Genomic DNA, 243,793 nt, shown 5'->3' with positions numbered 1-243,793 from the left:
CATGTTCAAACGCAGGAACTTGCCCCTTCAATTCACCACTAAAAACGGAGAGCGCTGTTGAACACCTCCGTTATTTCGGGAGCAATTTCTGGCCCGTTATTCCGTTGGTTAATGAAAATTGATTTGATGTGATAATTAATTCCGAAGTATAAAGAGGAAACAAAATAAATGTGTAAGAAACCAAAGCACGGATTACCTGTCATTTTTATTTTAATTTTCAAAAATGTAGTTAATCTGTTGATCCTAATGAGCACACCACAGTTGGAAAAGAGGACCAATAGATATTATAAAAAAATAGGCTAGTTTCTCATGATTTGGCATAGAAACATATTCCAGGAATTGCATTTGAATTCCTGTATCTGTGGCCTTTCAATCAGATATAATTCCCTGGGGCAGTTGTCTCCTTAGATCATCAAGATTATTATGGCTTATTGCAAAGCAGTCACTCAAAAGTTTTATAAGTGGCAAAGGCCAAGACCACATGGTCTGTGGAGTAATCCAAGACCTCAACCATCTCCATTGAACTACTACACCCAGCAAGGAGGCCTATATGAAACTTGAAAGTGTTATATATGGATGTAATAACCCATGTTTTGGCCACCTGTCCTAATATTTCCTTATGTGGATCGGTGTCAAATTTTGTCTGATATCATGCCTGTTAAGTGCCTTGAGATGTTTGACACGGTTGACCACACCATCCTCCTCCAACGCCTCTCCTCCGTTGTCCAGCGGGGTGGGACTGCGCTCGCCTGGTTTTAGTAGCCATGCAGAATATGTAGCAGAGAATTTCATTTGAAAAATTAGGAGGACTGTACCTTCAGGTGTGTAATTAATCCATCTATTCTCAGCACCTTATTCCTCCTCCACCTTGACAATCATATATACCCACACTCACAGCCACAAACAAAACAGGTTTTATGATATTAAGGCAGTGACAGCTTTCTAAATACATGTAGAGTTTCAACCCATTCACTGTCAAAGGGTAAGAAATCTAGTCCCCCACCCACCCAACATGCCTTACCTTAAGTACATATTCCCCAGGTATTAGAAGCCTGTAGTATTCTCCCAAATAATTGGTTTGGAATGGGATGAGATTACTCCTGCCAAAAATGTTTACAATTGCTTTGGAAATGGGATTTCCCCTTTCATCCAGAACTCTGCCCTTTAATCCTGGAAGGTAAAGGTGAAGTGCATTACTATTTATAAATTGCTGCGATCTGGTCTTCTATTGTGTAAATTTCAAGTCAATAGCTAAGCTTACAAAGAGGCGTCTCTGCTTTCAGTCTTTCATATTCTAAACCACTGCTTCCACATTTTTGAAAAGATGTTTGTGGTGTGAGTGGAAAAATAGTATTTGTTATTTTAAAGATGCTTTGAAAGTGACAAACAAAAAATCTATATAAAATAATTATAATATCCAAATTCAACAATGGAGATTAGAAATGACTGTCAGTGATGTGATCATACAAATGCTTTTACTCATAAAATTTTCTCTCTCTGCAATTTTAACTGCGGCTTTATCATAGTATCATTGTATAGTACAGCACAGGAGGAGGCCATTTGGCCCATTGTGCCTGTGCCGGCTCTTTGAAAGAGCTATCCAATAATCCCACTCCCCTGCTCTTTCCCCATAGCCCTGTAAATTTTTTCCCATCAAGTATTTATCCAATTCCCTTTTGAAAGCTGCATAAAAAAATGTTTCCTCATGTCGCCTCTGGTTCTTTTGCCGATCACCTTAAATCTGTTCCCTCTGGTTACCAACCCTCTGCCACTGAAAACAATTTCTCCTTATTTACTCGATCAACATCGGTATTCACATTATTAGAACAATTTGACCTCTAGAATTGACAATCTAAAAAAAGTGTCAAACTTTAACAATACCTAAATAAAAGCATTTGGCCCTGACAAAGAAAATTTTTTAAAAATACAGTATCGGGATATATATAACCCATCGACCAACCCCTGACCAACTTTGTGTATATTATTAAAATAATATTACCTGGATTATTGAATAATCTTTATGAACTTATTGCAACATACTTCAACAGATGACAGTGCCCTTTAAGAGGTATGCAGTACTGGGCTCTCAGTTCAACTGGCCTAATTCAAATGCAGCACCAATTTCTTCCACTAGTCTTCCGCTACTAGTGCCAGTGGAGGTTGGTGTTAAAGCAGATGGAAAGCAGCGATAACACTGCTTAACAGCCTCAACTGACAGTTTTAGTGCTGTTCCAGGCATACTGCCCTGTTAAAAAAAGGTCTTAGTTGCCCTAATGTTTTGATGTTATTTTAACGCCAACTACTAATAATGCCAAATTTGGACTTATCAATGGTTCTTAATGCAGAATGGTGGTGATTTACATTTGATGCAATAAGTTTCCTGCTAGTGCATATTACTCCTAGCCGGAGTCGGAGTTATTCAGGTAAATTTTTGTCTTCACTGCATGTGTACAAAGTATCACCTACACATAGCACAGAGCAGAAAACTGGCCAGGGACAATCACAAGCTCATAACGGAACCTGCCTGATTTCCCTTCCGTGCTGATTCCACTTTATTTTCTGAATGCCGCACCAATGGAGGGAGACCATAGGGGGGTGAAATTGGGCTTGGGCGGGGACACAAAACAGGCGGAATCGCATTTTCCAACTGTTGTACGACACGCCCGAAATTCAGCGCTATTGAAGTCAATGGAACTGAATATCGAGCGAGGCGTATAAGGGGCGACCAATGCGACACCGCCTGTTTTGTGTCCCCCCCCCCCCCCCCCAAGTCCTATTTCATCCCCCCTCGTCTGCCGACAGCGCATTCCAAATGATCGTGAGCAAGCTAGCTACAGTTTTCCACCCATTCAAATCCATGGACGAAAAGTCTTGAGAATTTTCCAATGGGGGCGCTGGCGGAAAGCCATATTCAGAAAACATGTCCCACAGCCTTTAAGACATACAGCAATATATATATGTACCTAAATGGACGTGCTTGATAAAGAAGATAAGTGCAACTCTGTTCTGTTCCCAGAAATGTGGCAGGTGTGCTGCTGATGGGTATTTGCAACAAGACAGTTCTATTGTCAGCTCGAAGCACTGGCCCCACACATAATTGTAGTCTTGCATACCACCTAGTGAGAGATATTGAAAACTGTCAGACTGACGAATCTGAAGCCAAGACACGTGCTAAATCTTCACATGCAAATTGCTTTGCACAGGCTTTCCAACATGCTCTGCAGACATAGTTATATCTGATCCAGCTGTGCAAGTGGGAGTATAAGATGGAAGCACTGCAAAGCAACGGATAATATTAAAACATCAAGAGATAGTGAGCTCAGAGTGATGTTTTTGGTTTTTTATGTGATTTTTTTTTATGCCCATTGAAGTGAGGGATCTTCACTTTCTCTCTTGAGACAATGTCAGCATCAAACACTCCCAGGTCACATTTAGTACAGATATATGGCATGAAGATATCACCTTATACTCCTTCCTTCTCAACACCAACTCACTATACCAATATTTCCATTTTCTACATTCATTATTGCTTTGGTCTTTGTGTAAGATTCCTGAGTTGGTGCCAATTGTTGTAGGCTTGGGAAGGTTTTAGCAGAGGGAATGTCCATGGAACTACATAGTAGTATACAGCGTTACATAGTATTTACAGCACAGAAACAGGCCATTCGGTCCAACAGGTCGATGTCGTGTTTATGCTCTACACAAGTCTCCTCCCACCTTACATCATCTCATCCTATCAACATATCATTGTTATTCAGTGATAACTGAATTATCAATTCACTTATAATCCTTGTACAAGTTTCAAACACCAAATTGGTAGCACTGAGCTTCAAAACTGGTTATGTGCTAGAATCTGGAAGCCCAGAGGTTATAATGGGCTGGTACCAAATTCCTAGTGGAAAGATACAGGTTGACATCACAGCCACTCCCATGATGAGTTCAGGATCTTGGCCAAGTATTCTCTCACAGAGCAGGAGAAAAGATACATAAAACAGTAAGAGAGTCACCTTGCAGAACCTCTCAGCAACCAGCTGCGCAGCAGAATAGTTAAAGGTTTGATAGGAGGTTACATGACCACTCTGCATGGCTTGGAAATGGTAGTGTCTGGTTGAGGAAAAGCCAGGGAGAGGAGAATGAATCAGTTAAAAAAAATGGGAAAAGTAGGTTGAAGATAAAGAAAACTCGGAATAAAATAAGATTCCCATGAGATAACCCATGAGATTCTGCATCTTGTGTTATGGGCTTTGTTACTTATAATCCCTATGCCCTTGAGCACTGTGACATTACCTAACATTAATATTGTGTGGTGTGAGTCAAAACCAGGGCTATTTTACACCACTTTAACAATGTTAACTATGAAACTTAAAAATGCGAAGACTAAAAATGGTTGGAAATATCCAAAAAGGAACAGGAGTGTTTGATGGTCTGTGATATGAGCCCGTCTCCTATATTAATGGCTTGCCTGCTATGGTGTACCATTTAGCTCCATTCGTCACACCATCCCGGAATTTCAACTTGCACAAATTCCCTCTGTACATGGTTTTATGGTTAAAGGAATACATTTTTGCCAAGTATTTAAACACATCATCATCAGGACTCCTACTATAGTTGTTGCTACCTGTGAAAGATAACAAAAGTGACCGATCAATAATATTCACTTTAGGTCTTTTGTCATGGCAGAAATAAAACTTTATACAGAAATTTTTCAAAAAGGAAAAACTGATCCTATTTTGCCAAAAGGGCAACAGACAGACAAATGCAGCTAAAATATACAACATTACAGGACAGTCAAAAATTATTATAAATTACTTAAGCTCGCTCAATGGCTTCACTGATAAAAGCATCACCCAGTGCGATACCAAGCCAAACAGACCAGGTTCAGAGTCCTTACTAACTCTGTGCATAGTAAGCTCATTTCAACCAGGCAGCAGTTGGAGCTTTATAATTGCAATATAATGATAGCTAGGTGAAAACCTGCTAGGGTTCCCGTTCCTGATCACCATTCAGTGAAGCCTATAGAAAATGCAAGTGTGTGAACATTGGGTGAAGATAGAATCAGGTTCAGCTGTGATTCCCTCTCACCATAATCAAGTAGCTTGCCACCATTCTACTCTTGGTTCGCACAACAGGAAAGAAAGAATTTGCATTTATATAGTGCCTTTCATGTACTCAGGATATCCCAAAGTGCTTCACAGCTAACAAAGTACTTTTGAAGTGCAGTCACTATTGTAATGTAGGCAATGCGGCAGCCAATTTGCACACAGCAATGTCTCACAAACAACAAGATAAATTACCAGTTTTAGTTGTGTTGGTTAAGGGATAAATGTTAGCCAGAACACCAAGAGAACTCCCCTGTCCTTCTTTGGGATCTTTTATGTGAGATGGCAGTTTAACATCTCGTCCAAAAAATAATACCTCCAATAGTGCAACACTCCCTCAGTACTGCATTGAAGTCAGTCCAGATTGTGTGCTCTGGAGTGGAGCTTGAACACATGACCTTCCCAACTGGACATATAGCTGCTCAATGGTAAGGATACAAGGAATGATTGGTCAGTAAATGATAGATATAACTGCCCATGCTGCATTGGACTGGCTGTTGGTTCATATAGGTGGGGAGGAGATGGGCGTACGCCCATTCTCTCTTTCTTCATGCTGTGGATAGCCACCAACCTCAGGGATTAATACTTAAAAAAAGATATTCACACTTCATAGGAATGGTCAGCATGCACTTGTATGGGTGTGGGACTCAGACGCAGCCGACTGAGGAGCTGTTACAATTTGGGATATGGAGCTAAGGCGGGTAAACGGATTTGAGGTACAGATCAGCCATGATCTAATTGAATGACGGAGCAAGCTCGAGGGGCTGAAAGGCTTACTCCTGTTCCTATTTTCTAGTCATTGACCTGGGAACCAAAATTTATAAGCAGCTACAACTTTCCTTTGATCGACCTAAGCAATTTATAAGTTGCCACGGTTATCTAGATTTGTCTATTTAGACCAGTGCCTTAAAGGCACAGGGCAGATTAGCAGCTAAATGCCACAGCCATGCTCCAGACTGAGACTTCCCATGAGTAATGCCATGGTACATCTTCTAGTATATATACAATATACACCTCTCATGAGATGAAATCTCTATTTTTGTTGCAGGCATCATGAGGAAAGCGATGTGGGGTGGTAATCCTCACCTTAAAGTGAGAATAAATGCAATCGAGAAGGAAACAGGGTTAGCAACACCAATTTAGGGTCGTCACTGACAAAAGCGGTTTGGACATTTGTTACCCAGGTCTGCAAGCACCTCAGTCCTAATCCCCCAAAGTAACGCACAAATCAGCACCTATTCGTGGCTGGACAAACCTTCTGTTTTCTTGTTTTTAGTCATCTTGTGGTTAGAATTTGAGAGTTCAGATTCTCTCTTGTGAATGCCACTGCTCTGTTAACAGTTGGTGCCAGCACTTGCTTTCGCTTGCTGGTATGTTAACATGAGAAAATATTTTTTCAACACAGTTTGCCACTTCTAATAGGAATTTCACAGAGGCTGTCAGCTTCACGTCATACAAAGCTTCAAGCAGTCCAGCTATATTGAGATGAATAGAATGTCTGCTACATACAAACATGGCATTCATTTCGGGCCATTTTGCTGTGTGTGTCACGTGGGTCTAGCTCAGATATGAAGCAGCATGTGTGATCTCTTGCAAACAGGAATTCAAAATTACCCAAACTGTTCAGAATTGACACACATTCAAGTCTTTCATTCAGGCTGCTGATCAGCTCATCCACAAACTGTTACAATTGTCTCTTGACACCATCAGCTTTTCCTTCAGAGTACAGAAGGTTGTTATCTCTGGCTTCTTCTGCTGCCATTCTGCTGGTATCCCTTGGTGATTCATCACCTTCTGCAGTCTTCTCACTGCCAAGATATGCATGGCTTCAACGTCAGACAAATTGACAGACTCCTTTTCAAATGCCCACGTTAAAGTTTTCAGCTTTACCAAAAGACCTTGGGCTGTGGGCTAGTGTTTAGATCTTTTCCCTTACCCACAGTCTGCACTAAGTCACTGAAAGTGCTCTCATAGCATCCCACAGTTCTCATAACTGCTCAAGGTTAACTCATCTCAGGTGCAAAAGTCGATTCATTTTGCTTTATCGTTCAAACTCTTTAAATTAGCTTCTAAACTACCTTTTCATGCAGAAATTGTGTAGTGATATTTTCATACTACTGTCTTGTCTCATCCACAACCTACAATATCATATTGGGCTTAAATCTCCTTTGTAGCCAAGGCATGGCAGTGATTAACATATTGTGGATCAGGGCGGGGTGTATAATGGGCGGCTGATCTGCAACCAGCCGTTCTCTGCCTGTGCCCAAAGTGAAAATGACCCCATGCAGGTATTTGACAGGAAGAGAATCTGGGTCTGACCCTTATGAATGTATTTATGTCTCCAGCTCATCCACCATAACTAGATTCGCCTAAAACTTCTTCCTTTACTACAGAAGCCATGCAGGCTTCAAAAAAAAATCATCGACTGTTGATGCAGTAATGTAGGTTGTCATTACCTGTAACTTTTTTTGTTCAAAATCAACAACATGAAGTGGAATATTTTCAATGCATCAACTAAACCACAAGTATTTTTTTTGGCTGAGGTTCTACCAACTACACAACAATTGTTTGAGTCACTTGGCTGTAAAGCACTTTGGGACATCCTGAGATCATGAAAGGCACTATATAACGCAATTTTGTTTTTTCTTTCTTCAATCTGGTTACAACAGAAGAGATGATTTTCATGCTCAAGTGCTTCGGGAAGCTGCAGCTATATGGAGCCTTCCTGCTCCCGCCAAGGCTGGAAATGTCATACTTTTGAGAAATCTTAATCTATGTAGCATGGAAAGGTTCACCAGAATCCCTTTTCTTGTGTTTTGGCTGCCATTGAATAGAAATGTTTTGATCCTGTCCTTACCTGTCCTCACCAACATGCACTTTTTAACAAGGGGCCAACTGGATAGTTATCAAGACTAGGAACCTTGGCTGATTTTTCTTCTCTCTAGCTTAGAAGCACACTGAGGCCAGTTGTTAAGCTCCTGTTGCTATCTTGGCTGAAATAAAAAAACTCAGCAAAGACCAGAGGCTGAATGTGGGACATTCCTGATCTGTATGGCTCAGTACTATGCCAGTGGAATCCATTTTACCCATTGACTCAGCAGTTTTGGAGAAAGGGGGACACTTTAACTGTTTAAACCAGCATCTGAAAAAAATCAAGCCCTGTAGATGTCATACGGGAGATATAAACTCTCATATGGCATCCCACCAATTCGAATAAGGTCATTATGGGCACATTTCATCATTTAAAAAGCAGGAAATTATAACTTGTAGCTGAGTAGAAATTTGCAAGCTTCATACAGTGATCAAACAAAAGACTGGTGGTGTTCAATGAGAACTGGCATGTTCAGCACAGCTACCAATCTCAATGTTTTCCACAAGTCTGTCGGGACTTCAGACTAAAAACACCTATTAGGCAGGGCCCTAAATGAAAATCGAGTCATGAATCTGAGACCAGTGCAAACTGCAAACTGTGCATGGGGTGGGTGGGGGTCGAGAACAATTTTAAACTAAATCAAACTGTTTAAAGTGCTGATAGGAAAATCTCACCTTGGTTGTTATTATCATATGGATAAGCAGCCACTATGGCACCTCCATGAAGACTAGCAGACAACACAAATGGCTCACTATGAATCCACCGTACCACTGCCTCAGTTTCTGGCTCAAGAGGTGCAGCGCTTTTTCCAAAAGGGTCAGGAAAATTTCTGTTTAAGTCCATTTGATTGCTGTTATATCTGCAAATGTACACAAAGTACAGGGAGGTTGTAGCAGTGCTTCTCCATGGTGGTCATCAGGGTTTTAAAAAAATATATATATTTTTTTTCTAACAAGAATCTTTTAGAAGAATGTTTCTTAAAGGGATACTGAACTGCTTATACAGTCAGACCTGGTTAATCCATATGTATTGGAAAGTACGATTTTGTTGCACAGCAACAATCTAATGAGACATCAATTCATTATGTTGATATTTACTCACTTATTGTATCCTCTGACTGTCCATTTCAATAGGGCTGTTAAAGTAACTCCATCTTTTATCTTGTGTACACTCACCACCTCATCTCTTACTAGCACTTTACACTGCAGAAAAGCTCAACCGTGTCTCAGAGCAGAGGCAATGCCTCGATTTTAAAATTCTCATCCTTGTTTTCAAATCCCTCCATGGCCTCGCACCTCCCTATCTCTGTAACTTCCTCCAGCCCTACAACCCTCCAAGATCTCCGCACTCCTCCAATTCTGGCCTCTTGCGATTTTCATCGCTCCACCATTGGCAGCCGTATCTTCAACTGCCTAAGTCCTAAGCTCTGGAATTCCCTCCCTAAACCTCTCCACCTCTCTACCTCGCTCTCCTCCTTTAAGACGCTCCTTAAAACTTACCTCTTTGACCAAGCTTTTGATCACCTGTCCCAACAGCTCTTTATGTGGCTCGGTGTCAAATTTTACTTGATAATTGCTCCTGTAAAGTGCCTTGGGACATTTTACTACGTTAAAGGCACTATATAAATGCAAGTTGTTGTTGTTGAATGTAACACCAGCTGGTTACTGTTCAGCAAGAAACAGTTGCCCAGTGCATCAGGCCTTTTATTTTAAACATTGAGCACTTCTTTTCTTACTGGCAGTTCATTCAGCTGAGCAGCACATCAGGAGTTTGCACAGCTAAACAGTGCATCAGGACTGCCATTTAATCCATTAGCATCCATCCTGTGATGAAGTACATCTGGGTCAACTGAGTCAAGTGAAAAATGTTAATGGACTTTCCATAATAAAGAGTCAAAAACAATGTAAACCTGATGTTTAGTATTTATCTGTCAACTTTGGAAGCAGAGGCGAACAGATTAATCATATAAAAAACCATGGTGTCGCTTGATGAGGGGAAAAAAATCCAATTGATCCCTAGACACAGAAACCAACGGAACATGAATTAAAACGGTCTGCCTGTAATCCTAAATGTTATACTCTGTCCGCTTACCTGTATCTTTCCGTCACATGATGCTTTAATCTTTCTCAAAACCATTTAACTATTTAATGCAGCCATAGGCATGTCTACTTAGCCATATAGCAATGGTTTTCAAACTTTTCTCTGTGGGGGGGGGGTCACCTACAAACATTGACACTTCCAAAAGACAGTGTCAGGCGATCAAAGGGAAACCATGATATCATTGCAGAAATTCTTTTTAATTAGTATGTAGTAAATGATGCGCTACTGAATCAAAAATACAGGAAAAAAAACATGTTGACATACAGACAGATATCTAGTGACCTCGCTGACCATTTGACAGCCTGGAGTCTGAAGACCCCAGTTTAGAAATCTATGCCATATAGTCACAAAGTGGGGAAGGGAGCAAGATGGAGGAATATACATCTTGGAACTTTAAATAAAGCTTTACCTTCCATGTGTCCCTGAGCACCTGCCAACAATCGAATTTTCAAACCCATCCGGGTTCATCGAGGGTAGAATATGGATTCTCATGCTACTGATCAGTTTGGTGATGTTTTGGTCGTGTCCATAACTTGTAACCAGGTAATCGATTAAATGGAGCAGAACCTCCCTGCCAATGGGCTGCACAAATCATACCATTAAGCACTAGAAAAAGCCAGCAGTCCTCCTCCATTCCAGTTTTCCGAAATGGCGCGCAGTTTAACCTAGTATGTAGGCAACATTATTTCTTTGATTTCAGTAAGATGATTGTCAAGCCTCATCGCCTCAGTTTCCCCCATTCCAAACAAAAAAAATTGTAATAAATATTTACATTCTTTACTGTAAGTGGTTCTTACAGTGAACTTGCTACATTTTAAACGAGATAGAAGTTGCAAAAGTATTGGTTGCACTTCCAAGTATAAAAATAATCTGCATTATAAGGATCAGTAGGATTTTGGATATTTCTCATAACTTTGTGAAATCAAAGCAAAATCTGTGAAATTTACAGAAAATGAATGAGACTTGGCAAACATAATATCAAACAGAATAATACTGGAGCCAAAAGGGTTACATTATGAGGATAGTTTGCATAAACTTGGTTTGTTTTCTCTTGAGTTTAGAAGGAACAAGGATGATCTAAAATGATAAAGGGATTCCATAGGGTAGATACAGAGAAACTATTTCCTTTGATGGGAGAAATCCAGAACAAAGGGGCATCATCTTAACATTAGATCTAGCCTTTTTAGGAATGAAATCAAGAAGCACTTTTTCACATAGAGGGTAATGGAAATCTGGAACTCTCTTCCCCCATGGATGTTGAGTCAACTGAAATTTTCAAGACTGAGACCAATAGATTTTTATTAGGTAAGGGTATCAAGGGATTATGGAGCAAAGACGGGGAAATGGAGCTGAGGTACATATCGGCCATGATCTAAATGTGCCCCCATTTTTTTTATTCGTTCATGGGATGTGGCCGTCGCTGGCGAGGCCAGCATTTATTGCCCATCCCTAATTGCCCTTGAGAAGGTGGTGGTGAGCCGCCTTCTTGAACTGCTGCAGTCCATGTGGTGAAGGTTCTCCCACAGTGCTGTCAGGAAGGGAGTTCCAGGATTTTGACCCAGCGACGATGAAGGAACAGCGATATATTTCCAAGTCAGGATGGTGTGTGACTTGGAGGGGAACGTGCAGGTGGTGTTGTTCCCATGTGCCTGCCACCCTTGTCCTTCTAGGTGGTAGAGGTCGCGGGTTTGGGAGGTGCTGTCGAAGAAGCCTTGGCGAGTTGCTGCAGTGCATCCTGTGGATGGTACACACTGCAGCCACGGTGTGCCAGTGGTGAAGGGAGTGAATGTTTAGGGTGGTGGATGGGGTGTCAATGAAGCGGGCTGCTTTGTCCTGGATGGTGTCGAGCTTGTTAGAGCTGCATTCATCCAGGCAAGTGGAGAGTATTCCATATTCTGGATTCCCTACCGGAGGAAATAGTTTGTTTGTATCTACCCTATGGAATCCATTTATCATTTTAAACACCTCAATGATATCGCCCCTCAACCAAAAGGTAAGTAAGTTTTCTGGGAGTCAATCAGAGTTCCATTCACTTGGTCTCGACTGTATCAAAATACTTGATATCAGGTCAGTATGATACTTGATATAATAACGGGGTCAGTATTACAAGCCAATATATCATCACCTACCACACAAAATGTATGTCTCTTAAGTGTGGATGGTGTGAGGCATTGTGGCATGTGGGGGTGAGGAAGAAGGTGGAGGAGAGAACATAATCTAGTTTTAACAAAAAAGAAGGGGATCGATTTTAATTTTTGGGCGACCAACCGGCAGAGCGCGCTGGTCGGCCGCCCATTCCCGCAGTGAAGAATCCCTTGCGATTTTGATGGCCATGCACCATTTAAATTTGGTAGGTGAGCTCCAGGGCACCAAACAGGCGTCCTGATGCAGCTCGATGAATTGTGGCCTCGCGATAGGACCCGGGCAACCACCAGCAAGGTAAGTTGCGGGTGGGGGGTCGTCGCGATTGCGGAGGGTGGAGGTGCCGGGGTGGCAGTGGCCTTGATTATTTTTGTGGGCCCTGGAGGAGCACAACCTGCTCCTCTGGGGCCCACAAAAATGATTCAACACTTACCTTTGGCTTGGCCTCTTCGATTCCATCACCTGTGGAACTGGTCAGAGTGTGCACGGCATAGGCTCCGACCAGTTCCAATCTAAAATTTTCATATTAAAAGGGGCGTATCACATGAAACAAGTGGGTGCTATGGACAACTGACAGTAGGCTGCTTTCAAAATGGAACCGGCCCCATCGCCAGTGTTCACAGAGCGGTAAAGTTACCAACCCAATTTTGAGGCCCTGACCACCCTATTAACACCAGGCGAAGGCAGTGAAAATCAACCCCAAGGAGTCCTACCATAAAAAAGATAAAATTCAGCAAATTTCTATTGTTTGGACAGATTTGCTGCTGTGCAAAAGAACTTTGCATTTATTTAAAAAAGAACAGCAAACATGACTTCTTCTGCTTGAAATGCTCTAGCTTTACTCATATTTTGATAATCAGGGGTTACTGGACTACCATGATCACTATTAGAGTTGTGTGGACCGTACTTGGAGTTCACTGTACATATAAGTAGTCTTTATTATTTTGAAGTAAAGATGTTACTGCAGGCCACAATCTTAGTCTAAGCCCATGACACATCAATCATCAGTAAACATACCCGCTCATTCATTATGAATTATAGTTTACCTCATTTCCATGGATATTTCCAATGTATTTAACCTCAGGAATGCCAATGTGATGTTCCTTCGGGTTTTCTCCAATTGCAATAACCCACAGTTCCCGTCCTAATGCACAATAAATTATATAGACAAGTAACAGAGGCAGTGATCTGATCAAGGGATTTCAAATGATATTGTGAACTGCAAGTCAAGCTTTAATGATTTATAACTATAATCTGAATGCAAAATTACATTGTACCTTTTGAATTAAGTATAACCTACTGAGTTAGTACAATATGACTGGTGACTGTATATTTTACTTATAGTAAGAATCTGGAGCTATTTAATGCATAACTTGACATCCATTTTCCACTTATCAATTGTCCATTGCGGTAACTTGGCAAGCAGAAGATTTCAGGTCCGAACCCACCTACTAGTCTCTATTATTGCACATTCAAACCTTAGTCACACCGAACAATATTGTATACATTTATACATCTCGCTATGTTTGTAGATACTCCACCTTCCACTGACTTTCCAATGCTGTAAACATGGGTAATAGATGAATAATTGTCACGCACATCTCGAAGAAAAGACTCCAGATGAGATGTGTGATGGTACTTAAAGTCCAAACTAGCATAAGTGTATTGACGGAGCATAAATAAAACAAAATACACTGTGTACATCCAGTGTACTCCTGGTCTGACAGTCATAAATGCAGGGCCAGAAGGAAAACCAGCCTGTAAGATATAAGGAAAAGTTTTAATTTTGAAATTATTTTTCCACTTCATCCTTCTTTCGTGGCTTTCTAAAATACCTTTCAAAAGTTCCAGGATTCCCGTTGTCTATAATTAAATGTTATCGACATTTAAATGGGAACTATACACATCTGAATTGCCATATTATCCTAATCAGCAGTCAATGGAAATAAATAGTTGAACTCGTATTGATGTCACATAATTCTTCTTTGTTCCCATGCTTTATGTTTTAAAAGTGTTGGTCAGAGGCTGTCTGGCTACAAATATTCTGCGCAGAATCTTTCTTTCAGTAAAATCATTCTAGATATTTATATATATATATATTTAAAATAAACATGATCTTCTACTTCTTCAGCAAAGTCTGGGTTTTCTCAGCTCATGTGTGGAGAGCATTATAAGATTCTAAACCTGTAATTACCCACGGCCCATTGTCCACATTCATGATGTCACTAAAGTGGAACCTCACAATGTCAGTGAAAGAGAGATTCTACACAAAATTCTTCACAGGCTGTCTCTGACCACCACACTTAAAACATAATACACAAGGGAAAAGAAAAACAAGGGAACATCATTTAGTGGACCCTCTTATCTTGTAGTCTGGATAAGAACAAAAGCCTACAACTCCCCAAACAACTGTTGGGGCTTTGTGGGTTGGTAGCGTTGGGAAGGTGGTCCTGGGGTTTAGGAATAGGACTCATGAAGTATGGAGACATTTGGAGGGAGCAAAAGTCTGGGAGAACCGGGCAGGAGGGTTGTGGGTTACGGGAGCACTGGGAAAGTCTGTCCTGGTGTTTGAGATCACTAGAAAGGGGATATCAGGGGCTGATAGGAGTGGCAGTGTCGGGGTAGGGCAGCACTGGAGGGGGTGGGATTCTTGGTGTGTGGAAGCACTTTGGGTCACTGAGAGCTGGAAGTGTTGCAGGATTAAGTTATGTCTTTTTTTTTCCAAGTGAGATGTAATTAAAAAATAATCTTTATTTTATTCCGGGTGAGTGAACCCTGATATGTCGGGGACACACTCAGTTTATCGAGTTCACTTATGTCACTCTGACCAATCTCCAGCCACCCGCCGCGACAATACTTTCAACATTTCGCGCATCTCGGCAACGTGACAACATCTCGCGAGGTTAAGCGGCCATTGTGCGGTCACACGGTGTAACAATCAGGCCAGGCCTGTAAAGCGATTGGTCAAGTGTACGGTCAGTGGAACCAATCACAGCTTGGCGTTTGCTGCCGGTCGGATTGGTGGGACTAGTTTATGATTGACAGCCTTTCCTGCCAATCAGGGAAAGCAGGATGACGTTTTCGTGGTCAGCGCACCAATCATATTAAAGGCGTTGGAACTTTTCGGATGAAAAATGAGCGACTGTAACAATCGCTGAGTTTGTTTATTCCACAACTGTCAAGGTGATTGATGTTTGTCTCCGTATAAAACAACAAACATTTCAAAACAACGTGTGAAGCACTGTAGTACCCCCTCTTTAAAGCATTCGGCCCTTGTGTTAGTTTTCCCATTCATCATTGACTGGAATCTAAAATGATGGGGAATCATCAAATTATTGATTGATTTGTTCTGAATATGATTGTATTCTATTTAGATTGAGCCACAATAGCAAAGAGAGTCAACATTATGAATAATTCAAAGAAAAATGCAGCAGAGGCTGAAAATCTGAAACAAATACAGAAGGTGCAGGAGAGACTCAGGAAGTTGAGGCAGCAGCAGAACAGGACAAGTGTATGTTTCGGGTGTGGACCCCAGATCCACACCTTGTTCTCTCTACAGATGCTGCCTTAACCCGCTCAGTGTTTGTAGCCTTCTCCGTTTTTAATTATTAACATTTACCTCCGCACAGGCTTCCATTGGCCTCTCTGAATCCTGGTTACCCATAGCAACAAGACGCTGTGTGAGTAACTGCAGATTTGTTACTCAGGCTCCTCGCAATAGTCGGAGCCCTTAAGCGGTGTGGGAGGTAGGTGATGAAAAGTAACATTCAGTCTGTTGATCTGTCCCACTCTCGATCTATTGAAAATAAATATAGATTGATTAATCTATAATAAACTAGATATAGATTGATTAATCAATTTTTTAAAAAACATACATTTCTAACTAATGCTGAATTCTAACAGGTGAATATTGCTGACAAATTAATACAATCCTGTAATTGACTGCAGCAAATAGAGAATTTTGCAAAAAACAGGAACTTGGACCTCTGGATCAGAGCTGCACTGGTCTTTCAGTAGACCCGAGCCCATGGAGCTACCAGTGGGAGACTATTTCCTATGGTGGGTGAATCCAGAACAAGGGGACATAATCTGAAAATTAGATCTAAGCCATTTAGGAATGAAATCAGGAAGCACTTTTTCACACAGTAGTAGAAATTTGGAACTCTTTTTTTTACAACAGTTTTTCAGTAGTTGAGATTGCATTACAGGTTAGGCAGTAGCTGATTCCTACACATCTCCTGCCTAATAAAGGACAAGTTACAGAGGATAAAATGGAGACTAACACATTTATGGAGCAAGCTGAGGAGCAGAAACAGAAGGAAGAAAATCAGTCCCAGAGCTTGGATGAGGTAAGAAAAAAAGTTTTTAATGGTTTAGCAAATTAAATTTTACCCAGCAATCTATTTAATAGGACATGGACTAATTAGTTCAACAGTGATTGGCTCCACAAGATGGTCACCTCTTAAAGTTTGAATCACTGACATGATGTATGACTTGAAATTAGTTAAACTACATTTAAATTATACTTGGTTCATCACTACTTCTGATCAAGACACAAATTATTGTGAGCCCTAGATCTGCCTGAGATTTTGTGTACAGTCTGAGATTTTGTGTATAATCACTTGATTGTAAAAGATCTACAAATAGATCCAATTAGCCCAGCAACTAATCTATAATGTATTAAAAGTTTTTCATATAGCACCACACTTGCTGTAAGCATCACATTTAATTCCTCAGATCTTAGCCATCGCACTTTAGAGGGGGTACAGCGCAGATTCAGCAGAATGACACCAATGCTTAAAGGGTTGACTTATGAGGACTGGTTGCATAAAATTGGTTTGTATTCCCATGAATTTAGAAGGTTGGTCTAATCGATGTCTTTAAAATGATAAAGGGATTCAATAGGGTAGATAAATAGAGACTATTTCCTCTGGTGGGGAAATCCAGAACAAGGGGGTATAATCTTAAAATTAGAGCTTGGCCGTTTAGGAATTAAATCAGGAATTTTTTTTTCACGCAAAGGTTAGTGGAAATCTGGAACTCGCTCCCCCAAAATGCTCTGGATGCTGGGAAATTTTGAAATTGAAATTGAAATTGGAAATTGAAATTTTCATGACTAAAATCGAAAGATTTTCGTTACGTAAGGGTATCAAGGGATATAGAACAAAGGCAGGTAAATGGAGCTGAGTTACAAATCAGCCATGATCTAATTGATTGACAGAACAGGCTCAATGGGCTGAATGGCCTACTCCTGTTCTATATTCCTATGTTTTTATCCTTTGACTCACCATGAGCAATGTCATGGAGATCTATTTTTTTTCCTCATGATTACATTTGGGAAGGTTTGCATCTCCTGAATTTCTACCTGCGGTGTGCACCATCTGTGGGTCAGAGGCGGTAGATAACTTACCTTTAGGCCTTCACCAATTCCTGAGCCAACTGCAAGAAGCATTTAACAGCAGCCCAGGCATTCATTTTTCCAGCTTTCATTTTTCACAAGGATCTATCCTTGGCCCCCTCATCTGCATGCTGTCCCTTGGCAACATCGTCCGAAAACATGACGTCAGGTTCCACAAGTACGCTGACAACACCCAGCTTTACCTCACCACCACCTCTCTCAGCCCCTCCACTGCCTCTGATTTGTCATGCTGCTTGTCTGACATCAAGTACTGGATGAGCAGAAATTTCTTCCAACTATATATTGGGAAGACCGAAGCCATTGTCTTCGGACCCCGTCACAAATTCTGTTCCCCAGCCACCGACTTCATCGCTCTCCCTGTCCACTGACTGAGGTTGAACCAGACCGTTCGCAACCTTGCCGTCCTATTTGACCCAGAGGTAAGCTTCTGACCCCATATCCGCTCCATCACCAAGACCGCCTACTTCCAGCGTAACATGGCTCGTCTCTGCCCCTGACTCAGCTCGTCTGCTGCTGAAACCCTCATCCATGCCTTTGTTACCTCTAGACTTGACTATTCCAATGCTCTCCTGGCCGGCCTCCCATCTTTCACCCTCCATAAACTTGAGCTCATCCAAACTCTGCAGCCCGTATCCTAACTTGCACCAAGTCCCATTCACCCATCACCCCTGTGCTCGCTGACCTACATTGGCTCCCAGTCCGGCAACACCTCAAGTTTAAAATTCTCATCCTTGTTTTCAAATGCCTCCGTGGCCTCGCCCTCCTTATCTCTATAAGCTCCTGCAGCCCTACCACCCTCAGATCTCAGCGCTCCTCCAATTCTTGTCTCTTGCGCATCTCCGATTTTAATCGCTCCACCATTGACGGCCGTGCCTTCAGCTGCATAGGCCCTAAGCTCCGGAATTCCTTCCCTAAACCTCTCCGCCTCTCTACCTCTTTCTCCTCCTTCAAGATGCTCCTTAAAACCTACCTCTTTGACCGAGCTTTGGTCACCTGACCTAATATCTCTTTATATGGCTCAGTGTCAAATTTTGTTTGATAACGCTCCTGTGAAGCACCTTGGGATGTTTTACTACGTTAAAGGCACTATATAAATGCAAATTGTTGTTGTTCATCTCTCCTGAAAGAAGCGACACCTATGATTGGCAATGTGATAATGCTTTGTGGGAGCCAGCAGCCTTCTAGTACCTTGCTAAGTTGCCATTTTCACCTGAGTCTGGACAATGAGTTTCGGCGATCTATTTACCCGTTGGCAGCATCACAACTGACTGTTAATGTGTCCTTACTTCTTCACAGGCACACTTCCCAGCACATTCACTGGAGAGTGATCAGGAGCAGAAACCCTGGCTGATTTTATCTTTCCCCTTTCCTAGCGCAGGGACACTGAAGCCAGTAGTAATAGTCCATTACCATCTCGGCTGAGATCAGATAATTCAGCAAAGATTAGTGATCAATCCTGAAATTTCCCTGGTCTGAATGGCTTAACAGCGTTCTACACAATGAGTGGCTATGGGAGAGAGCCCTTTAGAATCATAGAATCATAGAATCATAGAAGTTACAACATGGAAACAGGCCCTTCGGCCCAACATGTCCATGTCGCCCAGTTTATACCACTAAGCTAGTCCCAATTGCCTGCACTTGGCCCATATCCCTCTATACCCATCTTACCCATGTAACTGTCCAAATGCTTTTTAAAAGACAAAATTGTACCCGCCTCTACTACTGCCTCTGGCAGCTCGTTCCAGACACTCACCACCCTTTGAGTGAAAAAATTGCCCCTCTGGACCCTTTTGTATCTCTCCCCTCTCACCTTAAATCTATGCCCCCTCGTTATAGACTCCCCTACCTTTGGGAAAAGATTTTGACTACCGACCTTACCTATGCCCCTCATTATTTTATAGACTTCTATAAGATCACCCCTTAACCTCCTACTCTCCAGGGAAAAAAGTCCCAGTCTGTCTAACCTCTCCCTGTAAGTCAAACCATCAAGTCCCGGTAGCATCCTAGTAAATCTTTTCTGCACTCTTTCTAGTTTAATAATATCCTTTCTATAATAGGGTGACCAGAACTGTACACAGTACTCCAAGTGTGGCCTCACCAATGCCCTGTACAACTTCAACAAGACATCCCAACTCCTGCATTCAATGTTCTGACCAATGAAACCAAGCATGCCGAATGCCTTCTTCACCACCCTATCCACCTGTGACTCCACTTTCAAGGAGCTATGAACCTGTACTCCTAGATCTCTTTGTTCTATAACTCTCCCCAACGCCCTACCATTAACGGAGTAGGTCCTGGCCCGATTCGATCTACCAAAATGCATCACCTCACATTTATCTAAATTAAACTCCATCTGCCATTCATCGGCCCACTGGCCCAATTGATCAAGATCCCGTTGCAATCCCAGATAACCTTCTTCACTGTCCACAATGCCACCAATCTTGGTGTCATCTGCAAACTTACTAACCATGCCTCCTAAATTCTCATCCAAATCATTAATATAAATAACAAATAACAGCGGACCCAGCACCGATCCCTGAGGCACACCGCTGGACACAGGCATCCAGTTTGAAAAACAACCCTCTACAACCACCCTCTGTCTTCTGTCGTCAAGCCAATTTTGTATCCAATTGGCTACCTCACCTTGTATCCCATGAGATTTACTTGACGTTTGTGCAAGAGCACTGTGTACTCAAATACCTCATCAATTGTTTCAATAACCAAAGACTGATACAACCGTACCCTTTCAGTGTTCTATTTAACTAGGCTGGCCCAAGTCTCTTGACAATTAAATGTTCTCATTCCACAGATTCGTGACTTCATGTCAGAAAATGGTGTGTTTCCCACAGCTTTATCGGAAGAACAACTGGAAGCAGCCACAGAGAAATCACGACAAAATCTCTTTGGATCCAGTGGGATTTTTCGTCTGGATGATGTAGTTGAGAAAAATTACTTCATTTCGGTCATACTAAATGATCGGGCTAAAAAACAGTGAGTATAGCAGCAGACATGGTCATCCTTAATGAAGTCCATGGTTTGTTTCATAAGTGATTTTTTTTTTACTTCTCTGCTTAGCCATTGTCTTTGGTCCCCACCTCAAACTCCGTTCCCTAACCGCTGACTCCATCCCTCTCCCTGGCCACTGTCTGAGGCTGAACCAGACCGTTCACAACCTTGGTGTCCTGGTTGACACTGAGATCAGCTTCCGACCACATATCCGCGCCATCAGCAAGACCGCCTACTTCTACCTCCATAATATCGCCCGTCTCCGTCCCTGCCTCAGCTCATCTGCTGCTGAAACCCTCATCTATGCCTTTGTTACCTCTAGACTTGACTATTCCAATGCTCTCCTGGCCGGCCTCCCATCTTACATCCTCCATAAGCTTGAGCTCATCCAAAACTCTGCTGCCCATGTCCTAACTCACACCAAGTCCCGTTTTCACCCATCACCCTTGTGCTCGCTGACCTACATTGGCCTCCGGTCCGGAAACGCCTTGATTTTAAAATTCTCATCCTTGTTTTCAAATACCTCCATGGCTTTGCCCCTCCCTATCTCTATAACCTCCTCCAGCTCTACAACCCTCCAAGATCTCTGCGCTCTTCCAATTCTTGCCTCTTGTGCATTCCCAGTTTTAATCACTCCACCATTAACAGCCGTGTCTTCAGCTGCCTGGGCCCTAAGCTCTGGAATTTCCTCCCTAAACCTCTCTACCTCTCTCTCCTCCTTTAAGATGCTCCTTAAAACCTACCTCTTTGACCAAGCTTTTGTTCACCTGTCTTAATATCTTCCTATGTGGCTCGGTGTCAAATTTTGTTTGAAAACGCGCCTTGGGACGTTTTACTGAAGAAAGAAGGACTTGCATTTATATAGCGCCTTTCATGACCTCAGGACGTCCCAAGGCGCTCTACAGCCAAAAGTACTTTATTGCAGTGTAGTCACTGTTGTGGACACAATATAAGTGCAAGTTGTTGTTGTTGATAGTTCAGTGACAATACTTTACTGCAGTAATGGATCCCTTAGAGCAGATTCACATTTATTCCACTCACAACTTAAAGATAGTTGACATTTGAGAAGGAAGGGCTCCACTTCGGGCAGTATTGTAAGCAGCTAACATGTTAAAGTGACATACAAACAAAAATGACAGACAGAAGAAGACCAGTTGGTCTATTGAGCCTGTCCCATTCAGTCATGTTGCAACTGAACATCATGGTGCCAAACGCTTCTCACATACCAGCAGCCATGTGATCTCTTGGGAGAGGCAAAAAAAAGATAAAAAGCCTAGGCCAATTCAGGGGGAAAAGATTCTGGGAAATTCCTCTCCGAGCTCCCAAAGGCAATCACAAACAAGTTCCCGGAGACCACAGTGACTATGGGAGGCGTCACCCAACATCACACCTAGCTTTACATTATGCATGGGATCTTCCTCAATGCCGGTTCTCCAAATTACAGCAATCAATATTCATGTTGCCCTGAAATTCATCGTAGAAGAAGTCACATTAGAATTAGCTCAAGCCCAACAGATTTGTGTTTTTTAACATTCTTTGGCACCCTAACCTCTTTGAGGCACTGATACTTTAGAATGTGATTGAATATACTATAGGGTCTTTGATGGAACGATGAGATGCCTTCCCTGACGGGATTCCAATCCCCCTTATCCCTTCTTCAATCTCCCTCTCCTCTTTTCTCTGATTTTTCACACCACTGTATGGAGGCACTTGGCAACACAAGAGTATAGCGGAGAACAGGATGGCAGGATCAAAGCTGAATCCACTATTATATGGCCATGATACGGTATAAAAGATGGGGACAGCTTCAAGTGAATGGAAGTGAGGAGAGGACTGGATGTAGGGGAATGTGTTAGTAGATACTCCAGTCTGGTATTGTAATTCAAATGAAGTCCAAACAGTGCTGATTATTTATAGGCAAATTATGGAGAATAATGTCAGATCTCAAACTGCTGGTGTGACCAATGATATCGTTAAAAGATTTTAAAAGTTAATTGTGTCAGCTTGGCTCGGTGGTAGCACTCTTGCCTCTGAGTCACCAGGTTTTGGATTCAGCTCCCATTATGAACTTGAGCATATAAACTAGGCTAACAGTGCATTGTAGTATTGACGTTAAACAAAGGCACTGTCTGCCTGTTCAGGTAGATGTAAAAGATCTCATGGCACTGTTTGAAGAAGGATTGTTTTTCCTGTGTCCTGGAAACATTTATCACTCAACCAACAATACCAAGAACAGATTAATTGATTATTTACCTCATTTACTGTTTGTGGGATCTTGCTGTGTACAAATGTGGTATTTTTGAAAATACAGATGGCAAGCAATAGATGTTTGTGGTGAATAGATAAGATACTGTATCTTGGACGTTCATTTAACATACATATCTTGTTTTTGCAGTTGTGAGCACGGAAAGATTCTACTTATCATGCAGCAATTGGAGCAAGCTGTGATTTCATTTAGTAAAGCTATTAATCTCAATCCTCAGATGGTAAGAAGATTTGGGGAGGGGGGGAGGTTGCAAGGGGCATGATCCAAGTCTTTAATGTGCTGAAAGGCATTTTATGAAGACAAAAGCAAAGGGTGCTGGTTTAAAGTTAACAGACTTCAAGTGAAACTAGAGATTAGAAGAAACATTTTTATTTGCTAAGGAGAAGTGGAAATGTGGAACAAACTCCCAGAAAATGCAGTTGAAGCTGTATAACTTAGTTCCTCAACTTTGACTCCTTGGCCACTGACTGAGGCTGAACCAGTCTGTTCGCAACCTTGGCGTCCTGTTTGACCCTGAGACGAACTTCCGACCACATGTCCGCTCCATCACCAAAACCGCCTACATCCACCTCTGTGACATCGTCAGTATCCGCCCCTGCCTCAACTCATCTGCTGCTGAAACCCTCATCCATGCCTTTGTTACTTCTAGACATGACTATTCCAATGCTCTCCTGGCTGGCCTCCCATCTTCCACCCTTCATAAACTTGAGCTCATCCAAAACTCTGCTGCCTGTATCCTAACTCGTACCAAGTCCCGTTCACAATCCCCTGGTGCTTGTTGACCTGCATTGGCTCCCGGTCCAGCAACTCCTCAATTTTAAAATTCTCAACCTTGTTTTCGAACCCATTCATGGCCTCATCCCTCCCTACCTCTATGACCTCCTCCAGCCCTACAATCCCTGATTTCCATCGCTCCACCATTGGCAGCCGTGCCTTCAGCTGCCTAGGTCCTAAGCTCTGGAATTCCCTCCCTAAACCTCTCCACCTCTCTACCACTCCCCTCCTTTAAGATACTCCTTATAACCTACATCTTTGGCCAAGCTTTTGATCACCTGTGCTTATATCTCCTTATGTGGCTCGGTGTCAAATTTTGTTTGATGACGCTCCTGTGAAGCGCTTTGAAACGTTTTTTTTTTATTCGTTCACGGGATGTGGGCGTCGCTGGCAAGGCCGGCATTTATTGCCCATCCCTAATTGCCCTCGAGAAGGTGGTGGTGAGCCGCCTTCTTGAACTGCTGCAGTCCGTGTGGTGACGGTTCTCCCACAGTGCTGTTAGGAAGGGAGTTCCAGGATTTTGACCCAGCGACAATGAAGGAACGGCGATATATTTCCAAGTCGGGATGGTGTGTGACTTGGAGGGGAACGTGCAGGTGGTGTTGTTCCCATGCTCCTGCTGCCCTTGTCCTTCTAGGTGGTAGAGGTCGCGGGTTTGGGAGGTGCTGTCGAAGAAGCCTTGGCGAGTTGCTGCAGTGCATCCTGTGGATGGTGCACACTGCAGCCACAGTGCGCCGGTGGTGAAGGGAGTGAATGTTTAGGGTGGTGGATGGGGTGCCAATCAAGCGGGCTGCTTTATCTTGGATGGTGTCGAGCTTCTTGAGTGTTGTTGGAGTTGCGCTCATCCAGGCAAGTGGAGAGTATTCCATCACACTCCTGACTTGTGCTTTGTAGATGGTGGAAAGGCTTTGGGGAGTCAGGAGGTGAGTCACTCGCCGCAGAATACCCAGCCTCTGACCTGCTCTTGTAGCCACAGTATTTATATGGCTGGTCCAGTTAAGTTTCTGGTCAATGGTGACCCCCAGGATGTTGATGGTGGGGGATTCGGCGATGGTAATGCCATTGAATGTCAAGGGGAGGTGGTTAGACACTCTCTTGTTGGAGATGGTCATTGCCTGGCACTTATCTGGCGCGAATGTTACTTGCCACTTATCAGCCCAAGCCTGGATGTTGTCCAGGTCTTGCTGCATGCAGGCTCGGACTGCTTCATTATCTGAGGGGTTGCGAATGGAACTGAACACTGTGCAGTCATCAGCGAACATCCCCATTTCTGACCTTATGATGGAGGGAAGGTCATTGATGAAGATGTTAAAGATGCTATATAAATGTGAGTTGTTGTTGTTGTTTGTTTGTTTGTTTGTTGTTGTTGTTAAAAGAGGAATTGGATAAATATCTGAGTGGGAATGTGATTGGAGGTTAATATGGATGGGGATTGACTTAAAGTATCAAAAACTCCACATGGCACAATGGTTCTCTGCTGGAAATGGGGCCGGAAGTTAAAGGAAGGCAGGGAGAAAGAGAGGGGAGTATGTTCTTTTTGGAGGACAATAGTCCGAGCTTGAATGGTGGAAATGAGGATGGATTGAATGTTCTGAAACTTTGCTTTATTACCTTTATTGTTCAGCAATTATTTAGCCATAACTTTCCCTCAGGAGATGAAATAGTTGGGGTAGAGTCTATGATTTGGTATATTGTACATTATCTGTGCAAGAAGTGGTCTTGGTGAGGCGAATGGCCTATTCTTATTTCATGCTTTTTTACTTTTTTATGCTCTTAGCTATAATGTATGAAAATGCACAGGACTGCCAAAACAGTAATATTATAATGTTTTAGAGATTTGTTGATTAATAACATTAGGCATAATGGCACTGTATATTGGAGTACAAAGATACATCTGCACAGAGATTTAAAGCACAGAAAGAGGCAATTTGGCCCATCGTGTCTGTGCCAACTCTTTGCTGGAGCAAACCAAAGCTAATTCCACTGCCCCGTGTTCTCCCTCTGGGACTAGTTGTGAGAATGCTACAGGTCTAATAAATATGAAGTTGACCAAAAAGCTCCTAGGTCTGTTGAGAAGGTGTATCACCCCATACTGGCCGAAGCCAATTCTCCAGCTGTTCACATTATGGTTGGAACCAACCTTGAAGAGAATGGCAGTGATAAATAAACACTTGCAGTCTTAGGTCACATACAGACTTGTTCAACACCTATATGAACCAGTAGTGCACTGTTTTCACATAACTGGCTTAACAAATATATAATCCCAGCTGCATTCTTACTGGAATTATCCTGTAATAAGGAAAGATAGAGATATCTTCCAACAAATACCAGCAAATAATGCAATGCAAACTCTATTGTGATAATAAAACTTATATAAGATGGAATACATGAGTGATATTGCTCTACAGATATATTTGTCTGCATTTGCCCTATTTTTTGACCAATTCAATCGGATGTACCAACACATGTGGGCTGTATTGTGAAATTGCAATAAAAATATTGATTACATAAAAGAATAACTGAAAAATGTTTATCGTAAGGCTATACAATGCTACTAATGCTACTTATTGATTGTAGTTTGAAATCTGATTTTTTAAATCCCTTACTTGTTGCAGGCAGAGTTTTATGTGAGAAGGGCTGAGGCATATGTCCAGATTGGGGATTTGCAATCCGCTATCGTTAACTACAGAATGGCCAGCACTTTGGATCCCTCAAATGAAGACCTCCTGCCACAGATAGCACACACCTTGTACATCCAAGTGCGTCCAACTACCCTTTCTGCTGGTCATCTTAATGTCTTATTTTGTTTATGTTCTCTTCCAGGTTTTTTTTAATGCTACCTGTACAAATTCCAAGAAGGAATTCAGGAGAAACTTCTTTACTCATAAAGTGGTTAGAATGTGGAACTCGCTACCACATGGAGTGGTTGAGGCGAATTGCATAGATGCACTTAAGGGGAAGCTAGCTAAGTACACAGGGAGAAAGGAATAGAAGGATATGTTGTTAAGATGAGATGAAGTAAGGTGGGAGGAGGCTCATGTGGAGCATAAACACCGGCACAGACCCGTTGAGAAGTATGGCCTGTTTCTGTGCTGTAAATACTATTTAATCTAATTTTTAATAAATTTTAAAATTCAAAATAGTTTACTGATTTCAGAACTCCGTCAAATCCCTCTGCAGTCAAATTACGAATTATGCCATTGAATGAATGATCCATGTTTTTAAGACATAAGAAAATGTACATTTACATGGCTGCTGGAAGGATATTACATAGCTTCTGAAGATCCCACCTTACCTAAAAATGTTATTATGGATAGCGTAACAGTTGGTCATAGACAGAAGAGCTGTACCATCATTGACTGTGTAAGACTTAAATATGGAACTAAGTTTAGGACTTTCTGTCAATTTTATTGTATGAGGTTCACTATCAGGAGTCTTGTTCTATCAGCATTGCCTGGTTCTGAATGTATTTTTTTCTGCAGGGTCAGTGTCTACTTGATTTGAAAATGTATACGGATGCTTTAGAGGCTTTTGCGCAAGCTTCAGAGCTGAGACCTGAAAATCAACATTACCACATGCAAAGGTGATTCATCATCTGCATTCCGTTCCAGTAATCATATTCAAGGTGCCTATGCTTCATTGTAAGCTGACAATGTGCCAAAATCTACGGCATAATGATAATACTACCATAGTCATATGAACATGACATAAAAACTGACTGCCCTAATGCCTTCATCAGCTTATGTAAGGAATCTTACAACACCAGGTTATAGTCCAACAGCTTTATTTGAAAATCACAAGCTTTCAGAGCTTACCTCCTTCGTCAGTTGAGTGAGTGAACGGTTTTAAAATCTCATATCATGGAGACAATCACAGCAATCAAAGGTGTCGTTGGTGTTCAGACAGGTTAGCCACGGAAAACATTACATCCCAGTATACTGAATACACAGTGGGTCAGATTACACAGACAGAGAGAGAATGAGACCCGAAAGGCAGAGAGAGAGAGAGAGAATGTCCAGTTGTATTAAAAACAGATAACTTTTTTTCCCGCTGGTGGGGTTACGTGTAGCGTGACATGAACCCAAGATCCCGGTTGAGGCCGTCCTCATGGGTGCGGAACTTGGCTATCAATTTCTGCTCGACGATTTTGCGTTGTCGTGTGTTTCGAAGGCCGCCTTGGAGAACGCTTACCCGAAGATCGGAGGCTGAATGTCCTTGACTGCTGAAGTGTTCTCCGACTGGGAGGGAACCCTCCTGTCTGGCGATTGTTGCGCGGTGTCTGTTCATCCGTTGTCGTAGTGTCTGCATGGTCTCGCCAATGTACCATGCTCCGCGGCATCCTTTCCGGCAACGTATGAGGTAGGCAACGTTGGCCAAGTCACAGGAGAATGAACCATGTACCTGGTGGGTGGTGTCCTCTCGTGTGATGGTGGTATCTCTGTCGATGATCTGGCATGTCTTGCAGAGGTTGCCGTGGCAGGGTTGTGTGGTGTCGTGGACGCTGTTCTCCTGAAAGCTGGGTAATTTGCTGCGAACGATGGTCTGTTTGAGGTTGGGTGGCTGTTTGAAGGCGAGTAGTGGAGGCGTGGGGATGGCCTTAGCGAGGCGTTCGTCGTCATCGATGACATGTTGAAGGCTGAGGAGAACATGGTGTAGTTTCTCCGCTCCGGGGAAGTACTGGACAACGAAGGGTACTCTGTTGGTTGCATCCCGTGTTTGTCTTCTCTGGAGGTCTATGCGATTCTTCGCTGTGGCCCGTCGGAACTGTCGATCGACAAGTCGAGCGTCATATCCCGTTCTTACGAGGGCGTCTTTCAGCGTCTGTAGGTGTCCATCGCGTTCCTCCTCGTCTGAGCAGATCCTGTATATTCGCAGGGCCTGTCCATAGGAGATGGCCTCTTTGACGTGGTTAGGGTGGAAGCTGGAAAAGTGGAGCATCGTGAGGTTGTCCGTGGGCTTGCGGTAGAGTGAGGTGCTGAGGTGCCCGTCTTTGATGGAGATTCGTGTGTCCAAGAAAGAAACTGATTCTGAGGAGTAGTCCATGGTGAGTTTGATGGTGGGATGGAACTTGTTGATGTTATCGTGTAGTCTCTTCAGTGATTCTTCGCCGTGGGTCCATAGGAAGAAAATGTTGTCGATGTATCTGGTGTATAGCGTTGGTTGGAGGTCCTGTGCAGTGAAGAAGTCGTGCTCGAACTTGTGCATGAAAATATTGGCGGATTGGGGTGAGAATTTGGTCCCCATGGCTGTTCCGTGTGTTTGGGTAAAGAACTGGTTATCGAAGGTGAAGACATTGTGATCCAGGATGAAGCGGATGAGTTGTAGGATGGCATCTGGAGATTGGCTGTTGTTGGTGTTGAGTACTGAGGCTGTTGCAGCGATGCCGTCATCGTGGGGGATACTGGTGTAGAGTGCCGAGACGTCCATCGTGGTGAGAAGTGTTCCTGGTTCAACTGGTCCGTGGGTGCTGAGTTTTTGTAGGAAGTCTGTAGTGTCGCGACAGAAGCTGGGGGTTCCCTGTACGATGGGTTTCAGGATGCCCTCGACGTATCCAGAGAGGTTCTCACACAGGGTTCCGTTGCCTGATACGATAGGACGTCCAGGTGTGTTGGCTTTGTGTATCTTTGGGAGGCAGTAGAAGTCTCCCACGCGGGGAGTACGTGGGATGAGAGCGCGTAGGATGCTTTGAAGGTCTGGATCGAAGGTCTTGATCAGTTTGTTGAGCTGGTGGGTGTGTTCTTTGGTTGGATCTGCGGGTAACCGTCTGTAGTGTTCCTGGTTGTCCAGTTGCCGGTATGCTTCTTTGCAATAGTCCGTTCTGTTCTGTATGACGATGGCTCCTCCTTTGTCCGCTGGTTTGATGACAATGTTGCGGTTGGTCTTGAGAGCGTCGATGGCGTTGCGTTGTGCTCGGGTGACATTCTGGACTGTCTTGTGAGTGCGGCTGATGAATCTGGCATTGACACATCTCCTGACAGCTTGAGCATACATGTCAAGCTTAGGGCAGTGACCCTCCGGAGGAGTCCAGTTTGACTCTTTCTTCTTCGGTTGCTGTACCGCAGATCCCTCTGTCTGCTGTTCCGGATCGTTGATTGTCTCATTGGGTTCGCTGCTGAAATCTTGGGATTTAGGCATAAACCTAATACAGTGAATCGCTTTGTCACAGTTTTAAATAGAGCTAAGTATAGCTAAGTATCAAGTATGTCATTGGTACACCATTGTTTTGAGAAAAATACTGTTTCATATTTTCAGTAGAACAGCTAATTATGCATAGAAATGAGGTGCTGGCTAGGCTCTGTAGATTAAGGGCTAATATTTTATCTTCTGTAAGGATGAGAATTAAAGCCATTAATCTGCCACTTTAGAGCATGGCCTCCAGAAAGAGTGCAGTAATATATATGCTCCAGCGTATTTATCTCGAAGGCAGAGACCGTAGCTCTGGCATGTGGTTTCTCTAGCTGCCTTCGTAAGCAACGCACCATTTGCCATCAGGTCTACTAATTTATTACGGTTGTGGTTGGGCTGAGCTCTCAGCAGTATAAACAATTTTCAGACTGCACAGGATATTTCTCGTGCTTTGCATGAAAGACCACGCCCTACAAACTGAACTTTGACCTTAAATACACAATATCTGGTAAAGGGTTCTTCTAACAGTGATTTACTCCTAGTCTCATGTCCTCCTGGTCTTCTGAAAAAAAGAATAATCATTATCAAACCATGTGGCTTAGTTTGTAATCTACAAATTGGGTTTATTAAAAGTAATAATTAAATAGTGACAAAAGATGAACACAGCAAATTTGACTAGATTAACTCCCAATTCCTTGGTTCACAAAATAATAAAAGACTTGATGTTTCACTAAGTCTTGTAATAACTGAATTTGAATCAGTGTCTGTATACAAAGTTTCCACGCGTGGTTCAACCTTCACATGCTCACCTCCACATGGTCTAAAGTATAATAGAACAAAAAGGACACTGAACTGGCGAGAAGCAGCTGAATATATTTCTGTGCCTGTGTGTGGAGCTGTCAGTCAGCACAATCATATGAACCTGGCTGACATGCCTGCAACAAACACACCCCCAGCTGGGCTGGCAATGAACACTTAGCGCCTCAATGAATAAGCTCCCGAACAATGACAACTTCTTGGCACACAGTGAACGTAAAAAGTTTATTAGTATTGTGTATTACGTCCTTACATATTTTAGCACCTAACCTTTCTTGTATAGTTGGGATGACTCAGCTCTCACAGCAGGTGACATAGACACTTGAAACTGTCTTCAAGCTTCAGCTAAACAGATGTATGTGGATTCCCTTCCAACAGAGAAACTAAGTCTGCAATAATTAATTTTAAGTTGTACATTCTCAAGTCTTAATTATGTGCCAAGGAGGTGAGAGCTAGGATTACAATAGGAAAAGCTGCATTTCATAGAAGAAAGAGGATATTGACTGGACAACTGAATACAGAACTGATTAGTGAAGAGTTTGATAGGGAGTGGTGCTGAACATGGCTGACGAAAGTGGTCAGCAGTTTAGAGAGCTTTGAGATGTAGGTTTGGAGACATACGGAGAAAGTAAAGTGGATAGATAAGAAAAGTAATGAGGAGGTGCTGGCAATGATACAAGAGGAATGTAAATTTGATTGATGTTATCAGAACAAGACAAATGAATTGGATTGGTCATGTGATTAGACAGGATGGGATATTGAATTCCCGAGACTCTAGAACAGTCCCCATGGATTGGAAGGTAGCAAATGTAACCCTGCAATTCAAGAAAGGAGGGAGAGAGAAAACAGGGAGCTATAGGCCAGTTAGCCTGACACCAGTAGTAGGGAAAATACTTGAATCTATTATTAAGGAGGTAGTAACAGGGCACTTAGAAAATCATAATATGATTAGGCAGAGTCAACATGGTTTTATGAAAGGGAAATCGTGTTTGACAAATCTATTAGAGTTTTTTAAGGGTGTAACTAGTAGGGTAGATAAGAGGGAACTAGTAGATGTAGAATATATGGATTTTCAAAAGGCATTCAGTAAGGTGCCACAGAGGTTGTTACATAAGATTAGGGCTCATGGGATTAGGGGTGATTTCTTAGCATAGATAGAGGATTAGTTAACGGACAGAAAACAGAGAGTAGGAATAAACGGGTTATTTTCAGGTTGGCAGGTTGTAACAAGTGGGGTGCCGCAAGGATCAGTGCTTGGGCCTTAGCTGTCTATTATATATATCAATGACTTAGATGAGGGGACCGAGTGTAATGTATCCAAGTTTGCTGACGATACAAAGCTAGGTGGGAAAATAAGCTGTGAGGAGGACGCAGAGAGGCTGTGAAGGGATATAAACAGGCTAAGTGAGTGGACAAGAAGGTGGCAGATGGAGTATAATGTGGGGAAATGCGAAATTATCCACTTTGGTAGGAAGAATAGAAAAGCAGAATATTTTTTAAAAGGTGAGAGACTGGTGGTGGTCAGAAGGATTTGGGTGTCCTTGTACATGAATCATAGAAAGTTACCATGTAGGTACAGCAAGCAATTAGGAAGGCAAGTGGTACGTTAGCCTTTATTACAAGGGGGTTGGAGTATAAGAGTAAGGAAGTCTTGCTGCAATTATATAGGGCTCTGGTGAGATCACACCTGGAGTACTGTGTACAGTTTTGGTCTCCTTATCTAAGGAAGGATATACTTGCCTTAGAGGGGGTACAACGAAGATTCACTAGGTTGATTCTTGGGATGAGAGGGTTGTCCTGTGAGAAGAGATTGAGTAGAATGGGCCTATATTCTCTGGCGTTTAGAAGAATGAGAGGCGATCTCATTGAAACGTATAAAATTCTTAGAGGGCTTGACAGGGTAGATGCTGAGAGGCTGTTTCTCGTGGCTGGAGAGTCTAGAACTAGGGGTCATAGTTTCAAGATAAGGGGTCGGCCATTTAGGACTGAGATGAGGAATAATTTCTTCACTCAGAGGGTTGTGAATTTTTGGAATTCTCTACCCCAGAGGGCTGTGGATGCTCAGTCATTGAGTATATTCAAGAGTGAGATCGATGGATATTTGGACACTAAGGAAAGCCACGGATATGGGGATAGGGCAGGAAAGTGGAGTTGAGGTTGATGTTTGGCCATGATCGTATTGAATGGTGGAGCAGGTTCGAGGGGCCGTTAGCCTACTCCAGCTCCTATTTCTTATGTTCTTATGAAAGTGGCATGAGAAGGATGGATGGAAGGGAAAAAAACGAGGGTAGAAATGAAGTTTGCTTCTGGACCACCTGAAGAATGGGAGATCACGGAGAATTGAGGAAAGAAACACAAGGCAGAGTGGTTTGGAGAAGGGAGAATTGAGCCAGAACCTGCCTTTGGCAGACCACTGATGGTGATGATGATGATGTAATATAAAGATTCCTATCATGTTAAATAGAAAAGATTTCCAATATGAATTAGGCATAACATTGAAAGCAGCTTCACAATATAAATGGAGTATAAGTATGCTTTTTGAGTCTGGTCTTCACAATAGATTTATATGAGAATGGGGTAGGCACTTAACCAATGTCCACTTAAGTTGAAACCTTTCAGACACTTCATCACATTTCAGATAACAAATCATTTTGATATGTTCACTCCCTGGACTTCAGTTAATTAAATAGTGATGGAGAAGTTTACTTTCACATAGGGTGACCCATGCATATACAACCTCCCTTCCCCCCAAAATAAATTGTACCCATAAAAACAATGATCCTCGAATAATTACAAAGCTTCTCTCACCTCACCTCTCCTCCCACCTTTATGTCAGCTGGTATCCGCAGATCTACATTCGTTCTATTCTTTCTCACTTCTTTCAGGGCATTCCTATTTGCTGTTGCTCTGCCCCACTGTAACGCCACATATTTAAATGGAAATTCTCACTCCAGCTGCACCCGTGACTCTGACTGGTGATTTTTAATCTCCTCTCCCTGTCCTATCCAGCTGGGCCATCTTCAATTTGAAATTAATGGAAGTCTGGACAGTAGCTAGGAGGGAGAATTGCCACTGAAATATCGTAGTGAAGAAGGAGAGGAGCGACAGCTGACAGCAACAGTTGATAGTACTGCACTAGTGTGGGTTCACCAGTGCTTCCCTCGGAGGGAAACCTTAGGGAGGATTGACCTACGCATCAAACAATCCCTCTATTTTTTGCTCTGATTAGAGGGATAAATTTATATTGTTTTATGAAAGCATATACAATAGATCAAAACACATTGTGGCTGTTATAACTTTTTCTAAGATGGAGGTACACTGACTCTGCACTATTATTCATTTTTTCTTCTTCCAAATTCCCACACCCTTCCAAAGGCACTGACTCAAGCTGGGATACAGTTTCACGGGCACTCGCAGCCCTCTGGTACCTCACTCAAGTGGCTATTATTCATGTGTGAGTCTGGACAGTGGTGTTAGTTTGGAAGCTATTTGACTGTCGGGATAATACATATATGTCCAGTCCTGTCCTCACCCATTGTAAACACATGCACGCACACACACACACACATCACTAAACAAATTAAAAAGTTATGTGCTTTGTTTTCCAGTATGGTAACCCTGGTTGCATTGGGAAGACTTGAAGATTGTCTCCAATTGGTCACTAATCAACTTGAGATTGAGAAGAGCAATCCAGAGCTCTACATCCTTCGGGCGAGACTGCATGACCATTTTATCAAAGTAAGTGTGTTACATCGAGTCTGCAGCGCAGAAACAGGTCATTTGGCCCAACTGGTCTATGCCAGTGTTTATGCTCCATACGAGCCTCCTCTCTCCCTACTTCATCTAACCCTAACCGATGAATCTTTGTATTCCTTTCTCCATCATGTGCTTATCCAGCTTCCCTTTAAATGCATCTATGCTAATTGCCTCAACTACTCCTTGTGGTAGTGCATTCCACATTCTAACCCCTCTTTGGGTAAAGAAGTTTCTCCTGAATTCCTTATTGGATTTATTAGTGACTTTCTTATATTTATGGCCTCTAGTTTTAGACTCCCCACAAGTGGAAACATCTTCTCTACGTCTACCCTATCAAACCCTTTCATTATCTTAAAGACCTCTATCAGGTCACCCCTCAGCCTTCTCTTTTCTAGAGAAAAGAGCCTCAGCCTGTTCAGCATTTCCTGATAAATGTATCCTCTCAGTTCTGGTGTCATCCTTGTGAATCTTTTTGCACCTTGTCCGATTCCTCTATATCCTTCTTATAATATGGAAACCAGAACTGTGCACAATACTCCAAATGTGGTCTAACCAAGGTTCTATACAAGTTTAACATAACTTCTCTGCTTTTCAATTCTATCCCTCTAGAAATGAACCCCAGTACTTGGTTTGCCTTTTTTATGGCCTTATTAACTTGTGTTGCTACTTTTAGTGATTTGCGTACCTGTACCCCGAGATCCCTTAGCTCCTCTACCCCATTCAGACTCTTATAATCCAAGTAGCATGTGGCCTCCTTATTCTTCCTACCAAAACGCATCTCCTCACACTTATCTATATTAAAATTCATTTGCCAATTACACACCCATTCTGCAAGTTTATTAATGTCTTCTAGCATTTTGACGCATTCTTTGTATTAACTACGCCCCCCAATTTGGTGTTGTCTGCAAATTTTGAAATTGTACTTCCGATTCTCAAGTCCAAATCGTTGATGTAAATTGTGAACAACAGTGTTCCCAGTACCAATCCCCGTGTAACACCACTTCCCACCTTTTACCAGTCTGAGTAGCCACCCTTAACCCCTACTTTCTGTTGTCTGTTTTGTAGCCAGCTTGCCATACATTCTGCTACCTGTCCCCTGACCCCATATGCTCTGACCTTGGTCATGAGTCGAAAATGTGGTACCTTATCAAAAATCCAAATATATAACATCTACAACAACAACAACTTGCATTTATACAGCACCTTCCACGTAGTAAAACAGCCCAAGGCTCTTCACAGGAGTATTATCAGACAAAACTTAACACCGAGCCACATAAGGAGATATTAGGACTAGTGACCAAAAGCTTGGTCAAAGAGGTAGGTTTTAAGGAGCGTCTTAAAGGAGGAGAGAGAGGCGGACAGGTTTAGGGAGGGAATTCCAGAACTTAGGGCCTAGGCAGCTGACGGCATGGCTGCCAATGGTGGAGCAATTAAAACCGGGGATGCACAAGAGGCAAAAATTGGAGGAGCGCAGAGATCTCAGAGGGTTGTAGGGCTGGAGGAGGTTACAGAGATAGGGAGGGGCTAGGCCATGGAAGGATTTGAAACAAGGATGAGAATTTTAAAATCTACTACATTTCCCTTGTCTACTCTTTCTGTTACTCCTTCAAAGAATTCAAGAAAGTTGGTCAAGCATGACCTTTCCTTCTGAAATCCATGCTGACTATTCTTTATTATATTTTCATTTTCTAGATGTTTTTCTATTACATCTTTGAGTAAAGATTCCATTATCTCTCCTATCACTAACATTAAGCTAACTGGTCTATAGTTCCCTGGACTGGTTCTATCTTTTTAAATACAGGAATAACAATAGCTCTGTCAGTCCTCTGGCACTATTCCCTTTTCGAATGAATGTTTATATATATGTAATAGTGCCTCTGCTATTTCTTCCCTAACTTCTTTTAATATGTGTGGATGCAATGCATCCGGACCAGGGGTTTTATCCTCTCTAGTTTGATTAGTTTATCAATTATCTCCTCCCTTTCTATTGGTGGATTACTTTTTAATGTTTTATATTATTGGTCTTGGTATCTTTTTATGTTTACAACCTTTTTCTTCTTACAGAAAGAAATTGCAGAGATAGATTCTTGGTTAGTTACACACAGTGCAGCTATGCCTTAAAAATCACAAGCTGATCCCTTATACTAAATAAACATTTGTGCTTACAAACCTATCTAGATTTTGTATGATGTGGAGATGCGGTGATGGACTGGGGTGGACAAATGTAAGGAGTCTTACAACACCAGGTTATAGTCCAACAGCTTTATTTTAAATCACAAGCTTTCGGAGCTTTCCTCCTTCGTCAGGTGAGTGCAGGGTTCCACAAATGCACCGCATATATCGTCACAGAACAATGCCTGGTGATTACAGATAATCCTTCCAACTGCCCGTCACCACACCTCGGACGAGAGGCAACCACAGCAATCAAAGGAGTGGATGGTGTTCGGACAGGGGAACATTACACCCAAGACCACCGAATACACAAGCGGTCAGATTACAAAGACAGAGAGAGAGAGAGAGAGAGACACCCGAAAGGCAGAGAGAGAGAGAGAATGACCAGTTGTATTAAAAACAGATAACTTTTTTTTCCCTGGTAAGGTTACATGTGGTGTGACATGAACCCAAGATCCCGGTTGAGGCCGTCCTCATGGGTGCAGAACTTGGCTATCAATTTCTGCTTGACGATTTTGCGTTGTCGTGTGTCTCGAAGGCCGCCTTGGAGAACGCTTACCCGAAGATCGGAGGCTGAATGTCCTTGACTGATGAAGTGTTCCCCGACTGGGAGGGAACCCTCCTGTCTGGCGATTGTTGTGCGGTGTCCGTTAATCCGTTGTCGCAGTGTCTGCATGGTCTCGCCAATGTACCAAGCTCCGCGGCATCCTTTCCTGCAACGTATGAGGTAGACAACGTTGGCCGAGTCACAGGAGTATGAACCTTGTACCTGGTGGGTGGTGTCCTCTCGTGTGATGGTGGTATCTGTGTCGATGATCTGGCATGTCTTGCAGAGGTTGCCATGGCAGGGTTGTGTGGTGTCGTGGACGCTGTTCTCCTGAGAGCTGGGTAATTTGCTGCGAACGATGGTCTGTTTGAGGTTAGGTGGCTGTTTGAAGGCGAGTAGTGGAGGTGTGGGGATGGCCTTAGCGAGGTGTTCGTCGTCATCGATGACATGTTGAAGGCTGCGGAGAACATGGCGTAGTTTCTCCGCTCCGGGGAAGTACTGGAAGACGAAGGGTACTCTGTTGGTTGTGTCCCGTGTTTGTCTTCCGACGAGGTCTATGCGATTTTTCGCTGTGGCCCGTCGGAACTGTCGATCGATGAGTCAAGCGTCATATCCCGTTCTTACGAGGGCGTCTTTCAGCGTCTGTAGGTGTCCATCGCGTTCCTCCTCGTCTGAGCAGACTCTGTGTATTCGCAGGGCTTGTCCATAGGGGATGGCCTCTTTGACGTGGTTAGGGTGGAAGCTGGAAAAGTGGAGCGTCGTGAGGTTGTCCGTGGGCTTGCGGTAGAGTGAGGTGCTGAGGCGCCCGTCTTTGATGGAGATTCGTGTGTCCAAGAATGAAACCGATTCTGAGGAGTAGTCCATGGTGAGTTTGATGGTGGGATGGAACTTGTTGATGTTATCATGTAGTCTCTTCAGTGATTCTTCGCCGTGGGTCCATAGGAAGAAAATGCCGTCGATGTATCTGGTGTATAGCGTTGGTTGGAGGTCCTGTGCAGTGAAGAAGTCGTGCTCGAACTTGTGCATGAAAATGTTGGCGTATTAGGGTGCGAATTTGGTCCCCATGGCTGTTCCGAGTGTTTGGGGACCAAATTCGCACCCCAATACGCCAACATTTTCATGCACAAGTTCGAGCACGACTTCTTCACTGCACAGGACCTCCAACCAACACTATACGCCAGATACATCGACGACATTTTCTTCCTATGGACCCACGGCAAAGAATCACTGAAGAGACTACACGATAACATCAACAAGTTCCATCCCACCATCAAACTCACCATGGACTACTCCTCAGAATCAGTTTCATTCTTGGACACACGAATCTCCATCAAAGACGGGCACCTCAGCACCTCACTCTACCGCAAGCCCACGGACAACCTCACGATGCTCCATTTTTCCAGCTTCCACCCTAACCACGTCAAAGAGGCCATCCCCTATGGACAGGCCCTGCGAATACACAGGATCTGCTCAGACGAGGAGGAATGCGATGGACACCTACAGACGCTGAAAGACGCCCTCGTAAGAACGGCATATGACGCTTGACTCGTCGATCGACAGTTCCGACGGGCCACAGCGAAAAATCGCATAGACCTCGTCAGAAGACAAACACGGGACACAACCAACAGAGTACCCTTCGTCGTCCAGTACTTCCCTGGAGTGGAGAAACTACGCCGTGTTCTCCGCAGCCTTCAACATGTCATCGATGACGACGAACACCTCGCTAAGGCCATCCCCACACCTCCACTACTCGCCTTCAAACAGCCACCTAACCTCAAACAGACCATCGTTCGCAGCAAATTACCCAGCTCTCAGGAGAACAGCGTCCACGACACCACACAACCCTGCCACGGCAACCTCTGCAAGACATGCCAAATCATCGACACAGATACCACCATCACACGAGAGGACACCACCCACCAGGTACATGGTTCATACTCCTGTGACTCGGCCAACATTGTCTACCTCATACGTTGCAGGAAAGGATGCCCCGGAGCATGGTACATTGGCGAGACCATGCAGACACTGCGACAACGGATGAACCGACACCGCGCAACAATCGCCAGATAGGAGGGTTCCCTCCCAGTCGGGGAACACTTCATCAGTCAAGGACATTCAGCCTCCGATCTTCGGGTAAGCGTTCTCCAAGGCGGCCTTCGAGACACACGACAACGCAAAATCGTCAAGCAGAAATTGATAGCCAAGTTCCGCACCCATGAGGACGGCCTCAACCGGGATCTTGGGTTCATGTCACGCTACATGTAACCAAACCAGGGAAAAAAAAGTTATCTGTTTTTAATACAACTGGTCATTCTCTCTCTCTCTCTGCCTTTCGGGTGTCTCTCTCTCTCTCTCTCTCCGTCTTTGTAATCTGACCGCTTGTGTATTCGGTGGTCTCGGGTGTAATGTTCCCCTGTCCGAACACCATCCACTCCTTTGATTGCTGTGGTTGCCCCTCGTCCGAGGTGTGGTGACGGGTAGTTGGAAGGATTATCTGTAATCACCAGGCATTGTTCTGTGATGATATATGCGGTGCATTTGTGGAACCCTGCACTCACCTGACGAAGGAGGAAAGCTCCGAAAGCTTGTGATTTAAAATAAAGCTGTTGGACTATAACCTGGTGTTGTAAGACTCCTTACATAGATTTTGTATGTGTTCTTTCTATTTCTTCTCCAAAACAGGGAGAAAAGCACCGAGGTTCAACACACAATGAGCAAAATAAAAGACAAAAAAAAATAAAAGGGAGTGTAGCTTTGGAAAAGAATTAAAATTGAGAGCATTGAAAGAAGGGGATGCCGCTGAAAAGGGCCTTCTCAAGGCCTCTGACTGGCTGTCCTAAATCATAAAACGGAGGGAGATAATGTGGGATGTGCAGCATCAACGTATGCTTTATTCCAACATTGGGGGTGGGGAGAAGGTTGCAAGTTCAATTTCATATCGTCGAGTTGGTCGTAGCTGCATTCCTGAGGGGTTAGGCTGAAGATGGAGAAAATTAGAGAAAGGTTGCCTCTTGAGTGTTTTCCAGCAGCCAGTTCAGAGGGATAGTGGTGGAAGCTTGTCAGCAGGTCACTTGCTTATCTTCTCAGCCACAAGTACTGCACGGCACAGAGAGATCAGAGACAGAGTGGAGAAAGTGGAAAGATTTGATACCTTCACCAATAAAGAGAAGCAGAGACACCAGTAAATGATTGGATACCTTCCTTTGTAATATTTAAGATGAATCAACTTCATCTTTAACAATAATAAAGGTAAAACTATTTAGAATTTTCTGGTACTGACAGAAAATCAAGTCGGAAACACAGTATATTCCATTTGTAAGGATCGTTGTAACTCCTTGAATCACAAGTTCTTGCTTGCTTGCGGGATAAACATAAGAACATAAGAAATAGGAGCAGGAGTGGCCACACAGCCCCTCGAGCCTGCTCCTCCATTCAATAAGATCATGGCTGATCTACTACCTCAACTCTACCTTCCTGCCCTATCCCCATATCCCTTGATTCCCCTGGAGTCCAAAAATCTATCGGTCTCAGTCTTGAATGTACTCAACGACTGAGCATCCACAGCCTTCAGGGGTACAGAATACCAAAGGTTCACAACCCTCTGAGTGAAGAAATTTTTCTTCATCTCGGTCCTAAATGGTCGACCCCTTATCCTGAGACTATGACCCCCTAGTTCTAGACTCTCCAGCCACGGGAAACAACCTAATGGCTTTCTGGTTTCAAAAATTCTGTAGGATCAGAGTATCAGGTAATTAGGATATGATGGGAAGACAGATATATGGGATTCATTGTATAAATGCATAGTCTTGTTTGAAGCAAATAGATTTTTGCTATGCCTTTAAATGTTCTTGTTCTCTTATGTTCTTACCTGTTTATCCCACAACGACCTGCGTCTACCCTAAACGTGGAAATTCATAGACCCAGTATTTTTGAATCGTGTTTTTAATGTATCATTTATGTAATGTGATTTATTGTTTCTCTCCCCCACCACCCCCCATCAACAGATAGCTGATTGTTACCGCGATGTCAGTAGTGCCCTGGCTTTGGATCCGTCCAATCAGGAGGCAGTATTACTAATGGCTAGACTAACGCACAGAGCTGAGGAGGCAAAGGCACGAGCTGTGAACAAGGCTATGACGGGCAAACTGAATGGTGCACTGGATAACATCAATGAGGCTATCAACAATAATCCCAATGAAGCAGGCTATTATGTCTTCAGGTACAACCAACAATAACCCCCAGATGCAGTTACCAGCAAGGAATACAGTTTTTGACTGAGAAGTAGAATAGACAGGGAATTAGTTAAAGCACTGAGTTTGTCTATAACAAGTTCAGACCATAAACCATTACATCTGTCATAATAGGTCAATAAGATAAATGCCAGAGTAGAAGAGTAAATGTGCTGCATAGGCTCGAATAGGAATGTGCATTTTTAAATTTAATTTCCCGTGACAAATGAAAAGTATACATTGATATATTTCCTCATATTTCATTGATTACTTGTCTTTATTACATATATCTCTTTATTATAATTTTATAATAATAGGGTTAAAATGTTAAATCTTCTCCTCAGAATTTATGTTCTGTTTATGACACTGATGATCATTTTTGAACGGCTTTTCTTTTGTAACACAAGAACAATGAGTTCTTTGCAATGTCACTTTGTGATTGTGCTATCATTCCTTGTTATGGTTACTAGGCACCGTGAGCAGCAGTTACCATGGACAAATGAGAGATAAAAATGTTTTAGTCACATTGTCACAGACCGAACACTGCACTCAAAAGCAATGAGCAGCAGTTACCATGGAAATAATCCAAACAGTTACCAGGAGCCAGTTAAGCAGTTACCAGAATCCAATGACAAGATATTTCAGTTACATTGTCCCAAAAACTAATCATAGACCCAAAAATGCCATTGCACAAAAGGGGAATCACAGAACAGACACATGAATACGTTTGGCCAATGTTGGAAAGCAAGAGAAAGAATTTGGAATGGTCAAGTGATCAATGTTGATCAATGCACTTCCTCAAAAGAGACTCATATTTAGATGATAGTTTTTCCCTCCAAGTTTTTCCTGTTTTCCTTTCTTTAAAGAGAGTTTCATGTTGAGTGTAGGAGCATAGGAACAGGAGTAGGCCGTTCAGCCCCTCGAGCCTGCTCCGCCATTCAATTAGATGATGGATGATCTGTACCTCAACTCCATGTACCTGCCTTAGCTCCCTTGATACCCGTATCTAACAAAAATCTATCGATCTCATTCTTGAAAGCTCCAATTATCCCATCATCCACAGACTTTTGGGGGAGAGAATTCCAGATTTCTACTACCCTTTGTGTAGAAAAATGCTTTCTGATTTCTCTCCTCAATGGCCTGGCTCTTATTTAAGATTATGCCCCCTCGTTCTTGATTTCCCATCAGAGGAAATAGTTTCTCTTTATTTTGGTTTCTGACAGTGTTGTAACTTGGGCTGCCCAATGGTGATGCCGGACGGCCATAATTACGATTTTCACCAGTTATTGGTAGCAATCCAAGCTTTAGTACAGCAGTCCCTACTCCACTAACCTCACATCGATTTCACACACTATCTATCCTTATGATCTCTCCAACTCATAGTAATGAATTCGTGGAAATGAATGGAGTATAGAATTATGGTAAGTTTTGTGCTGATGTCCATTGGTTTATATAGCCCAAGCTCTTTTTACTTAGAACACTGAGAAAAAGATTTAATCTCATATGCCCATATTAAATCAACAGTCTGGTTTTAGTTTTTTTTTAAAAATTCCTCCCCCTGCACTACACAGTCCTTAATTTTATTTTGGTTTCAATCTTCAGGGGGACCCTGTGTAGAAGACTCAAGAATTTCAATGCAGCCATTGATGACTACCTCTTTGTCTTGGACAAAATAAGCAGCAAGGAGCAGAGTGACACCTACCTGGAGACTCAGAGACAACTCCTTCTGACCTACAATGACTTTGCAGTGCATTGCTACCGCAAAGGGTTTTTCGAGGAAGCGATTCTTCTCTTAAACCTGGCTATAAGGGGAGAGAAGCGGGAAAAGGGATTGTACATTAACCGAGGGGGTAAGGATTATTTTAGCTGTCTTCTAACACATGCCAGATGACACTTGCACTAAGGGAGAATATGGTTAACAGTGGTCTGCCTCTGCAGAGCTTTCATGAACTGTTTCAGAATATGCCAGTCTGTCCAGTCAAGAAACAGAATTACATTAAAGAGCAAATCTTTTGTCATCCTATTGTAAGTAGCTTGTTATTTCCATTTATGATTCTCACAGTTTCTGGAAATAACAGAAACCAAATACCACTTCTGTCAAAATGTCAGTTTGTCACTTTAAGTTATTTTAACATCTTCTGAAGACAAAGACCATCAGTTGTATTATCTCAAAGGCTGTTGCTACACAGATGAAAATAATTTGGCTACGTGGTTAGCTCGGTGAAAATGCAACGACATGTACAACATAAGAACAGACACGTAATTGAAATGAAATGTATAGTTTACAAATATTGGATGATCACACAAATTACTGTCTAAGAAATAGAGGACCTAAAATTAACAGGGCACAAAATGCTCGCTGGATCCTTCAATCAGTTAAAAGTCCGCCTGACTATGTTCATGATACTCATAACACTTCTTTACCTTTGACCCAAGTAGCCATCAGTATATTGAATTTCTGCAGCATGCAGTATTGCATTTTTAGGATGTGTTTGGTACTACTGATTTTAAAGAATTTAGTGAGTATTTGTACAGTCAGCACATCACTATATAAAGGTAGTGATTAAACACCAAATAATGGAGTCCTAAGAGTAACAGCAAGGCAGGATTCCAACCAAGGGATCTGGATGACATAAATGTAAATGTGAAGCAGGAGTGAATTCCAAACAACTGAACCACGAGATTAGAAACAGTTTGAAATTGCTCCCACATATGTACTTTTAGCACTTTTACGTAATAATGTGTATGTGATATATATTTTATATATAGAACGCGTACTTTTGCACAGCGAAGAGGTTTATTCATTTTTTATTCAGAAATAAGAATAAAAGATAGTCTTTTCTTTTATTCTTGCCTTATTCTTATTCTTGCCCTAGTTGCCCTTTAACATCTTGTTATTGCCTTGGGTACTTTCCCCCAGTTCACTCCAACTGATCGCCTACAAGATTATTTGTAATGGCTTTAACTTTTTGCAACATTCCCGGTCTCCCTCACACTAATATTGTGTACCAGACCCTCCATGCCCCTCCCCGCCCCATGAATGAGTTTAGCATGTTCCTAGAACCCTCACCCAATACCCCACTGATATTAATTACAGGACGGCTTCTCCACCTCCCACCCAGCTGAAAATTTGCTTGTCTACTCTCTGAGATAGTTTCTCTGCATTTTCTCCAGATTCCCCTCCCTGATCACCTTTCACTCCTCTCCCCAGCCCTCTCATCCCACTCCCCCACGCCCTGGAGAAAATGGTTAACTATAAGCAACTTCAGGAGATAGATGTTAGATTAAATTTAATGTAGAGAAAAGTGAGATGTTACATTTTGGGAGAAGGAATAAGGAGAGAAAATATGCACTAAATGGTAAAACTTTAAAAGTAGCAGAGGAGACTTAAGGGCTCAGAAACACAATTCTTCAAAAGTGGAAGGACACATTGATAAAACTGTAATAAAAAACATATGGGATCCTACGTCTTATAAATAGGGGTGTAGAGTACAAAAGAAAAAAGGTAATGCGAATTTTATACAAATCGTTGGCTAGGCTGCATTTTTGGGGGCCTTCCTTTATGAAAAATATCAAAGCCATGGAGAGGGTACAGAAGAAATTCACTAGGTTAATACGCAGGGATGAGAGGCTTTAATTACGAGGAGGCTAGAGAAACTGAGATTCTTTTCATTAGAATGGAGAAGGTTAGGAGAGATCTGGTGGAGGTATTCAAAATTATGAACAGTTTTCATAAGATAAACAGGGCAAAATTATTTGAATATTTGAACAAGAAAATTGATACAGCTATGGGGAAATTTTCCAGGCACGGCAATGGAACTATTGTGCCAGTACTAACACGATGGGCCAAATAGCCTCGTTCTGTGCTACAAAATTCGATGATTTTAACTGACAGTTTCCAAAGTTAAATGTCGCTTTCTAGCAATCTGAATGGACAAAAGTGATTATGTGACTGTTTTGCGAGTGATGCTTTTGAAGATTGGCATTAGTTCATGAGAACATAAAGGTTGTGAAGAGTCTCCTTATCATTTGTCCAGGGTGTAACCGCTGCTCATTAGACTCTGGTAATCATGCACATGTTTCCCTGGTAACTGCTGCTCATTAGTCTCTGGTAACCATGCACGCCCAGTGCAACATCAAACACTCCCAGTTCAGGTTTCTAGACCCATCTTTTGTTTCTTTACTTGTCATATTTCCACTCTCCCTGCCTTGCACCATCATCGCTTTTGTCATTTAATCACTCCTGCCCTTCACCCTATCACAGACCTTCCCATTTGATCGTTCCTCCTCTCTTTCGCCTCCCCCTTTCCCTGGCTCTGTACTTGCTTAAAAACTGTTAAATATTTACTCTTTCAGTTCTGTTTCTCTCTCCACAGATGCTGCCTGACCTGCTGAGTATTTCCAGCATTTTCTGTTTTTAGTTCAGGTATAGATTGAGTTGAGGTAGATGCAGCATAAAGCTCCCTCCAATTTGACTCCAGTTTCAGAAGAGCATCCCACTGCACTTGTGTAACATTTCCATTTCCACTGCAACCTTCTCCAACTTAGATTGTTTAACTAGTGCTGAATTAGGTGTGTTTTTTTCCCTGTGAATTCATGCCCACTTGGAACTAGGGGATAAAAATTCCACTTTGGCTAAATTGCACCACCTGGGTCCAAGATTCTCCCCCCTCTGTTAAAACTGATGGTTGGAAAACCACGGGCTGGCAGTAAATAATTTCGCAATGTGCTTCCGGCATGCCCTGGGAACACAAAAACAGAATTGTTACCCCCTAATTAAAACTGCCATAAAATCATTTCATTCGGACCTTTAGAGCTACCTGAGATATTTGTTCCTTCAAAACCTGTAGTGAACCCTAAGGTGAAAGGTTTGTACTATGGCTGTACTTACAGGTTCGTAATAAGGAAATAATTAATCGTTCACATGCTTGTCAATTCATTTTTGGAAACAGCGAGGAACTAGTTAGAGCTTACTGTCCTTTCAGCTTTTGAACCTACGTTCAAATCCAGCCCAGATCAATAGCATGAATGTTGGCTTTGTCCGATGTCTGTAAGGTTCCTAACTGAAATAAGTTTGGTCAGCGTGAAGCCAGTTCCTGCTGAATCTTCTGTGCTTGGGGATAAAGACAAAGAAGATAGATGTTCACTCTGCACTTAAATTGTGTTGTACCTGCACAATGCTGACACTGAGTGCCTGAAATGGGAACATCCCTTGTATCTAACCATGTAGTAAGCATTAGAATTTGGTGGAACAATTAAGTTTACAATCAATCTGCATGACCTTACATATAGACCGTCATAACGAGAGTTCTGATTTAATTTTCATTCAGATTGTTTCCTCAAGCAAGGGAGGCTGGACTTTGCATTATTAGACTATGAGCAAGCTCACGACTTGGATCCTCAGGATTGGCGAATACAGATCCGCATCGCTGCATTAAACAACGAGAAAGGACTTATGGAATATCAGAACAGGTAGCAGTATTTTCCCTTCGCCAATATGATGAATGTCCCTTCTGTGCATGTAGTGATCAGGTTGCCAGGTGAAATGTTTTCCACTTTGCAGTTAGTAAAAGCAAGGTGCAATCTCAAGTTACTTGCAATGTAAATCTATCAAAGGTAATGCAGCTACCATTCCCCCTTTTCTCATGTTGATGAACATTTCTTTGCATCTTGGAACAGAATTAAAGATCCCTGGATCAGGCATTTTATTTTAAACTGATTACATTTCCCTTCATTTTTTTTTGAACCAGGAACTACCAGCAGGCTGAGAAGCATTTTACCAGTGCCATTAAGAACAATCCACGTGTGTCCCAGTACTACCTGCACAGGGCTAAAACACGAGAGATTCTGAGGAATGTGACAGAATCCCAGGAAGATGCAATCACGTCATTGTTGTTGGATATAAGAAACAAACAGGTAAAAATTCAGATCAGCTAGGCCAAGCTACTGAATGATGTCCATGAGTGGTTTAGAAAATTGTAATTTCATCATCATCAGCATCCTAATACCATTAGCTGATGATGATGAAATTACAATTTTCTAAACCACTCATGGACATCATTCAGTAGCTTGGCCTAGCTGGTAAAAATGATGTGGAGATGCCGGTGATGGACTGGGGTGTACAAATGTAAGGAATCTTACAACACCAGGTTATAGTCCAACAGTTGGTAAAAAGAAAGACTTGCATTTATATAGCGCCTTTCTTTCATGACCTCAGGACATCCCAAAGCACTTCACTATTGTAATGTAGGAAATGCAGCAGCCAACTTGCGCACAGCAAGGTCCCACAAACAACAATGTGATAATGGCCAGATAATCTGTTTTTTTTAGTGATGTTGGTTGAGTGATAAATATTGCACATGACACCGGGGAAAATCCCCCTGCTGTTGAGCACTCTCAACTCTGATCAGAAGGTTGTGGGCTCCAGCCTCACACCAGCACCTGAGTACAGAATGAAGGTGGATATTCCAGGGCTGTACTGAGGGAGTGCTGCACTGCTGTAGGTGCCCCTCCTTCAGATGATATATTAAACTACAGACCCTGTTGGGGGAATTTTAACCCCCCAGTTCGGGCGGGGGTTAAAATTTAAAAGTCGGAAACCCGACCCCAACCCGCCCACTTCCAGTTTTAACGAAGGTGGGTTGGGGGCCCAACGATTAACCTGCTCTCCGGAGGTGGGTCCGTCTTTAAAATATTTTAATGGGGATGCTTGCCTCAAATTTAACCTCTGTTTTGCATTTAATTCCTGGGGGCCGGGTTTTCCGGGCCTCAGGAAACCTGGCAGCTGAAGGGAGGCGAGAACAGCTGGATGGAACAGGTAAGTGCCTTTCCAGCACTGCTTCTGGCCAGGAGGAGCAGGACTGCTTCATCCTGGCCCACAAAGCTACCCTGTAAACCAGCCCGCGATCAGACCCTTCAATCAGCCGACCCCCGCCACGATCAGACCTCCAGTGCCCAACTGTCCAACTCCCCCCGCCCCCGACCTCCGATGTCCAACTCCCCCCACCCCCTACATCCGCTGTCCAACTCCCCCCGACCTCCAATTCCAACTCCCCCCCCACCCCCCCACCCGATCTCCAGTTCCAACTCCACCACTGACCTTCGATTCCAACTTCCAACTTCCCCCCGCCGATCTCCTCCCGGCATTGGACCACCCCCCCCAATCCTCTCCTCCCAGCCCGCAATCTTCTCTCCGCACCCCCCCCCCCCCCCCCCCCCCCACGATGTTCTCCACTACCCACGATCTCTCTCTCCCTCCCTCCTCTTTGCTCTCCGGCTGCGGCCTAGTGCCGCAGGCTTTCCCGCCCTTCAGCCAGCCGGCCTCTCAATCTAGCTGGCTGCGGGCGGGAAACCGATTGGAAAAATTTAACACCGGTCCCGTTGTTACATTTGGCAGGACCTCCGGGAAATCCATAATATTGGATTTCCTAGCCGCTAAACCACCCTCCCACTCCCTTCCCGCCTCCCTGTTATTATCGGGGGCTGTAATATCTGTTAAGGTAGACATTCCGCACCCATGAGGACGGCCTCAACTGGGATCTTGGGTTCATGTCACGCTACACGTAACCCCACCAGCGAACAAATGTTATCTGTTTTTAATATAACGGGTCGTTTGCTGTCTTTCTCTTCCTTCCGGATGTTTCTATGTTTCTGCCTCTCTCTCTGGTTTTTTTTGGTTGTTTGTATATTCGGTGGCCTTGTAGGTAACACCTCTCTGTCTGCACACTGTGATTGCCTTGGCAACGGGCAGTTGGAAAGACTATCTGTAATCACCAGGTATTGTTCTATGATTTATAAATGCGAGAGGTTCGAGGATTTCATTTCCACATTCACCTGAGGAAGGGGGAAGCCTCCGAAAGCTTGTGAATTTCAAATAATATTGTTGGACTATAACTTGGTGTTGTAAAATTGTTTACAATTGTTAAGGTAGATGTTCAACATTCCATAGCACTGTTTTAAAAAAAGACCATGCTGTCTGCAAAATGGCTTCCAGGTTTGCCTGCATAACGTGGAGATGCCGGTGATGGACTGGGGTTGACAATTGTAAACAATTTTACAACACCAAGTTATAGTCCAGCAATTTTATTTTAAATTCACAAGCTTTCGGAGGCTTCCTCCTTCACATCGTTCACCTGACGAAGGAGGAAGCCTCCGAAAGCTTGTGAATTTAAAATAAAATTGCTGGACTATAACTTGGTGTTGTAAAATTGTTTACAATTGCCTGCATAACAACAGTGAGTGGACTTCAAAAGTAATTCCTGTGAACAGCTCTGGGACATTTCTCAGAGACATGATAAGGCACCGTATTAACACAAGTCTTCCTTTCTAACACTCACGTTGGTTTTTGTAGTTTTCATAATTTGTTCATGTCAAATTGATATTGTAAAGTACAACTTATTTTTTAAAAAAGACATCATGCTTGATTGGTAAATAGTCTATTCTTGTTCCAATCTTTATCTATTTCCTGTGTTTTATTTGAAAAATTCTAAGTACACCACTGAAATTAGGCTTTTATTTATTTAACTATTTTAAGGTTACAGCTTGCTCCAGATATTTTGGTCTTGTGTCCAATGCAGAAGTCAACTTCCACAAGCAAGTTTCTCCCTATGAACCGAAACATGACCTATGTGTAAAGTATTTTGGGATATCAGGCTACAGGGTAAACAATTAACCAGTTTTACTGTTAAGGTATTTACCGGAAATAATACAGTATCTCTCCATACTCTCCCAGCCTGTCCAACCAACAGCAAATACCACGTTAACGTACCACAAGACTCAGACTGAAAACTATGAATCAAATTTATAATGAAGAAAATTAACAGAAACAAGATTAAAACAAACAAGTGAAGACTCCTTTAACACTTCTCTGTTGTATTTTAAACAACTTGGACCTCATCTCCTCGACGTAAAGGAATCCTTTGTTAGTCTTCCTGTATTATATCCTTCTCTTTTCATCTGATACAAAAGACGATAGAGATTGTTCACAAGTAATCAGAGTTCACCTAAAGTTAAACACCTCTTGTAGTGACAAGCCCATCAAACAAATTAGATTTTGCAGGTATCAGGGTTGTCTCTCAGAAAACAGCAAAGCAATTCATACACCTTCGGATACAGTCAAAATACAAAAGAGTGGCTTGCAGGACCCGCTGAGGTAATTATAAAGGCTATTGAGAGTATGATAGCTTGCTGATTAATATTAACTATTTCTCTTGCCATTGTTTCTTCCATCACTTGTTAAGCAATCCTCATTAAAAGAGGTCAGAGATTAAAAATTAAACCAGGAAAAACTTCTTCACTCTGTGAGAATGTGAAATGCACTGCCCCAGTCGGGAGATAGATACTTATTTGGGAAATAACGGTATTAAAGGATAGGAGGAAATGTAATTAAAAGATAGAACTGCCATGACTAACAAAATTGGAGAAGCAGGCTCAATGGGCTGAATGTTGAGCACTCCCTTTGAAGCAGAATCTATATATCACACAGGAATGTAGATGTACTCCATCCCCTCACATACATACAGCTGCTTTTAGCCAACTGCCCAGAAAAAACATTTTATAAAAACAACAAGATTTTAGACACGTCGGGGGTTATATTGGATAACCCCGAAACCGGGCACGGGGGTTGCGGTGCGCGATTAACCCACGCCTGGTCGGTGAGATGCAGGCAGCACGTAACATTTGTGGCTAGCACCACGTAAAAGCAGCCTGCACCTCTTATTTGCAAAATATAAGATACGGGTCCGCACAGAATCTGAACAGAGATCAGACATCACACACGCAAAACACAAATGCAGATCCCGTCCCTATGTTTACAAACTGTTGAGTTATGTTAAAACATTGAATAATGGTTGCACAATACTAAATCCCACATCCTCCAATCTGCACGCCAGACCTCACCAATCCGCTGATCTGAGTTTGTACCAGGCCTGCGAGAGAGCGTGCATCAAGGTTCTCTGATGATGAGGTCTTGGTGCAAGAGGTGAACAGAAGGAGGGGCATCCTATATCCACAGTGGGGCAAGAGGCCCTCCAGACATTTACTCCCGAGGCAGTGGGAGACAAAGTTAATGCCAGGCGTGCTGGAACATGAACGTGGTTGTTGTAGGGGTCTTCCGCGCACTACGTCGTGCGAACCGCTCGCTACAAAGTACCACGCCTGAGTCAGGAGAGTCGTACAGAGATTTTATTCTCAAGCATGCAGGGGAGCACGTTATGGCAATACGCCACCAACGTCTCTCAGAGTACATACAGAGTCACAGCTTCATACAGGTGTACAAACAACTTTTGCACCCACCCCCCTTTGACCACATAGTGCAACGGTTAGCAGTAATCGTAACTGACTCAACGTCTCATAATAACAGCTCCTGTTTTAAGTTTTGATAAAACTTGTTTTTCACAGTTATTTTGGTTAACTTGCTGACACTGCACTTGTGATTGACTTACTTACAAGACACTTTAGCCTGCTTTTTCCAATCTTGACATACAAGTTACAACATTTTTCCGTTATGCCTTGCAGTTACACTGGTAGCCTCATAATAGTATGCATTTAAAGATTATTTTCTACCCATTTCACATTATCATTAATATCGCAAATCCTCATTTTAGCTGCCATAGCTGGCACAATAATCCTTCCTTTTGGCCCTGGGTCTGACCCCGGATGGCAAACCCCTGGACGTTTCCCCTATGCCTTTCTGATCGCCAATCGGTAGTCATAAGGTTCACCTCCCTATACATTAGGACTCTTATGGTTTTGCCTGATCCTATTAATCTGGTCCAAGAAGACCCTACACTATTCCCTCCTTTTCTAAATTATTTTGTGCGGGTCGTGCCTTCTTGTTTTATAGCCTTCGCCCGTTTATACTTGTTACAAGCCATACACAGGAGAATCAATACAAACAACAGTTGTACCACAACCAATACGTGAGATTAACCTGATCCATGGATGGATCTGGATGTTTAGTCCCCAGTCCCATAGGTCATCCCACCACGTGGTGACCTTAATTGTCTCAATGTCCTTCTTGATGTTCTTGTTCTTCTGTTGGAGCATGTAGTACATCTTCTGGGATGTCGCAAACTTCTTGCGCATGTCCACCAGATGTTCTGGTAACGGGGGCACTTCATACCCAAATACGTTGATGTAGTCCGGCAGTTCCTCCTTTAGCTCTTCAGACACTTGTATTGAGGTGGATTCTCGTCGATGTATGTCCACCAACTCCTCGTGTCCAATTCTCACTGGTATCTCCGGTGTGAAACAGAATCCCGGACTGGGGATCTCACATGTTAAGTCTGCGTACTCAAAAGTTTTCTGGTTAGTGGTGACACAGTATTCCCCCTTGTTCACATAAGCGGCCTGAGTCGGCTTCAGGTCAGCTTTGATAACTTCCATGGTACAATTGATTCCCTCGCTTGTTACATTAAACTCACACCCAGCAAGCGGGTCAAAACTTATTTTGTGTGGACAGACGGTTATTCCATGTCATGTCACACATCCCACCAATCTAGTCCCTATCAGACTATCCTTGTATGTTACAGCATATGGCAATACTTTGAGGTAAGCTATAAACATTCTGTTCTTGATGAGCCCTATATTCTGGATTTGATATACTTCTCGGGGCTGAGTTGTTTGTGGAGCCATAACCGGTATGGCTAAGACCAGTCCCAGTAGCCCTCCCTGGCCTATCCTACATTCCAGCTGTGTGGGGTATACCCGCACCATTCCTCTAAGTTGGCATCCAGTCAGCTTCCCACGCTGGCTAGGTAAATCAATCAGCTGTTTGTTACAAATCCATAGGGGCACCTTGCCCTCCTTTATCTGGGCTAGGTTTTCTCTTGTTTGTTCCACCACCCAGTTCCCAAATGTACTACAAACATCGTTTGCATACCGGCCCCCCAGCCATAGAGTGTTACCACTCCGGTCCCAGAGACCCCCTCACTCAGGAGCTCTCCCCCACCGCCGTTCAGCCGCCAAGTTGCACCAGTTCTACTGTTTCGGTCAATGGCCCAACCAAGTTTTGGGTCAAATATTGTCCATCCACCATGTTCATATGGATAGACCAGTACTGCCCCATCTGTCACATTGGGGGCATGTATCTGGAACCTACTTGGCATAAGGGATCTATGCCTGCTACCTCCGCGGCCTCCGGGACATGTTAGGACCAGACTCAGGATCAGGTTTGGGGACCCCCACGCCGCTCCGCTGAAGACACTGATTAACCGCAAATGACAATAAACAGTTTCATATTTAACACATTAGCACAAATCAACACAGAGGAACGCAAGGAGAGAAAGAGTGTTAGAGTGTTGGTTCGTTCAGTAGTTCAGGCACCTACTCGTTGCCCTGTTCACTCTGTAGGAGGAAACAGATGGTTTGTCTTTGTTAGTCCCCACTTGTGCCTTAACCTGCGACCAATGTTTCCATCTTTCCCCTTGTTTATTCATATTCAAACATACACATGTGTCACTGGTCATCAGCACTTGAAAGGGTCCCTGCCACCTCGGAGCGAAACCTGGTTTTTCCGGTGTGTCCCTATACATCATCGAGGAGCCAACAGCAGGCACCTGATCGGGCGGCCCCTTTTGTCGTTCGAGATCCGCATTATGTGTCTGTTCCCTAGCAGCTTTCCTTTGGTCCTTTAAGTAGTTGCACAACTCAACAACATATTTCCTAATTCTATCCTTGAGGGGTCCGGTATCTGTGATCACATCAGTGGTGATCACAGATAGCCCTCCCAGTCATAAGCTCGTACGGGCTTAACCCGGTCACCCTGTTTGGGGTAGCTCTTAATCTCATGAGGATGAATAGCAGTACGTCCACCCATCCTTTGCCTGTCTCTTGTATGGCTTTAGCTATGGAGGTTTTCAATGTTCGATTCATTCGCTCCACCATTCCTGTACTCTGCGGGTGGTACGATATGTGGAAACGCTGCTGTATTCCTAATAATTTGCAGGTCAGTTTTAACACCTTACCTGTGAAGTGTGTCCCTTGATCCGAGTCTATTTCTAACGGCATGTCCTATCGTGGTGTTACCTCAGTTACTAATATCTTTGCTACCGTATCTGCTGTGCAATCCTGAGTCGGGAATGCTTCTACCCACCTAGTAAAGTGATCCATGATTACTGGACAATACGTCCTGCCATGGCTGTTCACTAATAGTCCAGTAAAGCCGATTTGTAGGTTCTCCCATGGGCCTCTGGGCCGGGGTTGATTACCCATCTTTACTTTGATTGGCCTTCCCAGGTTGTGTTGTGCACATATTATCATTGTTGGCAAAATTTTGCTACATCTCTACCCATGCCTGGCCACCACCAATCCTTACGAATGTGATGGAGCATGGCATCCCTACCCCGATGGGCCTCACCGTGGTAAATGTTCATAATATTTTGTCGAATACATTATGGGGCGACTACCCTACCATCCGGTCCCTTCCAGATGCCGTCGGGGAAGCCCGGTTTGGCTCCTTTCTGTTTCCATTCTTGTTTTTCTACTGGACTAGAGTCCCCAAGTAACTTGGAGATATCACATTCCTCTGGGCCTATGACATCATAGTCCATTATGTTGGGGACATTGATCTGTCACCATTCTCACCTTTTACTCCCATCAGCCAAAGTCTCCATGTGCCCCCAACATTCTTCCCATGACCCATCTTCTTTAATATCAGGCCATCCTAATACTGGGGAACAACCCTCGGGTCTGGTGGTTATGCCTGCATCTTTAGCTGCCTCATCTGCATGTTGGTTGCCCTTTTGGATCCAATCTATAATCTTCTGATGGGCTCAAACCTTTACAACGGCTGCCTCAAGGGGCATTTGGGAGGCCTTCACTAGGTCCATAATGAGGCATGTATGTTTAATATTATCCCCCCACTCCGAGGTGAGAAAGCCTCTACGTGCCTATGCAGCCATATAGTCGTGTACTATCGGCTCTCCGTAAAGATGTTTACTCTCTTGTCTTTGGCCCATTCTAAAGCCTTTGTTAAAGCCGCTATTTCTGCTACTTGGGCTGATTGTCGCCCCTCCAGTCTCCCTGAGCACACCTGTGTGCCATCCTGTAACACAACCGCCCACCCTGTGTGTGGTATGCAGTCTACAAACCGTCACGACCCGTCCACAAACAGATTGATCACCTTTCCTTCTAGTGGCATATCCTTAACGCCACAACTCTGCTCCTGCTCTACCTCAGTCCTGCATGTATGTTCCTCTCCTTCTGTCACAATACCTGACGCGGGGTTAATTCCTGTGTCCTTTACAATCATTACGGACTTATCTTTGGGTATTAGTACTGCTTCCTATGCTGCTCTCCTGCTACTTGACACCGTTCTTAACCTCCCTGTGTTTAATAACTCCACTAGCGTATGTTGGGTGTGTAAGATCAACCGCCCTGCCACGACTGTGGGCTCACAGACTCGCACCGCCCACGCGGCACAATCTAGTGCTGCTACTCAGCGTCTGAGCCCGGCCGCTACGGTTGACTGTTGGGTCGAGTAGTAAGCTACTGGTCATCTCCTATCACCATGAGTTTGAGTTAGGACCGCATTGTAGCGCACCTCGTCAATATCACAGTGTAAGTGAAAGGGTTTTTCCATATCGGGTAGCCCCAGTGCTGGTGCGGTCAGGAGGGCTCGTTTTATGACAGTGTATGCTCTTTCCTGTTCAGGTCCCCATTCCACCCTTTCAAGAGGTGGGTTCCCTCCTTTACTAGCCCCTGTATTGGTGCTATCATATGGGTCCAAGTCAACCTTTTCTATTGCCCGGTGCATTACCTGGTGGAAGATCGCAGGGCTGTTGTGGAACCCCTGGGGTAAATGGGGTGTGGGTTTCGGTAACGTATGCGCCATTGCCTCCTTGTGCGGGTACATTCTGAATACTAATAGGGGCCACTGGTGCCGTCGGCCCTGATCTGCGTATGACGGCAGCTGATCAGACCAGCTGTTTTCGCAGTTATACTCGGCGGCTTCCTCTCCTAGACTGGGCCAGTTAACATCGTCCCTGGCCTTATAATAACTCAGTAATAATTTAGGCTGAGGGGCCTTACTTTGTTTTAATCGCAAGCCGCGTGATTCATATTCCATAACCTCCTTTCCCTTCTCTACTTTGGCTCGTTTAGTCTCTACGTCCTTAAGTCTGGTCTCTAAGTTTTCAATTATTACTTTATCTTCTTCAACCTGTCTCATCTTTTGTTTACACGTTTCGCTCACTTGTTTATAACACTGACACAGGATTGCTACCCCTGTGTCTTCCTTGTCCTTTTTCCGTGTATCCCACCATTCTTTGTGCCTGCCTGGTTCCCAGTTCTCATCCCATCCCTCTTTCTCCATTTTTAAGTAATTTCTTATGTTTATCCAATAGCATTTGAGTTATAGACCCGTCCGGCACGTCTTTCAACTCTTTACCAGCCGACATATTCTCGGTTATATCAAAACCGTCAATTCCGAAGTACGTCACGAGTAGTAAAACGTTGCGTTCGGCGACTACGTTCCCGAACCACACAAATATGCCAAGACTCCCTAGGCCCGTTGTGCGTCCACAACACTGTGTCACGGTCTCTTGCCTGCACTCTCGTGGCACTTAGGTTTCAGATCTCCGAGATGGGTTTTACCCATACCGTTCCGTCAAGGGTTAGCAAAACAAGTCTTACTCACCCGAGATGGACTGAAACACGGCACCAATCACCAGAGATCCTGCCGACTATGCCAATTGTTGTAGGGGTCTTCCGCGCACTATGTCGTGCGGACCGCTTGCTACGAAGTACCACGCCTGAGTCAGGAGAGTCGTACAGAGATTTTATTCTCAAGCGTGCAGGGGAGCACGTTATAGCAATCCGCCACCAACGTCTCTCAGAGTACATACAGAGTCACAGCTTCATACAGGTGTACAAACAACTTTTGCACCCACCCCCCTTTGACCACATCGTGCAACGGTTAGCAGTAATTGTAACTGACTCAACGTCTCATAATAACAGCTCCTGTTTTAAGTTTTGATAAAACTTGTTTTTTCACTGTTATTTTGGTTAACTTGCTGACCTATGCTGACACTGCGCTTGTGATTGACTTACTTAAAAGACACTTTAGCCTGCTTTTTCCAATCTTGACACACAAGTTACAACATTTTCCCATAATGCCTTGCGGTTACACTGGTAGCCTCATATTAGTTAGCATTTAAAGATTATTTTCCACCCATTTCACATTATCATCAATATCGCAAAGCCTCATTTTAGCTGCCATAGCTGCCACAACAATGGTGCTGTGCAGTAAGAAGTTCAATGCTTTGACACGAGTGGTCAAGGTGAGTGAGGTCAACCGTCAAATGGCACCGCCTACCAACTGCACCACCGGCCACATCCACTGCTCCATACACTATAACCCCCATCACCCACATACCAACAAATTCTTTCAATCAGATGCTTCCTCTCGCCCTCACATATTACCACTGTTGCAAACCGCACACCCACAACTCACAGGTCACTCACACTGGCAGCTATTCAACCTTGGGTGGCACATCACCCAAACATCTTGCAGGACACCGACACATGTCCCGCTTTCTTGCAGAAGAAGTTGGCGCATAACAGGAGGCAGCAAGTGGCAGTGGCTCCATGGAACATGAACCTGCTGTCATCTCTCAGGATAACAGCATTCCTGTCCCACCTCTGCCACTCTGCCAGTGCACATGCTGGTTGCCTATCAGTAGCCAGCCCACTCCCTGTAGAATATTGAAACTTTATTATAGGAACATAGGAAGATAGAAACAGGAGTAGGCCAATTAGCCCCTCGAGCCTGTTCCTCCATTCAATGAGATCATGGTTGATCTGTGACCTAACTCCAAATACCTGCCTTAGCTCCATAATCCCTTAATACCTTTGGTTAACAAAAATCTATCAATCTCAGGTTTAAAATTAACTGTTCAGCTAGCATCAACTACCATTTGCAGAAGAGCGTTCCAAACTTCTACCACCCTTTGCGTGTAGAAGCATTTCCTAACTTCACTCCTGCAAGTCCTGGCTATAATTTTTAGGCTATGTTCCCTAGTCCTAGTATTCAAGCATAGGAGACCTCCAAAAACAGGTACAAATGCATCAGCAGCCAGAAGCAATAATCCAGCAGCTAACCTGTAAATCCTGCATGATCCCTTTAAATTGTGCTGGTGGGGGGTCCTCCATGCCACTTAGAACCTGTTTAGCTGTGCGAGGTTAAGACAGTGCGTTGGCTGGAGCGTTGAGTTCCAAAATTGCATCTGTCCCTTTAAATCAGCATTACACACTGATCTACCGCATATTCTCCCAACTGTACATGCTGCTGGCGTTCATTATCTGCGCGTGCGCGAATGCCTTTACCAAGATGACGTCCGGTGCACATCACGCGAGTAGTGTGCCCACGCATTCCGGACGCCATTTTTAGGTCATTAGGCGGCCATGTAGTGCTAAAACGAGTGCAATGCAGACCAATTTATTGCCCATAAGGTCATGTTTTGGTTCATAGGGAGTGAGGGCTTGCCTGTGGACTTTTAAAAATGTGTAATATCTAAAACTGAACAGACCTCTGTTCTGATTCTGAATATTTAAATAATTCTAGTAAATTCCTTCTTGAACTGGATCTGTTGTTCATTCACATTAGGAAATTGCATTGACTGTAGAAAGGCAGATATGTGAATTTAAATCTTGGTTAATGCTCTTCCTTTGTTTGAATCTATCCATATAAATTTATGGCAGTAAATAGGTTAATTCCTCTCTATATTTTCTTCTCTTTAGATTATTCCCCTTCTAATGCACCTCTTCCCTGGAAAATCTATGGATGAGATTATGGCCAGTAAGGTTGTCGAATCTACAAGAGCAAAGTTAAATGCTAACCTCCATGTCTGTGCATCTTGTGCCATGAAAGTATTTCAGCAAAGGTACGACACTGGGTTTCATAATGGTTACAAGTAGATTGAAGTTATTCCAGAGCTCCAAATACACTTCTGTGTGCTCTTCCTCTCCCCTGCATCGTCATTGAGCTGGAATCATTGCACTGTTTCCTACTCAAATTCATTCTTCCTCAGCATCTCAACACTATGGAACCCCTCACCTCTCTCAATCTTCCATTCATCCTACAATCTTTAGGCTTTTGAAATCCAAGTTTGGTGTAACCAAATCGCTATTTGATTGATCTTGGCTTTTTTTCAACCATGCTGTTGCCCTGCACTACGGGCCCTGGTCCAACCTTTCACTGATGCTAGTCACTTATTCCCTACTGTCGTCTTGCATCTTCCTCAACTCGGCCATGCGATGGGAACAATGTCAAATTACATCTTATATAAATTTTTGCATTTGATTCAAATTAATTATTCATATAGATCGTTATTAAGAGCTTAGATAGTGTCAGTCTGTGAAGTTTCATGATCCCTAATTGAACATGTGTGAAGGTTTTTTATTGATTTGTTCTTGGGTGACACTGGCAAGGCAGTATTTACTCCCCCAAGAGCATTAAGAGTCATCCACGAAAGGGGGGACAGAAGTCACACATAGGCCAGGTTCCCTACCCTTAAGGACCCTAGTGATCGAGTTGGGTTTTTTATAACAATCCAGCTGTTTTCACTATCATTTTCGAGTGTTAGCCCACAAATTACCAGATTTTTGAGTTTAATTTCACAACTTAACCTGGTGGGATTTGAACCCACAACCTCTGGGTTGCTAGTTCAATACCATAAACACTACTGTACCTACAGATGCTTTAGTCATTACATTACATGGATATTAAGTGCACAGGCTATTGCTTTCTAGCAGGGATTTCCTGTAGGATAATGTAATTCATGCTGGGAGTAAAAACGCTGGTTTGAACAATTCAGAGAAATCCTCCCATGGTCTAATTTCCGTTTGGCAAACTGCAAACTACTGACATCGTTCCCCTCCCAGATAATAAGGTATTTTGGAAATGAACTCTTCCCTACCCGTTCCTTAAATGCGGATATCAGTCACTTGAAGACTGTGTTCTAACATTGTTAAATGTATTGGGCTTCTTATCTTGTTCTATGTTTATATCAAACAGGGCAGTAACAACTGCATTGGCAATTCCCTTTTGTAATAATACGTTTCTATTGGGGTTGATAGCGCCATGTGTATCAAATTGGACCCATCTTACTTCAAGTCTTCCTATTGGGTACTCATCACATGGTTACCCTAATTCCTTCTAGAGCCACTGGATTCTGATCATCACATGGTTACCCTAATTCCTTCTAGTGCCACCAGATTCTGATACTACGGGTGTACATGTTCTATCTTGGGTGCAGGGATGTATTTCAAACCCCTTCCTCGCCGCGATTTGTAACTCCTTCCCACCAATCACCAGCTTTACAGCAAAACGAACACAGGTGAAATATCTCGATACAAAGATTAAACTTAAAAATATAAATATATATATTTTCAGCTCTGAAGCCACTCCCACGAATTGTTTAATGTAAATTGGAACAACTAAGATTTGAAACGTCCTGCCAATGGGTGTTTTTACTCCCCTAAACTAGTCAGCTTTATCAGGTGTATCAAACTTTTGTACACACCGTACACACGTTACAATGTCTGATTAACCAACTGTAACTTTTCAGCCTGCAGTGGCTTAATATTTTCATCAAACACTATTGCTCTGCTTTATGGAGCAAAGTTTTCGCAAATTCAACTGATTTTTTTTTTAAATGGGGAATAAAAATTCCTCATGCATTATAAAATGTGCAATACCATCATGCTGAAAATATTATACATATCTCCTTCCTCCCTTGACTTCTTGATTCCAATAAAACACTTCTTCCTAAATCAAAAAGTCACTTTCACCAGCATATAACTGCTGGATTCTTTACTTCTCCCCACTGACCAGAGGTATTTTTGTTCGGCCGCTAATTGTGAAGATCCATGTAAGCACCTGATAACAAGGTCTTCAACTTCTTCCAGACAAAGTTGCAAATATAGTTATGTATATAGAAGAGTGTCTGTAATAAATAATTAGTACAGTGATACAAGTCAACAAAACAGTCTCAGTTTCATTCTCTCTCACAGGGCTATTGAAACATTTATAAAGGGGGAATCTGTTTTGCCCTTTGGCATCTCAGTAAAATTTGTTCAAAATTTCATGTCCGATTCTGTCGGCTTGGCTCAGTGGCAGCACTGTTGCCTGAGTCAGAAGGCTGTGGGTTCAAGTTTCACTACAGACTTGAGCACATAATTTAGAATGATAATTCAGTGGAGTGCTGCATCGCCAGGAGTGCCGCTTCTGAAATGTTAAACTGAGGCTCATCTGCCTGTTCAGGTGGGCGAAAAGAGATCCCATGGCACTATCTGAACAAGAGCAGTTGAGGTGTCCTGGCCAATATTTATCCCTCAACACCACCACCATGAACAGATGAATTAGTCATTTATCTCATATGCTGTTTGTGAAACCGTGCTGTGCATAAATTGGCTGCCGCATTTGCCCACATAACAACTGTGACTACACTTTAAAAGTAATTAACTGTCTGTGTTGCACTTTGGAGCATCCAGAGGATGTGAAAGGTGCCATCTGAATGCAGACTTTCTTTTCAATTCTCATTACCAACATGGATCACATTTGTGAGACATTGGTCCACATTACTGTTGCTTCTTGTTGCATCATGTCCTATTACAGAATATAGGAGTACAAAATTATCAAGGTTCAAGAAACATTGGAAATTAGAAGAATTTATTTATTCCCCAGAGTAGTAGACTCCCAGCAAAACTATTAATGGCATCTGAAGGTGTGCCAGCTTGGCTTATTTGGTATCACTCTTACCTCTGGGTCACAAGGTGTTGTAAACAGACACTCCAATGCAGAATTGAGGGAGTGCTGTATAATTAAAGATGCTGTCCTTTGAATGAGACTTTAAAATTAAGGTCCTAGCTACCTTTTCTGGTGATCCCATTGCACCATAGAACGCAGGGAGTTCTCCCTCTGTCCCGACCAACATTCCTCTCTCAAACAATGTCACAAAAAAAGATTAAACAATCATTCATGATGTTTGCTGTTTGTGGGACATTGCTGTTAAAGAATGGCTTCTGTGTTTGCTTACATAACAATAGTCACTGCACTTAAAAAGCAAGTGCTTTGAGGGACTACATCAATTATTTTAAAAAATATATTAACTAACATTGAAAAATACCCAAGATAGATAAGTAGTCTAGAGAACACAACAGTTCCTGTGCTGTGCTGCTTGGACCATAGGAAGTTCACTTGTAAAATGCAAGCGCTCAGTGTTTAATAGTGTAGGTTGTAATATCAGGCTGATATTCTGCAGTTCCAGTAAGTAACTTTGGGGATTAGGGAGACATTTCAGAGAGCTTTATTTTCCTATATATTCAACTGTGATTACCTTCTCTCGGGAGGTTAAAATTGAGTAGCATCTACAATACAATAGGGCAAATTGTACAGTATCTTTGAAAAGATTTGGTCTGCTGGACTGAATTACGTTTTCTCATTCCTTACATTCTGTTATCTAATATACAAATAAAATCCTTTTAAAATTTACTGCATAATGGCTGTTATGTCCATGACATCATAATGAAGAAATAAGTTAAGCATATTTTAAGCAATATTTTCATTTTACATTTCTCATTTAGAATTGACTGAAATTTGAACTTCATTGTTTTACCTGTATTTCCAGAATATGTTCTTCATATTGCAGACATACATGAAATAGTAACAAGCAAAAGGGGAATTTACAGTTCTGACAGGGTTACTGAAGAAAGAAAACTGTGATTAAACTTCCTAACTCAGAAATGAGGAAGTAAATTAATTGGAGCTTTAACACTTTATTCTGTGTACATGCAGACAGACCATTCGAATACAACCAAAGCATCAGACCAATGAGATCTTTGGCACAAAAAAAGAAGCAAAGAAAGCAAAAAGTGGTTTCGCACCTTGCATAAACGAAACAGACCTGTATGAAGAAATTGTAGCCAGAAAGAAAAGGGTAAGGACAATTAGAACAGTCACTCTGAGAAAAGAGAACTAGTCTTATCACAACTTAGCAATTGTGGAAATAGCTACCATTGGCCACAAAAGGGTCATTAACCCTTAACAGCGTATTCACGCTTCCCTCTATGGTCACGAGTGAGAACAAGTCACATGGGCCGCAAGGTACTAGGTTCAATTCCTGGTCTATACTTTGCTAGCTCATCTCAACCAAGGCGTAATTAGGGGTACTACAATTGACGTTTCCCCTTGGCTACTGAGGGGAATAATTAGCCCGGATCCCCCCTCCTGATCACCATTTGGTGAGTCCCTCTGGAAAGTATATGGATGTCAGGTGAGAACAGGATGAGAGTTTGCTGTGATGACCTCCATGGTTGATAGCTTGTCCATCAATGTTTACCTGCACAAAGATCTTCTGGATTAGGTCCGCTTCTCCCTGCTGGTTCACTCAGTGACATCACCTGCAGGGAGTTCCCAGGAGCAGCTCTATTGAAACCAATATTGGGAATGATGACTTCAGGCAGGCTAGCCTAAGAGCTCATCCAGAACCTCCTGATCCTCTTAAGTGAAAATGAAGTCATTTCAGAACAGGTCTTTTCCATGAGTAGAAGCATGTTGTTTAATGTGCAGTGTCTGTAGCCTGTACTTACTCCTAACGGATGATACATTTTTCTATGTTGATACAGATAACTCTAGAAATCAGAAAGTCTCTTCATAATAGGAAACCCTTGCTGGCTAATAGACCAAGGATTAGCATGATTCTCGCAGACAATGCTTCCCAAAATTCAGAAGACGCATCACAAAGCAAGCCATACAACTGGAAGAAATTTAGCTCCCTCCAGGCAGGACTTAAGTAATGCAAGTTACCTTTCATTGCTTCTTCTTCAATCGGTCAATTCAATTAGCCAATTTAATAAAATGGTAATGTTAACTTTTGTTAATAGACTATAGATTAAATAAATATTTAAACCTTAAGTGTGCTTGTGCTGCACTATACATTCAATGTGAACATAATTACAAAATTGTGATGAAATACTTATATAGTCTTTTTTATTGAAAAAGCAGCATTACACTGTTACTTGAGAGGTGATCTATTTTCACTGAGAAGGATTTAAACAAACCCAATCAGATAAAGGCAACTCATCCACAAATATAATTCCATGAAACTAGGGATGTATTAATGCATTTCCATTTCCAGGATCGTGTGCAGTGTGAACTGGAGAAATAATTATATATTTCCTGACTTTCAAAACTGTCTTTTTTAATACTTCAATTAATCCTTCCCCCCCCCCCCAAAAAAAACAATACCCAATCTAACAAGGTGTACAAACAACGTACAGGATGTCAACTGATAAATCTTTCTCTGGTAATTGAGAGGAAAAAAAGACCTGTTGAACTGTAAACATCATAAATTTAGTGCATTCACAACATGAGTCTTATGGCTAGGACACATCCAACACACAGCAGCCAGCACACTGTTAGAGGTAAAACAATTTTTAAAAAGCCAGCCATTATCCTGGAGCCTGAAATTTACTAAGACCTTCCGATCATCCTCAGTTGTTTGTAAGTAGCTACAATTAACTGGATTTTCCTTTTTGGAACCGTGGCCTTAAAGGGGCAGACCAGGTTATCAGCCAAACCTCACATGTGCTCCAGATCATCCATCAACGCCACACGGATCTGCAAGTTTTTATTATTCTGAAGTCCTAAAATGCAAAGTTCCAGGCTCTATAGATTTTGGCATATTCCTATCACCAAACAATTCCATACCCAATAAACCACCAGCTCCCACAATTTCCCACCCTCCTGTCTAAGTGGTTTTAGTACTCTAATACTTATTTTCAGAAATGCTTCTCTCTCTGGGCACCACACTTTAGGAAGGAATTCAAGGCATTGGAGAAGGTGCAGAAGAGATTTACTAGAATGGTATCAGGGATTTCACGTATGGGGAGAGACTGGAGAAGCTGGGGTTGTTCTCCTTAGAGCAGAGGTTAAGGGGAGATTTGATAGGTTGTTCAAAATCATTAAAGGTTTTGATAGTTTCTCCAGTGAAACTCTATTTCCAGTGGCAGAAGGGTTGGTAGCCAGAGGACACAGATTTAAAGCGATTGGCAAAAGAACCAGAGGCAACATGAGGAAGCATTTTTTTTTACGTAGGGAGTTGTTATGATCTGGAATGCACTGCCTGAAAGGGTGATGGGAGCAAATTCAATAGTAACTGTCAAAAGGGAATTGGATAAATACTTGAAGGGAAAAAAATTACATGGCTATGGGGACAGGGCAGGGGAGTGGGACTAATTGGATTGCTCAACCAAAGAGCCGGCACTGGCACCATGGGCCGAATGGCCTCCTTCTGTGCTGTATCATTCTATGATTCCTCTCCAGTCTAGAATGTTGTTGAAACAGGGTGGCAGTTTATAAACTCCCATGTGCAACAACACACAGAAGGCAGGCAGACTTTTTCTGTTGTCATCACATTTTTTTCCCTCACATCCACGAGATTGTCCCACAGTACAAACAGAAACAGGAACTGGTGACTCCAAATATGCCAATCCAGATTCTTGCACCAGTTCTGAACTGAGATTAGGAACTGTACAAATGCAGCCCATGGAATCCAAGGGAAAGTGGCTATTTGGATCCAAAATTGGCTCAGTGGCAGGAAGCAAAGGGTAATGGTTGACGGGTGATTTTGCGACTGGAAGGCTGTTTCCTGTGGGGTCCCGCAAGGCTCAGTACTAGGTCCCTTGCTTTTTGTGGTATACATTAATGATTTGGACTTGAATGTGGGGGGCTTGACCAAGAAGTTTGCAGATGATACAAAAATTGGCTGTGTGGTTGAGTGAGGAGGAAAGCTGTAGACTACAGGAAGATATCAGTGGACTGGTCAGGTGGGCAGAAAAGTAGCAAATGGAATTCAATCCAGAGAAGTGTGAGGCAATGCATTTGGGAAAAGCAAACAAGTACACAATAAATGGGAGGATACTGAGAGGTGTAGAGGAACAAAGGGACATTGGAGTGCATGTCCACAGATCCCTGAAGGTAGCAGGACAGTTAGATAAGGTGGTTAAAAAGGCGTACGGGATACTTTCCTTTATTAGCCGAGGCATAGAATATAAGCGCAGGGAAGTTATGCTAGAACTGTATAAAACATTGGTTAGGCCACAACTTGAGTACTGTGCACAGTTTTGGTCACCATATTACAGGAAAGATGTGATTGCACTAGAGAGGGTACACAGGAGATTTAGGAGCATGTTGCCAGGGCTGGAGAATTTTAGCTATGAGAAAAGATTGGATAGGCTCGGGTTGTTTTCTTTGGAACAAAGGAGACTGAGGGGAGATTTAATTGAGGTATATAAAATTATGATGGGACTAGATAGAGTGGATAGGGAAGACCTATTTCCCTTAGCAAAGGGGTCAGTGACCAGGGTAGATAGATTTAAAGTGATTGGTAGAAGGATTAGACGGGAGCTGAGGAGAAATATTTTCACCCAGTGGGTGGTGGGGGTCTGGAACTCACTGCCTGAAAGGGTGGTAGAGGCAGAAACCCTCAACTCATTTAAAAAGTTCTTGGATGTGTACTTGAAGTGCTGTAACCTACAGGGCTATGGACCAAGTGCTGGAAAGTGGGATTAAGCTGGATAGCTCTTTTTCGGCTGGCATGAACACAATGGGCCGAATGGCCTCCTTCTGTGCTGTACCTTCCAAGATCCCATAGTTTTCTTCAAAAATAAAACAGAAATTGCCATTTTAACATTTTTATAAAACTGCAGCATGTTCACAATTTATAAATTACTTGTAAACATGTTTACAAAATTTATATTAAAAGGACAGAAAAATACTTACAGTATCAGTTTTTACTGATTTCTCTTGTTGATATGGACTCTTTCAGTCAAAAAAAAAGTTTTGAACATTAAAGTATCAAAAAAAAGTTTTAGAAATCAGCAAACATACAATATCAGTGAGAACCTAAGTTCAAGTTTGTATTTTGTATCGTTTTGTGTCAAATAAAATTGTCAATTCACAGAAAAGCAGAAATCCAGATTTGAAACTTGGAAGATTCAGAAATGCCAACCGTGAGCTTGAGCCTTGAAATGTTTGGTTTGGTTGTGATTATTACACAACCCACTCCCCCAGTCAAACCATGAAACAGCAACAAGTGTTTCCTTCACCGTTTAACCGGATAAAGGAGTGTCAGCTAGTCCGGTTTTTGGATCGGAAAAGAGGCTGTTCAATCCTGCCTGTCATGTATAGTGAAAGAAGACAGATCCACTTCTAGAAGCCAGAGGGGAAATGGTTGAGGAATTTCACATCAGCCAGAATTTACTAGGGCACTGAGGGTTGACTAAAGCAAAAAATTAGGGTTATCGCAGTTTCACGAACATCAAAAGATCATAATTTCAGTGGAACTGCATTTTTAAAATAAACATTTTGAAATAATTTGCAATACCAATCTGATCTGCAGAGTCGATCTTCCAATACTGGGTGGCAAGATGAGTTTTGTAGCAATCTGGAATGGAAAGTCCACCTGACTTAAGAACTAACACCTAGGATTTTTTGGTGAGGAAAACCACGGAGTATTTGTGTTAAGATTTAAGACAAAGCACCTCAGGGATTCATGCCAGAGTGGTCAGCTACAAACTCGTAACTGCAATTTCCCATCTTGGCTGGCCTACAGGAGGAACTAAAAACACATGGCAACTTATTGCACAGTGCCCTGGAGTGGTAAGGTGTATTGTGGGATCAGCTTGCTCAACCCCTCGCCACATCTCTTCCAAACGTCAAAAAAATCTCCTCAAAACCTCGCTCTTCAACCGTGCTTTCAGTTACTTCCCTAATTCCTGCCCAGTGTCCAATCCCTCTTGTGAAGCATCTGGGAAGCTTTGCTGTATAAAAAGTGCTATACAAGTACAAGTTGTTGTTATTTAATTTACAGTGATTCCATCCGATCGTCAAAAGGTGGAGGTCAACTGTGCATAGTACCTTGACCAATCTCTGCCACCACACCCAACACTGGTCAAAGGAAAAGAAGTAATACTGCCCTCATCAGTGTATAATTATGAAAAATGCTAGGTGGGAATGATTTCTAGGCAGTAACTTTATCTCAATGGTTCAGATGGTGGTTAGAAACCATGTAGGTGATTCCCAATGACATTACTGCCTTGTAACCACTGGCAAGTATCCATTTTTCTCTATTTAACAGCTTTACAGCATAAAAATCCTTCATGTTCAGAATCCCACGTCCACTTTGAGTGCATGCAGGTGTGCAAAGTTAAATTTGAAAAATCAAGCCTTATAACATAGATATCAAACTGATCATAAAATATACACTTTGTACCAAAAAAAATGCTCAACCATTTTATCTCTCAGACCCTGTGTTGTAAAATGTGGTCAATTGTATTTCAAAAATTGTCTCTTTGCAGGATGTAGATTTTTATATGGTCTGCGTCAATGTTTTGGCAGCAAGAATCTCAACATTCCTCCCTCCTCACACCACTCCCGTCCACCCTCCATCACAAAATACTTAATTATTGGTGACTTGAGAACTGGCAAAACTGACCCAACTGCTCCAGGCATCGTGAGTGTGGGGCAGGCTTGACTGACCAGCTGGACTGTTCCTGCCCATCATTTTCGTATGTAACTGCATTAGAGGCAGAAATAAAAACAGAAAATGCTGGAAAAGCTCAGCAAGTCAGGCAGCATCTGTGGAGAAAGAAACAGAGTTAACGTTTCAGGTCAAAGACCTTTCGCCAGAGCTTTTGCATTAGAGGCAGCCCTGGGGCACACGCTCATGATTTTGTGACTGGGGTTAGAAGTCAAATCCTCTGTCCATCTGTGGGATTCGAAAAGATAACTACTAGGGGTGAACTCTGTATTCATCCATCTATCTATCTACCTTTGGATGAGGCATTAAACGGATACGTCCACTTGAGACAGGGTAATAGATCCCATGCCGCCATCTGAAGAGCAGGGAGTTCCTGCAATGTTGTGGCCAATATCCCTCACTTCACCACCATCAAAAACAGATTATCTGATCAGGGTTACACCGCAAAATGCTTCACTTGTCTGTTGCTTCTACAGATGCTGACTGTTCTGCTGTTTGTTTCCAGCATTTTCTGTTTTTGTTTCAGATTTCCAGTTTTTTGTTTATCTATTATCTGGTCATCCATTCATTTGAAGTGCAGTCACTTTTTTTTAAATGCAGGCAAACACGGCTGTGCACAACTTGGCTGCCATGTTTGCCCGCTTAACCGCACTGACTGCACTTTAAAAATAATCCATTGGTTGTATAGCACGTTGAAAGATCCTGGGGACATAAGTGGAAGTCCTTCTTTCACTTTCCACTCCTGAAAGTCTGCGTAAACTCATCCTGAACTAATACCATTTTATATTCAAAGTGCACCGGTGTTACTCCCAGACTCAATGACACAGGATATTCTGATTTTCAATTACTTTCTGAAACAATTAAATATTTGGATATATTAAATACTTCTTAAAAAAAATGTCCAGTAAATTAAATTATTTTCTTTTTCTGGTCCAACAATTTATATCCCTAAAACAGGACACTAATCCGAAAGCTAATTGTAAATCATCAAATATAAAAGTAAATTACTTAAGCTAGCAACATTAATCAGATCCTCCCCCAAGAAACAATGCTACTCACAGATATACAATTGCACTTTCTTACACAAACATTTAAACAAAGAGATTCGCTTGAAGTTACAAGCAAAAGTCCAATTTGGCAGACACAGTTTTGCAGCCTGTTTGAGAAAATAATTTCTCATCCTCTGGGATAAAGTTCATGGAGTTGGCCACTTCTGTGATTATATCATTTCTAGGTTTTATGCCTCTGGAGAGCATCTCGCTTCTCACACAATCCTTGACATGCTTGAGCTTCAAGGGTAGAAATGGTACAAAATAATCAACAAGCTCTTCATTTATAATGTCGGAATTCCAGAATCCACCTGTAAACAAATATAGGAATGCAAGTTAGTGGGGCAAACAAGACTTGAAAGACAAATTAAAAAATCCATTCGGCCAATTATAGGGTTTCTCGTAATTTTAAACTATTTTTTGGTTACACCAAAATCCGTGTTATGTCAGTGCTTTCCACAAACATAACAAGCAGCGGTGTAATTACACCAATACCTAACCAACAAGGAGTTTACAGGAGTAATTAGTGACCTTGAGATTTTTAAATGACCATCACCGGATGTTGGTCAGTGGCATTAGTTGATCACACGAGCAGCATGTCCAGTGTGGGAAACAGGACTTGGGAGTGTCATGAACTTGAACAAAGTTGACCCTATTGTCATCTCCGAAAGCTCGTGGAAGCGCTAAGCATGTTTACGTGTTTTTAACAACGATATAAAATAAACACAAACTATTTTCAAATCGGGCGGGGGGTTAAATTGGGCGTTTTGCTTTAGCAAAAACTGGAAAGCCCAGATACATAGAATAGGTACCAGAGGTCTTGGAATCCACTGTCACATTCAGTATAATAATTATGAAACACTTCATTTTCACCCTACTGCATACATCCTTATGCAGTGCCGGTGTTGTAAGGCGATACAGCTCTTTAGCTGTCAGTGTGGATTTCTCACTTGAACCTATATAGTTATACTGATCCTAATTACAAGTTTGAAAAATATTGTAAAAAAAATTTAATTTCACAAAAAATGTGTTTTCACTTTGCCGTTGTCAAATATTTTCACGTTAAAAATAAACAAAATCTGAGATTTATTAAAGACAGAACACTTTCAGTATGAAGCACACACCCTCCTAACCATCACCATCTATGCAGCCACAATTTGCAGCACTGCTTCTCCCTGTTGGTGATTTGGCATTTTTGGTCTCCCTCGCATTAAAACCCATCCTGGTGATGTAGGTTATGAGTGCACTAGAGTAGGGGATCTATCAGGACTAGCCTACATCCGACCCAGGAAACATCAATGACATACTGTACAAATGTTCTTGCTTTGTACTCTGACAAAGCAAGTACAAAGCAAATGTTCTTGATTTGTCGGAGTACAAAGCAAGAACATTTGTACAGTATTTCATCACAATTGTGTAACTGTGACCACCCAACTAATATGATTGGGAATTGCACAATCAAAACAGTGGAATTGTATCATACTCTCCATTGGAAACAGTTGTGCATGGTAAACACAAGGTCACAAAAGTTTTTCTCCACCTCTTGGGTATTAGGTGGCTTTCAAACATTAGAACATAAAAACATGAGAAACAGGAGCAGGAGTAGGCCATATGGTCCCTTGAGCCTGCTCCGCCATTTAGTAAGATCATGGCTGATCTTCTACCTCAACTCCACTTTCCCGCCCTATCCCCATATCCCTTGATTCCCTTAGTGTCCAAAAATTTATCAATCTCAGTCTTGAATATACTCAATGACTGAGCATCCACAGCCCTCTGGGGTAGAGAATTCCTAGGATTCACAACCCTCTGAGCAAAGAAATTTTTCCTTATCTCGGTCCTAAATGGCCGAGCCCTTATCCTGACACTATGACCCATGGTTCTAGACTGTCCAGCCAGGGGAAGCAGCCTCTCAGCATCTCAGCATCTACCCTATCAAGCCCTCTAAAAATTTTATACGTTTCAATGAGATCACCTCTCATTCTTCTAAACTCCAGAGAATGTAGACCCATTCTACACAATAATCTCTCCTCATAGGACAACCCTCTCATCCCAGAAATCAATCTAGTGAACCTTCATTGCACCCCTCTCTAGGGCAAGTATATCCTTCCTTAGGTAAGGCGACCAAAACTGTATAGTACTCCAGGTGTGGTCTCACCAGAGCCCTACATTTTTTTTAAAATTTGTTCATGGGATGTGGGTGTCGCTGGCAAGGCCAGCATTTATTGCCCATCTCTAATTGCCCTTGAGAAGATGGTGGTGAACCGCCTTCTTGAACTGCTGCAGTCCGTGTGGTGACGGTTCTCCCACAGTGCTGTTAGGAAGGGAGTTCCAGGATTTTGACCCAGCGACGATGAAGGAACGGCGATATATTTCCAAGTCGGGATGGTGTGTGACTTGGAGGGGAACGTGCAGGTGGTGTTGTTCCCATGTGCCTGCTGCCCTTGTCCTTCTAGATGGTAGAGATCACGGGATTAGGAGGTGCTGTCAAAGAAGCCTTGGCGAGTTGCTGCAGTGCATCCTGTGGATGGTACACACTGCAGCTACGGTGCGCCGGTGGTGAAGGGAGTGAATGTTTAGGGTGGTGGATGGGGTGCCAATCAAGCGGGCTGCTTTGTCCTGGATGGTGTCGAGCTTCTTGAGTGTTGTTGGAGCTGCACTCACCCAGGCAAGTGGAGAGTATTCCAACACACTCCTAACCTGTGCCTTGTAGATGGTGGAAAGGCTTTGGGGAATCAGGAGGTGAGTCACTCGCCGCAGAATACCCAGCCTCTGACCTGCTCTTGTAGCCACAGTATTTATGTGGCTGGTCCAGTTAAGTTTCTGGTCAATGGTGACCCCCAAGATGTTGATGGTGGGGGATTCGGCGATGGTAACGTCATTGAATGTCAAGGGGAGGTGGTTAGACTCTCTTGTTGGAGATGGTCATTGCCTGGCACTTGTCTGGCGTGAATGTTACTTGCCACTTATCAGCCCAATCCTGGATGTTGTCCAGGTCTTGCTGCATGCAGGCTCGGACTGCTTCATTATCTGAGGGGTTGCGAATGGAACTGAACACTGTGCAATCATCAGCGAACATCCCCATTTCTGACCTTATGATGGAGGGAAGGTCATTGATAAAGCAGCTGAAGATGGTTGGGCCTAGGACACTGCCCTGAGGAACAATATAATTGCAGCAAGACCTCCTTGCTCTTATACTCCAACCCTCTTGCAATAAAGGCTAACATATCATTAGCCTTCCTAATTGCTTGCTGTACCTGCATGTTAACTTTCTGTAATTCGTGTACAATGACACCCAATTGCCTCCGACTACCAACATTTCTTAGTCTTTCACCTTTTAAAAAATATTCTGCTTTTCTATTCTTCCTACCAAAGTGGATAATTTCACATTTCCCCACATTATACTCCATCTGCCATCTTCTCACCCGCTCACTTAACCTGTCTATATCCCTTTGCAGACTCTTTGCGTCCTACTTTCCCACCTAGCTTTGTATCGTCAGCAAACTTGGATACATTACACTCGGTCCCCTCATCTAAGTCACTGATATATATTGTGAACTGTGGAGGCCCAAGCACTGATCCTCGGGGCACCCCACTAGTTACAAACTGCCAACCCGAAAATGACAGGTTTATTCCTACGCTCTGTTTTCTGTCCGTTAACCAATCCTCAATCCATGCTAGTATATTACCCCCAATCCCATGAGCCCTAATCTTCTGTAACAACCTTGTGTGGCATCTTATCGAATGCCTTTTGAAAATCGAAATATACTACATCCACTGGTTCCCCCTTATCTAACCTGCTAGTTATACCCTCAAAAGACTCTCAAACTCAATATGAAATTCGATCACTCTTCCCCAGAGGATCATTTATTATAAGATTACTAATTAACCCTGTCTGTTTACACAATACTAAATCTAAAATAGCCTGTTCCCTAATTGATTCCTCGACATACTGTTCTAGAAAACTGTCTCAGATGCATTCCATGAACTCGCCCCGCAAACTACTTTTGCCTATTTGGTTTGCCAAGTCTATATGAAGATTAAAGTCCCCTACGATTATTGCATTACCCTTGTTACATGCTCCTCTAATTTCCTGATTTATACTCTGTCCAACACTGTAACTACTGTTAGGGGGCCTATAAACTACTCCCACCAGTGTTTTCTGCCCCTTGTTATTTCTTATCTCCACCCATCAGGATTCTACATCCTGATTTTCTGAGCTCAGATCCTTTCTCACTACTGCCTTCATCTCATCCTTTAATATCAGGGTTGCCCTCTTCTTTTCCATTTTTGCCTATCTTTTCTAAAAGTCAAGTACCCTGGAATGTTTAGTTCCCAACCTTGGTCACCCTGCAACCACATCTCAGTAATGGCTCAGTACTAGATCAAGCCCATTTATCTCTATTTGTGCCATTAATTCATCTGTCTTGTTACGCATTCTTTGTGCATTCAGATAAAGTTACAATTTAACTTTTTTTCCCCCTGATGTGACCTTAGTCACTATTGCCCTATCACCTTTGTTAAACTCTCTGTCCCTTCCTGACATACTCTGCTCGTTTTCACCCAAATCACTACTCTGGTCTATAGCCTTGACTTTTCTCTTTAGACTTATAAATTTACCCTTACCTGAACCCTCTTATTAGTTTAAAGCCCTGTCTACTGCCCTAGTTATTCAATTCGCCAGGACACTGGTCCCAGCCTGGTTTAAGTGGACTCCGTCCCAACAGAACAGCTCCCTCTTTCCCCAGCACTGGTGCCAGTGTAAGATGAATTGAAACCCCTGCTTCCCACACCACTCGCAGCCGCGTATTTAACCATCTAATCTGTTTGACCCTATGCCAATTTGCACATGGCTCAGGTTGTAATCCAGAGATTATTACCTTTGAGGTTCTTAGTCATAGAGTTATACAGCACGGATAGAGGCCCTTCAGCCCATCGTGTCCGCGCCGGCCATCAGCCCTGTCTACTCTAATCCCATATTCCAGCATTTGGTCCGTAGCCTTGTATGCTATGGCATTTCAAGTGCTCATCCAAATGCTTCTTGAATGTTGTGAGGGTTCCTGCCTCCACAACCCTTTCAGGCAGTGAGTTCCAGACTCCAACCACCCTCTGGGTGAAAAAGTTCTCTCTCAAATCCCCTCTAAACCTCCCGCCTTTTACCTTGAATCTATGTCCCCTTGTTATAGTACCCTCAACGAAGGGAAAAAGCTCCTTAGTATCCATCCTATCTGTGCCCCTCATAATTTTGTACACCTCAATCATGTCCCCCCTCAACCTCCTCTGCTCCAAGGAAAACAAACCCAATCTTCCCAGTCTCTCTTCATAGCTGAAGCGCTCCAGCCCTGGTAACATCCTGGTGAATCTCCTCTGCACCCTCTCCAAAGCGATCACATCCTTCCTGTAGTGCGGCGACCAGAACTGCACACAGTACTCCAGCTGTGGCCTAACCAGTGTTTTATACAGCTCCATCATAACCTCCTTGCTCTTATATTCTATGCCTCGGCTAATAAAGGCAAGTATCCCATATGCCTTCTTTACCACCTTATCTACCTGTTCCGCCGCCTTCAGGGATCTGTGAACTTGCACACCAAGATCCCTCTGACCCTCTGTCTTGCCTAGGGTCCTCCCATTCATTGTGTATTCCCTTGCCTTGTTAGTCCCTCCAAAGTGCATCACCTCGCACTTTTCCGGGTTAAATTCCATTTGCCACTGTTCCGCCCATCTGACCAACCCATCTATATCGTCCTGCAGACTGAGGCTATCCTCCTCGCTATTTACCACCCTACCAATTTTTGTATCATCAGCGAACTTACTGATCATACCTTTTACATTCATATCCAAGTCATTAATGTAGACCACAAACAGCAAGGGACCCAGCACCGATCCCTGTGGTACCCCACTGGCCACAGGCTTCCAGTCACAAAAACAACCTTCGACCATCACCCTCTGCCTTCTGCCACTAAGCCAGTTTTGTATCCAAAGTGCCAAGGCACCCTGGATTCCATGGGCTCGTACCTTCTTGACCAGTCTCCTGTGCGGGACTTTATCGAAGGCCTTACTGAAATCCATGTATACCACATCCACTGCGTTACCCTCATCCACACTCCTAGTCACCCCCTCAAAAAATTCAATCAAATTAGTCAGACATGATCTTCCCTTGACAAAGCCATGTTGACTATCCCTGATTAATCCTTGCTTCTCCAAGTGGAGACTAATTTTGTCCTTCAGAATTTTTAATTTGGACCCTAGCTCCTCAAACTCCTTCAGCAGAACTTCATTCCTAGTTCGACCTATGTCATTGGTTCCTACGTGGACCCCCACAACTGGATTCTCCCCTTCATGCTCCAAGTTCTTCTCCAGCAGTGAGGAGATGTCCTCAACCCTGGTACCATGCAGGCAACACAGCCTTCGGGACACCCAGTGGCGGCTGCAGAGAACACTATCTATCCTATACTATCCCCTAACACTACCACATTCCTTTTTGCTCCCCCCACTTGAATGGCCTCTTGTATCATGGTGCCATGGTCAATTTGCCCATCCTCCCTGCAGTCTTTGTTGTCATCCACACAGGTAGCAAGTAGCTCATACCTATTGGACAAGAACAAAGGCTGAGCTTCCTCCAACTTTGCATCTGGGGTCCCCTTACCTGCCTGACTCGCAGTCACATCCTCCTGTCCCTGACCACTAACCAAATCTATACCACTACCTAACCTAAGGGGTGTGACTGCATCCTGGGTCAAAGTGTCCAGGTAACTCTCCTCCCTCCCCGATGCATTGCAATGTCTGCACCTCGGACTCCAGCTCAACAATTCTGCGCCAACATTGTTCAGCAAGAAACAACTGGAACAAGGGCAGGGATCTCAGAATTTGCACTCAGTGGTTGCTGGGAGCAGAGAGAGAATCGTTCTGGGTACCAGTGGCAAGACACACATTTTCAGAGCATAACAGCTGCACCAGTAACCTTACTTATTATTGGTTTTCTTGTAACAGGCAGATATTGTAACTGCAGTGCCAAGCCCTTTAACACAATGCCTTTACAGGCCTAGTTCTATAACGATAGCGCTCGGGGAGGCCATATACTTTCAACTGAAGAAAATACATCAACAATACCAGCAGCTTATTTGAACATTCTTCTCAGGAAATAAATAAGACTTACTGTGTTTGTTATTGAAAACTGCCATGGATATTTTGGACTCCAAATCTCCCAACTGAATATCCTCCCTGTCCTTTCGATTCCTCCAAAAATCTAGCACCAACAGGTTTATCTGCTCGCCTCCTGCATTGCTGGTTATGAGACATAATTGTATACATATGAGACAGTGAGTTGAGTGAACTCTGCCATCAACATCTACATATTACACAGATATCAGTCATTTATGGTAAAGCCACTGAGCAGTTTGCTATTCACTGTTGCTAGGTGACTGTCAAGTTCCACTTTCTTCAGATGCTACATTTATATCTCTTATCATAACAGTTTCTTCATGATTCTGCAGAAAGATGTTCAACAGCCTTTACTCTGTTTCTAAAGACTTAAAAATTACTTTTCCATCGATCTAAAAGATTATGTTACTCTAAGCAGTTTTCACAATGGATAGCAATTGAGGATTGCAATCAAGTGTAAGACAGTGCACTAAAATTAGTGATATTAATACAAGATCACGGTCAGTTGACACTGTATGACTTGTATATTTTTTAAAAATCCATACATACTTCACTTTTGCCAATTGAAAATAAATGTAAAGATATATTTTACAGGGGGTAAAACAAGACCAAATACGATTATTTAGATGATAATATTTGAAACAAACTCTACAATTACGTTATATGGATATGGAATACTGAAGCCTACTGCTCTCAGAGGTATTCAGTAAATTAAGAGGATACAACCCTAATGTAACACCAAGAGACTGTAGCCCAAGGAAAGAACAAAACATACACTGAACAAACTGAGTGCTAAAGAAGATCCGCAACAGATCACAAAATGACCTCTAGTATATAAAGCCTTCAGCCCTTTGCAACCAGGGTCATGCCTCTTCTGTAACCCTGAAATGAATATTTTCATATCTTGTATGGCAGTTTCCAAATGCATTCAGTGTGTATAGAAGACTACATTTTGAAATAGGATAGCAATCGTTCATTTTTAATATTTGCTGTAATTTTTTGAAATCCCTCTAATTCTGTCTGTTACACCAACATTTATTTCCTCCAATCTTTCCATCTTCCAACTTATAGTTTTATCTGCTCAGAAACCTCCTCTAATGCTGCTCTAAGTCAAGTGTTAGGAAATGCACAGTGGCAGCACGGGCGCTTCTTCCAGTTTTGCCTTTCTTCTTTGGGGGAAGGCCTAATCTCCATGCAACCCCTTCCCAAAGGGTATGGGAACACAGGGCCAGAATTTACACAGTACACACTGCCCGTCACCATGGATACATAAGCAACATTCTCTCGTGAGAATGGACAAGTTAGTAAAATAATCAGGTGGATGTCAAAACGGTTAAAAGGAATAGAGGGGGGCGGTGAAGGTTGTTTTGAAAACATCCTCCTCATAACTTAACTGTGTCTAAATTCAGCCAAGACAGGGAGGAAGAAATCTCATACGTTGAACAGCTATTTAAAGAAAGGTTTAGGTGTAAGCACAGGCAGTGAGTGATCTTTTAGTTTCCAGTGTACATGGAGTTCACATCCGAAAATGTCCCTCACTTTAAGTATGGTGGCCTTAAAGATCAGTGTGGAGACAAAAAATTGTTACATTGATACAGTCAGTGATCTTTGCAGATTAGAGTTCAGATACATTGGTAGGGAGCTCTATCCAGTCTTATACAAACTGATCAATGTGCATTAAAAGGGCATTTTTTAAAAAATTAAATATAATTTGAAGCTTGTCTGAAAAAGGATTTCCTAACCACACATTTCATGCGCATGGCCAGGAATTAGTTTTTCCTTCATCCAACCATTTAGTTCTACTAAATCAGGAGGATGCACAATTCCTTGATTAGCCTACAGACTCTCCCCTCCAGTCAGATGCAACACCTTCCACTGGAAGCCACAGAACAAATGTCAGAATCTGAACTCTGGTTCCCAGTTCCAAATCCAACAGCTTAACACTTTAACTAATGCACTGCCTGTGTGCTTGTGCATTAGAATATTATGAAAGAAGGCCCAGAAATTGTGTCCGCTGTAATCTCCCATTACTTACCTTACAAAAATAAATATCGCCTTTCGATAATTTGTCCCATACATAACATGTGAATAGCCCAAGAAGGGCTTGATAGCATCAATTAAACCTGGGTGCATTTTATCCATTTCATCAAATATAAACACTGATCTGCTGCAGTCACTCAGGTTACCACTGATCCAACTTTTCAACTGCTCCTGAAAAGATAAGAAAAATATAAAGAAACCACATGAGCAATGTGTATCACCAGTGTTTTATTCAGATTGCAACAGAAACACTAAACACCCTAATATAAAGGAAGGTTGATTGTCAGTTGAAAGAACTTTACAATGGCAAAGTTACATACATCCCAGGTTGACATTCAAATGAAAGAAACTGAGTTGAACTATTTGGAAAAGATGCCACCATTCAAAGCCGATCAAATTAGTGATCGGGAGCATGTTGCAAGTGACATCATGTGCACCTTCAAAATGAAATCCAATTTAGATCCAGAGAATGTAACTCTTATCTGCATGTTCTCTCTTAGCGATAAACCAATTATCAGAAATGGGTAGGTCTAGAGAGATATGGGCCTCAGTTTTAAAATGGAAGCATGGGTGCGTTGAAGGTGGGGGGCAACGAAAATCAGGAAAATCCGGAGCCAGAAACGAACCCAGCTCCAACCCGCGTCTCACAAAGACGCATGTGGGTGCGTCCGTCATTCCCGAACCTGGAAGTCCCGCTGGCAATTAAAGCCGGCAGGACGATATTTAAACAAGCAAATGTACCTCATTGAGGTCCTTAAGGTAGTTTATTTCTTAAATTATAGCTAGTTAGAACTATTTTCAACTTACCTGGGCGGCTTTCCCATGGCTTCTGATTCAAGCCTGGAAACCAGGCATGAAGGGCCGGATCAGGCAAAAATAAACTACAAAAATTAAATAAAATCTCACAACATAAAAGAATAAATAAACCTACCTTTCAAACAAAGTTACCTGCGCCCCTCTGCTCCGACGTCTCCCCCCACTCCCCTCAGACGTCTCTCCGGAGTCTCCCCCCCCCCCCCCCCCCCACCAACGTCTCTCTGAGGTCTCCCCCCCCCCCCACCAACGTCTCTCTGAGGTCTCCCCCCCCCCCCCCCCCCACCAACGTCTCTCTGAGGTCTCCCCCCCCCCACCAACGTCTCTCTGAGGTCTCCCCCCGCCCCCACCAACGTCTCTCTGAGGCCTCCCCCCCCCCCCCCCCACCAACGTCTCTCTGAGGTCTCCCCCCCCCCCCCCCAACCAGCGTCTCTCTGGAGGTCTCCCCACCCCCCCCCCACCAACGTCTCTCTGGAGGTCTCCCCACCCCCCCCCCCCCCCACCAACGTCTCTCTGGAGGTCTCCCCACCCCCCCCCCCCACCAACGTCTCTCTGAGGTCTTCCCCCCCCCCCCTCCCCACACCAACGTCTCTCTGAGGTCTTCCCCCCCCCCCCTCCCCACACCAACGTCTCTCTGAGGTCTTCCCCCCCCCCCCGTCTCTCCGAGGTCTTCCCCCCCCCACGTCTCTCCGAGGTCTTTCCCCCCCCACCCCCCCACGTCTCTCCGAGGTCTTTCCCCCCCCAAGTCTCTCCGAGGTCTTTCCCCCCCCACGTCTCTCCGAGGTCTTTCCCCCCCCACGTCTCTCCGAGGTCTTTCCCCCCCCACGTCTCTCCGAGGTCTTTCCCCCCCCACGTCTCTCCGAGGTCTTTCCCCCCCCCACGTCTCTCCGAGGTCTTTCCCCCCCCCACGTCTCTCCGAGGTCTTTCCCCCCCCCACGTCTCTCCGAGGTCTTTCCCCCCCCCACCCCCCCACGTCTCTCCGAGGTCTTTCCCCCCCCCACCCCCCCACGTCTCTCCGAGGTCTTTCCCCCCCCCACCCCCCCACGTCTCTCCGAGGTCTTTCCCCCCCCCACCCCCCCACGTCTCTCCGAGGTCTTTCCCCCCCCCACCCCCCCACGTCTCTCCGAGGTCTTTCCCCCCCCCCACCCCCCCACGTCTCTCCGAGGTCTTTCCCCCCCCCCACCCCCCCACGTCTCTCCGAGGTCTTTCCCCCCCCCCACCCCCCCACGTCTCTCCGAGGTCTTTCCCCCCCCCCACCCCCCCACGTCTCTCCGAGGTCTTTCCCCCCCCCCACCCCCCCACGTCTCTCCGAGGTCTTTCCCCCCCCCCACCCCCCCACGTCTCTCCGAGGTCTTTCCCCCCCCCCACCCCCCCACGTCTCTCCGAGGTCTTTCCCCCCCCCCCACCCCCCCACGTCTCTCCGAGGTCTTTCCCCCCCCCCACCCCCCCACGTCTCTCCGAGGTCTTTCCCCCCCCCCACCCCCCCACGTCTCTCCGAGGTCTTTCCCCCCCCCCACCCCCCCACGTCTCTCCGAGGTCTTTCCCCCCCCCCACCCCCCCACGTCTCTCCGAGGTCTTCCCCCCCCCACCCCCCCACGTCTCTCCGAGGTCTTTCCCCCCCCCCACCCCCCCACGTCTCTCCGAGGTCTTTCCCCCCCCCCACCCCCCCACGTCTCTCCGAGGTCTTTCCCCCCCCCACCCCCCCACGTCTCTCCGAGGTCTTTCCCCCCCCACGTCTCTCCGAGGTCTCCCCCCCAACCCATGTCTCTCCGAGGCCTCCCCCCCCCTCCCATGTCTCTCCGAGGCCTCCCCCCCCTCCCATGTCTCTCCGAGGCCTCCCCCCCCTCCCATGTCTCTCCAAGGCCTCCCCCCCCCTCCCATGTCTCTCCAAGGCCTCCCACCCCCCTCCCATGTCTCTCCAAGGCCTCCCCCCCCCCCCCTCCCATGTCTCTCCAAGGCCTCCCCCCCCCCCTCCCATGTCTCTCCAAGGCCTCCCCCCCCCCCCTCCCATGTCTCTCCAAGGCCTCCCCCCCCCTCCCATGTCTCTCCAAGGTCTCCCCCCCCCTCCCATGTCTCTCCAAGGTCTCCCCCCCCCCCCCCACCAAATGTCCACCCACCCCCATCTTCGTCTCCCCCCCGATCTTTGTTCCCTCCCCCGCTCTCTCTTGCAGCAGCCGATGAGGTCTCTCTCTCTCTCTCTCTCTCTCTTTCTCCCCCTCTCGGATGTGCAGCTCCTGTGGCAGCCAGTCTGTCAATCAGGCTGGCGTCGGTCGGCAAACCCGGAAGCCACGTTAAGGGCCACCAATTAACTTGCGATCATATGGGAAACGGTACATTTTTATTATTCGGGTTTGCCGCATGCCCATTGACCCTCCCCTCCCCCGCTGCCATCCCGCCACCCTTTTAAAATTGAGCCCATAAAATCAATCTTGGAACGGGAGCAAGGCAATGATTTTGAGACATGATGTTGTGCATAATGGAAATTACTAGCTGTCTGATGAGGCTAATTCCTCAAAGTACACATTCTGCCACAGTAACTTAAGTTGTTAAGGGAAAAGCTTATTCAACAATGACAGATCTTTTCTCCAGTGGCCCAGTTACGGTGCAGCTTTTGCTTCAATGCAATGCAGTTTTCACATCATATTGATGCAAAAACTGCAGTATAAACTAGGGCGTAAAGACTGAAGTTGCCGAAATGACAGCACATTGCATTTTAGCAAGCCAGGAAAGACCACCTCAAACAGATAGTCTCAGACTGCTTCGGCTTTACACAAGCCGAAGTATTACTGCAATGGACCCAAAGCAAACTATTAAACCGCTCCAGCCAGACCACAGACTATCCCAGTTGCTCTTTGGTATCATTAAAATATAATTTGCATTTGGATGCTTGTAAGCAGAGCTCTGTGCGCATGGGCAAATGTTAATGTGTGCAAGTGCACATTTGCAGAGCTCTGCTAGTCTGACCAGAGAATGGCATGGAGCCAGCAGTATAACTCAGAACTGCTGTAAATCAGATATCAATCTTGAACAGAGTACCTGCAACACAACTGCACTATCAAACAGTATCAGTCCTCACATTCACTTAGATTTTCCCCTCTCAGACCAATGAATAGCTAACTTTTTTTGTAAGACCAAATCCTTCAAACTGCACAAGCTTTTTTTTTTAAAATCAGTACAGCCCCATAAGTAAAAGGGCTTAAAATCTAACAATGTACCTAAGATATGAGATTAAAGGCCAGGGTTTTCTTACCAAAAAGACGATCAGTTAAATATGAATGTATTTTTTCCTCTCACAAAGAAAAGCCTTACCTTGTATTCCTCGACATGGCTGGCATGGGGAAAGTGCAAGGTGGGTACAAACTGGTGCACATAAGAGCTTTTCATCCCATCCCGGTACAAGTGTCTCATTAACAATGAGGTGACATAGCTTTTCCCAGTCCCTGACCAGCCATGGAACGATAATACAAGGGGCTTCAGTGGATTGCGGTTTTCCATAAACTGTTCCATGGCATTGACAATCACTTCTTTGGCCAAGTGCTGTCCATACACGTGACGGCACAGATCCAGCTCCAAATCTATATGGGTAAAGAGTTCAAATAGAACGTTAAATAGTCAGTTCAAAGGGAATGAGAATAGCAGAGGATTAAGAGTGAATATGGAAACCATGCAGTCCCTAAATGCTTTGGGGCCAGTTTGTGTACCACAGGCATAATCATAGATGGGCATACAAGATCCTAAATCAACAACCTCCCAAACACACATCTAATTAATCTTATGATCAGCCATTATTTTGTATTTAACATTTAAAAAGGTACTTTTTCCCCCTTTTTATATTCATGAAGATGATTTGTGGTATGTTGGTGTGAGTAGATTTCACAGGGAAGAATGTCTATGAGATATCAGAATTGCTAAAACACAAGCATCACAGGTTCAGAATTTAAGGAATTTGCAATTTATAGGGGCAGGACTTTTAAAAAAACATATGCAAGGGAATGAGCTCCACGAATGGCTCAGGAAGTTTATTCAGTGAGTATCTGGGTCATACAAAGCAGGAAGGTCCCAGGTACAATTCAGATCTGTGGCGAATGATTTCTCTACAATCAGCCTTAGTGTCCTTGGGGTTGGGGGTAAGGGTTCTTGCTCCTAATCACTGTGCAGTGATCCATGCTGGAAGTATGCTGTGTAAATGTCAGCTGAGGGCAGATTGGCCTTGGCTCTGACCATCTACAGTCAAATAGCATTTAACAATAATAGGCCAGCAACAGTGTGAGAGGGACTGGTCTGGCAGACGTATGTATGAATTAAAAGGCACTATTATAGCCCCGTACAGATTTATTTCATTTTGTTTTTTGAAAAACACCTCAATGCACACAAGTGTGGACTGAATATTTTAAGCCTCCACACAGTCCACAAACTGAAACAGTTAACTGGTACTGGACTATCAACCCAGGGGTCATGAGTTCAAATCTCACGATGTCAAGTTGTGAAATTTAATTCAATAAATCTGGTAACTTGGGCACTGGCACCAGGAAAATGAGCATGAAATCTTCTAATATCTTTAAGGGAAGGGAGCCTGCTACCCCTACCCAATCTGGCCTACACGTGACTTCTGTCCCGCATTATGTGGCTGACTCTTAATTGCTACCGAAGTGGCCTAGCAAACCACTTGCAATTGCTACCAAAGTCAAAAATAAGGGGGGGGGGGGAAAGAGAGACAAACCTAACAGCAATGCGAAAGGCATTATATCAGGACAAGACAAAGGCAATCTCAGCCCAGTTGACCCTGAAAAGTCCTCCTCACTGACATTTGGGACTGGTGTCCAAGTTGGGAGAGCTGTTGTCCAGCCTAAATCGGCAACAGCCTGACATAGTTGCACTCACAGAAGAATATCTATCAGCCAACATCCCATACTCCATCACCATCCCTGGGTATCTCCTGTCCCACGAGAGGTGGGGACACACTGGTTTACTGTCAGACAGATTTGGCTCTGGGAGTCCTCAAAATTGACTCCAGATCCCACAAAGTCTCATGGCTTCAGGTCAAACAATGTCAAGAAACCTCCTGCTGATCAATACTTCCTGCCCCCCTCAACTGATGAATCAATACTACTCCATGTTTTTTTTTTTATTTGTTCATAGGATGTGGGCGTCGCTGGCAAGGCCAGCATTTATTGCCCGTCCCCAATTGCCCTTGAGAAGGTGGTGGTGAGCCATCTTCTTGAACCGCTGCAGTCCATGTGGTGAAGGTTCTCCCACAGTGCTGTTAGGAAGGGAGTTACAGGATTTTGACCCAGCGACAATGAAGGAACGGCGATATATTTCCAAGTCGGGATGGTGTGTGACTTGGAGGGGAACGTGCAGGTGGTGTTGTTCCCATGTGCCTGCTGCCCTTGTCCTTCTAGGTGGCAGAGGTCGCGGGTTTGGCAGGTGCTGTCGAAGAAGCCTTGGCGAGTTGCTGCAGTGCATCCTGTGGATGGTACACACTGCAGCCACACTGCGCCGGTGGTGAAGGGAGTGAATGTTTAGGGTGGTGGATGGGGTGTTGAATATCATTTAGAGAAAGCTCTGAGGGAAGCAACGGCAAAGACTAACCGAGATGACCGAGTCCTGAAGGATGTCGCTGCCAGACTGAGCCTGCATCAGGTAGTGAGGGAATCAACATGAGGAAGTAAGCTACTTGACCTCATCCTCACCAAACTACCTGTCGCAGACACATCTGTCAACGATAGCACGGGCAGGATTCCTTGTAAAGACAACGTTTCATCTCCACAGCGAGGATACCCTCAATCATGTACTATGGTGCCACCACTGTGCTAAGTGAGACAGACTAAGGACAGATCTAGCAGCCCAAAACGAGGCATCCATGAGGCACCGTGAGCCATCAGCAACAGCAGAATTGTATACCATCACCACAGCATATTCCTTACTCCTTGGTCACCAAGACAGATCAACCCTGGTTCAATGGGGAGTGTAAAGGGAGTGTAGGAGCAGCACCAGGCATACCTTAGAATTAGGTAACAACCTAGTGAAACTACACAGGGCTACCTGCAAGCTAAATATCAAAAGCATCAGGCTAAAGACAGAGCTAAACAGCGTCACAACCAATGGATCAGAGGAAAGCTCTGTAACCCTACCAAATCCAGTCGAGAATGGTGTGACAACCAGGCAACTAACAGGAGGCGGCGACTCCGGGAATATCCCATAAGACTGAAGTGTTTTCAAGCGTCTTCAGCCAGAAGTTCTGAGTGAACAATACTATTTGGCCTCCTTTCGAAGTACCCCCCACATCATGAATGCCAGTGCCCAACCAACTCAGTTCATTCCACGTGACATTAAGAAGTGGCTAACTGCACTGGACATAGCAAAGGCTATGGGCCCTGACAATATCCCGGCTGTATTGCTGATGACCTGTGCATCAGAGCTAGCCACTCTCCTAGCCAAGCTGTTCCAGTACAGCTATGATGTTGGCATCTAACCGACAATGTGGAAGATTGCCCAGGAAGGTCCTATACACAAAAAAAAGGACAAATTTAACCCAGTCAATTATTGCCCCACCAACCTTCACATGATCATCAGTAAAGTGGCGGAAAGAGTTAGCAACTGTGCCAACAAGGAACACCTACTCACCAATAACAGGTCACTGACACTCAGTTTGGATTCTCCAGAATTCGTCACAGCCTTGAACCAGACATAGATGCAAGAGCTGAATTCCAGGAGAGAGGTGAGAGTAGCTACCCTATCTCAAGGCAGTATTTAACCGAGTAGGGCACCAAGGAGCTGTAATAAAACTGAGGTCAGAGAGTCAAAGGGAAAACCTCCCAGTGGCTGGAGGCAAACCTAACATAAAGTTGTGGTTGTCAGATGCCAATCACTGCAGCCCTAAGTCATCTCTACAGGGGCTGTTTGCTGACAATTTCAAAGTGTTCAGCTCCATTCGCAACTCCTTCGATAATGACACAGCCGACGTCAGCCTACAGCGGGACCTGGATAACATCCAAGCTTGGGCTGAGAAGTGGCAGGTAATATTCGCACCACATAAGTAGCGGACAATAACCACCTCAAACAAGAGAAAGCGCAGCCAACTCTTCCTAACCTTCAATGGCACCACCATCACTGAGCCCCTCACCATCAAAATCTCAGGGAGTGGGCATTGATCAGCAGCTTAATTGGACCAGCCATATCAACCTGACCCCTCAAAGCCAATCCACCATCAAAAAGGCTCAAGTCAAGAGTGTGATGGAATATTTTCCACTCACAGCCACAATAGCACTCAAAAAGTTTGACATCATCCAGAACAGAGCAGTTTGCTTGATTGGCATTCCTACCACTTAATTTAATATCAATCCCCTCCACCACTGCTGCACTGTGGCTACAGTATGTAGAGTCATAGAGTCATAGAGTCATACAGCACGGATAGAGGCCCTTCGGCCCATCGTGTCCGCGCCGGCCATCAGCCCTGTCTACTCTAATCCCATACAATCTACAGGACGCTCTACAGCAACACTATGGTTACTTCAAAAGCACCTTCCTCCCCCATGACATCTACCATTAAGAAGGACAACAGCAGAGATATCTTGGAAACACCATCACCTTCGAGTTCCTCTTCAAGTCTCAGACTATTCTGACATGGACATATATCGTCACTAGGTCAATATCCTGGAATTCTCTACCTAACACCATCAACAGGACAGGGTGTGGGTGGCTGCATTTTGGATTAGTTGCAGTTTATGGAAGGTGGAGGTGAAGCCTGTTTGGAGGAGAGTACAGGAATTGCGATGAGAGGTCGCAAAAAACTGAATAAGGGTTTCAGTGGCAGCAGGGCTGAGGTAAGAGTGGAAATGGGCAATGTTATGAAGGTGAAAATACGCAGTATTGATAATGGATAGGATGTAGGGTTTGAAGTTCAGGACTGAATAGTTCAAATCAAATCTCCCTGGAAGAGGAATCTGTAATGGAGTTTCCTGAAAAATAAAATCTCAGATAGTTAGTGCAGGCTTCTTTCTAAGAATGGTATTCTTGAGCATTAGAGTGCATTCTTAAATGTACCAAAGACAGGATAAATGCTAGCTCATTCTAAAAAAGTAACGATCTTACAAACCGTTTTCAAAATACATCCCCGATAACTGTAAGTAGCAATATAAGTAAAATGAAAAACTGCATGAAAGGAACGGATTATGCTGCAGTTCAGAGAAAAAAAAAGTATTTACAGTCTACATTTCATTCTGCAAAATAAGTCACTTACAGCTGTCAATGGGGGCGAATAACACAATCCCCCTGAACACAAATCCTTTTACCTTAAAGATTACTTACTATCAATGTCAGACTGGAAGGCGCAACTGCAGGAGTCTGATAGCTGACAGTACATAGATCGAAAGGGGAAAGTGACCTCCCAGCACAAAAAACTGGGAACAAAGGAAAAACAAAAGAGCCAAAGCCCCGGCTCCCATTTCACCAGCTCCATAGCCTCGCAAACTTGTCACTTCCGCGCCTACCTAATACGCATGCGCAATACAGACATGTCGCTTTCTGTGACGTCACAATTGGAATGTAACAAATTTAAAAAGATACGGAATTCCCAGTCTGTCTCTCGAACCCTGTGTGTGTCGTGTTGTACTTCTCATCCCATCCCATCCCATCCCTAGTACAGGGCTTATGGAACTGATCCATTTAGCTCAGTATTTTCTAGTAAACCCTGGTAATCTACACAACAACAATGTTTCCATTTACACCAGCTTCAATGCTGCTGGATTTTGACCTTTTGAGTTCGGCCAAAGATTGGAATACGTGTGCAACGTCCTCAAGAAATGCAAAGGTTAATTTTTTAAAAATTTCAAATAAAATTGTTGGACTATAACTTGGTGTTGTAAAATTGTTTACAATTGTCAACCCCAGTCCATCACCGGCATCTCCACATCAAGGTAACCATGACAAAGGAAATTTGCTCTTGGTTTAAAAAGTTATTTACAGTCAATGATTCCCGGTCGCTTCCATCACCTTTGAAATCGATTTGATCCAGATGATCTTAATAAACACCAGGATGGGGTTTCCAACCCTCCAAGATTGTCCTGGAGTCTCTAGGAATTAAAGATTAATCTCCTGGACAGAGCTGCAAGCAACCCTGGAAGAAAATCATCAGGGCATTAAAAAAATGTGTTTTTTTTTCATTTTCTTTAACCACTTGTTTATTAGTTATAAAAATATTGGAAGTGGAGAAAAAGCAGTTTGACTGGAGGTCATGTGATGAAACCTCCAGGAATATGTCCAAAAGCGTGGAAGTTATGCTAAACCTTTACAAATCACTGGCGAGCCCTCAGCTAGCGTATTGTGTCCAATTCTGGGCACCACACTTCAGGAAGGATGTCAAGGTCTTGGAGAGGTTGCAGAGGAGATTTACCAGAATGATACCAGGGATGAGGGACTTCAGTTATGTGGAGAGACTAGATAAGCGGGGATTGTTCTCTGTACAGTAGAAGAGGTTAACAGGAGATTTGATAGAGGTGTTCAAAATCACGAGGGTTTTTTTTAATAGAGTAAATAAGGAGTAACTGTTTCCACTGGCAAGTGGATGGGTCGCTAACCAAAGGACAAAGATTGAAGATAATTGGCAAAAGAACCAGAAGGGAGATGTAAGAATATGGTTTAAAACTAGGAATAGTCAAGCATTCCATCTCGCATAGCTCACATAGAGCTCCCAAGCATCTTAGCAAGAGGGCGGATGTTGGGGGAGGTGTGTTTCGGTGTGTGAACAAAGACAGTTTGTAAAAGACAGAGAATGCTGAAACTCCAGAATTATAAAACACCCAAAGGTCAAGAGATGGCCTGTATCTAGAACGTCAAGAAGGGAGTCTACACTAAAACAAGAGACGTGGTTGCTAAGAAACTGACATTGGTGGGGCCGTGCAAGACTGAATGGGGGGGGGGGGCTGTACTCGGATAAGAAGGGCTATGCATTCCTCAAAGGAACAAACAGCTTGTAAACAGAGAAGAAGTTTAAGGTTACTTTAGTTACGTTATGTAAAACAGCTTATCGAGTTGTTAACGTGGCGTTAGCACGGTGGGATGACTTACGACTAGGAGATAAGCAATGCTTACATGCAGAACAATGCAGCCGAATAGTATAAAGATAGGGCATACTCTCTCCCAAAGATTAGAATTCTCGAGTGGACAGTTGGAAGTCCATTGCCCCATGCAGCCTATGGCGGTCAGATCTGATCAATTTGAGACCGCGGGAAAATCAGGTTGTATTGATGTAATCAATTTAATGTAATCTAAAAGACAGTTGTATTATAACTATAATGCTGTTGTGAGTCAATCTATTAAAGCTTGTTGCTTAATAACCACTTGGGCCAGAATCAAGCCGAAGTTATTGTTGAAGGATTGACAACCCTTTTGTTGTGAGACAGTAACAGGAAAATATCCGCTAACAGGAGATGAGGAGACATTTTTTTTAATGCAATGAGTTGTTATGATCTGGAATGCAGTGCCTGAAAGGGTGATAAAAGTAGATTCAATAGTAACTTTCCAAAGGGAATTGAAAAAAATAAAAAGGAATATAGGTTGATAGGGTTAGATGAAGAAGGGTGGAAGGAGGCCCGTTTGGAGCATAAATGCCGGCATGGACCAGTTGGGCCGAATGGCCTGTTTCTGAGCTGTAAATTCTATGATGCATACTTGAAAAGGAAAAATTTGCAGGGCTAAGGGGAAAAAGCATGGGAGTGGGGGTAATTGAATAGTTCTTTCAAAAAGCCAGCACAGGCACGATGGGCTGAATGGCCTCCTGTGCTGTAAGATTTAATGATTCTAGCCCTCCTTCTCCAGATCTGGCTGGACCACATCAAGCACTATCAGCCCCACTCTCCTCTGCCAAAACTGCTCACTACTCCAGGAATACCCTAGAAAGCAAAGGTAACAGTCTTTTTCCACTACCAACCATATCTTTAAATCCCCTCACCTCAGCCCCCTTCACCCTCACCTCCAAAAACAAGTGCAAAGAGCTCACTAGGATTGAGGTCATCTGTTCAGCTGCCTCTGCTGGTTCCCTCCCCCCCTTTCCCTTGCCCAGCAAGCTAACCCCCCACCCCCAGCCCTAGCCAAGATGCTCCCCCCTGCTCTAGATCTGATCCTGTGTCTTTCTCCAGTTTCTTTCCTATCTCTCTTCATGCCCTCTTCAAGCTCATCCATAGACCCACTTCCTGCTCGCTTGACCCCATTCCGACCAAGCCACTGACCACCCAACTTCCCTTCCTGGCCCCCATGATAGCCAACATTGTAAATAGTTCCCTCTCCTCAGATACTGTCTCACTCCTTTTCAAAACAGCCATCATTACCCACTCTTCAAAACCCACCCTCTGTTCTAGCAAATTACCATTGCATCTCCAACCTTCCTTTCACGTTGTTGCCTCCCAAATCTGTTTCTCCAATCGGGTTTCCGCCCCTGCCACAACACTGAAATTGTCCTAATCAAAGTCACAAATGACATCCTCTGTGATTATGACTGTGGTGCATTTTGTCGCCTTATCCTCCTCGACCTCTCTGCAGCCATTGACACAGTTGACCACACCATTCTCCTCTAAAGGCTCTTCTCTGTTGCCCAGCTCAGTGGGACTGTCCTCAATTGGTTCCAGTCTCACGTATTAAATCGTCACCAGAGCAATTCCAGCTGTTCTATGTAGGCTGCAGCATGTATTGATGGGACAGGCTGGATGGACCAGTTGGGCTTTTCCTGTCCTTTTTTGTATGTTCATATGTTTTCATTCAGTTAATTTCAATAAGCACTAACTTTTTCTAATCTAGCAATTTCATTGATCCAAAGCACTTTGCTGAAAAAGTAGTCTCTCTCAAAGATTAATTAAATCAATCAGAATTATAGCGATTTTGGGCAAAAGTGTAACAGATTCGGACATGACACCAGATGGTAATCAATGTCTCATTTATTAATAGTCAAATCAAACATGTAAAAGTACCCAATATTAAAAGACAGTAATAATAAAGATTAAAACAATATTACCCCATTTGATCTCTGGGCAAGTTCCCAATAAAGTTGGTGGTGTGGTCGTTTCGAGTCTTCTGACAGCTATGTGTTCTTCTCTGGACCTCTGCACTGAGCTCAGGAGATGTTGGGTTTTTAATAGTTCCCTGGCTGGATCCTCACACCATATATGGAATTGTTATTCATAAGACCCTTTTAGATTAGCCCGGTTGTTTTTCAAAGAATTCAAGATGGTCAGCTTGTTTTAACATTGTTACAATGCGGTGATTCATGCTGGAAATAAGAACGTGCGGGCATTAGGTTACAACACCATCCAGCTCAGCGGTGCTGTTATGTCCTTGTCGTATTGTTCTGCTTTTTGGGTCATTTTCCTCTTTTAACCACATAGCTGTTTGCCTCACCATGGGGGGAGATAAAATTCAGCCATTATTCAAAGGTCAGTATTTTATAATTCAGCAAAATAGACAACTTACTCAGCAAACCAAACAACACAGCTTGCAGAGCATGATGGTTAAAAGCGTTGAGACAAAGATGTCAATTTGTCCCTATTCCCAATATTCTTACAAAAGTACTGAAAAATTGCAGTTCAATCTCTTTCTTTACGTGGATGACAAATTAATTTTATTTCTGGTCTGAACGTTTTAAATGGAAGTAGTGTCGTTAAAATCTCTTCCCCCTTGCCAACTCTCCAGAGAAATGCTTATGTTATCTTTAACTTTATTGAAAAATTTTGACCCAATTGATATTGCAGATCAGGAAGTGTGCCAATAGTAGTAGCTACAATATCGTTTATAGAGATTTTATGAAAGATTAATATTGAGTTTGTGAATGGTGTGAAATAGCATGATGGGCTCTATTTCCCTTTGCAGGCTAATGACAATAATGGTCTGTATGAGCCAAGTCACATTCTATCTCATGATCAAGCCCTAATATTGTTTTTCATACCTAATTTTACTCATATGCAAAGTCATAGTGAGGTGCCTCATTAGATGCATTACCAGCCTGTTTGTTCTCCTTGCACAATTTTCCAGTTCAATGTTGTGGGGAAATTGTCAGCGCTAAGTTTGAACCTGGTCTTAAGTGGGTCTACACTCTAGTGTACAACCCCAGCATGAACAATGGGGAGAAAAAAAATGGGAAACTACACTTCCTTAATAAGGCAAAGAGGGAAAGAAGGCAATTATTTTGGTTCCATTTATGTTTTTCTGGCTTGACAAACAACTAATATCCCCAGAGATTATAGCTGCCCAAATAAACAGTTCATCATCTCTGTCAGGAGTTCAGGACTGATTTAGAAGTAGGTTCTTGCAGTTTGAAATGAAGGCCATTACCCTCTGTCATCTTTCAGGCCCTTATCTGTGTTAATGCACTCGGCCAGACCACCCTATTTAATTCAAACAGAAAATGCTGGAAATACTCAGTAGGTCAGGCAGAACAACTTCTAAAGGGATTATTTTGTTCTGACAAAAGTTCATCAACCAGAAAAGCTGTTTCTCTCTCCACCGATGCTGCCTGAGCTGCTGAGCATTTCCAGCATTTTCTGTTTTTATTTCAGATTTCCAGCATCTGCAGTATTTTGCTTTCGACTCCATTTAATTACATAAGCCAGCGGAAAGCTGGATTACATCTGCTTTTACGTTACAAAGTAGCAAAAAAAAAATGAAATGAAAAAGTAATTTTTTCATTTAAAAAAAGGGACTGCACAAGGCCCAGGGTAGATAGTGATTCATAAAAACCCTCTGCTGCTTCATGGTTCCACAAACTGGAATTAATATAAGGAAGCAGAGGGAGGAGTATTATAAATTTATGCTCATTTACAAGTTCTGAAATGATTTTTTTTCTTGATTAGTACAGGTATTCCAGCTTAAAGAGTCCACTTTTGTGAATTCTTGCCTATTTCCACAGAAGGATAGTTATGCATATTTTCTCTCTGACCCCCAAATATAATCAAGTAAAATTCCAGAATATTTATACATCCCCACTATTTAACCATAACCACTTCCACAGATGACATTCCCAGCAGCACATAGGCCAGTATACTTAATACCTATAACCTGGGCTAGGTGCTTGTTTATTTCACCGACATCAGTTGTTCCTTGGACCTATGGCCTTGAGTACGTGTGTCATGTTAACCAGATTGCTTTGGTTTGTTGAGTAATATTTATGCAGCTCTACTTCTCCCTGGTCTTCCTGGGGCAGCAGAAGCCACAATTGGACTGGGAAATATTTAGTAAAATAATTACAAAAACAAAAAAAAGAGAATCTGTGCAGGGGATTGGTGGGCTATACAAAATAAATCATCAAGTAAACTCCAGAGTGCAAACAGGCACAAGTGAGTGTGACAGGGATTATTTTGCCTAACCCATCAGTCAACACATTTCATACCTATGTTCTAATTTAATTTACATTGATTTCAGGCAGATTTACCAGTGTGGTAAGTGAGAGGTTGCAGAGTGACACAAGTGGTGATGTCGTGTGAAATAGTCTGAACTTAGTAAGATTTTACAATCGGATACACACATTGGATACTCATAAACAGGGCACTCAGGCAGCAGGTGGTTTACAGAAAAAAATAGACAGTACTGACAGATTTTTTTTAAGTTACATAAACCACAGAGAGTAAGCATAAACAACATGCTCTATAAATAAAAATTGTATATGCCTGTATTATTTGTTGCAGTAATCAATTATTGTCACTAGATGGAAATAGTACAATTGTAAAATATATCATATTCAATTGGTCCATTTTGACTCTAGCTATATTTACACTGTGCACCAAAGTTCCATTATTTGCCTTCTATATATTGCCTCTTGGCAACATTATCCATTAGCACTGGGTCATACGTATGCTGAAGGTAAGCAGTTTTAACTCTCCACTATCACCCTTGATTCCATGGCTAACTTCAGGCTGTTTGACTGCCTGTCTGACATCAAGCTGTGAATGTGCCAGAACTTCTAGCAGCTCAACATTGGTAAGAACAAAGCTATCCTGTTTGACCCTCGTCAGAAACTCTCTATTCAAATGCAACTCGATGGTGCACAACCTTGGTGTCCTGCTCAACCCTAAATTTATCTTCAAACCACACATCCAATCCATCATCAAGATTGACTACTTCCATCTCCGAAACATTGCCTGCCTGTCACTAAAGCACAACCCCACTGCTGCTGAAACTCCCATCTTTGTCTTTATCACTTCCAGACTTGACTTTTACAATGCTCCACCCTATATAACTCCCTCACCCAGAACTTTGCCATGTGTGTCCTATCCCACTCACCTAATCCTGGCCAGCCTCAATTGCCTCCTGGTTCCTCCACACATCAATTTTAAATTCTCTTCCTCACCTTCAAATCCATTCATGACCTTACCCCTCCACACCTCTACAACCTCCTCCAGCCCTACTTCCTTCTCCACCCCATATCCCACCATTTGTGGCAGAGTTTTCAATCGTCCTGAAACCTTTGCTATACCTCTCCCCACATTCGAAAGTAAACTTTAACTTTTAAACAGTGCCTTCAGCCACTATTCCTAGTCCTGCTTGGGTCTGTCAACTCCTCCACCCCCCCTCGCCTTTGTGAAGCATCTTAGGACATTTTGCTACCTTAAAGACGCTATATAAATATCAATTGTAAACAATTTCACAACACCAAGCCTCCGAAAGCTTGTGAAATTAAAATAAAATTGCTGGACTATAACTTGGTGTTGTGAAATTGTTTACAATTGTCAACCCCAGGCCATCACCGGCATCTCCACATCATATAAATATCAATTATTATTATTGATTTGAAAGTTTGGGTCCCAGTGGTTCAGCACTCATTTTCAGTTATACTCAAGTCATCGATCTGGAGGAACTCCCGGGTACTGGCTTGGCTTGTATAGCTGCAACTATTAGTCTGAGACTGATATCCGCAGTATTGGCTCCAGCCAGGCAATATCGTGCTCATGACGTTTGGCTGGAACTCCAACTGACAAGGGGCAAGCTCCTGAATAGAGGATCCACACTGTCTAAACATTTAAACCAACTCCAAATAGGTTTCAATAGGTCACTTAAATATTTTTAAACTGGTAATGCACCGCATGCAGCGTTAAAGCCGAATGGGTGAGACTTTACTTCTTCTGGGGTGTCTCATAACACTTCTCTCCTGAGTCAGACCGGGCACGGATCCCGAATTTATACTGCAATCTCAGTGTTGTAACGAAGCAGAAATTACTTTGCAGTGAGGCTAAAATTGTGGTGTAAATGTGCCCTAAATTGATTTCTGGAGGTTGCCGCGTGATTTGTTGGCCGGGTTCAATTAGTGAAAGGAGTTTGACATCATGAATTTCCGGTCAGTATTCCGCCTTTCATTGCTGCCATTATAAGCTTAAAATGATAATTTCAAAACAAATTTATGTTTTAATAACATCATAAGTGTAGACGGACTTCTCGATGCCTCAGTCAATTTACCCAATTCACTTGTGTGAACTTTGGATGAGAACAGGAACAGGCTCGGCTGTGCATTTCCTGTGGTTGAATAGTCTATTGATATTCACTGTCACGACTCACACATGAATAAATAGTGAATCTGTCACGGTCAGCGGTGTAAAATGATAAACTTCACCTATGTGGCTGACCAAGCTACTTGGTTTCAAATAGCTGAGAGTTTTAGCTTATTCAAGTTTTTAGTTCCCTATTCCGAGGGGGTTCAAAAATCCCCCCATTCAATTTCTTTGCTTGATGGAATTGATATTTTGAAAATGAATTTTTCCCCATAGTTGTTTTACCTCTTTCAAAAAGTGCTCCTGCTTTAGATAACCCATACCATTGTTAAAATCCTGCCCATCCCATCTCCCAGTTTAGTTGTAATGGCAAATACCCTCACATCCCACCAAGATACTATCAGCTTCCTAAGGATTTTGAGGCAGAGGGTAACATTCCCTAAACATTTTTATTCACTACAGGCCAATTCAACCGTGTCCCATTTTTGAATGGAAATACATGGGAGAGGAGGATCATTCTTGGGTTTGGTTGGAAAATAAATGTTGCTCCTTTACATCTTCCTCTCATCCAGTGCAGCAATTCCTTAGGCAGCCCAGTCTCCCTGTTGCAGGCTGTATGCTCTCAGATCTACCTGCCATCTCCCTTTCTGGAGCAACCCGTACATCCTCTTGATGGGGGAGGATGGAGAGATTTTTTTTGATACTCTAAATCCCTCAAAAGGATCTCCCGAGTTTTGAAATATGGGACAATCCAGTCACATGAATCACTCTCTCTCTCTTGGATTGGATTGGAGGGAGGGGACTTTTCCATTATCTCCAGATCTACCTCTGGACAGTCTGGTAGAGTCACATTGACATCACTGGACTTGCTCCTTTCTGCCAATGGTGCAGATGATCTTTTGATCTCCCTTTCGTACAATGAATATGGTGTGTCCAGTCACAGCAGCCTGGAGGGGCATGGTACCAGGTGAAGCTTTCTGAGCAGAGTAATACTGCAGCTTTTAAAATAACAACCTATACCCAACTACAAGGATGTCAATTCAGAAACATTCACCCAAAATAAGACTATAATTTACTGTCGGTGACATTAGTAGATGAATGCGTAACATGTTTGTTTGGTATTCCTGTTATTTTAATACAGGCACTAACCCATTCAAAATAGGCAAATTAATGCCTATTTTGAAACAATGGATAATATCTGCTAATATCACCAACATTCATTTCTAGGCTATACAGTACTCTGGTTCCATAAGTGGAATGCCAGGGTACCAAGAAGTGCTGGAGGAGATGCACAGTAGCTTCTGTCCCCTCGATGAATAAGTTATTCAAATTTAAGGTCCAATGAATACCATGATTTGTGTAAGACCAGTGCTAAAAATACTGCGTAAGATAGTAAATGTTTTATCAAGTTGATATTCCTGCTTTTTGCAGTCCCTTTGTTATCTAAAGGCTCTGCAGTATTCAAAGAAGAAATTATTGATGCAAATGTGATGTACAAGAAATAGTATTACTGATTTTAAGATACCATCCTATATGGGATATAGAATTACGTGGCAGAGCTTGTTGTGTTAACAGATTGATTTTTAAAAATTACTTATCACATGTACACAGTTTAATGTGATTTATAAGATAACATATGGGGGCACTGAATCCCAAAACAGTAATTCAATGCAGAAGTTTTATAATACTATAATATTTATATGCAAAGGTTGCAGGGAGATATCAATGGACTGGTCAAGTGGGCAGAAAAGTGGCAAATGGAATTCAATCCAGAGAAGTGTGAGGTGATGCATTTGGGGAGGGCAAACAAGGCAAGGGAGTACACAATAAATGGGAGGATACTGAGAGGTGTAGAGGAACAAAGGGACCTTGGAGTGCATGTCCACAGATCCCTGAAGGTAGCAGGACAGGTAGATAAGGTGGTTAAAAAGGCAAATGTGATATATTCTATGCCTCAGCTAAGAAAAGAAAGTAAGAGCAGGGGGGTTTTGCTAGGACTGTATAAAACATTGGTTAGGCCACAACTTGAGTACTGCGTACAGTTCTGGTCACCATATTACAAGAAAGATGTGATTGCATCAGAGATGGTACACAGGAGATTTATGAGGATGTTGCCAGGGCTGGAGAATTTTAGCTATGAGAAAAGATTGGATAGGCTGGGGTTGTTTTCTTTGGAACAGAGGAGGCTGAGGGGAGATTTAATTGAGATATCTAAAATTATGACGGGACTAGATATAATATAGTGGATAGGAAGGACCTATTTCCCTTAGTAGAGGGGTCATTGACCAGGGGGCATAGATTTAAATTAATTGGTAGAAGGATTAGATGGGAGCTGAGGAGAAATGTTTTCACCCAGAGGGTGGTGGGGGTCTGGAACTCACTGCCTGAAAGGGTGGTAGAGGCAGAAACCCTCAACTCATTTAAAAAGTACTTGGATGTGCACTTGAAGTGCCGCGACCTACAGAGCTACGGACCAAGTGCTGGAAAGTAGGATTAAGCTGGATAGCTCTTTTTCGGTTGGCACAGACACGATGGGCCAAACGGCCTCCTTCTGTGCCGTAACTTTCTATGATTCTATGATTAGGGTTCTTTTTATGAGCATCAACAGAATCCAAAGACTGAATTAATGTTTCAGGTATATACCCTTCTTCAGAAGGGTACACACCCAAAACATTAACCTGTCTTTTCTTTTTATGGATGCTGGCTGATCTGCTGTGTAATTGTAGCATTTTCTGTTTTGAGTCAGAATTTCAACATTTGTAGTTTTTTTTCTTTTTATTTGTACATCAAGACTGAATTACTGCCTTATATTCACCCCCACTCGACTATTAATGACAACAATGAACAACTATGATTGCCGGAAAAATGAAATAAAATATAACACCTGCAATTGCAGTCAATATCTGAATAAAATTGGGGCATGGAGTCATCACAGGGTTCTGATGCAGTGCCCCATAACCTGAAATATTAACCTAACTTTCTTTCTAAGACGAATACAAAAAAAGGAAAAGACCAACCAGTTTATCATGTCTGGCTTATTCAACCTATATGTCCCCATCAATGCAATCTCCTGGAAGAGGAGGCCAATTTAGGGAGGGGGAATTAACTCATCCCAGATACACATCTCAAAGAAAAACTGTAATGTGATTTTTAAAAATTGCAATCAGCTGATATTGTCAAAGTTCACAGCAGAGTACAGGAAAGTGGGAAATCACACACACACATAATTATGCATAACAGCCACAGTTGCAATAAGCCACTGTCTGGGCGACCCTGGTCTAAAGTGTTAGCAAGTCTCTTCACCCCATTAATCAATGTGGGACAGGATTACCTCAGCGCAGAGCCAGAGGGGGAGGGGCAAAGTGTCACGTGAAGGCGAAGTCCCGGCTAAAGTGTAAATGTTTCTTGCGGAGAAACAAGGCAACACGAGTGTCTCATCGGCATTCGCCTCCAACAGAGTGATCCCCGAAGACCAGAACACGACGTCTAGGCCGGCCATGGAAGGGGATGCGGCAGACCAGCTGAAAGTTCGGCGCATCGATGACCAAGGTATAAAGAGAGAGAGAATCGATGTGTTTGTTTCACGCACATTGTTATTTGGGGAGACGCTGCGGAGGATTAGCGGGGTTTAAATGCCTTACTTGGACCCTTCCATTCGATGAGTGTAGGGGCTGCGCGGGAGGAGCGAGGGCCGCCGCCCGCCCGCCGGACCCTCCGCCCGCCCGCCGGACCCTCCACCGACCGTCCCTCCGCCCGCCCGCCGGACCCTCCACCGACCGTCCCTCCGCCCGCCCGCCGGACCCTCCGCCCGCCCGCCCGCCGGACCCTCCACCGTCCGACCCTCCGCCCGCCCGCCGGACCCTCCACCGTCCGACCCTCCGCCCGCCCGCCGGACCCTCCACCGTCCGACCCTCCGCCCGCCCGCCGGACCCTCCACCGTCCGACCCTCCGCCCGCCCGCCGGACCCTCCACCGTCCGACCCTCCGCCCGCCCGCCGGACCCTCCACCGTCCGACCCTCCGCCCGCCCGCCGGACCCTCCACCGTCCGACCCTCCGCCCGCCCGCCGGACCCTCCACCGTCCGACCCTCCGCCCGCCCGCCGGACCCTCCACCGTCCGACCCTCCGCCCGCCCGCCGGACCCTCCACCGTCCGACCCTCCGCCCGCCCGCCGGACCCTCCACCGTCCGACCCTCCGCCCGCCGGACCCTCCACCGACCGTCCCTCCGCCCGCCCGCCGGACCCTCCACCGCCCGTCCCTCCGCCGGACCCTCCACCATCCGCCCGTCCCTCCGCCCGCCGGACCCTCCTCCGCCCGCCGGACCCTCCACCATCCGCCCGTCCCTCCGCCCGCCGGACCCTCCACCGCCCGTCCCTCCGCCGACCCGCCGGACCCTCCACCACCTCTGCCGCTTACTTACCCCGTCGTCTGACGGACCGGACCTGTTGAGGGGTGATGATGATGGCAGCTGCTGGCTTTCTCCACTCGAGGAGCCGTTCATGTTCCAAGGGGTCTCCGGCTAAGGCGATCACGTACCCCCTGCGCCTGGCATCAGTACGACACTTCCTCCTACCATTATCTTCCCTTTTTAAGTTTATTTTTTTCAAGAAAATATACAGGAAGGTAGGGGGTGGGTGGACCTCTGGGAATCTTAAAGGTTTAAAGAACGTTTTTTTAAAAAATACACATTATATATTTTTATTTTTTGTGCTAACTGCATGCTATCAAATGTGAAATGAAAAAAGGCTATTCAGTCCATCTGGCATCACCCTACCAACAACTGTTCTGTACAGTTTGCTCTGTCAGGGGTTTGCCTGAATTATTTAATTTTATTTCGGTGGTGGGGTGGAGGGAAGTAAAAGAATGAATGTCCTGAAATTTTATTAGAACCCTAAAGTTAACAGGAAAAAAAACCCCAAGAAGTAAATCTAATATTACAATGATTCCTCCTTGCTAGTTGCAATTCTATAAACAATGGTCACAACAGATGTGTGAGCTAGATAGGATTAAGCATTTTTTTTACTGTATGAGGAATTTGTTGTGAAAAGCATTTTAAAAGTGAGAAGCATGCCTGGAGGTGTCTTTTTGGTGGGATAAGTGAGACGTGTGCAGTTCCTGCAACATTCTGTTGCAGTAAATGGTGCAGTAGCTGCTAAGGGAAATGATTTCATATAATTTGGATCACTAATGCTTTTTTTTGGATTTTGCCCAAATTTAAATATATATAATATATATATCATAAAGCACAGGAGGCCATTCGGCCCAACGTGCCTGTGCCGGCTCTTTGACAGAGCTATCCAATTAGTCCCACTCCCCTGCTTTTTCCCCATAGCCCTGCAAATTTTTCCCCTTTGAGTATTTATCCAATTCCCTTTTGAAAGTTGTTGTTGAATCTGCTTCTACCACCCTTTCAGGCAGTGCATCCCATATAACAACTTGCTGCTTAAAATAATTATACATATTTTTTAATTCACTTACAGCATTGTGCCCGGGCTTAACGTATGGTGTACATAATATGGGAGAAAGGCTGGTGGAGTTTATTTTTTTCCCCTCAAATTTCTTCTCTAATTGCATGTCACAAGCAATATCTGTAGAAAAGAGGGGTACAACCTTTTCCCAGCCCTCCTGAAATGGCTCTGAACTGGTGGCAATGAGCCAGATTCTCGGCTACAGATATGTTACCTGTGGTTTCCTCTTCTCTTTTGGGACGTCATCTTATTGTAACGGCTGAGATCGTGAACTTAGTAGAATAGTGAATCAAACTGGCACCTCCAGATTTTCAGTGACCTTGTCAAAGATGTAATCTGCACAATGTTGGGTTATATTGTGTAAAGTGTACACGAGCAGCTTTATACAGCTGCTGGTGACTCTTTAAATACCTGTTAAAAAATTGTGATCGGAAGCTGCCCTATAGCTCAAAGAGAAGGTCCCAGGTTTGATGCTTCCTCTGTTAGCTGATCTCAGCTATGGTGTTGGTACGAATGTTGCAGTTGGTATCAGCTCTTGGACAGTTTTGCTGCTCCTGATCACAAACCTGCACCCCCTGCTGGGCATCGCGTGAGAACAGAATTGGGCTTGGTTGTGATGTTCCTCACAGTCAAATAGCATGTGAAATCTCATCAAGGATCACATGAATAATGGGCATGTGGGCAGAATAGCAGAGGGCAACCAGTACCCATGTAATTCTACTCCAGCAGCATCGATACTTACTGAAGGGGTAAAAAAATGGCAGGATGGGGAAGAGAAAAGGAAATCATGGTTAAATGTTGTCACTATACATTGGCGCACTGGTACCAATGCAATATGGAATAATTGCACTTTAACCAATATGCTTTAATCTGTGTTCTTCTACTTGTTAATTCTTCACCTCTATTCACTCCCACCAGTCACCACAAGTGGTGACCACAAGTACGTCAGCCAAATGTTGTATAGTTTAAAAAGCTATCAAGCCGAAAAGTTTTTGGAAAGATAGAATCTATAATTGTACTGCTGGGTGTAAACATTTAGATGGTGTGAAAATTGCACACGCCCACAATTGTGCTTTATCGAAATCCTAGTGACAATGCTGCTAAATTCAATTTAAAAAAAACTTTAAGCTATTTCTGAAGTCAAAGAAAATTTGCAGTTTGTTTCTTCCCTTTTTTTTCCCCGCTTTTCCATATCCTTCTTTAGATATATTATTCTTGATGATTTTAAACAGGTCTTGTGATTCAATAATCTGTTGTCATCTGTTAAACCACTCTAGAAATGTTCAATATAAAGTGACCATGTTATGTTGCCAGAATTTGAAACTACATTGAAACCTGGTCACTAGAAATGTTGGGAGTCTCAAAATAGTTTGACCTACTAAGTTTTGACCTCCTCCTTCCAACTTCTTCCCAGCACATGGGGAGAGAAAGAAGATCTTAAGAGGAGACCAATCAATGCTGTTTAATCTTGCCCAAATCTTTACCCAAAGAGTGGTAAGAATGTGGAATGCGCTACCACAAGAAGTAGTTGAAACGAATAGTATAGATGCCTTTTAAGGAGAAGCTAGATAAGTACGTGATAGTGAAGGGAATAGAAGGATATGCAGCTAGGGTTAGATGAAGTAGGGTGGGAGGAGGCTCGTGTGGAGCATAAACGCCGGCATAGACCAGTTGGGCCAAATGGCCAGTTTCTGCATTGTTAATTCTATGTAACGAAGCTTGAATTGTTTAGAGTTGTTTAAACCCTGAGGTAGTCATGTGGCCTTAAAATCGTTCTGGTTCATGCAGGTGTGTATGTTGCTGTTATTTTATTTATGTATATTTGAAGTTTGCTGGTATTTTCCGATCTTGGTTCTGTATCTCTCATTCCTCGGAGTACTGTGTACAGTTTTGGTCTCCTTACCTAAGGAAGGATATACTTGCCTTGGAAGGGGTGCAATGAAGGTTCACTAGATTGATCCCTGGGATGAGAGGGTTGTGCTATGAGGAAAGATTGAGTAGAATTGACCTTTATTTTTTGGTGTTTAGAAGAATGAGAGGTGATCTCATTGAAACGTATAAAATTCTGAGAGGGTTTGACAGGGTAGATGCTGAGAGGCTGTTTCTCCTGGCTGGAGAGTCTAGAACTAGGGGGCATAGTCTCAGGATAAGGGATTGGCCATTTAGGACCGAGATGAAGAAAACTTTCTTCACTCAGAGGGTTGTGAATCTTTGGAATTCTCTACCCCAGAGGGCTGTGGATGCTCAGTCATTGAGAATATTCCAGACTGAGATCAATAGATTTTTGAACACTAAGGGAATTGAGGGATATGGGGATAGGGCGGGAAAGTGGAGGTAGAAGATCAGCCGTGGTCTTAATGATGGCGGAGCAGGCTCGAGGGACCGTATGGCCTACCCCTGCTCCTATTTCTTAAGTTCCTATTTGCGAGGCTTTTTTAAAAAATAAGCCAAGACTCTTTTTGTACATCAGGGGCCAGTTTTAATTTTAGCCAGTTGTAGGTATCCCATCAATAGAAATGGATATTTCTCTCCTAATCAGTAATAAAATTTCCTTCGGCTAAATTTCGGCAGAACTGAAGTTGTCCTCTTCAGCTTCTGCAAATATCTCTGGTCTCAACTGCCATCATACTCCTCAGCTGCTACCTCAGTCTAAGCCTAGGGGTATAGACCCATGGTGTTGTTTGTCCCTGAGCTCTGCTTCTTTCCCCACATCTGATTCATCACCAAGACTGGTTCTTTTTATTCCTGTCACATTGTTTCATGGCCCCTCTCTGCCCTAGCTCTGTAACCTCCTCCAGCCCCACCCCCGACTCCGGCCTTGTGCATCCCTCTCACTTTGCCCCACCATTGGCCACCGTGCCTTCAGCTGCCTGGGCCCCATGCTGTGGAATTATCTACCTAAACCTTCTGTCTATGGTCTGTGGTCTACTATCACTGGCCTACTTCGCGTTCTCCACCATCAGCTGCTGCTCCTTCAGCCGCTAAGTCCCCGTCCCCTGGAGCTCCCTTCCTCAACATCTCCATCTTTCCACCTCCCTCTTTGCCTTCAAAGGCCTCTTATAAACCCTTCTCTTTGTGCTTTTGTCCCTTAGCCCCTCTCTTCCCTTTCTCCTCCTGTTAAGTGGCTAACTTGTCCACTACCTGGTATAGCATTGAAGACGTTTCTCGTGTCAGCTGTGGCTCTGGTAGGTAGCACGCTCGCTTCCGAGTAATAGCTCATGGGTTCAAGTCCCACTCCAGAGACTTGAGCACAAAATCTAGGCTGACACTCCACTCGGATGAGCTGCTAAACCGAGGCCCCGCCTGCCCCCTCAGGCGGATGTAAAAGATCCCATGTCTCTGTTTCGAACAAGAGCAGAGGAGTTCTCCCCTGTGTCCTGGCCAATATTTATCCCGAGGCCTACATCACTAAAACAGATTATCTGATCATTTGTCACGTTGCTGTTTGTGGGACCTTGCTGTGCACAAATTTTCCTACATTACAACAGTCACTACAGTTCAAAATGACTTAATTGGCTGTAAAGTGCTTTGGGATGTCCTGAGATCATGAAAGGTGCCATATAAATGCAAGTCTTTCATCCTTCTCTCTGTACATGAGGCATGCTATAGGATTGTAAATTGTGGCAATGCTGTTTCTGAGATACTGAGTTTAATTAAAGCGTCTCTGTGCCGTAGGTGTTAAAGATGAATGCTGCAGGTTTAAATATTGAGCTGTAGGTAGCTTACATCATTAGATAATTACAGCTGAGCAGCATATCGTGATAATGCTCATTACAAGTGTGGTGGGGAAGCCTTTCTCTAATGGTCGCTGTGTTTTCACTAGAATTTCAGTGCGGCATAATGGTGGATTGTGACATTTTTGTAGTGTCCGTTTGAGCTGAAAAACCTCCAGCAGTACAATTGCAGCTTGACTTGGATTCTGGAGAGAGCAATATGAGCTACAGTTTATCGCACTGGGGCAAGGCACTGGCAGTTACACATTGCACTGGTGGTAGTAGGAGTAAGTTGAGGTGATGAATTAAAATCACATAATTAATTTTACTAGTTTTTTTTTCTCTCTCCTCTCTTTCTTCCCCACCCCCCCCAACAAAATGTGCTGGTCCAAATTTACCAAATACTCATAAAACTAAGTTCCTTACCAGGGTCTGATTTTGTAATAAATGACATTAGGTTTTTTCACCTTCAGTATGCAGCATGTGTATTGGGGGATGGGGAGTCTACCTCCTAAGTTACAAGGCATTGCTGTAACCCTATTATCTGTAACACTACAGAAGAAACTTAATGGGCCAACAAACTTTTTTTACGCATGTGGATGTCGGTGAGGATCCTCTGGGGAACTGGAGAGAAAATTGATTTATTTTGTTAAGCCTTGAAATAATGATTAATGTATGGGCAAAATGGAGCATGCATTTGGAGTGGAAGGTGAAAGTAAATATAATGGCAGAGGGGAAATGTTGCAGAGTTCCCCCTCCACCGCAATCCATCAAGTAATAGGCTTGACTTGTCGTTGGGGGAGGATATAAAACAGTACCTTTTTCAAGCACAAGTCACAAGATAGACGATTACACTGACAAATTTAAATAATTTTTTTTAGTTTCAAGAACTTAGAATCTTTATTCTCTTCTCATTGGTATTTGTGATTCATCCAGTAATTAATATTTAGGAGACTAATAGTTCCTGATACCAATGTCACTAGGATTTAAGAATGACTGCGGCACATTTTTAATTTGAGGTTGGTTTTTTTTAAAAACGCCGAGTATAGATATAATTGGTGCTTAAAATAGTGCATCTAAACAGCTTTTAGTTATACTTGTGAGTTCTTGTGTTAAATAAAAGTGAATAATTTATGAAGGACTGAACAGATGTCTGCATAATAAATGTAAGCAATAAGAGATATTTCCATTGTTGGATAGAAATGGTTTTTCATTAAATAACATTTCAGTGCGATTGCTGGTTTTAGGTATTGAATGACCACATCGGCACTGTAAAGACAGCCATGTGGTGTTGTATTCACAAAATACTTGTGTAAAGGGAAAACTCTGAAGCACAGGCCCATTTACAGATGGACTCTGCTCTAATTTGGCTAGAAATGCTATCTACTGTAACCACCAAATACAGAAATGTAAATAGTATTCCTGCAGCAATTTATTTTTAGTAATGAACTGTAACCCCCCCAAAAAAACAAGGTTATGGTTTTGAAGGTGTTTTAAAATAAGTCATAGTGACCACTTACGCTGTGACCAGCACCAGGGACTAACTGCTTCCACTATCGTCGACACGCACGCGCGCTCCGTGTGTTGAGTCGTGCGTTCTCTGAACTCGACAGCCTGCCTGACAATGACTGGATCAAATTACACATTCCAGACAATGGGTTGGGTGAGTATTGTCCTGCTACATCCTGTCGGTGGCAATAGCAGAATGTGTTACTGCCATCATGGTGGTGGCAATGGACGCGACCCCACTTTTACTGTTTTGCTGCATTTAAGCATGGATCTGATATAGTATGTGAATAGATGATGTCAGGATACTTAATATTTTGTCCAAATGTGCATTTTAAATTCTGATAGGAGTAAGTTCGTTGTTTAACTTTTAATCAAAGTTCTGACCACTCAAAAAGACACATTACCTTGCTTCCCTCCCTTTTCATGTGCACTTCAGATGATGTCATGAATCATCACTTAGGTGATATCAAAGGAAGATAGTGGGGCAATAGTTTTGGATTGATCTAGCAAAGAGCTGGCACAGACGTGATGGGCTGAAGGGCCTTGTGTACTTCAAACCTCTATGGATCTAGCCCAGAGGAAACCCCACTGGGATTGTTCATTGTACTTCTCCCACTACATTTTTCAGGAGCCTTTTATTATTAAACACAAATTTAGATAGATTATTTAATGCTGTACTGACCACTGGGAATGTTTAAATTTATCTATAATCCAGACAACTTTATCAGGAATTGGCTGGACCTGGTGTGCCTTCCCTTGAAGTAATGATAAGAGTAGGGAATTGCTGTCTTGATCCACACACTACTGTTCTGTTACAGTTTTGTATCTGATTCATTCATGTATTGGTGGATAGTGTCAAGCTTAGTTGCTCTATTGGTAATCTTAAACATCTACATTGAAGTCTGAAAATGTAAAGAGTTGCATACAAATCTGTTGTGTATTTTTCTTTACAGATCAATCCAACGCCAGCCTTGGATTCTGTGGCTGGATCTTGGTTATACTGTCTTACCTGTTCATGATTGTCAGTTTCCCCATCTCCATTTGGTTGTGCATAAAGGTAAGTCCACAGATATGTTTTACCAGTTCAGTTCCTTAACATGTTATAGGACCGCAGTGCTTAAAGGATAATTGCCACGCAACCCTCAATGATAGAAGAATACGTCCTTGGTATCTTCTGTTTAACCCCTTCCCGTAGCAGTGGCTTTAATACGCATTTATTTTTCATTGAAAAAATGGATTCTGTAGAGAATCCTGCTGTAACTAGAGGTTTAAAACACATAACAAAGTGGGAATAGAATCAGTAGGTGCAGAGGTATCTCCCTTTGCAATGTTTTGGGGTTATGTGACAATTCAAATAAATGCAGTTCCCTTTTAAGAGTTTTAATTGCTGTATGTAAACTGCATAAGTAGAAAGACAGTGTTGTGTACTGTTACCACCCTGAACCAGGCATGGAGTAAGAAATGTTACTTGTGTCTGATTTTTAAAGTATCAAAGAGCCTTTTCATAATATGAGCCACAGCACAGAAATATTCTTATGTATTCCTTTTAGATTTACAAAGCAAGAGATTGGAATAAATCTCTCTTGATTGGACAATTCTATTTGGAAGAATTTGGTGCTGGTCCCCCCTCTCAGACACCACTCTACCATGTAGCCCTGTGTGTATATGCAGGGTGGGGGAGTAGAGGGGAGGGAGGAAAGAAGAGGTGGAAAGAGAGAATTTTTTTTTTTGAAAAGTACTTTTGGAGTTGGCGATATCCTTCAGAGCTTTGTACTACATATAATAGCATGGTTGCCATGCAGCAGTGGTATTCATGTTGTGAATGTGCACTCTGCATAAAAATGAGGGTAATATCAACTGCAGAATGAGGAATGACTGGCTGAAAGTTGTTGCTATTGTTGTACAATGCAATGCTGCTTGAGGTATGCCAATGTGGGGAATGGAGCATTTTCCCATGTTGGGCACCCAATGTCAGTATCGATTACTCCCAACACTAGGTATAGTATGGTTATAGGCAAAGTAAAGCTCCCTTTACTCTGTCCCAATGACTTGCTTTAACCCCTACCTCAGGATAGTATCACTGTGAATTTTTTTCTATTCTAGTGAGCTTCTAACTGAGATTCTTTATGATCACTAAGAAGTGGGTTGATAACTTGTTTCCAGCCAACAGAAAGAGAAGATTGTCATCCTGCCAATCTGCATTGGGTTCCAGCTAAGGTACCATAGGTGACAATTTGGCATGCTGACTGACTATGGCACCAGCCCACGGTGACAGGAAATTCTTTTTAAAAGTGGAGGTTTCTTTTCCATCTTTGTAGAGTTCACAATTTGATTGGAACATACACAGATTCTTGGTAGTTTCTGAGCATAGAATACAAAACAGAAACAAAATGGGATATGCAGGCATCAAACCTTTTTTGTTCTTTGTCACAGATCGTCAAGGAGTATGAGCGAGCTATAATCTTTAGGCTTGGTCGCATCCTAGCAGGAGGAGCCAAAGGGCCAGGTAAGTACAAGGAAAAATTAAGCACTAGTCTATTACTCTGAAACTGCCAATTGAGTTCTCAATTGATTTCCTTCAGAATTGTTCTTTAAAAGCCAGTAATCTTTTTAAATAATAAATCATGTTTATGTGTGTACTTTGTCCAACTTCTGTTGCCATGAATTTTGGTCACGCTTTAATGTCAGCACTTCACTGGCTAGAATGGAAACCCTATATGTAAAAGTTTGCCTATTTGTAAGTTATTGTGGACTGTACCAATAGGTGGTGCTGTGGAGCGAGTTCCTGACGTCTCTATTCGCCATCTTGTATATATTTTTAATAAAACTTGTATTCATCCACTGACCATGGGTAATGCCACTGCAATTTATTGTGTTTACTAAATTGGATATGGTTAGTAATGTGCACAAAACCACCCTCCAAAAGACACCCTTTTGAAGTCGTGCACTTCAGGGTGTTGCAGGGAAGCTATGCCCAATGCACGTTGTATTGGGGGCTGTGCAGATTGGTGTACTTTTAAGATGGTCTGTCTTGACTACTTAAAGCTCCACGATCACTAAATGAAAACAAAAAAAAAATTGCACCACTTGTCAAAATACCTTCTGCAAAACTAGTCTTTTTTTCAACAATTCGATTTAAGGTACAGCATTATGATTATGAATTAAATTTAATGCTGTTGCTGCTTTTTTTAAAAAAAGATGTTCTCCTCTCCTCAAGGCACTGACTCGCGCTGGGGTTTGGTTCCACGTGCGCTGTCAGCCCTCAGGTACCTCGCCCAAGTGGCCATTCTTAAATTCCTAAAGCTGTTGTTTTCTGTGCTGTTCTGATGCAGCAATGCTTTCCTGTCCTTTGATGGTGTGCAGGGGGATTGGGACCAATGTTTAAATCTCGGCGCTGCTCAGTGTGGGACAGAAAGGGCCCAACTTTCACCACCCACCTCTTTTCCACCCCCCCCCCCCCCCCCCCCCCCCCCCCCCCCAAATCTGTGTTGTTAACTAGAGGTGGAGATAAGGGAGGGGCTGTACAATTGGCTTCTGGCCCCCTAGATTAGGGAGGGAGTTGTTGCTTTCTCCTCCAGCCTTGCTAAATCGAAAAAGGGAACAAGATAGTAAGTGTTCGATAAGGCTCAACGTTTTACCTGGGATTTTGGGGACTTTTGAGTGTGACCCAAATGATGGCCTGTATTTTGACCGGAGTGAAAGTACAGCTTTGAATACTGTAGTGAAATTTAAACTTTTTTTAATCCCTGTTTACTGCCTTCCTGTCTTAATGCTGCCTTTTGTCCCTGTGACTGATGTCAGCACTGCTCCATTACAGCAGATGGGAGTACTGGATTTCTCTTTTTTTTTCCCCCTTCTATCTTTCTTTCAACTCAATTCCCCTAGCCCCACCCTGGGCACAACCTCATTGAGAGTTAAGGGGGCATCGGGGGCAATCTTGGGATTTGGAAAGGGGGGGGGACATAACCCATCACATGCCCCTCATATCTCCCCTCTTTTTACCCCTCCCTCCCTTCAGATGGTTATACCTGTCCCCCCCCCCCCCCCCCCCCCCAACCCCAGTCGTCTTTTTGTCCTTAGATGATTCTCAGCCGCTTGGCCACCGGGTGACTTTGCCCGACAGTAGTCAGATATTTGTGTGTTTCAGATGAGTTTAAAATTGGACTTCCCCTTGCCATAGAGTCTGATCCTCCTGTTACTGGTATCTGAAGTAAGGGGGAAAGTACGAGAAATCTGGGGAAAGTAGATTGGGAAGAACACTGAAATATTATAGTGCAAGAAAGAAACTAATCTTGATCGTTGGTTTTCACTCCTACAGTAAGTGGGCTGAGACTATATCGGCTGATGCACTTGCACATCTCTCCAACACTTGAAGTAAATTTTCAGCATGTGACTTAGTGTGCTTATTCCACCTGAAGTTAGTGTGTGTGAAATAAGCCATTTGGTTTGGCTTTTTAATGTAATTTGATGTTTTGAATAATTGTCACTGGGTTTAGTTCAGTGTAACAAAACAAGTCGAGTTCCAGTCTATTGCTGTTTTATTCGGTGTTGTTAAATAGATCACTGTATACATGCTATCACATCATGGAATCCAGTCAGAGGATTTTTATTTAGCAGCCCTGGTCCTGTTTGTTCTTTGTCCACAGCATTCAGTTTCTTAGCAAGATCCAGAGCTTACTTTGCAAATTTAGGCTTAAGAAATATCATAGGATCCTAAATAGTTTGGATGTTTTTTGTAATTTTTTTTCTCTCTGGTTCTTTGGAGGTGTAATTTAACTGTGTGTCACAGTAAAGATACCAATTATAGGGAAGTGTGTAAAGCTTTCTTCCACTGTGGTGATTTTTTTTAAAGTATGGGACAGCTGATTTTTGGTATGACTTTTAATGTGCTGTAAGATAGCTTCACGCTCACTTCTGCATAATAGATGTCATCATCAAATCAAGTGACATCTGGAGACCCAGCTCCTGACACAACCTATTTTTTTTATATGACAAATCTACTTTAAGAATCCAAGATGATTCGTGTGCAGCAAGTACCTGTCTTCTACACTCTCCCTCCCTTTTATGAGAAAACTCCCTATTTAGCGAGGAGTTGAAGGTGTTCAGATGAAGTAACCTGCACAGAGCAGCTGTGACTCTTCCTGTCATGCCGACTTCTGTTTTAATATTAGAATGTGGTAGATAAAAGCAAAGCAGCTCATTAATTCATCTGAAAGTAAGCAGCTTTCCTTCAGTAACTGGTGCATAACATTCTTTAGGACTGTAAAACACTAGTTTACTGCAACATTTTGATCAGACTTGTTATATGGGAAAACCTATTCCAGAACTTTCACTCATTCAAACCAAGGTGTCTGGTGTCAACCATTCCTTTCTTTCCCCTCCCAGTTGTCACTCAGTGGATAGCACTCTTGCCCCTGAGTCAGCAGGTTGTGGATTCAAGTCCCACCGCAGAGACTTGAGCACAAATTCTGGTCTGACACCCTGGTGCAGTACTCAGGGAGTCCTTCACTGTCGGAGGCGCTGCCTTTATCGTAAAAAGGTGGATGTAAAAGACCCCATGACACTATTCGAAGAAGAGCAGTGGAGTTTACCCTGGTGTCCTGGCCAATATTTATCCCGCAACCAGCACCTAAAAACAGATTGGCCCCGATATTTCCAGGGAGGGAGTGGGGTGCTGACTTTTAGCGGCCGGGGAGCGCGGAGGTCCTGCCGAATTTAACGTCGGAACCTCGTTTGAATTTTTTTTCTCCATTTCCTGCCCGGCAGCCAGTCAGATTGAGAAGCTGGCTGGCTGCCGGGCAGGAAGGTCGCAGCGGGGGTGGAGGGAGAAATCGCCGGGGGTAGGTTGGCCTGGAGATCGCGGGGGTGGGTATTGGATTGCAGCAGGTTTGCCTTGTGGGCCGGTGGGGGGAGCACTCCTCCTGAAACTGGCCCACAAGCAATGCTGGAAATTCACTTAACTACTGGATCCGGCTGTTCTCGCCTCACTTCAGCTGCCAGGTTTCCCGAGCCTTGGGAAACCCGGCCTGCAGCCGTTAAATCTAAATGGCTGCTAAAATCTGAGGCACGCAGCCTCGTTAACGTTTAAGAATTTAATCCCCGCCCCTCTCCTGTCAGTCCTGGTGGGATTAAAATTGCCCCCAATGTGTTTGTTTCCACTTGAGTCTAGAGGGTGTCAGCAGGCAATTTTGCTATGCAGGCATCAGTTTAGTCTTCAGCTATCTTCCTTCACCTGATAGCCAGGAGTCACTGACTAGAGTTGAAGAGTCGTAACTCTAGCTCATGGGTGCAAAGGTCAAATGTAACGGTGCCTCTGCTGCCTTTGCCAAGGTCCCCTAACTTAGCATGGACTGGGGATCCAACTTGGAATCTTCCTGCTATTTGGGGCTCGATTCCATGCTAGGCAGTGAATTTGCTAACTGCGCCACCGGGGAAATGTTAGCTGTGGTTTTTACTGATGTCCTCCATTTGCCTAAAGAGTTCCTGGCAGTTTTTTCTTCCCCAGGAGATGGTTATGGTGAAAGTTTCTGTAATGTTTTGCCCAAGCCTGCTGAATGGAGCAGTGTCCTTTTCTTGTAGATGTTCACTATAGTAACGGTGCATCTAGTGCTATCAGTGTACTCTTCAATGTACTATACAACAACTACTACTTGCATTTATATAGCACCTTTAGCGTAGTTAAAAAGCCCCAAGGCACTTTACCGAAATGATTATCAAACAGAATTTGACACCGAGCCACATAAGGAGCTATTGGACAGGTGTCCAAAGGCTTGGTCAAAGGGGTAGGTTTTAAGGAGCATCTTAAAGGAGGAGAGAGGGGTTTAGGGAGGGAATTCCAGAGCTTAGGGTCTAGGCAGCTGAAGGCACGGCCGCCAATGGTGGAGCAATGAAAATCTGGGATGCGCAAGAGGCCAAAATTGAAGGAGCGCAGAGATCTTGGAGGGTTGTAGGGCTGGAGGAGCTTACAGAGATAGGGAGGGGAGATATACAACCACTACTGTAAATATTTTCCATAAAAACCTAATGAAAAATTTGTATGGTTTTAATTGGGTGCCTGGTCATTTTTGACCTTTTATTACACACTTTGGTGTAAAGTTGGACACTCTGTTCTCTTCTTTATATCTCTTTCTGGTTAACGTTTCACAAAATGGTTGTAGAGCACTAATGGCAGTAAACGTCTAAAATATGTTCCTTGCCTTGAATAGGTAAGCACAGACAGCGGGTTTCAGTGCTAACCTATCAAAATTAACGGAGCTGCCTATTTTTCTTTAGAGGCAAATTATATTTTAATACACATTGGAAATAAGTGAGATTTGCCAGGCACTTGAGAGTCATCCTCATCCCACAATCTCTGGCGGCTGCTTTAGCTGCACTTATTTTCCTGCTCCTTGACAGCACCCTGCAATTTTACTTTACATATTTCTCCCATCTTTGTCTCTCTATGCTGTGCTGACGCAGCGGCTAATGCTTTGTTCTTTCTCAGATGTTTGGAGTCTGAGGTTATTGCTTTTCTACGAGACTTGGCTGGCCTGGTTTTGCGATGGCATGGGTTCCTCAAAAAAGAAAAGAAGAAAAATCTTGCGGTTTGTTCCCGTGTCTGGGCATGTAAAGTCACATTAACTCAGCAGAAGCACTTAACTGCCACAGGATGGGGCTTCTCAGTGGGTAGAGAAGGTATCCTGGTTTAGTACCTGGGCTGTGCTGAGTTGGTTGATCTTACCCAGTGAGGAGGTGGGTCTTGGTTCTGCTCCCTACCCAGGGAGACTCGCAGAAAATTGCATGCTTGTGGTTGTCTGGTGAGGATCGGATTGGACTCTGCCATGACGCCCTCCGTGGTAGAATAGCCTGCTGACGTTCACTGTATTAACTCGCACATATGTAGAATGGCCACTTGGGTAAGGTACCAGCAGGCGACCTGCACCCTTGGAACTGTATCCCAGCACAAGTTGCTACCTTGAACTAGAGGGAGAGAGAAACTAGGCAGAAACTGGTTGGAAGGAAAAAATAGCAACAGGGGCAATAAACCGTGCAAAGAAGGGGGTTTGGCAGATCATTTGTACGTGGAAAATGAATGCTTCAGTTTAATTCTGATCTCTTATCTTGTAAAATCTGAGTTGTGACAGACCTCATTAAATAGGGAGATCCAAAGACTATAAATGACAGATTGGTGTTTTGAGTTAGGCTAACTACAGCAAAGTAAACAGCATTAAGGCTGCATTTAGCCTTTAACTGGTGATCTAGGATCGATGACCATCGTATCAATTTACCTGACTTGCTGCCAGAATCTAGCTCTGGCACCCTGGAGAGACCGCTGCACGTTCTTGCTTGACTCTGCTCTCCAGCGGTAAATTGAACGAGAGGGAGTGTCCAAACATTTAAACAAGCTGTGCTTAAATTTATAAAATGCCTAAAGTTCCAACAAATCCCCGTCGGTGCTTTTAAAAAAAAAAAACTCTTCTAGACGTTGCACCGGTGTCCAAGAGGTGTGAGAAGGCCTCTTCCTCCTTTCTCTTCCTCGTCCTCCCTTATGGCATCTCACCACTCCGCTGCAAGGTGGGTGGGACTTAACTTGAGTTATACTGTCAGTTTTGTCATGTGGCAGTGTATCTGTATTCTAAGATACTTCAAACCAAAAGATGCATTGCTGTGCCTCAAACATCAGTATGCATCAGACTTCAGACTGTAAATGATGTCCACCAACATGATATGAGATTGGGCAGTGTCCACCCAGATTTTAGTGAACATGGCCCAATGGCACAAAACTGACACTAAATCTTCAGCCTGACTCGGGTTGTGTGGTAAATGAGAATCATCACACTGGGGCAGGAAGTGGTACTTGTCTAAGGATGGGACTGAGGCACACTTAAACTCCCCTTTATTCAGATCTAACCACACTATCCCTGACTTCCGTCCTAACCAGGTTATGGAATGTGAAAACTGTTCCATTCTCTTGTACTAGTGCAAAAGTCTGCCAAAATAAATCTGACATTGTACACATGCAGTGTAAACTAGCATAATCATCAAGATCAGACCTGGCATTTGTGTAAATTTTTATATATTTTACAATTGGATCTTTTTTATCCCCTGTGGAAAGAGCACCTGTTACGTACAAGAAAGTAGGTTGTGACAGTTACAGGCAGCCAATCCTTATTTTTGATTTAAAGCAGGTAATTTTCCCCCTGATGGTTGTATTCAAAGAATCTGTATTGGAAATCCCACTTTATATTTGACTATAGTAATTCATAGTAGGTGCAGAACAGGAGGAGGCCATTTGGCCCATTGTGCCTATGCTGGCTCTTTGAAAGAGCTATCCAATTAGTCCTACTCTCCTGCTCTTTTCCTATAGTCCTGTAATTTTTTTCCCTTCAAGTATTTGTCTTTTGAAAGTCACTATTGAATCTGCTTCCACCACCCTTTCAGGCAGTGCATTCCAGATCAAAACAACTCCCTGTGATTTAAAAAAAATGTTTCCTCATGTCGCCTCTGGCCCTTTTGCAGATCACCTTAAATCTGTGTCCTCTGGTTACCGACCCTTCTGCCACTGGAAACAGTTTCTCCTTATTTACTCTTATCAAAACCCTTCATGATCTTGAACACCTCTATCAAATCTCTCCTCAACCTTCTCTGTTCTATGGAGAACAACCCCAGTTTCTCCAGTCTCTCCACATAACTGAAGTCCCTCATCCCTGGTACCATTTTAGTAAATCCCTTCTGTACCCTCTCTAAGGCCTTCCTAAAATGTGGTGCCCAAAATTAAACACAATACTTCAGCTGAAGCTTAAGTGTTTTATAAAGGTTTAGCATAACTTCCTTGCTTTTGTACTCTATGCCTCTACTAATAAAGTCCAGGATCACAAACAACCTTCTCAACTTGTCCTGCCACCTTCAAAGATTTGTGTCTGTGCACCCCCAGGTGTCTCTGTTCCTGTACCCATTTTAAAATTTAGTTTACATTGTCTCTCCTCATTCTTCCTACCAAAATGCATCACTTCACAGCATTAAATTTCATCTGCCATGTGTCTGCCCATTTCACCAGTCTGTTTTTGTCTTCCTGAAGTTTGATACTATCCTCCACATTGTTTACTACATTTCTGAGTTTTGTGTCATCTGAAAACTTTGAAATTATACCCAAGTCCAGGTCATTAATATATATCAAAAAGATCAGTGGTCCTAATACTGACCCCTGGGGAACACCACCGTATACTTCCCTCCAGTCTGAAAAACAACCATTCACTACTACTCTCTGCTTTTTGTCACCGAGCCAATTTTGTATCCACGCTGCCACTATCCCTTTAATCCCATGGGCTTTAATTTTACTAACAAGTCTATTATGTGGTACTTTATCAAATGCTTTTTGAAAGGCCTCCCATTGTTCAATTACTGTTTTGCCTACCAATTTTTGATTCCAATCCACGTGGGCAAGATCCCTTTTTAACTCACTGAAATTTGTCCTCCTCCAGTTAAGCATTTTCACATTTGTTTGTTCCTTGTCCTTTTCCATAACTACTCTAAACCTAATATTATGATCACTGTGCCCCAAATGCTCCCCTACTGAAACATGCTCCACCTGCCCCACTTTATTCCTCAGAACTAGATCCAGCATTGTTTGCTTCCTGGTTGGTCTGGAAACACACTGGTCCAGAAAGTTCTCTTGAACGCATTTCAGGAATTCCTCCCCCTTTTTGCCCTTTACACTGTTACTGTCCCAGTCTACATTGAAATAATTGAAGTCCTCCATTATCACTACTCTATAGTTCTTGCATCTTTCTGTAATTTGCCTGCAAGTTTGCTCCTCTGACTCCTTCCCACTATTTGGTGACCTATAGTATACATCCAGTAGCGTAATAGCTCCTCTATTCTTCAATTCTAACCAAATAGATTCTGTCTTTGATCCCTCAACTACATCATCCCTTTCCAGTGCTATAATAGTTTCTTTCATCAATACAGTCACTGCCCCCCCCCCCACTTCTTTCCTTCTTTCCTGAATACAGTGTAGCCAGGAATATTAAGTACCCAATCCTCTCCTTTGAGCCAGGTCTCTGATATTGCCACTATATCATAGTCCCATGTGACAACTTGAGCCTACAGCTCACCAACCTTATTTACCACGCTACGTGCATTTACACACATGCACTCCTAAACTAATCTTAGATTGCCTCACATTTTCCCCCTGTCTGATCCCTCTTATTTCTGAACTATTCTTTACTCTAGTGCTACTTGTCCCTCCCAGTCCTCTATGCACCTTGTTTCTCCTCTTTAATGTTTCATCCTGGTGCCCATCCTCCTGCCAAATTAGTTTAAACCCTTCCCCACAGCACAAGTTAACCTCCCCGTGAGGACATTGGTCCCAGCTCTGTTGAGGTGCAACCTGTCCATCTTGAACAAATCCCTCCTGCCCCAGAACTGGTCCCAATGCCCCAGGAATCCGAAGCCCTCCTTCCTGCAGCATTGCTCCAGCCACGCATTAACCTGTCTTATCCTACTATTCCTACGCTCACTAGGGTGTGGCACTGGGAGTAATCCAGAGATTACTCAGAAGTCCTCCTCACTAACATCTGGGGACTTGTGCCAAAATTGGGAGAGCTGTCCCACAGACTAGTCAAGCAACAGCCTGACATAGCCATACTCACAGAATCATACCTTTCAGCCAGTGTCCCAGACTCTTCCATCACCATCCCTGGGTATGTCCTGTCCCACCTGCAGGACAGACCCACCAGAGGTGGTGGTACAGTGGTATAGTCAGGAGGGAGTGGCCCTGGGAGTTCTCAACATTGACTCTGGACCCCATGAAATCTCATGGCATCAGGTCAAACATGGGCAAGGAAACCTCCTGCTGATTACCACCTACTCCCCTCCCTCAGCTGATGAATCAGTCGTCCTCCATGTTGAGCACCACTTTGAGGAAGCACTGAGGGTAGCAAGGGCACAAAATGTATTCTGGGTGGGGAACTTCAATGTCAATCACCAAGAGTGGCTCGGTAGCACCACTACTGACCGAGCTGGCCGATTCCTGAAGGATATAGCTGCTAGACTGGGCCTGCGGCAGGTGGTGAGCAAACCAACACGAGGGAAGCACCTAATTGACCTCGTCCTCACCAATCTACCTGTCGCAGATGCATCTGTTCATGACCGTATTGGTAGGAGTGACCACCGCACAGTCCTTGTAGAGACAAAGTCCCGTCTTCACACTGAGATCACCATCCAACATGTGTGGCATTACCACCGTGCTATTGGATTCAGAGCAGATCTAGCAGCTCAAAACTGGGCATCCATGAGGCACTGTGGGCCATCAGCAGCAGCAGAATTGTATTCCAGCACAATCTGTAACCTCATGGCCCGGCATATTCCTCACTCTACCATTACCAACAAGCCAGGGGATCAACCCCGGTTCAATGAGGAGTGTAGAAGAGCATGCCAGGAGCAGCACCAGGTGTATCTAAAAATGAGGTGCCAACCTTCTGAAGCTACAACACGGGACTACATGCATGCTAAACAGCAGAAGCAACATGCTATAGACAGAGCTAAGTGATTCCACAACCAACGGATCAGATCAAAGCTCTGCAGTCATGCCACATCCAGTCGTGAATGGTGGTGGACAATTAAACAACTAGTGGGAGGAGGAGGCTCTGCGAACATCCCCATCCTCGATGGCAGAGCCCAGCATGTGAGTGCAAAAGATAAGACTGAAGTGTTTGCAACCATCTTCAGCCAGAAGTGCCGAGTGGATGATCCATCTCGGCCTCCTCCCGATATCCCCACTATCGCAGAAGCCAGTCTTCAGCCAATTCGATTCACTCCACGTGATATCAAGAAACGGCTGGGTGCACTGGATACAACAAAGGCCATGAGCCTCAACGATATCCCAGCTGTAGTGCTGAAGACTTGTGCTCCAGAACTAGCCGCGCCTCTAGCCAAACTGTTCCAGTACAGCTACAACACTGTCATCTATTCGACAATGTGGAAAATTGCCCAGGTATATCCTGTCCACAAAAAGCAGGACAAATCCAATTCAAACAATTACTGCCCATCAGTCTACTCTCCATAATCAGCAAAGTGATGGAAGGTGTCGTCGACAGTGCTATCAAGCGGCACTTATTCACCAATAACCTGCTCACTGATGCTCAATTTGGGTTTCGCTAAGACCACTCGGCTCCAGACCTCATTACAGCCTTGGTCCAAACTTAGACAAAAGAGCTGAATTCGAGGTGAGGTGAGAGTGACTGCCCCTGACATCAAGGCAGTGTTTGACTGAATGTGACACCAAGGAGCCCTAGTAAAATTCAAGTCAGTGGGAATCGGGGAAAACTCTCCAGTGGCTGTAGGCATACCTGTAGGAAGATGGTAGTGGTTGTTGGAGGCCAATCATCTCAACCCCAGGACATTGCTGCAGGAGTTCCTCAAGGTAGTGTCCTAGGCCCAACCATCTTCAGCTACTTCATCAATGACCTTCCTTCCATCATAAGATCAGAAATGTGAATGTTCGCTAATGATTGCAGTATTCAGTTCCATTCGTAACCCCTCAAATAATGAAGCAGTCCAGGCTTGGGCTGATGAGTGGCAAGTAACATTGTGCCAGACAAGTGCCAGGTAATGACCATCTCCAACAAGAGAGACTCTAACCACCTCCCCTTGTCATTCAACAGCATTACCATCGCTGAATCCCCCACCATCAACATCCTGGGGGTCACCATTGACCAGAAACTTAACTGGACCAGCCACTTAGATGCTGTGCAAGAGCAAGTCAGAGGCTGGGTATTCTGCGGTGAGTGACTCGCCTCCTGACTCCCCAAAGCCTTTCCACCATCTACAAGGCACAAGTCTGTAGTGTGATGGAATACTCTCCACTTGCCTGGATGAGTGCAGCTCCAACAACACTGAAGAAACTCAATGCCATCCAGGACAAAGCAGCCCGCTTTATTGGCACCCCATTCACCACCCTAAACATTCACTCCCTTCACTGCTGGCACACCGTGGCTGCAATGTGTACCATCTACAGGATGCACTGTGGCAACTCGCCAAGGCTTCTTCGACAGCACCTCCCATACCTACGACCTAGAAGAACAAGGGCAGCAGGCACATGGGAACAACACCTGCATGTTCCCCCTCCAAGCCACACGCCATCCCGACTTGGAAATATATTGCCGTTCCTTCATCGTCGCTGGGTCAAAATCATGGAACTCCCTACCTTAAGCACTGTGGGAGAACCTTCACTGCACGGACTGCAGCGGTTCAAGGCAGTGGCTCACCTCCATCTTCTCGAGGGCAATTAGGGATGGGCAATAAATGCTGGCCTTGCCAGCGATACCCACATCCCATGAACGAATTTTTAAAAAACTACCTTTTGAGGTCTTGCTTTTTAACTTCCTTCCTAGATCCTGGAACTCTTGACTGCAGGACCTCGACCCTTTTCCTTCCTATGTCATTGGCTCCCATGTGGACCAAGACTTCTGGCTGTTATCCTTCCTCCCCCCTCAAAATGTTCTACACCCTTTGTGATATCCTTTACCCTGGTACCAGGGAGGCAGCACATCATGCGGGACTCACGGTGGTTGCAGAAACACCTGTCTATTCTCTTGACTTTCGAATCCCCTTAACAACTGCATTTCGTTTGCCCTCCTGTGCAGCCGAGTCTCCCATGGTGCCCTAGATTTGCTTCTGACTGCATTCCCCTGAGGTGTCGACACCCTCACTGGTATTCAACACTGAATACCGGTTTGTGAGTGCCACGCTCCCAGGGGACTCATGCACTGCCTGCTAGTCTGTTTGGTGGTCACCCACTCCCGCTCCGCCTGAACTCTCTGTAGGTACCGGATGACCACCTCCTGAAACATGCTAGCCACGAAACTCTCAGCTTCCTGTATGAAACTCTGAGCTCAAGCAGTTGGTGGTACTTCCTGCACATGTGGTTTCCCAGGACACACGAAGTGTACATTAACTGCAGATTTGAGGCCGGTTACTGCAAGTACAGTTATGCCTGGTCAGATAAGCATTTGCGTGGGAGGGGAAATTTTCCATCGCTTACTGTAGCAGCTGATAATGTTTATGACTGACTTTTAACACTTTTGCATGCTGTGACTGGCACTGCAATCTATTAGTATTTCTAGAAACATGACTGGTACTGATCTTAAAAGGGCCATTGATTTAATATATAGGATGTCTTGTGGGATTTTTACATGAACTTAATTCTGCAAAATAAAATGGGGATCATGTAAAGTTTACGCCATTTGAGGGAGTTTTTCATTGCACTAGGCAAAGCTCACTGAAATTTCCTGTTTTCCTTTCTGTGGACTGCTGGAAATGGTTTTAGCACCAGCTGTTGCAGTTATTTTTAACTAGGGTCTGCACTTGCTCTGTGATGTTATGCAACTAGCAGACAAGTTCAGACTTGCAAACAAATATGTGAACCTGAGGTTTTAGGGGAAAAAAACAGCCGTGGCCTTTTCAGAACCGTGTACCTGGACTGTCACATGCATTGTAGTCGAGTATGTTTTGTTTTCTTCAAGCAGTCCCTTTTACACTGAGGTGTTAATGCTCCTGTGCGCTGGGACCACAGATCACTGCTGAGGGTGCGATGCAATGAATAGTCTGGGTTTTTCGATTCCCGTAACCTGAGTCTGAGAGAAGAGGGAAGAAAATATCATGCTGTAGCAGGATGGACCTTCTAGTCTACTGCAGAACTAAAACTCACTCCCAACAGTTAATGGGCAGACATAGTGACAGGCAGCACTGACTTGAACTCGTTTAGCCAGCCATCTGTTTGCCAACCTGCCAGGTGCACGTTCTTGTACATGTTGTGCTTATTGGCATTTGCATTAGGAGTGCTGCTTAACTCTGAAAGCCAAACTTTACTTGGAAATAAAAACATGCTGGTAAATGCACAGCAGGTTGAGCACCCTCTCAAAGAAAAATAAGTTTGAGTTTTGGATATGACCCTTCATGCTGTGCATTTCCAGGTTTAATTTCATATTTCCAATGATTATTTTTCCTGCCCCCATTAAATTTGTGCTTTAAAAGGTGCTGTTTATAAACTGAGTGATACAAATTTTGAATTGCTTATGTTTTAAGCAAAGTATGTTTTGGTGCTTGCTTATCGGATTGCATTTATTCATTGTTAAAGTCTGTTAATCACTTTTTCCCCCTCTTTTAATCTACCAAAAATCTTTAAAATATGCAAGTCATTGTCACTAATTCTTTTGTATATAGAAGGAATGGATTACTGTGCTTGAATCATTTGTAATTCAGAAGATGCTTTTAGGTGGAAATTCTAAAAACTCTTTGTTCTTGTATCTCTTTGTAATCCAGCAAGAGGTTAATGATTTAGCTGTAGCATTGTGAGTTAGATACGGCAAGATTATTGGATCGTGTCTACTTAATGTGTCATGGTATGGCATTAAAGGAATTTAAACAAAGTATGGCATTGAGAGTTTAAACAATACTAGTTGATATGTTGCTCATGGAGTAAAAATTCTCTTCCTGTGTTCCTTTCCCTTACACAATCTTTCCTCCCCTCCCATTGTCTACTCTTTTAGATACTTAGGTTACATAGCAAGGTGAGAGCAAAAACGTATCAAGGAGAGGCCATCTGGCAGCATACAGGAACAGTCAAGACTAGATTGAGAACATTTTCAATAATCTAGTCTTTGGGGTTAGAGCCTGGGCTGCGAGAGATCATTGGTACCAGAGTAGAGGTTTTGTATCTCAAGTCAGGTGGTCTTCCTGCTGTTGCAACGGGTTAACAGTTGTGGCCCTTGCAAATATTGTCATGTCTGGGAACCACTGAAATACATGCAGTGCAGGTGAGAGAGAAAATGGGTTTGACGTCTGGAGCAAGGAGACTTTGGGATCAAAGGCAGAGAGAGAAAGAGCAGAACCTGAGATGTAGTGGACCTGAGGTCTGAAAATGGGACAGGAAAGAAATGGAGTGACAACCCAAGGGCCAAGGTGGAAGATGCAGAGGGGAGAACAAAACTGAGGGTTGAACTTTGTGTTTGGGCCCAGAGAAACGTTGCTGGTATCTGAGCTGGGGAAAGATACTGCTACACATGGATAGCATAAATTTAAAGAGGATAGTCTAAATGTTGGGACGGGCAGATCAGCTAATTTCCAAACTGCTGAAACTGATGCTTCTCTGATATTTAGTTTTCAAGAACAGCACTCAATGTATCAGCTGATCTGCAGCCTTGGAAGTTGAGCAAGCCATCCAGGCCCTCAAACTTTGCTCTCCCAGGATTCAGTAGTGCCCTATTGTGCCTCCAATTTGGGAAGTGGGACTTGGAGCCAGAGAGATTGGAGGTGCTCCTAAAAGTTCTGCCAAGGGAACAGAGCTGCAAGAATTTCTTTGGATGGGGAATGAATGCCTGTGGTCCACATGTTAGTGGTTCACTGCAATCATACAATGTAACAGATGTACAGGCAGTTTTGAATAGTTGAATGCTAAGAACTCCTCTTGGATTAATTATATATGATGTGGAGATGCCGGTGATGGACTGGGGTTGACAATTGTAAACAATTTTACAACACCAAGTTATAGTCCAGCAATTTTATTTTAAATTCACAAGCTTTCGGAGGCTTCCTCCTTCGTCAGGTGAACGATGTGAAAATACATACACTGCATGAATTTAAAATAAAATTGCTGGACTATAACTTGGTGTTGTAAAATTGTTTACAATTAATTATATAGACATTCTGCATCTTCTATCTGTTCTTTGTCTTCTTGTTGCCATAAAGTGATGGAGGGGACCAGGTATGGGAAAAGCCATCATAGCCTTCTCCAACATGATAATCTTCATTAAAGTAGCATATTTTCCTTCTTGACTGGTTATTCTTTCCTGTATCAGATGCACATAAAACTCTGCACTGTGGAAATGCAACCTGCTGCCTTGAGTTACAGGAAATCTTTCACAAGTATTAATGACATTTGTGAGTAAACCATTGACCTCAACATCACTGTTGATCTAACCTCCATCCCCTTGGGTATGTAACTGGAACTTTTAAAGGTGTTTTGCAACCGAGAGTTCCTTGACAGAAATGACTGTAAAGTTGTTTTCACTTGCGTTTGAACTGTCTCACGCTTATTGTTGATCACAGGCGGTAAAGTTACTAGTTGTGCCAATTAAATTAAACTACAAACAAAATCCATTTAGGATGGATTTGCATACAAGTTCCCACGGAACTGCTTCCTGTTTGATCTACAACTAAGAGGCCAGATAAAATCTTTGACTTTGTAAAAGTGACACATGACCCTCTGCTCGGAGTTCCATCAGATGACTGAAATAAACGTTGTGGTTTTTCTACCTATTTACAAACTGGATTATGATGTCTTCTCTGTCTCCCTCGAGTCAAGGTGGACTTGCCTTTTCCAAAGTGTATCAGGAACTGTACAACTTGGCAAAAGTTTTAGCGGAAGCCACAGTGATGTTGGATCTGATTTGGTCTTGAGTAGAGAGGATAGATGAACGTGCCGTGTAGCTTTTTAAAATTTGCCATGGTCCAACCAGAAATAACCCAAATGCAACCACCGCACCAAGCTATCTGCACTGCGCTCGAGTGGAAAGCCATGGTAGTTGGGGGTTGCACCACAGGCATTTCATTAGTAAACATATCAATGGTCTAGGGATCTTTTTAATGACAATTGGTAAACTTGTAATGCCATACACATCTGATGTTATAACAACATATGAAATGAAGGAATGCTAGCTGAAATAAATGGATGGTGCCATCAGTAATCCAGAGGTCCATGCATCCTGACCTGCCATGAAAGTTGACTAGGTTTCTCAGCTGAACCCAGAGACTGGATTGCTGACCAATAATGTATTGCCAGATGTCAATCTGATCTGTGGAGGTTAGTGAACTTTTAATGGTTGAGGGGCGGAAGAGAAGGGGAGTTGTTTTCGCCAGGCATGATGCATTGTCATTGTGCTGTAAATTGACGTCTGTTTTCAATGATTAGTTATAGAAAGATTCACTCTCTGTATAAAACTGCCAGGTTGGTTCCAAGTGATCTTGGGCTATAAAAATACATTTGAAATATCATTGTGAATAAAATATGATGTGGCTAATAGATTAGTACAATAAATCTCGACTGGCTAGAGTTATCCTTCAGCCACTCTTGGAAGATTTGTCATATTTATGCTGCCGGCCTGGACAGACCCACTGTTCATGGTGGATGTGTGGCCTGAAACTTAGAGATATTTTTCATACCTTTGCAAACGTGATGCCATTTAAAATAAAACAGTGTCCCTTTTCTGTTTTGCTCCTGTGAGTGCTGTTGGTTTTGACTCCTGTTGGTTTTGAAGCTCTCCCTGGCGTGGGATACTAATCGCTTTGGCTATTATTGGTTTGGCCTAGGCTGAGGGGAACGAGGTGGGGTGGTGGAATGCATTAAAGTTGAGGGAGGCGCGGGGCAAAAAAAATACATATGAGATAAACAAAAGCGACTGGATAATTTTTTGATCCCTGATGCTTGTTATGACACAAATAACCTAAGCTAAAGGCACTTGAGAAACCTGCACTAATCAGATTAGATCCTGCAAATGCGGATGGCTTCCCTTTGGAAAATTTCATGATGCAATCTACTATGGTTCCAGATTCCATTACCTAATTATCTGATGTTCGATCCTGGTAGGCAGCCCCACCCCTCAGTTATCAGCTGACGTGTGAATTCCAGACTCCGAATTCTCTTGCCTTTATGTTGAGTGGATTGTATGTCAGAAACTACAGCAGTGCAGCGATACCCTCCATGACTCTTAACTATCACGGTGCTTGCTGACTTTTTTTTAAAAGCAATTTTCATAACGCAGAGCTTTTCTCTCAAATGTTGACCAAAAAAGGATTTTCCAGTTCCTAATGTTCTAAGGGACCGTTTTGAAGTGGCTGTTTGTTCCCTGTAAAGCTAAAAATACAATTATTTTTCAAAATAGGCAGGCTACAAAATGCATTTTATTTTGATCAGAAATTCTGCTGTGTCCAAAGGGTTTGATTCGCATTTCTTCCCCCAACCTTCCCCCCCCCCCCCCCCCCCCCATAGGTTCTGTTCACCCCCCACCCTCCCCTCCCTGCATTTGTCTGGTCCACCTGGACTTGCCTCTTATGCCAAGAGAGCAAACAGGCAGTTTCATTGAGACCCCCATTAGTTTCCCCCTTTAGTCTAGACTTGGGGGTATGAAGTAATAAAGAGGTACCACTTCCTTGTGTTGGCTGCGGAAGGCTTAAAATATGCTTTTATCTCTGGGAACAAGACTTCAAAGACTGATCCGATGGGCAACCCTGTACTTGAAAGGCAAGTATTCCCTCCCATAGAAAGGACTTGTATGTAGCAATATCTTGTCCTTTTATGATGGAAGATATATATTTTGAGAACCTTTTTATTCCACCAAGATTGGCCTCCCTCCTTTCCATTCCTCCCCCCGCCACCATAAGGGTCAAATCGGGGAGGGGGGGGGGGTGGGAAACAGGGGATTTGAGACTTAAAAAAAAGATAGACCCTCTTATCCAAGCCATACAATTGGATTGGAGAATACTGCATTGGGGACTTAAGAGCTGGGTGTAAGTGAAGAATATGCAATTGATATTGGAGAAGGAGCATTCTCTTTATGCCAATTCGAGCATTTGCCTGAAGGCACTTTGCTATTCAAACACGAGACACATTTGAACTACCTAAAAATAGACAATTGGAATGAGTTGTCCCAAAGATATTTAGAAGTTACAAATAACCACGTTATTACTGGGGGGAGGGAGGGAGGGAAGAGATAGGAGAAGCTTGTCATTCCATTTAGAAAGCTAGACAATAAATGCACTGCCTAAAAGGGTGGTGGATACAGATTCAATAGAATCTTTTGAAAGGGAAATGAATATATACTTGAAAAGGAAAAATTTGGCAGGGCTATAGGGAAAGAGCAGGGGAGTGGGACTAATTAGAGAGCTCTTTCAAACAACTGGCACAGGCATGATGGGCCAAATGGCCTCCTTCTGTGCTGTATGATTCTAGGATGGTACAGATTGTTAATTATTGCCTAAAGTATTAAAATTGAGCATGGTGCAAGCTAGATGATATCATACTGGAATATTGATTGGGTTGCTGATGTTGGACTGCATATCAGCCTATGTATATACAATAGATTTTTTGTATTTTATAACCTCAAAAGTTATCAGTTAAACAAACTTTTTATTTAGAAAAGTGCTGCTTCATGAGTGCCTGATCTAGGATAGAAGTCTTTGTAACATCCAAAAATCTTTTCCATAGGGACAGCATTCTTGGAGTTATTGTCTTGTGTTGCCTCATGCTGCTTTGATTAAACTCTGTTAAACTATTAACAGTGAGAAGTGTTTCAGGTTTTCTGTTTATAGCCGATTTTGTATTTGGTACTGTACATGCGTAAAAGTACAAATATTGGGGGAAGTGAAATTCTTACTGTTTTTAAAAATAGTTGAGTTAAGTTGGAGAATGTGTCTAGCTGCCTGAACATTTTATTTGAGAACTAAAAATACAAGCATTGTTAAGTTGTGTTTGGTGCTTGCTAAAAATGGTACTTTTCTTATAACTCAAAGGGGTGGTTATGCACACCTTAACCTTTAAAGATAAGCAAAACTGGTACAGTGTGCAATGTATTTGAATCAAATATTTTTAACTGAACGTATATTTTGCTGCATGAATGATCAAAACATAGACATTATAAAACTATTTCAGGACTTTTATGCACAATTACAGTGGAACTTGCTGTAATTTATACACCTTTTGTGTCTTTTAAAAAAAAAAATAGCTTGACACTCTAACTATTCTGATGGTTTCCCCCTCTCCTCTGACTGTAGGGTTGTTCTTTGTCTTGCCTTGTACTGACTCCTTTGTTAAAGTGGACATGAGAACAATTTCATTTGACATTCCACCTCAAGAGGTAAGATGTATAATCATTCAGTTTTCTAATACTTCCTGGTACATTGTTGCTTCATATTAAGCTCTCATATTTCCCTCCCTTCCCAATACCATGAATGTCTTTTGTTTTTGTCGTCCAGATTCTCACCAAGGACTCCGTGACAGTCAGCGTTGATGGAGTTGTTTACTACCGCGTTCAGAATGCAATACTCGCTGTTGCAAATATCACCAACGCAGACTCCGCTACGCGCCTCTTGGCGCAGACCACACTAAGAAATGTACTCGGAACAAAGAATCTGTCTCAGATTCTGTCAGACAGGGAGGAAATTGCACATAACATGCAGGTGAGAGCAGAGCCCGCTTTTGATGCTAGCTGCTTGACCATCATTTGCAAGCTTCTTTACATAGAATTTACAGCACAGAAACAGGTCATTCAGCCCAACAAGTCCATGCCAGAGTTTATGCTCCACATGAGCCTCCACCCATCTTATTTCATCTCACCCTATCACCATATCATAGAATCATAGAAGTTTACAACATGGAAACAGGCCCTTCGGCCCAACATGTCCATGTCGCCCAGTTTATACCACTAAGCTAGTCCCAATTGCCTGGACTTGGCACATATCCCTCTATACCCATCTTACCCATGTAACTGTCCAAATGCTTTTTAAAAGACAAAATTGTACCCGCCTCTACTACTGCCTCTGGCAGCTCGTTCCAGACACTCACCACCCTTTGAATGAAAAAATTGTCCCTCTGGACCCTTTTGTATCTCTCCCCTCTCACCTTAAATCTATACCCCCTCGTTATTTTATAGACTTCTATAAGATCACCCCTTAACCTCCTACTCTCCAGGGAAAAAAGTCTCAGTCTATCCAACCTCTCCCAAAAAGTCAAACCATCAAGTCCTAGTAGCATCCGAGTAAATCTTTTCTGCACTCCCTCGAGTTTAATAATATCCCCTCTATAATAGGGTGACCAGAACTGTACACAGCATTCCAAGTGCGGCCCCACCAACGTCCCGTACAACTCCAACAAGACATCCCAACTCCTGTATTCAATGTTCTGACCAATGAAACCAAGCATGCTGAATGCTTTCTTCACCACCCTATCCACCTGTGACTCCACTTTCAAGGAGCTATGAACCTGTACTCCTAGATCTCTTTGTTCTATAACTCTCCCCAACGCCCTACCATTAACGGAGTAGGTTCTGGCCCGATTCGATCTACCAAAATGCATCACCTCACATCTATCCAAATTAAACTCCATCTGCCATTCATCGGCCCACTGGCCCAATTTATCAAGATCCCGTTGCAATCCTAGATAACCTTCTTCACAGTCCACAATGCCACCAATCTTGGTGTCATCTGCAAACTTACTAACCATGCCTCCTAAATTCTCATCCAAATCATCAATATAAATAACAAATAACAGCGGACCCAGCACCGATCCCTGAGGCACACCGCTGGTCACAGGCCCCCAGCCCGAAAAACAACCCTCTACAACCACCCTCTGTCTTCTGTCGTCAATCCAATTTTGTATCCAATTGGCTACCTCACCTTGGATCCCGTGAGATTTAACCTTATATAACAACCTACCATGCGGTACCTTGTCAAAGGCCCTGCTAAAGTCCACGTAGACCACGTCCACTGCACAGCCCTCATCTATCTTCTTGGTTACCCCTTCAAAAAACTCAATCAAATTAGGGATTGTGGATGCTTTGGTAATAATTTTCCAAAATTCTCTGGACTCGGCAAAGGTCCTGGCAGATTGGAAAACTGCTAATGTAACACCGTTATTTAAAAAGGGTAGTAGGCAGAAGGCTGGAAATTATAGACCAGTTAGCCTAACATCTGTGGTGGGTAAAATTTTGGAGTCTATTATTAAGGAGACAGTAGCGGAACATTTGGATAAACATAATTTAATAGGACAAAGTCAGCATGGCTTTACGAAGGGGAAGTCATGTCTGACAAATTTGCTTGAGTTCTTTGAGGATACAACGTACAGAGTGGATAAAGGGGAACCAGTGGACGTAGTGTATTTAGACTTCCAGAAGGCATTTGACAAGGTGCCACATAAAAGATTATCGCTCAAGATAAAGAATCACTGGATTGGGGGAAATATTCTGGCATGGGTGGAGGATTGGTTATCTAACAGGAAGCAGAGAGTTGGGATAAATGGTACATTCTCGGACCGGCAACCAGTAGCCAGCGGTGCTCCGCAGGGGTCGGCGCTGGGTCCCCAACTCCTTACAATCCATATTAACGATTTGGAGGAGGGGACCGAGTGTAACATATCAAAGTTTGCAGATGATACAAAGATGGGAGGGAAAGTAGAGAGTGAGGAGGACATAAAAAACCTACAAGGGGATATAGACAGGCTGGGTGAGTGGGCGGAGATTTGGCAGATGCAATACAATATTGGAAAATGTGAGGCCATGCACCCCGGCAGGAAAAATCAGAGAGCAAGTTATTATCTCAATGGTGAGAAACTGGAAAGTACTGCAGTGCAAAGGGATCTGGGGGTCCTAGTGCAAGAAAATCAAAAGGTTAGTATGCAGGTGCAGCAGGTGATCAAGAAGGCCAACGGAATGCTGGCTTTTATTGCTAGGGGGATAGAATATAAAAACAGGGAGGTATTGCTGCAGTTATACAAGGCACCGGCGAGACCGCACCCGGAACACTGCACACAGTCCCGGTGTCCACACTTAAGAAAGGACATACTTGCTCTCGAGGCAGTACAAAGAAGGTTCACTCGGTTAATCCCGGGGATGAGGGGGTGGACATATGAGGAGAGGTTGAGTAGATTGGGACTCTACTCATTGGAGTTCAGAAGAATGAGAGGCGATCTTATTGAAACATATAAGATTGTGAAGGGGCTTGATCGGGTGGATGCGGTAAGGATGTTCCCAAGGATGGGTGAAACTCGAACTAGGGGGCATAATCTTAGAATAAGGGGCTGCTCTTTCAAAACTGAGATGAGGAGAAACTTCTTCACTCAGAGGGTGGTAGGTCTGTGGAATTTGCTGCCCCAGGAAGCTGTGGAAGCTACATCATTAAATAAATTTAAAACAGAAATAGACAGTTTCCTAGAAGTAAAGGGAATTAGGGGTTACGGGGAGCGGGCAGGAAATTGGACATGATTTTAGATTTGAGGTTAGGACCAGATCAGCCATGATCCCATTGAATGGCGGAGCAGGCTCGAGGGGCCGATTGGCCTGCCCCTGCTCCCATTTATCCTTCTATTCCTTTCTCTCTCATGTACTTATCTAGCTTCCCATTAAATGCTTTTGTTGTTTTGGTTTTGTTATTTGTGTGCTTTTGTTTGGGGGTGTTTAGTCCTATTAAAATGTGTTTTTAAATGTGCAATAAAGCCACACTTGTACACATCTGTGCATTTTAAATAGTTGGTCTGATGGGTTAGAAACTTAATGAATTAGATATTTGTTCCAAGTTGTAACTGCTTTTCAAGGCACTTTTTAAGTGATTTGGAATCTTTGAGACTTCACTCTCTCACCTTATTTCCCTCCACCACCCCCACCAAAAAAAAAACACATTACTGACTGCAGAGAATGTACAGAATATGTACATTTCACAGAACATCCTGAGTTTGGAACACTGTAACCCATAATGTAGTGGAGTGGAGTCCAGAACCAGGGGTTGCAGTCTCAGGATACGGGGTATGCCATTTAGAAACGAGATGAGAAATTTCTTCACTCAGGGTGGTGAACCTGTGGAATTCTCTACCACAGAAGGCAGTGGAGACCAAGTCATTAGATGTATTCAAGAAGGAGATAGATATATTTCTTAATGCTAAAGGGATCAAGGGATATGGGGGAAAAGCAGGAACAGGGTACTGAGTTAGACGATCAGCCATGATCATTTTGAATGGTGGAGCAGGCCCGTAGGGTGGAATGGCCTACTCTTGCTCCTATTTTCTATGTTTCTATGTAAGGACTGGAGGCCTAAAGCGCACCTGAAGCTATATGTGTGAACAATTCCAATAATACAACACCCAGTCTATGTAGTGACTTGTGTATCTCAGCAGCAGGGTGACTCTGGGAATCCTGGGAGGAATCGATGCTTTCAATAAACTAAATTAGTAATATTCAAGTTTCTTTCAATATAAAATGGAACCATTAAACAGTGGACATGGTAAATGGCAAAGTATAGGAACAGGGGTAGGCCCTTGTGCCTGTTCACTTAGATAATGGCTGATCTGTACCTCAACTCCATTTACCTGTCTTTGCTTCATATCCTTGGTACCCTTACCCAAAAAGAATCTATTGATCTCGGTTTTGAAAATTCCATTTGACCCAGCATCCACAACCTTTGTGGGGGAGAGAATTCCAGATTTCCACTACCCTTTGTGTGAAAAGGTGTTTCTTGATTTCACTCCTAAATGGCCGTGCTCTAATTTTAAGATTATGCCCTCTTGTTCTAGATTCCCACACCAGTGGAAATATCTACCCAATTGAATTCCTTTACAATTTTAAACACCTCGATTTGATCACCCCTCCAGCTTCTAAACCCAAGGGAATATAAGCCAAGTTTATGTAGCCTGTCCTCCATAATTTAACCCTTTAAGCCCTAGTATCATTCTGGTGAATCTGTGCTGTACCCCTTCCAAGGCCAGTATATCTTTCCTGAGGTTTGGTGCCCAAAACGGAATGCAGTACTCCAGATGGAGTCTGTACAACTGAAGCATCACTTCCTCAGTTTTGAATTTCAACCCCTTGAGGTAAAGGCCAACTTTCCATTAGTCTTTTTGATTACTTTTTGTACCTGTGCACTAGCTTTTAGTGATTTCTGTACATGGACATCCAAATCCCTTTGCTCCTCCACAGCTCCTCACCATTTTTTTTTAACAATCCATTTTGTCTTTCTCCGCCTGATGACCTCACTTACACCCACATTAATTTTGCCCACTCATTTAAGTCTGTCTGTATTCCGTAGTAATTTCCTACTTCCATCCACACAACTTACTGTGTGTCTCCTAACTTAATGTAATCTGCATACTTGGATATACAACTCTCTTTTCATTCATCCAAGTCATTAATATATCTGATGTAAAGCAGGTGCTGAAAGAATAGGGCAGCATGTGGGCCTTGTGATCTCAACTTCTACATCTACACTTGGCAGGCATATGAAGTACTTTTATCATGGAAAATCATGACTTTCAAAAGTTTTGTAATATAGTTTGATCCTGATTATTGAAGTCGTTTTATGGTTTTACTGGTTAAGATTAGAATACTGAAAGGGTCAGGGCCACTTGTAATGTGAAAACAGCCTTCAAAGTCCAGCCTTGGATCATTTGCATTCTTCAGAAATGCTGCTGTACTTCGCAGTACCCTTTTATTCCTTTTTCATTCACTGCTGTATTTATCTCTTTATTTTTGCCTTTTTTCTCTGAACTTCCTCACCAAAGTTTTCAATTTTTGTTTAAAAAAGCTGTAAATAACACAGCCAGTCATTGGCATCAGAAAAGAAAGATTGATTAATGCTTCAGACCCTTCGACCTGTGTTTAGATAAGGAGGGTCTACACCAGAAACTTGTGTTCCTATTTCTTTTAGATGCTTATATCTACCATCTTCCTTTTTTTTTCCCCCTAACTTAACAATGTGTTACAGCTTATGATCGGGTGATTCTTTCTTTTAATATTCCCTACACCGCACACTTAATATGTGATATTATCAATTTGAACTGAGTCAGATTATAACGAGTTGTTTACCAAAAACATTTTTTTCCTTCACCCCTAATGTGACTGATCAGTAGAAAATGATGACTGATGTAGCTGTTGACATCTCTTTGTTTCTTTATTGTACTTATTTGTTCTGCACGATGAGTTTGGGGGGGGGGTGAAATTCCTGCCACATCTTTGCTTCACGATATTTGTCTTGGTGCTGAGTGATGTATCTTTCCAGTCTCCCAAAGACGATAGTGTAGCTTTGGTCCTTCTGTGCCAGTAAACTCACTGATTAACATTTTCACAGACAACTCTCGACGTTGCAACGGATGAATGGGGAATTAAGGTTGAGCGTGTAGAGATCAAAGATGTAAAGCTACCTGTCCAACTCCAGCGAGCAATGGCTGCTGAGGCGGAGGCGTCAAGGGAGGCCAGAGCTAAGGTAAGCAAAATGAGAATGAACATTTAAGAGGATTGACGCCAAAGTGCATGACACGTGGCAAAATGAATAGGTTTTTTTTTAACCGGTGTTCTGCAGTTGGCCAGATAATGGCTGTTGTCTTTCAACCAGAACCTTTCTAATCTAGTGTAGCTTCTAAACTGCAGTCACATATTATTTCTTCCATATAAATAAAATAAAAGCTTGCCAGCAAAACAAGAATAGCAATCAGTGCGATGGGATACATCAGTTAATTCTTGTTCATTCTTGTCTAAGTTGTGAAGTGTGATTAGTTACATTGGGGATTGGTACAAGTTAGTAATTCTTCCTCTTACTATAAATGCTACTGCATTAGAAATACTGTATTTGGATGTCCTGTTTTCTCCTTGGGATCAGCAAATCTATTTTGACAGGCGAAGGCTTCTTTGAGCAAGGTTACTTGATAGGGCTATCATATATCAGTATTGACTGATCTGGGACTATCTTGTATCTATATTGGCTGATCTGTTGTTGCCCCAAATCATTAGGTGGAGGCGAATCATTTCTGATATTTCTCAGTGCATGCCACGTACCCATTTAAGTTTTGATCTAATTAAATGAACACGAGGGCTCTGGTTCTTTTACTGCTCCCGGAGTTGGGTGAGGTCTCTTTTGGACTAGTGTATTTGGACTTTGTTCAGTGAGTGTAGGACTATAGACTACTTGGTACGATTAGGATTTTTTCACACAAAAGGCTGCCAGAATTAGATGGTTTAAAGCAGCTCATCATTAAAGTGGATCTTAATTGGGGTGCAGTCTCAAAACTATAAACATTTTTGTAGTAAAAATATTTCCCCAATGGAGAATTTGTCTTGATGTAAATTGTGTACACAGAACAAATAATTAAATGTTGGTTGCAACTTTTGAGTTTCTTTTCATTTAGATGATGTAACCATGGAAAAATTGAACTTGTGATTCCCACTTGCGTAACAATGCAAAGGCCAGCATTTATTGCCCATCCCTATTTGCCCTGGTCTCATGGTGTAGACAAACTGATTGATTGATTGACAATGACTGATTGATTAAGTGAAACTTGTTATAAAGTCAAAGAAATCGGAGTTCTCTCTTATTTAAAAATGCTGTATCTGAAATCGGGAGGCATGTGCCTTTTAAATGGTGTGTTTACAGTAATGAAGAGGTTCCTGGTGTTCATTCCAGTATCTTACCAGATATAAATAGGTAATATAACCACAAACAGTAACTTGCACTTGTAAAGTGTCTTTAATGAATAAAACATAGGAATTGCTAGACTGAAAAAGACCAAGGCCCATCTAATTCATCTTCTACCATCCTGGTAGTCGCATGATACAACGATAATGGAGTTATTGACTAATCACAGCAATCAATCTCTATTAATTAGTTGACAACAGACCCTGACATGACATGAGGAAAACTCCAGTGGTGGAGAGCTTTGGAAACCATGGTCCAAAGTGACCTGTTCCTTCCAGGTCTGCTACACTTACCACATCATGTCTCAAATTACTTGTATATTCTATCCCAAAATGTTATTTTCTACATCCCAAAGTGCTTTTTCTTTTAAAAACAAAAAAAAGGATACTGAGACTGGTAGGAAAAGGATTAGAGGAGGTGATCAAAGGCACCAATGAAGAGGTAGGTTTTCACACCCACAACCCCTAGTGGTTAGTAACCAAGGCAGAGGCCTAAGAGTAGGCTGCCACTTGTCAACACTCATCTGAGCAGTAAGGTGACACGAGAAGAGTGGAAAATGAGGGGAATTTTTTAAAAACTATGTAAGCGGAGGAAGTGCCACAAGATTCCCTCCATTCAACAGTCATTTGTTGATACTGGAATGAACACTAGGAACCTCTTCACTTACAGTAGGTACCACACTTAAAGCCACATGCCTCCCAATTTCAGAGACAGCAATGAGTATTGGCTGAAGGTTCAACTACTGAGTCATCATAGCTGAGCCTCTTCTGTGCTTATTGGAGTGGAAAACTTGGCCATTTTATTTTTTTCTTCCCCTTCTTTAAAGTGGTGGGGGGGGGGGTTCTCGGGTCATTTGTAGCAATTCATCCAAGACCGGCTAATTCAGCACAGACTTCAATTCAACCCAAGACCTTCCTTTTTTATTCGCTCATGGGATGTGGGCGTCGCTGGCAAGGCCAGCATTTATTGCCCATCCCTAATTGCCCTGGTCTCATGGTGTAGACAAACTGAACTATTGAAGAACTTCTGTAATTCCTAATCTTTTCAAGTTATAACTTGCAAGAAGTATTGCCTTGTTTTTGAGTAATGCCACAGGTTCCGGTTGCTCAATATTTTTAATAAGGTGCTGGATTTAAATGTAATCTCCATTTGCACATTATCTACTTTTAGATTCACCTGGAAGTGTTTCTGTATTTAAGACACCTTTAGGCGAACAACTTGCTGATCTAAATCGTTGCCGTATAAACACAGCACTGGATAATAGCCAAGCATTTTACGTAAGCTAGATAAACAATGTGACTGTTACATGAAGCATTCAACTCTGCTATGGTGAAATGCAGTAACCAAGTACTGTAGCTGACAGCCTTATAATGAGGGGCATTTGTACTGGGTAAACATAGTGCCTTAGCAGTGTTTTAATAATTTACCTGTGTGACTGTGTGTATTTATACGATTGTGCACAACAAAATAGAGTTGATCTATTCTGGCAGTGGCGTTAACATTGATAAACAGCACAATAGAGTAGAAACTTTTATACTCCACATATGGACTCCAATTGAACGTTAATCACCACAGTATTATTGATCTATTTTTGACACAAGTGGCTTAAAACCAGACAAACTAAGAGATTGTTACGCAAGATTTGATGTTTAGCCAGTGTTGGCACATTAATTACACCAAATGCTTGAAGCCTCCAGCTGAATATTTTAATGACTCCAGTTGTATAGCATCAGTTCTTATGAAACATAGACATCTGAAACATTAACTTGTCCTGTCTCTTCACAGAAGCTGCCTGATTTGTGTACTTTTTCTTTATATGGAGTTGGTTAGAATGCCATCCCTGCATCTCTGGCACCTGGGTGTGCACTCTGACCTTTTTAGTTCCATCGCCTGCCATGAGGATCCAAGGTCAAATGAGTTGGGCAGTCCCAACATACTTCCTAATGGGCACAAGTCTGCAGCAGGAAACTGCTCCTAATTTGGCACTGAATTGGCAGACTATCTGACGCCATGAATGGTCCTATTGGAAAAGGAAATGTCGTACTGGAAATGCAGTCGGGTTGGCTCTTCTGAAGTTAAAGATTAAGGAATGTTGGCAGGGAAGGTAGTGTACACTGAGGGTGTGGGTCTTACCTGGGAGTGGACAGCAGACGTGTGAAAAGTAGTCCATTTGCCAACAGATATCTGTTTGGACAGTATAAACAATTGAATGTTTTATACAAGTCTCTTTCCTGTATACTTTTTGTGCTTTAATACTCCCATGAATTTGGTAATTTTGGAAATCCTCCTACAATGAGGCTAGTTTAAAGTAACTTCCATTGATTGAAACAACTGGTTTAAAAAAAAAACAGCTCTCCATTTCTGTTCTGTATTTGGCAGCCTTCTCCTTGTTTGTGGGAAGTAGTCCTGCCACTGCCAAGGCTATGATAAAATGTTTTGAATTTTAAGTTGCATCCTGAGGTGGCCCAGTGTATTAGAACAGATGATGCAAAGCAGGAGTTTTCTTTTTAAAAATGACACAGAAATATCCCAGTGCCTGAGTTAGGATATCAACAATTACCTTCAGGTCAATAGGTGGTGAGTTCAAGCCCCACTCCAGAGTTTATATAATTTAGGCTGACACTTCAGTGTATCACTTAAGGCTGCGTTGTCAAAGGTGCCAGCTTTCAGATGTGACACAAAACTGAGGCTCTGCCTGCCTGTTCAGGTGGATGCAAATATCTCGTGGCATTATCCCTCAACCAACACCAACAAAAACGGATTAACTGCTTATTTATCTGTTTTATTACTGTTCATGGGTTATTTGCTCTGTGCAAAATTGCCTGCTTTGTTTGCCTCCACACTTCAAAAGTAAGTAATTAGGCGAGAAGCACTTTGAAATGTTGTGGAATGTGTTAAGGTGCCAAATCAATAGCCCCCCATCCCTCTTCCCAAATTTGATATGTGATCTTCACTTGCCTCTGGGACCCTTTTGAAAAGGGGTCTGTTTAGAATCATCCAAGTGCTCAATGGAAATGCACAGCAGTTCAGGCAGCATCGAAGAGGAAAAATAGATAAATGAATCATGAGGCGGGGGGGGCACTTTATCAGAACTTGAGTGTCTTTAACAGTCTTGCAATGCAAATATTTCCCACTACTTGAATTTTGCCACCCCCTCTAAATTTGTTAAATAGTATCTTCTCTGATCTAATATAGAAGGGTTTTCTGTTCACCCAGTTATGAATGAATTTGCTTTTTCCGTATCCTTGCAGACTATTGACCTGGTTTGCTCTTGCAGGTGATTGCGGCCGAAGGGGAAATGAATGCTTCCAGGGCCTTGAAAGAAGCTGCTATAGTGATCTCCGAATCTCCAGCAGCACTACAGCTCCGCTATCTGCAGACCCTCACCACCATAGCTGCTGAAAAGAACTCCACCATTGTATTCCCTCTACCAATGGACCTGGTGCAAAACCTTATGGGGGCAAAAAAGTGACATAACTAAACACAAATTATGACCAGTTTATATGTATGTTTTCCAATTACAAACAATTTTGGTTAGGATGATTTAAAGAAAAATTAAAATTCCATGTAAGCAAGGGTACTGATTTACATTGGTGATAGATTAACAGCTAGACCTTAACGGGCTACATCTACTGATATTTCACTATGTAAATGCTTCCGTTTTTGAACAATTTGATTTATGTTTTGTCAAAGCCGTGATTCAAAGTGAAATGTATACAGTGATAGGCAAATTCACAGCATGCAGACGTCCACTCGATCTGAACGGACTGTGGTTTTACCATTGCAGTTTTTACATTTCTGTAGTTGTAGTGTCGACCTGAATATTGTATAGCCAAACTGAACTGCATGTTAACCATCCGTTGGTGGAGCCAGTAATATTCTCTGCACATTTCCCTGTTTGATTTAACACTGTGACGTACAGATGACTTTGTTCTGTCTTGATTGCACAGCAGTCACAATCTTAAAATCTGTCCAGTTTAAATAAAGCCAGTGGCATTTAACTCCATGCCGTTAAGAATCCTTGTGAGGAGGGCTACTTTGGCAAAGGATTTTCACTCATTATGTGATGCCATTGAATTGTCGGAATTTGGTGTTTCACCCACCCAATCCCCCAATAATCTTTGTGAAGTATTTAATGAGACAACAGGTACCAAAACATGTAGTTTATTTATAAATGTTTAAATTACTGTATATTCCATGGAACCTACATGTTTTGAACTTGATGTGTTAAAATCTTGTGCCCATTGTTTTGCCTGTACTAATATATCAAAGGTCTGAATGGGACCTAATTAGACTTAAACCATCTTGAACACCAAGAATTCTAAAAATAATCTACCACACAGAGATTTGTGACCCTACTAGGATCCATGGATCATCCATGGTTGGTGCCTTAATGTAAAGTACTCTAGTTATTTTTCCCTAAATGAATTGTGGTGGGAAAATGGTTAAAATCCTACCTATCGAGCCCCGTCCTTCCTTCCATCCATGATGTAAGGCATAATAGAGCATTGTCCATTAAACCTATGACAAAACTCAGTACCAGCTGGTTACTGCCAAGTACTTAGCCAGTATTGTGTTTTGCTGCGTGCCTCTTGATCGGCACTTCAGACTGCCCAATCTATACAGTAGCTTGGTGATGGGTGCCACCTCTCTCCGAGCAAACACCCACTACGTGTGAAGACCCAAAAAGATAGGCCTTTAAGTGGAAGGGGGAATTAAACCTTAAGAGTCTCTCTTACCAAATTGAATTTTTTTTTTATATACCGAGCCTAGCTGATTGGAGAAATACTCTGTATCCAACTTTGCCAAAATGTCCTCCTCTATTAACATGACCGGTAGATATTTTGTTGCGTGAATTGTCATATTCCTGACTCTAAAGAAAGTAGTCCTTTAAGTGTACCCAGCCATCTACACCAGGTACAGTACTTAAATTGAACTCTGAAGAATAAGTACATGCATGCGTAGACCATTGTCCATTGAACACATTTGCTATTGGATTGACTGGGATGAATGCTATGTAAGTAAACGTCACAGACGTTAAAAATTCTTGCCCCTATTCTTTGTGCTGCGGTCTAGTTTTCGTTGCTGATTCATTGCATTGTGGGTCTCTTGTAGGTTTAGCTTCATGGTGTAATTTGAAATATAAATTGCTCCAAGTGGTGCATAACCTCACCATTCTGCCTGTGGGTTTTGTAGGGGAATGCTGCTGGTCTTAGTGCAGCACAAACAAATCCCAAGTGTAACACTAGAATCTCCCTATGGGGCTGTGTGTGTAGAAGCATATTGCCCATCCTAGGTTAATGGGATTGGCTGGGTTCTGGGAAGATTGTAGTAATGTAAACACTGCAGAGTTCAAACTTGACATCGTTATGGAGCCATACCACAGTACAATGATTACAAATATAAATGTGGTATGGGTGCCCTGGTAAATATGTTTGTGTTGTAGCCAGGGCTCAGCAAACTCCAAAACAATGACCAACCACCTGAGCCCAACTTTGATAGGGGATGTCACGTTAGAGTAGTTGAGGTGGTCAGTCATGCTTGAGAGGTTAGAAATGTGGACAGTGGCCTGATTGGGAAAGCAGAAAGAAATGCTTCTTTAGGAAACTAATTTAAGAGTTTCATTTGAGGAGTGAAATCTGTTTTAAGCCCAGTTTGGTGATACTTTATAGTATGTAATGTTGCTGTAGGAGCTTTCTGTGGTTATTATAATTCACTGTTAATATTGGTGGTAAACTGAGCTTCACTCTGAAACTGTTACACCACAAAAATTCTAGTGTTTTTTATATATATATATATATATATATAATAAAAACACTGCTTAAATACTTGCAGTTAAATTAATGTGCCTGTCACTAGAGCTGTTGCTTTTGAGACAATATCACTGCCCTGACAGTGGGGAAATTTTTTTGTTTACACTGTAACTCACGTTCCTACCAGTATCACTTATGATCAGATTGGTATGTAACGGTGGGGCTTTAGTGTGCTCATTTCACCAGAGAAAGTGTCAATTCACATCAACTTGATCTGAATTGCTGTGCTCTGTTAGTTCCCAACCATCTCACATGCACAAGGTGCTTTTCAGTCTGGAATATATTGGGTCTGCATTTGATATTTAATTATTTTCTGCTGATGAAACTCATTCAACTGTAGCATATGCCTGCATGTAATCCATAGGCAGTAAACATATTAGGAATGAAAACCATTATGACTGGGTGGGGCATTGTGTTTGGTGCACTGTTCCTATTAACTTCAAGAATGCAGCCCAGACCGATTTGGTGAACGTCTACTATCTGCTGGTTGTATGTGAAATGAATTTGGACAGTTTAGCACCAAACTGGCAAACTCACTCAGTCCATCGAGGTGATCACTGTGGAAAATGGAACAAATTCACACTGGTGTAGTAGGAGATGCTGCTCTAAGGTAGGAGTTAAGGCATGTCATTGGAGCAGAGTGAAGGAAACTTTGCTCTGTATCTGGCCCTGCTGTACTTCATCTGGGAGCACTTGATGCTGATATTGGCAGAGATTTTTTATGTACTTGCCTCATCACCATTCATGATTCATTTATTGTTGAGTCAGAACAAACCCAACACAGTGCTAGATGGGTTTTTCTTCACATTCACTCAAAAGTGACTATTCTCAAACCTTTTTAACTTTCTTTCCTATTCCAAATTGGCTACAGGTTTGGATTTAATCAGCACAGCCTGAGTGTGAATGGGGCACTACCACAAGCCAAAGCTCACTATTCAAGATACCAAGAAAGCCAGGTCTGCTTAGACTTACCCTAGGTTGCCACATTTTGACCAAGGCAGGGTTTTAGAGGCCTTACAACTTGATGCTATATGCTGTGTCATTTTACTGTTTCTGAAGTTCATGAATGTAAATTGAGTAACATTTTAGAATGTACACGATATATGTAATAACCAAGACAATTGCTTTTCTTCCAGAAATGAATCTGCTTTTATTTTATCATTTATATAATGTTTTGGAAAGCATGTTCAATAATATGTTTGGTGTAGTGTACTTTTATAATTAAGCTTGCAATGCATTTAATAAATGTTATTAAACCAAGTCTTGTTTCCATATTTGTAACTCCCTTCCTCACTTTTTTTAGACTGTTAAATGTGCACCTCGTGTTTCTCACTGAGTAGACGTGCACCCATCAAAGGCCTGCTGCACCCAATCACAGCCTCCATTCGCTGCAATTCTTTTCAACAAGCCACGTGCACCATTGTACCTGTCTCTTCTTCCCCCAATCTAAAAATAAATCATTGGTGACTGCAGTGCGGACAACCTTGCATTTCTAAGGCAGCTTTTGTGACTGCAGGACATCAAAGCACTGCAGCTCATGAAGTACTTTTGAGGTGTATTCACTGTTGTAGGGAAATGTGGCAGCTAATTTGCACACAGCAAAGTTCTATAAACACCAATGATATAATTGACCAGATAATCTGGGTGTGATGTTGGATGGTCATGATAAATCCCATGCTCTTCAAATAGTGCCATGGGTTCTTTTATGTCTACCTTAGAGGGCAAACAGGATGTCAGTTTAATGTCTCATCCAAAATACAGCACCTCCGGCTGTGTAGCGCTCCCTCAGTACTGCACTGAAGTGTCAGCTTGGGTTATGTGCTCAAAACCTGGAGTGGGGCTTGAACTCTTGACCTGATTCAGACAAGAGTGCTACCACTGGGCTAAGGTTGACCTACTAGGCCATTTGAAGGGTGTTTGCTGGTTGGAGTACTACAAAGCCAGCACAACTACTTGTTTTTTTTATAACCCTATACCCAGTTTTAGGGATTTGGTGAGCTATCTGCTACAGCAAGGTGATGGACTGCAAATATTTTTCTAAAGAACATTGAGGGACATTGGTGCTGTTGATTAGAACTATCTTCTACTTTTAGCATCTACAGTCAAGAATAATTACTTCCAGGTGATATTTCCATATCGTGCACCAACCATGCTTATAGGCTGCCTGAGGCTGACAGTTTGTACCACCCAGTATCTATTGTAAGATGATGGGATAAGTTAAGATCTCGCAATCAAGCAGCTGTACAGTGCATGTCAGTCTGTACCCAGAGTACTGCATGCAATCCTGCTTGCCACAATATAAGGGGCCTGCCAGGTGAAAGAGACACTGCAGAAGATAAAAACAAGGCTTATTTCTGGTGTCAAGAGTATGAGAAATGCCTTGGAAAAACTAAGGACGAAATCAACTGGACCTCTTACATTCCATCTGGAACCACACGCAGGATCTAAAGGGTCAGAGCTCAGTTGAGATTATTGTTATCTTCAGAGGGGAGTTGTAATGATAGCTCATCATGTCACCTTGCATTCTTTGTGGAGTGCTATTTTATACAAGGAGCATTATGACCTGCAGTTCAATAAGGTTATGTCCTTATCTCCAATTCTGGCTCATTCCTTTGCTGGTGGAGCTGCTCTGTGCATTGTTTTGAGGAAGGCCTCCACTGCTGCTAGTAAATTGAAAACCAGTGCCCAGCCTCGATATTTGAATCTGTACTGGAATATAGGAGTGCAAAACACCACTTATGCTTAATCAGGTTTAGCAGACCTTTGCTGAAAAATCATGAAAGAAATTAATGTTTTCTTAATGTTTTTTGTTGTGTGCATTTCCACCAAGAGCTGATTCACATGCTGGAAATGGGGATGTTTTGAAAATTAAAATCTTGGTTGGGATCCTTGGTGCTAAAACACTGAGCTTGCTCATTTTCAACGTCCCTGAGAGTTTTGAATTGCTTAATTTGTGTGTAAAATCAGTCAATGGGAACCCTCAGGAATGCCCAGAATTCTGACATTTTTATAATGTGGGTTTTATGCTGTGTTGAGCTGACTACATAGTGTGAGATTTATGTTCTACAGCTGAGACTTCTCGAATGCAAGGTCTCACCATAGAGTTAAAAACAAACCACACTCAGTCCTGGAAGTTGTTAATAGAGTATCTCTTGTGTCCTCTCTCTTTTACGCCCTTAAAGTACATCTACTTTGTGTTCTTTTTGATTTGTTTTTTTGTGTTTGCTCCGTTTAGCCTATCACTGTTTTTTCCACACTCTGATTAAAAGTGGTTTGGCTGATAAGTAGGATGCAAGAATAATGCCAGCCATATAATGCCAGTCAGTGCTTTTGGCTCAGTCACATTAGTGATATCATTATAAGTCGGTCTGGATCATGATGAAAATAATTGATAATTAATTGACATTGCAATTGGATCCTCTTCAAATGGATGTTGCTAATAGAGCAAAACAAATTGAAATGTTTGGTAAAAAATTCAGATTGCTTATGAATCTTTTTATCTATCTACCTTTCTATCTATCTATCCTGCTCTATTGTAAACAATTTTACAACACCAAGTTATAGTCCAGCAATTTTATTTTAAATTCACAAGCTATCCTGCTCTATCCTGCTCTAATCTATCCTGCTCTAATCTGTATCGGTGGTTTATTGGAGACAGCGTGTACATCACATTTAAACAGAACACATACAACGTTTACCTCTCCCAGTTATTTCTGCCGCTATCGGGTATTGTTTAGCCTATGCTCAGTGCTAACTCTAGTGATCTGGTTGAGTCATGGAGGTTCAGGGACAATGTTCTGCACCCTACCACTTCATTGTGCATTGCATCACAAGTTCCTACTCACATTTTAATTCTGTTAACCATAGACACCGCATTGTAACTCTCCTGCCTGGCAAGCCTGTCCAGCTACAAACTAAGCCACTCCTGCTACTGGGTCACATTTATGAGTTTTTTTTCAATCTGATTTTGCATCCGGTATGGCGTTTAAATATGACTCAGCACGGGACGACAGGACTGCGACTTTTTATTTTGCAGGCCTGTTCCCTCATTAATACTGCTGCGGTTTGCCAGTAGATGGATTGCAGGAAATCGTGGGTTTTTCACATTTGTTCAGCAAGTTCCTTTTGTCTCTGCAGACTTCAGAGCTCCCTATTGTACATCAGCAGAAAGCAGCATACACTGGGGCCTCAGTGAGACAGAATTTTCCCCCTTTTGCTCCGGCAGAAACTCCTTTTCACTTTGGTAAATGAGCTCAAACCAGGCTGAGAGGAACCTTTGATAACAATTCACTCTGCTTGGCTTCCTTGCGTTGGTAATGAGGAGGCTTAATTCTAATCTGATAATACATTTTTCCAATGCTGTTGTTTGTTTCTTTACCCTCTCCTTTAGCTCCTCCCCTGCTGTAGACTTTTTCATGGCCGGGGTGACCTGTAGGATTCCACCATGTGATTTTGTAACTGGACACAAGTAGATGCACAAGAACAGCTCAGAGTAACTTGGTGTTTGAAATTCTGTTACACTATTTTTAGCACACTATTTAATATATTCACATCAAGTTCTTCTGTGCAATATTTCAGCAACATTCTTGAGCTGCTTAAAAATAAATTTAAAGTGAACGTGTCAACCAACATGCACACAGAAGAATTTCAACTCATTGGCCTCCCGACTATCTGTCTTCTTTCCCTATCAAGGAGCCTATGCTTTATGCCTTTATGCCTTCCCCAATGGCCTGGGATAATGAACTCTCCATGTGGGTAATCTAATCGCTGGCTCAATATAGCAGCCTCACACTACGGTTAAGACATTCTTTTCTCCTATTTTCTCCCTTCTATCCTGAAAGCGGTGACTCACGTTGGGGTATTGCTCCTCTGGTACCTTGTCTAAGTAGCCACTCTTTGTAAGTCAGTCCAGACTGAGTGTCAGCAGGCTGTTTGACTGGGGCAGAGGTGGATAGCTTCACAGCCTCCCTGATCCCGTACATATTTGACACGTATACTTTCAAGCAGTAACCACAGCTAACTTTTCCTCTCCAGGGTAAACATGCAACACATGCCTCAGATCAGCTGAATCAGCACAGACCAGAGACTGAACCTGGGATCTGAGTTCAGACGACTGACTGGTCTCAGTGACCCCAGGCTAAGGCAGAGAATTATCAGACAGTATTCCCACCTCTGATTAATTCATGACTCCTGCTGGAATTGATGTGCAGAGAAAGGACTTGCATTTATATAGCACCTTTCACAACCTCAGGATGTCCCAAAGCACTTCACAGCCAATGAATTCATTTTTAAAATGTAGTCACTGTGGTAGTGTAAGGAAACACAGCAGCCAAATTACACACACCCCAAGGTCCCACAAACAGCAATGAGATACATGACCAGATCATCTGTTTCAGTGATGTTGGTTGAGGGATAAATATTGGCCAGCACACCTCCCCTGCTCTTCCTCAAATAGTGCCATGTGATCTTTTACATTATTTGAGAAAGCAGAAGGGGGCCTCAGTTTAACATCTCATCTGAAAGATGGCATCTCTGACAGTGCAGCACTCCCTCGGTACTGCACTGAAGTGTCAGCCTAAATTAAGTGCTCAAGTATCTGGAGTGCGGCTTGAAGCCACAACCTTCTGACTTAGATACAAGAGTGCCACCAGTGAGCCAAAGCTGACACAAACGTAAGGACATTAAATGAGATGGGGATAGGACTCAGTTGCGATGGGCCCCTCCCTTCCCATGGTTAAATAACTGATAGACGTTTGCAGCCCAGCTCACACGTGAAGAATGGCAATTTGCATGAGGTATCAGTAGATTACCAATGCCAATGTAATTGTACTGCAATATGTGTCACTGTTTTCAGAACAGGAGGACGGAAACTTGGGTAGAAAAAGAATACAGATTCACAGAACTGGGGGAAAATGTGAGGAAAAGCTTCCCAATTCCCCCCCCCCTGCCCCTCATGCACAAATCATGAAAATTGTTCAAGTTTGCTTGTATAAACCAGCACCTCCCACCCCTGCACATTAGTGAATTTGTCAGACTTCCTCTTGCAAACCAACACCTTGGCCCTCAACTGCACAGTAGGATGTTGGCTAGTCTTCCCCTAGAAATTGCAACAGCCGCAATCAGAACTAACACTTATTATTTAGCATATTTATAGGTATATCAGGCCTCAGTAATTCAGGATGATCCTCACAACCTGGCTGAACATAGCTAAATGTTCATAATTGTTAAAATCCATAACAATTTATACATTCTATGACAGGCCTTTAGTTTTAAATGGGAAAGGGGGATTACAAATTCACCAATTTCACCTAAAAAGAACAGCAGAGCGAGCAGCAATATCATGTCCCACAGTGTTAATCTGGTGAGGATTAGTGGCAAAAGGGTCCATTTTGTTGAACAATCTCATTGAAATTTATTTGTAGCATATGGCAGGTCTGAAAGTAATATACTGAAAATCGGGGAGGGGTAAATTAGTTAAATAAGACTCATCACAGTGCTGCGTTCTGTCATTGTTTCAACCAAATGTCAAATAATATCTGTGGTATTTACTTGTCAGTGATTACTGATCCTACCTATAAACAAGAGTTTTAGCTGTCTCTGCCGTGCCCTATCACCCAGGTATGGTAATTATTTCCTGTTGTCAAGGCTAAGCAGTTCTGCCTCTGTCCTTCAGCAATTTAAAGAATTTATTTCTAAATTCTGTAAAGATCTTTTGCAACACGGAAATTATGCTTATGTTAGTGGTCACATTACCTGTATTGTGTGTAAGTTATGTTCTACTAAAATTAGAGCATGTGGTTAAGACACCTGTGGCTAGTCAGCGATTTCTATTAGACAACATTGCTTTACATCACGAGTGTGGTGTAGATGATTATTAAAAGATAATTAAGATTTATCACTACTTCAAATTAATGTTTAACCTGGACTGAGATAAACTTGGAGGACACTTTAATACGTCACGTCTCTAATTTCACCTGTCACACAGGAATTTGTCCACCACCTTGAAAATCCCATCGGTTAAAAAAAAGTTATAAATTGTTAGCTAGCGCAACCTCAATCGCTGTGTGTTTGAATAAACTGTCAGGAACCTCGTTTCATTTTTTTCATGTGGTTCATGGATACTCCAGCTACAAGAAAAAAAAACATTAACAGGACTGATATCTAATCTGACTGTATGTGATAGTGAGTCACACTTAATTATATGGAACAGCGAGGCTCAATTTCCACTCTATATTGAGTTAGTTTCTCTGAGCCAGGGTGGCAGTGGATGATGCAACAATTGGCCTCTCTGTCCCTGAACTATAGAGGGGGAAATTAGGCAGGGATCCTACCTTGATCCTTGGATGCCAAGAAGTTGCTTATGTGTGAACTTTAGCTGAGGACTGAAATAGAGCTGGCCTCCATCGACAGAGAGGAGACAAGCAGCAAGGGAACCTCCAATAGCCATTAGCCTGTTGATGTTTGATATTGTGTTGGATGATGGTGCCAATTTCTCAATACCTACCACACCCTGAACTCTGTGAAATCCAGGAGGAGCACTAAGCTTTTTTATCTGTGTCCAGCTGTTTCTCCCCATATTTACTAAAATGGATATACTAACTCTCCAGATCAGTGTATCAGTTACCACCCTGCCTCATGCCAGTTCATACGGTTTGATTTAATGATGGCAATATAATCCTAGGGGGCCTAGGAAGAATAAGTAAAAAAATATTTATAGTTGTCACTTTTGCAGCCATGTCTCTGGTCAGCTTTTCATATGTACCGCTCTTGGACAAATCTAGACACCTCAAGGCTGGCAAAAGTCTTCTCTGAATGCCCCTCTTGTCCTCCTCCCCCTTTTGCACTACATGACAACACAATCTCCACTCCACCATAGTAAGCCATGGTGGGAGAGGCAATAGAACCCGTATTGATTCCTTTTACAGCAATATTAAAACCTGCTTCTAATTGAAGTCATAGAACACTTGTGAGGATACGTTCCTCTATGTCTTAATTCTGTACAGGTGAGAGGGGCGATTGCATCCCAAACCTTCCTGAAGTGTCTGATTCAGTTACTCACTATCATGGTAGTTGTGCTATTGCGAGTGCTCTTGTCCATCCTAAAACAGGATGTAAATGAAGCCATTATCATGCACTCTACACCCCATATATCTCAGAATTGTCACAATGAAGACACTTTCACATTCACTTACAATATAAATAGTACTGTTGGCATTTGCTTGCCATGGAATTAGATGTAAGGAATCTTACAACACCAGGTTATAGTCCAACAGTTTTATTTGAAAATCACAAGCTTTCGGAGGCTTTCTCCTGATGAAGCCTCCGAAAGCTTGTGATTTTCAAATAAAGCTGTTGGACTATAACCTGGTGTTGTAAGATTCCTTACATTTGTCCACCCCAGTCCATCACCGGCATCTCCACATCATGGAATTAGAGGTAGAGGTAACGTATAAATACAATACGTTGATGTATATATTTACGCACATAGTTTAGATGTTTGTACATCAGAAACTGTGATGCTCAGTCATGTTCCCAAAGGCACTACCAGAAAGGAAAACAAATTATTTTGGTTCAGTAAGTGGATTAATTCAAGCGATTTTTGCATTATTCGATTTTGAAGTCTATGGCAAAGCTTTTTAGGACTTTTTTTTACTGTATTCCCCCCTTTACATGCATCCTTGGATTTGTCAAATTTGTTGTTATATGTATTAGTAATTCTTTGGGACATAATTTTAAGAAGAGGGTTTGCTGATATGATTGTCATTTACTTTTATTACCATCTCATTTCCCTGGTGGCCTAATAGGTATCTGGCCTTGGCTCCTGATTTCCCTGGTGGACTAGTTATAAAGTGTCTGTGCCATCTAATGTCCCTGGTGGTTTAAGTGATTATCTACACATGCCATCTGGTTTCCTTGATGAACTAAAGGACTATCTGTTTGGGGCATCCAAGCTTAATGGTAGATTAGTGTATCAGTATGTCCAAGTCGTCTACCAACCAAGACAAAAATTATATTTAGCAAATTGTGAATTCAGATAACCTGAATTTTGGAGGATCCAAATCAAAACATATCTAAATGGTTGTTTACAAGATTTATAATTTGATATCAGTATTAGGTGGACCAAAGCCAAAGTCAAACTGGAGCTGTTCACTTCAGTTAGATTTAGTTTGCATCAACAGGCTTGGAGAAAAATGTACAAGAGACGATCACTTTTAACGTTGGGACTTCAACCTACTTTTCACTTCCAGCTGTGACCACAACTACTGAACCACAGTCTGAGAGGACAGAACATTCTAGAAGCACACAGCAGGTCCATCGGCATCAGACAACCAGTTGCAGACCTAATTAGGAGCCTCTAGTGGTGGGTTTTCAAGCAACTCAAACCACAATAAAGAACCTCCCACTGATTAAACTAGAAAACCCAAAGTTAGCCCTGTCCTACTCAATGCAATATCTAAACTGAATAATTATGTAAGAGTTGTTTTGCAATAAAGTTTAAAATTTAGATGCATCTGAAAAACAAGAGCTGCTGATTTGGAATGACTGTGTGAATTTATTCTAGAATCATCGAATAGAATCATACAACGTTCGGCCCATCATGCTTGTGCCGGCTCTTTGAAAGAGCTGTCCAATTTAGTCCCACACCCCAGTTTTTTCCCCATAACCCTGCAAATTAGTCCTCTTCAAGTACATGTCCAGTTGCCTTTTGAAAGTTCCTATGGAATCTGCTTCCACCACCCTTTCAGTTAGTGCGTTCCAGATCTCACTATTTACTATGTTAACAAGTTTTGTATCATCTGCAAACTTCTAAATTGTACTCCCTACACCCGAGTCCAGGTCATTTATGTATAACTATAAGAGCAATGATCCTAATACTGACCCCTGGGGAACCCCACTGTATACTTCTCTCCATTCAGAAAAACATCCGTTCACCACTAGACTTTGCCTCCTCTCCCTTAGCCAGTTATGTACCCAAGATACCACCATTCCTTTAATCCCATGTGCTTCTATTTTCTAGATAAGTCTGTTATGTGGTACTTTATCAAATGCCTTTTGAAAGTCCATAGATACATCTCGTGCACAACATTGAGCAACACTATGTGTTAATTGATTAAACAAGTCAATAACGTTAGTCAGACATGATTTGCCTTTAACAAGTCCATGCTGGCTGTCCCTTATTAACCCTTGCTTCTCCAAATAAGAATTAATTTTGTCCTTGACACTGGTCTACAGTAGTTTTCCCACCACTGACGTTAGACTGACTGGCCTGTAATTACCAGGTTTATCCCTCTCCCCTTTTTTGAATAGGGGTGTAACATTTGCAATCCTCTAGTCACCTGGCACTACTCCCAAACCCAGGGACAATTGAAAGATTGTGGTCAGAGCTCTGCTATCTCCACCCTTGCTTCCCTAGGATGCATCCCATCTGGATCAGGTGACTTGTTAACTTTGAGTGACGCCAACTTAATTAGCACCTCCTTTCTATCTATTTTTATCCTATCCAATATCTCTACCCCCTCCTCTACTGTGACATTAACTTCATCCCCTTCTTTTGTGAAGACAGATGTAAAGTACTCAGTCAGTACCTCAGTCATGGCCTCTGCCTCCACAAGAAGATTTCCTTTTTTGTCCCTAATCGGCCCCACCAACTATCTTTTTACTTTTTTGGGTTCCCTTTTATGTTATCTGCTAATCTTTTCTCATATTCTCTCTTTGCCCTTCTTACATCCTTTTTCAATTTCCCCCTGCACTCTCTGTATTGTGCCTAGTTTTCTATGGTATTCTGTACCTGACATTTGTCATAAACCTCCTTTTTCTGTTTTATTTTAAACTCTATTTCCTTTGTCATCCAGAGAGCTCTAGCTTTGGATGCTGTATTTTTCCTCCTTATGGGAATATGTTTGGTTTGTACCTGAACTATCTCTGTCTGGAGGGCCTGCCATTGCTCATTTACTGTTTTCCTGGCCAGTTTTTGTTTCCAGTCCACCTGTGCTAGATCCCGTCTCAAATGACTGAAATTGGCTTTCTTCCAGTTGGGTATTTTCACCTTTGATTTTTCTTTGTCCCTTTCTCTAACTACTTTAAACCTGATTATATTATGATCACTATTACCCAAATGTTCTTCCACTGAAAGGCATTCCACTTCATTCCCTGGAACTAGATCTAGCACTGCTTCCTTCCTCACTGGACTAGAAACATACTGATTAAGAAAATTCTCCTGTACACATTTGAGGAATTCTTCACCCTTCTTGCCCTTTACTCTGTTTCTCCCCCAGTCTGTATTAGGGTAATTGAAGTCGCCTACTATTACTGCTCTATTATTTTTATATTTCTCTGAAATTTGCCTTCAGATTTGTTCCTCTATCTCCTTCTCACTGTTTGGGGGTCTATAGTAAACACCCAGCAATGTAACAGCTCCTTTTCTGTTCCTTAACTCTAACCAAATAGATTCAATCTTTGAACCCTTTAGTATATCTCCCTCTGTAGAACTGTAATATTACACTTGATCAATACTGCCACCCCCCCCACCTTTTCTTATTTTCTTCCCTCTCCCTCCTGAATACATTGTAGCCAGGAATGTTTGGTTGCCATTCCTGCCCATGTTTAAACCAGGCTTGCGTTATAGCCTTTATAGCCATAACTCCATGTGGCAACTTGTGCCTGCAGATCATCAACCTTATTTGTAACACTCCTAATACTAATGTGTTGCTCACATGGTCGTCTGAGGATCAGGAACACAGTTGTGACGTTCAGCTGTTAGCTTTGCCTTTGAGGCCACTGTCAGGTGCTCCTTGTGGGAATGTTGTCTAAATAAGCACATCCTGTTTCAGAGATTCAGGTTAAATGAGAGAGAAAGAAAGAAAGGAAGAAAGGAAAGAAAAGAAATATATTTATATAGCGCCTTTCACAACCTCAAGACTTCCCAAAGTACTTTGCAGCCAATTAGTACTTTTGAAGTGTAGTCACTGTTGTAATGTAGGGAATCGCGGCAGCCAATTTGAGCACAGCAAGATCCCACAAACAACAATGAGATAATGACCAGATAATCTGTTGATTGAGGGATTAATATTGGCCATTATACCGGGGCAAACTCCTTTACTACTCTTCTTAAAAATAGTGCCGTGGGATCTTTCATGTTAAACAGAGACTTGGCCTCGGTTTAACGTCTCAATAGCACAACTACCACGTGCATATCAGTGTTTTGTGTGTCTGTGCAGATTTTAAAATATGGACATGGAGCCACCCTGCTGCATGATTTGAATAGTTCCTCTCATATTTCTGATGCATTTGAATCTTAATCTCAGATTGCAGTTCATAATGCGACATCAAAGAGTGAAGGAGTTCATGTCCTTATAGTATATGAATTATGACCATTATACTGTCTTGATATATGTTATGAAAGGTAGACAGGCTTCATTTCCCATATAATAGCGACAAATCCTATCAGGTAGCAGAATACAGAATCCTTGAGCTTCTCTCTAAACGTTCTTAATAAATTTAGCCAAGGCTAATCTTTAGAAACATAAAAATGAAAAGTCGGCTAGAGTGGAACAGGGGCTGGTCCGATACACAAACCTACTTCTGTTCTTGTGCAAGATCAAATGACACAAGGTTTATACCAGGGTTGGGAAAGCATTTTTGGCAACTGAAATAAAGCCTCTTGCCAGCTTCAAACGGACCGCAATGGGTTTTATCTCTCAATCTCTTATAATCCCCCCACCCGCACCCCACACACTGCCACTGGTCATTGATAATCCAGGACTATTAACTCCTCATTTGCCAAAACGTTTTATTCCATTTGGTCTGATTAAAATTTAAATTGCAAATTGTTCACCCAGGAAAGTTCCAATTTAAAAAAAAATCATCCTTTTCACTGTAAAACATTGGGCCAGATTTTGCTGTGAGCGGCCCCATTTGTTAGACTTGCCATTGCCCATAGACTTTCTGTGGCGTTTTGCTCAGCATGTTGCTGTTGGCAGGAGATCCAGACAGCACGGCGCCCTCTACAGGGCAAGTAGCTGTGTATCTCCTTAACCAATCAGATTGAAGAATCGTTAATGAGCAGCGCAGAGTGTAAGTTAGAATAGTGAATTCAATATCAATTCAGGTACAGAAAGCGAAATAAAGAGAGGGAAAGAAAGGTTGGATTAAGAGAGAGAGAAAGAAGAGACAGAAAGAAAAAGTAAAAAAAAATGTTATTTACATTTAAAAAAAAATCTCCAACAATTAAAACCTGAAGGAATGAGACTCCAGACTTGTAATAGTTAATTTTCAGTGCCAGAGAGGTTGTTTAGTAGTAATTAAGACTTATCACACCATTAAAAGGGTGCTTAGAGTGGAATGGGCCAGCCCTAACTTTTTGTGGTGAGTTTAGTCCGTATCTACGACATCAGTACAGGAATTCACACCATTCAATATATTTGAATGGGGAGCCAGATGGTGAGCTGCCATTCTCGCACAGCTTATGAAGGAGCGGCGCATCTCAGACAGCAACTTCTGGATTTTCACGTTTAATCGCACATCTCTGCTCGCCAGAAGTTGCAGTGCGATTTGCACACAATTGATGGTGAGTGGGGTTAGCCTCACTGTTATTTTTACTGCAAATTCTGGGCCAACATATTTGTTTTGTCCAGCATGGCTTTACATCGCCATGTGTGGGCCAAAGCAGAAGGTGTAAGTCTTGGGACTGGTGTTGTGGCGTCTGCCTCCGACTGTGAGCAGGGGCTTTTGCTCAGTCAGTCACTGGGTGGAGTGGAGTGGAATGGGTTGGGGTGCCTTGCTATGGTGCAAGTGTTGCATCATGATGGCTTGGGATAATGCTACTTCTCAATGTCACAAGACAATCATAAACTGTAAAGCCCCCAAAATGTTGCAACATAGGTGGAATTGAGCAAGGAGGAAGAATTAAAATTGGGTCAAAATTCAAGATAATTATTTTCCATAATACAGAACCCATCTCGAACATTGTGAAACCACAGAAGAAGGCTGATGTCACCAATACTACCCTATTACACACAGAGGGCTGCTGTGGCCAAGGCGGCACTCAGTATTTTTCCATCATCTGTGTGAATGTTGACATACTCTGAACGTTATGGTATTTTGCAATCTGATCTCAAGGCTGGGTGCCATTAAGGAACGTCATCCGTCAGAATTATCATACGCTACCTTGATGGCCAATGTTCAATCTCAGCCTCATACCACACCACTGAGGCACTGTTGGTGCTGTTTTTCCTCTCCAACCACAGTAGCATTGTGCACAGTTCTGGTCTCCATATTATAAAAAGGATATAGAGGCATTGAAGAAGGTGCAAAAAAGATTCACAAGGATGACACCGGAATTGAGAGGATATACTTATCAGGAAAGGCTGAGGCTCTTTTCCCTAGAAAAGAGAAGGCTGAGGAGTGACTGGATAGAGGTCTTTGAGATAATGATAGGGTAGATGCAGAGAAAATGTTTCCACTTATGGAGGAGTGCAAAACTAGAGGCCATAAATATAAGATAGTCACTAATAAATCCAATGAGGAATTCAGGAGAAACTTCTTTGCTCAAAGAGTGGTAAGAATGTGGAACTTGCTACCACGAGGAGCAGTTGAGGTGAATAGCATAGATGCATTTAAGGGGAAGCTCGATAAGCACATGAGGTAGAAAGGAATAGAAGGATATCCTGATAGGGTTAGATGAAGAGGGGTGGGAGGAGGCTCATGTGGAGCATAATCACCGGCATAGATCAGTTGGGCCGAATGGCCTGTTTCTGTGCTGTAGACTCGGTGTAACAATTCTGTCTCCTCCTCTTCTGAAGGCATGAGGGCAGATTTTAACTCCCTCCACCCAGCATAAACAGGCCAGTAGAAGCCTCAAAATGGTGCCTCGCTGCCACCACCTTGGGTAGGGTCCTGAGATGAGCAGCTTGACCAGCCGTCTGTTTCAGGCAGGAGGCTACTTGTAATATACAAATTAGGGTTTATGACATATACCTCGATTGCAATTTCGAGGCACAAATGGGCGGAGCATGCACCACATATGCTCCCGCTATTTGTACTGGGTGGTGAGCAGCCTAGTCACCATCCTTAAAGGGACCACTGCTGATAAAATGGCCCAGGAAACTATTTATTTATTTTTTTGCTAGGGTCTGGAAAAGGATGACAAAAAAAAACTCCAGGCCGCTACCAGCCACCCCTGGGATCATCTCCCCCCACCCCCCACCCTTTTCCTTGCCAACCTTCCACCCAGGCTCCACCTGTTGGCCGGTTTTGTTTGGGAGCTGGCCGATTTTCCACCCTCCCAGAATCAGCGAGCTACAGCAGGGTGCTTGCTTAGTGCCCACAGCTCGCAGGCCGAATGTAAACGAGCATGGTCCTCACACCAGCAACAAGAAGCAGTTAGTGGGTGTGCTCGGCCCTCCCCTTCCCCGCCAGTAGGTCAAATCAGGCCTTTTCACTTGCTGGGAGTCCACAGGTGGTTCCCCCTGGTACCACATTCGCTATGTGCCAGTATCATCAGGCCCTTGGATATCACAAAGACCACAGCCAAGTATATCCTGCCCTGACTGCACGCCTGTGGTATGGAGGCCAAACTGTAACACTCAAATCCTGGCTCACAGCTGGAGATTCAGGGTCTTCCTGGCCCAAAATGACTCCGTGCCACATATGGATTTACCAATCAAGGTAGCTCGGGTGCTGCTTTTTTTCCAAACAGCTGATTCAATAGAGAAAGAATGTCAAAGGCTCCCGTTGTCACACAGGAGCGCCATTATTTTGCTGATTAATACAGCCCTTCCCATTTTTTTCACCCCAGCTATTTCTGGACCTACCTCAGCTGAGCCCAGAATTTGGTGACCTGTAACTAGACCTCTGACGATAGCATTCGGCCCCTTTATCCAGTAGTAGGTTCAAGGAAGGGCCTAGAAATCCGGGTGCATCCATTTATTGGGCACCCGGTGTTGGGGGGGGGGGGGGGGGGTGGTGGTGGAAGGGTAGATCCTCTGCACCTAAATGGTGAGGTTTAAGGTGCTCCTGATATTGGGTCACAAGCCTGATGGACCTCAAGCCATCGTAACAGGAGCCTGCTGACAGAGGTCGAGTCGTTGAGAGTGTCACAGCGGCCCACGGGTGTGAAGGCCCAGGGTGGGGGGTAAATGACAGCCAGGTCGTGTTCTTTAATGTGGGTGCTCCTCCTCCAGGCTTCATATTCAGGTGAGTATAAGGGACCTTCCTGCTGCTTAGTGCCATGTTATGCTGGGTGAGTTCTGCACATGGTGAGTGAAGCGCTGGGACAATCAGAAACGGGAGAAATTATTTCCCCCTTTAAGTGTTCCTAACGTACACTCCCAACACCAGCGGTCACCACCTTATCCAATATGGCAGGCACCGGAATTCTGGCCAGAAATGTCTGCGTACTTCCTGCCCGCCATATTGGAGGCTGTTAATGCCTGGAAAATGGGAGCTGCGCGGCCATATTTCTAGGCGAAGGTGTCAGCTGTGGCTTAGTGGTATCATTTTCGCTTCCAAGTCAGAAGGTTGTGGGTTCAAGTCCCACTCCAGGGACTTAAGCACGTATCCAGGATGATACTCCAGTCCAGTACTGAGGGAGTGCGACAGAGTCAGAGGTGCCGCCTTTCAGATGTGACATCAAACAGAGGTGCTGTCTGCTCTCTCAAGTGGCTGTAAAACATCCTATGGCATTATTTTGAAGAGCAAGGGAGTTTTCCCCAGTGTCCTGGTCTATATTTATCCCTCAACCATTATCACTAAAAACCAGATTAACTGGTCATTATCGAATTGCTGTTTGTGGAACTTTGCCATGAGCAAATTGGCTGCCGCGTTTTCCTACATTGCAACAGTACTTCATTGACAAACACTTCGGGACGTCCTGAGGTAGTGAAAGGCGCGATATAAATGCAAGTCAGTCTTTCTTTCCTTTTACAGGGCAAGAGGAGTTATGTCCGTTACAGGGCAAGGGGAGTTATGTGTCTGTTACACCAGGAAATGAGTGCAAGTCCAAAATTAGGTATTAAATTAAACTTCCAGAAACCAGACCAGATTGTGCTCGAAAAATGTCAATCTTTATTATAGAAAGCTTTGGGAAGCACAAGATATCACATACGCTGACACACATCCTAAATATTGCACAGCAAAATGGAGTAGAGGAAGTGGCAGTGCTCATCGCAGGCAAAATGTTTTTTTTTTAAAAAAAACATTTATATCGTCAAAGCTCCTTAAAGTGAGATTGATAGCGCGACATGCGTGGCAAACGCTCCCAGGGATTTATGAGGCCTCGAGGTCAGCCAGGGCCCGTTGGAGGGGATCGACGCTCCAGTAATCGTAATCCCATCCCAGGAACCAGCCAGTGAACGAAGGCGGTTCAAACCCCTGTTTGATGCTCACTATTGGTGTCCTCGTGTCCCTGTTGGTAGGATCAGTCTCCAAGTACCTTTTAGCTAGATGGAAGACAAAAACAAAACAGAAATTCTTTTATCTCTTTCTGTAGGCTTTTTTCCTTACTGGGCATTTTTCACATTTAACCCCCACCTCCCCCACTGACCTCCTGTATAATACAATGTTATTGATAAATATGGCTGCAGGGCATTCTGGAGGGAGAGGGTGAACAGCCAATAGTCGTGGTCCATATTGGTACCAACGACATAGGTAAAAAAGGGATGAGATCCTGCAAGGTGAATTTAAGGAGTTAGGAGATAAATTAAAAAGCAGGACCTCAAAAAGGTAGTGATCTCAGGATTACTACCAGTGCCACGTGCTAGTGAGTATAGGAACAGGAGAATAAACCAGATGAATGCGTGGCTGCAGGGATGGTGTAGGAGGGAGGGATTTAGATTCCTGGGACATTGGGACCAGTTCTGGGGAAGGTGGGACTTGTACAAGCAGGACGGGTTACACCCCGAGCAGGACCGGGACCGATGTCCTTGCTAGTGCTGTTTGCTAGTGCTGTTGGGGAAGGTTTAAACTAGAATGGCAGGGGGATGGGACCCTGAACAGGGAGAGAGGAGGGAGAAACAAGGATAGAAACAAAAGACAGAAAGGGAAGAAGCAATAGTGGAAGGCAGAGAAAACAAGGGTGAAAAACAAATAGGGCCATAGTACAAAATAAAACTATGACGACTAGACTTGTCTTTTTAAGATTGCTAAAGGCATTGTGTCTTAATGCACGGAGCATTCGCAATTAGATGAATTAACAGCGCAGACAGTTATTTACGGTTATGATATAGTTGCGATTACAGAGACATGGCTGCAAGGTGACCAAGGATGGGAACTGAACATCCAGGGGTATTCAATATTTAGGAAGGACAGGCAAAAAGGGAAAGGAGGTGAGGTAGCATTGTTAGTAAAGGAGGAAATCAATGCAATAGTGAGGAAGGATATTGGCTCGGAAAATCACGATGTGGAATCTGTATGGTTGGAGCTAAAAAACACCAAGGGGCAGAAAACGTTGGTGGGGGTTGTCTATAGATCCACCAAACAGTATTGGAGGGCATTAAACAGGAAATTAGAGACGCATGCAAGAAGGGTACAACTATAATCATGGGTGACTTTAATCTACATATAGATTGGTCAAACCAAATTAGCAATAATACTGTGGGGGAGGAATTCCTGGAGTGTGCACGTGATGGTTTTCTAGACCAATACGTTGAGGAACCAACTAGAAAACAGGCGATCCTAAACTGGGTATTGTCCAATGAGAAAGGATTAATTAACAATCTTGTTGTGCGGGGTCCCTTAGGGAAGAGCGAACATAACATGACAGAATTCCTCATTAAGATGGAGAGTGAAGAAGTTGAATCCGAAACTAGGGTCCTGAATCTAAATAAAGGAAATTATGAAATTATGAGGTGTGAGTTGGCTAGGATAGATTGGGGAACTTTACTAAAAGGAATGACGGTGGATAGGCAATGGCTAATATTTAAAGAACGTGTGCAGGAATTACAACAATTATTCATTCCTGTCTGGCGCAAAAATAAAACAGGAAAGGTGGCTCAACCGTGGCTTACAAAAGAAATTAAGGATTGTATTAGATCCAAAGAGGAGACATATAAAATTACTGGAAAAAGCAGCAAGACTGAGGATTGGGAGCAGTTCAGAATTCAGCAAAGGAGGACAAGGAGATTGATTAAGAGGGGAAAAATAGAATACGAGAGTAAACTAGCAGGGAACATAAAAACTGACTGAAAAGCTTCTATAAATATGTCAAGAGAAAAAGATTAGTGAAGACAAATGTAGGTTCCTTACAGTCAGAGATGGGGGAAATTATAATGGGGAACAAAGAAATGGCAGAACAATTAAACACATATTTTGGTTCTGTCTTCACAAAGGAGGACACAAATAACCTTCCAGAAATGTTAGAGAACCAAGGATCTAGTGAGAGGGAGGAACTGAAGGAAACCAGTATTAGTAAAAAAAATGCTAGGGAAATTAATGGGGCTAAAGGCTGACAAATCCCCAGGCCCTGATAATCTACATCAGAGTACTAAAGGAAGTGGCCCTGGAAATAATGGATGCATTGGTGATCATCTTCCAAAATTCTATAGACTCTGGAACAGTTCCTACAGTTTGGAGGATGGCAAATGTAACCCCACTATTTAAAAAAGGGAGAGAAAAAAAAACAGGGAATTACAGACTTAACATCAGTAGTGGGGAAAATGCTAGAGTCTACTATAAAAGATGTGATAACAGAACACTTGGAAGGCATTAACAGGATTGGACAAAGTCAGCATAGGTTTATGAAAGGGAAATCATGCTTAACAAATCTACTGGAGTTTTTTGAGGATGTAACTAGTAGGATAGGGGAGAACCAGTGGATGTGGTGTATTTGGATTTTCAGAAGGCTTTTGATAAGGTCCCACATAAGAGGTTAGTGTGCAAAGTTAAAGCACATGGGATTGGGGGGAATATACTGGCATGGATTGAGAATTGGTTGATAGACAAGAAACAGAGAGTAGGAATAAACAGGTCTTTTTCCGGGTGGCAGGCAGTGACTAGTGGGGTACCGCAAGGATCAGTGCTTGGGCCCCAGCTATTCACAATATATATCAATGATTTGGATGAGGGAACTAAATGTAACATTTCCAAGTTTGCAGACGACACTAAGCTGGGGTGGAATGTGAGCTGTGAGGAGGATGCAAAGAGGCTCCAATGTGATTTAGACAAGTTGGGTGAGTGGGCAAGAACATGGCAGATGCAATATAACGTGGATAAATGTGAGGTTATCCACTTTGGCTGTAAAAACAGAAAGGCAGATTATCTGAATGGTGATAGATTGGGAAAAGGGGAGGTACAACGAGACCTGGGTGTCTTTTTACACCAGTCGCTGAAAGCGAGCATTCAGGTGCAACAAGCAGTTAGGAAGGCGAATGTTATGTTGGCCTTCATTGCAAGAGGATGTGAGTACAGGAGCAGGGATGTCTTACTGCAGTTATACAGGGCCTTGGTGAGACCACATCTGGAGTATTGTGCGCAGTTTTGGTCTCCTTATCTGAGGAAGGATGTCCTTGCCGTGGAGGAAGTGCAACGAAGGTTTACCAGACTGATTCCTGGGATGGCAGGATTGACTTATGAGGAGAGATTGGGTCGACTAGGCCTATAGTCACTAGAGTTTAGAAGAATGAGAGGTGATCTCATCGAAACATATAAAATTCTAACAGGATTAGACAGACTAGATGCAGGGAGGATGTTCCCGATGGCTTGGGAGTCCAGAACGAGGGGTCACAGTCTCAGGATACGGGACATGCCATTTAGAACAGAGATGAGGAGAAATTTCTTCACTCAGAGGGTGGTGAACCTGTGGAATTCTCTACCACAGAAGGCAGTGGAGGCCAAGTCATTAGATGTATTCAAGAAGGAGACATATATTTCTTAATGCTAAAGGGATCAAGGAATATGGGGAAAAAGCAGGAACAGGGTACTGAGTTAGATGATCAGCCATGATCATTTTGAATGGCAAAGCAGGGCCGAATGGCCTACTCTTGCTCCTATTTTCTATATCTATGTCTATGAATTGGCTTCTCGACTTGCTGCTGTGTAAATGAGATCTGGGGGAAAAGGTGGCAATATAATGCCTCCCCCCACTCCTAGGGCACTGATCTGTGCTCCTAAGGCTGCAAATGGCCAACTTCATTTCAGCTTGGACTGAACAGCCTGCCAAAGCTTTTCTATCACAGGCGAGCCTAGCCTAACCCTGTCCCCATGCAACATGTACATCCACCCACGCACTTCCCAGTAAGGGTCACTGGACTGCAATCAGGATTGGAAACTCTCACATTTCCCCTCTGTAGCCAAACCAAGTGCAATTCCCATACTGCTGCCTCAGTGGAGATTGGAACACTCCGCAGAGACCAGGAATGCAATTGGGACTTTCCCACAGCATGTGGTGGATTTATTTGCTGAGTCAGAGGGAGGGGTTTATCATTTTATAGCTGCAGAATGTTGACATACTAATGTAAGCACATTAATATTAAGACTTCTTTCAGGATGATGCCCTGGATCTACAAGTCATCTCCTTGCACTCCCCTCCCAATTTTTAAAGCACTAGACTCTGTCCTCAAACACTGTGGTAAGGTTCTTTCCACAGAACTACACTACTTTCAACTGTGGCACATTGGATCACGTGACCAGGTATCACTTTTGTTTGATTGAAATTTCACAAGAAAAAAATGTGTATATATACACACACACACACACTTTTTTTTAAAACCCATAAAAACCCCCACTACCCAACAGCAAAATACTAAAATAACCTTGGCAGGGGAAAAAATTGCAATCAAAAGCAATCGTAGCAAATCAAAAAAAATCCCGCAAATTTGCGTAATAGGGCTTCTGCCAACAGCTGGCTTCTGTTACCATACCACAAAAATAGCAATATAAAAACTCCATATAATACCCAAACTTTCAAACCCTCCCATATTTCTCCCTTCCTTTCCTGAAGGAGTAACTCACGTTGCAATTCGGCCTTCAGCAGCCATCTGGTACTTTACCCCAATGATGAACTTTAGCCGGACACTAGACTGAAGCTGTTGGCAAACTAAATGAAGTGGTCACGTCCTCTGCTGATATCAAAACACACACTTTTCAGCAGCCATCATTGGATAGTTCAAGAGTGGAACCCTGGCTGATGGCAGCCTCCCCAACCTAGGGACACTGAGGCCGGGTAGAGCATCCCTAGCCCAGCTGGGATAGTAACTGATCTATACCAGGCCTTTTCTGTAGCTGCTCTATAAACAGCCACTATGGGGAGAAGAGTGTCTCATGATGACCTGCCTTCTCTTTTTCCCCCACCCTCCCTTCCCATGGTGAATCACCTTGCTCCACTCACCAGCCCCCATACCCAATTCACCACAAGGATGTGGCACAACTGCATGGGTCACAGATGTAAGCTCACATCTGCCACTTCATGTTTCCTTTATATTTCATAATTTACTGATCCGGGGCAAGTTTGTCACACTGGATAGCACCATCAATAGACCAAAGCAACTTTGCTGAACGCAAACAGTCAACAACTAGAACAAAAAGTGATCACATTTGGCCTGTGAACGTGTTTAAAGTTAAGTGGTCAGAATGTGGTCTTTAATTGACCAGCAAATGTGAAATTCCACTTCACATGAATCCTTGAAGGACTGGGTGGCAGTGAGTTAGCACAATGTCCTTTCAACTCTGGAATCTGTCTAAACATATACCCCATTCTCCTTTCTTCACTGATTGTACATCTTTTATATGCTCAGCGAGTGCAGGTCCCCCAAGACTACTCATCATTTGGTAATCTCTCTCAAAGCCTCAAGATGGCTGCAGTGGGAAAAGTTACTTTTGGTGCAAGTTGACTGCTGAGGCTAGGATTCAGTCATAGGAGAACAACTGCTACGGCTCCTACATAAAGCGGGATCATAAACTTCTTGTTTCTTCCTTTTCCGATACTGCACCAAAAACTGACCAGAGCAGTTCTTCCCTCATTGTTGGGCCAGAGCAGGAACTTTTACTGTGCGTGGCCGTGCTACACCTGATCTGGGATGACTCAATATCGCCACTGAGTGCCTGAAATGGAAAAATATTCCACTCTCCAGGGACCAACGTCTGTCACCTTGATGGCCACAAAAACTCACCTCAAAATCAAAACCACCAACCGTGGGGGACCTTTAATAAATGCCGATTTAAGAGCCATACGAACTACCCTTAAACTACGTTAGAATGTTTGAGAATGGATCACCAACATCAGTACTCACAAATATTCAAACAAAGCAAGCAAATATTCGAGTGATTCAAAAAGATGGAGGACATCAGGGATGTAATCACAAATAGAGACGTATAACGAATAATTAATTGTCCATTCAAATCTCTGGATTAGTAACAATAAAAATTTCACTGCTGGCACTGTCTATATATCCTCTCTCGCTATATATATATATCTCATAAGAAATAGGAGCAGGAGTAGGCCATACGGCCCCTCAAGTCTGCTCCACCATTCAATAAGATCATGGCTGATCTTCTACCTCAACTTCACTTTCCTGCCCGATCCCCATATCCCTTGATTCCCCTAGAGTCCAAAAATCTATCTATCTCAGCCTTGAATATACTCAACGACTCAGCATTCACTGCCCTCTGGGGTAGAGAATTCCAAAGATTCACAACCTTCTGAGTGAAGAAATGCCTCCTCATCTCAGTCTTAAATGGCCGACCCCTTATCCTGCATCTATGCCCTCTAGTTCTAGACTCCAGCCAGGGGAAATAACCTCAGCATCTACCCTGTCAAACCCCCTCAGAATCTTGTATGTTTCAATGAGATCACCTCTCATTCTTCTGAACTCGAGTATGGGCCTATTCTACTCAATCTCTCCTCACAGGACAACCCTCTCTTCCCAGGAATCAATCTAGTGAACCTTCGTTGCACCACCTCCAAGGCAAGTATATCCTTCCTTAGATAAGGAGACCAAAATGGTACACTGTAGTCCAGGTGAGGTCTCATCAAAGCCCTGGACAATTGTAGTAAGACTTCCTTACTCCTGTACTCCAAACCCTTTGCAATAAAGTCTAACATGCCATTTGCTTTCCTAATTGCCTGCTGTACCTACATGTTAACTTTTTGTGTTTCTTGTACCAGGACACCCAAGTCTCTCTGAACACCAACATTTAATAGTTTCTCACCATTTAAAAAATATTCTGTTTTTCTATTCTTCCTACCAAAAGTGAACAACCTCACATTATACTCCATCTGCCACCTTCTTGCCCACTCACTCAACCTGTCTCTATCCCTTTGCAGACTGTGTCCTCCTCACAGTTTAATTTCCCACCTAGCTTTGTATCATCAGCAAACTTGGATATATTACACTTGGTCCCTTCATCTAAATCATTACTATAGATTGTAAATAGCTGAGCCCCAAGCACCGATCCTTGCGGTACCCCACTAGTTACAGCCTGCTAGCCTGAAAATGACCCGTTTATCCCTACTCTCTGTTTTCTGTCCATTAACCAATCCTCTATCCATGCTAATAGGTTACCCCCTACCCCAAGAGCCCTTATCTTGCAATAACAACCTTTTATATGGCACCTTACTGAATGCCTTTTGAATATCCAAATATATTATATCCACTGGTTCCCCTTTATCTATCCAAGTTACATCCTCAAAAAACTAAAATGTCAAACATTATTTCCCTTTCACAAAACCATGTTGACTATCTAACCATATTATGATTTTCTAAGTGCCCTGTTACCACTTCCTTAATAATGGTTTCCAACATTTTCCTAACAACTGATGTCAGGTTAACTGGCCTGTAATTCCCTATTTTCTCTCTCCCTCCTTTCATGAATAGTGGTATTACATTTGCTACCTTCCAGTCCACTGGGACCGTTCTAGAATCTAGGGAATTTTGGAAGATAATAACCAATGCATCCACTATCTCTGCAGCCACCTCTTTTCAAACCCGTGGATGTAGGCCATCAGGTCCAGGGGATTTATCGGCTTTTAGTTCCATTAGTTTCTCTAGTATCTTTTCTCTACTGATAATTACTTTAAGTTCCTCACTCCCATTAGTCCCTTGGTTCCCCACTATTTCTGGTATGCTTTTTGTGTCTTCTACTGCGAAGACAAATACAAAATATTTGTTTAACGCATCTGCCATTTCCTGATTCCCCATTAAAATTTCTCCTGTCTCAGTATCTAGGGGACCAACGTTTACTTTTGCTACTCTCTTCCTTTTTACGTACTTGTGGAAGCTCTTACAATCAGTGTTTATATTTGTTGCTAGTTTACTTCCATATTCTATTTTCTCTCTACCAATTTTTTGGTCATCTTTTGCTAGTTTCTAAAACTCTCCCAATCCTCAGGCTTACTACTTCTTGGCAACATTATAGGCCTCTTCTTTTAATCGAATACTCTCCTTAACTTCTTTAGTTAGCTACAGATGGATCACTTTTCTTGTGGAGTTTGTTTCTCAATGGAATGTATATTTATTGAGAACATTGAAATATTTCTTTAAATGTTTGCCCATTGCTTTTCAACTGTTATACCCTTCAATTTAATTTCCCAATCAACCTTAGCCAACTCGCCCCTCATACCCATGTAATTGGCTTTATTTAAGTTTAAGACTCTAGTTTCAGACTTAAATACGTCACTCTCAAACTCAATGTGAAATTCTAACCTATTATGATGACTCTTCCCCAGACGCTCTTTTACTGAGAGATTACTAATTAACGCTGTCTCATTACACAATACAAGATTTAAAATAGCCTGTTCCCTGGTTGGTTTCATGATGTATTGCTCCAGGAAACCATCTCGAATGCATTCCATGATCTCGTCCTCCAAACTACCTTTGCCAATTTGATTAGTCCAGTCTATATGAAGATTAAAGTCCCCCATGATTACTGCATTACCTTTGTTACAAGCTCCTCTTATTTCATGACTATTAAAAGGGCCTAAACTACTCCCACCAGTGTTTCCTGCTCCTTGTTATTTCTTATCTCCACCCATACTGATTCTACTTCCTGATCTTCCGAGCCAAGATCCTGGTCATCCTTTATTATTAGGGCTACACCCTCTCCTTTTCCATTCTGCCTGTTTTTTCTAAACATCATGTACCATGGAATATTTAGTTCCCAATCTTGGTCACTTTGCAACCATGTCTCTAATGGCTATTCGATCAAACCCTTTTATCTCTGTGCAACTAATTCATCCATCTTGTTGTGAATGCTCAGTGCATTCAAATAAAGAGCCTTCAATTTTGACTTTCTACCATTTTTTTCCTGCTTTGACCTTACTTGTTGATGCTCTATTATTGGTAAACTCTATCCCTTCCTGCCACACAGCTTATCTTTACCCAAATCTCTACACTGCTCTGTGCCTTGACTTTTCACATTAGATTTCTAAATTTCCTCTCACCTGACCCCTCCCCCAATTTTTAAATTTAAAGCCCTATCTGCAGCTCTAGTTATTTGATTCGCCAGGACGCTGGTCCCAACCCAGTTTAAGTGGAGCAAATCCCAACTGAACAGCTCCCTCTTTCCAAATACAGGAAACTCGGCTATTAAAGTCTGCTTCGGATTTTCTTTGTTTCCACCCCCCCCCCCCACTTAGCACAATTTCTGTCTCAACAGGGAAAATTAGGAGCAGATGACAATTTCCTCAGACCTGCCCAGATGAAATCAACGCGTCATCAGCAACGACCAACCATTACCACCTGTGTAGGTCCATGTCAAAGTGGATCAGGGAGGCAGCCAGATATCAGAAACAGTAACTGGGATGGTATCCATACTGAACTTTGGAAATTACCTCCTCTCTTCCTCCCCTCCCCCCCCCACCCCACCCCAAATTCATTCATTTCACACCGAAAGGGGAATTAAAATGAATGAGACTAAATGAACAGGCCAGGTGTTGAGTTCGTACCAGATGATGTTGCCTCAGCCTTTTCTTCATCATGTGCTTCATTACCTATCCAGACGAACACCTAGAAACAAGAAGACCATTAGATGAGTCAAAGAGCCGACAGCAACTAAAATTTAAAAACCTTGCAATTCCTGTGGGCTGATGATTCATTCTGGAGACAGTAATCACTCAATAACTTTCAAACCTCAAATACATCTCAACTTGAAACTTCATTGCAGAGAACCCCTGCTCCACACCTATAATGCAATCCTCCCGATTTGCACTTTACTAAATGACAATTAAACTGATAAATCACTAATGGTATTTGGTAGCATTCGCTCACTCCTCAGTCCTTGGCTGGAGGACAACAATTTGCTACCCTTCTTTCATGGTGAAGTACAGATGGGCCCACTGCTGGAAACGAACCCTCCGACTGCACCGGGAGAACGGCATCTCAAACTGTGGGAGTAATTTTGACTTTGGCCGATATCAGATCAGCTGCCCGTTTTATATCTCTCCCGATTTCTATTTCCACTGACCAATAGAAATGAAAATCAGGAGAGACATATAATGGGCAGCTTGTCCGATTATCATCCGATTTACGCAATCGCCCAAAGTCAGAATTACACCCAATGGGGTTTTTTTTAAAAAATAAATGAAACAATGCAGCGAGTGAGGCTTGAGCAATTTGACTGCTCCACACGAGCTCTAGGCTTTTGCACAGATTCGCTTTTAATAAACTCCACTGCCCACTGAAAGAAATAGAAACTTTTAAATATTAGGACGCAGGTAGCATGATCCAGACTTGCCTGTGACGCACCTCAGGAGTAAGAACCACTCAGTTTAACAGCAGAATCAATACTGACCTTTGCTGCTCCTAAATGTAAATACAGCTCCATCTGTTTAAATGGATTTGCAACATGTATCAATATTGCAGATTAAAACATCGCTGGTCATATTTCCTCATTGTTAATAGCTCTGCATCACCAACATATTATGGGTTGTGAAGATAGCAGGTTTTTGTATGAGAACAGATCTGCTCATTCATCCAACTCCACAGACTAGACCATCCTTGCACAATCTGCAATTCGGAGCAAAGCTACAGCATTTTTCTAATCAGCTGGTTGCACTTTCAAACTCTGGTCTCGCAAACTGCAGCCTCTTTGTAAATGTGAGCAGTTACAAAGTGAGATGGTAACCTCACCTGGTCCCATGTATCAAGAATCATGACATCGTCGGTGGCCAGGTCATCTTGGGACTGCTCACCGGGCACTTCCTCAATCTGGAGAGAAATAAAACAGATCAGTGAGATTACGAGTGATTGTTATACTGTCATTTTTGTGCTCATCAAGGTGAAGGATGTTAAAACACTGCAGAATTAGTTTTGGGCACTCAAGTGTCGAGCACACCTGGGTTAGGCGTACAACATTAGTGTATAGCGCCTTCTACTCATTCAATAGCAACTGCAGATGGGCGTCCCATAACTGCACATTTGTGACATCTGCCTCTTGTCTCAAACAGGCCCATCCTGTGGCCTCGTGAAGTGAGATTGCCAATTAATGACAAATCAGGGCCAGTTTTGTACAGTGGGCCCAAACCCACTTCGAATTAGATTAAGAGTGCCCAAAGTCATTTTATGTAGGACCCTTACAACCAGCAGACAAAGACGACATTCATCCAATCAGTCTGGGCTGAATTTGAAGTTCTACCAGGTGAAAATGTTGATGTCTAACCCCTCCACGTATAAAAATATAAAACATTCCCTTTGTAGAAGGGGCTTCCTTCACCCGTTCTATTGGTAGGGTGGAGTGTCTGGCATGAGGAGATACAGCTTTTTTTTTGTGGACAGAGTGTGCTTCATGCTTCAACCACATCTCAGTATCTTACTCTGTAAAATGTGCTGTGAGATACTGAGATCAAGAATTCCAGCACATCTCATCCTCGGCTGTACCCGTTCTGCTTGCCCTTGCTGAATCAAAACAGGACGTTCCAGAGACACATGGTAATCCAAAAATGGCATGTGACTAAATTCTTTGAATTGGAAATGCAACCTGGCATATTCTGGCATGGCTCCCATGTCCATTACTCTTTCGTTCTTTTATGACTTGGCTTCTCAAGTAATTTTTTTTATATAATCAGTCTGACATTACAAGGTCAAGTACAGATGAACACGGCCATTTGGCCCATCTTAATACGTCCATCCAGAGATTATCCCAACACCTACCCACTGTAGCATCCAATTGTTTTTGCTACCACTACTCCATCCGGAAGTCTAATCTACACTTTGATCACTCTGTAAAGAAGGATTTCCTGATATCAGTCCTTAATTACCTTTTATTAGCTTGAACTCACTTGCTCTATTTCTGCAGCTTAATTTTAAAAGGTAGTATATCAAGTTACTTTTTCCATGCCCGTACCAATCTTGTATAACTCAACAAGATCGCCTCTCGGACACCTTATTCAGAGTGAAAAGTCAAAGTTTCTCAAGTCTTTCCTTATAACAGACCCCCGACACAAGCCTTGTGTCTCTCATTTCTTAGTGAGCAAAAGACTATACAGTTTGATCATTACCTCCTCCTCCGACTTGTATTCTACTGTCTTGGCTATGTAGTTCAACATCTTATTGGCTTTGCCGATTGCTGCTTCGCATTGGCTGGACACGGTGACCAAGACTCAGATCTCTCTCATTTTCATCCGTAGCTCTTTAAACACCATTCATGGAGTTCAAATGGTGTCTATTTTTCCTTCTATGTGTAGTACTTCACATTTATCAGCCTTAAATTACATTTTCCATTGTTTCTTTTCCCAATAACATATTTTGTCCAACCCATTCTGTAATCTGAGCTGCCTCTTCTGATTCTCTCTGTTCAAGTTTGGTATAATTTGCAAATTTGAGCCTCGGTCCTCGCTATCTCTGACCTCCTCCAGCCGTACAACCCTGCGCTCCTCCAATTCTTGCATCTTGCGCATCCCTGATTTTATTACTCCACCATTGGCAGCCGTGCCTCTAGCTGCCTAAGCCCTAAGCTCTGGAATTCCCTCCCTAAACCTCTCTCTCCTCCTTTAAGACGCTCCTTAAAACCTACCTTTGACCAAGCTTTTGGTCATCAATCCTAATACCTCATGATGAGGCTCGGTGTGAAATTTTGTTTGATAACGCTCCTGTAAAGTGCCTTGGGACATTTTACTATGTTAAAAGGTGCTATATAAATGCAAGTAGTTGTTGCTGCATTGAGTTTCTCGATCTAAGACATTTAGGTAAATTAGAAACAGCAGTGGGTCTCAGCAGTGAGCCTCGATTAACTACACTCCGTACATCTCTCCACCCTGACATAACTCCTCTAATGAGTACTCAGTTCTTTTTAATCCGTTCAAGATTTACCTTGAATCTTCACCTTTGAGATTAAACAAAAGCCTTTCACGTGGAACTTTATCAAAAGCCTTTTGGAAATCGAGGTACATCAAGTCATTAGGACCTCACTCCCTCAAAGCAATTGAGGAGGTTACTCAAACAAGGGGCTCGGGACTGAACCCTGCGCTCACTTGACATCTAACGTCTCCATTATCTTATAAAAGTGTTCACTACCATTGCACTAGAGGGCCAACAATTCCTGGAAACCTAAGGTGCAGTAACTTGAGGTCAAACTCACAACGAAACGGCCAGTCTTGTTAGAACATGCAAAGAGACGAGGAGGATGAATGTCCATTTTGTTCTTCAGTCTTAGGGACGTGCGATAATCTGCCTTTCCACCCAAGATACCCCAGAATTCACCTGTCATCAAAACAGTAAAAAGAGTGTGGGAGAGAAAGGAAAGGACTCAACATTCCACAAGAGATGTACAGATTGCACCCACTGATGATTGGCTTGGATACACATATCATCTGCTGTACCCTCCACCCACTCCTCTCCATCCGACATACGCAAGATTCAAGAAGTGTATTTACTCCCTGTAAATACTGCAGGCAAGCCACATAAAGACAGAAAAAGTGATTGGTTTAAAAAGACAGCTGTCCACATTGTATATTTCTATATAACTAATAAAAAGTCTGGACGATTGAAATAGTTTGTATATAAAATGTGGGTATCTTTTGCACCATTAAAAAGGAAAGGGAGTTGATCAATAACTCATGGTGGCTGAGATTCCCCAGCTTTTCTGACACTAGTACTATAGCAACAAAGAAAATAAAACTTCATACACAATGAACAAACATCAATAAAAAAAGGTTCAGGTCAGAAACAGCAGCAGCCATGGTGCGGGATCTCTCCGTGACTTACCTGGCTCGCTGCCCTCGGCTATTTCGGAGGCACTGGTTCCCAGAATCTCGAGGAGTTGCTGAGCCCCTTGTTTCTCAGCATCACTTGCTCCCTGGCCCACCCAGACAAAGGAAGATCCAGGAGTCTTCAGCACAAAGACGTCATTTGAATTCAAGTTTGAGGCAACAGCGTTAACCTGTGGGGAATGGAAACAGTTCACAGCATCAGCGAGTACGGCCACCTTCTCTTGCAACCCCAGTTCTACCACATACAGTCGGTGTTGCAAATACACAATTCAATAGATTTCATATTGTCTCAATTGTAATTTCAGGGCTGAATGATATTTGCCCCCCCAACCCATGAATTCAGAAATATTTTGTAACTTTCCCAACTGATATTTTAAGACTTTTAAACTTCAGGCAGGGGCAGAATTAACTTAAAACCAAATCAGGTTGTTGGGGGGGGGGGGGGGGAAAGAAGGAAAAGGAGGGTATGGGTGGGACCGAAGGTTTGAGCTTTGTAGGTTTTGTCACTGATTAGTTATTCACCTTAACAGCATTAGTAACTGATGTCTCCAAGTTATAAGACACAGGAGCAGTGGGTGGTGAGAACATCCTGGAAACAAACTTCAAAATTAAAAACCAGGCACCACTAACCACCCTTGTCCATAGCTGGCCCATGGGAGGAAGCTCCCACAGCCAGAAGACACTGGACAAGATACTTGCTGTTCTCACCTTCTATGAATGAGGTCCTTTCATACCAAGCATCTGCCTGCTTCCTATGTCTATCTGGCTGGCATAGTCAATCACATTTTCTATTATCAGCTTTCCCATGGACAAGCTGCAGCCACAGTCAACCAGAAGAGCAGCTTGATATTTGTAATATCAACTGCCGGCATGCACACATCATGCTGAGCACTGTCAGTGAGGATATTTGTTGCAGAAGGAAAAGCTTCACCCAATGAATATTCAGCTGTGCTTCTAATGCAGAAGTTCCCAAACTGGGGAGGAGGGGGTGGGGAACACAAGGAGGACACTGACTGAGGCACTGCAGGGAATGTCAGCAATACACATGTTCTCCGTTGGTGGCACTGTAGCACTCCTCAAACACTCTCAGGCATCCCCAGCAAACACTTCCAGCTCTCGGGTATTTTCAAGTTCAAATTCCTTTCATGCAGTCTGTAACTCAGTGCAGGACAAATTTCTTTTATGGAGGTGTTTTTGTGCCCAGGTGTCCCCACTGTTACCCAGCGATAAATAAATAGCCTCTCCTCTCCTCTGCTTCAAAAATGTGTTTAAAGATTTTTTGCTCCAAGTTGTGCCCCTCTGTAGAACGTCAGTTCCTTGTCCCTGTATTAGAGTCCTCAAGAACTCGAGGTCCCCACGATGTTTAGAGGGATAAACTGGTGGACGTAAAAGATCCCATGGCACTATTTCGAAGGTGAGCAGGTAAGCTCTCCCCGGTGTCCTGACCAATAATTATCCCTCAACCAACATCACTAAAAAACGGATTATCTGCTTATTTACATTACAACAGTGACTACACTTCAAAAAGTACTTCATTGGCTGTAAAGCACTTTGGGACGTCCTGAGGTTGTGAAAGGCGATATATAAATGCAAGTTCTTTCTTTCGTGTGTATAAGATACCTGATTTTATCACTCAGGCCGCTTGTGACCTCCTTGTTTTCCAGAGATAATACGACAGGAGATTAAGAGTTTCAATACACTCTGCCAATGCAATGTGGTGGAATATTGGTTCATGTCAGCAATTCCCTAAATAGTGAACTGCTAATCTCACAGTGCTGTGGGGAGACCCAAGGAAGAGGGTTGGGGAGGGGGAGAAGGAGGACATGCCACACTCCCCACTCCGCTCTTATGTACCTTCAAGGTAATGAGTGGCACTGGTGCAGGAGCTGGAAGAGGAGGGGTCCTCTCAGCCAGGCGGGAATTTCCTTCAAATGATAAAAGATCAGATGATGCAAAGTAATATCTTGCACCAGCTCTTAACAGCCACTTAGCCCCTTGCACTCCAAGTCTCAGCTAATCTAACACTCAAAACAAGAGCGTTTTAACTGAAACAGGGCTAGGTGCCAAATACACTCCTAGTGCTTTCAGCTGTAAACTCTGGAATTCCCTCCCTAACCCTCTCCACCTTTATGACGCTCCTTGAAACCTACCTCTGCCAAGCTTTTTAATCACTTGTCCTAACATCTCCTTCTTTGGCTCAGTGTCAAATTTTTATTTGATTATGCTCCTGTGAAGTGCTGCCATTAAAAGGTGCTGTATGAATGAGTGTTGTTGTAGTTCATTAAAACCCTTCCACCACAGCCCCAAACAGAACTTTGACACGTCTTCATTGGTGCTTTTGTACTAAGAGGCAAAAGGTCATCTTATGAAAACCAATGCAAATCAGGCCCTGTGTTTTTAAAAAAAAATCGAATGAATTATTACATGGTTAAGACAAGTGTCTCTTTCACACCCAGGGCTCATGCAATAAGACCCACAGTTGCTGCATGTTTACCATCACTGCTCTTCTGTCCTTAATTAGGTACCAACAATGGCCCCCATGTGCAAAAGGCTACAAGTTAAAACTATTTCAATTGGGCCATCAGTCCAAATGGTCTATTCTGAACTCACGGAATGGGGCACAAGAGGCACAGGGAATCCTCAGGAGGCCGAGGCTAACTTGCAGCGGTCACTGTAGGTGAGGCAGGATGTGCGCACCGTGCCTCGGAGTGGTGGGACGCAGCTTTTTTACCAGCAATCCCCAGACCGCTGAGGTTCTGCTCCATGATGTCCTGAGGAGGTACAAGATGGAGGCGCCCCTTGTGTGAAAAAGAAATTCGGAAGACTTGCAACTGGATTGCTCTCGCGAAACACCAAGCAGCAACCACCTTTGTAATAAATTGGATAGCCAGGTGGTGAAGGATAGACTACTACAGCCAGGTCTTCAGTTGCTTCCAAGCCTCTATTCACAGAGATCCATATTATGCAGTCCATACCCTAGAAAAAGCTCTCAAATGGATACAAGAGTCCCTAATTGATACACACCACCTGAACACAATTAACACTGATATAAATCATATGGATACAATTAACAACCTTGTAGCAGCATCAGAGGCCAGGGACCATGCCACACAATCTTTAGCCACTGTGGCCGCAAGGCCCAAGGGACATAAAGAAAGGAAATGGAAAAACAGTTGCTGTGCGGAAAGAATAAGTGTGTTTTCAATGAGGGGCGTGTGGGAACCAGGGTTGCCAACCCTCCAGGAATTAAAGATTAATCTCCAGGACACTGCTGCGAGCAAACCCCCCAAAAAAATCATAGGGGCGTTAAAATGAGGTTTCTTTTAATTTTCTTTGAACACTTATTTGTTATAAAAATATTGGAGATTGGAATAAAGGCTGTTTGGGTGATTCTTGACTGTCAATCAGGTAACGAAGAGTCAGTTTGCCTCCCCGTTGGTGGGGAAGGCAGCAACTCAAGGAGGGGCGTTTTAGGCAATCGATGGTGGCAGGGAGGGCGGGACCATTGGAGGAGAGAGATCACGTGATGAAACCTCCAGTAATACGTCTAACCAGAGGTGGCAGCCCTAGTGTGGATGTTGATGATTTAGTGATCAGTATGTTCAAACTGCACACCCGGGACAGCAGAGTATCAGATTGAGATTTGACTGATTTATCACTGATGACGCAGGCTATGGTTCTGACTGGCTTCTCTGAAAAGGATGAAAATGAAGGTGACTGAAAAATTCATGGGGAGAGGAAAGTGGGAACAAAGGTTACCTGGTGTTATTGGAGGAGTATAATGTATGATAAGAGCTGGAGCTTGAGAGAAAGTTTGCGTTTTACTGAAGGCACAGCACATACCAGGAAGTACAGTTCATTGAGTCACTGTTTCCAGCCTGCCCTGTGAATAAGGGAATCAGTGACATCTGCTGGCAACACACCAGTACTGCTAGAACTCAACAAATCTTTTTGGGAGGGGTGGGTGGAGGGAGGGAGGGGAGAGGAGAGGGGAGAAAGAGTTCCTCTGTTAGTCATTTGTGGTGAAACCCAACACATGTGCAAAGGACAATCTTTACAATTCTTGCTACAAATAGCATAAGGAAACCTCTTCATTTATAGTCAACCATCTCCTCAATCTCCCTAAAGCAAGACTCTCCTCCTTGCCTTTTAGTGAGTCCTGCTCATTCCTAAGGATTTGAAATTGTTCTTGCCGAATACGGAGGCAAAAGGAAAGCCGGCATTAAAACCAACTAACCTCCACTGCTCTGGTGGATCCACAGCTACTGGCCCGAACTTGGAACAAGCGATTTTCCGCAGGCGCGGTCTGACCACCTTCCCTTGAGGTCCCACCTTGGTAAACAACCATTGGCTTGCCTCCAAACATGCTCATCAGATGGGCCGGCTCCTTACCCTGGATTACACGCACCTGTTTAGGTGAACGAAAGAGAAGAAACATTTACTGTTACATACTGACATTGACACTGGAAGACGTGAGCAAGGTAATGTGGAATCCAGCCTTGCTGAGATCAGTTACTAAAATGAAGTAATACACTATTTTATTCTTAGAAAATCCAATCTGTGCAACCCACTCAATTAATAAGTATACTGTAATATCAGGCTGAAGCATTACATTGAATTGTCCACATAGATAATCTTAACGCTGGACTGAATGGCTGGCCGGGCCATTTTACAACTGCCCAGGTTTCAGGTTGAACCCCCACCCACACACACTTGCTATCCTTGATTTTTCACTGTGGGTGTTTCTCCTTGTACCAGGTAGCGGTGTGGTGTTTGATCACATACAGAGCTGCTGCTGCTCGTTAGATAAACTTCAGTCACTTATGATGGGCTTGGGAGCGTACTTTATTTTGCTTTCTCAATTTCCATCTGGGTCAGATCTCCTGTCACTTGGAGGAAGAACAGCACCACTACTTTAAAAGCTGAGCCATGAGCTACTTGTACATGGGGTCATGCCCAGGTGACTTCCTGTTCTTGGCTGGAGGCGCCAAATGGAGGCCAGGCACATTCCTGCTGGTTACACAGTGTCACTACAAGCAGATTAAGTGCCCTTTAGGACCAAGCAACAGAGGGCATCGTGAGGGCAGAAAAGGGCAAGTTATCCCATATCCATCTCGTATATCTACCAGTACACAGGGGCAATGTTGGAGGCTTGAAAGCTGCTCACACTCTACTGGTGGCCAACCATGGTGCGTGGGGAGGGGGGGGCGCAGAAGGATCACAGGTCAGATTACAAGAAAAAAAATAAACTAGCTCATGACAGCAGTGTTTTCCAGCATCCTGCTGTGGCTCATTTTTCAGTAAACCATGCCTCGTGATTGTTTACTATTCATTCTATAATCCCTGGAGAAACTGTGTCACTGAAAAGAAAAAACAAAGAAGAGCAAGAGAGAGAGAGAGACAATACAGACAGTAAAAGGAACAATTCAAGAAAGAGATGAGCAAAAAGCACACACTCAAACCAGTAGCTTATTCCGACAGTGAGATTAGTCACCGAGACGGTAAACTCAATGCAGGACTGACCCACGCTTAGAGAAAAAAATGGCAGAGACAGGGTAGCCTTAAAACAATATGAAGTTAGGTGGAGCTCGGTCTCCTGTTAGTACTGATTAAACACCGTTAACATGCTCCACTCTTGTAACCGGTCACTGGGCACTTTTAGCTTGACACCAGTGTCAAGGAGGAGGAATGCAACACCTTCAGAGTCCGAGACTTTCCCTGGGATTGAAGGGCATTGGTTGGAAGTGTGGGGCCGGCAGTACTGGTGAATGCAGGAAGAGCAGAGCAATGTTTGGAACGGTGCCCCATTTCGCTGCTGCAGTCCCAGCGCCAATATAAAAGTGCCTAATAACAGTACAGTGGGATCCTGTACCATGTCACAGGCAGGGGATAGACAGAACAGTTGTAAAGGGCTGATTTCACCATTACTGAGTACGTAAGGAGCTGGACTGGAACTTTTGTAATAACTGGTATTCATCTGGACATCACTGGGAATTGGTTTACATCAGGGTTTCATAGGCTATACAATTAGGGGCACACGGGACATATGTAAGGCTTCAGATTGTCGACGTAAACCCAACTAAACCTGATAATTAGCTTCCCTCCCCCCTCCCCAATGAGAGATGAATTTAAGAGGTTAAAGTCAATGAGAAATGTCAACAATGGAACACTGCTGTTGTGGTGCTGCCCCTGCAGTCACACTCTGTTACAGGGAGCTCCTGATGGGAAACATTAATGTAGATCACACCTTCAGTCAGCTGCCACTTACAGACAGCTGAACAAAACCCCACTGGGGAGCACGCACCAAGGATGTACCGATTTTATGCCTTGCAAAGATAATTGTTTATGATTTATGATTTACCAAAGTAATTTATTTGTTCCTGCCCATTAAACCTGCTAATTCTGATCACTTGGTTTTACTTTTGAGCTGAAAAGCACCAATATGCTTGCAGCTGATTTCACACTATTTTTCAAACGTGAATTCAGAGGGGAAAAAAAAACACTCCCAAAAATCCAAGGATTCAGCTTCTAGAACCCATAGCAGAGAATAGGTTTTCCGAGAGTTCGTTAAGAGCCCCGCCTCAATCAGGGAATTCTGATGACCGGACAGAAATCAGAATGCTGAAATTATGACAAGAGCTGATAACATGCTCACTGTTGTGTTAAAATATAAAGACATTTTTCCATTAAAATGTCCCTCTTCTCCTCCCCCCCCCCCGCCAAAGAGTCAGAGTTGCCATTATTGGAGTCTCTGCTTCCACTGATTCTTGCTCTGTGATTAGATGTTCAGCTCCTGTCTCTCTTCCATCACAACCAGAGGTCGCTCTGCATGGGAATGGTCTCTCTTTTCCAGCACATGATTTATCAGGAGAACTACTTGCTTGTACATCTATTAAACTAGTTCCTGATGCATGCAAGTTATATTATCCAACTGACCTCATTAATTACAAGAGAATGGTACACTCATTCCCATTACAATCAAATACATTTTTTGGGTTGCAATTTCTAGACTTTTTTTGTGCAAATAAAAAAAACTTTGTTTTTGGTTGGTTCTATTTCAACAAAAACTCAAATTCAAACACGGATGGAAAAAAAAAATTAATAAGATGGGTGATGACCCATTTCTCACATTTCAAAGGGAGGGAGAAGAGTTTCTCTCTGCTTGGGTCTGTTTCATTAAATATTTCTGCCCACTAGATACTGAATTGAGAACATTTATAACCTAACTTCTGTACCTATTGTAGTTTACCAGCAGACCTCCCATGGATTTCCCCAAAGAAAGCCAGTTGAAAGTGAATTTCCCCTCAGTGCATTAGTGAGGCTGTAGGTACGGGTCTGGGGAACGGCAGCCGCAGGAGCCCCATCTAGCGGTAGAAGCCTGCAGCTGCAGGAGCCCCATCTAGCGGTAGAAGCCGGCAGCTGCAGGAGCCCCATCTAGCGGCAGAAGCTGGCAGCTGCAGGAGCTCCATCTAGTGGTAGAAGCCGGCAGCTGCAGGAGCCCCATCTAGCGGCAGAAGCCTGCAGCTGCAGGAGCCCCATCTAGCGGTAGAAGCCGGCAGCTGCAGGAGCTCCATCTAGCGGCAGAAGCCTGCAGCTGCAGGAGCCCCATCTAGCGGCAGAAGCTGGCAGCTGCAGGAGCTCCATCTAGCGGCAGAAGCTGGCAGCTGCAGGAGCTCCATCTAGCGGCAGAAGCTGGCAGCTGCCGGTATGCCTTCAAATTGGTGGTGCTCAAATTCGGACTACATGCCATACAAAGCAAATTTAATAGGATATTATTGTGCATTCATAATCTATTAATCAAAAATCTGGGAGTGGCAGTGGGTTGGAATTCCACCTCACTCTTGGGATTGAGATGCTAGTCTTGACCAATGGAATGTACAGTCTCCTGTTGGCTCTGATCCAAAGTGAAATGGCCAGTCTCAACCATAATGGACATAGGTGACACACACAAAACTGTCTAAAAGTTTACAGTAAAGCCTAAAATGTAGTATTTGCACCAATGTATGGACGCTGAACACATTCTTCCAATATTCCTCTGCAATTGTAATGGAGCTGTTAATGCATTTAAAACAAATGAGAAAGCATCCCTGTTAAATTAAGACTGAGGAATGTCATTCAAATTCATTAAGCATTCCCATGCTAATAATCCAAACACTGAATTCTAGGCTTCAACTGACTGTCTCACTCGAAAGAAACAAGAAAGCTGGTGTGTTCTCGTCTCAGGTTGGGGTTGAGGAGGAGAGTTTTACTCTTCATCTAACCACTGTTGGATTTTAATTGGAAGCTCCCTATGCTGACACTGGGTGCCAAAATTAGAGAAGGGTTTAAATTCCCCAGCACTCACATCATGCCTTTCCTTCTAAAATCCCAGCTGCGTTAACATTCAAGGGGAATTACATACAGGCAAAAAGTAACAAAAATGGTACACTGACGTTATCAGAGGATCAACGACATATTTAAGCCTTCAGAGACCAGACCGTGCTAGAAGCATTCCATCTACAGCTGCCAATCTATACTCTTCTACTTTTCTGGTTAGGAAACAGCTGTTCACTACGAGTGCAGCAGGCAGGGCTTGACCCAAGAAAGCAGTGACATTAGGACAACTAAAACATGCACTACTATCTCATGCGTTACTAGGCTCATGGTTAGAGGCACAAATGCCTTCAATTTTCTACAGGTTCAGCATCATTCAAGCTAAGGAGGCCATGATCTACAGTGAGCAGGTGCCGATACCTGGTTAACGATATGGGAACCATCAGGCCCCTGCAGAGAATTAGGAATTCAGAGTCAGTCAGCAATGAAGTTCTGCTTCTTGAATGTAAACAGTTATTTTGTTAAGAGCCTGATTTTACAGTAAGCATTGAAATCAGTCTGGCCATAACCTATGATTGTGAACACAGCATAGTAAACAGATCCTTCCCATTACACTTATTGTAAACACCACTATGGATCTGGTCATCTTTTTACTGCTGTGACTGAGGAACTCCGAATTAAACCACTGAGCAAGCCTGGAAGGTGCTATAAATTGCCCAATCACAATATCTCACGTATAATCTGGGAGGTCTGTCTGATTTTTATTCTTTCTACTTGATCTAACGAATGGTGTGTGCACTTTTAAACTTAATTATTTTAATGCTCATTTTCATGGTAAGGCATCACTGGGTCAAAATCCTGGAACTGCCTACCTAACAGCATTGAGAGAGTACCTTCAACACATGGACTGCAGTGGTTTAAGGCAGTGGCCCACCATCACCTTCAAGGGCAACTATGGATAGGCAATAAACGGTGCCCTTGCCAGCTACGCCCATATCCTGAGAATGAACACATTCACACACGATGTGTGGTAGTGAGCCCGATATGCTCTCACCTTCCCAATTGTGATGAAAGATCTCACCCAAAACGTTAATTGGTTCTTTCCCTTTCAGAGGCTGACTGACCAGATGTGCATTGCCAGCATTGTCTATTTCAACCAGTATTTTAATTTTTTTTTTCTTTTATCTTTGAAAAAGGGTGCTTCATGTCATGAAACAGAAAAATGAGAATGCAAGGACTTGGGGATTTAGCCAAGAAAGCATTATCCACTTAAAACCCGTCGAGGACCTCTTTGATAAAAGCACTTTGAAAAGTAGGCAGGCCCGGTTCATTCATAAGAGGCAGCTGACAAGCACCCAACTGCAGCCATGAAACCTCTGCTTTTCTCTTTCTCTGCCTCGCCCTGCTGCAAGCAGGGAGAAGAGGAGAAAAAAAAGAGGGAAGTGTGTAGTCAGGATGCTCTGTCCATCATGAGTGTGGGGCAAGATTGATTGACCAACTGGTCTTTTCCTGCCCGTCAATTTCATACGTTCATTGGTACAAAGTTTTTACTAAAGTCAAATGGTAAATCTTGGATTTTTTTTTAAACTGGAGTATTTGCAAAGTTTGGGGTTTAAATCAGACTCTCATTCTTCAACAGTGAACAGGGTAGGGATGGAGTATTTGGTAAAAGTTTGACATTCCCCACATTGAATTAAATGGTCAGGAGTTTATTGGAGATATTTGACTTTGCCTTCCTCACAAACACAATTCCCTTTGGTATTTGACAGATAAATAACTTTGAAGGGAAGTGATATTCCTCTTCAGGAGATGCGACAGGATGAGGAGATGCACCAATGATGCTTTGCGCTCTAAGTGCTGTGTGTAACACAGGAGTTCCTCAGATTACAGCAGGAACATAGAGAAACCTTCACATAAACATTGGGGCAGAGAATGAGTGAGAAGTGCAAACATTGATAGCTTTTCAGCAACCTGCCTAAACCAGACATTTAATAATGGAATTTAAATATATTTGACTGCTCAGCTTCAGAACTCTTGAGTTTCTGGCTGCCATACAATCAGGCCATCGAGATTTATACAGCAAAACGCCCCAAACAAACAAAAAACCCAAAATGGTTGGTGCCTGCAGTGCATGAAGTACAAGCACAAACAATCAAAATAATTGATGCCCTGTGGAGCTGGCTGGCGGAGAGACAAATGTGTAATTAAGACAGCTCCACTCAAATGACCTGCGTGCACTCGCCTACTGAGCCTGGTCATGAGACTGATATTCAGCATAAACAATCCAAGAGAAAACAGTTGTATATTGTTTCATTCGGTTGAGGGTGGTCGGTGTTTTCTTGTGCACTGGAAACATTAGCCTATGTCTCCCATATTAAAATGGACAAAACATTTGATTTTGGTGATTATTCTAAATAAATTTAAACAAGAAGATTCGACATTTAAATAATGCCTCAGAGGACTGTCATACTCTATCATTGGCGAATATCAGTGATAGTAATTTACAGGCTATTTAGTGACCACAGTATGTTTTAACTCTTTGCTCTAGAAATATGGGAGTATTACCTGGACTGGGCCACCTCTCAGTTCCTCATCCAACTGGGCAGTCAAGATGGCACAGGCACCGATTTCATCTTGTGACGAATCACTTCCCAGCCTGTAAAACAAAATCCAAACAAATTAACTAGTGGACTAGACTCGAGTTAGCGCCCCTGGTGTCTCAGTTGCTAAATGCATCTATTGGTGTGGTACCGAGCCAAGCAGACCAAAGAGCCCCGGGTTCAATCCCCAGGTTGCGAAGAATTAGCTGATGTCAGCTGGGGAAGGAGTGGGCATAATACAGGGGGCTGGCACCAATGGGAATTGTATCGCAAAAACTCAATGTCTTCAGTTGGGGGAAGAGAAGTCTTTGAATTGTAAATCAAACATCACTAAACGTAACATCTTAATCAACAACCCGTTACTGCTGTAAATGGCGGGGCTTCAGAGTGACTCGCTCTCCAGTCAGACACAGTCTCTCTGGCTCTTGGTTCTCCCTGCCACGGTAATGAATCAGCTTAGCACTTAACAAACATCATCAAATTGCTCTTTCCAGTAACTTAACAGGTGCAGTAACTGCAGTGCTAGGTGGCAGCACTGGGCACAGTTTATGGACTGACTGTAAAAGTGCCTATTTGCTATAAACACATGAGATCCATTCCTGGATCTGAACAGATGCTGCAGTAATTATGTCGCTGAATCACTATGGTAAAGGACTCAAATACTAGGTTAAAACAAGGACGTTCTAGAGCAAGAAAAGATGGTAGACTTGTGAAATAGATTACCAGCAAAGGCCATTGAACTCAATAGTACAAATAGGTTTCAAGAGACAATTAGATAGGTTTCTATGAAAGAAGGGTTTGAAGAACAGGCTGAGAATGCTGATGGGTGGGGCTGATCTATGAACTTATTGACCTACTGGACATTCCCCAGACCTGAAAGTTCTTATTTCCTAAATTTTTCTTGATCCTCTTTAAATATCTGTTGACTCTACTTGGCTCCCTGATCAAGGTCCTGCTCTGGCAATGTCCCACGTTCTTCACTGCATGCGGAGACATTTTTACTGCCCACTCATGTTCCCATTTTAATGAGCGTACAAGGCAGACATGCGACAGGCTGCTACTTTTCCTTTCATAGTTCTGCGATAAAGTCTTAAAGCAGTGCTGATCCCAGTCAGCCCAGACTGGGGTGTCTTCTGATGCACAGCGCTGTACAAGGGAATCTTCAGCACCTCATCAAACACCTGCTACACCAGAGCAGAGGGCGACTTCAGCAAGTACAGAGAGGGTGAGCACTCCACCACTCTCCCCATTCACCAAGTGCAAAGGGAAACATGGCACTTGGAAGGGTTAAAAGTACTGCTGTCATTTTTAAAGATCAGTCTCCATTTGCCTCAGCACATCTACTTTGCAGAGATGTGTCTTCTGGGATTTTAAATGACTCCGTCTTGAGAATTACAATAGCTTCTCAAATCAACGAGGAATTCAAGAGGAAAATTAATATTAAAAATTCAGAGCATATTAGAGTAACAGCAATTTCTTCAGTACCTAGGCCCTGCCCTACTTCATATCGTAGTCAAAGTGGCAGAAGTTGCTTCCATCCCACTCTCCCCTCCTTTTGTGTAGGTACTGATCCTTGCTCAGGTACCACTCCATAGCTCCAGGTGATCCCCAGGACCTCAGACAAGTGATAATTCTTCACAAGGTGAGCCTGGACAAATTGTGTCGTCAACAGGCTATTCGACCACGGGGCGGCCTTACAACCAGCAATGTCACAGGATCACAGTCACCTCCAAGCCACACACCACCCTGACTCGAGACATATCTATCCATTCCCGGGTCAGTAGTCTTGAACTTCCTACCAAACACCATTGTGGCAGTACCATCACCACAAGGTTCACCACCACTTTCTCAGGGTAGCTAAGTATGGGCAATAAATGGACCCTCACCAGCGTCTCCCACATCCCAGGAACAGAATTTTTTTTTTTTTTTTTTAAGGTAAGCTTGACCCTGCCATCCCCCTAACATTCACAGACATTTTTCAGCAAGGCCCACTCCAAGAATGAACAAACTTGCATTGATATAGTGCCTTTCACATCCTCGAGACACCCCTAAGGCTGTGCACAGTCGCTGAATCACTTTTGAAGCGTCTCCACGGTTACGTCGGCAAGTGCAGCAGCCAATTTTTACACAGCAAGGTCCCACAAAACAGCGAGTGAGAGGAATGGCCAACGAATCTGTATTTTTTTTTGGTGGAGTTGGTCGAGGGAGGAATGCTGGCCGGGACATTGGAAGAACTCTCTCGACTGCTCTTCAAATAATAACTTGGGATCTTATACATCCGGCTGAATTGGCAGAGGGCCCCTCGGTTTAACGTTTCACCTCAACCTCCGTGTGGCACGTGCCAGAGCGGGCACTTACCGTCCGAGCAATCAGGGAAACCCCAGAGAAGCCTTTTTGAAAGTAACAAACGCAAATTAAATATCCTATAGGAGTGGTAGGAAAATGTCCGTAGCTCATAAGAAAGCTTTTCAAGGGCTTACCAGTAATAGATGATATGACCCTGTCTTCCAGCGAAGGTGTACGCGTACAAGATAATGTAGCAATCTCCTCCGTAGAACTGGCCGTGAGTGCTCGGGTCGACTAGCACTTTGTCGCTGCCTTCGATGCGCCAGATCTAAAAGTTTCAGTTTGATTTATTATTGGTCCTGTGAAGGTAGCATTTTATCCCTTTTCTTCCCAGTTGCCTCCCACTACCGCACCCCGCCTCCAACCCACTTCCCAAAGGCAGTGACTCACGCTGGGAGTAGCGACAGCTACTGGCCATGCTTCATGTATGAGGCTGTTCAAACTACATTCAGCCCTTGACAGGTACGAATACACTCAACAACTTCCAGCAGGGGGAGCTGGGGGGGACAGTCACTGGATAGCAGTGCAATGGCTGCTCCTCTCTCTGAGCTAGGAGGCCAATTGTGGTCCCCTCACCGCCGTCCTTGCTGAGATTAGCTAAAGTAGCACGGACCAAGCACTGATCTGAAGGTCCCGCTGGTGTGTGGGGACCAGTACTGCACCAGGCCAACAGTGTGCTTCTGTTACTTTCCCAGTTCGACCACCCAGTCAGCTTTCATTTCCTGCCCAGGGTGTAGATGGACAACCTGCTCCAAACCATCTACTGCAAGGTGTGAGACCAGCCAACGATGACTCATCGTCTGATTCTTTACCTTCTCACTACGGCAGCAGCCGTTAAGAAATTCAGCATCAAGGCACACAAAGCCAACGTCCCACCATTCAATGGTGTCACGGCACCAATCCCTTACCTGTTCCTCCGGACCCAGTAAGTGTGTAAACTGGATTCACAATGTGTGCAAAAGGCACAATAAATGCATTTCATCCAAAGTAAAACAAAGTCAATAAAGTTGACAAGTCTAACTTTCTTTTTAAAAAAAAGTTAAGTTTGAGACAGAAATTTTACAGAATTTATCTTGCACACTTCTAACCCTCTGCCTAACAGGTACTTAAATATCTGCACTTACACTGTCATCTGGACCTCACATAATATAAAATCTGCTAGGCTCTTTTACACTGGAACACAGAGTAACTCACTGAGTAATGGGCTCCTGTGATGTACATTTACATTATAACATTTAGGCTCTGAAGACTCCTAAGCCTAAATTATGAGCACGCAATATTGATTTCCAAATATCAGTGGAGTAGCAGTGTCCTGAGAAAGAGGCGGGTTTAGGACTAGGGCAGGAGGGAGGATTGACTTGCTGGGCAAGGACAAATGTGGAGGGGGGTGGGGGCTGGGGGCTGGGAAGCAGCAGAGGCAGCTGAGCAGATGGTCTCAATCTTAGTGATAGATATCCATAAGCTCCTTCCACTTGCTGTTGGGTGACAAGAATGGAGGGGTGTAAGGAGAGATTAGTAGTGGAAATAAGCCGGAGATCATCTTTGCTCGCCAGGATGATCCGGGAGTAGTGGGAGGTTTTGGCAGAGAACGTAGCCCTATAGCGCTTGATGTGGTCCAGCTGGATCTGATGATAGATGGCTAAACCAGTTCTGCACCAGATATGCTCATGTCTATGCCCCTTGGACTTGAGGGAGCAAAGATGGAAACCATAGGGATGGGAAAGAATGAAGTTATTTGCTGGGGACAAAGACATTCAAAGGTGGCAGTGTGAGCGAGCGGTTGAGCAAATTGACGGGTACAGAAGTATTGTAGGAAATGGAAAGGCCAAAGGCTAAACAGTTGGGTTTGAAAGTGCACTTGTAAGTGACATCAAGCTCTAGATTCCGAGTTAAGATTCAGTTTCTTCTGGAAAACCCCTACCTGCTTCCTATAAGCTGACTTTGAAAATGAAGACTTTGCTGTAGTACAGTTAGTGCCTCTCCAATGTCACTATTAGTGTCGTGTTAGTGTTTTACCGTTTTCTCGCCGGACCCATCGTCCACCATTCCATGCTGGGCAGCCATGGCAGGAGACTCGTGCAAAGTTGCAGCATCAAAAGGCACTTTTTCAATGTTGGCGATTTGCCCAGAGATGTAGCAGGTTCCCAGTCCCTCAGTCTGATATCTGTCAACCCAGTTCTTGAAGAATTGCTTGAACAGTGGTGTCTCACCAGTCTCAGGCAGAATCTGGACCTAGGAAACATAATATTGAGATATTTACTACAGCATCCCTTTTTATCCCCTACATCAACTGTACATTTTACACACTGAAAATTGTCTTATTACACTTGTTAATGTGCCTATTTAATATTTTCAATAAAAGAGTGACAGCGAACAAAAAAAATAGCAGAAGGTATTGTGGGCCAAATTGCACTAAAATTTCTATAATAAGAAATGCACTGCAGATCTATCAGCATCTAAAAGACAAAGATCAGTTAATGCTTCGGGTGTGACTCTTGATCTGAGCCAGTGAAGAGTCACACACAAACTATTAACCTCACTTTCTCTTTCGGATACTGATTTACCTGCCGGGTATTCCCAGCATTTTCTCCATTGTTCATTTGTGCTTTTTTTCCTTTTGACCTCTACTAGTGGGATTATCAAGATGGCAGACATCATGTGGGTAAACATTATAGAACCACTTCTTACGTAGAAGTTAAATCAATTTTTCCTCTGGGTATTAAACAGCCAAGATGAAAATCTAATTGTTACAAACAGTAATAACTTCATTTAATATCAAATTCCTCTCACACTTGTGGGCCTTTGGATATGAAATGTATTCTACTTGTAAATGGGTTGAATTCTTGCCTGTTTCTAGGTAAATTCCAAATCCGTCCTTGGCAGTGAGCATCCTCAGGCTCAATTTTATCCCCCCCCACCCCCCCCAGACATTTTCCAGGTTATTTTTGGGAGGAATTTTACTAATATTTTGAAGGAAGTGGGGTTTGTAGCTGGAAGAGCTCAGAGAAGCTGCTGCCCTTATTTGGTAAAAGCACCCCAGCACATCCTACCTGGGTGTGTTTGGGATATCCCATTTTCGTAATAAAGTCTTCAGCACCATTCAGGGCAGCTTTCCGTTCTTCGGGATTAGCTTTTTTACCTTTAAAAACAAAAAAGGAAATTAAGAATGTCTTTCTCCTCACCTCACTAGAACTTTTAGCAATAATTTGATACCAGATCAAAGACCAGGAAGCTATCGGATTGTTGTGAAAACCCAATTGCTTCACTAATGTCCTTTGGGGAGGGAAACCTGCCGTCGTTACCTGTAGACCTGGTCTATATCCCAATGCAGAAGAGATCATCATGATGTTGCAGACAGATGTTGCAATAAGTGACCTCCTATTTCCATGACTCCAGTCCCACACCAATGTGGTTGACATAAACTGTCCTCTGAAGTGGCCTATCAAACTGCTACAGTTCAAGAGGGCAGCCCACCACTCCCTTCTCAGGGCACCGAGGGATGGGCAATAAATGCCGGCCTTTCGACTGATGCACACATCCAGGGAATGATTTTTTTCTTAATATATAAATCAGACAGTTGCAAGTACTTAATGCCCTCCTGCACCATAACTTTTGTTGAATTCAGCTATTACTCCCCCTTCAAACAGCAACACAGCTAATGCTGACCCCTTTCAATTAATACAGAACATGCATTCTCCATACATCAGAAATATTTCCTAGCTAGATAGCTTCTGAAGAACCCCAGTGAGGAGCAGATCATCATGATGTTGCAGATAGGTGTTGCAATAAGTGGCCTCCTATTTCCAGGCCACATAACGTCTCAGGATCTGTATCACTCTACAAATTCGCTTTGACCTGAAGTTAAAATGGGCGAGTGAAATTGGGGTGAGTGAGATTATGGTGCAGACGATGCACATCATTCACAGAGTGCAGCGTTGGTGAGTAACACTGGACAAAACATTAAATCTTCATTCCCTGCAGCACACTCACTTCATGCTAGAGGTCCCTTTACTGGTTTGTTTTCCACATTTAAAGGCCCTTTCACACATTATAACCACCCCGTTGGTTCCATACATGAAGGTCCTGCACTACCAAAATTAACCTAATCGACTCTGCTCAGCCAACACCTTCAGAGATACAAGTTTTTCCTAAATCTCCAAATCTGTGCCAGCACACCTGACTTCCAGCCTTGGTCTTTTTAACCTGCTCAGCTGGTTCAAAGTGTTCGCCCACTTATGCCATGACACGAATTCATATTCACTGGGCCAACTCACTGACTGTTCTGGGCCGCATTCCAATTATTTTTTTTTAGAAAAAAGCGAAGATCGGGTTTCCATTTTCCAAATTGGCTTCCAGAAGGGCAACAGAAAAGTGGAGACAAAGATAAGTTTGATGTCTCTTCCTCAAAATCGGGGCAAATGCTTTTAAAAGTGCCTTAAACCTGCAGTTAATCTCCAACATCACAACTCGCCGACTTGGTTCGTCTAACCTTTCCAGACGAAGATCTTCCCATTGGATCCATTGTCCAGGATGAAGCTGTCTCCAGATTCCAGCATGCTCTGTTTAAATGGATTCTCTGCAGACACCAGGCTTATCTCAACTTCACCACCAGAGGCATTCGAAACCTGTGAAGAGATAGCAAGAACATTAGTCAGAAGCTGATCAGCCAAGAGAAACATTCTATAAAAAAACAGAACTTTCTGCCTTTTTGGGGACACAGCCTCACTCAAATCTCCATGGTTGTATTAAAAGTCGATTCCATTGTTCCCAAGAATTCTTTTGTATTGTTGTCCATGATAAACCTGGAGTTTAATCTTCTCCTGGCTTTGAGAGGGAATAGAATCAAAGGAGATGCGTTTTACTATAATGACCTTTCAGGAACTCCTCTCTGTCACTAGGGCTGTAACAGCCCATTTATATTGCACAATGACCTCTACCTCCCTGATGGTAGAGGTGGTCTGTACAGGGGCAAGAAACCAAATTACTGATCTGTACGAGTGGACCAAGAGCTGGGGCTACCTGTTAACAGAAAAAGTGGCTGCAAGAACCACCTCACGTTCCCGGCAGCAACTGTTTTCATTTGGGATGGAACTGCTGCCTTTAGAGGAGAGCTGGAAAACCACCAATGTGAGGCTGAATCAAGAGCACTGCTGTAATATAAAGGGGTAAATAGCATGAATCTCCATACTGTTTGCTATGCCAGACCTGAGAGGTTACACCCATCAGCAAAGATCAAGCAGGCTGGGGCTCTTTTCTCTAGAAAAGAGAAGGCTGAGGGGTGATTATGAAAGAGTTTGACAGGGTAGACGTAAAGATGATGTTTCCATTTGTGGGGGAAGACCAGAACTAGGGGTCATAAATATAAAGTAGTCACTAATGACTCCAATGGGGAATTCAGGAGAAACTTCTTTACCCAGAGTGGTTAGAATGTGGAATGCACTGCCACAAGGAGTAGTTGAGACAAATAGCATCGATGCATTTAAGGGGAAGTTAGATAAACACACAAGGGAGAAAGGGAGGGTTATGCTGATAGGGTTAGATGAAGAGGGGTGGGAGGAAGCTCATGCGGAGCATAAACATCGGCATAGACCAGTTGGGCCGAATGGCCTGTTTCTGTGCTGTACATTCTATGTAATGTCATTACAGGTTTTACACAAACACTCCACAAGGTATGTGACTCACTTGGAGGATTTCTTGGCATTGGCTCAGATTCAAATTATGATGTAGCAAAAATGCTGACCCTACCGCACGGTCAGATGCACAAGAGGTTTCCGGTTCTCTCCTAGGGTCAACATTATGTGGTTTAATAAATTTAGTGCTTCACAGACTTCACCAGTCCTGTCTTTTTCCTAGTTGGATGCCCATCAAGTATTACTACACTATCAGTTCTTATGCTTGATATTGATACAACAAACATGTCCCTGCTTCTACTGAAGGTGTTGGGCAACACAGGCCAGCAACAGTACCACGTGTACCTGTGCCAACAGAGGTCAGTATAATCAGTGTCCCAATGCCAATGTTAAATGTGTCCCCTCCCCACTGCACCCATATCAGTACTAATCCCACACCAGTATGACATGTAAAGAGCAGCAAAATTCTACTAATTAAAGAATGAATTGGGACCACTCCAATCACAGTTATTAGTAAGAAAAGAAAGCCTATGTTGAATTACTAGGACAACTTCTGGACATCTTTTGTAATCTTGTGAACAGCTGACGACATGCAAATACAGATCTGAAAGGTAGTATTCTGAAGAGCATGTTACTCACAGTTTGATTGCTGGACAGGGGCCCTTGCTGCCTCAGCAAGTGGATGCACTATGTGGAGTAGTGCAGGGCTGTTTAGATCAGGTGGGTCTTAGCTTCCAACTCTGGTCTTATTGAGTTAACTCATTTGGTGATGAGAGGGTGAACAGCTAGGGTTGATCTATGAAAAGTCTATTTGCCATATACCATTCCTAAAAACTTAAATTTAAAAAAAAAATGTTGCAGTTAGTACCTTATACAATTTAGCCAGCTTTCTATTGGATGCATCAGTTTTAATATCATCGGTTCCTTCTGGCAGATCTGGTTTTTGTCCAAGAACCTAAAAACGAAGCAACAACAGTTACCAACCAGCCAAAAACCCAACAAACAGTTACAACCAACCAGCCAAAAACCCAATAAACAGTCACAACCAGACAACAACAGATGTGGATGAAATCTTTTCTCCACACCGCTGTATCTGTTGAAGGATTCTTCCTTCCACGCTCCCTTCAACACTCGTCCCTTTAGCCATCATGGACAGCTGTTCCAAAGCTCTCATTCTGCACATCAGTTCCCTTTGAATGTGAAAATTCTTGCTTTTAAAAAAGGCATTTTAAATGGCATGTTGGGTATCTGCACTGATTGAAGTGGCACTGAGCCATGCACACCAGACTTCAAATACTAGTTAAGCACTTAGTTAGCTGATCGCAGCTAAAGTAGAGGTGTGACAAATAGGCCCCAACAACCATGGGCTGGAGAGGAGGTGGCAGGGGATTTTTTTTTAAAAATCAGCTCCTGATCACTATCCAGAGGTAGCTGCTGGAAATGGAGCACATGCCAATATTTGTCAAGGATAATACTGGACTGGACTGCGATGCTCCATCGTCCAATAGGTGATTGACTGTCAGGTCCCTCACCTAACATGGCTCATTAAGATGAGGTATTGGAGGTAGTTGAGTAACTGTGCTCATCATGGCTCAACACCTACAGGAGGGGAAGGAGATTTAGATAATAAGAGACATTCTGGATTACATGCACGCTGAAGGAGGCTATGCCCCTTCACCAGTGTTCAGCATTTTCTCGGGATCCATTGCAACTGTGAGCATTTTTTTTTAAGTTAGGTTCAGCTGTCGTCAAAAGTAAAAGAAATTCTTAGACAGAGATATATTGATCTAATTAAATAGAGCAAACCACATTACATCAACAGCAAAATTCTGCAGATGCTGGAAATCTGAAATAAAAACAGAAAATGCTGGAAATACTCAGCAAGTCAGGCAGCATCTGTGGAGAAAGAAAGAGTTAATGTTTCAGGTTAATGACCTTTCGTCAGAACTGGCAAAAGGTCATCGACCTGAAACATTAACTCTCGTTTCTTTCTCCACAGATGCTGCCTGACTTGCTGAGTATTTCCAGCATTTTCTGTTTTTATATCTCATTACAAATGCCCTTTTCCCTGGAGTCCCCACACTGAGGAGGGTATGTGGATGGGTAACTTGTTCCCTGGCTTCCACCAACATCAATCTGACTTAAGGTGAATGACAGATGTCCACACCCTGATTTTCCCTCTCTCCCTGTCCAACGTCTGCTCAGGACCTCTCTCAGCAGGACCATCGAGTGGATCAAACTTTCACTCTCAACCACTCTGGTGACACCTGGTGGGGCTTCAACAAACGACATCCAAATAGCACAAGGAATTCCTATTTTTAATTCACCTTTTTCTATTAACAATTTGTTGAAAATGTAATGTCACAGCGGTCTCGAGCTGCCCAAGCCTCACCTCAATCAGTCTTTCTGACTCACTTCCTTCCTCCACCACACGCACGCGGGCACGGCCACTCCTCTCATTGTCACGGATCCCCTTGGCTACACATGTGGCCTTCATCCGTTCAAACCTATTGCACTGTGAGCCACACCACTGCATGATTTCCTGAAACACACAATACGGGGAAAAGTGTATGATTACAAACATGGGTGCAGTTTAATGGTTTAAAAAAAAAAATCAACTGCTCAATGACGTTTTAGGTCATAGATCAACACATCACAAAGCATCCTGTCGAACGAGGCAGATCACTATACTGTAATGCTGTCGCACCCTTTATGCTCTTTGCTTGCACTTTGTCCGCTGTGAAGCGCTTTGGGATGCCCTGAAGCATGAAGGACTTCAACTAAATGTAAGTTCTTTATTTCTTTAGATGAAGTCAGACAAATGGTGTCAATAAGAGCTCATCAGGGAAAAGATAAGCTAACCCACCTAGTACATTAGCACGTAGTAAAACGTCCCCAGCCGTTTCACAGGAGTGTTATCAAACAAAATTTGACACCGAACCACATAAGGATATATGACAGGTGACCAAAAGCTTGGTCAAAGAGGTAGATTTTCATGAGTGTCTTAAAAAGGAGAAAGAGGGGTAGAGAGGCAGGGAGGTTTAGGGACGGAATTTCAGACTTAGGGCCTAGGCAGCTGAAGACACAGCCGCCAATGGTGGAGCGATTCCAGGTTAAAAAAGATCTAGCTTGACTGTGATACCCCATCATGGTCAAACAACCTTGGTCGCATTCACTGTCTGGGCTCAAATGAAAAATGGCCTCTTGATCAAGATGCTAGAAGGTTGATGTATGGTTCATTGGAGACAATGTCTTCAGGAGAGGAAATGATGGGTGAGGAAGTGAGTTTGCAGATATCAAAGTGGCTATAGATTACACTACTGATACTGAAGGGACTATTCAGTGTTCCGAGTGATCAATAAATTACAATGATCACATTGTTGTGGAAAGTGTAACCGTCATTACCAAGTGCACAATGTGGGTATGGATCAAATGGGGCCTTTTAAAAACTGCGTGATACTACCTTACAAGTGTTAAATAATGAATACACTTAACTTCAGAGAATAGTTAGCACCTCCTATCCCTCCCCAACCAGTCTAAAATACAGCATGAAGGAAAGACAGCCCTGGCTATTAGGTGGTGAAATACTTCAATTTTTTTTTTAAAAAGACAATACAATGGTAAACAATAAAAATAGACAACTTAGGTCTATATTAGAAAAACATCCAAGTAGAAATGGAGGCGAATGCTTTTGTGTGTTCACGATGTGCCCACGAGGTGTTATTGTAAAAGGGGTTTGGCACCAGGAACTTTGTTCAACTGCAGTAAAAATAAATGAATTTGAATGTACAGTGACCCCTGACCTGCTTCATGTTATGAAGGGGATGGAGCACTCCTTTAAAACAAAACGCTATCTGATACTCAGCAGCTTGTTACCAGCCAGATCCAGCTACTACCAGTCACAAAGGACATTATTAATTTAATAGATCAAGTCTCAAACATGAACTGGTGTGGGGTAAAAAGCAATTAATAGGTTACGTTAAAGGAAGCAATGTTCCGAAGCAGGCGGCAGGTCCCCTTCCCCAAGGGACATTAGTGAACCATGGAGGCTCTGACCTCAGACGGTATAGTGACCACTTTCAGCAGGATTGAGCCACAAGTTGTTAATGATCCAACACAAACACAAATCTGTAAAGAGAGAGAGGGCCTCAACAGCTGCATCGAGGCCTAGGCCGCAGATCAAACTTGCTGGCTCTCAATCCCAGGGGGACGCAGATGACTCAATTTGCACACAAACATTTCAGAAATTCAAGTGACCATAATTTACAATGGAGATCCTGAGAAATTTCCCCTTCCCTCTTGAGCTTGAACAGTGACACAGCTTAGATCGTTTTCTCACTCTATAAAGCACTTATTTTGGGAAACTTGCTTTTTCTCTAATGGCCCTCTATTATATAAAGAAAGTCACCTTTTGAAAGCCTCTTCCTTTAAGCATCATTAATGTTTCTTTCATCAGCTAACTGCAAAGGTTAAATAATCCCAGCTTGCATGCTTTTTATTCAATATACACAATTCTATTGAATATTCATTAACAGAACAATCTTTTCACGGACACAAATTTTGGGTCTGGGTCCTAATTTTTCTTTTCGTTCCTATTATTGCATTTACTTTGAATGCGCTTCTAAAGGAGAGGGTGGAGGGCACTATTAATGCACCACCTGAAGTGTCACACTGGAATTTCATTCCATTTAAGTGCAACAACTGCCACAACTATCATATGTCAGAATACTCAACGGAGGAGCTGGCTTTTCAACAACATTGTCAATGGAGACAGAAGGCTACAAAAAAAGTGTCTGCTCCCTGATTGTGCCTCTGACCAGCTGTTTAAAGCATAAAATGCAGGAAGGCAAGGAACAACAGCAGGTAGCTCCCTGTATAACATTTGGTGTTATGTGGTATTTTAGATGAACAGAATTCCTTTTAAGCTGACATTTGTTAAATGCACTAATAACAAGATTTAACTGTTGGTGTTCTCATTCCAGTCTCAGAACACCTAATAACAAGATGACCTAACCGTTAAACAAAATGTGCAATGTCTGTCTTGGTAACAAAACAATATTGGTTGTCTGTGAAACTTTAGGACTCACATTTCCCAGGTCAACGATGAAGCAGTCTCCTTTGTTGAAGCTATCCCAGGACAAGGGGACCTCCATTGCTCGCACCACTCTGCGGCCCTTCAGATGGAGCAACCGTTGCACAGTTACTTCATTGGGCACCACGTGGGAGAAGCCGGACGCAACCCCACCAGCCTGCAGTGAAACAAGGGAGTGCAAAAAAATTCAAGCAAGCAATCAGACTGTAGTCTCATTGACGTTCAAAGCATTTGGAGTCATTCTTTTATAACACTTATAAATCTGTAGCCCTCAACAGATTAAAATGCTATCACTATGAATGACTTGGCTCTCTTATGGCAGAGTACAGGATACCAGTCAGAGGGTAGCAAAGTCTCAAGTCTCTAATAACTTACAAACTCACACACCCTCACTGACAAGTTTTGCCAGTTGTGTATGGCAACGTAGCCCCTTATTTCAGTGACTAGGATAAACTGACAAGATCAATACTGCCCTGTCGAAGGGCGCCTCCTACTGGCTAATCGCTGAGGAGCGAAGGATAATGGATGTTTACAAAGAACACTATCTCCGAATGCAACATATCTCAGCATAGCTTAAGGAGATCCCCCCCCAGCTGATGTCGGAAGCCACCAACTTTATGTTGAGCAAAAAGCTTCAGAGCAAAATGCAGGCTGCCATTTACATATAATTAATTATAAAACATTTTAAAATAGTTCACATAACTCTCCAATTTTAAAAAGACCATATACTGACCCACTCTCTCTCATCCGAATGACTGATCAAAGAGTGGCAATGACAAGGGTCTGGGAGTAACAGTCACTCAACCACGCCCTCACCCACTGTGTGGTGCTGGGTGATCACAGAAAGGGTCATTGATTTTCATAATAACTTTTACTCATTGCCCTTTTGGAGAAGGTAACATTCCTTCTTTTTTAAAATTATTTTCTTCTGTTCTCTCCACCCAAGTTATGTCGCGTTGTGCTGCACACCATCCAGATTGAGAATACAGGAGGGAAACATGCTCTTAGACCTCCAATTATATCTCTCTAAACCAGTGAATGCTCCCCTGCCCCACCCCCTCCCAACCCAGCTGCAGTAGGGAATTTGGCTGTGTGGGATATGGGGCAAACCCATGTGCTGTTTGTTGGTGCTCTGACAATGAATTTTCTCATAATAAAAACAGAAAATGCTGGAAAAGCTCAGCAAATTAGGCAGCACCTTTGGTCTTCGGCCTGAAACCTTCACTGTTTCTTTCTCCACAGATGCTGCCTGACTTACTGAGCTTTTCCAACTTTTCCTGTTTTATTTCAGATTTCCAGCATCCACAGTATTTCGCTTTCAATGAATTCTCTTTCCTTTGTTTCACAATCTTCCCGTTATTGTTCATTGAGAAAGAAACGTTTAAAAAAAAAATCATGGGAGTGTCTCATTCCTCGGCTGAGATTATGCATATATCCACTTTCCTCAGTTCCCATCCTTGTCAGCCCCTCTTTAATATGGGGGTGGGGTCATTATTTTGGTTACCGGCCCATGGCAGCAGAGTCTGCTGTCACTGGCTCCTGATTGCATGAAACAGATCACGCTGGCGTAGAATAAACACAATCCTGTACAGAACTCGATCATCTGTCAATAGCCTTCAGCTTCAAAGACCCTGCTGGAAACCCTCTCCGTACAATTATCAACACTGTTGATGTACTTTACTAACTCTTGGCAAACACCATCATTGGTTTATTTATATTGATTTAGCTGGTGTGCTCCTGGTTTGTTTCTTGCATTGAAATTTTGAAAGTAAAAAGTTTAAAAAAAATCTTTTTTACTGTTAGGGTGAGTAACAAAAAGATAAGAAGTGGTTAAGCATTTGTTTGAGAAATTTGTCAAGGCAGCACTTGAGGCCTTGCAGTTTGCGTTGTACACCAAAGCCAAAATCAGAACACTGGCCTCATTCATTGATAAGTGTTGAATCAAGTTATTGTCTTACATTACGGACAAAATTTTACCTTGTACTTGATACCAGACTTGAAGTTGCCCAGGAAGACATTAGACTCGTGGCCCTGCACCTCTCTGTGCTGGATGGGTTTTCCATTAAGATAGTCATCCATCTGCACAGTGAATATGGCAGCCGCTCCCTTCTCATCCTGGGAACATGAATCTCCTGCTCATCAGAAGGAAAAAAAAATATTAGGGCTGAAACTATATGACACACTGGCTACAGAGAATCCTCTGACCAGCGTTGACAAGGGACTGACATCCCTTTTGTTTTTAAAACGTGCAAAATGGCCATTTTATTTTATGAACCCAATGAATCACTAAAGTTTTGGGAACTCACATTTTTCAAACGTTACTGAGTGTGCAATTGTGTGAACAAGAATGAGAAAATAGCTAATGACGACACACAGCTGCAATAATGATCCTTTCATGTTCTTATACAGCCAATGGACCACGAAAACATTGTAAATGGCACTTTTTAAACTCAAGTCACTGCAAGCAAATTATGATGTGGAATACGCTGTCAGGAAGGGCAGTGGAAGCAGATTCCATAGTAACTTTCAAGAGGGAATTGTATATATACACACTTGAAAAGGAAACATTTAGCAGGGCTATGGGGAAAGATCAAGAGAGTGGGACTAATTAGATAGCTCTTTCAATCAGCCAGCACAGGCACAATGGATTGAATGGCCTCCTTCTGTGCTGTAAGATTCCCAGTCCTGGGGTATTGTGGAGTGTTTATGCTCGGGGTGGATGGCCCCAAATGTGCAATGGGAGGCAGGGGGGGGGGGGGAAAGAGAAGTTAGGAGTACATTAGAGGTAGTGAACTCATCAACCAAAAATAAGCTGGATGAAGGTAAGAAAATTGCATGACCCATAAAGCACAAAGGCAAGGCACAAATATCACTGTCAAGTAGCAGAGCAGGACACACGATGGGACGTTGCAGTTGTAAAGGATATATGTGCAAAAAAAAGTATTGGAGAGAAATGTTAAGAATGTAGCCAGTAAGGTATTAGGATTGAAAATAGCAGAGATAAGCAAATTAGAATGTACATGCCATCATTTGGAGGTGAAGAGACAATGTATTATTGGAAGCAATTTCCATGGGTCAAATCACCATGTTTCTATCCACATTATTTTTACAAGGCAAAATTGGAAGGTGTGGTGTGGAATGGCAGTGAGCTCAGATTACAAAATCATATGAGGAAGCTACTGTGGAGCTGTCTAGGTGGGAGAGATTGGAAGGCATGTCATCTGTACAAGTTGATATAGGACAGAGGCACAACCTTGTATAGAGAGAGTAGAGGGTGGAGGGGGATATCAAGGACAATTCTAGTATTTGAAGTGAAGGGGGAGGGGGGAAGGGAATATACCACATGCTTAAAAAAAATTGGAAAGGGAGGTGGGAAAGGAAGAAACATACCCCCCTCATTTAGTGGTTCAGCGTATGGTATGTTCCATACTATTCAGATATTCGATGATTTGTACAATGAGATATGTGCCCACACACAGTAGTTACATCCATACCCATAACACAGCACGTAATGATAAATGAAATCCCCATATACAAGTGTGTTACTTATTCATTAACTACCATCTGCTCTCCTCACAGAACATGAACACTGTCATCTTACGCCCAAATCAGAAGAGCATCACCATCCCCACTTGAAGTAATCCCCAGCACAGATATACACTGTGCAAGGAGAAATAGCTACTGGTGTTAACAAATCAGAGGGTGAGGCACTGGGCACGGGTCATGGCGGATAAAGCCTGCTGATGTAGAGCCGATATCCATCATTCGGAGTGCTCCACTTAGTTGTGTGGGGATGTCTATCTTAGCAGGTCTGCTTTGAAATGGTGGCCAGTATAGAAATAGGACCTTACTGATATGTCACTGGTATCCTGGCATAGGACAATGGAAGGTGGTGATAAATTTGAAACCTCAGGACTTATTAAAGCCATGGATACAGTCACAGCCTTTCCACTGAACGCTCCCACTGCTGTAAGAGGGGCTTTGGGTCTCAACTCCCAAGTCCAGCTTCAACCTACATGGAGAATGACTACAGATAACCAAATGGAAAAAGATTCCTGAGACCTCACTGATTCTATGTGGAGACATCAGTGGACACGGTGAGGAGATACTCTCCAGCAGCAGGGTATTAGTCGAGCTGCACAGGAGCAGCTAGTTGGGACTCAGGTCAGTGACTTTTTCATGTCGTCACACAGGTCTGCATAGGTGACAGTAATCAATACCAACTCCTGACAAAGATCTGTAATACTGTTGGAGGCACATCAGGATTAGTCAAAGAAACATGTAGCAGGCAGTCTAGATTCCCTGCAGCTCATCACATGGCTATAGAACCATTCACCAGTGGTGCTGGTTCTAGGGGAATAATCAGTTATAGGGCGCACACACAAACAGCATAGAAAAGGTCACGGCACAAAAGGAAATGCACCAGCAAAACACATTAAACACGTACATCACTACACAAGAGAACAAAATTAATTCACTTCTATTGTATCATGCTGTCTGTGATTCCTCCATTGTGTAGAAGAGAAAGGATCAGTTGTCCAAAAGACAAACAACCAAATTGGCCGACTCCCGAGATGTCCCTCGTTGGTTCTATGAGGCCTCTGACATTAAAGTTCAGGGCAATGGTGGTATTCAGTGCCACAAATAGTGAACCGCATGTGGCCAACTGCTCCTGCAGGCTTAATGGATCAGATGTGGATGAAAAGAAAAAAAAATGCAAACGTTGGAAATACACAAGTCATTTGAAAAAGGAAATGTTTCAGGTGGGTTCCTGCATCAGAACTTTTGATGGAAAGAAGACTCATCCAATCTATCTTTCTCTTGCAGATGTTCCCAGCACTTTGTATTTTAGGGGTGTTGTGGTGGGGGGGGGGGGGGGGGGGAAGGAAGGGGAGGACAAGATTTTCTCTGGTCTCCAAGGAGCCTGTAGCCATGAAGGGATTTCTGTACGTCAAGTAAAGCATCAGAAATATTAGAAATGTTTTCACAACCTATTGTCAGGTTGAAATTTCTGTGTGTTACAGTTAATGCGCTGGTTAATACATTTGCTTCAAATGCTGGAGAGATTTTTAACGAAGTCATTAACACATTTAAATTAAATGAATTAACTTTCTTAAATAGGAAGTTGATGCAAATGCATTAACCAGTGCACTAAAAATAGAACAAGGAGGGATTTTACCTACAAATTACCAGTAATTTGCAAGGAATTAAGTTGACCCAAATACTTGAATTGAGGCTCGAGGTTACAAAATCCTGCAGCAATGGGTTTAATTTCTTGGCCAGTGTTGACGTGAAATTCCACTAGTTGCATATTTAAAATAAAGAATTCTATGCTCTAGGCTTTCAATCAGGCAGCATATGGCACTCTCTCTGAATTACATTCTAAAGCAAGAAGTGACAACTATAATACAAATATAGCAACAGTATAGTATGCAATCACAGAATGCAAACAATAAGAGGTATAAAGATTAGCACTCACCCAGCCAGAAATGCAGGTCATACTGCAGATTTCCAGACCGCTGTTTAATGGTGCGCATTACAAGATAGGCATCTCCTGTGAAGAAGTCTCCATAAAGGTTTTTGGGCACAGCGACCAGGTCCAACTTTTCAACCCTCCAGATCTGCAGGCCAGGCTCCTGTCCAGCATTTTCAAATTCAGGATGGTAAACCATTGTGGGAACCTAAAATTAATCAGTAAGCAGTGTAAAACAAAGATCTTTCTTCCTCATCACAGTTATCTTCAACTCTTTAGCAAGGTAAAACCAATATCCAAAATCCTGACGTTATAATCAGAGTAGGCCCCGTGGGCAGTGGGAGATATAATTCTCAATAATAGGCAGTTTTTAAAAATGTATTTGTTCTCAAGATGTGGGCACTGCTGGCAAGGCCACATATATTGCCTGTCCTTTGTTGCCCGAAGATAGTGGTGGGCCTTCTCCTTGAACCACTGCAGTCTTTGCGTTGATGGTACTCCCATGATAGGTAGAGAAATATAGGATTATGACTCAGCAACAGCAAAGGAACAAAATGTACCCATAAAGCAGCCCCATTCACCATTGCTGAGTTTTGGATTTCCTCACAGATGGTTGGGCTGATGAGGATAGATATCTCACAAAACACAAGGATGAGGTGTTCTATCCTCGATCTCTACACAATGGCAAAATTTGTGGACTCCACGAAAGTATAAAAATGCAGATGAGAACTTGGGTTATAACAAGTATACCATGTTGAAATTTAATACTAAACTAGAAATTCAGTTTTTATTTTATTCCCAGATTTCTACAAATATAGGCTTCTCATATGGATTTTTTCCCCATTGTTTTCCATATAGTACATTTATTTTTGTACTTAATGTTTTCAATAAAGACCACTCTTATGGTCACAACGTCACCAACACTTAGCATTACGATTGTCCTTGCGTCATAAAAAAAAGTCCAGACAAAAAGCAATGTTGTAACTTGTTTCTTTAGATCAGAAGGTCCATAGAATCTGCAACAAAGATCTCAGCTTTTGTTGCCTGAAATATTTGGAGGAGCCTCATAGCTCTGTCCCATTAGAAGACTTTTAACAGCAAGGATTTGAACTAAAAAGATGCCCTTGTTCTTGACATTAAAGAAGATCGTCCATGGTTAACTTGGCAGAAAATTGTGTTGAAATGCAGAGTCTAAATTGTTTATACCCCTGTGCCAGAATGCTCAGGGGGACCAGCTGCCCTGCTGTACAGAGATTCAAACCACCCCGCCATATGGAGTCAGAGAAAATGGGGCCAAGACTTATAAAAACATTCCAGGCACCCTGGAATATTAGATATCTCTCAAGTGAAGCCTTTTCCACAATATATTGCTGGGGTTGAAGGATGGAGCATGTGGCTCAGTAGAAAACACTTGTGTACACAGATAAGTCAACTTTTTTTTTTAAGATATGCACTCTGTGTACATTTACTGACTAGTGTAAAAGGCAGGATAGAGGGAATATAAACAAAAAGGTGGTAGTAAGATGGATTCATCAAGAACAAATGGCTTTGTTCGGCCTAACAGCCTTTCTCTGTTCTTGATGAATTTACATATATTACTACATTAATTGATTACATATTTAACCAAAATAATCATGGCAAACATGTCCAGGCATTGCCCATGAAATGATTGAGAAAGAAGCACGCACAATTACATTTTAGTGGCTTTGCTACGAATTTTAATTTCTAAAATTAATAACTACGTCAACAATATCAGTAGATGGAGGTTTTCAATCACTAAATGCCAGCAGTAAGTGACGCAAATACAACAATTGGCTGGATAACACGTTTAACTAAAAAGAAATGTAATAATCTTTACAAAATGATGGGCTCTTTTAATGGATCAGAGAAACGTGTGTAACTAAAGCTCCAGGATTCAGATGCAACGTAAATACTACATGCAAGCTCAAGCAACACAGTGAGATTTTAACTTGCCTGCCTATGGGCCAATGCTATGCCATTATGCTCTGTAGCTAAATATTATCTATGAGGCATGAAAGTAATTGCTTATTTTTTTTTGGGGGGGGGTGGGGGGATGTTGAAAGAGAAACAGATTTTGGTAAATCTGAGTCCATCAAGATGAGGAACGTTAAGTGGTGGAGAAAAAAAATACACTTTCTACTCTGCCTTCAGTGTCTGCATCAATCACTCCAAGATGAGGTAGAATGTGGCATAGATAAAAAGCTTCCTCTACTCTAACCACCTCAGAAAAGCATTCCTAATGCAACAATGTGACTTTTCCATTTCCCACCTCAACCTATAATCGATCTTGGCAACACTCTTAATTCAGTATCAAATTTGGTCACTTTTGCACTTGGATTAAGAGCTACGCTTACACAACACGAGAGTAAATGGCTTTGAATTAATTTGAAGAGGGGAAATTCAGTAGGCAAGGGCTATAGACTATTGTGTACTCCATACAAGAGTCAAAATTACAAATGCTACCCAAATTTCTCCTGCAACCTAGTCAGTCATTTGGTATTGCTTTCATCATTGGTCAACAAGGGCCAACTAATTTAAAGCTCAGCCACACAGATGTTCTTTGCTCAAATTCTTAAATAAATCATTAAGAAACATTAACAATTACTGCCCACAGCGCAGTAATTATTAACACCCAACATTGCGAGCGGCAGGAAATAAAGTTTAAAAGTTACGCAAACACACTTTTGAAGATGAGACTTCAGGTCTCAGCGTGCCACATTCTTTTGAGCAGGAGACAGTCTGTGCCTCCAATTTGGATTCAAGTCCATTGACAATGCGAACTGTAAACAGCACAGAGACCAAATATGCGGGTGTATCCTAAACTTTATAATTGCTTCCAAAAAGTGTGTGTATAATCTCTCTCATTCTTAAAAGATTGGTTTTCCTCATGTGCCCCCGAGGCATAGATTGGAAGGTTGGAATTTTATGCCTATGGGCACCGGTGAGCTATCCCTGGGGACCAGCCAAGTTCTGCTTTCAATGGACGGTACTTCAGTATCACAACATGTCCCCCAATGTGTAAGGTTATCTTTGGCACCGTATCACATACATACAAGAAAAAAAATCATTTGGTTGAAAATGTTAACAATACTTATAGAAACAAATATAATTTGCTACAATATTGGAATTGCCTCCATTAAAAGAGAATTCCTTCTCAAGTGGGTTCTCATACATTCATACTGCAGTGATGTGAATTAGATGGCAGACACACTTCAGTGTTATTATCCTTAGCACATTTAGAACAAAACTTTAAAAAAGTGCCCACCTACAGCTCCACTGCCATCCCCAACACCCGTCCCTCCTTGTTCAAGGTGGCTACGCTGTATTGCCTCACTATTCAGCTGTGAACTTGGACCTATGGTGAACAGTCAGAGTCCCTGGTGTCTAGGTGGCAGTTTGATTGCCTGCCCAGTCTATTTCTTTCTGAAGATATTCTGTCCTAATCATACCCAATGATCCCTCCTTTATTACCATTCATTTGTGGCTCTATGATGGGCAGGGATTGAGGGAAAGGCAAGGTGGTTTGTTAACATGTAGGCTTGAGGCTGCGTATTTTAAGCCAGGAGAAACAAGGAGGATTTTGGGGGGGGGGGGCGGACTTCCCAAGTCTGCCACCAGTGTAGTCTCAGGTTGCTATTTGTATCAAGAATATTTTTAAATTATTTTTCTGCCCATCCTAATTATCTCAGAGAGGTGCAGATATTGTCATATTCAAGTCAGTTCACCAAGATGAAATTCATTTCAGATATAGTTGATTGGTAGTAAAAATAAGGTGAAGCTATCCATTTGCTGTAGAAACCTGGAGGGCTTTACCCTGTTACTTTCAGCCTTCTGGTTTTTTCACGAGAAAGTTAATTCCAACACACACACACTTAGTATGGGCTGTTTAATTGAAACAAGTTGCTTTTTCTCTCATAGTTCATTTAGATCTGCAGATAAGTCTTATTTAATCCCTCTACACCATTCCCCTCCTTCCCTTTCTCTTCTTTTTCTTCCCCCCCCCCCACCCCCTCTCCAAAGCTATCTTTGGCACGAAAGCATCGCTGTCTATAAAACAAAAATTCAGGACAGAGAATTAACAATGAAACAAAAAGCACTGCATTAATTGCCAGTCCTCACCTCGACATATCTTAAAGCTCAAATACTCTCTCACTCACGGCTCTCATTGGAAAGGAGTTGCTTTCATCTCTGGGCGAGCTGGTCCTTCCTCGAGGTGGGATGCAAGTGTCCCACTGAAACTCGCTGCCCTTACATCTGGATGATTTTAGTGTTGATCATCACTGGGTAGAGCAAACATCTCTGTAGAATTTCCCCTTTCCCCTCCCTATGGCCACCCTCTTCCATCCTATCAAGTTCCCCTTTGAGGCAATGTTCATTCTTTTGTCTCCCATGAAGTCTGCCATCAACTCAACACTTCAGTATAAATTTCAGATGTAAAGCACAACGCAGCCAGCAGCCTCTGCTTATAAAGACTGCAGACATGTCAATAGGCAGGCTAATCTTGTGAGCTAACTTTGGAAACAGATTAGGAGAAAGGTTTACATGCTGCCACAAAATCCACTTGAGTCAGCTGTTCGCTTGCCTGGGGTACATCCTCATTGGCAGAGGGAGCAGCCACATCAATAATTTCATTCCTAATGGCACAGAAATCATTGCAGTAAGACATGGCTACTCCTGGAATGCCTCCAAGCACAAGATTCCTTTTTCCCCAGCTTCCTCCTCAGAGACAATTATATAGTCATGAGGAATTCAGACTTTTTTCAAAGCACTTGATCCAACAAAACTCAATCAGATCAGTATTTCTGTTTTAAAACCTTCGCCGAGGGGTAAACAAAGGTGGTTACAATTTCAACATGGGGGCGTTCAGGTTAAACGGGAAATTGGAGATGCGGTATTGAATGTAAGACAATCTCAAACTGCAGCACACACACACAAACCCTTTTCACTGGCCTTTGTGGGAATGTATTTAAAGAAAATAAGAACCATAGCAAAAATCAATGCAATGTAAAATATCTTTTTCAGCAGGAAGGTAAAACATTGGTATAAAAAGGGGCAGTGTGTTAAGTTAATATGTAGATTGACATCCATCTAGAGGTTTGATATACTGCCACAATAAATCAGCCCAAAAAGGAGTTACCCAAGATGCTTTTTTTTTTGTAAAAAAAGGTGGGGGGAGATATAGATGAACATAGGACTTGAATTAGATAGTTGCCAAAAGCCACTCAGTACAATTTGGAGCTTATAAATGAAATGCACTGTGATTCAAACTTGCTGATTAAAAATTGTGGACTCTGCTCCTGTTTCAGTGGAACAGGAAGCACTGCTTAAAGCTGCAAAACCATGCAAATCAGCACTGCACCTTGCAGCTTTTAAAGTCCCAATGGTAATAGTCCTCTGTCAAAATATCCTGTTCAGGGTAGAAGGTGCTTAAATGTTAGTCTCATCAGTCACTACCTCAATGCATGGCACAATTAGAATGCCACTCATTGTTAATTGCTCATTTGTTCCAGTTACTGAGAACAAGCATTTTAAGAGCCTTACTTGTGAAATTGGACAGTAATATTTGCTTTCAGAGGTACCAATCCAAGAGGGGAAAAAAATTCCAAACTACATATTTAAATAAAAGTAGCACTGACCTGTAATTACTTCAACATATTTCCCCTAATGTTTTCCCCTTCTGTGGATGCACTTTTAAAAGACTTTCATGGTTTCAATCATTAGAGACCCCCTCCTTCAATGTTCTAAATGGCTGCCTGGACATTCTACCAATCTTGCGATTATGAGGAAGCAACAGCAAGCCACTGGGCAGGCATCAGACAGACATTTTGAGGGCATTGACTTAAAACTAGGCGAGTCCTCTGGAAGCTTAGGTTTGTATATGGCTCTGCCACAAATTGTATTTATCCCAAAAAAAAAGGGGCAACCACCATCACAAGCCTACAATGAATATTAGACAGAAATTACAGCACAACAGGCCATTCAGCCCAACTGGTATATACTAGTGTTCATGCTCCACACGAGCCTCTCCCCCCCCCCCCCCCACTACCAGCATAACCTTATATTCCTTTCTCCCTTATGTGCATCTATGCTATTCGCCTCAAATACTCTATGTGCGTTCCACATTCTAACCACTTTCTAGGTAAAGAAGATTGTTCTGAATTTCTTATTGGATTTATTAGTGACTATCTTATATTTATGACCCTTCGTTTTAAATGCCCACTCAAGTGAAAACATCTTCTCTACGTCTACCCCAGCAGACCCCATCATAATTTTGAAGACTTCAACTAGGTCACCCCGCAGCCTTCTCTTTTCTAGATCAAAAAAGTTTTCATGGATAATGAAAGCACAATAAAATTCCTTTGTCTCACATACTGACGTACCACAGCCTCAAGAACCTACCAAAGTCACTGTTTGCGACGTGCTGTTTGCAAAGGGTGTTTACTCGGTCACAATATTATTGACCCTGACCTCATACCTGTGGGATTGGAGTACAGCTTCATGCTATAACTGGTTACTGGGCGGAAAATAAACATATCATTCTGCAGCTTTGTCATCGCTTGGTACTGATTCGCACAAGTGAACAAGAAAACAAACAGCACCTGTGGGAAGCAGGTCAGATTGCTTCACTCTGCTGGGACAACACCTGTGGCTACACAGTTATCACACAACTAGGAAAATTACCTGTTTGTTACCACGAAATGCATGACATGGTACAACACCTGGCAGTTTCTACAGAACTGTATAATTTTGTCTGCTGTAAAGCACTCTCAGCCAGACCTAGCTTTCAGCTGAAAGGGTTCCAAATAACATGTCTGCACCACGGGAATGTTTAACCTTGTGAAGTAAAAAGTACAATTGTGTAAAGCCACATCCACTAAAAGGATTAGAAGATTTATATTTTCTGTCTAGCAGCTGCTGCAAATGTTTCCCTTTGGGCTCCAACAACTGCAAGCTTAAGAAATCAAGTTTTACCCACACAAAGTAAAAGGCCCTTTGCTGCTGAATGTTAGAGTCTAATTATCTAGTTTCTTTTTCTCTCACACAATAATTCAAACATTGCCTATGTCACAGGCACCATAAAAATCTCTACAAGCAAAGGTGATGGAAAACCAAGTCCTAGCCTTGCCTTGCTGCTGGTCAAGAGATTCTACTTATAGCTAACTTTTAACACAATGTTTAAACAAAGTTTAAGGATATCACAGATTTGAAAAAAAAATCTCTACTGTTCCTAGCTCAAGTATGCAAAAGGTTGAAAATATATTAGGGGCCCAAATTTAAAATGCTGCACCTTAAGGTTTATTAAGTTAATTTCTCGATAAGGTAAAGATTGATTTTTGGTGGAGAGGGAGCAGAAATGGCTGGTAACAGCGACAAGAACTAATAGAATCATTTACATTATCTTTGCATAATCAACTAATTCCCCCAGTCTACCTTTTCCCATTTCATTATCTTGATAACTTGCAATTCTCAGCTGTGTCCAAGGCACTGAATTCTGATCAGTGGCCAGCTTTATTTACTGAAGCTAAATTACTTGGTTTGCGGTTGTAAACCAGCCATAACTAACCTGTAAATTAGTGGGTCTAACTGTAATTTAATTGTAAAAGATAAATTACCACACTGGTAAGCGTCAATCTGTGGTGAAAGCCCATAGTGCTAGATAGAGCTCAGCAAACGTCACACTAAAATCAACAAGGGTTCAGCAGTTTCAGCTTATAACTAACATTCCAGCAGGCTTGACACTGGAGCTGAATTGGGCTGTCTGCTCACTTCAGCAGCATTGTTTGAGCAGTGAGGTGCCAGAAGAGCAGCCTGACATTTTTAATGTTTTTTTAAAATAAATGAAGCAGCCACACGATACTGCATTCAGGGACTCTCTATTAACCAGATTTAGCTACCCTCAGCCTTTCACAGGAATAAGCACCTCGCTGCCACTAACTGGTTTAAACGGTATCAATTATAATGTTTTAGTCCAACAAAACGTGGAGTAAAACATTGCATTTCTGATGTACAGATATGAATTAAAGAGGGTAACTGGTTAAAAAGATGTCTGCTATCATTTGGTTATCTTAGTGCCATCCATTATGAAAGTAGTAGGACTTTTGCAAGGAAAGTCAATTTCACTAATCATGAATTGCTTACTCATGGCCTTGGAGAGGGTGCAGAGGAGCATCACTGCAATGGTACCAGGGATGAGGTACTTCAGTTATGTGGGGAGACTAGAGAAGCTGGGGCTGTTCCCCTCACAGCAGAGAAGGTTAAGGGGAGATTTAATAGAGGTCATGAAGGGTATTGATAGAGCAAATAGGGAGAAACTATTTCCACTGCCAGGTTGGTCGGTAACTAGAGGACAGAGATTTAAGATAATTAACGAAAGAGCCAGAGAGGAAATGGAGAGAAGTCTTCTTTAAAAAAACACAGCGAGTTATGATCTGGAATGCACTGCCTGAAAAGGGTGGTGGAAGCAGATTCAATTGTAATTTTCAAAAGGGATTTGTATGAATACTTGAAGGGGGAAAAATTGCAGGGCTATGCGGAAAGAACAGGGGAGTGGGACTAATTGGATAACTCTTTCAAAGAGCCGGCACAGGCACAATGGGCCAGATGGCCTCCTTCTGTGCTGTATGATTCTATGTCGCTTTACTCTGTTTTTGGGCCCCTCAGGTCCTGCCAGTAACAGAACCAAAGTCCTGGGGTGATGGATGGAAGTCAGTAGATGACACATAGAAGTCTTTTGAAAATTAATAAACATCTTTAGCTCAGTCCTGCAGACCAAAATATTTCATTCTGCAGTAGCTGTGCACCAGGATTTCAAGTGTTACATTTCAGATGATGCCATATAGGCTTCATTAACTACACACTGGTTTGATTGCAATTACTTTATAAAATACTTAAAATGGGTCACCATGCATCACTAACTTTCTAATTCAGGGGTATCCAAATGTTTTATCTTTGAGGGTCACATGGAGTTTTCAGAGCCACCTATAATGTTTAAATCCATGTTTGCATTAATTTTCATAAATCTCAAACTGGTGACACCAAAAGGTTGTGGAGTCCTGATTTAGGATTTATCCACCAATGAAGCAATAGTATACGTGTTTCAATTCTGCCCCAGAATTGAAACAGGTCAGATCAGTAAGAAACAGTTATCATCAGGATGTGACTAATAGGGAGTTAGCTTTGAATTGATTGCAGGAAGTGCCTTTTTTAAAAAAAAACAGCAACTAAATCTTGTGACCCAAGAGATATGCCACTTTGCTCCTTGGGAGTAGATAATACATTGTGCATTTTATGGCTGTGCTGTCCTCCTCCTCCTGATTTGCCTTGAGCAACACTATTGGATCCACCAGCAGTAGACAACAATTGTGGCACTTGGTTAACCATTACAGTACATATGCAATTGACATCCATCTGGAAGGATGGGACATGACAAGTACCAATAGTTGTCTGGGTTTCATGGGCTTGTATCCAGGAACTGAGCGTAGTCCATAGGCCGTGGTTTGGATATCCCTGTTCCACTTGCTCTCACTTCCTAATTTGGCCCCCCTAATGGTATCTCATTATTTTCTCCCCTTCCTTGGACACTAGACGATGCAATTAAGTGACACAGGGTGATTTAAAACTGACTTTCCCCTCATGCATTGTGGAGAAGAGCTGACCTCCTCAGTGCTTCTGCACAACAGTATGGATCAGAATGGGAATGGAGATTCACAAGATGTGAACCTGTATCATCCCACTCTATGGCACTCTTTGTTCTAGACACATTTGTATTTTGCTTTATGAACACTCAACCTGACTAAAATTAATTCTAACAAATTAATAATTTGAGTTGATCTTGTGCTACTCTCTGCTTTTTATTTTAGCGATCTAGTCAGAATATGACTAATTGTGACTTAGCAGATATGAGTGAGTAACTGAACCAGCTGTTCAGCTCTCATTTTCCTAAAGGCTTATGTAATTCAAGCTGCAAGAAATAAGAAGCATCAGCACGGATTGTCTCGCAAACAGGAAAACCAGGCTATGCATCATTTGCCATCCTTCCAGATGGATGACAATTGCATATGTACTGTAATGGTTAACCAAGTGCCACAATTGTTGTCTACTGCTGGTGGATCCTATAGTGTTGCTCAAGGCAAATCAGGAGGAGGAAGACAGCACAGTCATAAAATGCACAATGCATTATCTGCTCCCAAGGAGCAAAGTGGCATATCTCTAGGGTCACAAGATTTAGTTGCTGTTTAAAAAAAGGCACCTCCTGCGATCAATTCAAAGCTAACTCCCCATTAGTCACATCCTGATGATAACTGTTTCTCTGTCGATTGCCAGCTGTTTGAAAATCACTGGTTTGCTTCACGTTTGAAGTCAACAGTCCATTAGACACAAGACGACAGACAGACAAAACACACATTCCATTTTAAATTCCTATGTCCAGATTTATAATGGACATTGCCTTTGTAAACTTAAGCTGTAATTGCTCCCTCCTACCAAAGATGGCACTGTAGTACATCCACTGGCAGGGGTGTGGACAGGACATAAATGCATAGGTAAGATTTAATATATATTCAAAACATACTTATTGAAAAAATATTACTGCCTAGTTGCTTGAAGAAACAAAGAATGCTTCAAATTTAAGCTCAGTGACAGTTAGCAGTCAGTTCCCCTTAAAATGGCTGCATTTATGAGACACGCTATTCCAAATAAGGTGTCCTATTTCCTGCTTCTTCTGGTTCTGCATCTGACTTGAGTGGGGCCAGGATTTGGTGAACGGGCAAAGATTTATTTCAGAGGGGTTAATGAATCAATGGACCAGAAATTGCTCCGAGCAGCGAACAAACGGTACTCGCCACTCCATAGATTTATTCTCACCCACAAACTTACTGCATGTCTTTACTGCTTGAAGATCCTCTGATTCAATGCTGAAAAAAAGTCCAGCGTTAACTCCAGCGAGCTAGAACCACACAAGCTATGAGAGGATGTCTCTCTCCCCTCAACCAGATTGCAGCATTTTTAACAAGCCATGAAGAGTGAGTCAAAACCAGGAAGTGAAAAGTAAAAAATTGAAAATCTTGTAAAATATTTAGAGACAGTAAAAGAGAGGATAAGAAATATAGAATTAAAAGGTAGAGATAAAAAAAGTAAAAAAATTAAAATTGAAGTTTTTTTTTAATAAAATGTCCAACAACTTTAATTTTCAGTGCCAAAGGGTTGTTTGGCAGTCATTAAGGCTTACCACAGTGTTACATCTTAGTTTAGAGCTGACATTTTTGAGCATACTTTTTTGTGGCGTTATTACTTAGTTTCCAGCTGGGCAGGAGAGCAAGTTGGCACAAGTTCATTGATTCCAGCCGGTGAGGTCCCTTTAATGCAAATCTGCCATATTGCCAGTGAATCAGGAAGAGCAAGTTCCAAATTTCCACATTTAACTGCGCACATGTGGACACCGGAATTGCTTTTCAATTTCATCACTAATGACGGTGAGCACTGTTGAGCTCACTTATTTTAGAAGCAATTTCTGGGCTATTGTAATTTGTTGTACCTAATATCAGGGAATCTGAATGAATGCTGAACAAAGAGAAAACACTGCAGTACTGTTCCTCATAGGTGAGCTGGGATGAAAGTGTTTTATAAAAAGGGAAAATAGTGTCATCTAAATTGTTGCAAAATCTTAAACATGATACACATACCCGTACACTAACTGTTGCTTCATCATTAGGTTTCCTTATTATGTGTGTATGTTTCATCCTTCAAAGTGGTTGGCTTGAGTCAGCCTGCAGGCAATCATTTTGTGTAGTATTCCCCCCTTCAGTAACATCATGAAAGTCTAGTTCAGTGAAACGCCAATTGGGAGTGTTCAGCAACTCCCTCAATGTCACTGAAGCTATTCCACAAAAATGCCTGTTCCTATTTAAAACCAGAAATGGGAATAGACAAAACACAGGCTGAGACGAGCATAGAGACTTACCTTTCTAAAATTTTAGGATTAGATGGCAATTCAGATAAATGCACTTCCCCTACAAGGGACTGCAGCCAGATTCCTTTTTTTCTGGTTCTTTATTTCCACTTTTGCCCCTTCTGTTTATTCTATTAACTTACAATAATTCTAACAGGAATTTTATTTTGTTTTATTTAATTACACGTGACAGATGTTGTAATTTTGTTCATAATTTTTAAAAAGGATATATATTTATTAAAAAAAGGATTTTAAACTTCTTTGTCTTAAAATCATGGGGGATGTAAACTAGAGTTACATTTCTTCTACAATAAAATGTACTTCAAACAAAAAGTTGAAAAGATATACACCAACACTGCAAGATTAAACAGCATTTAGGCTTCAACGCGTCTTCTAAATTAAAATTAGAACAGTCAACTGCTGAGTTTTTAGTATAGTAAATAACAGCTGAAGTCAGGAATGGAGAAGTCTGTTCCTAGTCTTTTAGCACATTCACTTTTGACAAACTGGCTTTTATTTTGTTGTTTTTAAATCATTAAATTTTACAGCATAATCATGTTGTACAAAAAAAATGGTTTTAACTGCTAAATAGTTATGTAGTTGAAATCATTGTGCAGATCACTTTTATATATTCCACAGAGCCACATTGTTTTTTTGTGGGTTTGAACTCCCTGCATGCTTCCTCAGTTTAGTAAATTGGCTGAAGACATCTGTTCTAAAGTAACGATTCTGCTTCCTCAGTATTTAAGATCAATTTCCCATTTAAACTTCCCCTCAGTACGTATTATGTTCACTACCTGACATACCACACGAGAACAAACACTTGGCTCAATAACCGCAGCAGCACAATAAAGGTGGATTATTCTTAACACTGCATTGCTATTACCAAACGAATTTCGTTTAGAAGTCTTAAGAGTCTTGGGTAAGATTGACTTTGAAAATACCACCTGTAGGAAGGGATTCCTAATTGTCCTTGATCTCAGCTCAGAAAGTTTTTAAATACTAATTGACGATAAATTAGCATGCTACATTCACCACATTCTGATCTGTTAAATTAATGTCAGGTTTATCAATCATAACTATAATTTATGTAGTTACAGTTAAAAATGCAACATGGACTTAACAGTGCACTAATCCATCAATTTTCCAGGTATGATAAAATGTAACTGGAAGATTGAATGATTTTTTTTTTAAATCACTATTTTCTGGGCTCAGCAAATTTTTTACAAACTATTGAGAATTAGAATAGTTTTAAACACAAAAATATACCATTTTAAAATGCAGCAGCATGGATGTTAACTTGTGCAATTATTGAATCACCAAAAAATTGACAGAATTAGAAACTTTTAAGATGCTACAATTTTGAAAAAAAAATTACCATTCTTTTAAAAAAGGTAACTTTTTTTTTTAATATGGAAGAGGAAGTTAGAAAAAGGAACTAATATTCAATACTGAGGAAGCAATGACCACTTTGGTGAAACTGCCACACCCAGGTAACTACAATTGAGCAGCATATGCTAAGGGGAGATGTATATAATTTAAATGGTGGAGTGGAAAATAAAGCATGGATTGGACATCAAACCATGAGACTCTGTTGAAGGAGAGCTGATCCAAAATAATTAATTATACTTCCATCACTGACAGCTGTGGGAAAGAAAAAGTATGTTAGTGTTTATGAAGTATTTTAGAGATTCCCCTGCTAATCCAGCAAGCTTATCCAGGGAATACCTGCACCATACAAATTAAAACAACCCAGGGTTTGATCTTATGACTGCACTGAGGAGCTGATCTGCAGGGTCAGATCAGGCAATACAATTAGCCTTAGAGTCCCCGAGTTGGGGGGCGGTGGAATTGGCCAGGGTTTCAGTCTTGTTTGGAATGTAGAAACCCCTGTCTGAGGCCAATGTGTGAACACCAGGGTGAGATCACAATGGGGTTCCACTGTGATATTACCTCCTTCCCATTTCCCCATAGTCAGTCAACACTTGCCAAGACTCACTCGAGGCTCAGAGATGAACAATGCCTACCTGGGCAAAGTGCAAGACGTCAAGTTGTCTCCAGCTTGCAGATACTCACAGACCTTAATGAGGAATCACAGTTTTCAGGGAAGGGGACAGAATTGGTGGCGAAAAAGATAAGGAAAATAAGTGGAAACAAAAAATCAGGTGTCATTCTTAATAGCAGTAGTGTGACACAGACCCTCACAAATAAGGAAGGTTTCCACATTCAGTCCCTGATCTGTGCTGAGTTATTTGATCTTGTTCAAGGTGGCACTTCAGCCCCTATTAACTAGATTCAGCGTCGTTAGACGAGAGAAAGAGTAACAAAAAAGCCAGCATTCCTAAACTTGATTGTTATCTAGTGACTTGTGTGTGTCGTTTATTTTACGAATATTATACACGTACAGATGCAAGCTTGGCCTGGACAACTTTTCTGCAGGCTTGGATGTGAAACCCCCATAGTTATAGCCTGCTGCCACAGCCTAGATCGACATGAAAGAATAGCCAATTGGGCAAGGTACTGGAAGGCTGCCAGTAATTGTGGGAGTGTACCCCAACATGAGTTGCCATCTTCAAGAAAGGAGAAGAAACAAAATTGGGAAAAAGGCTATATTCCATGTAAAAATTTTACCAGGCATTTTATTTCTTAATTTCCCCCACCCCCATTTACATCTCTGGCTGGAGAGGTTCTGCTACTGCAGATACCACAAACATCACACTGATTTTGATGAAAAATCAAAAAGGTTACCTCACGGCTTCAATAGGATGAATGTCTTAGTTTCCACAAGTCGAACTATCTGGACAGCCACTGGTGAATTACAGTCGACTTTAGACGTGGCAACAGATTTATTTCCACGCGTTATTTTATTACTGTGTATTTAAGTGTTTTATATTTGTTACTATCTTCAAAGATGGAGGTGTTTCAATCTTGCAAGTTAATTGTAATACATTTCTAACTCCAATGTTAACTAGTTCTAAACAACTTACGGTCTAAATTGACGTCTTGTTAAAAAAAAATGGAGACACGAATTTTTAAAAAATAGTATCGTCACAGCCAGACACACCTAAATAAATTGCCTAAATCCTTGGTTTTACTACTAAAAGATAAACTAAAAGCATTTTTAAACATGGAAAAATGTCCTTGTGTATTAGTTGTGAGTCAGTCATCAACAATTCTTCCTAATGACTCATTCTCCCTACAGACCATTGCCAGCGGATTGAAAAAGCACTCGAACTTCCGAAAGTTTGCACGCAATCAGAACTTTTAAACAAAACTTTTACATTTTGGAAAATTTTATTTTTAAAAAAAAACTACAATTAAACCAGTTGAACCTTCCACTTTAAAACGTGTCCACAATTCTCCCAGCCTATTGGAAAATATTAAAAACTTGAATAAGATCAATAGGGATCCCAGGTTAACGCCCATTCAGGAGAAGAATAACCCGGGGACGGCAAAACGCGTCAAATATAATACAAGATTACAAAAAGGAACTCCAGCCAGTTCTGAACACTGAAGTAGTTTTAAATCCGCTGGATTTGTGTATCACATACGCCCATATTTGGTTAAACATTCTTATTTTCAATAGAGTCAAATGAGCAATTCTGCAGAGTAAACATCATCTCTGTTCACAAACCTTTATGAGATTCTTAATTACTTCGCCGAAAACACAGTAGTTTGTTACTAAAAGACTCAGATCTCACCGCTGGCAACTGTCCCTAAATTGGAAAAAAAAAGTAAATGTCTATACAACACGCTCTGGGATCACAACTGCCTCATTCATTGCTGTCTAGATCACTCCACATACTCTTCATTCCAAGCAGCTCGCATTTGGAAAGCACAAAATCAAAAGAGGCTAACCTCGACCCCAAATATAACACAATGCATGCACTGTTTCTTACCGAAAGATCTCACTTGATGCACAGAAGCAACTGGCACAAGTATAACCCACAATGATCAAACTAGATCTGAACGAGTTAGTTGGTGTGCCGGTAGGAACTGGCTGCACGGTTCCGCCCTCTAATTCAACAGCTCTATTCCTGCAAACGCCTGTGATATGACGAGTAAATGAAACATAGGTGACGCTGCGGAGCAAATCAAATGACATCCACAGATGCAGCCTCGTCAGATGTCAGGCGAAACCTTTCTACTTCAAACACCAAAAATAAATATATATTCTTTTAAAACTCATTCATCTTTCAATATGACTATTGCAACGTTACAATGTTTGTTGAAGTGTAATTTTGGGGGAGAAAAAAGAAAATCATAACAGGACATTAAAAGGACTTATACATTAATTTGTGGCAAATATTGTAATTGTCGTACCCAGTGTCACTTGACTGAATCTGTTTACAATAATTGTATTATAATGCGATTTAAACGTTAAGCATACTATAAAATGAAACAATTGGTGGTATTTAGTACTAATGTTTCTCAAACACCCCTATCTTAAGCGCAAGTTAGTACAGTCTCCAGTCTGAAATCATCCCTTAAATCAATCTGATTTACTACGGATTGTTGGGATTAAAGCAGTAACTGGAGGGGAATCAATGTCGGATATTCGGTCTCCAGAGCAAAAAAGTAAATTTCAAAATTCTATCCTGTATCAATCAGAACATTTTTTTCTCTGATAACCACTCGGCAGGGGTGATACTGGTAGTTTCGTAATAAATACTGGCAACAAATAAAACAACAATCTGCAACATTCACCAAACCTCTGCCAAAAAATCATTTCTACAATTGCAGCTAGACTTTCCGACTTAGCAGATAATGGGAATAGGCGACTGCGTTGGTAGAAGGAGCGGTCATCGGCGCATGGGCGAAGTGCCCAATCCTGAAACACAGGCTGGCTGTCTGATCAGCAAATACATGAGTTTAATGATGTCTGTGTTCTTAATCTCACAAGATACCTACTTTGCTCATGCATTCGTTCTCCATCCAAATTCTATGTAGGTGGCCAGTTTCCTTATTTGATCTCTATCAGTTCGTATTTCCTATAAAATATTGAGATTATTGTAGATAAAGGGATACAATTTATTAAAGAATATTTCAAGGTAAAAACTTTCAAAAGCAGTGTTCTTAAGTTGTTGATTGTAAGATGCGTTGTATTTTTTTAACAAGCAAAAAAAAACACTGGAGAGTGAAGGTGATTGGGGTCCAGGGTTATCAAAAGAATGTTACATTCCGATTACAGGCCCGAGCCTTGGAAATATATCAGATTGCAGCTCTCTGCGGGGGGATTTCCTCTGTTCGCTAACTACCAAAATTATAAACGTCTGTATAAAGTTTGTGTTCACCATTTCGTTATAAATAACAAACAAGAAGAAATCTTTCCCCAAATAGACCAACCATCTCCTGGCTATTTCTTATTTTTTATATATTATAAATAATTGTTTATAAACATCCATTTGGGTATACTCTACGGGCAAATACTGAAGTATTAAATTAATTGTATAGGTTAATTCTGAAGTATTTCCTTCATATATCCTGTGGTAGCCTAGAGCTCAAATGTCGCATCCTATTATAGCGCCATCTAAGGGCTGCACGTATTTATCATGAAGGGCCCGGCTTGATTCACCAGGAAAAGTAATCAAAAGAGTTTCAATTCGCAAATAATAACGAATTGTAAGGAATCTTACAACACCAGGTTATAGTCCAACAATTTTATTTCAAAATCAATAACGAATTGAACCTTCCAGCTCACCTTCATTTCAAGCGACATACCCTTATTTCTGAATAATAACCTACATTTTTCAATGCATATGCTTCTATTTCATTATTCGTTCACTTACTAAGCAGAGTACAGTAAATATATAGCCTGTGACATTTCAAAACTTCTGGGGCCCAATTCAGACCCTGAATCCACAGCAAATTTGGTTTCACTTCACAACTTCAGCGCTTGGCTGAAATGAAATTGTCCACAATCTGGAAGGTTTGCTGTTTTGCTCCCAAGCCCCCAATATTGGTTCCTCATGCATCATTCCATGCCACTAATCTCCTTCATATCTCTAATGGTGTACATTTTCCCAAAGTTGTAATGTATAATGGTTTGTTTCTAAGGCAAGGATCTCACTAATCTTCAGGAGAAGTTAATTTGTAAACTTCTCCTGTAGATGTTAACACAATCAGTTTGGTCTGTACCTTTGACTTACTTTGTTTGTCAGTGGAATCTGCTTCTATAGTTACACCCTCTGGTTCAACAGTTCAGTATTAAAGAATGTTTGTCGTTTCATAGTAAATTGCACATTGATGATTGGTGCTGAGCAGATCAAATGACATTTGCAAATACAGTAAAATCATATTTCAAGTGCAAGTATCTTCTCCTGATACACCAGAACTATTTCTTTTTTTAATTCTAAAGTTCTAACTAGCATCTGATCCTCTATTCCTCTTATTTAAATTTGCTTGAATTCCTCCTCCCTCCCACCGAATGTGTTTCTGAGTCCCCTCTTGTTCACTGTGTACATATGCTCCCATTTACATGATTTGCCTCTGTAACATTGTGCTACACTTAGAGTTAGTTCACTTGGTATCAGTCTTGCCTCTGAGTCAGAAGGTTGTGCGTTCAATTCTCAGCCAGTATGCAATCTAGCCTGACACTTCAGTACAGTACTGAAAGACCACTGTATTGGAAGTGCCATCTTCCAGGTGGGTTATTAAATGAGGGCCTGTCTGCCTCTTCGGGTGGATGTAAAAGATCTCCTAGTACTATATCAAGAAGAGCAGGTAGTTTTCCTGGTGTCCAAGCTCTTTCAATCAACGCCAGGAAAAAACCCAGATCAATTGGCCATTCATCTCAATTGCTGTTTGTGTACAAATTAGCTGTTCTGTTTACCCACATAATGGCAGTCACTATGCTTTGAAAGTAATTCATTGGCTGTGAAGTGCTTTGGGATGGCCCAACAACTTGAAAGGCACTTGTCACATTTTGAGATTTATGACTATTTTGCCACAGAAGGATCTTAGTATGATTTATAGTAAAATGTTATTATTGGGTTAAATTTTGCTCTTAAAGGGTTCTGTTCGCTCAACGGCAGTGCTGGGTGTATGTTAAAAATGTCACTGTGTCAGCAATTCAAGTAACTGGCAAACTAGATTGGGGAAACTGGCCAACAATTTCATTCAAAATGGTTTCTCCAAAATTTGGTAGTGGACAACCTACCAAGGTAAGCTGACCATAATCTGAAATGGTTCACTATCAATATCTGAGTAGTGTCTTTACTAGCTATTGGAAACCGAGCTGCATAAGGAGATTTGGACTGCTGCAGTTCCATTATACTTGAAGAGGAAATCTTAAATGAACTATTTTTTTTGGTGAAGGTTAAATTCCTGCTTTTTAAAATTACTTCCTTCTGTTTCTGGTAATATTGGTTAAGCGATGAATGTTGCTCAGGACATAAGAGGAACTCCCTGCTATTTTGCAAAGTGTCATGGGCTTTTTAAACAGCCACCCAGGCAAGACCTCCGTTTCCTGGGCCAGAATTTACTGTCAAAATAATGGTGAGGTTAACTCCGCTCACCATTATTTATGCGCAAATCGCACAGCAACTTCAGATGCGCAGTTAAACGCGAAAACCGCAAGTTGCTGTCCGTGATGTGCCCCTCTGCCGTTAGCTTTGTGAAAATGGCATCTCGCTGTCAGCCTCACCATTCAAATGCATTGAACGGCGTGAAGTTCCTGTACTTGCATGGTAGACATAAATTAAACTTGCCGCAGAAAGTTAGGGCTTATCCATTTCAGACTAAGTCTTAATTACTGCCAAACAACCTCTCTGGCACTGAAAATTAACTTTTACAAGTGTGGAGTTTCATTCCTCAGTTTTTAATTGTTGTCGCAGATTTTTTTTTAAATTTAATTATTTTTTACTTTTTCCTTGTCTCTTTTTTCTCTCCCTCATAATCCAATCTTTCTTTCCCTCTCTTTATTTCACTTTTTGTACCTGATTTGACCTTGAATTAACTATTCTAACTTACACTTCCTAGTTCTGCACTGTTCATTAACAATTCTTCAATCTGATTGTTTAAGGAGATACACAATTGCTTGCCCTTGTTGCTCCGATTTCGCTAGATGTTCAAAAGATCGAGCAAATAGGTTAGCAATCTTTCCTTTTAGAGTTCAAATGTAAGTTTGGGCTGAACAAACACAGCGGCAACAGATTTCGCGTACAAAGATTTATCTTTAATGAATGCTTAACAAACACCGTTAGTAGTTTAAAGTACAATTCCAAAATATAAGACTCACAACTTATTACCCGATTTGGTCCGAGGTGATCAATCTCTGTCCAAACCTCTACGTAGGGTTTCTGTCCCCAGGTCCCTGCTGTCGAGTGTTGCTCCTAGATTCTCGCTGCTATCTGGGGTTTTTCCTCCCGGTTTATACTATCCTATAATCTGTCCCATCTCCTTGATTACACATTTGCTCCCTTTTCCTGCGCCCTGATGATTAGTTTACCCTATTCTACAACCTGTCCCATCTCCTTGATTAGTTTACATCTTACTTTATCCATTGACCCATTGTTTGTTAATTGGTGTCTGTAGTGACCTCACCCATGTCTGACGACCTCACGATGCTCCACTTTTCCAGCTTCCACCCTAACCACGTCAAAGAGGCCATCCCCTATGGACAGGCCCTGCGAATACACAGGGTCTGCTCAGACGAGGAGGAACGCGATGGACACCTACAGACGCTGAAAGACGCCCTAGTAAGAACGGGATATGACGCTCGACTCATCGATCGACAGTTCCGACGGGCCACAGCAAAAAATCGCATAGACCTCCTCAGAAGACTAACACGGGACGCAACCAACAGAGTACCCTTCGTCGTCCAGTACTTCCCCGGTGCGGAGAAACTACGCCATGTTCTCCGCAGCCTTCAACATGTCATCAATGACGACGAACATCTCGCTATGGCCATCCCCACACCTCCACTACTCGCCTTTAAACAGCCACCCAACCTCAAACAGACCATCGTTCGCAGCAAATTACCCAGCTTTCAGGAGAACAGCGTCCACGACACCACACAACCCTGCCACGGTAACCTCTGCAAGGCATGCCAGATCATCGACACAGAAACCACCATCACACGAGAGGACACCACCCACCAGGTGCATGGTTCATACTCCTGTGACTCGGCCAACGTTGTCTACCTCATACATTGCAGGAAAGGATGCCCCAGAGCATGGTACATTGGCGAGACCATGCAGACGCTGTGACAACGGATGAACGGACACCGCGCAACAATCGCCAGACAGGGGGGTTCCCTCCCAGTCGGGGAACACTTCAGCAGTCAAGGACATTCAGCCACCGACCTTTGGGTAAGCGTACTCCAAGGCGGCCTTCGAGACACACGACAACGCAAAATCGTCGAGCAGAAATTGATAGCCAAGTTCCGCACCCATGAGGACGGCCTCAACCGGGATCTGGGATGCATGTCACGCTACACGTAACCCCACCAGCGAACAAAGGTTATCCGTTTTTAATATAACGGGTCATTTGCTGTCTTTCTCTTCCTTCCGGATGTTTCTATGTTTCTGCCTCTCTCTCTCTGTTTTTTTTGGTGTTTGTATATTCGGTGGCCCTGTAGGTAACACCTCTCTGTCTGAACACTCTGATTGCCTTGGCAACGGACAGTTGGAAAGACTATCTGTAATCACCAGGTATTGTTCTGTGATTTATAAATGCGATAGGTTCGAGGATTTCATTTCCACATTCACCTGAGGAAGGAGGAAGCCTCCGAAAGCTTGTGATTTTCAAATAAAATAGTTGGACTATAACTTGGTGTTGTAAAATTGTTTACAATTGTCAACCCCAGTCCATCACCGGCATCTCCACATCATGTCTGATGAGGTTACCTATGAGCCTTCTGTTTCAGAACTTTACTGAACCTCTGCATTATTTATCCACTATCCCTTACACATGGTGACTCCTTCATTTTATTTCAGTTTTACACTACTTCTTCCATTTCCACACCCTGTTCACACAGGTCCCGTATGCCCTGTAGAGGGAGTCGCTCTGTTTCAATCTCCCACTTACAGCAACTTGCCGAGCAAAAGCAAGTGGAAATTAAACGGGCAAGGGCAAGTCTAACAAATGCAGGCGCCGTTCGTTCGCCAGCTACAGTAAATTCTGACCCAATGTTTCACCTGAAGAAAGGTACCACCAGCAGAGTGCCAACCTATGAGTACAAACCTGTGGAGTGGAGCTTAAACCCACAATATTCTCAGAAAGAGGCAAGAATGCTAGGATCTAAGCCAAGTTGACACAATAGTCGGCTTTCAAAATATTCAGTCAGTATTTTTAATTGTAATTATTTGGTTGATTTTCATGTACAGTTCAGGTATTACAGATCAGTAATGATAGGCACTAGCTTTTGTAGTTACCATTTTTAAATGTACATAACACAAGCAAAGGTTTATTGATTTATTTTTCCCCTCTTCCCATTTTTTGCCTCCCTTTCTTACTGGTATTGACTCCTGCTGGGGTACGATTCTATGAGCATCCCCTAACTCTCTTGTCCAAGTGGTCATTCTCCCTGTGCAAGTCTAGACGTAGAGTTTAATCAAAGATGTTTACTCCACATGTGCGGTAATTCCAGCGTTGGTTTATTTCTGATGATTTATGTCTCTCATGAGCCATTGCAGGAACTATTTTTACGAGCACTGCTGACTCAGTCTTGGTCTCTGGACAGTGTACAGTGTATTCCCTGGCACTAACAGTGAAACTGCTAGCGCATAGAGTCATAATTCTCTGACAAGACGAAGCAGGAGAAAGGGATACAGTAAAACAGTATGCAGAATTGCTGTTAGAGGCATGTTGTGCATTAGAATATTCTAGGGGGACAGGTTCACATCCACAATTTCCAACACAGCTTTCTAGAACTATCATGATGTGGCGATGCCGGTGATGGACTGGGGTTGACAATTGTAAACAATTTTACAACACCAAGTTATAGTCCAGCAATTTTATTTTAAATTCACAAGCTTTCGGAGGCTACCTCCTTCCTCAGGTGAACGATGTGGAAATGAAATCCTCGAAATGAAGTCGCATTTATAATTCACAGAACAATGCTTGGTGAGTACAGACAGTTTTTTCAACTGCCCGTTGCCAAGGCAATCAGTGTGCAGACAGACAGGTGTTACCTGCCAGGTCTCACAGAATATACAAATCACCAAAAAAAACAACAAACAAAAAAAAACAGAGATAGAGAGGTAGAAACATAGAAAAGACAGCAACCGACCCGTTATATTAAAAACAGATAACATTTGTTCGCTGGTGGGGTAACGTGTAGCGTGACATGAACCCAAGATCCCGGTTGAGGCCGTCCTCATGGGTGCGGAACTTGGCAATCAATTTCTGCTCGACGATTTTGCGTTGTCGTGTGTCTCGAAGGCCGCCTTGGAGTATGCTTACCCGAAGGTCGGTGGCTGAATGTCCTTGACTGCTGAAGTGTTCCCCGACTGGGAGGGAACCCTCCTGTTTGGCGATTGTTGCGCGGTGTCCGTTCATCCGTTGTCGCAGTGTCTGCATGGTCTCGCCAATGTACCATGCTCTGGGGCATCCTTTCCTGCAACGTATGAGGTAGACAACGTTGGCCGAGTCACAGGAGTATGAACCATGCACCTGGTGGGTGGTGTCCTCTCGTGTGATGGTGGTATCTGTGTCGATGATCTGGCATGTCTTGCAGAGGTTACCGCGGCAGGGTTGTGTGGTGTCGTGGACGCTGTTCTCTTGAAAGCTAGGTAATTTGCTGCGAGCGATGGTCTGTTTGAGGTTGGGTGGCTGTTTAAAGGCGAGTAGTGGAGGTGTGGGGATGGCCATAGCGAGGTGTTCGTCGTCATTGATGACATGTTGAAGGCTGCGGAGAACATGGCGTAGTTTCTCCGCTCCGGGGAAGTACTGGACGACAAAGGGTACTCTGTTGGTTGCGTCCCGTGTTAGTCTCCTGAGGAGGTCTATGCGATTTTTTGCTGTGGCCCGTCGGAACTGTCGATCGATGAGTCGAGCGTCATATCCCGTTCTTACTAGGGCGTCTTTCAGCGTCTGTAGGTGTCCATCGCGTTCCTCCTCGTCTGAGCAGACCCTGTGTATTCGCAGGGCCTGTCCATAGGGGATGGCCTCTTTGACGTGGTTAGGGTGGAAGCTGGAAAAGTGGAGCATCGTGAGGTTGTCCGTGGGCTTGCGGTAGAGTGAGGTGCTGAGGTGCCCGTCTTTGATGGAGATTCGTGTGTCCAAGAAAGAAACTGATTCTGAGGAGTAGTCCATGGTGAGCTTGATGGTGGGATGGAACTTGTTGATGTTATCGTGTAGTCTCTTCAGTGATTCTTCGCCGTGGGTCCATAGAAAGAAAATGTCGTCGATGTATCTGGTGTATAGTGTTGGTTGGAGGTCTTGTGCAGTGAAGAAGTCCTGCTCGAACTTGTGCATGAAAATGTTGGCGTATTGGGGTGCGAATTTGGTCCCCATGGCTGTTCCGTGTGTTTGGGTAAAGAACTGGTTATTGAAGGTGAAGACATTGTGATCCAGGATGAAGCGGATGAGTTGTAGGATGGCGTCCGGAGATTGGCTGTTGTTGGTGTTGAGTATTGATGCTGTCGCAGCGATGCCGTCATCGTGGGGGATACTGGTGTAGAGTGCCAAGACGTCCATCGTGGTGAGAAGTGTTCCTGGTTCAACTGGTCCGTGGGTACTGAGTTTTTGTAGGAAGTCTGTAGTGTCGCGACAGAAGCTGGGGGTTCCCTGTACGATGGGTTTCAGGATGCCCTCGATGTATCCAGAGAGGTTCTCACACAGGGTTCCGTTGCCTGATACGATAGGACGTCCGGGTGTGTTGGCTTTGTGTATCTTTGGGAGGCAGTAGAAGTCTCCCACGCGGGGAGTACGTGGGATGAGAGTGCGTAGGATGCTTTGAAGGTCTGGATCGAAGGTCTTGATCAGTTTGTTGAGCTGGTGGGTGTGTTCTTTGGTCGGGTCTGTGGGTAACCGTCTGTAGTGTTCCTGGTTGTCCAGTTGTCGGTATGCTTCTTTGCAATAGTCCGTTCTGTTCTGTATGACTATGGCTCCTCCTTTGTCCACTGGTTTGATGACGATGTTGCGGTTGGTCTTGAGAGCGTTGATGGCGTTGCGTTGTGCTCGGGTGACATTCTGGACTGTCTTCTGAGTGCGGCTGATGAATCTGGCATTGACGCATTTCCTGACAGCTTGAGCATACATGTCCAGCTGAGGGCAGCGACCCTCTGGAGGAGTCCAGTTTGACTCCTCCAGAGGGTCGCACCAAATTCGCACCCCAATACGCCAACATTTTCATGCACAAGTTCGAGCAGGACTTCTTCACTGCACAAGACCTCCAACCAACACTATACACCAGATACATCGACGACATTTTCTTTCTATGGACCCACGGCGAAGAATCACTGAAGAGACTACACGATAACATCAACAAGTTCGATCCCACCATCAAGCTCACCATGGACTACTCCTCAGAATCAGTTTCTTTCTTGGACACACGAATCTCCATCAAAGACGGGCACCTCAGCACCTCACTCTACCGCAAGCCCACGGACAACCTCACGATGCTTCACTTTTCCAGCTTCCACCCTAACCACGTCAAAGAGGCCATCCCCTATGGACAGGCCCTGCGAATACACAGGGTCTGCTCAGACGAGGAGGAACGCGATGGACACCTACAGACGCTGAAAGACGCCCTAGTAAGAACGGGATATGACGCTCGACTCATCGATCGACAGTTCCGACGGGCCACAGCAAAAAATCGCATAGACCTCCTCAGGAGACTAACACGGGACGCAACCAACAGAGTACCCTTTGTCGTCCAGTACTTCCCCGGAGCGGAGAAACTACGCCATGTTCTCCGCAGCCTTCAACATGTCATCAATGACGACGAACACCTCGCTATGGCCATCCCCACACCTCCACTACTCGCCTTTAAACAGCCACCCAACCTCAAACAGACCATCGCTCGCAGCAAATTACCTAGCTTTCAAGAGAACAGCGTCCACGACACCACACAACCCTGCCGCGGTAACCTCTGCAAGACATGCCAGATCATCGACACAGATACCACCATCACACGAGAGGACACCACCCACCAGGTGCATGGTTCATACTCCTGTGACTCGGCCAACGTTGTCTACCTCATACGTTGCAGGAAAGGATGCCCCAGAGCATGGTACATTGGCGAGACCATGCAGACACTGCGACAACGGATGAACGGACACCGCGCAACAATCGCCAAACAGGAGGGTTCCCTCCCAGTCGGGGAACACTTCAGCAGTCAAGGACATTCAGCCACCGACCTTCGGGTAAGCATACTCCAAGGCGGCCTTCGAGACACACGACAACGCAAAATCGTCGAGCAGAAATTGATTGCCAAGTTCCGCACCCATGAGGACGGCCTCAACCGGGATCTTGGGTTCATGTCACGCTACACGTTACCCCACCAGCGAACAAATGTTATCTGTTTTTAATATAACGGGTCGGTTGCTGTCTTTTCTATGTTTCTACCTCTCTATCTCTGTTTTTTTTTGTTTGTTGTTTTTTTTGGTGATTTGTATATTCTGTGAGACCTGGCAGGTAACACCTGTCTGTCTGCACACTGATTGCCTTGGCAACGGGCAGTTGAAAAAACTGTCTGTACTCACCAAGCATTGTTCTGTGAATTATAAATGCGACTTCATTTCGAGGATTTCATTTCCACATCGTTCACCTGAGGAAGGAGGTAGCCTCCGAAAGCTTGTGAATTTAAAATAAAATTGCTGGACTATAACTTGGTGTTGTAAAATTGTTTACAATTCTAGAACTATCAACATGGATTTAGTCTATAATTTATTGGTAGTTAATGTCAGCTATCAAATTTGACATTCCAGAGAAAATCAGATTTTGGATTTCAGGATGAACCAATGCAGGCGGTCTCAATTACAAGTTTAAAAAGTGGAAGAACTGACATTTATGATCGAAGCATGAATTGCAAAGCCCATAGGTAGACATGAATAATAAATTCACAACCGGGATGCAACTTCTTTCAAAGAATCATCTAACGGAGGTCCCATCAAGTCACAAAACTTCTATCAATTTTGATGTATGTGTAGTTCATGGAGTCTTTTCTGAGCAAATGGAGAAGTATTGATACTTCTGTGATGAAAATAGATAGATAGATATACAAGATATACATGTCTCACACTATGCAAATATTGTATATGTATCATTTTAATGTCATGGTAAATCTAAGATGAATTCAAGTGCTTAATTAAAAAATTGTAATGGCTGCTCAGTGATGACTTGTTTGTTTCAGACCTCAAGAACTTTGATCCAGAGTTAATCAAACTCTTTGAAGGAGAAAGAACGTTTCAAATCCTAATTCTGTGATTAGCTTCACAGAAGAAATTGTTACTTTCAACTGGTTTGTCAAATAATATTAGCAGAGGTGGGTGCTCCAGCATCTATGAATAACCTGCTGGATGCACGCGATCCTTTGTTCCCATTAGAGATGCACTGTGACGGTGGTTTAAGATTGGTATCATTTTTATGGAGTAAGGAATTACATAGAATTTACAGCACAGAAACAGGTCATTGGGCATAACTGGTCCATACCAACATTTATGCTCCACACGAGCCTCCTCCCACCCTATTTCATCTAACCCTATCGGTAAACTATTCCTTTCTCCCTCATGTACTTATCCAGCTTCCCCTTAATGCATCTATGAAGAAAGCATTGTTGTTTTGCTGTGTAATGCAATCAAACTGATAGGAAATACCACTTTCAAGGAATTTCAAAAGGAAAGCATCCTTATAATCCAGGGACATTCTCGTGTTTTTCAGTTGTCCATTCATCATGCTGAGGTCGATAGAGCTCCATAAACAGGGAGCCTTCTTATGTTTCTTTTTCATTCTTGGGATATGGGCATTGATGGTAAGGCCAGCATGTATTGCTCATCCCTCGTTGCCCTGAGAAGATGGTGATGAGCCTTCTTCTTGATCTGCTTCAGTCCATGTGGTGAAGGTGCTCCCACAATGCTGTTAGGTAGGGAGTTCCAGGATTTTGATTCAGCAACAATAAAGGAACGGCAAAATATAAGAACATAAGAAATAGGAGCAGGAGTAGGCCATACGACCCCACGAGCCTGCTCCACCATTCAATAAGATCATGGCTGATCTTCAACCTCAACTCTACTTTCCCGCCCGATCCCCATATCCCTTGATTCCCCTAGAGTCCAAAAATCTATCTATCTCAGCCTTGAACATACTCAACGACTCAGCATTGACAGCCCTCACCGTAGATTACCCAGTCTCCAGTAGCCACATCATTTAGGTTGTTGTTCTAGTTCAGTTTCTGGTCAGTGGTGACTCCAAGATGTTGATGGTGGAGGACTCGGCGATGGTTATTCCATTAAATACCAAGGGGAGGTGGTTAGACTCTCTCTTGTGGAGATGGTCATTACCTGACACTTGTGTAGCAAGAATGTTACCTGCCATTCAAATTCATTTGTCATTTACACACCCATTCTTCAAATTTATCAATGTCTTGTATTTTGTTGCAATCTTCCTCAGTCCAAACTGTATCCCCAATTTGATGTCATCAGCAAATTTTGAAATTGTACTTCCGATTCCCATGCCCAGTCCCCAGATATTGATGAGGAGGACTTTGCAGCGTCTACTGGGCTGGTGTGCCTTTGTCATGTTCTGATTTGATGTCTAGGTCACAGCCGAGTGGTCCGTAAGATTTTATTCTTTTGTTCTTCAGCCACTTCAGAGGACAGTTAAGAGTCAACTCGGTTGGTGTGGGACTGCAGTCACATAGAGGCCAGACCGGGTAAGGATGGCAGGTTTCCTTCCTTAAAATACTTTAGTGAACTGGTTGGGTTTTTATGATAATCCGACAGCTTTATAGTCACTTTTATTGGTACCAGCCTTTTAGTTCCAGATTTTACAGAAAATTTGGCAAATATTGAAACTGAACAATTTATGTGGGGAGCATTACTCCAATCTCAGGTGAGCACTCCTCTATTGCACCTGTGTGATCTTTTTCCATTCCCACATCATCAATCTTTGTGACCTTTCTGTTTGGGGTTGCCAATTTTGTACCAAGTTAGAGGCAGTTTTGTAATAGAAGTCTTTGCCCACTAGAAGCTGGATTAAGACTGCCTAAAAAAAAATTATGGGGTATTTTTGAAAGTATCAGTAAGAGGAAACATTCACCTCCTAACATTCTGGTTTGGATTCAGGCCAAGCTCCCGGAGGTAAAATTATCCACTGTAAAACTTGGTCTCCCCCCCGCGCACCGTCTCCGCCCCCACCCCACCCCCAAAACACACACAACACAGGCACTATTGAAAGTTCTAACTTGTTTACATGGAATTTTGTTGCTTTTATTGACTGTAAACCTTTGAAAAAGACACTCCTGGAAATGCCTGAACCTTACATAGACAAACTGTTTCCACAATACATGTACTTCAAAGAAGGAAGAAGGTGGTAAGCACATTTCATATCTTTCCATGTTTGACGAACTGTGTCAATTTATTTTCACAAAAGATAAGAATACCAATAACAATTTGTATATTAACTATTTAATCTTAGGAGACTTTTTTAGAAGGAGGGGATGATTATGACCGGTGGTTACCATCATCCTTGTGTCCTTGCTTTTATTATTCAATAACTTTATTCAAATGGAGTTCTGATACATTTGTCTCTTTCAAGGCAATTATGGCAGTACAAGCAAATATAACATTTTGAACTAAATTCAATATTTTGAACAGTCACATTAGATCAGAAATGTGAAACCGCTTCAGAGCTCTGCTCAGAAAGACTAGCAACCACTTACTCAAGGCAGGCTAAGGACAAACAAAAATCTCATGAACCTGATGGCTCAGTGAGTGGCTACGATATACAAACTAAGAAGATCCCAGATTCGATCCCTGACCTATACTGAGTTCTTCAATCTCTATGAGGGCGATGATAGGGCACAACAATTGGCTCCAACACCATTGGGTTAAAGAAGATTAAATTGGCCATAGTTCTTTATCCTGAGTGCTATCCAGCAACTGACGCTTGGAGTTCGTGTATGGACATTGGGAGAATATGGGATTGGGTTCGGCTGTGATGCCCTTTGTGGTCAAACAGCCTGGTGATACTCACTTCAAGTTCACACATGAAAAATGGCCAATTAGATGAGTTTTGGAAGGACAACTGGCAACTGTGGAACCATACTACAACAAGGAGTCACTGTCATCAGGAGGGAAAATATAGAAAAAAGATATTTTAATAATGTTTCAAGATGTTAATGTAATAGTCTATTTTCTCCTTGCTAATTTTCTCTTCTCCCTTCTGAACATATTGAGTCATCCTTTGGTACATCTTAAATAACTGAGCACAGCCCAGGGATCAAACCTGGGATCTTCTTGGTCTATATAGCTTAGTTACCCACTAGATGTACTTGCTGAGCCATCAGGGAGCTTTCTCGTAGTCACTTCAGATGTTTTTAAGTATCCTTTTCCCAGAGTCAGTGTATTTTTCAAGTGCTCAAGGCCACCATTTCTTGAAGAAGTCAACTAATAATTCTTGAAAAGCAAAATACTGTGGATGCTGGAAATCTGAAATAAAAACAGAAAATGCTGGAAATACTCAGCAGGTTAGGCAGCATCTGTGGAGAAAGAGACAGAGTTAAAGCTTCAGGTCGATGACCTTTCGTCAGGCCAGTTCTGATGAAAGGTCATTGACCTGAAACATTAACTCTGTTTCTTTCTCCACAGATGCTGCCTAACTTGCTGAGTATTTCCAGAATTTTCTGTTTTTATTAACTAATAATTCTTACTAGTGTTGTTTTTGCAGACAGATCAGTGTAGGTCTTTGTTGTTCAGAGCAGTTATGCAGCTTGTTGGAATGTCTACAGCTTCCTTTAACTTCAGTTTCCAACTTTTTGTCATAAACATATGTCATATAAATAAAATACTTGATATGAAGCTGTTGAATGCCGTGTTTATTTGATTCCTGAAGGAGACTGGTAATACAGTAACTCATTTGTGAAGAGTTGTACAGTCTCCTCGCACAGAATAAATAATGGATACCTCACATGCAGTATCCTCATAAGTGTATTTTGTTTTTCTTTTAATTTAGCATATGGAATGGTTGGACAAAATCAGCTGTGCATTTTCAGACTGAAGTGAGAGCAGTGTAGAAGTTTATGCAATGTGAAAAAGTAGAGTTGCTAATGTACAGGAAGAGTTTATAACACCAGAGAACTCTATAGCATTTTAAAGTTCTTAATTAATGCCCAGCAGAAGAACTGGCAAAAGAACCAAAGGTGACATGAGGAAAAACTTTTTTACACAACAAGTGGTTAGGATCTGGAATGCATTGCCAGCAGGGGTGGTGGAGGCAGATTCAATCATGGCTTTCAAAAGGGAACTGGATAAGTACTTGAAAGGAAAACATTTTCAGGGCTATGGGGATAGGGCAGGGGAGAGGGACTAGCTGGATTTCTCTTGCATAGAGCTGGCATGAACTGGATGGGCCAAATGGCCTCCTTCCATGCTGTAACCTTTCTACGATTCCATGATTCTAAGAAGGAGGCTGGAGGTGGATGACAAAACCGTGCTTGAACATCAGAGATCGATAACCGATGTTTTACTAGCTGACTCACTATTATATCGTGTTAGCCTGACCTGTTAGCTTGACATCAGTAGTAGCGAAAATGCTAGAATCTATTATAAAGGATGTGATAATAGGACACTTAGAAAATAAGGCAGAGTCAACATGGATCAATGAAAGTGAAATCATGTTTGACAAGGGGGAACCAGTGGATGTGGTGTACTTGGATTTTCAGAAGGCTTTCGATAAGGTCCCACACAGAAAGCAGGACAAATCCAATCTGGCCAATTACCGCCCCATCAGTCTACTCTCAATCATCAGCAAAGCGATGGAAGGTGTCGTCGACAGTGCTATCAAGCGGCACTTACTCACCAATAACCTGCTCATCGATGCTCAGTTTGGGTTCCGCCAGGACCACTCGGCTCCAGACCTCATTACAGCCTTGGTCCAAACATGGACAAAAGAGCTGAATTCCAGAGGTGAGGTGAGAGTGACTGCCCTTGACATCAAGGCAGCATTTGATCAAGTGTGGCACCAAGGAGCCCTAGTAAAATTGAAGTCAATAGGAATCGGGGGAAAACTCTCCAGTGGCCGTCATACATAGCACAAAGGAAGATGGTAGTGGTTGTTGGAGGCCAATTATCTCAGCCCCAGGACAATGCTGCAGGGGTTCCTTAAGGCAGTGACCTAGGCCCAACCATCTACAGCTGCTTCATCAATGACCTTCCCTCCATCATAAGGTCAGAATTGGGGATGTTCGCAGATGATTGCACAGTGTCCAGTTCCATTCGCAACCCCTCAGATAATACAGCAGTCTGAGCCCGCATGCAGCAAGACCTGGACAACATCCAGGCTTGAGCTCATAAGTGGCAAGTAACATTCGCGCCAGACAAGTGCCAGGCAATGACCATCTCCAACAAGAGACAGTCTAACCACCTCCTCATGACATTCAATGGCATTACCATCGCCGAATCCCCCACCATCAAAATCCTGGGGGTCACCATTGACCAGAAACTTAACTGGACCAGCCATATAAAGAGCAGGTCAGAGGCTGGGTATTCTGCAGCGAGCGACTCCCCTCCTGACTCCCCAAAGCATTTCCACCATCTACAAGGCACAAGTCAGGTGTGTGATGGAATACTCTCCACTTGCCTGGATGAGTGCAGCTCCAACAACACTCAAGAAGCTTGACACCATCCAGGACAAAGCAGCCCGCTTGATTGGCACCTTCCACCACCCTAAACATTCACTCCCTTCACCACCGGCGCACTGTGGCTGCAGTGTGTACCATCCACGGGATGCACTGCAGCAACTCGCCAAGGCTTCTTCGACAGCACCTCCAAAACCCGCGACCTCTACCACCTGGAAGGACAAGAGTAGCAGGCACATGGGAACAACACCACCTACACATTCCCCTCCAAGTCACACACCATCCCGACTTGGAAATATATCGCCGTTCCTTCATCGTCGCTGGGTCAAAATCCTGGAACTCCCTTCCTAACAGCATTGTGGGAGAACCTTCACCACACGGACTGCAGCGGTTCAAGAAGGCGGCTCACCACCACCTTCTCAAGGGCAATTAGGGATGGGCAATAAATGCTGGCCTCGCCAGCGATGCCCACATCCTATGAACGAATAAAAAAAAAGAAGGTTGATGAACAAAGTTAGAGGCCATGGAAATGGGGTAATATACTGGCATGGGTTGAGAATTGGTTAACAGACAGAAAATAGAGAGTAGGAATAAACGTGTCTATTTCAGGTAGGCAGACTGTGACTAGTGGGGTACCGCAGGGATCTGTGCTTGGGCCCCAGCTATTCACAATCTATATGAATGATTTGGATGAGGGGACCAAATGTAATGTTTCCAAGTTTGGTGATGGCACAAAACTAGGTGGGAATGTGAGTTGTGAGGATGATGCAAAGAGCTTCAAGGGGATATAGACAGGCTAAATGAGTGGGCAAGAACATGGCAGATAGAATATAATGTGGAAAAATGTGAAGTTATCCACTTTGGTAGGTAAAACAGAAATGCAGAGTATTTTTTAAATGGTGAGAGATTGGAAAATGTTGATGTTCAAAGGGACCTGGGTGTCTTTGTACATGAGTCACTGAAAGCTGACATGCAGGTGCAGCAAGCAATTAGGAAGGCAAATAGTACGTTGGCCTTTATTACAAGAGGATTTGAGTACAGGAGTAAAGATGCCTTACTGCAATTATATAGGGCCTTGGTGAGACCGCACCTGGAGTATTGTGTACAATTTTCGTTTCCTTATCTAAGAAAGGATATACTTGCCATAGAGGGAGTGCAACTAAGGTTCACCAGACTGATTCCTGGGATGGCGGGATTGTCGTATAAGGAGAGATTGAGTACACTAGGCCTGTATTCTCTAGAGTTTCGAAGAATGAGAGGTGATCTCATTGAAACATACAAAATTCTTACAGGGCTCAACAGGGTTGATGCAGGGAGGATGTTTCCCCTGGCTGGGGAGTCTAGAACCAGGGGTCACAGTCTCAGAATAAGGGGTGGGCCATTTAGGACTGAGATAAGGAGAAATTTCTTCACTCAGAGGGTGGTGAATCTTTGGAATTCTCAACCCCAGAGGGCTGTGGAGGCTCAGTCATTGAGTACATTCAAAACAGTGATCGATAGATTTCTAGATATTAAAGGCATCAAGGGATAAGGGGATCGTGCAGGAAAATGGCATTGAGGTGGAAGATCAGCCATGATCTTGTTGAATGGCGGAGCAGGCTTGAGGGGCTGGATGGCCTACTTCTGCTCCTATTTCTTATGTTTTTGTCGTATCAAATATATCCAATGATGCTCCTAGTCCAAAAGCATAGCCCCTAGCTCAACAGCAAAATTACATAGATTACACAAAATGTACAGCACAGAAACCCGCGAACAAAGTTAGAGGCCATGGAAATGGTTAACAGACAGAAAATAGAGAGTAGGCCCAACTGGTCCTGACTGGCATTTATGCTCCACACCAGCCTCCTCCCACCCCTCTTCATCTAACCCTATCAGCATAACCTTCTATTCCTTTCTCCTTCATGTGTTTGTCTAGCTTCTCCTTAAATCCATATAAAAATATGGATGCTTGCTAATCAATGTGATGTTCAGGTTATTATTCAATGATAACGTGATCACTTTCGACTGCTTAACAGCCCAATCAAGGAAGGGGATGATGTAGGGGACACTTTAAATAATAACATTTTTAAAAAAACACTTATGATTGAGAGTTCGAATGCATCATTCCAAAAGTACTGACTGGATTATACAAAACAGAAAAAAAACCCATGAAATGTTAACATTGTAAGGTGCAATAAGATAATGATTGCACTCCAGCTGCAGCCATAAGAACCTCCTACTCTTTGCGGAGAGCATTAATCACGGATGCTAAACGTGCTGACCCTTGACCCGCCCCTCTGACGAGCCGCAGGAGACCCCGTCGGAAGTAGGCGCCATCTTGAAAGTTGCGGGCGAGAGAGACTTTTAAGAAGTGATTTTTATTTAAAGATATAAAAATTATTTGCGGGCGTTTGCAGAAGACGGTAAGATAAAATGCACGCACTTGATAAAGTGCAAGGAAAGAGCCGAATGTTAGTGCAAAGAATTAGAAGAGGAGGGGGCAGGGGGAAAAAACAAGTGTTGGTTTGTGGCTGTTAAATGTCCTTTTGTGTTGTGGGTTTTTTGAAGCTGTTCCTGTTGCCTGATCCCGGAAGGCCGGCTCGCCCCGGTTGGGCTCGGCCTGCCCAGTTAGGAGAAGCCGCTCCCCTTTTCTTGCCCGGTGATCCCGCTGCCGAGTTTGTGCCGGAACCTTGGCCTGCCCGCTGAACCGCTGCTGGTAGATTTTTCGGTCTTAAGCTGTGTGTTTATGTATTTTTATATATTGTTTTGCAGCTGGTTTATTTCCGAGAAGGCCTCCGTGTTCGTGTCCGGAGCAATGATTTGTTTTTGTCGTTAACAACAGCCGGGGGGAAGAGAAGGCGAAGGACGAGGCCCGCGTCTTGGTGCGGTAGCCTGGCTTCTCTCCCTCCACAAATTAATAAAACAGCGATTCGGGTCGGTTATTTGGCAAGAGCCTGACCGCATCATCTCGCTGACATCTGTGGAGAACTGATCCCAGTTTGGGTGGGGAAGTGAATTTTTGCGAGGAGCGCTGCATTGCATGAATTACGAGCCTTGGTGTCCGAATCAAACATTAATAGCAGCTTCAAAATTATTTTATAAGACTGTCAGTCCTTGCTGTGTTGTAATTTACAGAATAATGTTGGGTGTCTCGCCTATTGATACTCCTAAACGTTTGGATATTTAGCGTCTTGAGTGCCAAATTTTTGTAGTGTTAGGGCTTGGTTGATTCATGCAGCAAATCCCCATGACATTCCGCTGCAGTGTTTGTACGACGATAATTCTGATATTCATCTGGTTAACAACAATTGATTCATTTATGAACATAAATGACTCTCTCTGATGTATGTAGTCGTGACATCACTTCTTTGTATGCAGTAGTGGGCACGTGAATTTTTGTTTCTCTTACGCATGTTGAGTTAAACTGTAAAGAAAGCAGTAGTGGGAATGTACCATTTTTGATTATCTTCTGAATGGTGCAGATAGCCAGTCAAATGTAAATTAATGCTTTTATTTGAAATAATAAATGAAATTGATTATTGATAGAGCAGGTATGATTTAGTTGAAAAAGGAAATTGACAGTGATTGGTATTACATAACTTTCTGATTTACGTAGTTTTGTACATACATAATAGAAGATAGCAAGTTTAGGGGAGATGACAGGAAGTAGCTTTCTACCTAGAGAGTAATGAACCAGATGGAAAGGTGAACTTGCTTCTTATGGGGCAGATGATAGTTGATATTCTGGAAGGATAAAATCAAATTGGTCAAAAAGGTCTTTTTTTATTTTAAAAACTGCTGATCAAGGTGAAAAATTTCATGTTGGGGAATGGAATGCTTCCCATTTCAGATACTGTGTCAATATCGAGCACTTTCAGATATGGCACAGCCAGATTCAGAGTAAAGCTCCCTCATCTCTGCCCAGCAAGATACTTTAGCTCTGATGTCAGAGCACTCGCTGCTGCACCAGTGTGAGACTTTTTTCTGTTATCCAGATGCACCATCCTGTGAGATTGCTAATTAGGGGCAGTTATGTGCTGTAGGCTTATGTCCAATATGAACTGGGTTGAGACTGCTCAAGCTGATTTCTCATTGGTTCCTTACAGCCAGTAGCGGGAAGACTTTCATCCCATGACTCTGGTCCGGATTAGAACCAAGGTCCAGGGGTGAAAGAATCTAACTCACTACACTAACCCTGAAAGGTATTCTTAAACCAAACTTATCTTGTAATGTTCATTTTCATGTCCAAACATATTCTAAAGTGTAATCATAGATTCTTTTGACTGTCAAAGACAGTTTTTAAAAGGAAGGGGTTTATTTTCCTGACCTCTCTCCACATGCTTGGAAGTAGAGGTCATGGCTGTCGTGATTTGAAATGACCTAATAAAGTATGTCCCAGGGTAGAACATGGGAAGGTCCTGCTTTGTGTTACTCAGTGTATGGTGTGCAGTTGACTCCTGAGAATTCAAAGTTGTCTCTTTACTTAAAAATAATCAAATTATCCAATGAGCAGCATAAGTAACACAATAAAATGGGAGTCTAGTGCCCTAAATTTAAATCAAGCAACTTTTAAAAAATATATTCTTTGAGCACTATAACTGATGCAGAAGTGTCTAAAATACTTGGTCTTCATCTTGGATTGTTTTACTATTGTAAGAAAATGCTACCAGTGTTATATGGCCTGAATTTAATTGCTACCTTTTTTAAAAAGTAAAAGTGTTAATATCCTAGAGATGTTACAGAAACTGGCTCCTGATGTTAACCAAAAACAGACCATGTACTGTTCACATTTTAGAGAGTTCAGTTATCCTGAGTGTATATAGGTGACAGATTGATGTGTGGGTGAAACGAAGTTGATCTGTAATGCTAATGTAGTATCGACGAATAGCTCTTAACCTTGTTTTACAGTTTAGAATAGACATGTCAATGGGTGTGGAGCATTGCTAATCCCACTTTATTGCTGGCAGTTAGACTTGAAATAAGATAGAACTTGGAAGCTGACTGCTTGCAGGTGAATAGTAGTAACTTCTGTTTTTCTTTTTTGTGACACTGAATTTGTAATGCATAAATTATTGCATTGGTGTATTAAGATTGCTGCTGGGAACATCTGTTGGTGTCCAGTTTAACTACTAGCCCATAGGTTAGTCATTGTTTCACAGCTTGGCCTCTGTGTGTTGCATGAAGTTGCTGTTACAATAATTGTGGCCACAGCGAACAGTGTGTGGCAGAGCAGTTAATGTACATGACATACAATGTAAAATAACAGTTTTGGCTTTGATTTGGGCACATTGATTAATGTGATCTCTTTTTATTTCGGACTTTGTTCCTGTATTATCTCTTGCATGCATTCTCCTCTAGCTGGCAAGTAGTAATGGCTGCACCACAAACATCTTCATTGGCACTGTGATAACTGACAGGGTTATTGCTTAGTGGTGTATTTCTAGTATGATGTTCATAGCTTGATGTTATTGTCTATTATGCATCTGTGTGTGGAGAAAATATCTTGTTAATTCTATTTAAAATTAAGAGTCCTGTCTGTGATTGAGACCCGTTTTAAGGTAATTCATCGTTCTTATGATAGTTGATGCCAGCAAAAATACTTATTTCCTGGGTAAAAGTTGAAGAACTTGCATTTATGTCAGGTGTCGTGGGACATTCCGAAGTGCTTCACATACAATGAATCATTATCCCCAGAAGAAAATTCTGTTTTGCAGTGCTGTAAGATCTTTCAACATCCATTTTAGCAAGCCGATTGGGTCTTCATTTAACATCTGAAGGATCGTCAATACGGATGGAGAATGAAGTGTTACATGTGTAAAATGGAGACGTATTGGCACAAAGCATGTCAGCATTGAGTATGCTGACATGCATTTGAGTATTATCGGATTTAACCCTAAAATCTGAAGGCTTAAATATTCAGTGTTTGTGGAAAAGCATACTGGAGATGTGAAGTGCTAGTATATGGGTTTGTAACTCATCCTTTACATGTTGGCTTAATCTTATCTGTTAGACATAGAATGTGTGACCAATGTTTCCGGTTCTCCTTCCTTTGCTCCCATGGGGGAGTTTTGGCTGCGCTCATCTCTGTTTAAGAGGAACAGGTTGTCTACTCCTTCCTGGCTTGAAATGATGTGATGAGAAAAATATACATTTGAGGGGAGCCCTGAAATTAAAATAAACTGCTTTATGTCTGATGATACATGTGCTGTTTCTGGTCTATCTAGGTCTTTGGAAAGAATGGCTTATCACCTGCTGTATTTTCAATCATATTCCTGGAAAGAATGTTGTTTAGCATGCTGCACTTTGTCAATTAAAGCTTGATCACTGAAGTAAACAATATTCTGCTTACAAGTTCCCATGGTTACTCAAGACATTATGGGATAATTGCTGATTCCTCAGGGTGGTATCAAAGCAGTTGACATAAAGACACTTTGAAAATAATTGTAGAATATTTAGATGCAGGTTTGCTATAAAGCTAAAGAAAACAGGTGATGTACCAGCCTGCACCCAGTAAACAGATAGCAAACCATCCATCACTGATTTTTAGCTTGAATGCTTAATGGTCTTCACTTACTAGAGAAGTGTGCTGTTGACCACTCTTATTTATCAGTGCTTGCTTCTGTCTGAGCAAACTAAATGGCAAGTTTAGGATCGGTATAGGAATTATGGTGAAACCAATTCTCTCGCAGTTGTGGTCTTGACTCCCTTCACTGGTGCAAAACCTGGCTTTACTATTGTCAAAGCTCAGACATGACATGAAATAGAAGAAAAACGTGTTGAGGCAGTGCTAATAAAAGTACAGTTCTGCTGGGCTGAACATGTCTGGATTGTTGACACCCAAGAGTTTCTTGGGATGGGCGGAAGGATTGTCTTAAGTGCGTTTTGAAGTATAAGCTGAATTTGTGCAACATTAATGCAAACATAGGAGTGGCTTGTAGCAGACGGATGGGATGGTATTCAGTAACTACTGTGATTGGACAGCTTTTGAAAGGCAAGCTGTCAGCAGCAGCAGCAAGGAAGTAGTTGATGCAGTACCAGTGTCAGTAGCAACAACTAAGTGAGCATTATGGAAATAGTGTTTCATCAATTAAACTACAGAGCCACATGTCCATAGCAAATGAATTCAGATAAAGAAAACTTTTAGTTGGGTATAATGTGCCATTTTTGATTATCCATTTTGTACCTCCATTCATTCCAGTGGAGTGAACCACTGCTGATCTTAAAAAAAAAAAAAAATTAAAAAAAATTGGGAGGTGGATTTAGGCTGAACCATGACTTCTACAAATTTTGCTGGTGGGTGTCAGATAAACATGACTTAAATCCATTAATTAAAATTTAAGGTCTTAACACTTTTTGATTAATTTTAAACATTAGGGTTGTAATTTTGTCTTGATTTTTCAAAGTGTCAAGCAAAATGGAGAGTATCAATGAGACTCTAGTTTTGATGCAAATTACATACTGTAATTTTTTGTAACTCATTTTAAAATTGGCTCAGGAGAGCAGTGTCTTAAAATTATCACAATTTGAATTTGTATTCCTGACAGTTACAGCATTGCTTTCCACTTAAATCCTCATTAACTTGTGATTTTAAATGTGAAGTAGAATTTGTTTTTCCACGAGATGTTATTTCCCCATGATCCCTTGAGTATTTTCCCTTGCTTTCTTGTATAAAGGGGCCTATCCTTGATTCTTTTAATTGCATCATATGATAGACTGGTACAAATTGGAGCAAGATGTGTTTTGTTTTGATAGGAGTATTTAACTAAAAAGAGGGATAATATTCTATCCAATACTACAAATATCTCCAGTGATAGTGTGGCTAATATCTGAAAATTTGATTTCTGTGGTTTCTTTTATTGTTGCATACAAACCTGGCTTCCTTTTAATTGCCGTTGCCTTTAGGTAATTTTTGAGGAATGTGTGTTTGTGTGTGTTCGTTCAACAGGTGTATAATAGAGCAATGGATATTACTGTAAAATATCTACTTGGGATAAATTATTGGGCCAGCTTGCACCAACTGAAGCTTTTTTATGCACTAGCAAGCAACAATTGTCCAAGGAAACAGTGCATTTGAGTTTTAATTCACTGGCTAGTTCAAAGATGGAATTGTATTTTTAACAGTCTGACCTCTACTTCTTTTTAGCCTTTGACCTGGTCGACCACTTTCCCTGGTGCAAAATTCAGCTCCCAGAGTTATTCAGTTGCAAGTTAATGGGTTGTAAACTTGACTGGTCTGTATCCAGGGTTAATGTCCAATTCCTTGCAAGTGAGAGGTTCTTTTTTGGGGGTGCTGGCGAAAGAGGAGGAGGAAACTGATGCTAAACCACCTTTGGTTTACATGTGGCAGCTCCAATAATGAGTGCTTTTGGTAACAATAAGGCAACTGCTGAATGATCGGATTATCTACGTGTTGAGAGT

The 243,793-nt window shown here is 42.8% G+C and overlaps 6 protein-coding genes and 1 long non-coding RNA gene across 10 annotated transcripts in view; 3 read left to right on the top strand and 4 right to left on the bottom strand.

The window, feature by feature from the left end:
• Window positions 1-210: 210 nt before the first annotated feature.
• Window positions 211-15,877, bottom strand: LOC137300341 (carboxypeptidase M-like). Its single transcript, XM_067969426.1, has 9 exons — window positions 15,833-15,877; window positions 13,755-13,971; window positions 13,260-13,357; window positions 10,481-10,653; window positions 8,646-8,830; window positions 4,463-4,618; window positions 2,964-3,116; window positions 1,022-1,170; window positions 211-243 (listed from the first exon to the last, which is right to left on the bottom strand). The coding sequence occupies exons 1-9, from the start codon at window positions 15,875-15,877 to the stop codon at window positions 211-213; spliced, it is 1,209 nt and encodes a 402-aa protein (XP_067825527.1).
• Window positions 15,776-67,034, top strand: LOC137300602 (tetratricopeptide repeat protein 16-like). Of its 2 annotated transcripts, XM_067969772.1 has the most exons (14): window positions 15,776-15,959; window positions 16,465-16,562; window positions 20,442-20,623; window positions 23,034-23,124; window positions 26,294-26,437; window positions 27,161-27,261; window positions 34,229-34,358; window positions 41,100-41,314; window positions 42,927-43,174; window positions 46,655-46,796; window positions 47,075-47,240; window positions 59,064-59,206; window positions 63,121-63,262; window positions 63,951-67,034. In XM_067969772.1, exons 2-14 carry the CDS (start codon window positions 16,485-16,487, stop codon window positions 64,119-64,121), a joined length of 1,953 nt encoding a protein of 650 aa, XP_067825873.1. In that variant the 5' UTR covers window positions 15,776-15,959; window positions 16,465-16,484; the 3' UTR covers window positions 64,122-67,034. The 2 variants fall into 2 exon arrangements, with proteins under 2 accessions (XP_067825873.1, XP_067825872.1); XM_067969771.1 differs by lacking the exon at window positions 15,776-15,959 and having other exon boundaries at window positions 16,287-16,562.
• On the bottom strand, window positions 64,298-88,414 carry LOC137300603 (torsin-1A-like). The gene is made up of 5 exons (XM_067969773.1): window positions 88,237-88,414; window positions 83,236-83,501; window positions 79,109-79,284; window positions 77,069-77,196; window positions 64,298-70,226 (listed from the first exon to the last, which is right to left on the bottom strand). Exons 1-5 carry the CDS (start codon window positions 88,385-88,387, stop codon window positions 69,982-69,984), a joined length of 966 nt encoding a protein of 321 aa, XP_067825874.1. The 5' UTR covers window positions 88,388-88,414; the 3' UTR covers window positions 64,298-69,981.
• Window positions 88,415-91,844: 3,430 nt separating this feature from the next.
• On the bottom strand, window positions 91,845-100,965 carry LOC137300600 (uncharacterized). Its single transcript, XR_010958138.1, has 3 exons — window positions 100,812-100,965; window positions 99,724-100,000; window positions 91,845-92,303 (listed from the first exon to the last, which is right to left on the bottom strand). It is a non-coding gene; the product is annotated as an uncharacterized lncRNA (long non-coding RNA).
• stom (stomatin) lies at window positions 99,774-143,356 on the top strand. Its single transcript, XM_067969770.1, has 7 exons — window positions 99,774-99,941; window positions 108,035-108,138; window positions 109,515-109,587; window positions 128,889-128,971; window positions 129,090-129,293; window positions 134,943-135,077; window positions 139,561-143,356. Exons 1-7 carry the CDS (start codon window positions 99,791-99,793, stop codon window positions 139,753-139,755), a joined length of 945 nt encoding a protein of 314 aa, XP_067825871.1. The 5' UTR covers window positions 99,774-99,790; the 3' UTR covers window positions 139,756-143,356.
• A 15,781-nt stretch (window positions 143,357-159,137) lies between these two features.
• On the bottom strand, window positions 159,138-218,696 carry LOC137300598 (gelsolin-like). 2 transcript variants are annotated; one of them, XM_067969768.1, is made up of 18 exons: window positions 218,553-218,696; window positions 202,692-202,893; window positions 199,190-199,344; window positions 197,208-197,369; window positions 194,513-194,662; window positions 192,989-193,075; window positions 190,980-191,115; window positions 189,541-189,629; window positions 188,507-188,722; window positions 186,625-186,758; window positions 184,110-184,200; window positions 181,965-181,994; window positions 177,469-177,639; window positions 173,227-173,401; window positions 172,601-172,722; window positions 170,155-170,232; window positions 168,972-169,032; window positions 159,138-159,534 (listed from the first exon to the last, which is right to left on the bottom strand). In XM_067969768.1, exons 2-18 carry the CDS (start codon window positions 202,882-202,884, stop codon window positions 159,362-159,364), a joined length of 2,223 nt encoding a protein of 740 aa, XP_067825869.1. In that variant the 5' UTR covers window positions 202,885-202,893; window positions 218,553-218,696; the 3' UTR covers window positions 159,138-159,361. The 2 variants fall into 2 exon arrangements, with proteins under 2 accessions (XP_067825869.1, XP_067825870.1); XM_067969769.1 differs by lacking the exon at window positions 181,965-181,994.
• An 18,978-nt stretch (window positions 218,697-237,674) lies between these two features.
• The window catches only part of LOC137300597 (ras-related protein Rab-14), a 33,837-nt gene continuing 27,718 nt past the window's right edge, over window positions 237,675-243,793 (top strand). Inside the window, exon 1 of one of the 2 annotated variants that reach the window (XM_067969766.1) lies at window positions 237,675-237,798. The gene's annotated coding sequence lies outside the window, so the exon portion shown is untranslated. Of the gene's footprint in view, window positions 237,799-238,008; window positions 238,092-243,793 lie in introns of those variants that run through there. The other variant, XM_067969767.1, reaches the window with a different exon arrangement.

Source organism: Heptranchias perlo, chromosome 31 (genome assembly GCF_035084215.1).
Source record: "Heptranchias perlo isolate sHepPer1 chromosome 31, sHepPer1.hap1, whole genome shotgun sequence".
In the NCBI taxonomy this organism is placed as follows: Eukaryota; Metazoa; Chordata; class Chondrichthyes; order Hexanchiformes; family Hexanchidae; genus Heptranchias; species Heptranchias perlo.
This window is presented reverse-complemented; position numbering and strand designations above follow the sequence as displayed.

Bases quoted from the DNA above. Each gene is read 5' to 3' on its own strand.
- LOC137300341 (XM_067969426.1), bottom strand. From the start codon at position 15,877: ATGGGTAACCAGGATTCAGAGAGGCCAATGGAAGCCTGTGCGGAG. The intron at 8,831-10,480 runs GTAAAGCTTTAT...GTACATTTGCAG, and splicing joins TGCTCAGGGACACATGGAAG to ATATAACAGCAATCAAATGG. The intron at 1,171-2,963 runs GTACATATATAT...TTTACCTTCCAG, and splicing joins TATCAAGCACGTCCATTTAG to GATTAAAGGGCAGAGTTCTG.
- LOC137300603 (XM_067969773.1), bottom strand. From the start codon at position 88,387: ATGGAGCTGGTGAAATGGGAGCCGGGGCTTTGGCTCTTTTGTTTTTCC. The intron at 83,502-88,236 runs GTAAGTAATCTT...TTACCCATATAG, and splicing joins CTTCCAGTCTGACATTGATA to ATTTGGAGCTGGATCTGTGC. The intron at 77,197-79,108 runs GTAAGTAATGGG...TCTCATAACCAG, and splicing joins GCGATATTTATTTTTGTAAG to CAATGCAGGAGGCGAGCAGA.
- LOC137300598 (XM_067969768.1), bottom strand. From the start codon at position 202,884: ATGGTTTACCATCCTGAATTTGAAAATGCTGGACAGGAGCCTGGCCTG. The intron at 194,663-197,207 runs GTGAGTCCTAAA...TGTGTGTTTCAG, and splicing joins TCATCGTTGACCTGGGAAAT to GAAATCATGCAGTGGTGTGG. The intron at 177,640-181,964 runs GTATCGGCACCT...TCACCTAAACAG, and splicing joins GTTCCCATATCGTTAACCAG to GTGCGTGTAATCCAGGGTAA.
- stom (XM_067969770.1), top strand. From the start codon at position 99,791: ATGTTTCTTGCGGAGAAACAAGGCAACACGAGTGTCTCATCGGCATTC. The intron at 109,588-128,888 runs GTAAGTACAAGG...CTCTGACTGTAG, and splicing joins AGGAGGAGCCAAAGGGCCAG to GGTTGTTCTTTGTCTTGCCT. The intron at 129,294-134,942 runs GTGAGAGCAGAG...ACATTTTCACAG, and splicing joins AAATTGCACATAACATGCAG to ACAACTCTCGACGTTGCAAC.
- LOC137300602 (XM_067969772.1), top strand. From the start codon at position 16,485: ATGGAGACTAACACATTTATGGAGCAAGCTGAGGAGCAGAAACAGAAG. The intron at 43,175-46,654 runs GTAAGGATTATT...ATTTTCATTCAG, and splicing joins ATTGTACATTAACCGAGGGG to ATTGTTTCCTCAAGCAAGGG. The intron at 46,797-47,074 runs GTAGCAGTATTT...TTTTTGAACCAG, and splicing joins CTTATGGAATATCAGAACAG to GAACTACCAGCAGGCTGAGA.